This window comes from Ranitomeya imitator, chromosome 8 (assembly GCF_032444005.1).
Source record: "Ranitomeya imitator isolate aRanImi1 chromosome 8, aRanImi1.pri, whole genome shotgun sequence".
Taxonomy (NCBI): domain Eukaryota; kingdom Metazoa; phylum Chordata; class Amphibia; order Anura; family Dendrobatidae; genus Ranitomeya; species Ranitomeya imitator.
In genome coordinates this window covers 120,105,242-120,386,759 of record NC_091289.1, presented here as the reverse complement: position 1 = coordinate 120,386,759, position 281,518 = coordinate 120,105,242, and the positions used below count along the sequence as shown (strand labels likewise).

Sequence of the window (281,518 nt, the reverse complement as noted above, 5' to 3'; positions counted from 1 at the left end):
AGTTCCATGGAGGTGGAAAAAAGATTAAATATAGCTGAGTTCCATTAGATCTTGCGAGCATCTCAGATATTCATGCTGAGTATTGTACAGGTTTAGCAGCATAGATACATAATCCTATAAATTAGAATAGAAGTTAGTATGGAAGGATATGGAGTCGACGATGCAAGTTTACAACAGTTAAAAGCAAGAATTCTAAAAACTACATACTGAGAATACTAACTACATACAAAGAATAAATATGTTTAACTACATACTAAGAATATATTATACTTAAAATGCCTTAAAAACCTAAAAATAAAATTGAAGAGATACAGTTTACAAAAATGAATTAAAGCTGAAGCTTTCATTTAGGCCACGTGGTGTGATTGTGCCAAGTCTATATATCCATTTACTCTCTAGTTGTGCTAAAGACTTGGCCAAATCACCTCCACGTAGACCCAAATCGATCTGATCGATAACTTTAAATAAAAAGCCTCTGGGATTACAGCTATGATGAGTTTTGAAGTGACGTGGTACGGATTTCAATAAAGATAAGTCCTCTATGGTTTTGGCCTTTTCAATGTCCCGGATGTGTTCACGGACACGAATTTTTGCCTCACGGGTTGTCAGGCCAATATGAATCAGCCCGCATGGACAGGTGGCATGGTAAATAATTCCCTTTGAAGAGCATGTGAGATGTTTACGAATTTCAAAGGTCTTAGATCCATCAAAATTAGTGAATAGATGGGCCTTTTTTGTATTCAGGCATGCCTTACACATGCCACAAGGGAAAAAACCCTGCTGTGATGGTTTTTGAGTTAATTTAGATGCTGGCTCATAATGGCTGTGGACTAGTAAGTCACGTAAGTTTTTACTTCTTCTTGATATTAGTAAAGGACCGTCTGGGAGAATTTTCTGTAGGATAGGGTCCGTCATCAGGATATTCCAATGTTTCTTGAATAGGGTTTTGAGGTCATTCCAGCGGTTATTATATGTTGAAATATACCTAACCTGGTCGCTGTTTGTTTTAGATTTTTTGTTTTTGTTTTTATTGGAGGAAAAAAGCAGTTTATCTCTAGTGATTGTCTTTGCTCTCCTATATCCGTTTCTTATGTACCGTCTGCTATAACCCCGGTCGAGAAATCTATTGGTAAGGTCAACAGCCTGGTTTTCAAAATCCTGTTGTTCCGAGCAGATACGTTTTGCTCATAAGAATTGGCCCACTGGTATTCCTTTGATTGTAGTTGATGGATGCGAGGAGGCTGCATGTAATATGGAATTTGTGGATGTGGGTTTTCTGTGGAGATTAGTACGAATCATGCCATCATGAAGGACATCAATTTTGATGTCTAGGAACTCCAGTTCACGGCCAAAATGATAGGTCAGGTATATATTTAAATTGTTGTCATTTAATTTAGTCATAAAATTATGGAGTTCATTAATTGTGCCTTCCCAGACAAACCACACGTCATCGATATATCTCATCCATCCGTGTGCTGACTGTACTTCTGGATACAGATCCCCCTGAAAAATCTCCCTTTCCCATGCCCCTAAAAACAAGTTAGCATACGACGGGGCACAGGATGCACCCATGGCGGTGCCTTGTGTCTGCAAATAAATATGTTTATTAAAAGTGAAGATGTTGTGAGTCAGTACAAACTCCAAGAGGGAGATAATCAGGGGGATTAGAGCTTGATCCAGATTGCTAGTTCTCAAAAACCATTCCGCTGCCTTTAGGCCATCCTGATGTTTAATGGAGGTGTACAAGGCCTCCACGTCGGCCGTGACCATAACCATATGTTTTTCCAGGGATAGGTTGTTAAGCTTTTGTAAAGCTGATGTGGTATCCTGAATATATGATGGTAACGTGGACACTATTGGTTTCAAAAAATAGTCAATAAAGTCGGAAATCACCTCACAAAGACCTCCATTGCCCGAGATGATGGGTCTTCCTGGAGGATCCTCGGGATTTTTGTGCAATTTGGGTATGAGGTATAGAGTAGGTAATTTGGGACTTAGATTTTGAACGGTGTCCAGCATTTTGCGGGTAATGATTCCTTTTTCAAAGGCCTGCTCGACTATTGAGATTAATTCAGTATGATACCTTAAAAGAGGATTGAATGATAACCTCTGATAGCAATGGGGGGCATTTAGTAGTTTGTAAGCCTGCTTCTCATACATATCTACAGGCCACACTACCAAATTGCCCCCCTTGTCTGCTGGCTTAAAGACAACGTCCTCTAGAGACTGGAGGTGAACCAGAGCCAGTTTTTCCTCTTTATTAATATTGGAGGCCCAAGATGGTATTTTTGATAGTGACTCTATTTCATCCGTGAGGACCTTAGTAAAGATTTCAATGGCCGAGCATGTGTTAATTGGAGGGAATTTTTTAGATTTGTTGAATAACTCATGTGGAAAGTTGCTTACCTGAGTAGACGAATTTTCCTGTAGAAGTTCCTCCAAGTTCCACAATGCTTCCCTTTCTTCCACTGTGGAGAGGGTGTTATTGATATCATTTTTGTAATGCAATTTTTTAAGGATCAATTTCCTAGAAAAAAGATGTAGATCCTTTACAGCCGTAAAGGTATCTAATCGATTTGTAGGGGAGAAGGTTAGCCCTTTCTCCAGGAGTTTGACCTCGGTCGTGGACAGTTGGTATTGGGATAAATTAATTACCTTAAGCTGTTGTCCCTGGGTACGAAGGGCCTTTGATCTTGTAAACATATATCTGGCAATTTTCTTGATGTATCCGCCGTTGAATTTTCAGCATCACTAGCTGAAGTGTTGATATCAGAAGTGGATGCGGCAGAGCTGACTGATGGACTTCTATGCTGGTTTGATCTAGGTGTCCTCTTGTCAATGGATTTCCTTTTGTGAGCTGGATTAGTCTTCTTGAATTGCCACCGATATATTCTGTCTGTGTCGTAGTCGTTTAAGTCTCTTTGAAATTTTTTTGTTTTGCTTAGACACACTTCGTTTTCCCACTTGTCCACGTCTTTATTAATCTCCGTCATGATTTTGTCAAAGCCCTCAACCGGAATGTCCTTCATCAATCTTTGTTCACATTCCTCAATTTCTGAATCCAGTGATGTGAGGGACATTGTATTTTTATCAATAATAATCTGAAGAAATTCCAGAGAGCAGGTCGTGGCTGTTGAAATCCATCGTTTTGTTAATACGTCATCTTCAAGTTCGAAAAAAGGGTATAGCTGAACCCTTAAACCTCTTGGGATAATTTGTTTATCGATGTAATTTTCTAACGCAGATCTATTCCACCATATACGTGTCTTTTTATACAAGGCATTTCTATACTGTTTTATCAGATCTTTATTAATGGTAACTGTATCCTCAGTAATCTGGGTGGCCCCCTGCCTAAATACATCCGATGCTTTAGCTTGCCAGTTTTTTTCTCTGGCCTTGAAATCCATTTTATGGAATAGGCGGACACTCTGTCTACAAAATACAGAAAAAGTCAATATACTCATAGTCCACAATATTACTTATGGTCACTTCGATATACATAAACACATATCCCGGTGTGGTATCCCTCACCGGGAAAGAAGTGAAAGAAAAAAGAAATTATTTTTTTTAAATAAAAAGGTAAATTTTTATTGCATAATTAAATCATAATACAACAATAAAATACGTAAAAAGAACAATAGACAGGGGGGTGGTGAAAAACACCAGACTACTACGGGAAGAAATAGCACCGAAACTAATAGTTTCTGTAAACAAAGATATTGGAGCTATGTAGCTACATTGAGTCAGCACAGCACAGTGAAACTATGTATAATACACCAGTAATATTATCATTAGGTCATAATAGCTTCAGCCAAGTTCTAGCAGGTACCAAAGTATAAAAGATATATTGATTGCAACCAGAATTCTCCAAAGGAATGTACTAATTGTCCAAAAATCAAACAACTACACATAGTGTTAGGGGTCGAGTTCCCGCTTCTGCACTGGGGGAATCTCGAGCCACTTCCGCTGCGGTCTCCCATTCTTGTCCAGCCGCAGTGGAGCCTGCTCAGCAAGGACGTCGGTCCCAGCGTCTTGCTCATTCTCACTCTGTTCAGAGAGTTAGTGCTGCTTCTCCAGTCTCTGCCATTAAAGTCAGTACTGGTCAGCAGCGAGCGGACTTCTCTGGGACTAAGTCCTTGTCTGCATGTACTGAGCATGCCCAGCGTAAGGTCTCCCGTTGGAGATCGAGGGTCATGTGCTCAGGCTCTGCAGCACATTCCATTGGTCCTCTTGGCAGGTCCTAGAAGGGCAAAAGTGCTGTGGCCACTTCCTGTGCTGCTCCTATATAAACTGCGCATGACCGCACGGCCATGCGCTAGTATTGTCTAACAATTGTTGATGTGTGTATGTTGTGAGTGCAAGTCGTCCTTTGAAATCCCTTCCCTATTGAATGTCTGTTCGCGGAAGGTGTATGGCTGCTACCTAGCGCCCGACTTAGCCTACAGCACTAGACACACATCTCAGCGTCCTGTAGCTGTGCCTGCCAGTACGGCGCCGTGCGCCTGCCTTGCGCTTTCCATACCCGAGTCTGGGTGGTTAGTGGCGTCCGTTAGTGCGGCATCGCTCGCACTCTTGTGCACTTATACTTCTTAAAGTTCTCTACACACCCAGTTGCGGTGTTACGCCAGCAAGGGTCTAATCGGGCTCCAATCCCTTCTGGGGTTAAGTCCGCTGACCACTTGCTCGCGCACTAGTGCGGTACTGCGGTCCTGTGGATTAACAGGATCGCTTTCTTCACGCTGGGTGAGGTTTAACCCACGCGTGTATCCTTTAGTGTACCGCCATATTGTCCGTCTTGCTAGCTGCAGGGTCTTTTACCTGCACGGTGGACCTCGGACTGCGAACGCACCTAGTTTCGTACCATCTATACATGGTGCGTTCCGCCAGTCCTTAACATAATACTAGCGCCAAGGTCTGGCTAGTATGGCGGACATTCAGCAATCTTTGCGGTATATCCAGCAGTTGGAGGGTAGGTTGAAGGTTCTCGAGAACTCAACCTCAGCTGTGGATGTTACCGCAGTTGCTGTAAAGGCTGCTGGCGTGGCGGCAGCAACCTTGTCCACTGCCACCCCTGTTCCGACATTATCCCGCCTCCCGTTGCCAGAAAAATTTTCTGGAGATTGCAAAACTTGTAGGGGATTCGTGAGTCAGTGCTCTATCCACCTCGAGCTCCTGGCTGCACGTTTTCCTACAGAGCGGGCTAAGGTGGGATTTATTGTCTCGCTGTTGTCGGACAGGGCGTTGGAGTGGGCTACGCCGCTGTGGGAGCGTGATGATCATGTGGTGCAGAGTGCTCCGTTGTTTCTGGGCACGCTGAAAAAGGTCTTTCTAGGACCTCAACTCACCCATGATACAGCGCTCCAACTACTGGCATTAACTCAGGGTGAGTCCTTGGTCAGCCATTTTTCCGTCCGATTCCGTACGTTAGCTTCCGAGCTGGAGTGGTCGGATAAAGCCCTTATCCCCATATTCTGGAGGGGCCTGGCTGACCATGTTAAGGACGCTCTGGCCACTAGGGAGATTCCTGCCACACTGGAGGAGTTAATATCTATTTCTACTCGTATAGACCTCCGTTTTAACGAGCGGAGCTTGGAACGAGCCCAGTGTAGGCAGAGGTTTCGGCTGGCTCCTACCTTCGCCAAACCTTTGAAATCTCCAGTCCAGACATCTGAGTCACATGAGACCTTGGAGGTGACACGAGCGGGATCCAAGTCTCAGTCCGCTCGTGCACATAAGGTTCGTCATGTTCGCCAGCAGTCAGGACGTCTTGCCTCCAAGAGTCCTCAGCGGTCGGGGAAACGTCAGCGTCTAGTGGCAGTTGGAGGAGGTACACTAGACACGGCGACGTTTGCCTCAAAGTTGTCCTTCAAGGGGACAATTACCATAGGCCCATCCACTCTCACGGTCGAGCTATGCTTGGACTCTGGGGCAGAGGGTAACTTTATGTCCTCCGCCTTTGCCCAGCGTCACGCAATACCCTTGGTGATGCTCGCCCAGCCAGTGACCGTTCGAGTGGTAAATGGGTCAACACTACCTTCACAGATTACTCACCAAACCATTCCTTTCACCCTATCTGTGTCTCCATCACATCAGGAGATAATCTCCCTATTAGTCATTCCTGAGGGAATTGATGAGGTCCTGTTGGGGATGCCATGGCTTCGCTACCATTCTCCTCATATTGAGTGGTCCTCTGGGAGAATTTTGGGATGGAGTAAATCCTGTGAGGGTAGATGTCAGAGGGAGTGCGTTCAGGTTGCTTCTACACAGGTACCCGCAGATCTTTCCTCTCTCCCCAAGCACTATTGGTCCCATGCAGACGTGTTCTCCAAAAGAGCTGCGGAGACCCTTCCGCCTCACCGCCCCTATGACTGTCCTATTGACCTCTTGCCTGGTGCTGAGCCTCCCCGGGGTCGAGTCTACCCGTTATCTCTCCCGGAGACGGAGGCAATGTCCCAGTATATTCAGGAGAATCTGGCAAGAGGATTCATTAGGAAGTCAGTGTCACCGGCAGGGGCTGGGTTCTTCTTCGTACAGAAGAAGACTGGAGACTTACGTCCATGCATAGACTACAGGGGTCTTAACGCAATTACCGTTAAGAACAAGTACCCATTACCCCTGATATCTGAGCTCTTTGATAGGCTACGGGGAGCAAAGGTATTTACAAAGTTAGATCTGCGGGGTGCTTACAACCTGATTCGCATCCGTGAGGGGGATGAATGGAAGACGGCTTTTAACACCAGGGATGGGCACTATGAATATCTAGTGATGCCCTTTGGGCTCTGTAATGCCCCAGCCGTTTTCCAAGACTTTGTGAACGACATCTTTCGGGATATGCTCACCACCTCGGTCGTAGTCTATCTGGATGACATTCTCATCTACTCTCCAGATATAGACTCCCATCGGAGAGATGTTCGCAAAGTCTTCGACCTCTTACGGGCAAACTCCCTCTACGCTAAGTTGGAGAAGTGTGTGTTTGAGCAGGAGTCCTTGCCTTTCCTTGGATATATCATTTCTGCCCAGGGTTTGGCTATGGATCCTGCCAAGCTACAGGCTGTAATGGACTGGCAGGAACCCCATTCTCTTAAAGCGGTGCAGCGCTTTATGGGGTTCATTAATTATTATCGCCAGTTCATTCCACACTTCTCAACTTTGGTAGCTCCCTTGGTCGCCCTCACCAAGAAGGGAGCAAATCCCAAGTTGTGGTCAGAGGAGGTCTCCAAGGCCTTTCTCTCGATTAAGTCACACTTCGCTAGCGCTCCCATCCTACATCGCCCCGATGTAGATAAACCATTCATCTTGGAGGTGGATGCCTCATCCGTTGGTGCTGGAGCAGTCCTTTTCCAAAAGGATGCTCAAGGTCGGAAGCATCCTTGCTTCTTCTTCTCCAAGACCTTCACACCAGCGGAGAGGAATTATTCCATCGGGGACAGGGAGTTGCTAGCTATGAAGTTGGCTTTTTCAGAGTGGAGACACCTCTTGGAGGGAGCTCGCTTTCCCTTCCAAGTCTTCACTGACCACAAGAACTTGGTGTATATACAGACGGCCCAGCGGCTGAATTCTCGCCAGGCTAGATGGTCCCTGTTCTTCTCCCGGTTCCATTTTACTCTCCATTTTCTCTCCGGGGAGAAGAACGTTCGTGCCGACGCTCTCTCCCGCTCCGTAGTGTCATCTGAGGAGGAGGAGGAGGAGCCTCGGCTTATTGTCCCTTCTGAGAGCCTGAGAACTGTAGCTCCGGTTTCGCTAGAGTCTGTGCCCCCGGGCAAGACTTTCGTGCCAGCTAACTTGCGACCGGAGGTTCTCTCTTGGGCTCACTCCTCCAGAGTGGGGGGGCATTTTGGGACAAAGAGGACATCAGAGCTTTTGGCGAGAACATACTGGTGGCCGCATATGGCCCGAGATGTCAGGGACTACATTCAGGCGTGCGTTTCTTGCGCCCAGAATCGGTCTCCTCGGCAACGGCCTGCTGGGTTGCTTTACCCTCTACCGGTGGCAGACAGGCCCTGGGAGATGGTCGGAATGGACTTTGTGGTGGGTCTACCCAAGTCGCGTGGCTGCTCCATTATTTGGGTTGTCACTGACCATTTCTCTAAGATGGTGCATTTGGTGCCGCTTCCTCGGTTACCCTCAGCACGGGCCTTGGCGGTGTTGTTCGTTAAACACGTTTTCCGTTTGCATGGTATGCCTGATAAGATTGTCAGCGATCGGGGTCCCCAGTTCGCATCTCGGTTTTGGAGAGAGCTCTGCCGTTTACTCAGCATAGAGTTAAACCTCTCCTCTGCTTACCATCCCGAGACGAATGGGTTGGTGGAGAGAACCAACCAGACTCTGGTGACATATTTGCGACATTTCGTCTCTGCTAGGCAGGATGACTGGGCATCTTTGCTACCTTGGGCGGAATTTGCCCTGAACAACGCCGTAGCCGATTCCACTGGTCAAACTCCTTTTCTCCTTAATTACGGCCAGCATCCGCGTGTCCCTGTGCCCATGCCCGTGTCCTCCACCGATTCTAGGGTGGCAGACTGGGCGGTGGAGGCACGTGACATCTGGGACCGCACACAGGATGCTATCCGGGCCTCCAAGGAGAGAATGAGGGTTTCGGCTGATACACACCGGCGCCCCGCTCCGGTCTTTGCTCCCGGCGACTTAGTGTGGCTCTCCGCCCGTAACATCAGGCTGCGAGTTGAGTCCACTAAGTTTGCTCCTCGCTACATTGGCCCGTTTAAAGTTCTGGAACAGGTCAACCCTGTGGTTTACCGTTTGGCCATTCCTCCACGCCTTGGTATCACCGATACCTTTCACGTTTCCCTCTTAAAGCCCGTTCGCTTGTCTCGGTTTTCTGAGTCTTCTGCTGGGACATCGGGTTCATCCACGGATGAATTTGAGGTGAATGCTATTGTGGGAAGCAAGGTGGTACGTGGCAAAAAATTTTATTTGGTGGATTGGAAGGGTCATGGTCCAGAGGATAGAACCTGGGAGCCTGTGGAGCACATTCGGGCTCCGCAGCTCATTGCTGCCTTTGAACGTAGCGAGGCCCAAGGAGGGGGGGGCCCTAGGAGGGGGGGTAATGTTAGGGGTCGAGTTCCCGCTTCTGCACTGGGGGAATCTCGAGCCACTTCCGCTGCGGTCTCCCATTCTTGTCCAGCCGCAGTGGAGCCTGCTCAGCAAGGACGTCGGTCCCAGCGTCTTGCTCATTCTCACTCTGTTCAGAGAGTTAGTGCTGCTTCTCCAGTCTCTGCCATTAAAGTCAGTACTGGTCAGCAGCGAGCGGACTTCTCTGGGACTAAGTCCTTGTCTGCATGTACTGAGCATGCCCAGCGTAAGGTCTCCCGTTGGAGATCGAGGGTCATGTGCTCAGGCTCTGCAGCACATTCCATTGGTCCTCTTGGCAGGTCCTAGAAGGGCAAAAGTGCTGTGGCCACTTCCTGTGCTGCTCCTATATAAACTGCGCATGACCGCACGGCCATGCGCTAGTATTGTCTAACAATTGTTGATGTGTGTATGTTGTGAGTGCAAGTCGTCCTTTGAAATCCCTTCCCTATTGAATGTCTGTTCGCGGAAGGTGTATGGCTGCTACCTAGCGCCCGACTTAGCCTACAGCACTAGACACACATCTCAGCGTCCTGTAGCTGTGCCTGCCAGTACGGCGCCGTGCGCCTGCCTTGCGCTTTCCATACCCGAGTCTGGGTGGTTAGTGGCGTCCGTTAGTGCGGCATCGCTCGCACTCTTGTGCACTTATACTTCTTAAAGTTCTCTACACACCCAGTTGCGGTGTTACGCCAGCAAGGGTCTAATCGGGCTCCAATCCCTTCTGGGGTTAAGTCCGCTGACCACTTGCTCGCGCACTAGTGCGGTACTGCGGTCCTGTGGATTAACAGGATCGCTTTCTTCACGCTGGGTGAGGTTTAACCCACGCGTGTATCCTTTAGTGTACCGCCATATTGTCCGTCTTGCTAGCTGCAGGGTCTTTTACCTGCACGGTGGACCTCGGACTGCGAACGCACCTAGTTTCGTACCATCTATACATGGTGCGTTCCGCCAGTCCTTAACACATAGAGTGTGGGGACTAACAATGCAAGGCTTATATGCCAGAAAATGCAGAGATTGCTAATATATCTGGTATGTGTGCAAAGCACTAACCCAAAGCCTACAATGTAGTATACCCAATGTAAGAGAAATCCAAGAGGGAGGTAATGGTTACCTGTAATGTAGCTGCTATATCATGAGAAGGCCGGCTGTGTGGCGTACAGGATAGCCGGTGCTATGGTCCCGAGCCCGACGAGCGCCGTTTCGCACAAGCTTCTTCAACTGGGGCGTGTGGAGGAATGGTCAGGCATGTGGGGTTATATATCGCCGCTGAATGATTAAACCGGAAGCATGCAGGGGGAGTTCAAAAGTGCGCGCGCATGCAGGGCCGTCCCACCGTTGCCAAGGGAACCTCCCAAGGGCGCTCCGTGACACGCAGTGGAGCGCACTGCGGTCACGTGAGGCGGCGCCGTCGGGAGGTCAGAGGCGGAGCCTACGGACCCTGCACACCCGAGAACTCCAAGAGATGCCCGCGCAGAGAGAGAGGGGAGGAGATGGGGAGGGTGAGACCACGGGGCTGGGTTTGTTTTGGTGCGTGTGTCGAGCAAAACAGATAGATGAGGAGGGGAGGGGAAATTATATTGAAGGAAGTGACCGCTAGTTAAAGAAGGGGGAGGGGGCGGGCAAAGTGACCGAGTGCTTGGAAAACTATGCCTGAGACTGTACCGCATTAGAGGGGCAATTATAAAAGACTACCGTGGAAGAAGTAGAAGCCGAATGTTTGGACAACTTCTGTGAAAAAATGCTGATACCAATGTATATTAATACATGTTGTGAAAGGATTGGGCATGATGAAAAATGTTTGTGGACACCCCTGGGCATGTGCAAACTAAGCATAAATAAAGTGCCTAAGTGACTATGGGGAAAGCAGAATATTTTGACAATATTGATGAGGGAAATGTTGATTGCAAAAGTCTATTTATATTGTATAATGATTATATGTGACGCCCAGGAGACAGGGATACCCAGCACCGGCCAATGGGGTCTGTCTCTTGAGGGGGATGTCACGGGTGGCTTGACCCGGTGCTGTGGCCTTAGGCAATGCACAGTGTAAGGGGTATCGTGAGGGGACAGGCACTTACTTGATCAGCAGCAGGTTCTCCCAGCGGTGACGATCCCGATCCTGGATAGATGGCTATTGTCCAAATGAAAGACTGAGGTACTGAAACATTTAACCAGTTTACTTCAACATAAAGGGATTTACAACCAGTCCTGTCACCGGAGTCTGTATGGGAACTCTGAGTTACTTTGACCCTGCCGGGGTCTTCGCCTCTTATTGTGCGCAATTTCTGTGTGGCCCTGCTGCTGTATGTGAACTGGCTGCCGGCCCAATCTGTCCCCTCCGGGTCCTGGTTCGACGGGCAACCCGAGTCCTTTTATCGGCTTACCCCCTCCGGGAGTACCGCTGAACTCTGTGTCTGTTGCTGCGTCCGACCCTAGTGAAGCTGATATCACCTCACGTTTTTCCGGTTGCTGTATTATATGTAATGAATACAGCCACGGATCCGGTATCCGTCTTTGCGCCTGTTCTGGGTAGTGATTAATGCTACCCGGTTCTCACAATGTCCTTTTTCTCTATCCCTCTTCTCCTCAGGCCGGTGATTTAGGCCTGGTAACAGTCACAGGGCTGTTAGAGATTCAACTGTATGACCTCTCACTTTCAGCTCCTTAGCCCAACTGCCAGTTCTTCTCTCAGACCAGAATGGATCAAGGGGAGTCTCTGGAGCTCCCCCTTCTGGCCGGAGGTGGTAGTGCAGTCTTGCTATTTTAGTATTTGCATTTACTGTCAGTAACTATTTTTGTGGCAAATACCCCTAGGGGTGCCACATTCCCCCTTAGTTAAGAACAGTACTCCGGGACTGTGGGACAATAACATTTTGAAATAACAATTAATATGTACAGAGTCTTAAAAATGAAAAGTTACAAAAACCACTCAAGGAAACAAAAATAGAGTTCTGTAAAAAGTCACTTCAAATAGCGTCCATTAATACAGTTCTATCCTTGAAGGTATTAGGAAAGGCACTGTACTTAGTGTCCAGGAATTTAGTTCCATTTTTCCAACGGAGTTATCAATATAAAGTCTAAAGAAAGTTCAAAAAGAGCAAAAAGCAAAGTTCAAAAAGCAGTCTTTCCGGAGCTTTGATTTAGTGCCTCCGGGCTGATAAAAAGTTCAAGAATATGCAATAAGTTCATACAGACAAGTCTCTGTAGGCACTGGGCTTAAACGTTGCAGACTGATAACAATGACTATACTACATTTTCTGTTTAACTATATATGGCATAACATATATACAATTCACATTATGAGCTTTATAGTTGGTAATCTGCATACCTGGCCGGTAATTGGCCCTGGGTACTACGCTGTGATCTACGTAATAGCGGTATCTCTTCATGTGGTGTACTACTGTCTACTGCGGATGTAGTATCTGCCCGCTCTGCTAAAGATAATTCCACGACTATGGAGTTGGCAAGTCCACCGTGAATGGGATTACTCTGACCAGGAATCTGTTCTTCCTGGCCTGGAACCTCCTGTAGTACGGGGTCAGCCTCTTCCTGTCTTGGGACTTCTGGTATTGGGTTCGGTGTTGGGTAAAAGGCCACCATGGGAACCACTACTGCACCATGGTATGTTAGTAGGGTTTTGGGAAAGTCTCCTATACAGGTATGATACACTTCCTCTTCTTTTTCCTTTACTGGTTGAACCTGTATGGGTTGAATAACTTCTGGTTCTGGCTGGACAACGTCTGGCTCTTTCAATGCTTCTGGACATAATTTAAGATTGTCTCTTGACACTAGTACAGATGTTAAGCCTCCGTTTTTGCTAATGAGACACATTTTCGGATTATCCACTCTTGTTGGTAAAACTGTGTAGGGTACGGCTTCCCACTGATTGTCCAGTTTATTGGTTCGACGATTTCTCTTGAGCACTTGGTCACCCGGTCTTAATGGGGTCGCTAGAGCATTCTGGTTGAAAGTTCGCTCTTGTCTTTCTCTAGTTTGCTGAAGGCTTCTTTCCACACTCTCTTGCACTTGGCGATACTGCTTTTGCCGTATGATATCCCAATTGGAGTCTTGAACTTCTGCGTCTGGTTTCAGAATTCCCATTTCTAGATCGATTGGTAATTGGCCGGGTCTTGCACGCATAAGGTAAGCTGGGGTGCAGTTGGTGGAGCTCACCGGGACATGATTATACAGATCCACCAAGTCAGGCAATTTCTCTGCCCATTGATTCCTTTCTGTCTCAGGTAAAGTCTTTAGTAGGTCTATTACAATATGGTTCATCTTCTCGCATAAGCCGTTTGTTTGTGGATGATAGGCCGTCGTCCGGATCTTTTTGCAACCATACATATTACAGAATTCTCTGAAGATCTCTGATTCAAAGGCTGTACCTTGGTCGGTGAGAACCTGTTCCGGATATCCATGGGGTCTACAAAAGTAAGTTTGGAACGCTTTGGCTGCTGTTTTTGCTGTCAGATCTTTTACGGGTACTACTACCAAAAACCTGAATAATGGTCCACGATGGTCAAGGCATAGACATAGCCGGACCGGCTTGGTGTCAACTTCACGTGGTCCATGGCTACAAGTTCAAGTGGTTGTTTGGTGATTATGGGCTGCAGTGGTGCTCTTTGGTTCTTTTGATCGTTTCTTCTGAGGTTGCACGGGCCACAATTTCTGCACCACTGTTCGATTGATTTTCTCATCCCGACCCAATAAAATCTTTCTCTTAGAAGTACTTCTAACTTTTTCCAACCGAAGTGACCAGCACCATTATGGTAAGCTTCGAGGACCATCTTGACATCTTGTTTAGGCACGATAATCTGCCAAACCAATTCATGTGTTTTCGGATTGGTGTACCTTCTACAGAGCTTCCCTTGATACAGGAACATTTTGCCTCTCTCTTTCCAGAGTTGATGCGTCTCTTCTGGGGCATCCTCATCGGGATATGCACTTTGCTCAGTTAACAGTTCCTTCACCAACTTCACAGCCGGATTGCTGTCTTGGGTGTCAGCCCATCTATGGTGTGCTAACGGATTTAAATTCACCTCTTGTTGTTTCTGATAGGTACTTGACTGATGATGTTTTGCCTTGGGATGATGGAAGGCTGGTAGTTCAATTTCTTCAAGCTCCCCCATTTCTTCTTCTACATCTCTCAAGTGTGGCATCCGGGATAGGGCATCGGCATTTCCATTCTTGCGACCTGCTCGATACTTGATCTTGAAGTTGTAATTAGATAACCGGGCTATCCATCGCTGTTCTAACGCACCTAATTTGGCTGTGTCCAGGTGGGTCAACGGATTGTTGTCAGTATAGACAATAAATTCTGCAGCGGCCAGATAGTGTTTGAAACGTTCAGTCACAGCCCAAACTACTGCCAGTAGTTCCAATTTGAAGGAGCTGTAATTTTCTGAATTTCTTTCAGTAGGCCGGAGCTTTCTACTTGCAAAGGCGATGACTTTCTCCCGACCTTCTTGCTTTTGTGACAGCACCGCTCCTAGTCCCACATTACTGGCATCGGTGTAGAGGATGAAAGGTTGATGGTAATCTGGGTATGCCAGAACCTCTTCTCCTGTTAGTGCCTTCTTTAGTTGTTCAAAGGAGTCTTCCCTTTCGTCGTTCCACTGAAAAGGAGGGTTTCGGTTTGAAGGTTTCTTCGTCTGCCCTACCAAGGTGTCTTGCTGCCAACTTGGTGCTGCCAACTTGGTAAATCCTTTTATAAATCTGCGATAGTAACCCACCAATCCCAGGAATTGTCTCACTTCTTTTGCGCTGGTAGGTCTTGGCCAATCCCTTATGGCGCTTATTTTCTCGGGATCTGGTGCTACTCCCTCCGAACTCACGATGTGTCCCAGGTACTGTACCTTTGGCTTGAGAAGGTGACATTTGGATGGCTTGACTTTCATGCCATACCTGGATAAGGCTTCGAACACTTCTGCCAGGTCTATTAAGTGTTGTTCGTAAGTCTTTGAGTAGACGATCACATCATCTAGGTACAGGAGGACGGTCTCGAAGTTCTTGTGTCCGAGGCAGCATTCCATCAGCCGCTGGAAGGTACCGGATGCGTTGCAGAGTCCGAACGGCATGCGATTAAATTCACATAGACCCATTGGTGTGGTGAATGCCGTCTTTTCCTTATCTCTCTCAGCCACAGGGACTTGCCAATACCCGCTTGTTAAGTCTAAGGTGGAAAAATAATTAGCAGATTTCAAAGCAGTTAAGGACTCTTCTATCCTAGGCAAGGGGTAGGCGTCTTTATGGGTGATGTTATTAATCTTCCGGTAGTCTACGCACATTCTCATGGTTCCGTCCTTTTTTTTGACAATCACTAGAGGGGCCGCCCAGGGGCTACAGCTGTCTCTTATTACCCCGGCCTGTTTCATTTCCCTCAGCATATCTTTTGCACATTGATAGTGAGCGGGCGGTATGGGTCTATATCTTTCTTTTATTGGGGGATGGTCACCTGTGGGGATTGTGTGTTCTACCCCTTCTATCCGTCCGAAGTCCAATGGGTGTTTACTGAAGACTTGTTCATATTCCGTCACTAGCCTATACACCCCTTGTTTTTGATGGGTAGGTGTTGAATTTATGCCCACGTGTAGCTGTTGGCACCAATCCTCAATTTCTCCATCTGAGCCATTGCCTTCCACCTGACAGGTTGGTTCTAAGGGCTCAATGGTTGTGATGGCATTGTTGTCAACAGTATATAGCTTTGCCATTGTAGCATACCTTGGCAAAGTGACCTCTTCCTCTCCACAGTTCAAAAGTCGTACCGGCACTCGTCCCCGGTGTACCTCAACTATCCCTCGTGCTGTGAGTATAGTGGGCCTGCTGTCGGTGTACACTGGTTCTATTAAGGCTTGATAATCTCGTCCCTTAGTACCAATGGCTGCTCTACACCATACCAGCATTTCTGTTTTTGGTGGGATTACAATAGACGTTGGATCACTTACCCTCACACTGCCGATTTCTCCACCTGCAACTTCTACCTGTTGCCTTAACATCAATACTTTTATTTCCCTCCGGAGAACTCTCTGCTGGCAGGATTGGGCAGTTTCAGCAATTTGCTGTAAGACAGAAATGACTTCGGAAAAGCAGTTCTCTAACACATTAATTCCTATCAATACAGTTGGTTCACAGTTCCGCCGGTCAACATCAACAACAATTATACCCTGTTTCTTCAATTCTACTTTACCAATCTTTATGGTCATCTCCCTGAATCCTAGTTTCGGTACCAACTTACCATTACTGGCCCATATATCTAGTTCAACATCAGAGGGCCCTTTATCAATATCTGCATCAGCCCAGTACCTCTTATAAAGGATATACGGTATAGATGAAATCTGGGAACCTGTGTCCAGCAAAGCGTTGAGGGGCATTCCGTCCAGCATGATAGGGATAATGGGTCGTCCTCCGATGTACCTGTCGTGCCAGGGTGTTGGGCCTTGAAAGTTCATTCCTGCGAAGCGGCCCGCATTCCCAGGGGATTCCCGTTTAAATCACAATCTCGTGCAAAGTGGCCTGGCTGCTGGCAACGGCGGCAAATGGGCTGTCCATCTGGTTGGTAGCGGTCGCGGGGTCGTCCTCTCCATGTCGGGTATCTCCGGGGTCTCATCCATGGAACACCTTCTCTACGGTTTGACAACTCCATCTTGGGTCCTCTCATCTCCTGCATGGTTTTAGCCATTGAAGCAACAACATCAGTTAAAGAGTCAAGCTTTTGTTGAAGAGCCTCATTAGTACTGGGCCCCAGGGGCTTAGCAATGGCCCCGGACATAGCTGATGTCACTGGTACTCCATGTTGTTGAGGAGCCTCTGCCATGAGTTGCGCAGGATCCTGATCCCGAGGTGCCTCTGCCAGCTGGAGACGTATAACGCTCTCCTTTAATTGGGCAAATGTCAATTCAGGGTTCTTAAAAACAAGCATGCTCACATGCCCCCGGTGAGAAGGGGTGTAGAGTCCCTCAATAAATTGATCTCTTAGCAGTTTATCCGCTCCGGTGTTAAAAATGGGTTCAGCCAGTGTAAGTGATTTAAGGGCTTCCTGCAGGTTTAAGGCAAAGTCTCTCACGCCCTCATTAACTTTTTGTTTGCAATTAAAGAATCGTACTTTAGCTTTGCTGCTGGCAGTGGTTTCAAATGTAGCTTTTAATCCAGCAAATATGCGTTCAACAGTGCCTTTTAGATCAGCTGCCCATGCTGTGACTTCTCGCTTAGCATGGCCACTTAACTGCATCATCAGGAGACTAACACGCTGAACTTCACCCACAGGGAACATGTCAAAATGGGCCAGCATCTTTTCTCTGAAATCGTCAAGGGTATTAGGCTCACCTTCATACATTGGAAGCCATGGGCCACCCGGGGTATATGGCATCAGCACCGGCATGATGGGCGCCACTCCTTGCACCACTGCGCTACCGGACTCTCTATCGACACTCTGTCTTTCAGCTGCATTAGCGTCGCCGGGTGCTGCGGCGTCTCCGTGCTGCGACATACTGTGCCCCCTTAGTTAATCCGGACCCTTCCGGTCCTCCGCTTCCGTCGGGATAGTGTAGATTCGTTCCGCTGTGCAGCAGGATCGATTTTCCCCTTGCTCTGATGTCAGAGCGCTCAGCTTGGTGCCGCCCACAATGACACGCCCCCTGCTGCTCCCACCCACCGCGCTCTGTAATGGCGGATTCTGAAGTTTTTCAGTTAGACTGGGGCTCAGGTGATGGCGTAGCTCAATTAACAGTCTCGTGCCTAACGGTTATGAAGTGATTACCTCAGGGGATGGCGGCCATCTTTACTCCATTATAACCAATGGGGAAAAGTCACTTTCAATAGTTTTCAATGAGGAATGGATTTTTCTTTAATAAAGTCAATTTTCAAGATTTTTCATCCAAGTTTTCACAGTTTTGGGCTCCAATCACGGCACACAATACCCGGTATATGGGCTGGCTAGATCCTGTTCGTGACGCCAATTGTGACGCCCAGGAGACCGGGATACCCAGCACCGGCCAATGGGGTCTGTCTCTTGAGGGGGATGTCACGGGTGGCTTGACCCGGTGCTGTGGCCTTAGGCAATGCACAGTGTAAGGGGTATCGTGAGGGGACAGGCACTTACTTGATCAGCAGCAGGTTCTCCCAGCGGTGACGATCCCGATCCTGGATAGATGGCTATTGTCCAAATGAAAGACTGAGGTACTGAAACATTTAACCAGTTTACTTCAACATAAAGGGATTTACAACCAGTCCTGTCACCGGAGTCTGTATGGGAACTCTGAGTTACTTTGACCCTGCCGGGGTCTTCGCCTCTTATTGTGCGCAATTTCTGTGTGGCCCTGCTGCTGTATGTGAACTGGCTGCCGGCCCAATCTGTCCCCTCCGGGTCCTGGTTCGACGGGCAACCCGAGTCCTTTTATCGGCTTACCCCCTCCGGGAGTACCGCTGAACTCTGTGTCTGTTGCTGCGTCCGACCCTAGTGAAGCTGATATCACCTCACGTTTTTCCGGTTGCTGTATTATATGTAATGAATACAGCCACGGATCCGGTATCCGTCTTTGCGCCTGTTCTGGGTAGTGATTAATGCTACCCGGTTCTCACAATGTCCTTTTTCTCTATCCCTCTTCTCCTCAGGCCGGTGATTTAGGCCTGGTAACAGTCACAGGGCTGTTAGAGATTCAACTGTATGACCTCTCACTTTCAGCTCCTTAGCCCAACTGCCAGTTCTTCTCTCAGACCAGAATGGATCAAGGGGAGTCTCTGGAGCTCCCCCTTCTGGCCGGAGGTGGTAGTGCAGTCTTGCTATTTTAGTATTTGCATTTACTGTCAGTAACTATTTTTGTGGCAAATACCCCTAGGGGTGCCACATTATACATTGTAGAGGATGTTATAGACACACCTGAATATGTGCTAAAATAGGCATAAATGAGGTGCTAGTGTGACAATGGGGAGGGGCCAAATATGGTGACAACATTTAAAAGAGAAATGCTGTTGCAAGCATATATATATATATACATAAGCAAAGTGCTAGTGTGACAATGGGGGAAAATATTATGACAGCATTTATAAGAGAAATGCTGTTGCAAACATATATTTATACATAAACAAAGTGCTGGTGTGACTATGGGGGGAACCCCAGAATATTTTGGCGGCAGAGGTGAGGGACATGCTAATATAAGCATATATTTATACATGTTATGTAATAATTAAATGTCGTCGCACCCACCAGGGGCAGGCCAGGGGTTTTTTGACAGCAATCTGTTGGCGCCATTGCCATGCCGTCACACCCACGAAGGGTGTCATTACAGTACTTTTTGTTGCCAAAGTCCTCCATCTTCATGACCACCATTTTATCACTCACAATGTCAGTCACAATGATAGTCTTTGACAAGTCCAGTACTTCAGTCACATCCAGTATATTACTCACATTTTCAGAATCTTCAACCCACACCCCTCTGGTCATATCCATCACAAACAAATCAACCTCGTTATATCTTTCTCTTTTCTCAACTTCTGCAGTTCCTCCGTAAGGTGTCGGCATCCTGCCAACTACGCCAATTGTAAAGGCGGGCCAGGGCTGTAGTCGTGGCTGGGTATTTCAGGTGTCTGATACCCTGGCCTACCTCCTCAGGGAAAATGTGTTCCTTATATTGCATCTTGTGCTCAGTACTCACTATGCTGTCAGTGTCTCCTTTGCTTCGCTGGAAAGAAGCTGTTTCTGGATCCCAATAAATAGGGCAACTCTATATGGAGCAGATTTATTTACTTCATGACACAGCACATCCAAATAGTCTTCAGCATTTCCATCACAGTAGTTATGGCATATCACTTCAGCTCTCCCGTCTCTGTTTCCACAGGCTGGGGCATCTCAGTTGGCCCCTCAGTGTCCTCCCTGTATAGCGTTACTATGGAGAAGCATCCATCTGCCGATTTCACCCTGGGCATTAGAGAGTAATCTCATGAAGCTATCAGCCAATTTCTGGAGAGACCTGCCGGTACACTTTTATGGTGACATCTTTATCTTCCTCTGCTTCCTTCCCCCCTCTACTGTAGGATCTGCTGTATTATGCTCTTCTTGGTGTCCCCTGGATGGCTGGGCACACGCTTGAACGTTACAGGGTTTACTCGCAGCTCGGGCACATTGCCCACCCGATCACTGTATGCTTCCTGCCCTAGACTGACTTCAGACAAGGAAGTCCTATCCTCTTACTCCCCAGCAAACCCCTCCTATGGTTAACTATATACAGGGTGACTAGACTAAGGACTCTGTACGCCTATCTAGTGGCTTTGGCACTAACCTCACTGTCCCTATAATCTACATTGTACAGCAACAAACAGCAAATTATACATAGGTAATACAGCAACATGAAATATACACACTAAATCACAGTTCAAATATATATATATATATATATATATATATATATACTGTATATATACAGTAGCAGCATGAGGGCTTAAAGGGGTAAGGCTCTCAACCCCTTACACCTGCAGTAGATAGAATGTGTGTTGGAACACTCACGTGTCACAATGGGCCATGGCCTTTATCTGGCTGTGCGGTGGTGGCATTCTTTAGTCTACTGCTGAAGCCGCAGCAGCAGCAGGTAGGCCCATTTCTGATGCTATGATTTCTTTTGTAAAACATTGTCTCCCTCTTGTGGACAATCGACTTCTTAATTTTGAGTATGTGTATTTAAAAAAAAGAAAAAATGGGTCTGTGACGATCTTGAATATGCTGCCTATCTTCACTTGTCTGAGTATTCTAATGGTTTGTAGCAGCCAGGTGCACTGCCGGCAGTAGATAGAATGTGTGCTGGAACACTCACATTTCATAATGAGTCTTGGCCTTTATCTGGCTGTGTGGTGGTGGCCACCTTTAGTCTACTGCTGAAGACGCAGCAGCAGGTAGGTAGGTAGGCCCATGTCTGATGCTATAATTTCTTTTGTAAAACATTGTTTCCCTCTTGTGGACCACAGACTTCTTAATTTTGTGTATGTGTATTTAAAAAAAGAAAAAAATTGGTCTGTGTCGACCTAGAATTTACTGCCTATCTTCACCTGTATGAGTATTTTAAAGGTTTGTAGCAGCCAGGTGCACTACTTGTGAGTCGCCCAGCCAGGGCAGTGGGGTACTCGGTACTGGGTCCAGGCTCAAGGGGGATGTCGCAGTGGCTGCGACCCGGTCCGTGGCCCTGGGGCTCAACGTTAAAGGGGAACGGTCTTTAAAGGGGAAAATGTTTATGAGTCTGTCGTGATGCCACCTGTGGTGTTCAGTAAATAGTGGGACCGGCGCTGCGTTAAAGGGGTCCCCTAGGGGATGTTATTGCAGCACTGATGGTACACTTCCCACAGTTGAAGTGGGGTCCCCAGGGGTCTTAAGATGTGTGGCAAGGTGGTGAATGCCGATGAATAAATGGAGGAGACAAGCTATAAGTCTTTACCTGGTTTACTGTAGTTGGCAGGCCATAGTCAGTGTACCAGGCACGGATGATGGTGGTCCGGCCAGCTCAGAGGCAATGGAGGGTTCCCTTGTTCCAGTAGAGGTCTGTGAGCCTTTCCAACTAGTGCTATTAAAGGTGAGGACCCTGCTGCCTGAAGCTTCCTGCAGAGTCCTCTATTCCCCCTGTCCTAAGACAGGTACCTGCATGATGGGCAGCTTGAGCCTTTTTACAGGGACTCTATCATGCACCGGGCTTCTTAGGTGCTGCTGCGTCTCAAGTGTGGTGTGGGCAATGTCTGTTTGATCTTATGCTCTCCAGTTCTGCCAAGTGTCGTACAGTTCCACTAAGGCCTCGGGCTCCCGAGTACCCAGTACCCGGCTTCTGCGCTATGGCTGAGGGTGCCCAGTCACAGTTCCCCTCTGAGCCCTGTTCCTCTCTTTTACTCCACATCCAACCCTTCAAGTCTTCCTCCTTCCAGAGGCTGCAGCTCCCTCGTGGCTGCTCAGGCCTCTCATGTCTGCTCCAGATGTCCTTCCACTTCAGTGTCTCTCACTAACTGTCCTAACTCGTCCTCCAGGTCAGGATACATATAGCTTAGGGAAGCTCCCCTGAATCCAGGTCTTGAGCTCCCCCTCCTGGCCTGGATTCAGAATGTGTTGCATGTGTGTGCCTAAGAACAAAAACAAGAAAGGAGGGCACCATCAACAGCAGTAGCCACACAGAAATAATAAAGGGGATCTGCCCAGAAGTATGTCAAAAGTAGAATATCAAAAACACAAAAAGAGAAGAGACATACCAAAACCTGGGGAACACCCTAGAGTATAAATATATATAGAAAAAGTTTATTTATTAATTAAAGTCCAAACAACACATACCACATGAAAAATAGTACAATAAAAACATAAGCATTAAAAACACCAATAATGGAGACCACCCCAAAGAGAAAAGGGGGAAATAAAGACCCCTTGGACCCCAAACAATGGGTCTGGTATGCACAATACAGATATTACACTCAGTAATTCAATAGCTATACAACAAATAATTGTAGGACATGATGAAAAATGCTGGTCATGCTGGTGTGGGAAACAAAAGTACTATGCCCACAAAATAAATGAAGGCCAGTACACCAATTGGCTAGATGCTACCAGAGATGAAATATTGCCATATGTATAAATGTAGAAAGCCCACTAAAAATAAGTGGACCCTATATAACCAGTCAAACTTGTCCAGCAACCAGGAAAAAGAATATACATATAAATATACCACACTCATATAACAGGAATGCATATGGTGTATGAGACTGAAACCCACTGCTCAGATAAATGCAAATATACCTGGCACAATTAAATATATTGTGTCAAAACAGCAGAGGGAAAAGGTACATGTACCCACCGAAAAAAACATGGAAATAAAGTGCTGCTGAAAAATAATAACAATAAACCAATATCAAAAAATCATTAGAACTACAATCTACAGCACATATACATGGAGAAAGGGTGGATACATGACCTGTAAGAGCGTGGCAAAACATCTCTGGTAGCATCTAGCCAATTGGTGTAGTGGCCTTCATTTGTTTTATGGACATAGTACTTTTGTTTCCCACACCAGCATGACCAGCATTTTTCATCATGTCCTACAATTATTTGTTGTATAGCTATTGAATTACTGAGTGTAATATCTGTATTGTGCATACCAGACCCATTGTTTGGGGTCCAAGGGGTCTTTATTTCCCCCTTTTCTCTTTGCGGTGGTCTCCATTATTGGTGTTTTTAATGCTTATGTTTTTATTGTACTATTTTTCATGTGGTATGTGTTGTTTGGACTTTAATTAATAAATAAACTTTTTCTATATATATTTATACTCTAGGGTGTTCCCCAGGTTTTGGTATGTCTCTTCTCTTTTTGTGTTTTTGATATTCTACTTTTGACATACTTCTGGGCAGATCCCCTTTATTATTTCTGTGTGGCTACTACTGTTGATGGTGCCCTCCTTTCTTGTTTTTGTTCTCTGGCATTTTTGGGTGGCATCTTGTTCCCTCCCTGTTCTGGAGTTGTGGCACATCGTGATAGACATTTTAGTCTTTATTTATTACTTCTCTATTTGTATACCTGATTAGTATGGATCTTTCAAGTAGGGATACAGCTTGGAGTAATAGGGCCCTTGGCCTGTTTGATGGCACTGCAGACCCACCCTTGATGGGTTCAAGTAAGGAATCAGATTTTCATTCCCTTTCCTCTAAGATTATTGAGTTACATAAAAAATTGACAAAGATTTGGTGGAACATTAGCAGTCTTGAGGAGTATAAAAAGGCGGGATTCATCACCCGTGGTCTACGTGTACAGATATTCCCAGCATGGGAGGTTACTCCCGAATTTCAAAAAATATGGGAATCTGGACTTGCAAAATGTTCTACTATTATAATCGATATGCTTATTGAACATGACCAGATCTTGCTTAGTAAGACCAAAGAAGAAATTAAGGTCTGTGAGGGTAAACTTAATGACTTTGATAAAGATACTCTTGTTACAACGTTTCAATTGAAACTCAAAAGTATTATTGACCTGTTTGAAAAAGAAATTATTACACGAAAAAGGAGCAAGTTCCATAGGGACAAATCTGACTTTTTGAGTGGCAGAGCATTTAAATGGTCCCATCGTGGCAATCGTCGCCCTTTGATGGATGGTGCTAAAAATACGGATGTAACACCTTTCAGAGAAGAAATCCCATCCAGCGATTTTTTATCCTCGGACCCCAGCGATGCAGAAGGCGCCAGCGGAGGGGTCGTAGAAAAAACAGGATACAACAAAAGAAAAGGCAAGACTTATCGGAATTGGTCACCATCGTACAGGAGAGAAACCAGACTCAACAAGAAACATTAAACATGACACCTCAAAACAGCACTGTGGAAGGTAACCTTCAAATTATCAATTTATCATCATATGTGTTATCTGATGTTGAGCGAGATGTACTGTCTAAGGGCTTGTCCTTTTCTCCCATGAGTCCATTGAATAAATTTACTTTGATCAAGGATGTATACTTGTTTTATTGGCAACTTACGTTTAAATTACTTTACCACCAACCATCTCTTGTAGACTCTCTCCCGGATGATGAGAGGCAGGTCTTCTGTGACCTCTTGGAAATATTGGAGGATAATGAGGCACCTAACGGCAATGGAAGGTTCACTAGGAGATTGCCCTCTCAGGCCACTCCGTCCTTCTCCTTGTTTCCTGCAGTTCAGATCTTCTTTGACAGAGTCTGTCACGATATTGACAAATTGAGACTGGATCGTCATAGACACAACAACTTTGGTAAGAAGGAAAGTCTTGCTTTACTTAATCTAAAAAGGAACACTGCTTTTGTCATCCGGGAAGCAGACAAGGGGGGTAATGTTGTGCTGTGGCCCCATGATCAATATCAGAGGGAAATTGCCCGCCAATTAAGTAATGATCAGTATTATTCTCAACTACCCTCTGATCCCACCCCTTTTTTTAAAGGGCAAATTGATTCACTCATTGGAATGGCTGTCCAAGAGAACATCATTACGAAAAAAGAGGCTGATTTTTTGACCACCCCTTCCCCTATTGTCCCTACCTTCTATGCATTGCCCAAAGTTCACAAGTCTTTAATGGAACCACCTGGGAGACCAATTGTGTCCGGCATTGGCAGTATTTTTGAACGGCCGTGTATTTACGTGGATCATTTTCTACAGCCAATGGTTACCACTCTAAAATCTTTTACCAGGGATTCCACCCACCTGATGCAACTTGTGGAGGACCTTGTGATACCTGATGGGACCCTTCTCGTTACCATGGACGTTGAGTCCTTGTATACAAGTATTGTGCATCAGTCAGGTATGCAGGCGGCTAGTTATTTCTTTGAAAAAATGTCAGATCGACCTCAGGAACTTGATAGTTTCATTTTGAAACTTCTGTATTTCATCTTAGACAAAAACTACTTTGTTTTTGACAGAAGGTTCTACGGTGTGCACCCTCTTATGCCAACCTTTTTCTTGGGTGGTGGGAGGAGACTGTGGTCTATAAATACCAGGCATTCAATTCTAATATTTTGGTTTGGCAAAGGTATATAGACGACATTCTGATGCTATGGACAGGCTCTCTGGAAAAATGTAATGACTTCATTGCGGATCTCAACTGTAATGTCCATAATATTAAGCTTACATCTACTATTTCAGACCGGACAATCGAATTTTTGGACATCAGACTCTCCATGGAACGGTCAAGTATTGTCTGTACTTTATATCGGAAGCCAACGTCAACAAACAGTCTCCTCCACTATACAAGTTTCCACCTACAGCATCTTAAAAACGGCATACCAAAAGGCCAATTTCTTCGACTTAAGAGAAATTGTAGCAAAGAGACCGAATTCGTACAGCAATCCAGGGACCTCTCAGAACGGGTCAAAAGAAGGGGATACCCACAGAAAGCATCTCTAGGGCATATCAATATGATCGTCAACAGGATAGAAAAAATCTATTCCAAAAGAAGGTACGTGACTCCTCTCGTCCACTTTCGGTGATCACAACATACAACAATCAGTGGTCTGATATACGGGATGTGTTGAAACGCAACTGGGGCATACTTATGAGTGATATAAGAACCATCCCATTCATCTCTCCTTCGCCCTGTTTGGTGGCTAGGAGAGCTAAAAATTTGAAGGACAATCTGTGTCACAGCCACTATCAGAGGCCAGTGACTAGACTCAAAGGTGGCAAGAAGACTTTTGGGTCCTATCCATGCGGGAACTGCAATATATGCCAGTTCATGATTGCACAGGATGGCTTTTCAGTCTCTACTTTGTCTTTTCAGATCCAGCCAAAAGAATTTTTTACATGTAGATCACGCAATCTCGTCTATGCCATTTTCTGCGATTGCCCAAAAATCTATGTGGGACAGACGACGCAGGAAATAAGGAGAAGGATGCAACAACACCTTTCTAATATCTCTACGGCTCAGAGAGATCGAGACAAGAGCAAGACATTAACATCAGTGGCCGCACATTTTCTGGACAGACATCGAGGAAAAGCTTCCAGCTTTAATGTGATGGGTCTGGAATCCGTCAGAATGAACATTAGGGGAGGTGACATCCACAATCACCTGCTTCGGTGTGAGACAAAGTGGATATATGAACTCCAAAGCCTTTCTCCAAAGGGCCTGAATGAAGAATTATTGTTTACAGGATACTATAAACAATTATAGACTTTTTGGTGCTCTTTCATCTAGTATTATCTCAGAACAGTGTGTTGTTGTGTTTTTCGTATAATGCTCTACCTGAGTTACCCTCCACTGGTGGTATTTGTATGTATATCTGTGTCCATGTATATATTATTAGCCATACTCCTGTTTGGGTGGTTAAGTTTATTTACCTGTTTTGGGATTTCTTCTCATAAACATATATAACCAGTCAAACTTCCGCTCGGCGGGCTAGGTCTGCATATTTTTATGCGGTCTTATCCTCTGTTCGGACCAGTGTACATGGGTAAAATTGCTGCTTACTAATTAAGAATTCTTTTTGAACCATTTCTGCAATGTCTTGGTCTATTGGTGTGTATATATTCGGCTAATTATTTTTGGTGCCTGTACCATTCCCCTCTACTAGGGCCTGTTCGTTCGTTCAATCCCTGATGCCCGTATTTTTGGCCTCTTTCCATTTGTCCACGTATCGCGCATATGCTCCCTTCTTTGTAGATGTTTTTGTTGCTTACACACTTTTTGCACTTTTTGTGCGATTTGGGTGTTACTATAGGATCATCATTCATTCCATCTGGGCCCTGGGCTTCATCTCCCTATGTATTTACATATTTATTGTTATATTTGTTTATTTTCCTTAATATTGTGTATATATAATTTTTTGTATGAATATTGTTCTCTTAAAGGGGAGAACTGGTGTTTATGCATAGGTTTCTAGGCTTCTGGGGGCTATAATAATAATAATAAATTCTTCACCCACGTAGTAACATTTCTGTTTGGCATTATCCTTAGGTGGGCAGTTTTATTGTTATTTATGCGCGTATGTCGGCGCCGTTTGCGTGCCATAATGGGGAGTTATCTATTGGCTCACTGGGGCTGCTACTTTAAACTGACACCAATGGAGCATGTATAGTAGGGGATTTATACGTCCATTTACTAATGTATGGAACGAGTTATCCCCATGACAACCTGGCTCCCGTCCAAGGTCATCTGCGCAGGCGTGGTATCAGTTTGTTTTATTATTTGGTCGCACCCAGTTCAGGGTACATCTGCAACAGCCTGCCTTTGTGCGGGGTATGACACTTTGTTTTATCTTGACTGAGATAGTGTGGGGTCTGGTGTTACATTAAGCGCTGCAATCTCTCGTCTGTTTGCTCCCTTCTATCACATTATTGCAGGTGGGCGGGCCTTACCTTATTTGACTGTGATCATCTATGATGCACTCTGCGCATGCGCCCTGTGTTCTTTTAGCCGCCATCTTTGCACACCCAGTCTGAAGTCTATACACCTTCGTCTACTTCCGGTATGATGTTATTTCCGGGTCGCATACTGCGCGCTCTCTTACACAGCTGTTCGGGATCCTGTACTATCGGGTAAAGTACTTAAGCATGTATCTGAGTCCAGTGGCCCATACCATTCCTTACCCCTGATGAAGCCACGGCTGTGGCGACATGCGTCGGGTTCTTAACCCCCCCTGGACCTCTCCTTGGGTTTTGCACACCTCTTTGTTTGGACATGAATGATGGGACTTGCAGCGTGACTATGTTGGTTGGCAGCCGTTATTATTCATCTTAGGCTGTTTTGCCACGCTCTTACAGGTCATGTATCCACCCTTTCTCCATGTATATGTGCTGTAGATTGTAGTTATAATGATTTTTTGATATTGGTTTATTGTTATTATTTTTCAGCAGCACTTTATTTTCATGGTTTTTTCGGTGGGTACATGTACCTTTTCCCTCTGCTGTTTTGACACAATATATTTAATTGTGCCAGGTATATTTGCATTTATCTGAGCAGTGGGTTTCAGTCTCATACACCATATGCATTCCTGTTATATGAGTGTGGTATATTTATATGTATATTCTTTTTCCTGGTTGCTGGACAAGTTTGACTGGTTATATAGGGTCCACTTATTTTTAGTGGGCTTTCTACATTTATACATATGGTAATATTTCATCTCTGGTAGCATCTAGCCAATTGGTGTACTGGCCTTCATTTGTTTTGTGGGCATAGTACTTTTGTTTCCCACACCAGCATGACCAGCATTTCCCATCATGTCCTACAATTAATAGTTGTATAGCTATTGAATTACTGAGTGTAATATCTGTATTGTGCATACCAGACCCATTGTTTGGGGTCCAAGGGGTCTTTATTCCCCCTTTTCTCTTTGGGGTGGTCTCCATTATTGGTGTTTTTAATGCTTATGTTTTTATTGTACTATTTTTCATGTGGTATGTGTTGTTTGGACTTTAATTAATAAATAAACTTTTTCTATATATATTTATACTCTAGGGTGTTCCCCAGGTTTTGGTATGTCTCTTCTCTTTTTGTGTTTTTGATGTGTGTGCCTAAGGCTACTTTCACACTAGCGCCGTGTGACGTCCGTCGCAGTGCGTCGTTTTAGAGGAAAAAATGCATCCTGCAAAGTTGCCCGCAGGATGCGTTTTTTCTCCATCGACCTGCATTAGCGACGCATTGCGACGTATGGCCACACGTCGCATCCGTCGTGCGACGGATGCGTCGTGTTTTGGCAGACCATCGGCACAAAAAAGTGCCATGTAATTTTTTTTGTGCGTCGTGTCCGCCATCTTCGACCGCACATGCGTGGCCGAAACTCCGCCCCTCCTCCCTGGACATTACAATGGGGCAGCGGATGCGTTGAAAAACTGCATCCGCTGCCCCCGTTTTTCATTTATTTCACATCTGTCGGTACGTCGGGCCGACACAAGGCGTTGGCCCCGTACCGACGGAAGTGTGAAAGTAGCCTTACCTGGCAAAGAGAACTCCTTTGCCTCTGAGCATGCCATTACCCTCCCCGAAGGAAAAACAACATCACTGCAGCAACTGGTCACCTGCAGTACTGCACTTGCAGTAGATAGAATGTGTGCTGGAACACTCATGTGTCATAATGGGCCTTGGCCTTTATCTGACTGTGCGGTGGTGGCCATCTTTAGTCTACTGCAGAAGGCACAGCAGCAGCAGGTAGGTAGGCCCATTTCTGATGCTATGATTTCTTTTGTAAAACATTGTCTCCCTCTTGTGGACCACCGACTTCTTAATTTTGCGTGTTTATTTAAAAAAAAGGAAAAATGGGTCTGTGCTGATCTTGAATATGCTATCTTCACCTGAGTATTCTAATGGTTTGTAGCAGCCAGGTGTGCTGCCTGCAGTAGATAGAATGTGTGCTGGGACACTCACGTGTCATAATGGGCCTTGTCTTTTATCTGACTGTATGGTGGTGGCTGTTAAATATGCTTAATTTATACAATTATTTAATCAGGACTCTTTACCAGGTGCGTTACTCTTAAAGAAAAATGTCATGATATTTTCATAAAAATTGTAGTAGTTTATTGAATTGTCCACAGAAAAACCACATTACAGCAAAATATAAAATAGGTAAAATAGTTATGAACAGATTGTCCATTTTTCTTGAAATGGTAAAAAGCGTCTGTCTTTCTGTTATGGAATATAAGTCATCATTGCTACCAGTTGTTAATTTCTTCTGTGTTGTCTGAAGTCCATTGAGAATGATGGAAAAGCAGGCAGGAGGTGACCCCCTGTGACAGCCCCCTCCTCCTCCTAACAGCTGTAATTATAAATGTGTCCCATAGACCACGTGTCCTCTCTATATGGTGTTCCCTTGTACCCTGAGCTACATATAGAGAAATAGCTTTTTGTAATGTCAGCGAGAGGCAATGTGCTCAGTACAGAATTGAGAATAAGAATAATTAAATTAATAATTAATATTTAACAATTCCCCTTTTGAGGGTGACAGACATTAATTGGAACCCTCAAAGTAAATATAATAATAATAAGATCTTCTTTCCTGGCAAAATTTAATGTTAATAATAATAATATTGTTATGCGTACTCAATAACATAATGTAAATTCATGTTATGGTAAGCCGTGACCAATATTCATATAAAATATTTAATTATACTTCCCTATACATAATTGAAGCATCTCAGGTCTGATCATCATCTGGTCTTCATCTTGATGTCTTCTTCTTGGTTCTTTTAAAACAATCTTTATTATAATTCTTTTTAAATAGATGATAGCATGTAGATATTGAAGAGACCGTGTGTCATGTGTCAATCAAAGTCCATAAATTCAAATGTTGATAAGAAAACAAAGTCCATAGATGAAATGTAGCTTTGATATCTGTGCAGTGTCACCTTTAAAGACCTGGACTTACATTGACTCGCCTTGGAAATCATCTGGAATCCTCCAAATCATCCGCACTGGTCTTGGAACAGGTGTGACGTCTTTGGTCAGCACAGCAAGGGTTAAATTGACTCTTCCTTGCTAATCACAGCACCATAACCAGTCCTTAGTGCACAGGACACATGTCAAGATTGTAGTGTCCTGACAATTACCTTATTGTTCACCAGCTTTCATGGAAGTCTTATAGGTGATAGGAAACCACTGGAACATGATAAAACATAATAACACGGTTCATCTTAGCATCATAGGATCATCATCCTCTCCAATTTTGGTTGTCAGTTTAGATACTGCAATCTTGGTTGTCAGTGGATACTGCAGTCGTGGTTGTCAGTTTAGATACTGTACTCATAGTTGTCAGTGATGGATGCTGCAGTTGTGGTTGTCAGTGATGGATGCTGCAGTTGTGGTTGTCAGCGATGGATGCTGCAGTTGTGGTTGTCAGTGGTGACATGAATTGTATTTGACACAGTCTATTATTACTTAGAAATCATAGCATTGTTACCTTGTGAAACTTCTGGATAGCGGGTTATTCTTCTTGCAACTTTAAGAATTAATTGAATTTACAAATATGAAGTTTTTATTAACGTAACTTCAGTATCTTGATTGAAGTCTTCATTCCCTATTCTATACCAAATCTGGTAATTTTCCTAACCTGTAATGTCACAGCATATCATAGCAATAATATCCATATAAAATAAAAAATAAATCTTTATTTTTATATAGCGCTAACATATTCCGCAGCGCTTTACAGTTTTGCACACATTATCATCACTGTCCCCGATGGGGCTCACAATCTAGAATCCCTATCAGTATGTCTTTGGAATGTGGGAGGAAACCGGAGTGCCCGGAGGAAACCCACGCAAACACGGAGAGAACATACAAACTCTTTGCAGATGTTGTCCTGGGTGGGATTAGAACCCAGGACCCCAGCGCTGCAAGGCTGCAGTGCTAACCACTGCGCCACCGTGCTGCCCCCATATAATTATTATCAGAATATTAATATAGAATTTATAGTTGGAAAAATAAAATAATAATGAATAATAATACATTATTAACCATATTTTTCATGTGATAGAACATTTTTATGTCATAGGTGTAATTTCTTTTTGAACCCATAGATGTCAGTGTGTTTTTTTTGTAAAAAGTGTTTCCATCTTTAATACTAAAACTTTATTAATAAATTATATTTATTAGACCAATAATATGTAAGAATATATAGCCATGAACCAAAATAAGAATATATATGAATGAATGAGTGAAAGAATTGTTGTATTTAACTCAGAATTGAAACATTTTTCTTATAATTCGCGGGCAGGGTCCTCACTCCTCCTGTACCAGTTATGACTTGTATTGTTTAAGATTATTGTACTTGTTTTTATTATGTACACCCCTCCTCACATGTAAAGCGCAATGGAATAAATGGTGCTATAACAATAAATAATAATAATAATAATGAAACCATGCGATCACTATATTTAATGAAGCAATATTCTTGTACTAGACATTACTTTATTAAATATTGTTTTTTTCCTTCTTGAGATAAAAAATGCAAATTAAGAATAAGAATGGAGTTAGAATAAAAATGAAAAATTAAAAATAAAGATTAGAATAAAAATAAAAATAAGGACTTTACATGTTGATGATAAATGCAGAGGTAATGTCTCAGTAACACATTCATTCCCTTTAATATTTCCATTGTCTAGATGTTTTTGTATTTGTCATAACCTTGGATTACCAAAATATTGAAATTATGCAGCTTTGCATATAATACCATTCATTAGAGTAAAAAAAAAAGACTTTTATAATACTTAATGTTATTATACCCAATAGTACCTTATTAATATTTTTCTTTATTAAAATGTGTGAAGAAGAGGTATTGATGAAATGTGATGATGTAATCAGGATCAAAAACACATTTCCCCCTTAATACCAAAAAATATTATTTTAAGAAAAAATTAATTTGTAAAAACTAAAATTAAAAAATAATTAATTTTATAACTGTCATATCAGCTTTATGCCATATACTTGTTTGAAGATATGTACCCATCTATATAACCATTTAAAAAACACTGAATACCATAAAATTATCGTTTTGAAAAAAATGTTCTAAATGTAGATTTTCTTGATAAACCATATCGATGTGTGATTGCACTTATTCACTATTAACTAAATCAAGAAATAATGATTACTAAAGAAATATAGAAATATATGTTGAGTAAATATTATTTCATAGAATATCATGAGGCCTCTCTCACATACACATACACATTCCAATATTATTTTATATTCACTCTTACGTTAAGTTCACTCTTAGCAGCTGCTCATACACTCATCTGTTATCTGTCACTCAGACTGTGACATACATAGAAGGACCGAACGAGGCGACGGGGGACACCTGCAGGACGGGCCGAGGTCGACGTGCAGGCTGCTGCAGCTGCTCTGCAGACCGGACGAGCAGGTGGAGGCGGCGGGCAAGCAGGGTGAGTACCGTGAGGCGTGCCGTGTGAGCTGACTCTAGGCTTAGCCCACATTCAAACGGGGTCCAGGGGAAAGGAGGTTTGCTGCCTGGATTCAAACAAGGCCCGGGGGTGGGGGGGTTTGCTGCCTGGATTCAAACTGGGCCCGGGGGTTGGAGGGGGGTTTGCTGCCCAGATTCAAACACGGCCCGGGGGAGGGGGGGTTTGCTGCAAGACTCAAACAGGGCCCGGGGGTGGGGCGGTTTGCTGCCCGGATTCAAACAGGGCCCAGGGATGGGGGGAGGGGGAGGGGTTGCTGCACAGATTCAAACAGGGCCCGGGGTGGGGGGGTTTGCTGCACAGATTCAAACAGGGCCGGGGGGTGGGGGGGTTTGCTGCACAGATTCAAACAGGGCCTGGGGGTTTGCTGCACAGATTCAAACGGGGTGGGGGGGTTGCTGCATATTCCAACAAGGCACAGGTGGTCCGTCTGCATTGCATTGGGGGGCACATTCCAACAAGGCCCAGGTGGTACACATATAAAGTATTCTTGTGTCTGCAACGACCCGACCTATACAACTGTTCCACTAAAAAAAATGCTTAATCATCATACCGTGATAAAAATGGAATAACAAGCGATCCAAAAGACATATATAAATAAACATGGTACCCGCAAAAAGAAACCCTCACATGACTCTGTGGACCAAAATATGGAAAAAGTATAGCTCTTAAAATGTGGAGACGCAAAAACTATTTTTTGCAATAAAAAGTGATCTTTTAGCATGTGACACCTGCCAAACATAAAAACCCACTAAACATAGTGTTAGGGCTAGCGGAACGCACCGAGTAATAGGTAGATAGCTACAAGGTGCATTCGCAGCCCGGGATCCACCATGCAGAGATATCTGCTGCTAAGTAAAGGCGGAAGGACTCTGAGCTCACACGAGGGTTAGGCTTCACCCCGTGTGAACTGGTAGCGAACTTTGTTTCCTCACAGAGTCGCGCTGTACACAAAGCTAATGCCCTAACTAGGCTAATTGCCCCACTGACGCTAGCTGCCTGCCTGAGTGTACAGTCCCAATGCTAACAGCTTCACACCACATAGAACTGAGTGGTATAGTATCCACTAGCATAAGCCAAAACACATTTGATACTAGCGCATGGCCGTGCGGCCATGCGAGCCTTAAATAGCTGCAGCACGTACAGGACCCTTCAAAGAAGGACCAATGGAATTGCTGCAGTACCTGAGCATGTGACCCTAGATCTCCACTGAGAGATCTTGCCCTGGGCATGCTCAGTGTGCAAAGCAGAACTTAGTCCTAGCACCTGCAGGACCTTCCGTGAGAAGGACCAATGGAAGTCGCTGCAGTACCTGAGCATGTGACCCTAGATCTCCACTGAGAGATCTTGCCCTGGGCATGCTCAGTGTGTGCAAAGCAGGACTTAGACCCAGAAAAGCCTGCTCACCGCAGATCAGTGCAGGGTACAATAGCAGAGCCTGGAGAGGCAGTAGTAACCCTTTGCACAGTATCAGTCTCAGTGAGACGCTGGGAGCGACGTCTCCGCAGAGCAGGCTGCACTGCGGCCGATGCAGAATGGGAGACCGCAGTAGACACGGATCAAGATTCCCCCTGTGCAGCAGAGGAAACTCGACTGCTAACATTACCCCCCCCTCCTAGGGCCCCCCCCCTCCTTGAGCCTCGCTATGCTCAAAGGCTGCAATGAGCAGCGGAGCCCGAATGTGCTCCACAGGCTCCCAGGTTCTATCCTCTGGACCGTGGCCCTTCCAGTCCACCAGATAAAATTTCTTGCCACGTACCACCTTGCACCCCACGATAGCATTTACCTCAAACTCATCTGTGGATGAACCCGATGTCCCGACAGATGACTCAGAAAACCGGGACAAATGAACGGGCTTTAAGAGGGAAACATGAAAAGTATCTGTGATACCAAGGCGTGGAGGAATAGCCAAACGGTAGACCACAGGGTTGACCTGTTCCAGAACCTTGAACGGGCCAATGTAGCGAGGCGCAAACTTAGTGGATTCAACTCGCAGCCTGATGTTACGGGCGGAGAGCCACACTAAGTCGCCAGGAGCAAAGGTCGGAGCGGGGCGCCGGTGTGTATCAGCCGAAACCCTCATTCTCTCCTTGGAGGCCCGGATGGCATCCTGTGTGCGGTCCCAGATGTCACGTACCTCCACCGCCCAGTCTGCCACCCTAGAACGGGTGGATGACACGGGCATGGGCACAGGGACACGCGGATGTTGGCCGTAATTAAGGAGAAAAGGAGTCTGACCAGTGGAATCGGCTATGGCGTTGTTCAGGGCAAATTCCGCCCAAGGTAGCAAAGATGCCCAGTCATCCTGCCTGGCAGAGACAAAATGTCGCAAGTATGTCACCAGAGTCTGGTTGGTTCTCTCTACCAACCCATTCGTCTTGGGATGATATGCAGAGGAGAGATTCAGCTCTATGCTGAGTAAACGGCAGAGCTCTCTCCAAAACCAAGACGCAAACTGGGGACCCCGGTCGCTGACAATTTTATCAGGCATTCTATGTAAGCGGAAAATATGCTTTATGAACAACGCCGCCAAGGCCCGTGCAGAAGGTAACCGTGGAAGTGGCACCAAATGCACCATCTTGGAAAAATGATCGGTGACTACCCAGATAATGGTGCAGCTACGAGACTTGGGTAAGCCCACCACGAAGTCCATCCCGACCATCTCCCAGGGCCTGTCTGCCACCGGCATGGGGTAAAGTAACCCAGCAGGCCGTTGTCGCGAAGACCGATTCTGGGCGCAGGAGGCACACGTCTGAATATAGTCTCTGATGTCACGAGCCATATGCGGCCACCAGTACGTCCTCGCCAAAAGCTCAGATGTCCTCTTGGTCCCAAAATGTCCACCCACTCTGGACGAGTGGCCCAAGAGAGAACCTCCGGTCGCAAATTCGCTGGTCAGAAAGTCTTGCCCGGGGGCACAGACTCTAGCGAAACCAGAGCCACAGTTCTCAGGCTCTCAGGAGGGACAATAAGCCGAGGCTCCTCCTCAGATGACACTACGGAGCGGGACAGAGCGTCGGCATGAATGTTCTTCTCCCCAGAGAGAAAATGGAGAGTAAAATGGAACCGGGAGAAGAACAGGGACCATCTAGCCTGGCGAGAATTCAGCCGCTGGGCCGTCTGAATATATACCAAGTTCTTGTGGTCAGTGAACACTTGGAAGGGAAAGCGAGCTCCCTCCAAGAGGTGTCTCCACTCTGAAAAAGCCAACTTCATGGCTAGCAACTCCCTGTCCCCAATGGAATAATTCCTCTTCACTGGTGTGAAGGTCTTGGAGAAGAAGCAAGGATGCTTCCGACCTTGAGCATCCTTTTGGAAAAGGACTGCTCCAGCACCAACGGATGAGGCATCCACCTCCATGACAAATGGCTTATCTACATCGGGGCGATGTAGGATGGGAGCGCTAGCGAAGTGTGACTTAATGGAGAGAAAGGCCTTGGAGACCTCCTCCGACCACAACTTGGGATTTCCTCCCTTCTTGGTGAGGGCAACCATGGGAGCTACCAAAGTTGAGAAGTGTGGGATGAACTGACGATAGTAGGTAATCAACCCCATAAAGCGCTGCACCGCTTTAAGTGAATGGGGTTCCTGCCAGTCCATCACAGCCTGTAGCTTGGCAGGATCCATAGCCAAACCCTGGGCAGAGATGATATAACCAAGGAAAGGCAAGGACTCCTGCTCAAACACACACTTCTCTGTTATAAGGTAATTCAGTACCACAATGGACATAGAGGTCAGAGCACATACAGTGACCTGACAATAACCCAAAAACATTGAACGAGCTCTGAGACGTGGGAACTCTGCTGACCGCAATTCCTAATCCTCTCCAACCACACTAGAGGCAGCCGTGGATTGCGCCTAATGCTCCCTATGCAACTCGGCACAGCCTGAGAAACTAGCTAGCCTGAAGATAGAAAATAAGCCTACCTTGCCTCAGAGAAATACCCCAAAGGAAAAGGCAGCCCCCACATATAATGACTGTGAGTTAAGATGAAAAGACAAACGTAGAGATGAAATAGATTTAGCAAAGTGAGGCCCGACTTTCTGAACAGAGCGAGGATAGGAAAGGTAACTTTGCGGTCAACACAAAACCCTACAAAAACCACGCAAAGGGGGCAAAAAGACCCTCCGTACCGAACTAACGGCACGGAGGTACACCCTTTGTGTCCCAGAGTTTCCAGCAAGCAGGAAAAAACAAATAGACAAGCTGGACAGAAAAAACAGCAAACAAAATAGCAAAGCAGAACTTAGCTATGCAGAGCAGCAGGCCACAGGAACGATCGAGGAGGAAACAGGTCCAATACCAGAACATTGACTGGAGGCCAGGATCAAAGCACTAGGTGGAGTTAAATAGAGCAGCACCTAACGACTTCACCACATAACCTGAGGAAGGAAACTCAGAAGCCGCAGTACCACTCTCCTCCACCAACGGAAGCTCACAGAGAGAATCAGCCGAAGTACCACTTGTGACCACAGGAGGGAGCTCTGCCACAGAATTCACAACAGTACCCCCCCTTGAGGAGGGGTCACCGAACCCTCACCAGAGCCCCCAGGACGACCAGGATGAGCCATATGAAAGGCACGAACAAGATCGGGAGCATGGACATCAGAGGCAAAGACCCAGGAATTATCTTCCTGAGCATAACCCTTCCACTTAACCAGATACTGGAGTTTCCGTCTTGAAACACGAGAATCCAAAATCTTCTCCACAATATACTCCAACTCCCCCTCCACCAAAACCGGGGCAGGAGGATCAACAGATGGAACCATAGGTGCCACGTATCTCCGCAACAATGACCTATGGAATACGTTATATATGGAAAAAGAATCTGGAAGGGTCAGACGAAAAGACACAGGATTAAGAACCTCAGAAATCCTATACGGACCAATGAAACGAGGTTTAAACTTAGGAGAGGAAACCTTCATAGGAATATGACGAGAAGATAACCAAACCAAATCCCCAACACGAAGTCGGGGACCCACACAGCGTCTGCGATTAGCGAAACGTTGAGCCTTCTCCTGGGACAAGGTCAAATTGTCCACTACATGAGTCCAAATCTGCTGCAACCTGTCCACCACAGTATCCACACCAGGACAGTCCGAAGACTCAACCTGCCCTGAAGAGAAACGAGGATGGAACCCAGAGTTGCAGAAAAACGGCGAAACCAAGGTAGCTGAGCTGGCCCGATTATTAAGGGCGAACTCAGCCAAAGGCAAAAAGGACACCCAGACATCCTGATCAGCAGAAAAAAAGCATCTCAGATATGTTTCCAAGGTCTGATTGGTTCGTTCGGTCTGGCCATTAGTCTGAGGATGGAAAGCCGAGGAAAAAGACAAGTCAATGCCCATCCTACCACAAAAGGCTCGCCAAAACCTCGAAACAAACTGGGAACCTCTGTCAGAAACGATATTCTCTGGAATGCCATGTAAACGAACCACATGCTGGAAGAACAATGGCACCAAATCAGAGGAGGAAGGTAATTTAGACAAGGGTACCAAATGGACCATCTTAGAGAAGCGATCACAGACCACCCAAATGACTGACATCTTTTGAGAGACGGGAAGATCTGAAATAAAATCCATAGAGATATGTGTCCAAGGCCTCTTCGGGACCGGCAAGGGCAAAAGCAACCCACTGGCACGAGAACAGCAGGGCTTAGCCCGAACACAAATCCCACAGGACTGCACAAAAGAACGCACATCCCGCGACAGAGATGGCCACCAAAAGGATCTAGCCACTAACTCTCTGTTACCAAAGATTCCAGGATGACCAGCCAACACCGAACAATGAACCTCAGAGATAACTTTATTCGTCCACCTATCAGGGACAAACAGTTTCTCCGCTGGGCAACGATCAGGTTTATTAGCCTGAAATTTTTGCAGCACCCGCCGCAAATCAGGGGAGATGGCAGACACAATTACTCCCTCTTTGAGGATACCCGCCGGCTCAGATAAACCCGGAGAGTCGGGCACAAAACTCCTAGACAGAGCATCCGCCTTCACATTTTTAGAGCCCGGAAGGTACGAAATCACAAAGTCAAAACGGGCAAAAAACAGCGACCAACGAGCCTGTCTAGGATTCAACCGCTTGGCAGACTCAAGATAAGTCACGTTCTTATGATCAGTCAAGACCACCACGCGATGCTTAGCTCCTTCAAGCTAATGACGCCACTCCTCGAATGCCCACTTCATGGCCAGCAACTCTCGATTGCCCACATCATAATTTCGCTCAGCAGGCGAAAACTTCCTGGAAAAGAAGGCGCATGGTTTCATCACCGAGCAATCAGAACTTCTCTGCGACAAAACAGCCCCTGCTCCAATCTCAGAAGCATCAACCTCGACCTGGAATGGAAGCGAAACATCTGGTTGACACAACACAGGGGCAGAAGAAAAACGACGCTTCAACTCTTGAAAAGCTTCCACAGCAGCATAAGACCAATTGACCACATCAGCACCCTTCTTGGTCAAATCGGTCAATGGTTTAGCAATACTAGAAAAATTGCAGATGAAGCGACGATAAAAATTAGCAAAGCCCAGGAACTTTTGCAGACTTTTCAGAGATGTCGGCTGAGTCCAATCATGGATGGCTTGGACCTTAACAGGGTCCATCTCGATAGTAGAAGGGGAAAAGATGAACCCCAAAAATGAAACCTTCTGAACACCAAAGAGACACTTTGATCCCTTCACAAACAAAGAATTAGCACGCAGGACCTGAAACACCATTCTGACCTGCTTCACATGAGACTCCCAATCATCCGAGAAGATCAAAATGTCATCCAAGTACACAATCAGGAATTTATCCAGGTACTCTCGGAAGATGTCATGCATAAAGGACTGAAACACTGATGGAGCATTGGCAAGTCCGAATGGCATTACTAGATACTCAAAATGGCCCTCGGGCGTATTAAATGCAGTTTTCCATTCATCGCCTCGCTTAATATGCACAAGATTATACGCACCACGAAGATCTATCTTGGTGAACCAACTAGCCCCCTTAATCCGAGCAAACAAATCAGATAACAATGGCAAGGGGTACTGAAATTTAACCGTGATCTTATTTAGAAGGCGGTAATCTATACAAGGTCTCAGTGAACCATCCTTCTTGGCTACAAAAAAGAACCCTGCTCGTAATGGCGACGATGACGGGCGAATATGCCCCTTCTCCAAAGACTCCTTCACATAACTCCGCATAGCGGCGTGCTCAGGCACAGATAAATTAAACAGTCGACCTTTTGGGAATTTACTACCAGGAATCAAATCGATAGCACAATCACAATCCCTATGCGGAGGTAGGGTATCGGACTTGGGCTCATCAAATAAATCCCGGTAATCAGACAAGAACTCAGGAACCTCAGAAGGGGTGGATGACGAAATAGTCAGAAATGGGACATCACCATGTACCCCCTGACAACCCCAGCTGGACACAGACATGGATTTCCAATCTATTACTCGATTATGGACGTGTAGCCATGGCAACCCCAACACGACCACATCATGCAGATTATGCAACACCAGAAAGCGAATAACCTCCTGATGTGCAGGAGCCATGCACATGGTCAGCTGGGTCCAGTACTGAGGCTTATTCTTGGCCAAAGGCGTAGCATCAATTCCTCTCAATGGAATAGGACACTGCAAGGGCTCCAAGAAAAACCCACAACGCCTAGCATACTCCAAGTCCATCAAATTCAGAGCAGCGCCTGAGTCCACAAATGCCATGACAGAATATGATGACAAAGAGCAGATCAAGGTAACAGACAAAAGAAATTTTGACTGTACCGTACCAATGGTGGCAGACCTAGCGAACCGCTTAGTGCGCTTAGGACAATCAGAGATAGCATGAGTGGAATCACCACAGTAGAAACACAGCCCATTCAGACGTCTGTGTTCTTGCCGTTCAACTCTGGTCAAAGTCCTATCGCACTGCATAGGCTCAGGTTTAAGCTCAGGTAATACCGCCAAATGGTGCACAGATTTACGCTCACGCAAGCGTCGACCGATCTGAATGGCCAAAGACATAGACTCATTCAGACCAGCAGGCATAGGAAATCCCACCATGACATCCTTAAGGGCTTCAGAGAGACCCTTTCTGAAAATAGCTGCAAGCGCACCTTCATTCCAATGAGTGAGTACGGACCAGTTTCTAAATTTCTGACAATATACCTCTATCTCATCCTGACCCTGACACAGAGCCAGCAAATTTTTCTCTGCCTGATCCACTGAATTAGGTTCATCGTACAGCAATCCGAGCGCCAGGAAAAACGCATCAATATTACTTAATGCAGTATCTCCTGACGCAAGAGAAAATGCCCAGTCCTGAGGGTCGCCACGTAAAAAAGAAATAATGATCCTAACTTGTTGAACTGGGTCACCACAGGAGCGGGGTTTCAAAGCCAGAAACAGTTTACAATTATTTTTGAAACTCAGAAATTTAGTTCTATCTCCAAAAAACAAATCAGGAATAGGAATTCTCGGTTCTAACATAGAATTCTGAACCACAAAGTCTTGAATATTTTGTACTCTTGCCGTGAGCTGATCCACACATGAAGACAGACCTTTAATGTCCATCGCTACACCTGTGTCCTGAACCACCCAAATGTCTAGGGAAAAAAAAAGGCAAAACACCGTGCAGAGAAAAAAAAATGGTCTCAGAACTTCTTTTTTCTATTGAGAATCATTAGTACTTTTGCCTCCAGTACTGTTATGATAAGGTAATTCAGTACCACAATGGACATAGAGGTCAGAGCACATACAGTGACCTGACAATAACCCAAAAACATTGAACGAGCTCTGAGACGTGGGAACTCTGCTGACCGCAATCCCTAATCCTCTCCAACCACACTAGAGGCAGCCGTGGATTGCGCCTAACGCTCCCTATGCAACTCGGCACAGCCTGAGAAACTAGCTAGCCTGAAGATAGAAAATAAGCCTACCTTGCCTCAGAGAAATACCCCAAAGGAAAAGGCAGCCCCCACATATAATGACTGTGAGTTAAGATGAAAAGACAAACGTAGAGATAAAATAGATTTAGCAAAGTGAGGCCCGACTTTCTGAACAGAGTTAGGATAGGAAAGGTAACTTTGCGGTCAACACAAAACCCTACAAAAACCACGCAAAGGGGGCAAAAAGACCCTCTGTACCGAACTAACGGCACGGAGGTACACCCTCTGCGTCCCAGAGCTTCCAGCAAGCAGGAAAAAACAAATAGACAAGCTGGACAGAAAAAACAGCAAACAAAATAGCAAAGCAGAACTTAGCTATGCAGAGCAGCAGGCCACAGGAACGATCCAGGAGGAAACAGGTCCAATACTAGAACATTGACTGGAGGCCAGGATCAAAGCACTAGGTGGAGTTAAATAGAGCAGCACCTAACGACTTCACCACATCACCTGAGGAAGGAAACTCAGAAGCCGCAGTACCACTTTCCTCCACCAACGGAAGCTCACAGAGAGAATCAGCCGAAGTACCACTTGTGACCACAGGAGGGAGCTCTGCCACAGAATTCACAACACTTCTCCAACTTGGCGTAGCGGGAGTTTGCCTGTAAGAGGTCGAAGACTTTGCGAGCATCTCTCCGATGGGAGTCAATATCTGGAGAGTAGATGAGAATATCATCCAGATAGACTACGACTGAGGTGGTGAGCATATCCCGGAAAATGTCGTTCACAAAGTCTTGGAAAACGGCCGGAGCATTACAGAGCCCGAAGGGCATCACCAGATATTCATAGTGCCCATTCCTGGTGTTAAAAGCCGTCTTCCATTCGTCCCCCTCAGGGATGCGAATCAGGTTGTAAGCACCCCGCAGATCTAATTTTATAAATACTCTTGCTCCCCGTAGCCTATCAAAAAGCTCAGATATCAGGGGTAATGGGTGCTTGTTCTTAACGGTGATGGCGTTAAGACCCCTGTAGTGTATGCATGGACGTAAGGCTCCAGTCTTCTTCTGTACAAAGAAGAACCCAGCCCCTGCAGGTGACACTGACTTCCTAATGATTCCTCTTGCGAGAGTCTCTTGGATGTACTGAGACACTGCCTCCGTCTCCGGGAGAGATAACGGATAGACTCGACCCCAGGGAGGCGCAGCACCAGGCAAGAGGTCAATAGGACAGTCATAGGGGCGGTGAAGCGGAAGGGTCTCCGCAGCCCTTTTGAAGAACACGTCTGCATAGGGCCAATAGTGCTTGGGGAGAGAGGAAAGATCTGCGGGTACCTGTGTTGTAGCAACCTGAACGCACTCCCTCTGACATCTACCCTCGCAGGATTTACTCCATCCCAAAATTCTCCCAGAGGACCACTCTATATGAGGAGAATGATAGCGTAGCCATGGTATCCCCAACAGGACCTCATCAATTCCCTCAGGAATGACTAATAGGGAGATAATCTCCTGATGTGATGGAGACACAGAAAGTGTAATAGGAATGGTTTGGTGGGTAATCTGTGAGGGTAGTGTCGACCCATTTACCACTCTAACGGTTACTGGCTTGGCGAGCATCACCAGGGGTATTGCGTGACGCTGGGCGAAAGCGGATGACATAAAATTACCCCCTGCCCCAGAGCCCACGCATAGCTCTACCATAAGAGTGGATTGGCCGATAGTAATTGTCCCCTTGAAGGACAATTTTGAGGCAAACGTCGCCGTGTCTAGTGTACCTCCTCCAACTGCCACTAGACGCTGACATTTCCCCGACCGCTGAGGACACTTGGAGGCAAGATGTCCTGACTGCCGGCAAACATGACAGACCTTATGTGCACGAGCGGACTGGGACTTGGATCCCGCTCGTGCCACCTCTGTGGCCTCATGTGACTCGGATGCCTGGACTGGAGATTCCAAAGGTCTGGCGAAGGTGGGAGCCAGCCGAAACCTCTGCCTACACTGGGCTCGCTCCAACCTTCGCTCGTGAAAACGAAGGTCTATGTGAGTTGATACAGCTATGAGCTCCTCCAGTGTGGCGGGAATCTCCCTAGTAGCCAAAGCGTCCTTCACATGGTCAGCCAGCCCCCTCCAAAATACGGGAATGAGGGTTTTATCTGGCCATTCCAACTCAGACGCTAAAGTCCGTAAGTGAACAGCAAAATGACTGACCATAGTTGAACCTAAAAAGACCTGTTTCAGAGTGGCCACAAACCGAGGAACACTCTGCACCACATGATCGTTGCGCTCCCACAGCGGCGTAGCCCACTCCAATGCTCTGTCCGACAAGAGAGAGATTATGAATCCCACCTTTGCCCGCTCAGTGGGAAAACGTGCAGCCAGAAGCTCGAGGTGTATACCACACTGGCTCACAAAACCCCTACAGGACTTACTGTCCCCTGAGTATCTCTCAGTCAAAGGGAGGTGAGATAGGGTCGGAACAAAGGTGGCAGTGGGTAAGGCTGCTGCAGCCACGCTAGCAGCCTGAACAGCTATTGCGGTAACATCCACATAGTAAATCAAACCCCCCTTTATCACCCGCTTAATTAGGGAGAAATAATAAAATAAGAAAAATGTATTTATTTCCACCTTCCCATTAGTATAAGAGTTGGGGCTATAGTTGGTGTTGGGGCTATGGTTAGTGGTGTGTTGGGGTTAGGGTTGAAGTTAGAATTGGGGTTTTCCACTATTTAGGCACATCAGGGGCTCTCCAAACACGACATGGCGTGCGATCTCAATTCCAGCCAATTCTGTGTTGAAAAAGTCAAACGGCGCTCCTTCCCTTCCAAGCTCTGCCATGCACCCAAACAGGGGTTTACTCCAGCATATGGGGTGTCAGCGTAGTCAGGACAAATGGCACAACAGCTTTTGGGGTCAAATTTCTCCTGTTAGCCTTGGTTAAATAAAAAAATTGGGGCAAAAATCATTTTTTTGAAAAAATAAAGATTTTTTTTTCTTCATGGCTCTACATTATAAACTTCTGTCAAGCAATTGTGGGGTTCAAAGTGCTCACCACACATCTAGATAAGTTCCTTAGGGGGTCTACTTTCCTGTAGCTATTACTGACTGTGGGAACATTGCCTAATGAGTTTTGGAATTATTACTGCTATAAAAGTGGAGCAAAATAAATAAATGGGAGGTGATCACCCTTTTACTCTTGACTCCTTTTTAATTTATTTTCTTATTTTCTCGACCAATCAGCGACGGGCACAGTATCGACGTAGATGTCATAATGGTTGCCATGGTGACAATTATGTCATGAAGGTTGCCTCGACCAATCAGCGACGGGCACAGTCTGCCGCGAATTCTGGAATCATCATTGTCCATACACTACGGGGACATGCATATTCTAGAATACCCGATGCGTTAGAATCGGGCCACAATCTAGTATATATATATCTATATATATAACTAGATTGTGGCCCGATTCTAACGCATTCTAACGCATCTAGTTATATATCTATATATATAACTAGATTGTGGCCCGATTCTAACGCATCGGGTATTCTAGAATATGCATGTCCCCGTAGTTTATGGACAATGATGATTCCAGAATTCGCGGCAGACTGTGCCCGTCGCTGATTGGTCGAGGCAACCTTTATGACATCATCATCGCCATGGCAACCATTATGACATCTACGTCGATACTGTGCCCGTCGCTGAATGAGAAACGTGGGATTTCTACGTCCTTTATGACATCATCGTCACTGTGCCCGTCGCTGATTGGTCGAGGCCTGCCGGCCTCGACCAATCAGAGATGCGGGATTTCTACGTCGATACTGTGCCCGTCGCTGATTGGTCGAGGCCGCTAGGATTTCCAGGACAGACAGACAGACGGAAAAACCCTTAGACAATTATATATATAGATTGTCTAAGGGTTTTTCCGTCTGTCTGTCTGTCCAGGAAATCCCGCGTCTCTGATTGGTCGAGGCCGCCAGGCCTCGACCAATCAGCGACGGGCACAGCGACGATGATGTCATAAAGGACGTAGACATCCCACGTCTCTGATAATCAGAAACGGGCACAGCGACGATGATGTCATAAAGGACGTAGAAATCCCACGTTTCTGATTCAGCAACGGGCACAGTATCGACGTAGATGTCATAATGGTTGCCATGGCGACGATGATGTCATAAAGGTTGCCTCGAACAATCAGCGACGGGCACAGTCTGCCGCGAATTCTGGAATCATCATTGCCAATATACTACGGGGACATGCATATTCTAGAATACCCGATGCGTTAGAATCGGGCCACAATCTAGCCTCGACCAATCAGCAATGGGCACAGCGACGATGATGTCATAAAGGACGTAGAAGTCCCACGTTTGTGATTCAGCGACGGGCACAGTATCGACGTAGATGTCATAATGGTTGCCATGGCGACGATGATGTCATAAAGGTTGCCTCGACCAATCAGCGACGGGCACAATCTGCCGCGAATTCTGGAATCATCATTGTCCATATACTACGGGGACATGCATATTCTAGAATACCCGATGCGTTAGAATCGGGCCACAATCTAGTATATATATAATTGTCTAAGGGTTTTTCCGTCTGTCTGTCTGTCTGTCTGTCCTGGAAATCCCGCGTCTGATTGGTCGAGGCCGCTAGGCCTCGACCAATCAGCGACGGGCACAGCATGGCGACGATGATGTCATAAAGGTTGCCTCGACCAATCAGCGACGGGCACAGTCTGCCGCGAATTCGCCTCGACCAATCAGCGACGGGCACAGTATCGACGTAAATGTCATAATGGTTGCCATGGCGACGATGATGTCATAAAGGTTGCCTCGACCAATCAGCGACGGGCACAGTCTGCCGCAAATTCTGGAATCATCATTGTTCATATACTACGGGGACATACATATTCTAGAATACCCGATGCGTTAGAATCGGGCCACAATCTAGTCTATATATATAATTGTCTAAGGGTTTTTCCGTCTGTCTGTCTGTCTGTCTGTCTCTCCTGGAAATCCCGCGTCTCTGATTGGTCGAGGCCGCCAGGCCTCGACCAATCAGCAACGGGCACAGCGACGATGATGTCATAAAGGACGTAGAAATCCCACGTTTCTGATTCAGCGACGGGCACAGTTTCGACGTAGATGTCATAATGGTTGCCATGGTGACGATGATGTCATAAAGGTTGCCTCGACCAATCAGCGACGGGCACAGTCTGCCGCGAATTCTGGAATCATCATTGTCCATATACTACGGGGACATGCATATTCTAGAATACCCGATGCGTTAGAATCGGGCCACAATCTAGTATATAACTAATCAGTTAAGTTTTGAGGTGTATTTTATTTCTATAATTTAAAGTTAATTTTTGGTAGTGTATAACCAGTGATTATATATGCAATAATTATATACACCTTCCATTTATTTATTTATTTGGTTGGCAGGCTGAGGCGGCAGAGGTGGGAAGGCTGAGATGACCATTAAAATAAAAAAAAAACACACAAATATATATACATGTGTGTCACAACCCCACCTGTTTAGGTTAAAAGGTATATAGCTCCAATTCGTGATTGAGCCCATTTGGGACCAGGCTGTCCAGAAGAAAAATCCATTCAGATTCCTTTCTGGACATTTGCTTAATAAAATCACCCCCCCCCCCTCCAATTTTGGCATATTATTTGTATTCCACAAAAATAGACGCCTTTTAGTGATTGTTTGTGTGTGTCTTTGAAATGGCGAGAGAGAGGGTGTCCCTTAAAACCTTTTAGAATATTTTTAAAATGTTCCCTTAAGCGTATATTGAGGAGACGTTTAGTTCGACCCACATATATCTTTTTACACGGGGGTTATTTACATCATACAATGCCCGTATATGTGTGTTTTTTTATTTTTTACTTTTTCTAAATATACACCCACCCTGTTTAATATTGTGCACCTTAATTGGGATACTAATCAGGCATTTTAAATATATGCTCCATCGGGTTAATGACAGTAGTTGGAGCTATTTCCAATTTTATTTTATTTATTTTATTCTATTTTAATTCAATAAAATCTTTTTTAACTGTGATCACCTATAAGTTATACAATTGTATATATTCATATATACACATTCTTCTCATACCAATCATATAATCTAATATATAATTGCCTAGAATACTACTTCCTGCAATTTGTGCCAACTTCCGTGGCTTTGTCCGGAGCTAATGTCCGGAGCTAATGTCCGGAGCTAATGTCCGGAGCTAATGTCCGGAGCTAATGTACGGAGCTAATGTCCGGAGCTAATGTCCGGAGCTAATGTCCGGAGCTAATGTCCGGAGCTAATGTCCGGAGATAAATGACGTCAACAGTGTCCAGTGTCTGATTGGTTGCCGCCTGCTGCGAGCGACCAATCAGAAACGTGCCGTACTGTGACACACTCCGCCCGCCATTTTGGTGTGATTTTTGAATTTTTACCTCACAGCAAGTTTCTACTGCGTGGAGGCGGGCCCAGTGACGTTGCTCTTCAAGCTCCTGCCGAATTTCGTTAAAAAAATGATAATACCATTTACCAAAACTATATATATTTAGTTGTGAAGTGGTTCAGTGACATTTTCACACCAATTTTGAACTTTTGTTTGGTGTTTTCTCCATATACTGCCTATTATTTTTGTTCTTTCTTACTATTATTTATTAATTGTATTATTCTTACATTTGAATAAATAAAGTATATATGGATTCTAGACTCCCGATTCTTTAGAATCGGGCTGCCATCTAGTACAATATAAGAGCACTAGTAATTTAATTATAGGCAGCACATATCTTTTTTTAGTTCTTTCTGCTGTGTTGATGTGGTGCTCAGTATGCTAGGAGTTAATGAGGAGGGGAGGGGTGATGACAGGCTATATTAATGAACTCGATTGCAAGGGGCCGTAACCCTGATGAAGTGCGTTCCACTTCGAAACGCGTTGGTTATTTTTGACACTTCTGCTACTCCGTTGTCCTGTGACGTCACATCGCAGTCGTGCGACTGCGCAACAGTGGCCAGTTTTTTTATATCTCCGCGTGTATCCAGGGACACCGCCGGCCGGGGCGCCTCTGGCTCTACTCACTTCGCACTTTCCCCTCCACCCATTGCTCCGCCTACAAGCTACATCGGGGTACATCATGCATACCTGCCTCGGCTCTGCAGAGACCCACAAGTACGGGCTGCACAAACAACGCATGCTGGAGCACTTCCACACAGTATCAGATTCCACAGGCTACCAAGGTATGTGAAACACACATGTATACTAGTCTGGCAACGCATGATTGACTATGAGTACATACCGTAGGATGTCATAAGTGTGACCGAACCACTAGTGATCAACTCTGAGCTTAGCAGTGCTTCCTGCTTATTCATTTCCAGACAATTGAACCCTTAACTCCCATGGGATTTTCTTCCTAGCGCGGTATTTTAGTGTTTCTTATTTGTGGAAAACATGTTCTGGATGCCATACTTTCAGAAAGGAAAGAAGCAATTTATTTTTCTGTTATTTGTGATGCTACTCCAGATGTCTCACACACTGAAGAGAATGTAATAGTTTTAAGGAATGTATCCAGAGACCCCCAAACAGGAATTTGGCATGTGCAATAAAGGTTTTTGGAATTTTTTTATTTTTTTCAGAAGACTGGAGAACAAATTGCAGACATAATTATATCAAGACTGCATGAGCATGCCATTGACCTTAAAGACTGCAGAGGCCAGGGATATGATAATGGGGCAAACATGTCTGGTAGGATTAAAGGTGTGAGGGCTAAAATTCTAGAGAATTTTCCAAGAGCTCTCTTTTCTCCTTGTGCTGCCCATTCTTTAAACCTCGTGGGTGTTCATGCTGCTGCAAGCTGCCCTGAAATGAAGATTTTTTTTGGAAGTGTAAACCGGCTATACATTCTGTTTAGCAACAGCCCTGAGATGGAACATCTTGCTTGAAGTAGCTGGAAGGTCTTTGCATGGTATAAGTGACACCCGGTGGAGCTCAAGAATAGAGGCTGTACGTCCCATTGCTCAAAGGCTACCAAGTATTTTGAAGGCTCTTCATCAAGTTATTTCTTCTGGAAAGCTCACAAATGATGCACATTCAGAAGCTGAAGGTCTCTCTGACTATTTTTCATCTTTCAGGGCAGTGGTTTTGGCTACATTTTGGGTAAAAGTTCTTACCAGTTTTGGGGAGAGAAACAAAATACTACAGTTTAGATCTGTCTCTTTGGAAGTTGGAGCTGCCAACATTAAATCTCTCTCTGAAGAAATGAAATTACTTAGAGAAAAGTGGCCCACTATGCTTTCTGAAGCCAGTTTGGTTGCAGATTGCATGGGCATTCCAAAGGATCTATTGAATGCTCAACAATTGCGCCAAAGATGATCAAAGCATCATGAAGCTGCAAGTCCTGAAGAGCACTTCAAAGTAAAATGTCTTTCTTGTGGCAATGGACACTATTATTTCGGATCTTCACCAGCGTTTCAGATCGATGGAAGATATCTGCAAGTTGTTTGCTCCAATTCTTAAGATGACAATTAGTGAAGAAAATCTGGTGGCATGCACTGAAGAATTGATAGCTGCATACCCTGGAGATTTAACATCATCGTTACTCTCTGAGCTGCAACATCTTCAGAAAGTTTATGAAGCTACATTTACAGACAACATGGGTCCACTGGATTTGCTAAATGCCATCTACAAATTTGAGCTTCAAGGAATATTTGGAGAGGTTTGTATTGCTCTCAGAATTTTCATCACCCTACCACTTTCAGTAGCAGAAGGAAAGAGAGCATTTAGCAAACTCTCATTGGTCAAGAACTATCTGCGTTCTACCATGACAGAACAATGATTGAACAGCCTAGCCCTGCTATCAATTGAACATGAGCTTGCCAGACGCCTGAATTTTAAAGGTCTGATAACGGATTTTGCAAAACAGAAGGTAAGACGACTGCCTTTTCCACAAATGTAACCGTAGACAATTTTACATTAGTCTATTATAGCCACATATGTCCCCCTCTATTATGGATGAGTGGCCTTGCCTGACTGTGGGTTTACTGACCCCATGTCATAAACATTAGAGAAATGTATCATATCAGTTAATGTTTCAGTTATGGGATTTGCACCTATCTGTACTCCAGATTTGAATGGCCCTTTAATATTAGTCCTCAGTTATTGGCACAGTGTTTGTTTTGCTTATATTTATAATTATGTCCCTTTTTAAGATTGGGGCTCAGTTCTTAACTTAGTGTGCACTATTCTTACATTTTTGTAAATACGTATTTATTATTATGGTTCAGTTCCATAGATTGTGTGCAATACTCTCTTTTTGATTGTTTTTCTGACCTCACAAAATCACCTTATATTCGTTGTACTGATTGGTTATATGTGTTTGTTTTCTTTGTTTGTTTGTTTCTTGTTTTATTTGCACTTAAATTTTGCACTTAATTCATAATTGACCAAAGGATTTCACTAAATGACTCTTATGAATAATAGATTTCGATAGCAAAATGTTTAGTGGGGAATGTGTTACGAACCTTTTGTTAAGGGAATTGACCACTCTGGTTATTGTTAACCAATGTGTTTGAGATGACTAAAGGGCACTTAGAGCAAATATTCAGCATAGCCTATATTTCTGTCTCCCATTCTTCATATTTGGTGCCAAAATTAAAGAAAGGCCATATTAGTAAGTGCCTTACCTAAAACACTTTTGACAATAATAACCATAAAATGTCCAATCCTTTTATTAATAGTTTAACGTTATGGAATAATTTAAAGTATGTTATTGCTTATATCATAAAATAATTAACAGAACCAGCTTTTATAGTAGGCTGACACTTCCATCATAAGGGTACCGTCACACTATACGATTTACCTACGATCACGACCAGCGATATGACCTGGCCGTGATCGTAGGTAAATCGTAGTGTGGTCGCTGGGGAGCTGTCACACAGACAGCTCTCCTGCGACCAACGATCCCGAGGTCCCTGGGTAACCAGGGTAAACATCGGGTAACTAAGCGCAGGACCGCGCTTAGTAACCCGATGTTTACCCTGGTTACAAGCGTAAAACTAAAAAAAAACAAACAGCACATACTTACATTCTGGTGTCCGTCAGGTCCCTTGCCGTCTGCTTCCCTGTGCTTCCCGCACTCACTGACTGCCGGCCGTAAAGTGAAAGTGAAAGCACAGCCGCTGTGCTCTACTTTCACTTTACGGCCGGCAGTCACTGAGTGCGGGAAGCAGAGGGAAGCAGACGGCAAGGGACCTGACGGACACCAGAATGTAAGTATGTGCTGTTTGTTTTTTTTTAGTTTTACGCTTGTAACCAGGGTAAACATCGGGTTACTAAGCGCGGTCCTGCGCTTAGTTACCCGATGTTTACCCTGGTTACAAGCGAACGCATCGCTGGATCGCATCGCTAGATCGCTAGATCGGTGTCACACACACCGATCTAGCGATGACAGCGGGAGATCCAGCGATGAAAGAAAGTTCTAAACGATCTGCTACGACGTACGATTCTCAGCAGGATCCCTGATCGCTGCTGCGTGTCAGACACAGCGATATCGTAACGATATCGCTGGAACGTCACGAATCGTACCGTCGTAGCGATCAAAATGGTATAGTGTGACGGTACCCTAAGAGATTCCTTTTCAGCAGGTTCCTCATTATCATAAGCAGCAGGATTACAATGACAGATAACAGAATCCACCATTCACAATAGGCAGTGTCATGATTATCTCTTCCCCTTCCTGCACAATTACATATGCATGTCAGTAAACATAAGAACATGTATAGAAAACTCTCCCAAGATGATAGTCCCCTATAATGTCTTAAGATAGAATGAATATATATTCATATTCTATACACGTGCATATGTCCTATGTCCATATCTCAAAACAGGCGATAGAGCAGCTTCCATAAATGTACAGAATACAATAATCTGCAATCAGAAATACAGATATATGTATATATATATATATATAAATCTGATGTCATATAGTTTAAAAATGTATGTGACACATTCCCTTGAAGAAAGATAATTAAAATATAGCCAAAAAAAAGTTAACTGTTAAATAGGTTAGAGTAGAGTAGGGCCCTGCCAATAGAGTCTACCTTGTTGTGGTGGCAGGCTTAAAAAATCAATTTGGTCAAAACAAAAGCTGATGGCTGTGTGTGTGTGATATGGTGTTAATGTGTGATTGGTGAGGATGTGGTGCAGAAGTGGAGTGTTTCAAAGAAAGGGCGGAGAGACTGTGGAAAAGTTTCGAGGTGGAGGTGGAACTGGGGCGGAGCCCGGCTGGAGTCTCAAGGGGGCCCCAAAAATTATGTCAGTATGGGGTCCCGAAATTCCTAGTGGCAGCCCTGATTAAGAAAAAAACCAAACAGGGACCAATGACAAACACATTGATGAGGAAAAACAATCACATAGGTGAAGTGAATCAAATGGGCTATAGGAAAGGGAAAATTTGTTAACTACCAACTCACATAGCCTTAGGCTTTAAGAGGTTAAATGAGGAGGAAAAATTTGTATCCCTGTAAAGTTAGCTAGAAGGAGTGGGTTAGCAGTACACTTCCATTTGTTATGGTTCAGTGCCTCTTACTGGATAGTTTGAGATTCATAATCTCATTGTAACAGCAAAGTATTGCTTAGAGGACCATGTTCTATTTTTTTTCCCATGGAGTTGAAGGATACAAGACAATTTTTAGTTTACTTAACAATTCAGGAGAGCTTTAATATTTCCAGGCCTTTTTAATATTGATAAGGTATCTGCAATTACTACCTCTTGTGGTAGGGAATTTCACAGTATGTCTGCTCTAACTGTAAAGAACCATTTCCTATTTAGCTGCCACAATTGCCTTTCCTTCCACTTGTAACAAATTACCCTGCTCCTTTAGAAGGTATTTGGAGGGAATAAATCATGTACCAGTCCTTTGTGTTGAAGACACATATACTTATACATATTGTGAGGCAGTGACTGGGGTCATATGCGAGGGTCGATATATATTCCCCAGGATGCGGATGGAGTCCTATTAGACCCGCTGGAGTGCCTTGTGTTCACAGCAGGACGCCTATAAGTCACAAGGCAAAGTAAAAGTAAGTGTGGACCTGGTCAACTATTTGGCCAAGGCATTGTTCAGGAAAACCTCTTATGGGCTTTCATTTTTAAATGGACTACATGAAGGTAGTGGTTGGTCTGTTTCCTCTGGCTGGGTTTTACATGTGGCCTATGGCCACAGATTGATTGTTAAAGACCCTGCAGTAAAAGGTTTGGTTGTGTCAGTGTGGAGTTTGCATGGTGTACAGCAGACAGCGCTGAAAGAGCACTACCTGTGTGAGGGAACACAGAGCCCAGCGGAGGGAACTCCTGGCACCCTGCAGAGTAATACGGTGGTGTGGTGGCCCTCGGCAACCGGATGCATTTATGGACTGTTTTGGTTTCCCGGCTGCGATCCGGAGGATACCGTTCCTTTTGTTTTGTAAGTTTTTGGACATTAAACCTATGTTTACCTTGAACTTTCCTGGGTCACTGCCTGATCACTGCATAGCGTGGACACCGCTGTAATACAATACAAATAAGATTGCCTCTGAGACGTCTTTTTTCTAAAGTAAACAAGCCTGCATTTAAACTGACTTCCGAATATCCTTTTTAAATTGTGGAGCCAAAATTGGATCCCGTATCCTAGATGTGGCCTCACAAGTGATTTAGAGAGGAGTAATAATACTTTGGGGTTATGGGATTTTATATTGCTTTACTTTATATGCTCCCTAAAATCTTGTTTGCTTTTGCAGCTGCTGCCTGACGTGCTACAGCTTAGCTTACTTGTAACCAGAATACCCAAGTCTTTCTCCTATTCCGTAGTCCCTGGTATATTTCTGTGTAATGTATATGCAGCATATGATTACTCCAGTCATGGTACAATACTCTACATTTGTCAACATTAAACCTCATCTGCCAAGTGTTTGCCCAATAAGACATTTTATCCAAATCCTTTTTCAACATTGTAATGTCAAGGTCAGATTTTATTATCCTGCATAGTTTGGTGTCATCATCAAAGTCTGACACTTTACTATCTATCCCATCCACAAGATAATTAATAAGAGATTAAAAATAATTGGTCCTAGTACAGATCTTTGTGATTCCCAACTGCTGACTTTCTTCCATTTATAAAATATGCCAAATTATGTATGCCATCTATGCTCTGCTCTCAATAACTAACCAGCTCCTCGCACCACATATATGCATTTGGATTCTTAGCCTATCGATGCCCCAAAAACAAATAGAATTGAATTGGTAGAACTGGGCAAAAGATCTCTTAACCCTCCAACTACCCTCATAAAGTTCCCAAACCTGACATCTCACTAGATGCCAAAAATGTGCAGAGTTTTGCATGTTATCATTATCATCAGTTTTTAAAGATCCAGTCAAGCAAACTCAGACATATGGGGACCCCATCATTCAGTTAACATTAACAAAGCATATTTATGTACCGTATTTTTCGCTTTATAAGACGCACCTAGATTTTAGAGGAGGAAAATAAGAAAAAAATATTTTGAGTCAAATAGTGTGCAAAAAACTTATGGATGAGGCAATGTCATGGGGGATCTGCGGATGATGCACTGTTATTGGGGGATCTGCAGGGTACACACTTATGGGAGGATCTGCGGATGACACACTTATGTGGGATCTGTGGTGACGCACTGTTATGGGGGATCTGCGGATGATGCACTGTTATGGGGGATCGGTGGTGACGCACTGTTATGGGGGATCTGCGGATGACACACTTATGGGGGATCTGTGGTGACACACGGTTATGGGGGATCTGCGGATGACACTTATGGGGGATCTGCGGATGACGCACTGTTATTGGGGGATGTGCAGGGTACACACTTATGGGAGGATCTGCGGATGACACACTTATGGGGGATCTGTGGTGATGCACTGTTATGGGGAATCTGCACAATTATTGGGGGGATCTGTGGATAATGCAGTTATGGGGGATCTGTTACAACAAATATGGCTACAACCCCCATCATCCATCAGAATACACCCATTGGTACAGTATATTCTGAAGGATAATGGGGGTTGTGCTTCACTTCAATGTGTGCTCACCTCTCCCAAGGATCTCGTACTAGTGTAAATAAGTGCAACACTATACATTGTGCAGGGACAGATATCTGATTGGTGGAGGCAGCTCAGCAACAGTTCCCTCCAACAATCAATATCTATCCCTGCAGAGGAGGAGAATCATGCTTCTTTCCCTCCTCTGCTTTAGGGCTCCGTGTGCAGCGGAGCCCAGAATTCTCCCTGGTGCCAGCTAGTATTTGACGAGAACTACTGCAGCACATGCGCAGATTGAGAGCTCAGTGACTGAGAGCTCCATTTGCGCATGCGTTGGTTTGGCGGCCATGTTCTTGAAGTCCTGTGCGGTATTCACAGGTGCTTATTCCGGAAACTCCGGATACCAAAAGTGCAATGGCGCCACAATGCACTGTGCTGCCCGAACACCGGAGAAAACTTCGCTGCCACCCCCAGCTCCAGCAGACTGCCCCACCGGTGACCCTGCCTTATGCCAGCCCGCCAGCTCCGCAGCCGCCGCCAGCACCACAGCAAGAGATTCCTTCACTTTTTCCCTATTTTTTTCCACTATTCTGATTTAAGACACATCCCCCATTCCCCCTCCCCCCCCCTTCCCAATTTGGGGGAAATAAAAGTGCATCTTACAAAGCGGAAAATACGGTATTACTGGTTGACATTTACACTGTTAAAATTACCGATCTCTGGATGTAGCGTGTCATCTCTTAGTTACAAAAAGAGCTTAACATGATGAGGAATGGAGGCTCACAGTATATTAGATAAATGGAGAACAGTTATGGAAAATAATAATTTTCAATGAACTGACAACCTCCTATTAGCTTTCTAACACCATAGATCACAGAAATTCATCACAAGCGCCAACATTAAGAAACGTTAGAGATTCTGGGGCACTCTCACTGAGCACAATAAAATCTGATTCATCATCGACAATCATTGAACTGCCTTGTGACTGATGAGTACAAAGAACAGTGTCCACATTCACTTGATTTTCAGAACATCCTTCAGTATCACTGGATAATAACTCCAGGTTGTAGTTAGATTTGTCAGCTGATTCCTTAGCACCAAGTTTAGTCACCATTTGTTTTTTCTCACTAGAAAGAGCCTGAAAAAGAATTTCTAGAAGTAACTACATATTGAAATCACAACAGTTATAGATTGTATGAATTTATGAAAATGACGATCTAACAAATAATGCAATTAGTCTAATAAATAGTCAAAATAATTTGCCTTTCTGTCACCTACCTATGTCATGTAAACTTAGCCAATTGTAAAGGACCCCATGCACATTACAATAAAGTAGCCAAGCTATCCGATATCAGCAGGATCGGTCTCCAGATGATTTCAGGAGAGGGAACGAACCAGCACGCTGGATTTCCAATGACTAATCCTTTTGTTCTCCAGTAAATAAGTCTCTGCCAGAAGAGACTGGCAGCAGCTCTCTCCCTATGAGAACACATGAGCACTCTTCTGAGTCGGTGGAGCCTTCTACAGCTATCAAATATGTATGAAGGCCTTACAAGGATTCAGTCAGCAGGTCTTCACACCCCAAAATATTTATATGCACATGTACCTTTTTCCAAGACACGTCAAGCAATACCTTTACATGACCAGTCCTGTACTCTGTTCCAGCATTTGTATTGATATAGAAATGGGTATTGTAGATCTGAGGCCTCTGTCACTCAAGCTCTATTCACCGCCTAGACTTCCGCCTCCTGTTGGACTGATGACTCCTTTGCCTGAAGTCACACAATATAGAGGCTGTCAGTCACGCTGGAGGAAAAGGTGCAGGGAACTTGAGGGACAGAGGCTTCAGATCTACCTTTGGCATTTGTGTATCATATATGTGACATCACATTTAACTAAATGAGATATATATCATATTTATATCTTATCTCTGTTTATACCATCAACTTTTATTTGCAACGTTTATTAGTATTATTCCTTACTAGTATTATATCATATTACAATCCAGGAATACTCATCTTTATCCGTATCTGTACTGCCCTGTTTTTATCTACTTATATGCTATTTTCACTTGTGTGTGTATATATACTGTATATACTCGAGTATACGCCGACCCGAGTATAAGCCGACCCCCCTAATTTTGCCACAAAAAAATGGGAAAACTTATTGACTCGAGTATAAGCCTAGGGTGGAAATGCAGCATTTACCGGTGAATTTCAATAATAAAAATAGATCATTATTTCCCCATAGCTGTGCCATATAGTGCTCTGCACCGTTCATTATTTCCCCATAGCTGTGCCATGTAGTGCTCTGCACCATTCATTATTTCCCCATAGCTGTGCCATATAGTGCTCTGCACTGTTCATTGCCCCATATAGTGCTCTGCACCGTTCATTATTTCCCCATAGCTGTGCCATGTAGTGCTCTGCACCGTTCATTATTTCCCCATAGCTGTGCCATATAGTGCTCTGCACTGTTCATTATTGCCCCATATAGTGCTCTGCACCGTTCATTATTTCCCCATAGCTGTGCCATATAGTGCTCTGCACTGTTCATTATTGCCCCATATAGTGCTCTGCACCGTTCATTATTTCCCCATAGCTGTGCCATATAGTGCTCTGCACTGTTCATTATTGCCCCATATAGTGCTCTGCACCGTTCATTATTTCCCCATAGCTGTGCCATATAGTGCTCTGCGCCGTTCATTATTGCCCTATAGCTCTGCCCCATATAGTGCTCTGCACCGTTCATTATTTCCCCATAGCTGTGCCCCATATAGTGCTCTGCGCCGTTCATTATTGCCCTATAGCTGTGCCATATAGTGCTCTGCACCGTTCATATTTCCCCATAGAAAGCTCTGCCATTGTCGCTGCTGCTGCTGCAGTAAAAAAAAACAAAAAAACACATACTCACCTCTCTTGCTTGCAGCTCCCGGCGTCCCGTCCCGGCGTCTCTCCGCTCTGACTTATCAAGCAGAGGGCGCCGCGCACACTATATGCGTCATCGCGCCCTCTGACCTGCACAGTCAGAGCGCAGATAGACGCCGGGAAGATGGAGCGGCGCCCGGCGGCTGGAACATGGACAGGTGACTATGCGATACTTACCTGGTCCTGGCGTCTGGCTCCTTCCCCCACACAGCTGGTCTTCGGTGCCGCAGCTTCTTCCTCTATCAGCGGTCACCGTTACCGCTGATTAGAGAAATGAATAGGCGGCTCCACCCCACTCCCACTCCCGACTCCAAGACTTCTCCCGTGCTGCGCCAATCCTCTGGAATGCTCTACCCCAAGACATTAGGACCATCCATAATTTGCATAGTTTTAGGCGCTCACTCAAAACACATTTGTTCAGAGCGGCCTATCACGTTCACTAATCAAAGTTATGTTATGTTTGTGTGTGTGTAGCCCATTCACTATCCCCATCTATCCCCCAACTCCTGAAGATGGCTGGACCATGATTGTAAATACATCATTGTAAATACACACCTGTACTTTGTATCTCCCCCACCTCATTGTAGATTGTAAGCTCTCACGAGCAGGGGCGGCTTATTTCGCTTTAATTATTGTATTGTTAACGTTGTTACTTATGACTTTTGTGTTTGAAACTGTTAAACTGTAAAGCGCTGCGGAATATGTTGGCGCTATATAAAGATTATTATTATTATTCATTTCTCTAATGAGCGGTCACACGTGACCGCTGATAGAGGAAGAGCTGCAGCACCGAAGACCGTGGGACTACAGGGGGAGCGCCAGGATCGCTGGAAGCAGGTAAGTATGCCTCAGCGCCCTCACCCCCTCACCCACCGACCCTGCCACCCACCTTGACTCGAGTATAAGCCGAGAGGGGCACTTTCAGCCCAAAAATTTGGGCTGAAAATCTCGGCTTATACTCGAGTATATACGGTAATTTTAAATAACGAATATAAATAAAGACTAGTCTTCTTGAAAAGCGTCATGTCTTTAGGTGTGTTTATGATCTGTTTTTTGGCTTATTATTAGAAGATTGGGGGTATCGGTGAACATTTATATGTCAATTCAAATGCTGTAATGGAGGAATGGACTGGCCATGTAGAGGTATTGGTATATTTAAGAGAAATTGAAAAAAACAAACAAATGGAATATGCCTGAGAGATCAGACTTGTTTGTGGTAATCTGTAACTATGTAAACTGTGGTGTGCGCATGCTCTGGTCGGCAGGTACCAGGTTTCTGACATGTGCCACCGGTGTCTCCTCCCCACCCCCATCTTCATACGTTTGATGGGGGCATGGACTGATGATGTTAGACGCTAAATAGTGTCAAATAGTGCAATGGCTTGATAAGGTATTTGATAAGGTATGAAAGAGAGATAGAGACACAGAGAAAGAAATACTAGTTTTAAAACAGTCTCGTTTACTGATAAGTGCTATGCAACACTGGTTGGTCCAGATGGATAGAGTATTGGAAGACTGGTGGATGGCTGCAACATCAGCAAGGAGGTGAGAGAATCATGTATTGGGCTGGAATCATGGAGAGAGTGCTGGTTGGCCCCTTTATTGTCCCTGAAGGTATAAATATGAGAGAGAGAAAGCGAGAGAGAAAGAAAGAGAACGGAAAAGAGAGAAAGAAAGAGAGACTAAAAAACAGCCTTGTTTACTGATAAGTGCTGTGCAACCCTGGATGGTCCAGATGGATGGCATAGTGGAAGACTGGTGGCTGTGACATCAGCAAGGAAGTGGGAGAATCATGTATTGGACTGGAATCATGGAGAGAGTGCTGGTAGGCCCCTTTGGTGTTCCTGAAGGTATGAAAATGACCTTGGTAAAGTATATAGAATTTCTGACTGACCACTTTCTTACATGGTGCAGAAGAAATATTGTGTCATCCATATCAAAATCATCTTCATGGAAGAAAATGCACCATCTCATGCTGAGCCATTGGCTGCTATGGGCATAAAAGGAGAGAAATGCATGGCGTGGCCACCATCTTCCCTTGACCTCAACTCAATTGAGAACCTTTGGAGAATCCTCAAGCAAAAGATCTATGAGGGTGGGAGGCAGTTCACATCAAAACAGCTGCTCTGGGAGGCTATTCTGACACCCTGCAAAGAAATACAAGCAGAAACTCTCCAAAAACTCCCAAGTTAGCTGGATGCAAGGATTGTGAAGGTGATGTGAAAGAAGGGATCCTATGTGAACATGTAACTTGGCCTGTTAGGACGCTTTTGTTTGAAAAAGCTTTTGATTTCAGTAAATGTGACCTTTTAATGCTGCAAATTCAAAAAATGATCATTTTGCGTTCTGTACAATCTATAAAATATTTGGAAACTCTGTTGTGCATAATAATGTGATACATTGCACCTTGAGTTTTTTTTAGTTTTGAAAACAAATACTGTTATTGTTGGAAGACTTGCCCAATAAAATTTGATTTATTCTCTAACAACTGATGATTTGAACCTTATATTGACTCATTTTCATTGACTATTTAAAAAAAAATCAGAGAAAAATAGCATTTGCATGATAATTTGGAATGAGGTGTATAACTAGACGCAGGAGTCTAAATGATCCTAGGGCATAAGATAATATGGCTTAGTTATGCCTCATTTTTTAGGTAGGAAGAACTTGATATATATTATGAAACATTAATTCAATAAAAAGGTCATACATTAATTAACTACATTAAATAGACTTTTCAATTTTCGTGTTAAATTGGGCATATGATGTAATAAAACTTTAGTTTTTTTGTCTCTCCTTTGCAGAGACATTAGCAGTCAAATTATTTGGCACCTAATGAGTTAACTTATGTTAAGTGTAAGTGGGTGTTATCAGACAGGTTTCACTTGGGGCGTGTACAGCTTCTCCTTGTTTGACATTGACTATTTATAAGAAGGCAGCAACACACTGAAGAAAGAACACACCTCCACAATGGTTTAGAGCAGGATTTCAATGGGTGAAATATAATTATACAGCCCTGATTTCTTGGTATAACCCTTTACATGATTAGAAAGTGCTGGGAGTAGAGCGCGGATGACTTTCACCTTTCAGGAAAGGTCAATATATAAGCAAGGCAAGGCAGGCTATACTCAGACATTAACCTGCATGTTCTGGACTACTCCTGTGTGAGATGTAATGACAGCCTGCTCTTCTCTCACTGATGAGGGATTACAAGATGCTGTGAGCATAACAATCATTGGTGTTACTCAGGCAGTGTGGAGAAGAGGAGTACAGCAGAGCTGACAGTGCTATGAGAGGAGAGGAGCTAGGGTTTTTAATGTGACACATGTAAACTCAGCTGCACTTTCTGACCATAGAGGAGGTTCGGCCAGGAGATCAGGGTGGTCTAACATACATTTCATACCCTGAGAAATCTGTTCTAAGCTTCCTTCCTTTGAGTGTAGTTGCCTGCTTATGATTGGTCAGCATCATACTGGGAGAAGTACACGCCCCACCTCCCCCCATGAAAAAACTCTGATAACACCCATTTTTAAAGTAACAAAAGTTAACTCCTTAGTTGACAAATACTTTGATTCCTAATATTTGTGCAATGGAGAAGCAAAATAAAAAAACAGAAAAACAACATTTTATTCTGATCTGCAGCCATTATTGCATTGTGTGTCCAATTCAACATGATGAATTTGGTGAAAGACCCCCTTTAAAGGGAATCGGTCATCTACAAAAAAGCTCCTTACTTTCAGACATTCTGTTTTGTTACTTTGCAAGTAAATAGGTTTTGCAACATGTTAGGCAGTGTAACTGGAACAGCAGCTACAGGATGAATATAAAATTATTCTTCTCGCAGCTGCTCACTTCCAGGAACAGGCAGGGAGCCGATACAGTCACCATTTACTACACAAGCGCATTAATGTCCCTCCCTCTGTAGTGAGCAGAGTTTTACTGCCCCTTGTTCTGCCCTGATGACTGGAAATGAGTGGCTGCAGGGAGAATATAACTTAATTTCCTCTCTGCAGCCACTCCTAGAGTAAACTAGTCTAATATTACTAATGCTATTTACCTGCAGCCGGCCACTAACCACTATATGTGCAAGTAAATAGCGTTTCTGCAGGTGACAGGTTCCTTTAAATGTGCTAAAGTCTATCAGATATAGATCATCAGTAGTAGTCTTTTATGAAGTCAATTTGGAAAGTTTCATAATTTTGCAGTTATAGTTTTTTTTTTTTAGAATTCATACTACGTGCACTCTGTAAATGTACTTACATGTGAAACTGCTTTATTTTTCACTGAATTCTTGTCTTCCATTTTCTCCACATTAGACATAAGACAAAAGCATGTCTGCCCAAAACTTTCCATATTTCGATTTAGAGCACCATCAGACTCTTCCTCATCTTTCAAAGTACCTGGCTTTGTTTGGATTTCTCTTCTGGTGCATTCAACAGCACAATTTGGAAGTGTGGTCTAATGTGAAGTGAAATAGATTCATAATAATGTTTTTGACTTTCATGACAATGCATGAGATTCTATAAGAAAAGTAATAAAAAGTTCTACAAAAAATATGTCTATTAGGCTTGGTTCACATTTGTATGTCTACAAACGTATGATGTATGAGTGGGACGTGCAATGGGGAAAATAAGTATTTGATAGACTGACGACTTTTCAAGTTTTCCCACCTACAAATAATGGAGAGGTCTGTAATTTTAATTGTATGTACACTTCAACTATGACAGAGAGAATCTTAAAAAAACAAAAAACAAAACAAAACAAAACAAAAAACCCCCACAGAAAATCACATTGTATGATTTTTTAATAATTAAGTTGCATTCTATTGCATGAAATAACTATCTGATCACTTACTAACCAGCAAGAATTCTTGCTCTCACAAACTTGTTACTTTTTCTTTAAGAAGCCCTCCTACTCTGTGCTCATTACCTGTATTAAAGTGCACCTATTTGAACTTGTTACCTGTATAAAAGACACCTGTCCACACAATCAATCACGCTTCAACCTCTCCACCATGGCTAAGACCAAAGAGCTGTCTAAGGCTACCAGGGACAAAATTGTAGACCTACACAAAGCTTGGATGGGCTGCAGGACAATTGGCAGCTTGGTGAGAAGCAAACAACTGTTGGCACAATTATTAGAAAATGGAAGAAATACAAGATGAAGGTCAATCTTCCTTGGTCCTCCCTCAGAAAGAGAACTGAAGATGGGTCATGGCTGGGTCTTCCAGCACGACAATGACCCGAAAAACACAGCCAGGGCAACTAAGGAGTGGCTCCGTAAGAATCATTTCAAGGTCCCAGAGTGGCCTAGCCAGTCTCCAGACCTGAACCCAATAGAAAATCTTTGAAAGGAGCTGAAACTCAATGTTGCCCAGCGACAGCCCCGAAACCTCAAAGATCTGTATGGAAGAGTGGGCCAAAATCCCTGCTGCACTATGTGCAAACTTGGTCAAGAACTACAGGAAATGTCTGACCTCTGTAATTGCAAACAAAAATTTCTGTACCAAATATTAAGTTCTGTTTTTCTATTGTATCAAATACTTTTTTCATGCAATAAAATGCAAAATAATTATACAAAAATCATACAGTGTGATTTTCTGGATTTTTTTAAAGATTCTGTATCTCACAGTTGAAGTGTACCTACAATTACAGACATCTCCATTCTATGTAGGTGGGAAAACTTGCAAAATCAAATACTTATTTTCCCCATTGTATATGTAAAAAATGTATAATGTTTATGTAAAAAATGTATATGTAAAAAATGTATAAAAGTTTGTGCAATACGTCGAACTACATCTGTCTAAATTTTAACTTATACATCATCTACATTATAGATGCTTTTATACTAAGATTATATGTTATCTCAGACAGAAAATGTACACTGTTTAATTCTCAGCTAACTTTTAATACATCCTACAATAGAAAAAAGTGCTCACAGAACCAAAATGTAGAAAAATATAAATAGTATTATCTGTATTTAGGCAAAAGATATACATGAAAACAGATTAAAAATAGTCATTCAGTGGTCAGGACACATCTCTGCAGAAGGTTAAAGGGAATCTGTCACCCCCTGGGACGCTTATTACTATAGGCTGTGAGGCAGTGACTCGTGTCACAGGTAGGGGTCGCTGTGTGTTCTCCCCAGGTTGTGCATGGAGACGGATGAAGTCCATAGGTGTGCATGGCAGTCACTGATTTCCGGTCCGGGTTTTCCATGTGGATGAAAGCCACAGGTTTGTTTGTTAAAAACCCTGCAGTAAGGGGTATGGGTGTGGCAGGTGTCAGGCGCAACATCAGTGTCAGTTTGGTGTGTGCTGTTGTGCAGAGCAGAGGCCTGCAGAGCGCTGGCTGTGTGTATGAAGCAGCATAGGCCAGTGGAGCCAGCAACTATGGCAGCTGAATAGCCTGGCACTCGCAGCGTACACAGCGATGCAAGTCGTCCATGGTAACTGGTCTCGGATGTGGACAGTCCTGTGTCCGGAGATGCATGTCCTGTGCCCAAAAGAGGACTAGCATGTGTAACGATTGCAAACAGGTTGATATGGTGCACGGCTGCTATCTGAAGGCTATCCTGGGCTGTGTATGGCTGTGTGAGTAAAGAGTCTGTGATACAGCGGTGCAGGACAACCACGGGAACTAGTCAGAGGAGGACTGGCGTATGTAGTGTCTGCAACATGTGAAGTGGTGTTTGGAGACTGTAATATGGCGTGCGGTCGCCCCACGGATACTGGACAAGGAGAGGTCTTGCGTGTTTAGGGACTGCAATCTAAAAGCCGTATGATGTGTAGTGCCATGAAACGGGCACTGTGACGAGATGCAACTGTGTGTATTGAACTTTGTTGACGTGTACTATAAAATACTATGCACCTTTATGTGTGAAGTAACACAGTAAAGAGACTTTTGTATATGAACTTGGTGGGTCACTGCCTCTTCACTGCGTACGGCACTACTACACCATCACAGGGCATATAGATAGTAGAATGGTTAAAATAGTCTTACCTGTATGCCTCATAGCGGCATGCAGTTGTTGAGAAATTGTTTTAATCTTTTATGTTAATGATTTCTGGGTGTGAGGTGCCTGGAAGAAATCTCTGCCTCCTGATTTCATTATCATACCACCCCCCTCCCACTGCCCTTTGACCTGCAGTTGTGGCACCGTAAACCCACATTCATTAACATAGCAGATTAAAATGCAATTTTTCAACAACTACACTGCAGCTATGAGGCAAACAGGTAAGACTATATTAGCCATTCTAATACCTGTATGCTCATAATAATAGCTTAAAAGCGTCCCAGGGGGTAACAGATTCCGTTTAATATCATATACAGTATTTAATGGTGCAGACATTAGACATAGAACAGTATATTTCAAAACATTTTAATATGTCTCCCATAAAGAAAAATTATTAAAAAATGTAAGTCTTTCACGTGTCAGCTACGTTTTTCTAGACTTCCAAAAAACAAACACAACATAAACCGGACAGAACATAGTCAAAACAACATTTATTTCATTATGTCTTGCGATTTTGGTCTTTAGATACACTGCCAAGTATGTCTGAATACAGGTTTTTGCAATTCAGGCATATACAACCAGTGACGTGCACTGCATAAAAGTGAACCAAGCCTTAATTATAACCCATCCCCTTCAAAAACACTTTTTTAATAAAATGCTTTATTATGTAATAATAAGCAAAAAGTATATATAATTTGCATCTGTATTAATAGGTTTAGAATTAAGTGATACGGTTATGTGCATCGGCAGTCACTACTAGGATGAGCTCATTACATACATTTGTATCCAATTAAAGTGGCTAAAAAAACGAATAGCTAAGCCTTCCCTAGTTTGCAGTGTGAGGTTAGAGATTTCTCTTAGGCCCCCTTCACATGTCCATTTTTTGGGTTTGTATGTGGTCCTTTTTTTTTTTTTTTAAGGACTGCAAATACGGACACACGTACACTTATTGCATTCAATGGTAGTGCGTATTTGTCAGGTTTTTTACACGGACCATGTGTCCGTGTGATAAACAGAAAAGTCCTTTTTCTTGCGCTGCACGGAAAAAATGCATGTAGCAAAAGTGCACACAGATGACTCATGGGTGACAAGTGACACGTAGTAGTGCCTGGGAAAAAGCAGTACAGTTTGCGCTGTTGCCATGCGCTGGCTGCTGAAGACAGCTCTGATCATTGTCGCCTAGTCTCCCTGAGCTCAGCACGACCAGGCAACAATGATGGGAGGTGTATTCAGCACCTGCTGTGTGCACCATGTGCAAAATTAAGAATTAAATAAAAAATTTGTTGTGAGGTCCAGCGTAATTTTGATAACCAGCAGATGGAAAGCTGATGTTACTAATTTGGGAAAGGGGACAATAACTCAAAAGGTTCCCAGCTTATTAATAAGAGCTCACAGCTGTTTACTTAGCCTTTACTGGTTAGTTTTACGGGGGACCCAAGATAAAAAAATGATGTACGGTAGGTTCCCCCTAAAAATTCCAATCAGCAAAGACTTAATAGACATCTCTGTGTTGATAGTAAAAGCCTGGGAAGGGGACAGGGATATTGACCCCCACCCAGGCTACCAACATCAATAAAATATCCCAAATTTTTCACTTAGCCTTGCTCTTCCCACTTACCCTGGTGCAGTGGCAATAGGGGTTATAGGGTTGGGGTTAATGTCAGCTTTGTATTGTCAGCTGACATCAAGCCCAGGGGTTAGTAATGGAGAGGCGTATATAAGACGCCTCCTTTACTAACCCCATAGTCATATTGTAAAAAAAGACACAGCAAGAAAAAAGTCCTTTAATTGAAAGAAACAGACCCCACCCTCTTTTTTCCATTTATTAGTGTAAAAATTAAATAATACAAAAACATATTCCTCATCTGTCCAATGATAATTCATTTGTCCCACGCTCTAATCCATCTCTGTTACATTTGGATTACATGGCTGAGCAGTGGCATGATGTGACTACTCAGTCATGAATCCTGGGGTCGCTGAGCTGAGCTTGTGATGCAGCTTGTGACAAGCGTTAACGTCATAGAGGTTATAGCTGGCCACTGTCAGCTGTTCCCATGCTCAGTTCTGTGTGAACTGGCTGATGAACTGGGGTAACCTTCCTTTCATCACTGCTAGCAGAGTAATTTCTCACAGTACTAGCGGTGATCTCATTGAGCTCACCGAAGTTCATCGGTCCGCTCATAATGAGCTACCCATGGGAACCGTAGCTTCAGTGACCAGCGATTACATTAGAACAGGTCACTGAAGTTGCGCTCTGATACTCTGGTCAGCATCTCTTGGATGCTAGGCTGAAGGGGCGCATCATACCACTGCTCAGCCTGGTATCCAGATAAAGTAGAGATGGGTTATGCTGCAGAACAAATGGATTATCACTGAACTGATGAGGATTATGGTCTTTTTATATTTTTAATAAGGATTTTAATTTTATTCTTGCCGTGCGTTTATTTCAAAACTTACTATGATGTTAGTAAATGGAGGCATCTTATAGACACCTCTCTGTTACTAACCCCTGGGCTTGATGTCAGCTGACATTACAAAGCTGACATCAACCCCAACCCTATTACCCCACTTGCCACTGCCACAGGGCAAGTGGTAAGAGTGAGGCTTAGAGCCAGAATTGGCACATCTTATGGATGTGCCATTTCTGGGACAGCTAAGAGCTGATGTTTTTAATCTGGGGGAGGGCCAATATCCATGTCGCTTTCCAAGCTATTAATATCAGCCTACAGCTGTCAGTTTAGCCTTTGCTTGTTTTTGATTAAAAGGGGGCCCCCACATCAAGGTTTTGGGGGGCCTCCCCTATAATAACCAGTAATGGCTAAACAAACACCTGTGAGCTGATATCAATAGCCTGTGAACTTTTATGGCTATTGGCTCTGTTAGTAGAATATTAACATCAACCCCCAGAGGTCAGCTTTCCCTCTGCTGGGTTAAAAAATGGGGAGCCCATGCCATTTTTGAAAAAACTTATTTTTTTAAACATGACGTACACAGCGGGTGTTGTATACAACTCCCATCATTTTTGCCTGGTTGCGGTGATCTCAGGGAGACCAGGCGACAATGATAAGATATAGACACATTTTCAAATGTTGGGTGCCATAAGAAAAAAATGAAGTGAGAGAGAAGATGCTAGTAAAATCAATAAATTTATTCAGAACTTATTCTAAAAGTGTGTAACACATGATGTAAAGCTGATAAGAGCTGCCTTCAGCACCCGGAGCCATGGGAACAGCTAACTGTACTGCTTCTCCCAGGTGCCGGTATGTGTCACATGGGCACATAGATGACACATGTATGCACACGGATGTGACACACAAACAGCAAATGAATACACGGATGTCACACAGATGCCACATTCCTACATATGTGTGGCACACGGACACAGACCAAGGTTCTCACCATTACTGTTTTTTCCAGTACATGAGTCACCAGGTTGTGTGAAGAGGGCCTTAAAGTGATCATACATAGCAAGTTTTGTAGATAGCTGGGGACAACTTGCAGATCACTGGGAATCTGACTGCTGTGACACCCAGTGGCCCGGAAAAATTCCCTGTTTTGAAAGGGACTGACATAGAAAGTACAGTTTTCGACTATTCCCAGCAGTGGTATTCATAATGAGTGGAGTGATAGGTAGAGCATAGGGTTGAGCGAAACGGGTCGAACATTTTCAAAAGTCGCCGACTTTTGGCGAAGTCGAGTTTCATGAAACCCGATCCGACCCCTGTGCGTGGTCGGCCATGCGGTACGCGACTTTCGCGCCAAAGTCGCGTTTCAATGACGCGAAAAGCGCCATTTCTCAGCCAATGAAGGTAAACGCAGAGTGTAGGCAGCGTGATGACATAGGTCCTGGTCCCCACCATCTTAGAGAAGGGCATTGCAGTGATTGGCTTGCTGTCTGCGGCGTCACAGGGGCTATAAAGGGGAGTTCCCGCCGACCGCCATGTTACTGCTGCTGATCTGAGCTTAGGGAGAGGTTGCTGCCGCTTCGTCAGAAGCAGGGATAGCGTTAGGCAGGGTCCATTAACCACAAAACCGCTTGTGCTGTAGCGATTTCCACTGCCCAACACCACCTTCAGTGTGCAGGGACAGTGGAAGCTCCTTTTTTTTTTTTTTTTCCTCAGCGCTGTAGCTCATTGGGCTGCCCTAGAAGGCTCCCTGATAGCTGCATTGCTGTGTGTACGCCGCTGTGCAAACCAACTGCTTTTTTCAAAGCACAAATCCTCTTGTTCCTTCCTTTCTGCACAGCTATCTTGTTTGTTTGTCCACACTTTTTATTTAATTTGTGCATCAGTCCACTCCTTATTGCTGCCTGCCATACCTGGCTGAGATTACTGCAGGGAGATAGTAATTGAAGGACAGTTCCTTTTTTTTTTTTTTTTTTTTGGTGGGAGATTAAGATTGACATTTCTGCTAGAGTGCCATCTCTGTCTGTGTCATCTCTCACTCAGTGGGCCATAGAAAGCCTATTTATTTTTTTGCTTGATTTGGGTTCCAAAATCTACCAGAAAAAATCACAACATCAATCAGTGGGAGAAAAATATTGGCCTCAGGGCTTGTGTGCCACTCCTTACTCCTGTGTGTGCCATCTCTCACTCAGTGGGCCATAGAAAGCCTATTAATTTTTTTGCTTGATTTGGGTTCTAAATTCTACCTGAAAAAATCAATAAATCAATCAGTGGGAGATTAATATTGGCCTTTGGGCTTGTGTGCCAGTCCTAAGCGTGCCATCTCTCTCTCTCTCAGATAGTGGGCCATAGAAAGCCTATTTTTTTATTATTTTATTGGGTTTATAAATTTTCCCTGGAAAAAAAAAAAAGTGGGAGATTAATATTGGCCTCTGGGCTTGTGTGCCAGTCCTGAGCGTGCCATCTCTCTCACAAATAGTGGGCCATAGAAAGCCTATTTATTTTTTTGGTTGATTTGGGTTCATAATTCTACCTTAAAAAATCAATCAATCAATCAGTGGGAGATTAGTATTGGCCTTTGGGCTTGTGTGCCAGTCCTAAGCGTGCCATCTCTCTCTCTCTCAGATAGTGGGCCATAGAAAGCCTATTTATTATTATTTTTTTTATTGGGTTTATAAATTTTCCCTGGAAAAAAAAAAAAGTGGGAGATTAATATTGGCCTCTGGGCTTGTGTGCCAGTCCTGAGCGTGCCATCTCTCTCACAAATAGTGGGCCATAGAAAGCCTATTTATTTTTTTGGTTGATTTGGGTTCATAATTCTACCTTAAAAAATCAATCAATCAATCAGTGGGAGATTAGTATTGGCCTTTGGGCTTGTGTGCCAGTCCTAAGCGTGCCATCTCTCTCTCTCAGATAGTGGGCCATAGAAAGCCTATTTATTATTATTTTTTGTATTGGGTTTATAAATTTTCCCTGGAAAAAAAAAAAAAGTGGGAGATTAATATTGGCCTCTGGGCTTGTGTGCCAGTCCTGAGCGTGCCATCAATCTCACAAATAGTGGGCCATAGAAAGCCTATTTATTTTTTGGGTTGATTTGGGTTCATAATTCTACCTGAAAAAATCAATCAATCAATCAGTGGGAGAAAAATATTGGCCTCAGGGCTTGTGTGCCACTCCTTACTCCTGTGTGTGCCATCTCTCACTCAGTGGGCCATAGAAAGCCTATTAATTTTTTTGCTTGATTTGGGTTCTAAATTCTACCTGAAAAAATCATTAAATCAATCAGTGGGAGATTAATATTGGGCTTTGGGCTTGTGTGCCAGTCCTAAGCGTGCCATCTCTCTCTCTCAGATAGTGGGCCATAGAAAGCCTATTTATTATTATTTTTTTTATTGGGTTTATAAATTTTCCCTGGAAAAAAAAAAAATGGGAGATTAATATTGGCCTCTGGGCTTGTGTGCCACTCCTGACTCCTGTGTGCGTCATCTGTCACTCAGTGGGCCCTAGAAAGCCTATTTTTTGTTTTATTTGTTTTCTAAATTCTCCCTGAAACAATCATTTTATTTTCTTTGGTTTCTAAATTATTCCTGAAAAAAATCATTTTTTTTGTATTTTTTTTCTCTCTCAAGTCTCCCTGAAAAAAAAAAAAAAAAAAAATCTGTGGGAGATTCATATTGCCCCTTCTGCTTGTGTGCCAGTCTTGACTCCTGGGTGTGCCATCTCTCTCTCTCTCCCAAATTGTGGGCCATAGAAAGCCTATTAATTTTTTTGCTTGATTTGGGTTCCAAAATCTACCTGAAAAAAATCACTAAATCAATCAGTGGGAGATTAATATTAGCCTCTGGGCTTGTGTGCCACTCCTGACTCCTGTGTGCGTCATCTGTCACTCAGTGGGCCCTAGAAAGCCTATTTTTTGTTTTATTTGTTTTCTAAATTCTCCCTGAAACAATCATTTTATTTTCTTTGGTTTCTAAATTATTCCTGAAAAAAATCATTTTTTTGGTATTTTTTTTTCTCTCAAGTCTCCCTGAAAAAAAAAAAAAAAAAAAAAAAATCTGTGGGAGATTCATATTGCCCCTTCTGCTTGTGTGCCAGTCTTGACTCCTGGGTGTGCCATCTCTCTCTCTCTCCCCAATTGTGGGCCATAGAAAGCCTATTAATTTTTTTGCTTGATTTGGGTTCCAAAATCTACCGAAAAAAATCACTAAATCAATCAGTGGGAGATTAATATTGGCCTCTGGGCTTGTGTGCCACTCCTGACTCCTGTGTGCGTCATCTGTCACTCAGTGGGCCCTAGAAAGCCTATTTTTTGTTTTATTTGTTTTCTAAATTCTCCCTGAAACAATCATTTTATTTTCTTTGGTTTCTAAATTATTCCTGAAAAAAATCATTTTTTTGGTATTTTTTTTTCTCTCAAGTCTCCCTGAAAAAAAAAAAAAAAAAAAAAAAATCTGTGGGAGATTCATATTGCCCCTTCTGCTTGTGTGCCAGTCTTGACTCCTGGGTGTGCCATCTCTCTCTCTCTCCCCAATTGTGGGCCATAGAAAGCCTATTAATTTTTTTGCTTGATTTGGGTTCCAAAATCTACCGAAAAAAATCACTAAATCAATCAGTGGGAGATTAATATTGGCCTCTGGGCTTGTGTGCCACTCCTGACTCCTGTGTGCGTCATCTGTCACTCAGTGGGCCCTAGAAAGCCTATTTTTTGTTTTATTTGTTTTCTAAATTCTCCCTGAAACAATCATTTTATTTTCTTTGGTTTCTAAATTATTCCTGAAAAAAAATCATTTTTTTGGTATTTTTTTTTCTCTCAAGTCTCCCTGAAAAAAAAAAAAAAAAAAAAAAAATCTGTGGGAGATTCATATTGCCCCTTCTGCTTGTGTGCCAGTCTTGACTCCTGGGTGTGCCATCTCTCTCTCTCTCCCCAATTGTGGGCCATAGAAAGCCTATTAATTTTTTTGCTTGATTTGGGTTCCAAAATCTACCTGAAAAAAAACACTAAATCAATCAGTGGGAGATTAATATTGGCCTCTGGGCTTGTGTGCCACTCCTGACTCCTGTGTGCGTCATCTGTCACTCAGTGGGCCCTAGAAAGCCTATTTTTTGTTTTATTTGTTTTCTAAATTCTCCCTGAAACAATCATTTTATTTTCTTTGGTTTCTAAATTATTCCTGAAAAAAATCATTTTTTTGGTATTTTTTTTTTCTCTCAAGTCTCCCTGAAAAAAAAAAAAAATCTGTGGGAGATTCATATTGCCCCTTCTGCTTGTGTGCCAGTCTTGACTCCTGGGTGTGCCATCTCTCTCTCTCTCCCCAATTGTGGGCCATAGAAAGCCTATTATTTTTTTTAGCTTGATTTGGGTTCCAAAATCTACCTGAAAAAATCACTACATCAATCAGTGGGAGATAAATATTGGCCTCTGGGCTTGTGTGCCACTCCTGACTCCTGTGTGCGTCCTCTCTCACTCAGTGGGCCCTACAAAGCCTTTTTTTTTTTTTTCCTAAATTCTCCCTGAAACAATCATTTCATTTTATTTGTTTTATAAATTCTTCTGTAAAAAATAATTTTTTTTTAATTTTTTTTTTTTTCTGAAGTCTCCCTTTTAAAAAAAACAAACACAAATCAGTGGGAGATAAATATTTACATTTGCGCTTCAGTGACAGTCCTGCGTGTGTGCCATCTCATTTGTTGCCAACAACAACAGAGTGTGTAACATTGTGGCTGATTTTCGTTGTGGTCTCACCCACCTGTAAAGGGGTAGCTAAATCATACTGAAGTTATAGCTCACCGTGTAAGTTGTGTGACAGCAACAAATACCGTTCGTTTGTTAACGTTTTTAAAACAATGAGGAAGTCTGGTGGAAGAGGTCGTGGCCGGGGGCGTTCATTGTCAGCTGGTAATGAGGGTAGTGGTAGTGGTGGAGCATCAGCTGGTCGTGGGAAAAAAAATATTGCACCTAAGTCTGGAGCTGTGGAGCCAGGTTCGTCGTCTGGCTACACAAGGCCTCGAACGCTCCCTTTTCTGGGAGTAGGAAAACCGCTTTTAAAGCCGGAGCAGCAAGAGCAAGTTTTGGCTTATCTTGCTGACTCAGCCTCTAGCTCTTTTGCCTCCTCTCGTGAAACTGGTAAATGTCAAAGCAGCGCGTCGTTAGTGGATGTTCACGGTCAGGGACAAGTCGCTTCCTTGTCCTCTTCAGCAAAAACAACAACAGAGAAGAATGCAGCAGGCGACACAACGGGTTACTCCATGGAGCTCTTTACACATACCATCCCTGGCTTAGAAAGTGAAGCAGTTAACAGTCCATGCCCATTACAAGTTGAATCTGACATGGAGTGCACTGATGCACAGCCACAGCCAGACTACTATCCTGGTCCTTTGACTCAGACCACAACATTGCCATCGCAGGGTGCTGATCAAGAATCAGACCCTGATGAGACTATGTTGCCCCATCACGAACGCTATACCACCGACCGCCACGGTGACACAGACGAAGTTGCACACGAGCTACAAGAAGAGGTAATAGATGACCCAGTTCTTGACCCCGATTGGCAGCCATTGGGGGAACAGGGTGCAGGCGGCAGCAGTTCTGAAGCGGAGGAGGAGGGGCCGCAGCAGGCATCAACATCGCAACAGGTTCCATCTGCCGGGCCCGTATCTTGCCCAAAACGCGTGGCAAAGCTAAAACCTGTTGGAGGACAGCGTGGCCATCCGGTTAAAGCTCAGTCTGCAATGCCTGAAAAGGTATCCGATGCTAGAAAGAGTGCAGTCTGGCATTTTTTTTAAACAACATCCAATTGATCAGCGCAAAGTCATCTGTCAAAAATGTTCAACTACCTTAAGCAGAGGACAGAATCTGAAAAGTCTCAATACAAGTTGCATGCATAGACATTTAACCACCATGCATTTGCAAGCCTGGACTAACTACCAAACGTCCCTTAAGGTTGTAGCACCCTCGGCCAATGAAGCTAGTCAGCAACGCAACATCCCTTCCGGCAGTGTAGGGCCACCATTTTCCGCACCACCTGCAGTATCTGTGCAGGTTTCTTTGCCAGGCCAAAGCCTTCAGGGTCAGGGAATCACCAGTTTCGTAGTAGGAAACACTGCATCTAGGGCACCTGTGGCAACAATACCATCTCCCACCGTCTCTCAGTCTGCCATGTCCACCGGCACCCCCGCTAGTTCCACGATCTGCAGCTCTCCAGTCCAGCTCACCCTACATGAGACTATGGTTAGAAAAAGGAAGTACTTAGCCTCGCATCCGCGTACACAGGGTTTGAACGCACACATAGCTAGACTAATCTCGTTAGAGATGATGCCCTACCGGTTAGTTGAAAGCGAAGCTTTCAAAGCCCTGATGGACTACGCTGTACCACGCTACGAGCTACCCAGTCGACACTTTTTTTCCAGAAAAGCCATCCCAGCCCTCCACCAGCATGTTAAAGAGCGCATCGTCCATGCACTCAGGCAATCTGTGAGCACAAAGGTGCACCTGACAACAGATGCATGGACCAGTAGGCATGGCCAGGGACGTTACGTGTCCATCACGGCACACTGGGTAAATGTGGTGGATGCAGGGTCCACAGGGGACAGCAAGTTTGGGACAGTTCTGCCTAGCCCACGGTCTAGGAAACAATTGGCTGTAGCCGTTCGCACCCCCTCCTCCTCCTCTTCGTCCTCCTGCAGAAGCGAGAGCTCGTCCACAGACCGCAGTCGCACAACCACTCCATCCGCAGCTGCCACTGTTGCACACCAGGTCTCCCATTATGGGGCAGCTACTGGCAAACGTCAGCAGGCTGTATTGGCTATGAAGTGTTTGGGCGACAACAGACACACCGCGGACGTTCTGTCCGAGTTCTTGCAGAAAGAAACGCAGTCGTGGCTGGGCACTGTAGATCTTGAGGCAGGCAAGGTAGTGAGTGATAACGGAAGGAATTTCATGGCTGCCATCTCCCTTTCCCAACTGAAACACATTCCTTGCCTGGCTCACACCTTAAACCTGGTGGTGCAGTGCTTCCTGAAAAGTTATCCGGGGTTATCCGACCTGCTCCTCAAAGTGCGTGGACTTTGCTCACATATCCGCCGTTCGCCCGTACACTCCAGCCGTATGCAGACCTATCAGCGTTCTTTGAACCTTCCCCAGAATCGCCTAATCATAGACGTTGCAACAAGGTGGAACTCAACACTGCACATGCTTCAGAGACTGTGTGAACAGAGGCGGGCTGTTATGTTTTTGTGGGAGGATACACATACACGGGCAGGCAGTAGGATGGCAGACATGGAGTTGTCAGGTGTGCAGTGGTCGAAGATTCAAGACATGTGTCAAGTCCTTCAGTGTTTTGAGGAATGCACACGGCTGGTTAGTGCAGACAACGCCATAATAAGCATGAGCATCCCCCTAATGCGTCTGCTGATGCAAAGTTTGACGCACATAAAGGATCAGGCGTCTGCAGCTGAGGAAGAGGAAAGCCATGATGACAGTCAGCCATTGTCTGGCCAGGGCAGTGTACAGGACGAGGTAGCGGGCGAAGAGGAGGAGGAGGACGAGGAGGATGATGGGGATGATTATATTTTTAATGAGGAAGCTTTTCCGGGGCCACTGGAAATTGGTGGCGCGGCAAGGCCGGGTTCTGGTTTTTGGAGGGACACAAGTGACGTGGATTTGCCTGAAACTGCCCCTCAACCAAGCACAACCGCAGATTTGAGAACTGGAACTTTGGCCCACATGGCGGATTATGCCTTACGTATCCTCAAAAAGGACACACGCATAACTAAAATGATGAATGATGACGATTACTGGTTGGCCTGCCTCCTTGATCCTCGCTATAAAGGCAAATTGCAAAATATAATGCCACATGAGAACTTGGAACTAATATTAGCAACCAAACAATCAACTCTTGTTGACCGTTTGCTTCTGGCATTCCCTGCACACAGCGCCCGTGATCGTTCTCACACGAGCTGCAGGGGCCAGCAGACCAGAGGAGTTAGAGGGGCAGAAATCAGAAGTGGCGTTGGCCAGAGGGGTTTTCTGACCAGGTTGTGGAGTGATTTTGCTATGACCGCAGACAGGACAGGTACTGCAGCATCAATTCAAAGTGACAGGAGACAACATTTGTCCAGTATGGTTACAAACTATTTTTCATCCCTTATCGATGTTCTCCCTCAACCGTCATTCCCATTTGATTACTGGGCATCAAAATTAGACACCTGGCCAGAATTGGCAGAATATGCATTGCAGGAGCTTGCTTGCCCGGCAGCTAGTGTCCTATCAGAAAGAGTATTCAGTGCTGCAGGTTCAATACTAACAGAAAAAAGGACTCGTCTGGCTACCCAAAATGTAGATGATCTAACCTTCATTAAAATGAACCACAACTGGATTTCCAAATCTTTTGCCCCACCTTGCCCGGCTGACACCTAGCTTTCCTATGAAAAGGTCTTGCCTGTGGACTATTCTGAATGCCTTTTCCAATCTCGTAATTTTCAGCACCTGATTGTCCAGCATACGACATGTTTACACCTCACTAAATGGCCAAACTCCCCACACGGGGCCGTGGTATCGACACTCGGCGACAGCACCCGTGAGAGTGCAGTTTGTCTGAAGAGGTGGGTGAGCCCGCTTTTGGTCGACGGCACTGCCACTGGGTCCCTCCTAGTACAATAAAGTGTCTCTGGCGGTGGTGGTGCGCACCCAACGTCAGACACACCGTTGTAATATGAGGGGCCCTGGGCCTGTACCGCCGGCCACAAGACAGTTTCCCCCCACCCCAGCTCAAACAGTGCTCTACCACTTGCAAAATTATCTCACAGCTCCACCAATGTTTAGTCTATGCGCTGACATCCTTCAATGCCTGCCACTGACAATACCATTGTATTGACATTTTTGTTATGTTAGGCCTTCGATGCCTGTCTGTGGTCACTCCTTCCACTAGGCCTCCACTGACCACACCACTGCTGCCTGTGTACCCCTGGAACCAATTTAAAATTGCCTACAGCCATGTGTTATTATTTTAGGCCTTCGATGCCTGTCTGCGGTGACTCCATCCACTAGGCCTCCACTGACCACACCACTGCTGCCCGTGTACCCCTGGAACCAATTTAAAATTGCCTACAGCCATGTGTTATTATTTTAGGCCTTCGATGCCTGTCTGCGGTGACTCCTTCCACTAGGCCTCCACTGACCACACCACTGCTGCCCGTGTACCCCTGGAACCAATTTAAAATTGCCTACAGCCATGTGTTATTATTTTAGGCCTTCGATGCCTGTCTGCGGTGACTCCTTCCACTAGGCCTCCACTGACCACACCACTGCTGCCCGTGTACCCCTGGAACCAATTTAAAATTGCCTACAGCCATGTGTTATTATTTTAGGCCTTCGATGCCTGTCTGCGGTCACTCCTTCCACTAGGCCTCCACTGACCACACCACTGCTGCCCGTGTACCCCTGGAACCAATTTAAAATTGCCTACAGCCATGTGTTATTATTTTAGGCCTTCGATGCCTGTCAGCGGTGACTCCTTCCACTAGGCCTCCACTGACCACACCACTGCTGCCCGTGTACCCCTGGAACCAATTTAAAATTGCCTACAGCCATGTGTTATTATTTTAGGCCTTCGATGCCTGTCTGCGGTGACTCCTTCCACTAGGCCTCCACTGACCACACCACTGCTGCCCGTGTACCCCTGGAACCAATTTAAAATTGCCTACAGCCATGTGTTATTATTTTAGGCCTTCGATGCCTGTCTGCGGTGACTCCTTCCACTAGGCCTCCACTGACCACACCACTGCTGCCCGTGTACCCCTGGAACCAATTTAAAATTGCCTACAGCCATGTGTTATTATTTTAGGCCTTCGATGCCTGTCTGCGGTCACTCCTTCCACTAGGCCTCCACTGACCACACCACTGCTGCCCGTGTACCCCTGTAACCAATTTAAAATTGCCTACAGCCAGCCCAATTTTTTTATTTTAGGCCTTCGATGCCTGTCTGCGGTCCATTCTTTCAACTACTACTACACTGACCAGGGCACTGCTGCCCGTGTACCCCTGGAACCAACATCAGAAAATATAAAAATAAGTATTTTGCTTACAAAAAAGAAAATACTGGAGAGATATCAAATGCAGACATTTTAACATTAAAAACAAACACACAACTAAAATCTGGTACAGTACTAAAAATGGCCACCAGCTACAATTACTTTCTCCTACAAGTAGTTAACTGAAAGGTTTTTTCAATTGAAAACACACATATGGCATCCACCGAGTGTTGTCCTGTCGCGTCTTCTTTATATTATTGCCGAGAAGATGCAAAACAATGAAAATAATAAAATCATTAATTACCAAAATAATAGAGAAAGTCAACACCACATTGCAAATAAACATTCATTCCAAATAAAGAAGCAGGGCGCGTCCGAGGGTGAGTATATACCTAATAAGAATATAATCACCCTCGGACGCACAATGCTTATTTCCAACAGCCTTCCTTCCTAAGAATCAGCCCTTCCGTGGTGTAGAGAGACGTTGTGTTACACTCCAAGGTGTTCCCCAGGTTGCCTTTCCTGAGCTTCGATCTTCCGGCTCTCGTTTAGTAGTTCTTGGAAACTACACTGCATTAGGCCTTCAAATTGGGTATGGGGTGTAGAGAGAGGGTGTGTTCCACTCCAAGGTGTTCCCCAGGTTGCCTTTCCTGAGCTTCGATCTTCCGGCTCTCGTTTAGTAGTTGTTGGAAACTACGCTGCATTAGGCCTTCAAATTGGGTATGGGGTGTAGAGAGATGGTGTGTTCCACTCCAAGGTGTTCCCCAGGTTGCCTTTCCTGAGCTTCGATCTTCCGGCTCTCGTTTAGTAGTTGTTGGAAACTACGCTGCATTAGGCCTTCAAATTGGGTATGGGGTGTAGAGAGATGGTGTGTTCCACTCCAAGGTGTTCCCCAGGTTGCCTTTCCTGAGCTTCGATCTTCCGGCTCTCGTTTAGTAGTTCTTGGAAACTACACTGCATTAGGCCTTCAAATTGGGTATGGGGTGTAGAGAGAGGGTGTGTTACACTCCAAGGTGTTCCCCAGGTTGCCTTTCCTGAGCTTCGATCTTCCGCCTCTCGTTTAGTAGTTCTTGGAAACTACACTGCATTAGGCCTTCAAATTGGGTATGGGGTGTAGAGAGAGGGTGTGTTACACTCCAAGGTGTTCCCCAGGTTGCCTTTCCTGAGCTTCGATATTCCGGCTCTCGTTTAGTAGTTGTTGGAAACTACACTGCATTAGGCCTACAAATTTGGTATGGGGGAAACATTGGCGCATCTGCGGTCCCTCCTTCCTCTAGGCCTCCACTGACCTGTCTACTGCTGCCCGTGTTCCCCTGGAACCAATTTAAAATTGCCTACAGGCAGCCCAATTTATTATGTTAGGGCTTCGAAGCCTGTCTGCGGTCCCTCCTTCCACTAGGCCTCCACTGACCTGTCTACTGCTGCCCGTGTACCCCTTGAACCAACATCATAAAATAAAAAAAAAAGGATTTTGCTTATAAAAAAGAAAATACTGGTGAGATATCAAATGCAGACATTTTAACATTAAAAACAAACACACAACTAAAATCTGGTACAGTACTAAAAATGGCCACCAGCTACAATTACTTTCTCCTGCAAGTAGTTAACTGAAAGGTTTTTTCAATTGAAAACACACATATGGCATCCACCGAGTGTTGTCCTGTCGCGTCTTCTTTATATTATTGCCGAGAAGATGCAAAACAATGAAAATAATAAAATCATTAATTACCAAAATAATAGAGAAAGTCAACACCACATTGCAAATAAACATTCATTCCAAATAAAGAAGCAGGGCGCGTCTGAGGGTGAGTATATACCTAATAAGAATATAATCACCCTCGGACGCGCAATGCTTATTTCCAACAGCCTTCCTTCCTAAGAATCAGCCCTTCCGTGGTGTAGAGAGACGTTGTGTTACACTCCAAGGTGTTCCCCAGGTTGCCTTTCCTGAGCTTCGATCTTCCGGCTCTCGTTTAGTAGTTCTTGGAAACTACACTGCATTAGGCCTTCAAATTGGGTATGGGGTGTAGAGAGAGGGTGTGTTCCACTCCAAGGTGTTCCCCAGGTTGCCTTTCCTGAGCTTCGATCTTCCGGCTCTCGTTTAGTAGTTGTTGGAAACTACGCTGCATTAGGCCTTCAAATTGGGTATGGGGTGTAGAGAGAGGGTGTGTTACACTCCAAGGTGTTCCCCAGGTTTCCTTGCCATTGCTTCGGTCTTCCGACTCTCGTTTAGTAGTTGTAGAAAAGTACACTGCATTAGGCCTACAAAATGGGTATGGGGTGGAGAGAGATGGTGTGTTACACTCCAAGGTGTTCCCCAGGTTGCCTTTCCTGAGCTTCTATCTTCAGGCTCTCATTAAATTGTGGTTAAATGGAACAACTGCATTTGGCGTACTAGTTGGTTTGGGGCCTACTATCGGTGTCTGCCACTCCTTGCTGTTCTCCTGGTTTCCTGTCCTGAAATTCCATTTTCAGGCTCTCGTTAAGTAGTTGTTAATGTTAGACTGCATTTGGCCTACTAGTTGGGTTGGGGCCTACTATCGGTGTCTGCCACTCCTTGCTGTTCTCCACTGAACAAAGCTGTGCCGCCTGTTTACTACGGTTGCCAATTTTGAACTGCATTTCGACTACTTACTGATTTGGCCCTACTCTCTGTGTCAGCCTCTCATTCCAGTTGTCCTCCACTGCAATGCCCCCTGGTTATTCCTGTGTTACCAATTTTGAACTGCATTTAGCCCACTTTATTCTTTGGGCCTATATCTGTGTTTCCACTTCATCGTGCCCATTGCCCAGCCAGTGATAGATGAGTCTGCTGGTACATTGACCCATAACGCAACATTCCCCGTGCATGCTACACAACAACATTGTGACCCTGCTGAAAGTCAGGTTGCTCTTCCCGCATACCATACCACCTTACACGGGGACAAAGAGGAAGGTGCAGATGAAAGTGCAGGTTCCTTCATCAGGTGGGGGGAGGAATACTAGTTGGCGACGTCACTGGCACAGGGCCTCTCATAGTACGCAAAAGTGTTGCTGCCGGTGGGAGGCGCCCCCGCCGTGCAAACACACCGCTGTACTTTGAGGGGCCCTGTGCCAGTGCCAATGCCAACAAGTGGGCCCCCCCTGCTTGCTCAGGATCACAGCACTTGCAAAGTTGAAATACTTACCTCTCCCTGCTCCACTGCCGTGACGTGGTCCAGATTTCCTGGGCCCACTAATTACTTGAACCAGCCCTACCCCACACAACTTTAGCCAAATGACCCTCAATTTCAAATGCCTTCCAATTATTATAAGGTAAATTACGCTTGACAAGCTTCATTAAGAAGAATGGATGGTTTTTACATTAAAATGGGCACTCTAGGTGTTTTCCTGGCCCCCACTCACTGCCGACTATGCTGCCCCATTGACTTGCATTGGGTTTCGTGTTTCGGTCGATCCCGACTTTACGTCATAATCGGCCGATTTCACTCGACCCGACTTTTGAGATAGTCGGGTTTCGCGAAACCCGGCTCGACTCTAAAAAGGTCAAGGTCGCTCAACTCTACTAGAGCATACACACTTCTGCTCCTTTAAAGATGGGACTCCACAGAGAAGCATTTTCAGACCAACCCTCTCAGTGATCAGCAAGAGGGACCTTAATAATTTTTTTAATTAAAAATGTACTTACATGTGAAAGTGTTTGGTCAGATTCCACACATGCATTATCTTTTATTTTTTCATTTGATGATGAAGAACTTTGGCTTATTTGTCCAGACAAGCATGCTTGCACAACACTCTGATGTTTATATAGACGCGATTTTTGAGAAGGAAACTCAGAATATAAATCATCATCCTCATCCTGCAGAATGTCGGCTGGTGTCTGGTTTTCACTACTGATACTTTCTAAACAGTCATTCCGTCCGGTGGCTTCAAGCGTTTGGAATAAACTAAATTCCTCTGCATTTGATGTGTCATCATGTTCTTCATTCTGATACGTTAGAGACTATAAATAAAGAAGTCAAAATTTAACCAAAAATCTAAAACTCAAAATTGACATAGCATTGAATACTGAGATGTGAGTTTTTAAAATGTCTTCAATATAGGCTCAAGCTGTTCAACACCTCCTTCACAGTGAGTTCTATGGCTGCATTTCATTTTTTTTTTAGTAATTTTGTGCTTTTTTCACATGTATTTATTCATGTAATTTTTTGGGCTGCAGGAAACATATGAAAACTGCACCAGCTAGAGAATGCTATGTTTGATAAAAAATAAATAACCAAACAAGAACTTAAAAAGGCGAGAAAAGGGTGGAAATTCTGCCACTAGAATTAATCTCCAGAGTCCCTTGTGTTTTCCCTCCTTCACTACTTTGGTGAAGAGCAGTATTAATAAAATAACAATGCATGTCGCAGCTGAATTTAGATTCTATGGAGTTACAAAGGTTGAAAAAAGACTTAGGCCATGTTCACACGTTGCGTCGGGTCCCCGTGGGTTTTCCCGCAGCGGATTTGATAAATCTGCAGGGCAAACCCGCTGCGGTTATCCCTGCAGATTTATCACGTTTTGTCCTGCGGGTTCCGCTGCGGGATTTTACTCATACTATTGATGCTGCATATGCAGCAATATGCAGCATCAATAGTAATGTTAAAAATAAAAAAATAATGATATACTCACCCTCTAACGTCTCGATCTCCTCGGCGCTGCAGGCGGCGGTCCGGTTCCAAAGATGCTGTGCGAGAAGGACATTCGTGACGTCACGGTCATGTGACCGCGACATCACCGCAGGCCCTGCTCGCACAGCAACCTGAGACCGGACGGCCGCGTTCAGCGCTGAGAGGTGAGTATAACTTTATTTTTTATTTTAATTCTTTTTTTAACCACAAATATGGTTCCCGGGGCACATGGAAACACGAGAAGTAATGGAATAAAACTGAAAGGGAGAAGATGCAGATTAGATATTGGGAAAAACTTTTTGACAGTGAGGGTGATCGATGAGTGGAACAGGCTGCCACGAGAGGTGGCGAGTTCTCCTTCAATGGAAGTCTTCAAACAGAGGCTGGACAGACATCTGTCTGAGATGGTTCAGTAAATCCGGCATTGAGCCGGGGGTTGGACACGATGACCCTGAAGGTCCCTTCGAACATTCTATGATGCTATGAATGCTTTTCTAACATTGTGGGTTATAAATAATGTAGCAAAACAGAATGTGGAGAAAGGTTAAGCTTGATGAACTTAAGGCTATGTGCACACGTTGCGGTTTTTACCGCGGCGATTTTGATGCTGCGGGTCCGCAGCAGTTTCCATTGCATTTACAGTAACCTGTAAACCTTATGGAAACCGCAAACCGCTGTGCACATGCTGCGGGAAAAACCGCGCAGAAACGCAGCGGTTTATAACCCGCAGCATGTCACTTCTTTGTGCAGAATCGCAGCGATTCTGCACCCATAGAAATGCATTGATCCGCTTACTTCCCGCATGGGGCTGTGCCCACCATGCGGGAAGTAAGCGGATAATGTGCGGGTTATACCCGGGGTGGAGACAGTAATTTCTGAAAGCAGTGATCCAGGCTTAACCAGTTCATGACTGGGCTGTTCTTCCCTCTTTCCGACCAGGCTAGATTATAGGGTTTTACTATACATAAGCTTTTAAGGGCTCTAAAAAAATTCAAATAGTTTTTGCCCCTTTTTTCAACATACATGAGTCTTAAGATTCATGTAATTTCTATATTTTTTTTTTATTACCTGACATCAGGAGAAAATGTATAGAAAAATAGGAAATACATGTCTATTATTCACTTTTTTAAATGTATTTTCTTTTATGACCAGAAAGGACTGCAAAAACATTTCAAAGTGTTTCCTTTTCCATAGAAATTATTTTTATATATTGAAAATATTTTTTTTTTCAATGAGGGAAGGATCAGAAACAGTGATTCAGACTGGCAGTGTCGCTTTCTTCTAGTTTTGTTTTATTTCTTCCTGTTTAGTTTTCATTTTAGTTTTGCTTTTTTTAATTTATTTTACACACTGTGCCCTGCATAATGTCTTTAAAAGACATTTGGGGGGATTTTAACATACAGTGCCTTGTGAAAGTATTCGGCTCCTTGGATTAGGAAGCAGTAGCCGTTACGGAGTTTCCTCCTCCAGACCCACTAAACATGTGATTGCTTTGTATAGGGAGGGAACGGGACCTGTTGGGTCCTTGGAGACCCAGACAATTTGCTATTCAGAAAGGGTCTCAAATTCCACTGGAACTGGTGCTAATATACCAGCCCCATTTACAGGGGAAATCTGCAATAAAAATAATGTATTGATACAGTGCCTTGCGAAAGTATTCGGCTCCCTGGAACTTTTCAACCTTTTCCCATATATCATGCTTCAAACATAAAGATACCAAATGTAAATTTTTGGTGAAGAATTAGCAACAAGTGGAACACAATTGTGAAGTTGAACAAAATTTATTGGTTATTTTAAATTTTTGTGGAAATTCAAAAACTGAAAAGTGGGGCGTGCAATATTATTCGGTCCTTTTAACTTAATACTTTGTTGCGCCACCTTTTGTTGCTTTTACAGCTGCAAGTCGCTTGGGGTATGTCTCTATCAGTTTTGTACATCAAGAGACTGTAATTCTTGCCCATTCTTCCTTGGGAAACAGCTTGAGCTCAGTGAAGTTTGATGGAGATCGTTTGTGAACAGCAGTTTTCAGCTCTTTCCACAGATTCTCGATTGGATTGAGGTCTGGACTTTGACTTGGCCATTCTAACACTTGGATATGTTTATTTGTGAACCATTCCATTGTAGATTTTGCTTTATGTTTGGGATCATTGTCTTGTTGGAAGACAAATCTCCGTCCCAGTCTCAGGTCTTTTGCAGACTCCAACAGGTTTTCTTCAAGAATGGTCCTGTATTTGGCTCCATCCATCTTCCCATCAATTTTAACCATCTTCCCTGTCACTGCTGAAAAAAAGCAGGCCCAAACCATTATGCTGCCACCACCATGTTTGACAGTGGGGATGGTGAATTCAGGGTGATGAGCTGTGTTGTCTTTACCCCAAACATATCGTTTGGCATTGTTGCCAAAAAGTTAGATTTTGGTTTTATCTGACCAGAGCACCAGTTTCATCTGACCAGAGCACCTTCTTAAACATGTTTGGTGTGTCTCTCAGGTGGCTTGTTGCAAACTTTAAACAACACGTTTTATGGATATCTTTGAGAAATGGCTTTCTTCTTGCCACTTTTCCATAAAGGCCAGATTTGTGCAGTGGACGACTGATTGTTGTCCTATGGACAGACTGTCCCACCTCAGCTGTAGATCTCAGCAGTTCATCCAGAGTGATCATGGGCCTCTTGGCTGCATCTCTGATCAGTCTTTTCCTTGTTTGAGATGAAAGTTTAGAGGGACGGCCGGGTCTTGGTAGATTTGCAGTGGTATGATACTCCTTCCATTTCAATATGATCGCTTGCACAGTGCTCCTTGGGATGTTTAAAGTTTTGGAAATCATTTTGCATCAAAATCCAGCTTTAAACATCTCCACAACAGTATCACGGACCTGCCTGTTGTGTTCCCTGGTCTTCATGATGCTCTCTGTGCTTCAAACAGAGCCCTGAGACTATCAGAGAGCAGGTGCATTTATACAGAGCCTTGATTACACACAGGTGGATTATATTTATATTTAGAACATCAATCCAGAGTAAATGTTTTGAGTTCCATATTTCAATCAGATTTTTCCCTTCTATGCTCTACTATAATTCCAATGACGCATCAGCACAGTATCACAAGGGCATGTAGAACCACTATTATCTCTAATGAAAGGACAGTATAATTATTCGCTCCTCCGTATTTAGCCAAATATGATGAAAGATTATTGGAATACAGTCAGAGAAGTTGGCTCATCATCTCCATTATAATTTTTGTGAAAGAAGCTGTGCAATCATCATCAGTAACTGTGATGAAAGATTATGTCCTCCCATGGGCAACTTGGGTGGTTCAGTCCACAGAGTCATCATATATGACATTTTGGTGACCCTTTTCAGAGAACATAAAGACATATAATTCCAAATTGTCACTATAAGATCGAGTAACCCAACTAAAGGGAAGTTAATGAATTTTCAGATATAATAAACAATTAAATAATTATCTATTTATCTTAGGGGGACCAGAGGGTCTTTGCTTGATACCCAAAACTTAGAGATGAGTAAATTAACAAAAATGGCACTTTTTGTTACAATAAAGCGTTGCTTAACCCCTTAACGACCGCCGATAACCCTTTAAACGGTGGCAGTTAAGGGTACTTAAAAAGTGAATAGCACCCCCCAGAGTCGAATTTTCTCTGGGGTCTCGGTTGCCGGGGGTAGCCGAGACCCCAGAGAACATGATTTGGTTTTTTTTTACCAACCCCCGAGTTGCGATCGCCGGTAATTAAACGTTTACCGGTGATCGCAAAAAAAAAACAAAAAAAAAACGCGATTTCCTTTTTAATTTCCGTTTACCGGCGGTTGCAAAAAAAAAAGCGATGTGTAATTCTCTGTCCTCTGATGTGATCGCACATCAGAGGACAGAGAAATAGGGGGATTCGGGGACCCTATTATACTTACCGGTGTCCCTGGATCCTCCTGCGTCCTCTCCTGCCCGCCGTCGTCTTCATGGGGAAAAAAAATGGAGGGCGCATGTGCAGTGCGCCCGCCATCTGTCGCCATCTGCCGGCCAGCAGGAGAGAGCAGTTGCGGCTAAAATTAGGGTTAGGGCTAAATTTAGGGTTAGGGTTGGGGCTAAATTTAGGGTTAGGGTAAGGGTTGGGGCTAAATTTAGGGTTAGGGTTGGGGCTAAATTTAGGGCTAGGGTTGGGGCTAAATTTAGGGTTAGGGTTGGGGCTAAATTTAGGGTTAGGGTTGGGGCTAAATTTAGGGTTAGGGTTGGGGCTAAATTTAGGGTTACATAGTTACATAGTTATTAAGGTTGAAGGAAGACTATAAGTCCATCTAGTTCAATCCATAGCCTAACCTAACATGCCCTAACATGTTGATCCAGAGGGAGGCAAAAAAAACCAAAATGGTGTCACGTGTGGGGGGTTTCCACTGTTTAGGCACATCAGGGGCTCTCTAAACGTGACATGGCATCCAATCTCAATTCCAGCCAATTCTGCATTGAAAAAGTCAAACGGCGCTCCTTCACTTCTAAGTTCTGCGGTGCGCCCAAACAGTGGTTTACCCCCACATATTGGGTATCGGCGTATTCAGGAGAAATTGCACAACAAAATTTATGGTTTAATTTCTGTTTTTACACTTGTGAAAATAAACAAAATGGTTCTGAAGTAAAATGTTTGCAAAAAAAAAAGTTAAATGTTCATTTTTTCCTTCCACATTGTTTCAGTTCCTGTGAAGCACGTAAAGGGTTAATAAACTTCTTGAATGTGGTTTTGAGAACCTTGAAGTGTACAGTTTTTAGAATGGTGTCACACTTTGTTATTTTCTCTCATACAGACCCCTCAAAATGACTTCAAATGTGATGTGGTCCCTAAAAAAAATGGTGTTGTAAAAATGAGAAATTGCTGGTCAACTTTTAACCCTAACAAAAAAAAATGTTGTTTCCAAAATTGTGCTGATGTAAAGTAGACATGTGGGAAATGTTATTTATTAACTATTTTTCGTGACATATCTCTCTGATTTATGGGCATAAAAATACAAAGTTTGAAAATTGCAAAATTTTAAATTTTTTTTGCCATATTTCCGTTTTTTTCATAAATAATCGCAAGTAATATCGAAGAAATGTTACCACTAACATGAAGTGTCACGAAAAAACAATCTCAGAATCAGCGGGATCCATTAAAGTGTTCCAGAGTTATAACCTCATAAAGTGACAGTGGTCAGAATTGCAAAAATTGGCCTGGTCATTAAGTACCGAATTGGCTCTGTCACTAAGGGGTTAAAGCTGCAACCATTGCCGCAATGTTTGCTAAGATTAATGGATGTCTTCACATTTTAAAAGTACTTACATCGGCTCGATTAACCTTGGCTGAAATAAAGTTCTTTTGCTCATGACGTTCATCAAGGTCTTCCTCTTGCGTTTGTGAAAACTTGTGTGACGTTAGTAAATGTTGACTGGGGCATTTATCCTTCTTAGTCTGCTCAGTACCTGGGTCACTCCGCCTTTCACTTCTAAGATATGGGACATTTTGTCCTGTTTCAGGTGTCGGGGTAGACATTTGATCCTCTATGTAATCATTGTCATCTTCTGGTTCTTCTGCTTCATTTATTACTACATTCATTACTTCATTCTATCAAATATAACGATGTTAATAAAAAGGAAAACACTCTTAAAGGGGTTGTCCAGAGCTATTTTATAGTTTTCTTATGGACCTAAGAACTTACACACTGGTAGTTGCTAACTATCTGCCTGTTGTCAGCACACCACAATACTGGGTGGAACTAGTGTATGGGAATTTTTTTGATAAACCATATACCAACAGAAATTAAACTACCCGAAAAATCAATAATAAAAAAAATCATATTTATTAAGTAAAGTATAAAATCAATTTAAAAAACAAATTTAAAGGAGATTGTTTTACCAGAGACAGAAGTGGTAATCAATCATACATACATTACGTAATTACTAGTGATGAGCGAGTATGCTCATTACTCGAGTTTCTCCACTGAGATACTCGGAGACCACCCGAGCATGCTCGGAGAAACTCGAGTAACGAGCATACTCGCTCATCACTAGTAATTACATGATTTCACAGCTCACGATATTAGTTTACATATAATTAAAGCAAAGAGGTGCAAAAATCTATGTCAAAACCATGTACCAAAAAAGAATGAAACAAGATCAGGCAAATGTCAGGTGCTGCAGCTCCATCTAGTGGTTATTTGTGATAATGTCATCACATACAAAAATCTCTACTTTGCTTCCAACATCCAGACAACTGACAGTTGGTGCGCCGTATTTACTGAGTAATAAATACATGGGGAGGTATACGTTAACTATAAATAATCTGTTTAATATCAGATTAAAACATCAATGAATATTGTGCACCTGTCAGTCAATGGCCTGTATAATGGAGAGACACAGAGCAAAAATTATATAAATAAATAAGGTCATTGCCTATTAATGGGATATTGTGCAACCTGGATGGACATATATTAATAAGTGCAGCGCATTCATGGAATAGTGAAGCAATAAATAATATAAAGTGCAGCCAGTGCTGTAAGGAGTATTCCATGAATTTATGGCAGCTGATACCGTTTAAATAAAGTGCTGTATGGACTGTTGCCTGAAGGGTAAGCATCTGATACAATTCAAACGAAATAAAATGGAAGCAGCGGACAAAGAATACTAAATCAAATGGACAAAAAATTATTATAATAAAAAATAAACAATAACGTGTGTTACTGTCCAAGTGAGAAAATATATAAATATATCCAATCTTTAGAAAGGCCCACTACTTAAAGAATGAATGGCATACCATTCGGTAATAAAAAACAAAAAAAGGCCCTATGTATGGAAGTAAACACGTAAATGAATAAGAAATGATAACCAAATTGTAAAGCCAAAAATAATAATAAAAAACAAGTGTGATATAGTAAAGTGCCTTTATTATAAAAATATATACTGGGCAAAAGATGGCAACAGCACAGTACTAGCATTGTCTGCAAATTTGATCAGTTTACCTTCAGTTCCCTTATCTAGATCATTTATAAAAATGTTGAACAACACTCGAGCCAGGACAGAGCCTTGTGGTACCCCACTTGAAACACTTTTCCAACAGGATGTGCAACCATTTGCTACCACTTTTTGAGTACGACCACTAAGCCATTTATGTCAATCCCATACTTCGTCATTTTTTCAATAAGGATACTATGAGATACTTTATCAAATGCTTTGCTGAAGTCAAGATATATTATATCTATCACATTACCCTAATCCACCCAGTCAGTGATTCCATAACAGAAGGAAATTAAATTAGTCTGGCATGACTACAAACCCATGGTGGTTCTGGTTAAATAATGTATTCTTTTCCAAGTACTTACATACATGTTGCTTAATAATTTGTTCAAAGATCTTTCCTGGTATAGAAGTAAGGCTCACTGGCCTATAATTTCATGGCTTCATCTTCTTAGAAATATTGGCTGGACACAGAGATCTCCCTGAAAATCTGCCTCCATAGCTTATTTTAACTGAAAGGGGTATTAACAATGTGAGACATGTAATGACTGACACTCTGCTCTCCTGTTCTACATGTCTCATGCTGGTAACTTCCCTATTCATATAAAATAAACTTAGGAGGCAGATTCTGTGTCTGGCCCATAGATCTTAACAGCTCATTTGCATATTAAGAAAAATGTGGATTTTTCTGCAACAAGACATCTGATAGTAGATATCAAGATACCATTCCATTCAGCTTCCTATGACCTGTATGCCCATAAACAGTAGATGGCTTAGCGGGTTTAACCTACTGTCAGATTCCCTTTAAAAAAAATTTGTTGTGTTGTGTCTGTGGAATAATATCACAATCTGAATATTAGAAGATTACATATGTGTGAAATGTTGAACTCTGAAGTTAGCCCTTATCAGACTCATCTATAGAATCACATATGCAGATTTTATGGCACTTCTTGACACAGTTTTTGTGGCCAAATATGGGTGTGGATACAAAAAAGAGAAGTATCAGTCATTTATACTTTCTCTTTGATTTAGATTCCTATTTGGTTACGGCTTCCAATACCTGCCACAAAAAAGTAAGTGTGGCTCCCGATAAACAGTCTGAATTACAATAGTTAATAAAATATGTAAAGCGAGGCTTACTTGAACTGGTCGACTCCAATAAAATAATTTCATTAACAATGTCAAGATGCACAGGATTACACCTCCCTAAAAATAAGAAAGAAACAAACAAAAAGCATTTTTTATTATTGTTCTCACTGTTTCTTTTCTTTGAGGATGTTGTTGAAAGGGTCCATATATTTTTTCAAAATGTACTGTCGTCCATTGCACTATAATATACATATTCTAAAGCAGCGTTAACTGTCATATGGTAAATTACTGCAGATCTGTACCAAGGAATGCATCAGCATTAAATAGTCCAAGTTGGTGAAGTCCAGTGAGAAAGATATAGGCAAAAATGTATGGGATCAAATAACTAAAAATCAGCATGTGCATATGTATTCACCTCTTTTGCTATGAAGTCTCTAAACATTTCTGGTGCAAGCAATTTCTGGTACAAAATGTACACAGTTGTAGTCATGTTCTTTACATGAGCCGATTCAAACCCTAAAAAATCAGTGACATTCCAGGTTTTGAGGTAGCAAAACATGAAAAATGCCAAGGGGTTAATTACTTTTGTAAGCCACTGTATACGGATCCAAAGCACTGTCTTCTATATTGACGTCGGTTTTCTATCAGTCTTCCTACTTATTTTGTCTATCAGAGTACGAATCCCAATCTATCTGGTACAATCAACCATGTATCCAATTAGATTTTGTACAGCAAGCTCAACACAAATTGCCCCTGCTATAACAATCCCATCAGAAATGTACCCCTAGGCACCCATAAAAGACAGGTAGGGCACATGTGTGTATATAAGTTTAGTGCTTCTTCTTGCCAGCGATTCAGCCCTCGCTCACCTCCACCCTCTGTCAGTGGGGCAACAGATATTGGCAGATGCGGTAGATTATTTTGGCACTTGTAATTCCCATCTACCAGTTTAAAATAATTTACGTGACCATGGGAAAACTTATAGGACAAACCTCCCATAATAAGAGCTATCATTCTTTGGCTGCCACAATCCTTCATGTAACCTTAAGTACCGTAATTGGTGAAATTTGGTTACCAGTCATGGTCCTTCTTAATCTGAGAACATTTGCAAAATACTAAATATTAAATGTGATGTCGTACCACAACCAGAGTCCACAGCCAATCTTCTTTATCCTTGGGAATGGCAACATTTTCAAGAATAATTTTCAGTTTATCAGAATCCCAGTTTTCATTGTTAAGAAATTTGCTGATCTCCATTTTAATATCAATATCCATGATAGCTTTCTTTAGGAGGAAATTAAATATGGATAAAAATAGGAATTGCTGAATCAACAAATATATATCACATAAAAACAAAATGAATACTAAGAATTTAAACCAAATGACACATGCAAATGAATTCCACTACTTATTTTGGAATACTTTTCTTTTGAAAGATAGCTGAGTGATTTGGTCCTTGACTGGTTGGCATTGTAGAACAAAATTGTTTGTTGTTGTTTTTTTATTATGTTGTTCCTATACAGACCTATAGATTTATAAACTCTGTATAATATGTTCCGTTGATATATGTAGATATGCGTTCCTCAATGTATTACTCTCATCTTGGTAATTTAACATATAACGATCGTCTGTCCACTTTAGAATTACCTAAAGATCATTTCTCCTCATCTTTAGAATCATCTAAAGCTAATCTCCTCCATCACCAAATTAGCTCTTCTTAGTACTACGTCCAAGATCCTCTCAAACTCCAGAACTTTCCCCCTCAACTTATTAAGATATTACTTCACTCCAGTCTGCTCCAGATATAAGTATAATCTACCCTTGCCCCTTGGTTTAATCTCCCTTTTGGCATTATCGATTACTTTATTTAGCATTATATCTCTCCCCATCATCATATCTTCTCACCCAACTTCATCTTCTCCACAAGTCGCCACAGACAGACGAGGGCCCTTGTGCAAGAACAATATATGGGACTTTTGCAGTCTTATTGTTACATTAGTGTGGCAACTCACTCTGGATAATAGGTAAAGCTAAAAACTGCAACTCACCCTGCCGATTCCTATGTATGTTTCTGGTCATTGTCCAGCTGCGAGACCCATGAATTAGGATGCAAATCCAGCTTCCTGATACTGGGCACTACACTGCAACCCCAAATCTTTTGGTAGTGGTCAGCTTTTATTATGCCTTGTACACAGTGCCAGAGGCAGCAAAAAAAAAACATTTTTGAACCCCCACTATATTTGACTGTAGGTATTGTGTTCTTTTCCTACTTCATTTTTCAGTAAACAGTAGAATGATGTACTTTACCAAAAAGCTCTATCTTGGTCTCATCTGTCCACAAGACTCTTTCAAAGAAGAATTTTTATTTACTCACATTCATTATGGAAAACTGCAGTCTAGATTTTTTATGTCGCAATATCAGTAGTGGGGTCCTCTTGGATCTCCTGCCATAGTGTTTAGTTTCATTCAAATGTCAACAGATCGTTCTCGCTGACACTGATGTACTCTGAGCCTGCTGGATAGCTCAAAATTCTTTGGAACTTGAATGGGGATTCTTATCCACCATCCAAATTACCCTGTATTGCAACTTGCTTCAATTTTTCTCTGCTGTCTAGGGAGATTAGATACAGTGCCATGGGTAGTAAACTTCTTGATTATGTTGTTCTCCATGCTTATTGTGGCATACACAGACACACAATATATAGATTGAGTCAACTTCTCCCCTTTTTACTTAGTTTCAAGTGTGATTTTCATATTGCCCACGCCTGTTACTTGCCACAGGGGAGTTTGAATGAGCTTCACATGCTTGAAACAAAATTGTTTACCCACAATTTTGAATGGTGCCAACAATTTTGTCTGGCACATTTTTGGGGTTTTGTGTGATATTATGGTCATTTTGTTTTTTTCTCAATTTCATCATTCACTGTGGCCTACAAATGCTTTGAGTGACAAGCGGCGTGTACTTGGTTGTCAGCATTTTGATTGACAGGCCTGCTGCTCAATCTAATCTAGTCCTCATCTTGTTGCCAGACCTAGAATTTGTTGTAACTATTTGTGTGTGTTATCCCTTTTGCTCTTGACACACTCTAACCTCAGATAACTGACCCCAGCCTTGACCACTGACTATCCATTTGTTTTATCTCCTTATCTTGACATACTCTCCTGGCATTTGACCCTGAACTGCTACTTGACCACTCCTTTGTCTTACTCTTCAGTACTACAAGCCCTCCTGGTATCCGACATTGGGCCTCCTCACTATCCCGTCTCACTGCTTATCCATGAGTAGTGACTCAGAGTCACAATTATGTTGTACACTGTGGACAAAGGAACATCAAGATTTCTAGAGATGGACTTGTAACCTTGAGATTGTTGATATTTTTCAACAATTTTGGTTCTCAAGTCAAGACAAAGTGCATATAAAAATTCTTTAATGTGGTCAATCAATATTGAACAGTGGTAAATATTATGCCTGCCCAGTAGCTACATGTCTGATATGGTATATACCCTGCACTACTGAAGCATCTTTATATGCACTTTACACTTTATATAAATCTTTTTCTTTAGATGCACTTTATTTTTCGATACTATGGTAAAATAATTTGATCTACAAACCTCAAGAGTGTTTGGCATCCCTCACCTATATATAAATTTCTCAAAAAATCTAAGGGGGAATTGTTTCAGAATAATAATAAATTTGTACTTTCTGGCACACGTCACTGAATGACGATATAATACTCAAGTGTGAGTGCTATAATATTATTGGGGCAAAATCCAGCCTATATACGAGTACATAGGCATTTTAGCCAAATATATATGCTTGACTACTTTACTGTATTAAGACAGTTGAAAAAGAAAGACTGCTTTTTTCATCCTTAGCTACTAAAATATCTGTACAACTAGTCTGTCAGAACTGTCTCATAATAAATTGGTTTGCACATTATTTTGTTTTTCTCGGTCCAATTTTTTCCATCCATCTACAGTATGTTTATTGTTATACAGGGTGGGCCATGTATATGGATACACCTAAATAAAATGGGAATGGCTGGTGATATCAACTTCCTGTTTGTGGCACATTAGTGTATGGGAGGGGGAAAACTTTTCAAGATGGGTGGTGACAATGATGCCATTTTGGATCCAGCTTTATTTTTTCCAATGGTAAGAGGGTCATGTGACACATCAAACTTATTGAGAATTTCACAAGAAAAACAATGGTGTGCTTGGTTTTAACGTAACTTTACTCTTTCATGAGTTATTTACAAGTTTCTCTCTGTTTACAGCCATTGACATGTAGCAGAGGTTAACATGTGAGGAGCGGATAGAAATTGTGTTGATGTCTGGTGAACGCAGTACCCGGGTCATTACAGCAGATTTCAATGCAAGACACCCTACGCAAGAAAACTGTCACCATTCCCATGTTATTTAGGTGTATCCATGTAATGGCCCTCCCAAAAAAATTTGCCTCATCACTGAACATAATGTTCTCTGTAAACTGAGGGTCCTGTTCCAATTTTTGTTTTGCCAATTCTGCAAATTCAGTCCACCTCGACGGGCATGCCATGGTGATTTTGTTACCGCAATATATTAAGGTACTAGTACTATTATTTTTTCATATTCTGGGGTGCCGTTTACTATGGATCACATGCATCTATCATTGATGTGTGTACTTGTTATTTGTGACATGTCTGTCATTTACAATTTCTGGATGCTGTAAACATCTATTTTGTTCCTCTACTCTATCTGCCCTTTTCCCTTATTTGATACTAATAAAGATTTATAACTGGTTATTCCTAATGGGCTTCATAACTGTTGTTCTTTTTTTCTTGGCTGTTTTTTTCTGTTGTTGTTTGCACTTGGCCCGCATTACAGTCCATAAAATTATAAGTGGAACCACTTAAAATTACTTTATTTATGATTCTTGTTAGAGGGTTTCCTCCTATTCTTTTCCACTATAATATAATAATAATATTAACCTTTATTTTTATATAGCGCTAACATATTCCGCAGTGCTTTACAGATTACACACATTATCATCGGTGTTTGGGCTCACAATCTAAATTCCCTATCAGTATGTCTTTGGAATGTGGGAGGAAACCGGAGTACCCGGAGGAAACCCACGCAAACTCTTTGCAGATGTTGTCCTTTGTGGGGTTTGAACCCAGGACCCCAGCGCTGCAAGGCTGCTGTGCTAACCACTGCGCCACCGAATATGCTTGTTGATTTTATTTTTTGTTATTTCAGCCATAAATCATGCAGCTGAGGTGACGAAAACTAAATCTCTGAGCCTCCCAAAATACTCGGAGGCCACCCGAGCATGCTTGGGGAGACCCGAGCAACGAGTATACTCGCTCATCACTAATTACATACGATGACAATGCAGATGAAAAATCGTCATTTTGTTCTGCACATAGAACAGACAATTACCGTATATACTCGAGTATAAGCCGAGATTTTCAGCCCACTTTTTTGGGCTGAAAGTCCCCCTCTCGGCTTATACTCGAGTCATACCCAGGGGGTCGGCAGGTGAGGGGGAGCGGGGGTTGTCTAATTATACTCACCTGCTCCTGGCGTGGACCCTGCAGGTCCCTGGCTTCCCAGCGCCAGCAGCTTCCTCCTGTACTGAGAGGTCACATGGTACCGCTCATTACAGTAATGAATATGTGGCTCCACCTCCCATAGAGGTGGAGCCGCATACTCATTACTGTAATGAGCGGTAACGGTGATCGCTCACTACAGGAAGAAGCTGCAGCGCCGGGGAAGCAGGTGAGTATAATGGGGAGGGGAGCGCACCGCTGCGCGATAGTCATCTGCTTCTCGTTCCGGCGCCGCTCCATCTTCAGCAGTGACGCTCAGGTCAGAGAGCGCGGTGACGTGGTCAGTGCGCGCCCTCAGCCTGAACGTCAGTGCTGAAGACGGAGCGGTGCCGGAACAAGGAGCAGGTGAATATTGAAAGTGCCGGGGGCCCGAGCGACGGAGAGGTGACTATGTGATTTTTTTTTTATCACAGCAAATGGGGCAAGTGTCTGTATGGAGCATCTATGGGTCCATAACGTTTGTGCAGCACTATATGGGGCACTATATGGGGGCATAACGTTTGTGCAGCACTGTATGGGGCCATAACGTTTGTGCAGCACTATATGGGGCCATAACGTTTGTGCAGCACTATATGGGGCAAGTGTCTATATGGGGCCATAACGTTTGTGCAGCATTGTATGGGGCCATAACGTTTGTGCAGCACTGTATGGGCCCATAAGGTTTGTGCAGCACTGTATGGGCCCATAAAGTTTGTGCAGCACTATATGGGTCCATAACGTTTGTGCAGCACTATATGGGGCAAGTGTCTGTATGGGGCCATAACGTTTGTGCAGCACTACATGGGGCAAGTGTCTGTATAGGGCCATAACGTTTGTGCAGCACTATATGGGGTAAGTGTCTATATGGGGCCATAAAGTTTGTGCAGTACTATATGGGGCAAGTGTCTGTATGGGGCCATAATCAACGTTTGTGCAGCACTATATGGGGCAGACATCTTTATGGAGCATCTTATGGGGCCATAATCAGCATTTGTGCAGCATTATATTGGGCAAATATGTCTATGGAGCATCTTATGGGGCCATTATTAACCTTTATGCAGGATTATATGGGGCATATTTTGTATGGAGCATCTTATGGGGCCCATCATGAACTGTATGGAGCATTATATGGGGCTCCTGATTTAATAAGGATATTCAAAAACACTTAACCTACTGATGTCTCAATTAATTTTACTTTTATTGGTATCTATTTTTACTTTTGACATTTACCGTTAGCTGCTGCATTTTCCACCCTAGGCTTATACTGAAGTCATTAAGTTTTCCCAGTTTTTTGTGGCAAAATTAGGGGGGTCGGCTTATACTCGGGTTAGCTTATACTCGAGTATATACGGTATGTATACACTTGTGTGAACCCAGCCTAATCAGGATTACAAGGAGAGGAGACTGTAATCACTGTACACTGTGAACAGTGCTGTGCTGGACTGGATCGAGCCAGACTGTTAAACCACCACTCCAGCATCTTTTTTGTTTGTATGGAGTGGTATCACTAATGTCTGCTACTAGGATGTGGTAAAATATTCCCCAGCTGCCGTCTTCAACTCAACCCGGAGAAGCTCCTGTCCTGATCTTCTGACCAGAAGTCAGAGGGAACGGTGATAAGCTCTTAATCCCTACACGGCATCCGCGGTACAGATAAAGCACCACGGGAGGTGCGCTTCTGCAGACAGTCGTACATGAACAGAGTATTAGAGTAGATCAGCGGTCAGAGCAGTCCCATACTGGGACAAGGCAAAAAAGTGAAAAAAAAAAAATGTGTAAAATTGTAAAAATATATATTTTTTAAATCACAAAATAAAGATAAAAAAAATGAAAAATAGTATACAAATAAATACATATATTTCTGTAAAAACAAAAATGAAGTACACATATTTGGCATCGTTGTATCCGAAACGACCCGATATACAGTACAGACCAAAAGTTTGGACACACCTTCTCATTTAAAGATTTTTCTGTATTTTCATGACTATGAAAATTGTACATTCACACTGAAGGCATCAAATCTATGAATTAACACATGTGGAAATATATACTTAACAAAAAAGTGTGAAACAACTGAAATTATGTCTTATATACTAGGTTCTTCAAAGTAGCCATCTTTTGCTTTGATGACGGCTTTGCACATTCTTGGCATTCTCTTGATGAGTTTCAAGAGGTAGTTACCGGGAATGGTCTTCCAACAATCTTGAAGAAGTTCCCTTTTGGAGTTGGCCCTTTTGCCTTCACTCTGCAGTCCAGCTCACCCCAAACCATCTTGATTGGGTTCAGGTCTGGTAACTGTGGAGGCCAGATCATCTGGTGTAACACCACATCACTCTCCTTCTTGGTCAAATAGCCCTTAAACAGCCTGGAGGTGTGTTTGGGGTCATTGTCCTGTTGAAAAATAAACGATGGTCCAACTAAACGCAAACCGGATGGAATAGCATGCCGCTGCAAGATACTTTGGTAGCCATGCTGGTTCAGTATGCCTTAAATTTTGAATAAATCCCCAACAGTGTCACCAGCAAAGCACCCGCACACCACCACACCTCCTCCTCCATGTTTCATGGTGGGAACCAGGCATGTAGAGTCCATCCGTTTACCATTTCTGCGTCGCACAAAGACACGGTGGTTGGAACCAAAGATCCCAAATTTGGACTCATCAGACCAAAGCACAAATTTCCACTGGTCTAATGTCCATTCCTTGTGTTCTTTAGCCCAAACAAGTCTCTTCTGCTTGTTGCCTGTCCTTAGCAGTGGTTTCCTAGCAGCTATTTTACCAAGAATGCCTGATGCACAAAGTCTCCTCTTAACAGTTGTTGTAGAGATGTGTCTGCTGCTAGAACTCTGTGGCATTGACCTGGTCTTTAATCTGAGCTGCTGTTAACCTGCGATTTCTGAGGCTGGTGACTCGGATAAACTTATCCTCAGAAGCAGAGGTGACTCTTGGTCTTCCTTTCCTGGGGCTGTCCTCATGTGATCCAGTTTCTTTGTAGCGCTTGATGGTTTTTGCCACTACACTTGGGGACACTTTCAAAGTTTTCCCAATTTTTCGGACTGACTGACCTTCATTTCTTAAAGTAATGATGGCCACTCGTTTTTCTTTAGTTAGCTGCTTTTTTCTTGCCATAATACAAATTCCAGCAGTCTTTTCAGTAGGACTATCAGCTGTGTATCCACCAGACTTCTGCACAACACAACTGATGGTCCCAACCACATTTATAAGGCAAGAAATTCCACTTATTAAACCTGACAAGGCGCACCTGTGAAGTGAAAACCATTCCCGGTGACTACCTCTTGAAGCTCATCAAGAGAATGCCAAGAATGTGCAAAGCAGTCATCAAAGCAAAAGATGGCTACTTTGAAGAACCTAGAATATAAGACATAATTTCATTTGTTTCACACTTTTTTGTTAAGTATATAATTCCACATGTGTTAATCTATAGTTTTGATGCCTTCAGTATGAAGACATAGTCATGAAAATACAAAAAAATCTTTAAATGAGGTGTGTCCAAACTTTTAGTCTGAACTGTACAAAACTATCACAATAGTTAACCCCTTCATTGAACAGAGTAAAAAAAAAAAAAACATGGGAAAAAAACTATGCTTCATCAGAGCGCTGAAAAAAGTGGAATAAAGAGTGATCAAAAGGTCGAATGCAAATAAATATGATATACCGTAGCTAAAACGTCATCTTGTCCTACAAAAAACAAGCCTCCATACAGCACAAACACTGAAAATAAAAGCTTTTTATTATATAAAATTGTTATTATTGTGTAAAAGAGTCAAAAACATAAACAAATTCTATAAATGTGGCATTGCGGCAACAGTACTGACCCAAAAAATAAAGCTGCCTTATCACTTTTACCACACTGTGAATGATATAAGAAAAACAAAAATAAAAAAACAATTCCTGAATTGCTTTTTTTGGTCATTCTGCCTCCCAAAAAACTGGAATACAAAGAGATGAAAAATAAATGATGTGCCTGAAAATGGTACCAATAAAATGTCATCTTGTCACGCAAAAAAAAATCCCTCACATGACTCTGTCAGCAGAAATATAGAACAATTATAGCTCTCAAAATATTGAAATGCAAAAACTTTGTTTTGCAAAAAAAAAGGGTTTCTAGTGTGTGATAACAGCCAAACATAATCTGGTGCTTCTGTAATCGCACTAACCAGAAGAATAAAGTCGTCTAATCACTTATACCGCACGAGTACGGTGTAAAAAAATAAATAAAACCAATTCTTCATCTGCTGTTGATTTTTTCATTCTGCCTCTCAAAGATCGTAGTAAGGCTCAGCACACATTTATCCTGCCCACCACGCTGAGTGTTAACACTTGTAATTCTCTGAAATACCCACAGTGGAAGATTCCCTATAATGAGACTGATGCAGGCATTGTGGACACTGTCTGGCCGATGATATGACGGTGTCTGTCCTTTTAAACATGCATAAAAACGTGGTCAGCCACAGTTTGGTGCACTTTTGAAAAGGACACCGTGGAACAGAGGCCAGACGGAGTTCAGGGTACCTCTGCTGCCTCATTATAGTGAATGGATCCCTCAGGGGTTTCATCTGACTCATGTCATTCAGAGATTTAGATGGAAACCTCGATGTAAGTGCACAGCGTAGAGTGCAGGATAAATGTGATAATTTGCGTAATAAATTGTATTGTTCATTTTCTCCTATTATCTCTTTTGAAAATTGAAAAACTTGGGGTCAAAGTAGCATTTTTGTGGAAAAAATTGTGATATTCCATTGACTCAGCGTAATGTTATACAATTTTGTTAATCGCCTGATTTGTTAAAAATGCTCACTACACCCCTAGATGAATTCCTCAATAGCTGTAGTTTAAAAAAATGGGAAAACTACTGGGGAGTTTCCTCAGTTTTGGTAGGTCACTGGCTCTTTAAATGTAACATGGCATCCGCAATCTATTCCGGCCAAATTTGTGCGCCTTCCTTTCCAAGCCCTGCCGTGCGCCTAATCATTAGTTTTCCATCACATATTGGGTATTGCACAACAAACTGTACAGCCCATTTTACACTGTTACCCTTATAAAAATGAAAAATTTGGGGCTAAATCAACATTTGTGTGAAAATTGTATTTTTTTTATTTTCACAGCATTACCAAATTCTGCAGGTTGTAGGTGCTTACCACACATCTAAATAGAATCCTTAAGGGAGTTAGTTTTAAAAATGGGTCGCTTGCATGGGGTTTCCATTGTTTAGGCATCTCAGGGGCTCTGCAAATGCGACATGGTGTCCACTATCCATTCCAGCTCCGAAAGCCCAATGACACTCCTTCCCTTTGAAACCCTGCCGTGCGCCCAAATATTAGTTGTTCATCACATACCGGATACTGGTGCACTCAGAAGAAATTGCATAACAAATTATATGGTCCATTTTCTCCTTGTGAAGATTAAAAATTTGGCGCTGGAGGAACATTTTTGTGGTAAAAATAAAAATGTTTATTATTTTTCCTTCCCCGTTGCTTTAATTCCTGTGAAGCACTTGCATGATTAGCAAACTTCTTAAATGTTGTTCTGAGTACTTTGATGAGTGCAGATTTTAAAATTGTGTAACTTTTGGGTACTTTCTGTCACATAGGCTCCTCAAAGTAACTTCAAACATGATGTGGTCACTAAAAAATGGTTTAATAAATTTTGATGGAAGTATGAGAAATTATAGATAAAATTTTAACACTAGAAGTGTTAAAAAACAAAAAAAATTATGTTTAAAAAATGATGGTGATGGAAAGTAGACATGTGGCAAATGTTATTTATTAACTACCGTATATACTTGAGTATAAGTCCCCCTCTCGGCTTATACTCGAGTCATACCCGTGGGTCGGCAGGTGAGGGGGGCGTGGGCTGTCTAGTTATACTTACCTGCTCCGGCGCAGTCCCTGCTTCTCCCGGCGCTGCATCTTCTTCCTGTATTGAGCGGTCACATGATACCGCTCATTACAGTCATGAATATGCGGCTCCACCTCCCATAGAAGTGGAGCCGCATATTCATGACTGAAAATGATCAGTAACTATGACCGCTCAATACAGGAAGAAGATGCAGCGCCGGGAGAAGCAGGGACTGCAGGGACCGCGCCGGAGCAGGTAAGTATACAGAGAGCACTGCGCGATATTTACCTGCTCCTCGCTCCGGTGCGGCTCTGTCTCCAGTCTGGCAGTGACGCTCAGGTTAGAGGGCGTAGTCAGTGCGCGCCCTCTGCTGAGCGTCAGTGCTGGAGACGGAGCCGCACGAGGAGCAGGTAAACAATGAAAGCGCCGGCTTCCTGAGCGAAGAGAGGTGAGTATGTGATTTTTTTTTTTTTTATTGCAGCAGCATTACATATTGGACAGCTTTATATGGAGCATCTATGGGGCAATAATCAATGGTGCAGAGCATTGTATATGGCACAGCTTTCTATGGAGCATCTATGGGGCCACAATGAACATTGCAGAGCATTATATGTGGGGCACAGCTTTATGTGGAGCATCTATGGGGCATGTTGTGAGTTCTGTTTTTGGGCTCCCTCTGGTGGTTACTGATGGTACTGGGTGACTTGTGTTCTCTGCGGTCTCTGGTGTCCACCTGTTCCATCAGGTTATGGGAGTTTCCTATTTAACCTGGCCTTTTTGTCATTTCCTCGCCGGCTATCAATGTAATCAGCGTCTCTTTTTACCTCTGCTCCCTGCGTCTGTTATCTTCAGGACAAGCTAAGTTTTAATTTTCCTGTTCCACGTTTTGCTTTATTTTTGTCTTAGTCCAGCTTGCTGATATGTGATTCCTTGCTGCTGGTTGCTCTAGTGGGCTGAAATTACTCCTCATGTTCCATGAGTTGGCACATGAGTTCAAGTAATTTCAGGATGGTTTTTTTGAAGGGTTTTTCGCTGACCGCGCAGTTCACTTTTGTATCCTCTGCTATCTAGCTTTAGCGGGCCTCATTTTTGCTGATTCTATTTTCATAACTACGTATGTGCTTTCCTCTCATTTCACCGTTATTACATGTGGGGGGCTGCTATTTCTGTGGGGTGTTTCTCTGGAGGCAAGTGAGGTCTGTGTTTCTTCTAATAGGGGAAGTTAATCCTTCGGCTGGCGCGAGACGTCTAGGAATCATCGTAGGCACGTTCCCCGGCTACTGCTAGTTGTGTGTTTAGGTTCAGGATCGCGGTCAGCTCAGGTTCCATCACCCTAGAGCTTGTTTTGTTTTTGTGCTTGTCCTTTTGTGATCCCCTGCCATTGGGATCATGACAGTATAGCCGGCCAAAAAAAAAATTTTGGTCATCGTTTTGGCTGAAGTAGGAGGAAAAGTAGTCTGAGGAAGTTTTTTTTTTTTTTGTTTGTTTTCCCCTCCTCAGTGTTTGCTGCCTAGCCTTAATTGCAGCTTGGCTGTTTTTTTTCCTCCTCTTAATCTTTGAATGGCTCTGACCTCAGCTGTTTATCATGGACGTCCAGAGTTTGGCTTCCAGCCTGAATAATCTTGCTGCTAAGGTTCAAAATATACAAGATTTTGTTGTACATATGGCTATGTCTGAACCTAGAATTCCTATCCCAGAGTTTTTTTCTGGAGATAGATCTAGTTTTCTGAATTTTAGGAACAATTGCAAGTTGTTTCTTTCTTTGAAATCTCGCTCCTCTGGAGACCCTGCTCAGCAGGTCAAGATTGTTATATCTTTCCTGCAGGGTTACCCTCAGAATTGGGCATTTGCATTGGCACCAGGGGATCCTGCGTTGCTCAATGTGGATGCGTTTTTTCTGGCATTGGGTTTGCTCTATGAGGAACCTAACCTAGAGATTCAGGCTGAAAAAGCTTTATTGGCTCTCTCTCAGGGGCAAGATGAAGCAGAAATATATTGTCAGAAATTTCGGAAATGGTCGGTGCTTACTCAGTGGAATGAGTGCGCTCTGGCTGCAAAATTTAGAGATGGCCTTTCTGAGGCCATTAAAGATGTGATGGTGGGGTTCCCGGCGCCTACAGGTCTGAATGAGTCCATGACTATGGCTATTAAGATTGATCGGCGTTTACGGGAGCGCAAACCTGTGCACCATTTGGCGGTGTCTTCTGAACAGGCACCTGAGATAATGCAATGTGATAGAATTCAGTCCAGAAGTGAACGGCAAAATTATAGGCGGAAAAATGGATTGTGTTTTTATTGTGGTGATTCAGCTCATGTTATATCAGCATGCTCTAAACGCACAAAAAAGGTTGATAAGTCTGTTGCCATTGGTACTTTACAGTCTAAGTTCATTCTGTCTGTGACTCTGATTTGTTCATTATCATCCATTTCCGTCGATGCCTATGTGGATTCAGGCGCTGCCCTGAGTCTTATGGATTGGTCATTTGCCAATCGCTGTGGGTTTAGTCTGGAACCTCTGGAAGTTCCTATTCCTTTGAAAGGAATTGACTCTACACCTTTGGCTATGAATAAACCTCAGTACTGGACACAAGTGACCATGCGTATGACTCCCGTTCATCAGGAGGTGATTCGCTTCCTGGTACTGTATAATTTACATGATGTCTTAGTGCTTGGTCTGCCATGGTTACAAACTCATAACCCAGTCCTAGACTGGAAAACAATGTCTGTGTTAAGCTGGGGATGTCAGGGGGTTCATGATGATGCATCTCCGATTTCTATCGCTTCATCTACTCCTTCTGAGGTTCCGGTATTTTTGTCTGATTATCGGGAGGTTTTTGAGGAGCCTAAGCTCAGTTCGCTTCCTCCTCACAGGGATTGCGATTGTGCTATAGATTTGATTCCTGGCAGTAAATTCCCTAAAGGTCGTTTGTTCAATCTGTCAGTGCCAGAGCATACTGCTATGCGGAATTATGTTAAGGAGTCCTTGGAAAAGGGACATATCCGTCCATCTTCGTCCCCTTTGGGAGCAGGTTTTTTTTTCGTGGCCAAAAAAGATGGTTCCTTGAGGCCTTGCATAGATTATCGTCTTTTGAATAAGATTACAGTCAAATATCAGTATCCTTTGCCATTGTTGACTGATTTGTTCGCTCGCATTAAGGGGGCTAAATGGTTCACTAAGATTGATCTTCGGGGTGCGTATAATCTTGTGCGGATAAGGCAGGGTGATGAGTGGAAAACCGCATTTAATACGCCTGAGGGCCATTTCGAGTATTTGGTGATGCCTTTTGGACTTTCTAATGCTCCTTCTGTCTTCCAGTCTTTTATGCACGATATTTTCCGTGAATATCTGGATAAATTTATTATCGTGTATTTGGATGATGTTTTGGTTTTTTCTGATGACTGGGAGTCTCATGTTCAGCAGGTCAGGAAGGTGTTTCAGGTCCTGCGGGCCAATTCTTTGTTTGTAAAGGGTTCTAAATGTCTCTTTGGAGTCCAGAAGATTTCCTTTTTGGGGTATATTTTTTCCCCTTCTACTATTGAGATGGATCCCGTCAAGGTTCAGGCTATTTGTGACTGGACGCAGCCTACATCTCTTAAGAGTCTACAGAAGTTCTTGGGCTTTGCTAATTTTTATCGTCGCTTCATAACTAATTTTTCTAGTGTTGTTAAGCCTTTGACGGATTTGACTAAGAAGGGTGCTGATGTTACTGATTGGTCTCCTGCGGCTGTGGAGGCCTTTCAGGAACTTAAGCGCCGGTTTTCTTCTGCTCCTGTGTTGCGTCAGCCAGATACGTCGCTTCCTTTTCAGGTTGAGGTTGATGCTTCCGAGATCGGAGTGGGGCGGTTTTGTCACAGAGAAGCTCCGATGGCTCAGTGATGAAGCCATGTGCGTTCTTTTCTAGAAAATTTTCGCCCTCTGAACGGAATTATGATGTTGGTAATCGGGAGCTTTTGGCCATGAAGTGGGCATTTGAGGAGTGGCGTCATTGGCTTGAGGGTGCTAGACATCGTGTGCTGGTCTTGACTGATCACAAAAATGTGATGTACCTTGAGTCTGCCAAGCGTCTGAATCCTAGACAGGCTCGTTGGTCACTATTTTTCTCCCGTTTCAATTTTGTGGTTTCATACCTGCCAGGTTCAAAGAATGTGAAGGCGGATGCTCTTTCTAGGAGTTTTGTGCCTGACTCCCCTGGAAATTCTGAGGCCACTGGTATCCTTAGGGATGGGGTGATTTTATCGGCTGTCTCCCCAGACTTGCGACGTGCTTTGCAGGAGTTTCAGGCGGATAAACCTGATCGTTGTCCGCCGGAAAGACTGTTTGTTCCGGATAATTGGACCAGTAGAGTCATCTCCGAGGTCCATTCTTCTGTGTTGGCAGGTCATCCTGGAATATTTGGTACTAGAGACTTGGTGGCCAGGTCTTTTTGGTGGCCTTCCTTGTCGAGGGATGTGCGTTCTTTCGTGCAGTCTTGTGGAGTTTGCGCTCGGGCTAAGCCTTGCTGTTCTCGGGCCAGTGGATTGTTGTCACCTTTGCCTATCCCGAAGAGGCCTTGGACGCACATTTCCATGGACTTTATTTCGGATCTCCCTGTCTCTCAAAAAATGTCCGTCATATGGGTTGTGTGTGACCGCTTTTCTAAGATGGTTCATCTGGTACCCTTGCCTAAGTTACCTTCCTCCTCTGAGTTGGTCCCTCTGTTTTTTCAAAACGTGGTCCGTTTGCATGGCATTCCGGAGAACATCGTTTCTGACAGGGGATCCCAGTTTGTGTCTAGATTTTGGCGGACGTTCTGTGCTAAGATGGGCATTGATTTGTCCTTTTCGTCTGCATTCCATCCCCAGACGAATGGCCAGACGGAACGAACTAATCAGACTTTAGAAACTTATTTAAGGTGTTTTGTTTCTGCTGATCAAGATGACTGGGTTTCCTTTTTGCCGCTTGCCGAGTTTGCCCTTAATAATCGGGCTAGTTCTGCTACCTTGGTTTCTCCTTTCTTTTGTAATTCGGGGTTTCATCCTCGTTTTTCCTCTGGTCAGGTGGAGCCTTCTGATTGTCCTGGAGTGGACATGGTGGTGGATAGGTTGCATCGGATTTGGAGTCATGTGGTGGACAATTTGAAGTTGTCCCAGGAGAGGGCTCAGCAGTTTGCTAATCGCCGTCGCCGCGTGGGTCCTCGACTTCTTGTTGGGGACTTGGTGTGGTTGTCTTCTCGTTTTGTTCCTATGAAGGTCTCTTCTCCTAAGTTCAAGCCTCGGTTCATCGGTCCCTATAGGATCTTGGAAATTCTTAACCCTGTGTCGTTTCGTTTGGATCTCCCGGCATCGTTTGCTATTCATAATGTGTTCCATCGGTCGTTGTTGCGGAAGTATGAGGTACCTGTTGTTCCTTCGCTTGAGCCTCCTGCTCCGGTGCTGGTGGAGGGTGAATTGGAGTATGTTGTGGAGAAGATCTTGGATTCTCGTGTTTCCAGACGGAAACTCCAGTATTTGGTCAAGTGGAAGGGTTATGGTCAGGAGGATAATTCTTGGGTGATTGCCTCTGATGTTCATGCTGCCGATTTGGTCCGTGCTTTTCATAGGGCTCATCCTGGTCGCCCTGGTGGTTCTCGTTAGGGTTCGGTGATCCCTCCTCAAGGGGGGGTACTGTTGTGAGTTCTGTTTTTGGGCTCCCTCTGGTGGTTACTGATGGTACTGGGTGATTTGTGTTCTCTGCGGTCTCTGGTGTCCACCTGTTCCATCAGGTTATGGGAGTTTCCTATTTAACCTGGCCTTTTTGTCATTTCCTCGCCGGCTATCAATGTAATCAGCGTCTCTTTTTACCTCTGCTCCCTGCGTCTGTTATCTTCAGGACAAGCTAAGTTTTGATTTTCCTGTTCCACGTTTTGCTTTATTTTTGTCTTAGTCCAGCTTGCTGATATGTGATTCCTTGCTGCTGGTTGCTCTAGTGGGCTGAAATTACTCCTCATGTTCCATGAGTTGGCACATGAGTTCAAGTAATTTCAGGATGGTTTTTTTGAAGGGTTTTTCGCTGACCGCGCAGTTCACTTTTGTATCCTCTGCTATCTAGCTTTAGCGGGCCTCATTTTTGCTGATTCTATTTTCATAACTACGTATGTGCTTTCCTCTCATTTCACCGTTAATACATGTGGGGGGCTGCTATTTCTGTGGGGTGTTTCTCTGGAGGCAAGTGAGGTCTGTGTTTCTTCTAATAGGGGAAGTTTATCCTTCGGCTGGCGCGAGACGTCTAGGAATCATCGTAGGCACGTTCCCCGGCTACTGCTAGTTGTGTGTTTAGGTTCAGGATCGCAGTCAGCTCAGGTTCCATCACCCTAGAGCTTGTTTTGTTTTTGTGCTTGTCCTTTTGTGATCCCCTGCCATTGGGATCATGACAGTGGCAATAATGAACAGTGCAGAGCATTATATATGGCACAGCCTTATGTGGAGCATCTATGGGGCAATAATGAACAGTGCAGAGCATTCTATATATGGCACAGCTTTACGTGGAGCATCTATGGGGCCATAATGAACAGTGCAGAGTAATATATATATGGCACAGCTTTATAAGGAGCATCTATGGGGCCATAATGAACGGTGCAGAGCATTATATATGGCACAGCCTTATGTGGAGCATCTATGGGGCCATAATGAACGGTGCAGAGCATTCCATATGGCACAGCTTTATATGGAGCATCTATGGGGCAATAATGAACGGTGCAGAGCATTCCATATGGCACAGCTTTATGTGGAGCATCTATGGGGCAATAATGAACGGTGCAGAGCATTCCATATGGCACAGGTTTATATGGAGCATCTATGGGGCAATAATGAACGGTGCAGAGCATTCTATATGGCACAGCTTTATATGGAGCATCTATGGGGCAATAATGAACGGTGCAGAGCATTATATATGGGGCACAGCTTTATGTGGAGCATCTATGGGGCCATAATGAACGGTGCAGAGCATTCCATATGGCACAGCTTTTTGTGGAGCATCTATGGGGCAATAATGAACGGTGCAGAGCATTCTATATGGCACAGCTTTATATGGAGCATCTATGGGGCCATAAGGAACTGTGCAGAGCATTCTATATGGCACAGTTTTATATGGAGCATCTATGGGGCCATAATGAATGGTGCAGAGCATTCTATATGGCAAAGTTTTATATGGAGCATCTATGGGGCAATAACGAATGGTGCAGAGCATTCTATATGGCACAGCTTTCTATGAAACATCTATGGGGCCATAATGAACGATGCAGAGCATTATATGGGGCACAGTTGTATATGGAGCATCTATGGGGCAATAATGAACAGTATGGAGCATCTATTTTTATTTTTGAAATTTACCGGTAGCTGCTGCATTTCCACCCTAGGCTTATACTCGAGTCAATAAGTTTTCCCAGTTTTTTGTGGCAAAATTAGGGGGGTCGGCTTATACTTGGGTCGGCTTATACTCGAGTATATACGGTAGTTTGTGTGATATAACTACCTGGTTTAAGGGTATACAAATTCAAAGTTTGAAAAATTGTGAAGTTTACCAAATTTTTGCCAAAATTCAGATATTTTCACAAATTACTACAAAAAATATCGGTCTAAATTTACAACTAAAATAAAGTACAATGTGTTATAATAATAATAATAATAATAATAATAAAGCAATATCAGAATCCCTGGGATATGTAGAAGCATTCCATAGCTATTACCACATAAAGTGACACAGGACAGAATTGAAAACATTGGCCTGGTCAGGAAAGTGAAAACAGGCTTTGGGATGAAGGGGTTAATGTAAGTCTATAGCACTGGCCTCGTTCTCGCTTTCATAGATGTAGCTTGAGAAGTGACTTGCGGATCACACATCAAACACTAACAGATCTGGCAGGTCACAACTATCATAAGGCGACTGGAGCAGCCCCGATAACAGCAGAAAATGGCAGCTGCTGAGTATTCTACTACAGGCAGGGAACAGACATTACCGACGGTGAAATAAAAAAAATCACTGGAGTGGTGCTTTAAGAGAATTAAGATAATTTAACATTGCACAATCCGTTGATCGGTCAGGTCAGGACAGACATTACATTAATGTTTTTTTTGCTCCATGATATCACAGTGCTCTGCTGTCTAAGAGAGGTTGTCCAGGTTAGGCATAAAAGTCTTGTGAATCCTCACTCCTGTCAGAAGTCTCCGATTCCGGTACCGGGAGCGAGTAGGTGATATGCATAATCCCGGCCACATTCTGACAAGCTCAATTCACTTGTGAGGATGAGCAAGTCTGCAGTCACATAGAGTAACTGCAGACTTACGTAACATACCTGGAAACCTCCTTTAAGGAAAACTTGACCACATTTGTATCACTTTACAACTACTCCTCTCTGTTATGAAAAATATGATACAATACAATAGTGCATTTTACGTTTTTATGAAAAGTGTTTTTTTTTTAATTATTTAACTATGTGTTATTCTTTACCTATTTAAACAGATACATTTTTATACATACCAGGCCAAGTTCATCTGCACTATTCAGTAGCCGCTGGAGAAATCCTTTAAACAGTTCAACACTTTCTGTTTCCTTTAATGATTGAAAAAAAGAAGAGACAATATTACTATTTATATACACATAAAATATAAGAGAAGGCTGTTTTTTTATTTTTAGTGATGTCATTCCTTGGCTGAATCACTGCCTGTCCATTAATGTCATTCCTTGGCTGAATCACTGCCTGTCCATAAATTCCTGGCTATTACTTGTTATCATTGGAGTGCGTCTCTAATGGAAACCACGAGGACAATATACCCAATAATATAATATACTGTGTTTACCTAAAGCTGAATTTTCATCAAGTATCTTCATCAGTGAGCTTATGTTTTTTCTGCACCTAGCTACAGATGAAGTATATCAATGTGAACATGAAAAAGTCATGAACACACTGCTATAGACACTGGACCTGTACAAATCAGTTGGGTCTGGCTCACGCATAAATATGAACTGTCCAGGAGCCACTAACACCATTCGGTTTATAGAGGTTGTTTTAAGTTCTTTAAAGGATAAAATTGCAAAGTTGGATAAATAATTTAAGTGTTATTAAACATCCTCTTTGCATTCACAAATAGAGCAAATGTTAATTTTATTGTTGACTTATTGGCTAGGTTACCATCCACCGCTTCGGTCTGGCAGTGGTGGCTTCACATGCTTAGGTCCCAATTGATCAAAGCAATTAGGCTACGTTCACATTAGCGTTGCGCCGCCCTGCGTCGGCGACGCAACGCGCGACGCATGTTAAAACGCGCGCAAACGCGCGCAAAGACGCGCGCGTTTTGCGACGCGTGCGTCGTTTTTGACGAAAATCGGACGCACAGAAAATGCAACTTGTTGCATTTTCTTGCGTCCGACGCTAGCGTCGGAAACGACGCACGTGGCGAAAAACGCCACCCAAAAAACGCACGCGTCCCCTATGTTAAACATAGGGGCGCGTCGCCGCTGCGTCGCCGCTGCGTCGCCGACGCAACAGCGGCGCAACGCTAATGTGAACGTAGCCTTAGTCAAAAATTCTGGTCTAAATCACTTTGAAAAGCTCCTGTGGTCTGTCAGGAACAACCGAGGTCGGGCAGAAGGAAGACGAGGCGGGGGGGCCAATGTCGCCGGGGACACTAGGACCCAAGTAACAACCAGATCACAAATAACATTGAACTGTTCTGAGGAAGGTTCACTTTTGACCGAAAACGTTTAACAACAATTGGTTCTATGTCTGGACGCAAAATAAACTGAATTTTCTTCGTTTTCACAAACATTTGAGTGCCGAGTTATTCTGAACATTTGGCTACTAAGGGTGGGATACCCTACTCGAGCACCAACAATTACACTCCTACAGAGGGCCGTGTTTATTTATTCTATGTTTATAGTTTGGGCGGGATCAAAAGAGCAGTAACATGACTTGGTGAATTATTTGAACAAAATCAATTTGATGAATATGCGGTTTACATCTACTTTAGTGGACTTCGAATTCGATTTTTTTAAAATCCATGTTAATAATTGTATTCTGGCTACTGAAACTTTAAGAAAGCTGACCTCTACGAATTCCTTTTCACATTTTAAAAGTGCTCATCCATTTCACACTATAAGATCAGTCCCATATAGTCAACTTCTTTGTTTAAGAAAAATAATAATCATTATGATCGGTTTCAAAGGGAAAAAAAACTCCAAGCAAATGTGGGGCTAAGCACCTACGGATTTTTCGAATGCATCCATGTCCAGTGAAAATGTTAATTAAAATTCATTTATTTTCTCAAAATAAAAAAATAAAATATATTTATAAAATATTTTTAAAATACAGTACAACGCGTTTCGGCTGCTATTATTACAGTGCAGCCTTCATCAGGTAGTAAAAAAAACAAAAGGAGATGCCCCAGTTATTGCTTTCAAGAGAATCTATTAATTTACAGGCTTCTTCCTCTGTCCCAGCCCAGAAAATGATCAAATCATCTATATATCTACGGTATAATAATATTTTTTCTTTGTATTCAGATGCATACAACAGCGATGAGGACTCGAAACGCCCCATGAAGAGATTAGCGAAACTTGGTGCTACCCGAGTCCCCATCGCTGTACCGAGGCACTGCAAATAGAGTTTACCCTGAAACTCAAATTGCTCTTTTATATATATATATAAGAAAAATTAGTCTCTTTAGAGGCTACCATGTAGTTATTCGTCAGAGAAGGAGAACCTGATCTCTGGTCCTGCCCTGCTAATCTCTTCTAGGAACCCTCATAAATAAGAAAACTTGGAGGTTGTAACATCACTTTATAGTGCTTATTGTATGTATGTTCTTTTTGGTTTTTTTGCTACCTGATGAAGGCTGCACTGTCACACCTAGTCCTCTATCTTAGGCGAAATCACAATGCCCAAATATTTAAACTCATGAACCACCCATAAAGGAATCACAGGGTATAGTGTCAGAGGAGTCGCCATGTCCAGGGGCAGCAACACACACTTGTCCCAGTTAATAGATAATCCCGATAGAGCCCCAAAGTTAGTAATGCTATCATAGCCACCCTCAAAGACTCCTGAAGGAGGTAACCTTCACAAACTGCTGCTAAGAAGAGAAGCTAAAGCACAAGGTTATCTGGGTTATAATGACAAAATTGATACGTCCGTGTTTTCATAATCTCAATTTGTAGGTTTATGCCTTAATGTTAGTTTTATGCTTGCAAAGTTTTTTGTGATGTATGAAGACAGGTGTGTCCTCTATAAAGCGGAGGTCTTTCCACATCTTGCCGTACCTGGTTCCGTTGAAGTTTTAGTTAGTTAGATGTTTTAAATTTGATTGACTTCATGGAAAAAAACTTTGCTCAAAACATCATATCAAAACATTTTTTGGATAGGATTAAGAATTGCAAACCCAAACTTCCCACTTTTTATTTAATACCGAAACTTCACAAGAACCCTATGGATCCACCTGGAGGTCTCATAGTTGCAGGTAACGGTAGTCTTTGCAAAATAATTTCTGATGTGATTGATTATTTTTTAAGGCCCTTAGTCGTCTCTCTTCCATTGTACATCAGGGACACCACGTCGGCACTACAACGTCTTGACCAGATATGTCTGGAGGACAATTGTTGTGAATTCTGTGGCAGAGCTCCCTCCTGTGGTCACAAGTGGTACTTCGGCTGATTCTGTCTATGAGCTTCCGTTGGTGGAGGTGAGTGGTACTGCGGCTTCTGAGTTTCCTTCCTCAGGTGATGTGGTGAAGTCGTTAGGTGCTGCTCTATTTAACTCCACCTAGTGCTTTGCTCCTGGCCTCCAGTCAATGTTCTAGTATTGGTCTTGCTTCCTCCTGGATCGTTCCTGTGGCCTGTCTGCTCTGCATAAGCTAAGTTTTTCTTGTGTTATTTTTGTTTGCTATTTTTTCTGTCCAGCTTGCTTAATTGGTTTTTCTGGCTTGATGGAAGCTCTGGGACGCAGAGGGAGCACCTCCGTACCGTTAGTCGGTGCGGAGGGTCTTTTTGCCCCCTCTGCGTGGTTGTTTGTAGGGTTTTGTGTTGACCGCAAAGTTATCTTTCCTATCTTTGGTCTGTTCAGTAAGTTGGGCCTCACTTTGCTAAATCTATTTCATCTCTGCGTTTGTATTTTCATCTCTACTCACAGTCATTATATGTGGGGGGCTGCCTTTTCCTTTGGGGGTATTTCTCTGAGGCAAGGTAGGCTTATTTTTCTATCTTAGGCCTAGCTAGTTTCTCAGGCTGTGCCGAGTTGCATAGGGAGCGTTAGGCGCAATCCACGGCTGCCTCTAGTGTGGTTGGATAGGATTAGGGATTGCGGTCAGCAGAGTTCCCACATCTCAGAGCTCGTCCTATGTCTTTTGGTTATTGTCAGGTCACTTTGTGTGCTCTGAACTTCAAGGTCCATTGTGGTTCTGAATTACCTAATCATAACAGTACTGGAGGCCCAAAGTACTAATGCTTCTCAATAGAGGGAAAAAAGAAGTTCTGAGACCATTTTTTTTTCTTTGCACTGTGTTTTGCCTTTTTTTTCCCCTAGACATTTGGGTGGTTCAGGACACAGGTGTAGTGATGGACATTAAAGGTCTGTCTTCATGTGTGGATCATCTCACTGCAAGAGTACAAAATATTCAAGACTTTGTGGTTCAGAATTCTATGTTAGAACCAAGAATTCCTATTCCTGATTTGTTTTCTGGAGATAGAGCTAAATTTCTGAGATTCAAAAATAATTGTAAACGGTTTCTGGCTTTAAAACCTCGCTCCTCTGGTGACCCAGTTCAACAAGTTAGGATCATTATTTCTTTATTACGTGGCGACCCTCAAGACTGGGCATTTTCCCTTGCGCCAGGAGATCCTGCATTATGTAATATTGATGCGTTTTTCCTGGCGCTCGGATTGCTGTATGATGAACCTAATTTGGTGGATCAGGCAGAAAAAAATTTGCTGGCTCTGTGTCAGGGTCAGGATGAGATAGAGATTTATTGTCAGAAGTTTAGAAAGTGGTCCGTGCTCACTCAATGGAATGAAGGTGCGCTGGCAGCTATTTTCAGAAAGGGTCTCTCTGAAGCCCTTAAGGATGTCATGGTGGGATTTCCCATGCCTGCTGGTCTGAATGAGTCTATGTCTTTGGCCATTCAGATCGGTCGACGCTTGCGTGAGCGTAAATCTGTGCACCATTTGGCAGTATTATCCGAGCATAAACCTGAGCCTATGCAGTGCGATAGGACTTTGACCAGAGTTGAACGGCAAGAACACAGACGTCAGAATGGGCTGTGTTTCTACTGTGGTGATTCCACTCATGCTATCTCCGATTGTCCTAAGCGCACTAAGCGGTTCGCTAGGTCTGCCACCATTGGTACGGTACAGTCAAAATTTCTTTTGTCCGTTACTTTGATCTGCTCTTTGTCATCTTATTCTGTCATGGCATTTGTGGATTCAGGCGCTGCCCTGAATTTGATGGACTTGGAGTATGCTAGGCGTTGTGGGTTTTTCTTGGAGCCCTTGCAGTATCCTATTCCATTGAGAGGAATTGATGCTACGCCTTTGGCCAAGAATAAGCCTCAGTACTGGACCCAGCTGACCATGTGCATGGCTCCTGCACATCAGGAGGATATTCGCTTTCTGGTGTTGCATAATCTGCATGATGTGGTCGTGTTGGGGTTGCCATGGCTACAAGTCCATAACCCAGTATTAGATTGGAAATCTATGTCTGTGTCCAGCTGGGGTTGTCAGGGGGTACATGGTGATGTTCCATTTCTGTCTATTTCGTCATCCACCCCTTCTGAGGTCCCAGAGTTCTTGTCTGATTACCGGGATGTATTTGATGAGCCCAAGTCCAATGCCCTACCTCCGCATAGGGATTGTGATTGTGCTATCGATTTGATTCCTGGTAGTAAGTTTCCTAAAGGTCGACTGTTTAATTTTTCTGTACCTGAGCACGCCGCTATGCGGAGTTACGTGAAGGAGTCCTTGGAGAAAGGTCATATTCGCCCGTCATCGTCGCCATTGGGAGCGGGGTTCTTTTTTGTGGCCAAGAAGGATGGTTCGCTGAGACCTTGTATAGATTACCGCCTTCTAAATAAAATCACGGTCAAATTTCAGTACCCCTTGCCGCTGCTATCTGATTTGTTTGCTCGGATCAAGGGGGCTAGTTGGTTCACCAAGATAGATCTTCGTGGTGCGTATAATCTTGTGCGTATTAAGCGGGGTGATGAATGGAAAACTGCATTTAATACGCCCGAGGGCCATTTTGAGTACCTAGTTATGCCTTTCGGACTTGCCAATGCTCCATCGGTGTTTCAGTCCTTTATGCATGACATCTTCCGAGAGTACCTGGATAAATTCCTGATTGTATACTTGGATGATATTTTGGTCTTCTCGGATGATTGGGAGTCTCATGTGAAGCAGGTCAGAATGGTGTTCCAGGTCCTGCGTGCTAATTCTTTGTTTGTGAAGGGATCAAAGTGTCTCTTTGGTGTTCAGAAGGTTTCATTTTTGGGGTTCATTTTTTCCCCTTCTACTATCGAGATGGACCCTGTTAAGGTCCAGGCCATCTATGATTGGACTCACCCGACATCTCTGAAGAGTCTGCAAAAGTTCCTGGGCTTTGCTAATTTTTATCGTCGCTTCATCTGTAATTTTTCTAGTATTGCTAAACCATTGACCGATTTGACCAAGAAGGGTGTTGATGTGGTCAATTGGTCTTCTGCTGCTGTGGAAGCTTTTCAAGAGTTAAAGAGTCGTTTTTCTTCTGCCCCTGTGTTGTGTCAACCAGATGTTTCGCTTCCGTTCCAGGTCGAGGTTGATGCTTCTGAAATTGGAGCGGGGGCTGTTTTGTCGCAGAGAAGTTCTGATTGCTCGGTGATGAAACCATGCGCCTTCTTTTCCAGGAAGTTTTCGCCTGCTGAGCGAAATTATGATGTTGGCAATTGAGAGTTGCTGGCCATGAAGTGGGCATTCGAGGAGTGGCGTCATTGGATTGAAGGAGCTAAGCATCGCGTGGTGGTCTTGACTGATCACAAGAACTTGACTTATCTCGAGTCTGCCAAACGGTTGAATCCTAGACAGGCTCGTTGGTCGCTGTTTTTCTCCCGTTTTGACTTTGTGGTTTCGTACCTTCCGGGCTCTAAAAATGTGAAGGTGGATGCCCTGTCTAGGAGTTTTGTGCCCGACTCTCCGGGTTTGTCTGAGCCGGCGGGTATTCTCAAAGAGGGAGTAATTTTGTCTGCCATCTCCCCTGATTTGCGGCGGGTTCTGCAAAAATTTCAGGCTAATAAACCTGATCGTTGCCCAGCGGAGAGACTGTTTGTCCCTGATAGGTGGACGAATAAAGTTATCTCTGAGGTTCATTGTTCGGTGTTGGCTGGTCATCCTGGAATCTTTGGTACCAGAGATTTAGTGGCTAGATCCTTTTGGTGGCCGTCTCTGTCGCAGGATGTGCGTTCTTTTGTGCAGTCCTGTGGGATTTGTGCTCGGGCTAAGCCCTGCTGTTCTCGTGCCAGTGGGTTGCTTTTGCCCTTGCCGGTCCCGAAGAGGCCTTGGACACATATCTCTATGGATTTTATTTTGGATCTCCCCATCTCTCAAAAAATGTCGGTCATTTGGGTGGTTTGTGATCGCTTCTCTAAGATGATCCATTTGGTACCCTTGTCTAAATTACCTTCCTCCTCTGATTTGGTGCCATTGTTCTTCCAGCATGTGGTTCGTTTACATGGCATTCCAGAGAACATAGTTTCTGACAGAGGTTCCCAGTTTGTTTCGAGGTTTTGGCGAGCTTTTTGTGCTAGGATGGGCATTGATTTGTCTTTTTACTCGGCTTTCCATCCTCAGACTAATGGCCAGACCGAACGAACCAATCAGACCTTGGAAACATATCTGAGATGCTTTGTTTCTGCTGATCAGGATGATTGGGTGTCCTTCTTGCCTTTGGCTGAGTTCGCCCTTAATAATCGGGCCAGCTCGGCTACCTTGGTTTCGCCGTTTTTCTGCAACTCTGGGTTCGATCCTCGTTTCTCTTCAGGGCAGGTTGAGTCTTCGGACTGTCCTGGTGTGGATACGGTGGTGGACAGGTTACAGCAGATTTGGACTCATGTAGTGGACAATTTGACCTTGTCCCAGGAGAAGGCTCAACGTTTCGCTAATCGCAGACGCTGTGTGGGTCCCCGACTTCGTGTTGGGGATTTGGTTTGGTTGTCATCTCGTCATATTCCTATGAAGGTTTCCTCTCCTAAGTTTAAGCCTCGTTTCATTGGTCCGTATAGGATTTCTGAGGTTCTTAATCCTGTGTCTTTTCGTTTGACCCTTCCAGATTCTTTTTCCATCCATAACGTATTCCATAGGTCATTGTTGCGGAGATACGTGGCACCTATGGTTCCATCTGTTGATCCTCCTGCCCCGGTTTTGGTGGAGGGGGAGTTGGAGTATATTGTGGAGAAGATTTTGGATTCTCATGTTTCGAGACGGAAACTCCAGTATCTGGTTAAGTGGAAGGGTTATGGTCAGGAAGATAATTCCTGGGTCTTTGCCTCTGATGTCCATGCTGCCGATCTTGTTCGTGCCTTTCATATGGCTCATCCTGGTCGGCCTGGGGGCTCTGGTGAGGGTTCGGTGACCCCTCCTCAAGGGGGGAGGGGTACTGTTGTGAATTCTGTGGCAGAGCTCCCTCCTGTGGTCACAAGTGGTACTTCGGCTGATTCTGTCTATGAGCTTCCGTTGGTGGAGGTGAGTGGTACTGCGGCTTCTGAGTTTCCTTCCTCAGGTGATGTGGTGAAGTCGTTAGGTGCTGCTCTATTTAACTCCACCTAGTGCTTTGCTCCTGGCCTCCAGTCAATGTTCTAGTATTGGTCTTGCTTCCTCCTGGATCGTTCCTGTGGCCTGTCTGCTCTGCATAAGCTAAGTTTTGCTTGTGTTATTTTTGTTTGCTATTTTTTCTGTCCAGCTTGCTTAATTGGTTTTTCTGGCTTGCTGGAAGCTCTGGGACGCAGAGGGAGCACCTCCGTACCGTTAGTCGGTGCGGAGGGTCTTTTTGCCCCCTCTGCGTGGTTGTTTGTAGGGTTTTGTGTTGACCGCAAAGTTATCTTTCCTATCTTTGGTCTGTTCAGTAAGTTGGGCCTCACTTTGCTAAATCTATTTAATCTCTGCGTTTGTATTTGAGACTGTTGAGGACACGAATACCTTAAAATCGCTACCGAGGCATTTTAAAAAACGTCATGGTTGCTTGAGCAGGAATCTGCAGTTAGAAAGTAGATGGATTTATCGCCTAGGGGCCAGGGGCCGACAAGGTCTAAATGAAAATTTGAGATTTTCAGCATTTCTTTAAACTTCTTCAGTAGAAGGGCGTCCTTGTAATTGTGAGGAGACTCACTTTTATCTATATGTGTTATGTTTTTAACTGTGTTAATTTATATGTGTTATTAAAATTTTTTCTTTATTTTGTTCATTAGATAGTTGCTCATGGGGCTATTTGGACGGGGCTAATTTCCACTTATGGTTTTCTTTACATTTTCCTGCAACCCAAATTTATGGACACAAGTTGGGTTTCCCATTGCATTCTTGAAGGTTGAACTTTCCTCCAATGATGATGGTGTCTTTCTGTTCCTCACCCCCATGTCTCAAGCAAAGAACATGATATACGCAGACAAAATGCGGTTCGAGGATTGTTAAGTTTGACATTTTATATAGTTGATACCTTGGGAGGGTGTAATATATATATATATATATATATATATATATATATATATATATATTGTAGGGATTTCACTCACTCAGCTGCGACGGCTGACACTCAGGAGACATGTTCCTTTAAAGTTCACTGGGTTTATTGCTTCATAAACCATGTGGCAAACAACAGAAAACAAATAGCCTTTGGTTCAGGTAAAGAAAAACAAGTGTCCAGTTCATCCGGCTCAGTCCTGAAGCCGTAACACACTCAGGAGGGTTTCACCTCCACACATACCTACCTGTGTTAAGCATTAGGCTTTCTTTTATATGTCTAACCACACCCAGAACCCATCACATGACCAGACATGTGGTTGTGACATCACCACAGGTCCTGAAACACATATAGGTAGCCATGGTTACATCACAGCAACAAGCCATCTATAAGACACATATCTCCCATCGATTAGACATCCTTTAGCCACGCTACATACCTCCCCCCTCTGCCTAAAGCCGTGGGGCTTGGCACTTTCTCCCACTAGACAAGGGATTCTTGACAGGGCATCAGCATTACCGTGCAGCTTTCCGGCCCTATGTTCCACATGGAAACAGAAGTCCTGCAGGGCTAAGAACCAACGGGTGACCCTAGCATTTCTACCCTTCGTTTCCCTCATCCACCTAAGTGGGGCATGGTCGGATATCAGTCTAAATTTACGTCCCAGCAAATAGTACTGTAATGTGTCGACTGCCCATTTTATGGCCAAGCACTCCTTTTCAACGACTGAGTAGTTCTTTTCAGACGAGGACAGCTTCCTACTCAGATAGAGAACAGGATGCTCCTCTCCATGTAGTTCTTGGGAAAGGACTGCTCCCACCCCAACATCTGAGGCATCTGTCTGAAGAATAAACTCTTTCTTGAAGTTTGGGGCCATCAGAACGGGTTGCTTACATAAAGCCTCTTTCATTTCTTGGAAGGCTGAATCTGTTTCTTCGGACCACTTAACCATTACTGATTTTGTCCCTTTTAGCAGGTCAGTCAGAGGCGCCGCCATTGTGGCGAAGTTTGGGATGAACCTCCTGTAATATCCCACGATTCCCAGGAAGGCTTTAACTTGCTTCTTGGAAACTGGTTTTGGCCATGTTTGAATTGCCTCCACTTTACTGATTTGGGGTTTTATTTCTCCATGACCCACTATGTATCCAAGGTACTTAGCTTCTTCTTTACCCAATGCACACTTCTTCGGGTTTATTGTAAATCCGGCCTCTCTTATAGCATCAAACACCGCTTGGACTTTCTCCAGATGACTCTCCCAGTCCGGGCTAAAGATGACGATATCATCTAGGTACGCAGCAGCGTATGCCTTGTGGGGTGCAAGGACTCTATCCATAGCCCTTTGGAAGGTGGCCGGAGCTCCCTGTAGGCCAAATGGCATCCGGACATACTGGAAGCATCCATCTGGTGTAGAAAACGCCGTCTTCTCCTTGGCTTCCTGTGCCATGGGGATCTGCCAATACCCCTTCGTCAAATCCAAGGTGGTTATGTACCTGGCGGGCCCAAGCCTTTCGATGAGCTCATCAACTCGGGGAATGGGATATGCGTCGAACTTGGAGACCTCATTCAACTTCCTATAGTCGTTGCAAAATCTCCACTCCCCATCAGGTTTTGGGACCAGGACAATTGGGCTCGACCAACCGCTCTTGGATTCCTCAATGACTCCAAGCTTCAACATACGCTCCACTTCCTTGGAGACTATTTCTCGACGGGCCTCAGGAATTCTATAGGGCTTCACGTTCACGCGCACATGGGGCTCTGTCAGGACCTCATGCTCTATGACCTTCGTGTACCCAGGCAACTCGGAAAACAGGTCCCTGTTTTTCTGGAGTAACTCCCGGCATTGCTGTTTCTGGGACTCCGATAGCGTCTCCGCTATAGTAACCGCTCCAACCTCATCTTCTGGGTTGCTTAACAACGATGGAGTTACTGTCGGCTCTCTATCTTGCCACGGCTTGATAAGGTTGACATGGTATACTTGGAATGGTTTCCGTCTTCCTGGTTGGTGAATTTTATAGTTTACTTCACCAAGTTTCTCGACAACCTCATATGGCCCTTGCCATTTGGCCAAGAACTTGCTTTCCACTGTCGGAACTAACACAAGAACTCGGTCTCCCGGATTGAATTGCCTCACTCTTGCAGACCGGTTGTAGACCCTGGCCTGAGCTTCTTGTGCTTGGAGAAGGTGTTCTTTCACGATAGGCATCACCTTTGCAATCCTCTGCTGCATCAGGGCCACATGCTCAATGACGCTTCTGTGGGGCGTGACTTCGGCTTCCCAGGTTTCCTTGGCTATATCCAGGAGTCCTCGTGGATGTCGGCCATACAGAAGCTCAAACGGTGAGAAACCTGTGGAGGCCTGTGGAACTTCACGAATGGAAAACATCAAATAGGGTAAGAGACAATCCCAGTCTCTACCGTCTTTCTCTATAGCTTTTCTCAGCATGCTCTTCAGTGTCTTGTTAAATCTTTCAACAAGGCCATCTGACTGGGGATGGTACACCGAGGTCCTCAACTGGGAGATTTTCAGGGCTTTGCATAGTTCCCTCATCACCTTGCTCATGAAAGGTGTCCCCTGGTCAGTCAGGATCTCCTTCGGCAGACCTGTCCGGGAAAAGACATGGACCAACTCGCGAGCTATACTCTTTGAAGAAGAATTTCTCAAGGGAATTGCCTCAGGATAGCGTGTGGCGTAGTCCAGGATGACTAATATATACTGATGGCCCCGGGCTGATTTAACTAAGGGACCGACCAAGTCCATGGCAATTCTCTCGAATGGCACCTCAATAATGGGCAGTGGCACAAGGGGGTTCCGGAAATGAGGAGTGGGAGCAGTTAGCTGACATGTAGGGCAGGACCTGCAATAGTTCACTATTTCCCGGTGGCACCCAGGCCAATAGAACCTCTGCACAACCCGTTCCTGCGTTTTTTCCACCCCTAGGTGTCCACCCAAGATGTGTGAATGGGCCATGTCCAACACCTTCCGTCTATATGGACCCGGCACTACCAACTGCTCTACCAACTCCTCCCTTATTTTCGTGACCCGGTACAACAACTCCCTGCTCATTAGAAAATGGGGAAATCTTGTGTCTGCCCCCGGCTCCTGTACCACCCCGTCAATAACTGTGACATTATTAAAGGCTTCCCTCAGAGTGGGGTCCCTATGTTGGGCAGTCCCAAAATTTTCACCGGATACCTCTAACTCCAGAATGTCAGATGCAGGGGACACTTCCTCCTCATCTCCAGCCAGGACACAAAAAGGAAATCTGTCTGACTCTGGGTGTGGCACCACCCTTCCCGGGTTCACTGGTTCCCTACTCTTGCTAGGGAGCTCAGAACCTTTCCCCCACAAATCCCAAAACAAACAGAAATCCCGGCCAATAATTATAGGGTGCAACAAGTCCTGAACGACGCCGACTATGTGGGACTCCGTGCCACATGTCGTTTCAATGTTCACACTGGCCACAGGGTAGTCCTTTGCATCACCATGTATGCACCGCACTCCGACCTTCTTTCCCGGGAGCAGGTGGAGAGGAAAAGTGGCCCTCACCAGGGTCACTAGGCTCCCCGAGTCTAACAGTGTCGTTACTGCTTGACCGTTCACCTTCACGGGACATGCTTGAGGTCCCTCGTTGGGCGGAGAGTTCACACTGCAAGCTGGATACGCATAGTATGAACAACGGCGTCCCATGCTGCAGTCCATCTGCTCAGTGGTTTGGGAACAACGGGCAGCTATATGTCCTGGCTTGTGGCACCTCCAACAAATAATATCACCCGTGGGGACCTTGGGCACCACCTCCCCCGCCCTTTGTGACCTTGGACGCACCACCCCTTTTTGGGACTCAGCTGCCTTCTGGGATCCCCAGTACGGCATGGGCTGCCTCCCGAAGGAGCCTTCCAACCCTTGGTACCTCTTAACCAGTCCGATCAGCTCGTCGGCATTCTGGGGATCACCCTGGGCAACCCAAGACTGTATAGGCCTCGGGAGGGAATGGACAAACCGATCCATTATCACCCGTTCTACCATCTGTGCAGGCGCAGAGGACTCTGGCTGCAGCCATTTCTGGACCAGGTGCAACAGATCAAACATTTGGGAACGAGGTGGTTTGTCCCGGTGATAGCCCCAGGAGTGAACTCGCTGTGCCCTGACAGTCAGTGTCACCCCCCAAACGTGCGAGAATCTCGGCTTTCAATTTGTGATACTCTTTGGCATCCTGCAAGGTCAAATCATAGTACGCCTTCTGGGGTTCTCCCGTCAGGTATGGCGCAAGTACCTCTGCCCACTGCTCTGGCGGAAGTTTTTCCATCTCAGCGACCCTCTCAAACACCATCAGGAAGGCCTCAACATCATCCCCGGGAGTCATTTTCTGCAATGCGCGTCTTACCGTTTTCCGGACGTGGGTGTCATCAGCCAAACCCTGGATGGCGGTTGCCAGAAGCTGCATCTGCTGCTGATGCTCCTGCTGGCTCTGCTGCATCTGCTGCCGTTGCTCCTGCTGGCTCTGCTGCATCTGCTGCTGGCTCTGTTGTAACTGCTGCCGTTGCTCCTGCTGGCTTTGTTGCATCTGCTGCCGTTGCTCCTGCTGGCTCTGTTGTATCTGCTGCATCAACAGCCTGTTGGTCTCTTGCTGCCTTTTCTCCTGCTGTGACTGCATCTGGACCAATTGTTTCAGCAGGTCCTCCATTTTCTCCGGCAATGCTTGCTGGCTTGCAACAGCCTTGACCCAGGACATTCAAAATAAACTCACGTCTCCGCTGGGAACGCTGCTCGCACGTCTACCACCAATTGTAGGGATTTCACTCACTCAGCTGCGACGGCTGACACTCAGGAGACGTGTTCCTTTAAAGTTCACTGGGTTTATTGCTTCATAAACCATGTGGCAAACAACAGAAAACAAATAGCCTTTGGTTCAGGTAAAGAAAAACAAGTGTCCAGTTCATCCGGCTCAGTCCTGAAGCCGTAACACACTCAGGAGGGTTTCACCTCCACACATACCTACCTGTGTTAAGCATTAGGCTTTCTTTTATATGTCTAACCACACCCAGAACCCATCACATGACCAGACATGTGGTTGTGACATCACCACAGGTCCTGAAACACATATAGGTAGCCATGGTTACATCACAGCAACAAGCCATCTATAAGACACATATCTCCCATCGATTAGACATCCTTTAGCCACGCTACATACCTCCCCCCTCTGCCTAAAGCCGTGGGGCTTGGCACTTTCTCCCACTAGACAAGGGATTCTTGACAGGGCATCAGCATTACCGTGCAGCTTTCCGGCCCTATGTTCCACATGGAAACAGAAGTCCTGCAGGGCTAAGAACCAACGGGTGACCCTAGCATTTCTACCCTTCGTTTCCCTCATCCACCTAAGTGGGGCATGGTCGGATATCAGTCTAAATTTACGTCCCAGCAAATAGTACTGTAATGTGTCGACTGCCCATTTTATGGCCAAGCACTCCTTTTCAACGACTGAGTAGTTCTTTTCAGACGAGGACAGCTTCCTACTCAGATAGAGAACAGGATGCTCCTCTCCATGTAGTTCTTGGGAAAGGACTGCTCCCACCCCAACATCTGAGGCATCTGTCTGAAGAATAAACTCTTTCTTGAAGTTTGGGGCCATCAGAACGGGTTGCTTACATAAAGCCTCTTTCATTTCTTGGAAGGCTGAATCTGTTTCTTCGGACCACTTAACCATTACTGATTTTGTCCCTTTTAGCAGGTCAGTCAGAGGCGCCGCCATTGTGGCGAAGTTTGGGATGAACCTCCTGTAATATCCCACGATTCCCAGGAAGGCTTTAACTTGCTTCTTGGAAACTGGTTTTGGCCATGTTTGAATTGCCTCCACTTTACTGATTTGGGGTTTTATTTCTCCATGACCCACTATGTATCCAAGGTACTTAGCTTCTTCTTTACCCAATGCACACTTCTTCGGGTTTATTGTAAATCCGGCCTCTCTTATAGCATCAAACACCGCTTGGACTTTCTCCAGATGACTCTCCCAGTCCGGGCTAAAGATGACGATATCATCTAGGTACGCAGCAGCGTATGCCTTGTGGGGTGCAAGGACTCTATCCATAGCCCTTTGGAAGGTGGCCGGAGCTCCCTGTAGGCCAAATGGCATCCGGACATACTGGAAGCATCCATCTGGTGTAGAAAACGCCGTCTTCTCCTTGGCTTCCTGTGCCATGGGGATCTGCCAATACCCCTTCGTCAAATCCAAGGTGGTTATGTACCTGGCGGGCCCAAGCCTTTCGATGAGCTCATCAACTCGGGGAATGGGATATGCGTCGAACTTGGAGACCTCATTCAACTTCCTATAGTCGTTGCAAAATCTCCACTCCCCATCAGGTTTTGGGACCAGGACAATTGGGCTCGACCAACCGCTCTTGGATTCCTCAATGACTCCAAGCTTCAACATACGCTCCACTTCCTTGGAGACTATTTCTCGACGGGCCTCAGGAATTCTATAGGGCTTCACGTTCACGCGCACATGGGGCTCTGTCAGGACCTCATGCTCTATGACCTTCGTGTACCCAGGCAACTCGGAAAACAGGTCCCTGTTTTTCTGGAGTAACTCCCGGCATTGCTGTTTCTGGGACTCCGATAGCGTCTCCGCTATAGTAACCGCTCCAACCTCATCTTCTGGGTTGCTTAACAACGATGGAGTTACTGTCGGCTCTCTATCTTGCCACGGCTTGATAAGGTTGACATGGTATACTTGGAATGGTTTCCGTCTTCCTGGTTGGTGAATTTTATAGTTTACTTCACCAAGTTTCTCGACAACCTCATATGGCCCTTGCCATTTGGCCAAGAACTTGCTTTCCACTGTCGGAACTAACACAAGAACTCGGTCTCCCGGATTGAATTGCCTCACTCTTGCAGACCGGTTGTAGACCCTGGCCTGAGCTTCTTGTGCTTGGAGAAGGTGTTCTTTCACGATAGGCATCACCTTTGCAATCCTCTGCTGCATCAGGGCCACATGCTCAATGACGCTTCTGTGGGGCGTGACTTCGGCTTCCCAGGTTTCCTTGGCTATATCCAGGAGTCCTCGTGGATGTCGGCCATACAGAAGCTCAAACGGTGAGAAACCTGTGGAGGCCTGTGGAACTTCACGAATGGAAAACATCAAATAGGGTAAGAGACAATCCCAGTCTCTACCGTCTTTCTCTATAGCTTTTCTCAGCATGCTCTTCAGTGTCTTGTTAAATCTTTCAACAAGGCCATCTGACTGGGGATGGTACACCGAGGTCCTCAACTGGGAGATTTTCAGGGCTTTGCATAGTTCCCTCATCACCTTGCTCATGAAAGGTGTCCCCTGGTCAGTCAGGATCTCCTTCGGCAGACCTGTCCGGGAAAAGACATGGACCAACTCGCGAGCTATACTCTTTGAAGAAGAATTTCTCAAGGGAATTGCCTCAGGATAGCGTGTGGCGTAGTCCAGGATGACTAATATATACTGATGGCCCCGGGCTGATTTAACTAAGGGACCGACCAAGTCCATGGCAATTCTCTCGAATGGCACCTCAATAATGGGCAGTGGCACAAGGGGGTTCCGGAAATGAGGAGTGGGAGCAGTTAGCTGACATGTAGGGCAGGACCTGCAATAGTTCACTATTTCCCGGTGGCACCCAGGCCAATAGAACCTCTGCACAACCCGTTCCTGCGTTTTTTCCACCCCTAGGTGTCCACCCAAGATGTGTGAATGGGCCATGTCCAACACCTTCCGTCTATATGGACCCGGCACTACCAACTGCTCTACCAACTCCTCCCTTATTTTCGTGACCCGGTACAACAACTCCCTGCTCATTAGAAAATGGGGAAATCTTGTGTCTGCCCCCGGCTCCTGTACCACCCCGTCAATAACTGTGACATTATTAAAGGCTTCCCTCAGAGTGGGGTCCCTATGTTGGGCAGTCCCAAAATTTTCACCGGATACCTCTAACTCCAGAATGTCAGATGCAGGGGACACTTCCTCCTCATCTCCAGCCAGGACACAAAAAGGAAATCTGTCTGACTCTGGGTGTGGCACCACCCTTCCCGGGTTCACTGGTTCCCTACTCTTGCTAGGGAGCTCAGAACCTTTCCCCCACAAATCCCAAAACAAACAGAAATCCCGGCCAATAATTATAGGGTGCAACAAGTCCTGAACGACGCCGACTATGTGGGACTCCGTGCCACATGTCGTTTCAATGTTCACACTGGCCACAGGGTAGTCCTTTGCATCACCATGTATGCACCGCACTCCGACCTTCTTTCCCGGGAGCAGGTGGAGAGGAAAAGTGGCCCTCACCAGGGTCACTAGGCTCCCCGAGTCTAACAGTGTCGTTACTGCTTGACCGTTCACCTTCACGGGACATGCTTGAGGTCCCTCGTTGGGCGGAGAGTTCACACTGCAAGCTGGATACGCATAGTATGAACAACGGCGTCCCATGCTGCAGTCCATCTGCTCAGTGGTTTGGGAACAACGGGCAGCTATATGTCCTGGCTTGTGGCACCTCCAACAAATAATATCACCCGTGGGGACCTTGGGCACCACCTCCCCCGCCCTTTGTGACCTTGGACGCACCACCCCTTTTTGGGACTCAGCTGCCTTCTGGGATCCCCAGTACGGCATGGGCTGCCTCCCGAAGGAGCCTTCCAACCCTTGGTACCTCTTAACCAGTCCGATCAGCTCGTCGGCATTCTGGGGATCACCCTGGGCAACCCAAGACTGTATAGGCCTCGGGAGGGAATGGACAAACCGATCCATTATCACCCGTTCTACCATCTGTGCAGGCGCAGAGGACTCTGGCTGCAGCCATTTCTGGACCAGGTGCAACAGATCAAACATTTGGGAACGAGGTGGTTTGTCCCGGTGATAGCCCCAGGAGTGAACTCGCTGTGCCCTGACAGTCAGTGTCACCCCCCAAACGTGCGAGAATCTCGGCTTTCAATTTGTGATACTCTTTGGCATCCTGCAAGGTCAAATCATAGTACGCCTTCTGGGGTTCTCCCGTCAGGTATGGCGCAAGTACCTCTGCCCACTGCTCTGGCGGAAGTTTTTCCATCTCAGCGACCCTCTCAAACACCATCAGGAAGGCCTCAACATCATCCCCGGGAGTCATTTTCTGCAATGCGCGTCTTACCGTTTTCCGGACGTGGGTGTCATCAGCCAAACCCTGGATGGCGGTTGCCAGAAGCTGCATCTGCTGCTGATGCTCCTGCTGGCTCTGCTGCATCTGCTGCCGTTGCTCCTGCTGGCTCTGCTGCATCTGCTGCTGGCTCTGTTGTAACTGCTGCCGTTGCTCCTGCTGGCTTTGTTGCATCTGCTGCCGTTGCTCCTGCTGGCTCTGTTGTATCTGCTGCATCAACAGCCTGTTGGTCTCTTGCTGCCTTTTCTCCTGCTGTGACTGCATCTGGACCAATTGTTTCAGCAGGTCCTCCATTTTCTCCGGCAATGCTTGCTGGCTTGCAACAGCCTTGACCCAGGACATTCAAAATAAACTCACGTCTCCGCTGGGAACGCTGCTCGCACGTCTACCACCAATTGTAGGGATTTCACTCACTCAGCTGCGACGGCTGACACTCAGGAGACGTGTTCCTTTAAAGTTCACTGGGTTTATTGCTTCATAAACCATGTGGCAAACAACAGAAAACAAATAGCCTTTGGTTCAGGTAAAGAAAAACAAGTGTCCAGTTCATCCGGCTCAGTCCTGAAGCCGTAACACACTCAGGAGGGTTTCACCTCCACACATATCTACCCGTGTTAAGCATTAGGCTCTAACCACACCCAGAACCCGTCACATGACCAGACATGTGGTTGTGACATCACCACAGGTCCTGAAACACATATAGGTAGCCATGGTTACATCACAGCAACAAGCCATCTATAAGACACATATCTCCCATCGATTAGACATCCTTTAGCCACGCTACAATATATATATATATATATATAATTGTCTAAGGTCCACGTTCATCTGTTTGTCTGTCTGTCACAGAAATCCCACGTAGCTGATTGGTCGCGGCCGGCTGGGCGCGACCAATCAGCGACAGGCACGGTCCGGCCACGAATTGGCCCCTCCCTACTCACCTCCAGTCAGTGTCCCCTCCAGTCAGCGCCCACATAGCGTTTTAGCAGTTCTTTAAATGGAATGCGTTACACTGCGGCATATCGCGGTGTAACGCAGTCCTTTAACGCTGCCATTAACCCTGTAAGTGTGACCAACTTTTTACTATTGATGCTGCCTATGCATTATCACGGGTTATTGCTGCAAGGCATTACTGGGAACGGGGCGTCGCGAGAAGCATCGCTAAAGGCCTGGGCTGGATCCGGGGGCCGCCGGAAGGAGAGTATATAACTATTTTTTATTTTAATTCTTTTTTTTTTAACAGGGATATGGTGCCCACATTGCTATATACTATGTGGGCTTTGTTATATACTGCGTGGGCTTTGTTATATACTGCGTGGGCAGTGTTATATACTGCGTAGGCTGTGTTATATACTTTATGGGCTGTGTTATATACTACGTCGCTGTGCTATATACTATGTGGGCTGTGCAATATACTATGTGGCTGTGCTATATACGTGGCTGTGCTATATACTACGTGGGCTGTATTATATACTAATGGTGGAATGGCGTGCACTCTTACTCAATAGGGACAGGTGCAGGCTGAACTTGGATGTTATCCAATTGACCAGTAAATTCATAGAAAAACAGCCGCACACAAATACTTTGATTTTTAGATGCAAAAAAAGGAGAGTAGTTTATTGTATTCACCACAGAAGTATATAGGTGTGCTGAGGTAACGTTTCGGCCCCGTACTGGGCCTTTGTCAAACCTCACTTATTGTAGAGAAAATTGTGATGAACAAAGGACCCCGCAGAGACGGGACAAGTAAATATGTTGAGCAGGCTCCAAAAAGAAACAGCGTGGGCTGTGCTATATACTACGTGGGCTGTGTTATATACTGCATGGGCTGTGCTACATGCTACGTGGCTGTGCTATATACTTCGTGGCTGTGCAATATACTACATGGGCTGTGCTATATACTACGTGGCTGTGCTATATACTACGTGGCTGTGCTATACATTACGTGGGCTGTGTTATATGCTATGTGGGCTGTGAGACTCTTTCGCCCAGGGCCCTCAAAAACCGGGAGCCGGCCCTGGCTTCACTGATTGTTCGCGGCCGGGCGCGACCAATCAGCGACAGACGCAGTCCGGCCGCGAATTGGCATGGGATTTGACCCACGCTTCGCTAATTGTTTGCGCCCGGCCGGCCGAATCCTATGTATTCATTGCATTATTCTGAAATCTTCATAAATAAACTACATACATATTCTAGAATACCCAATGCGTTAGAATCAGGCCACAATCTAGTATACAATAATGGGAATGATGCCATTTATAATACACAATTGTTAGGAGTCGAGTTTCCTCTGCTGCACAGGGGGAATCTCGATCCGTCTCCGCTGCGGTCTCCCATTCTCCTCCAGCCGCAGTGGAGCCTGCTCAGCAGGGACGTCGATCCCAGCGTCTCGCTCAGTCTGACTCTGTGAGAAGAGTTACTGCTGCTTCTCCAGCTTCTGCCTGTAAAGCCTATACTGATCAGCAGCGAGTGGACTTCTCTGGGACTAAGTCCTTGTCTGCGCACACTGAGCATGCCCAGGGCAAGATCTCCCGTTGGAGATCGAGGGTCATGTGCTCAGACTCTGCAGCGCATTCTATTGGTCCTCTTGGCAGGTCTTGGAAGGGCAAAGTTTCTGTGGCCGCTTCCTGTCCTGCAACTATATAAACTGCGCATGACCGCACGGCCATGCGCTAGTGTACAATTTAATACGTGTGTTTGTTGTGAGTGCAAGTCGTTCTTTAAATACCCCTACCCTATTGTATGATTGTTCGCGTATGGAGTATGGCTGCTATCTAGCGCCCGACTTATCACTCAACGTGTCACACACGTGTCAGCGTCTACTGCTGTGACCGCCAGTGCGGTGCCACGCGCCAGTGTGCGCTTCCTGACCCACGTCTGGGTGCTTAGTGGTGCCTGCCAGCACGGCACAGTTCGCACTTCGGTGCCTTAATTATATATTCCTTTCACACCCAGTTGCGGTGTTGTGCCAGCAAGGGTCTAATCGGACTACAATCCCTGTTGGGGTTTAGTTCGCTGACCACTTGCTCGCGCTCTATGTGCGGTACCACGGTCCTGTGACGCAACAGGATCGCTTTCTTCACGCTGGGTGAGGTTTAACCCACGCGTGTATTCTTTTGAATACCGCCATATTGTCTGTCATTTCCTAGCAGCAGGTTTCACCTGCACGGTGGACCCCGGACTGCGAACGCATCTATATCATCTCTCTTGGTGCGTTCCGCCAGTCCTAACACACAATATTTGGAACATTGGAATTTGGGATAGTGCAATATGTATATGAATATTATTGATGATATGGCTATTTTTGAGATATGAATGGGGTGTTTTTTAGATCTTTTTTATATATACTGTAATATTATTATATGACATAAATCTAATATTATATTTGGGTTAATAGAGCCCCTATATGTTTTCAGTTAGAACCTTAATCTGGGATTTTGCAGGAGATTTAAGGTTACAGTATAGTCTAATCATTGGTGAAATTTTTTAGGTTGAGTAATAATGACTTTCACTCGCATAAGCACTTTGCACTTTATATTAATAAAATTATTTGAAATACTGTATGGGCACTTTTAGCACCTTATTTTATTTTCGGATATCAATGAGCACATAGTTCATCACATCACCTGATACCGCTAGTTGATATAATTCACTATATAGTTATTATTAGCATTCAAAAGTATTGGCTTATTAATATTCACTCAACATAGTATTCTTGTATTCACGTTGCCCGGTTGTCAATATGATATATTGACAAGGGCTTGGCACTTATTAAGATACGTCACATACTCACCTAAATGTAAGAAGGCACCGTCCCCTTATGCTTTCCGTGCAGTGCACATGTGCGGTACGTCCTAGCTCCCAGCATTTCTGGGAACACTCGCATCTGGTTACGCTTGCGTTCCACCTAGCGTTCCAGTGAGCGCTTGCTCAGAAATGTATATTACAATAGGAGCAGGACTGAAGCCGCATGCGCCGACAAGCTAGGAAAGCATTGTTATTAATTCTGCCCCTTTAGTGACGCACAGCATTTTCATTTGCTGTGCGTCATAAAAGAAGCCATACCTTCCTTACTAGAACACGCCCCTGGAAGAAGCTCAGGGTGAAACGCGCGTCGGGGCGCATGAGGGAGGATTGATCGGCTCCCACTCTGTACCACTGGGTCTGTTTGTGGATTCATCTCCTAAGGTAAAAATGATAATTTGGACATAGCGGTCATGTGTGCTGGCTATTGATGGCCGGGTCTTCCTTTTGTGGATGGGGAAATCTAGTATGGATTACCATCGCCTCTACATATCTGCAGCTGAGGATAGTAATAGTCTTGGATTCCTTTGATGCACAATATCAGATTACCTATTAGGGTTATGGATATATTATGACATAATCAGTTGAAGTGTGATCCGATCATTCTCTTTGATACCCTGTTTTTGTGATATTGCTTGGTCTTGCTGTTTTTATATACTAAAAGATAAATAAAGATTTATATATACTTTTTCATTATATGGTTCTCTTCTTGTGGCTAAGTTGATCTAAGTCTGCTTCGGATTATACACTGTTTTTGAAGTGCCATAGCAATCTAATAAGGACAGTTTCTTGGTGGTAAAGTGTGTTTTAATCTTGCTTGAATGAAGAAAATTTAACAAGTCAGAGAGTGCCTCCATTCATCTCTGAATAAAGAAAATGTTATGGGACATAGAGTGCCTCCATTCATCTCTGAATAAAGAAAATGTTATGGGACATAGAGTGCCTCCATTCATCTCTGAATAAAGAAAATGTTATGGGACATAGAGTGCCTCCATTCATCTCTGAATAAAGAAAATGTTATGGGACATAGAGTGCCTCCATTCATCTCTGAATAAAGAAAATGTTATGGGACATAGAGTGTCTCCATTCATTTTGTATGTGATTATCTGAATACTGCTTCTTCTGGTGCAGCACTTGTGGATCCTGATACTGACAAGCTGAAATCAACCCTATTCCATTTTAAAGGTATGAAAGTTTGAATGGTGCCAGATTACCTCTATTTGCCTGCCTTTATCAAAGAGAGTTTGTTCAAAATGTCTCATTTATTGAATGATTCAGTTCAGTCTTGAGCTCTGATCCCAGGAATTGCAGCTACAGGTAAGGCTGTGTTCATGTACAGTCTGTTCCAATCGATGTTCTTATTTCCGCATTTCTGTTTTGCTATAGGACAATAATGGTGCCATGAATGCAGAACACCAGCTTGACCAGTCCGGCCTCACTGACTATTGGGGTGGACCCAAGTACGGACTGGGGCTGAAATTCAGCTCTGGCATTTGAAATCACACAGGCCCATGTTGTCCCCGTCCCCATGAACCAGATGGGAGATATTACTAATATTACCCTGGACGGAGGAAAGCAAAGTTTACTACAAGACCAATATTGCTAATGATATCGGTGGCCTGCTGGAGTAAGTGACAGAGCAACTTTGTGCTTCATCACAACTCTTAACAGTATGGGTATCTTGAGAACAATGATTCTGTTAACAATGTAGCAGACAAGGCAGCCCATGACTAAACAGGCCCTTCTGGCATTTGCCAGAATTGCCAGATGGCCAGTCCGGCCCTAGGTGGACCAATGGCATTCAGTATTTTTGGCCATATCTACAATGAGACTCTGAACTAAACCTTCCACCTAAATGTGCACAGAGCCTAACATAGTAATGCTTACCTATATATTACTTATCTATTGTGCTAAAAAAAAAATGATCTTCCTTCATCGTATCTGTAGTTAGCAAGAAAAAAAGAGCCTGGAAATTAAATCAGGGCACTTATTGCATGAAGGTTTTTTTGCAGAAAAGTTTGTGTTTAGTTTTTGGCATTCCATTTATGATTAGTTAATGAATAATAATAATAATAAAGATTAAAATAATATTGATAAAAAAGAAAAATCATACCAAATCATTTTTAGGAATGGTAAAGGCAACATTTTCAAGAATAATTTGTATTTTATTGGAGTCCCAGTTTTCATTATTTAGAAACTTGTTAATCTCCAGTCTGATATCAATATCCATGACGGCGTTCTGTAGGAGGAAAGAAAGATTGGTTACAAGTGGAATCACTGAAGGAACAAAAGTAAAACAAAGAAATCTGTAAAAGAAACAAAACAAGAAGAATGAATTTCATATGTACCGTAATTGAGCTGTGCTGCCAATTATGTCCAATGGCAAACAATGAATACTAATCAGCCAAATACAGGATTCACTTCAAAAATAATCCACTTACTATTTTAGAGTGCATTACATAGGTAACTGGCTGGTTTAATTCCAGACAGTTTGCACTTTGTAGAAAAATATATAAAATAACAAATGTACAGCAGTTGCATAAAAAAAAGATTGCAAACATAATTTTTCATAGTGTATCTATTTTAGTATGGCAATAAGTGAAATATATTTAGACAATTGATATTGTTTTAGTTTTTTTCTGAAAATGTCCAATCAAGAAATTACATATTAATAGATACAATTATTTATTAAAAATATATATTTTTCTTTCTACAACTCTCCAAATTAAACATTTTGAAATATAGTTGTTTCTACACTGACCATTAAAGCAAACTTAATATTTTTGTTTTCTGTAGCTAATTTGTCAATTTGCAGAAGGTTTGCAACTTAAAAAAATATGACTAGAATATTTCTATGTCACTGATATACTTTAGATAGCAAAGCTCCACCAAGACTACACTTTCATTGTTGGTCCCAGGTCCTGGCAGCTTCTCTTTCAGTCCTGTGCTCAAGACAGGAGAATGACTAGTGTCAGTGCATTAGTAGGACTATGTGTGATGGGGGCTGGCTGACTGCTCATTTCAATAGTGAAGATAACCCCCTTTTCTCTATATACATTGCCTGTGACAGAAAAAAGAGTTGGCTTAGCTATACAAATGAGCAGTCAGTGAACCCCCATCACACAAAGCACAAGTCATATGCCGACACGGCTGTCTGCGGTTGTGAGGCCGGTTGGATGTACTGCCACATTATCTAAAAAGCCTTTGGAGACGGCTTATGGTGGAGAAATGGACATTCAATTCACGGGCACTAGCTCTGATGGACATTCCTGAAGTCTGAGTGCCAGTTGCGCGCTCTCTCAAAACTTGCAACATCTGTGGCCTTGTGATGGGTGTTAAAACTCCACATTTTAGAGTGGTCTGTTATTGTGGCCACCCTAAAGGTACCGTCACACTAAGCGACGCTGCACAACCGACAACGATCCGGATAGCTGCAGCGTCGCTGTTTGGTCGCTGGAGAGCTGTCACACAGACAGCTCTCCAGCGACCAACGATGCCGGTAACCAGGGTAAACATCGGGTTACTAAGCGCAGGGCCGCGCTTAGTAACCCGATGTTTACCCTGGTTACCATCGTTAAAGTAAAAAAAACAACCACTACATACTTACCTACCGCTGTCTGTCCCCGGCGCTCTGCTTCTCTGCTCTGGCTGTGAGCGCCGGGCAGACGGAAAGCACAGCGGTGACGTCACCGCTCTGCTTTCCGGCCGCTGTGCTCACAGCCAGAGCAGAGAAGCTGAGCGCCGGGGACAGACAGCGGTAGGTAAGTATGTAGTGGTTGTTTTTTTTACTTTAACGATGGTAACCAGGGTAAACATCGGGTTACTAAGCGCGGTCCTGCGCTTAGTAACCCGATGTTTACCCTGGTTACCAGCGAAGACATCGCTGAATCGGCGTCACACACGCCGATTCAGCGATGTCAGCGGGAGATCCAGCGACGAAACAAAGTTCTGGACTTTCTTCCCCGACCAGCGATATCACAGCAGGGGCCTGATCGCTGCTGCCTGTCACACTGGACGATATCGCTAGCCAGGACGCTGCAACGTCACGGATCGCTAGCGATATCGTCTAGTGTGACGGTACCTTAAGCCACCTGTGCAATAATCATGTGTCTAATCAGCATCTTGATATGTCAGACCCGTGAGATGGATGGATGATCTTTGCAAAGGATAAGAGCTCACTAACACAGATTTAGACAAATTGGTGAACAATATTTGGGAGAAAATAGCCTTTGTGTACAAAGAAAATGTCTTCGATCTTTGAGTTCAGCTCATGAAAAATGGGAGAAAAAACAAATGTGTTGCGTTTATATTTTTTCAGTATTTACCGTTATATATGATATAAATGTTGATTGATAGTTTGTGTGAATCCTTTAGAATTTTTTATAACTCTACATAAAATTGGTCTAAAACTAAATCAGATTTTTCCACAAGTACCAAATGTGGAGAAGGCAAGTCAATTTCAAGAGAAATGTGGGTCATACAGCAAGACAACGACTCAAACCCTGCAAGTCATTCTACAAAAGAATGGTTAAAGGGAACCTGTCACCCCGAAAATCGCGGGTGAGGTAATCCCACCGGCATCAGGGGCTTATCTGCAGCATTCTGTAATGCTGTAGATAAGCCCCCGATGTTACCTGAAAAAGGAGAAAAAGACGTTATATTATACTCACCCAGGGGCGGTTCCGCTGCTGGTCAGGTCGGATGGGTGTCTCTGGTCCGCTGCGGCGCCTCCTATCTTCTTTCCATGACGTCCTCTTCTGATCTTCAGCCACGGCTCCGGCGCAGGCGTACTTTGCTCTGCCCTCTTGAGGGCAGACAAAGTACTGCAGTGCGCAGGCGCCGGGCCTCTCTGACCTTTCCGGCGCCTGCGCACTGCAGTACTTTGTCTGCCCTCAAGAGGGCAGAGCAAAGTACGCCTGCGCCGGAGCCGTGGCTGAAGATCAGAAGAGGACGTCATGGAAAGAAGATAGGAGGCGCCGCAGCGGACCGGAGACGCCCATCCGACCTGACCAGCAGCGGGACCGCCCCTGGGTGAGTATAATATAACGTCTTTTTCTCCTTTTTCAGGTAACATCGGGGGCTTATCTACAGCATTACAGAATGCTGCAGATAAGCCCCTGATGCCGGTGGGATTACCTGACCCGCGATTTTCGGGGTGACAGGTTCCCTTTAAAGAATAAAGTTAAAGTTTTGGAATGGACAAGTGAAAGTCCTGACCTTAATCCTATATAAATTTTGTGGAAATACCTGAAGCAGTTCATGGGAGACAACCCACCAAAATAACAGAGTTGAAGCTGTTTTATGGGGAGGAATGGGCTAAAATTCCTCCAAGCCGATGTGAAGCACTAGTCAACAATTATTGAAAATGCTTACCTGCAATTATGGCTGCACAAGTGTTTGTTATTATATATTGAAAGTAAAGGTTCACATACTTTTGAAAATTTACAGATATATGATATTGGATCATTTTCCATAATAATAAAGACAAAGCAAATCTTTTTGACTCATTTATTTGGTATCGTTCTCTTCATCTACTTTTAGTTTTGTGAAAATCTGATGTAGTTTTGGAATACATTTCTGCAGAAATATGGAACATTTTAGAAGAGTTCACAAACTTTTAAGCACCATTTTATATATTCTGCTTATAAAAATTCAAGGAATGCTTGAGCATCACAGTACAGAATGTCATTCACCAGTCACTGGGTGCGATCACAACTCTTCATATCAAAGTTCAGTAAAAAATGACCCCAGTGGAGGGTAAATTAAGCTCCTATTAAATTGTTCTAGGACAACTAGAATTATAACTATTAGTTCCCTTCACCTGAATAAAACATAACATATTAATCCCTTCATGACCGGAGGTATTTTTCTTTTTGCATTTTATTTTTTTGCTCCCCTTCTTCCCAAAGCCATAACATTTTTATTTTGCTGTCAATATGGCCATGTGAGGACTTGTTATTTGCGGGACGAGTTGTACTTTTGAACAACACCATTGGTTTGAACATATCCTGCTCTGGAAAACGGGAAAAAAATTCCAAATGCGGTGAAATTGCAAAAAAAATGCAAGGTCTTTCAATCTGATCCCCTTAGACTTTTATCTTTGGGGTAATTTGAAGGCAATTGTCTATGCTGTGAAGATATGAGATGTGCAGCATCTGAAACAACGGATACTGGAAGCCTGTGCCAGCATTTCTTCTGTGGTGTTGCTATCAGTGTGAAGAGTGGGAGAAGACGGTTGCATTGACAATCCAACACAATGGGCAGCACTTTGATCACATTTTATAAGTGGTCATAAACTTGTAAATAACTCATGAAAAGAATAAGGTTACGTTAAAACCAAGCACACCATTGTCTTTCTTGTGAAATTCTCAATTAGTTAGATGTGTCACATGACCCTCTTCCTATTGGAAAAAAATAAAGTTGGAACCAAAATGAGACATGTTGCTTTAAGTTTCCGGTCTTGACGCTTTGATGTCTTCCTTGGTCTACCAGTATGTTTGCCTTTAACAACCTTCCCATGTTTGTATTTGGTTCAGATTTTAGACACAGCTGACTGTGAACAACCAACATCTATTGCAACATTGCGTGATGATTTATCCTCTTTTAAGAGTTTGATAATCCTCTTCTTTGTTTCAATTGACATCTCTTGTGTTGGAGCCATGATTCATGTCAGTCCACTTGGTGCAACAGCTCTCCAAGGTGTGATCACTCCTTTTTAGATGCAGACTAACGAGCAGATCTAATTTGATGCAGGTGTTAGTTTGGGGAATTGAAATTTAGAGGGTGATTCCCTAATTTTTTCCCTCTGCTTGTCCTAAAAAAAGTAACCATTACTAACTACAACATTTTTTGTTCTTCATTTCTTTTAGTGTTTATTAAAGCCAGAAAGTTGTCACTTGAAATGACTGTAATTTTGTGCCATGTCTGTGATCTGCTTATTTTCTACAAAATTAAACAACTGAATGAACAACCTCCAAGGTCGGTGGTTCCATAATTTTTTGCCAGGGGTTGTAGACTAAGAGGCCTAAGCATATATAATAGCATGCTTTTTTGATTACTCAGGCAACTCATGGCTGCATGTGCTAGCCTTAAAAAAAAGACTTGAGTGATGACATATTACTCCGATAAACCATGCACTAGTACAGAGTGAGAGACGACCACAGAAGAATGGAGCAAGGCCTGGCTTTGGAGCAAGGACAGAACCATTGCAGACCTCATGCTAGTACAATTGGCCTGGTGCAGGACAATACCTGGCCTCATGTGACCCAGGTGTGTAGGCAGTTCCTAGATGACAAAGTTAGTGATGCCATTGAATGGTCTTCTTGTTTCCCTATCCTGAAAATATTTGAGTACCTCTGGGACATTATTATTTACCAGTGCATCTATTGCCGCCAATTAGCACAAACAGACTAGCCAGTAAGAAATTCACAGAAATTGGATCTGTATATGATTTCAATTGTTTTAGTTAGCCTTTTGCACAACTTATTTACTCTATGGGCTCGTTCAGACGAAAGCATTAAACGTCCATGTGCAGTCCATATACAAAACTGTTAGCACAAGGACCAATGCATGCAAATATGGTTGTTCACATGAATGATTTTACACATGGACAGATGATCCACGTGTAAAAAGTCATGCACTACTTTGATCCGTACTGTAGATCAGACTCACTCATTATAAATCAAAGGGTGCATATGGGTGACCATCTGTATGTGGTACGGTTTTTTACAGATACAGGACAATTACAAGGGTAGGAAACTATTTAACTTTTATTATTTACCAATTTTTTAATAGAGAAATGGATGCTGCATGGATGGACAAATGAGCACACAGATTATGTACAATGACAATACAGATGAAAAACCATCATTTTTTTCTATACATAGAACAGACAATTATGTATACGCATGTGTGAATCCGGATTACAAGGAGAGGAGCATCTGAGACTGTAATCACTGTACACTGTGAACAGCGCTGTGCCTGGAGGTTGCACATCCACACAAGGTAAACCCACAGATGTAGCCAAGTTTAAACATCGCGCCATCTTGATAACTTGGCACAGAACCTGTTGTAAAATACTCTACAGCCGCCATCTTCAGCTCAACCTGGTGAAGCTCCAGTCCTGATCTTCTGTCCGCAGCTTCTGACTGACCAGACGTCAGACGGAATGGTCATAAGCGCTTAATCCCTTCACGACATCCACCGTACATGTACGGCGCTGGGGGAGCTGCATTCCTGCAAACCACTGTACATGTATGATTGTGCGAGCTTACTTCCAGTGCCCGCACGAACATCAGCAGGTGTCAGTGTGCTATATGATAGCTGACACACTGCGGCAATGCCCACAGTCTGATCACAGACATTTAGCTCCTCTGATGCCGCTGTCAATAGTGACATCGACAACGATCAGCATAGCAGAGGGAGGGAGCTCCCTTTCTGGTCCATCGGCACAACGCAATTACGATCACATTATGAAGATGTTCTCCAGGGTGACAGCGGGGTCACTCAGGTACAGTGGCTCTGTAAGTTGCTGCTCAGAGCATGAGCTGACAAGTCTCCTCCCCGCCTGTGATGCACTGATCTAATGCCATGCAATTCAAAAGCATTGCAGAGTATTAGATCAGCAACCAGAGTAGGGAAAATTGTTGTCCTATACTAGGACAAGGTAAAAAAAAAAAAAGAATAGTTAAAAATTGTGAAAATATTTCAATCAAAAAATTGAATGCAAATAAAAATGGTGTAAAAAAAAAAAGTCATCTCGTCCTGCAAAAAAAAATAAGCTGCCATGTAGCTCTGTCACCGGAAAAATAAAAAAGTTATAGCTCTCAGAATATAGTGATGCAACAACAATTCTTTTTTTAATAAAATTGTTTTAATAGTGTAAGAGCGGCAATACATAAAAAAAAGATATACAGTAAATGTGGTATCGCTGTAATCATATTGAACCGAAGAATAGCTGTCATCACTTTTACCACAAGATGAGCGGCAATAAATTCCTGTTTTTTGTTCATTCTGCCTTCCAAAATTGGAAAGAAAGCGATAAAAATATGTTATGTGCCCCAAAATGGTACCAATAAAAACGTCAACTCGTCCCGCAAAAAACAGGACCTAACATGACTCTGTCAGCAGAAATATGCAAAAGTTATAGCTCTCAAAATATGGAGATGCAAATATTTTTTTTTTACAAAAAAAGCATCTTTTACTGTGAGACAGCAGCCAAACATACTGTTAAAACCCGATAAATCTGATATCGCTGTAATCATACCGACCTGAAGAATAAAGTTGTCTAATCACTTATACTGCACAAAGAATGACGTAAAAAATAAGCAGAACAAATTTTTCACCTCCTGATGATTTGTTCATTCTGACTCCCAACGTTTACAGTAAGGCTTGGCACGCATTTATCCTGCACTCTTCACTGAGAGCTTACATCAGTGTTACCGTGTACATATCTGAAATACATGATTCAGACGGGACCACTGGCAGAAGATTCCCTATAATGAGGCAGATGGAGTCACCGTGGAGGCTGTCTGGCCTATAATCCAGCGGTGTCTATCCTTTTAAGAGTGTATAAAAGTGTCGTTGGCCACAATTCTGTGCACTTCTGAAAAGAAGGCCAGAATGAGTACAGAGTAACTCTGTTGCCTCATTATAGTGAATGGATCCTTTGGAGGCTTCATCTGAATCACGTCATTCTGAGATTTAGATGTGCAAATTGTCTCATCAGATATGAAGAGGACTTGAACTCTAGTGCCACCTATTGGAAGTAGCAATCCTACAAGTCAATATCGACCCTTTAACAGGCCTTGCAATATGACTTAGGATTTTTGTACCATGATATCCTAGTGCTGTGCTACCTAAAAGGTAGGCATAAAAGTCTGCAGTTACAATATGTGACGTCAGACTTGTGAATCCTCACATCGCGAGTGCGGTCAGGAGTCTCTGGTTCCAATACGGGGAGCGAGTAAGTGATATGCATAATCCCGGCCACATTCTGACAAGATTTTCGTGGCCTCACTCAATTGACTTGTGAGGACTGTGAGGATGAGCAACGAGGTCAACCATCAGCACTCAGACAGGGGATGCACGCTCCAAAATCCAAGGATCCAATCGGACAAAAACGCATATAAAGAAGAAAGAGCAGCATCCATACCAGGTGATGTAAATCCAAAAAAGTTCTTTATTCCGCCATGATAAAAATACAACGTTTCGGCCTGGTTGGCCTGATACTTGACAAAGGCCAACCAGGCCGAAACGTTGTATTTTTATCATGGCGGAATAAAGAACTTTTTTGGATTTACGTCACCTGGTATGGATGCTGCTCTTTCTTCTTTATATGTGAGGATGAGCAAGTCTGCAATCACATAGAGTAACTGCAGCAGTCTTAAGTAACAAACCTGGAAACCCCTTTAAGGAAAACTTGGCCACATTTGTATCACTTTACAACTACTCCAATATGTTATGAAAAATAAGATACAATACAATAGTGCATTTTACGTCTTCATAAAAAGCAACAAATTGTATTATTATTTAATTATATATTATTCTTTGCCTATTAAAGCAGATACATTTTAATACATACCAGGCCACGTTCATCTGCACTATTCAGTAGCCGCTGGAGAAATCCTTTAAACAGTTCAACACTTTCTTTTTCCTTTAATGATTGAAAAAAACAGAAGAGACAATATTACTATTCATTTACACATAAAATTTAAGAGAAGGCTGTTTTTTTTTTTTTGCTTCACTCTGTGTACAGTCTGTTCCAATCTATGCTCTTATTTCCACTTTTCTGTTTTGTTATAGGAAAATAATGGTGCCATGAAATCAGGACACCAGCTTGACTAGCCAGACCTCACTGACTAATGGACCATGGTGTTCGGTATTTTTGGCCATATCTACAATGAGGTTCTGTACCGAGCCTTCCACGAAATGTGCCCAGAGCCTAACACAGTAATGTTAACCTACACATTACGTATCTATTGTTATGCTCCAAAAAAAGAAAAGAAAAAACAAGGACCTTCCCTCATTGTATTGAATTAAAATGGGGCATATATTATATGGAGAGTAGTGATGAGTGAACGTGCTCAGGTAAGGTGTTATCGGAGCATGCTCGGGTGCTTCGGTGTGCTCAAAAAATATGTTTGAGTCCCTGAGGCTTAACCGAGCACATTCGCTCATCACTAATGGAGAGTTTTTGCAGAAATGTTTGTGTTTAATTTCTGGTATTCCATTTATAATTAGTTAATGAATAATAATAATAATAATATTGATTAAAAGCGAAATCATACCAAATCATCTTTAGGATCGGTAAAGACAACATTTTCAAGAATAATTTGCATTTTATTGGAGTCCCAGTTTTCATTATTTAGAAACTTGTTAATCTCCAGTCTGATATCAATATCCATGACGGCGTTCTGTAGGAGGAAAGAAAACGTGACTAAAAATGGAATCACTGAAGGAACAAAAGTAAAATGAAGAAATCGGTAAAATAAATAAAACCAGAAGAATGTATTTCACATGTAATTGGGCTGTGCTGACAATTAATGAACACTAAATATTTCAGCCAAATATCTTCTTTAAAAGTAATCCACTTATTATTTTAGAATGTATTTCATAGGTAACTGACTGGTTTAATTTTAGACAGTTTGCACTTTATAAAAAAATACATGCAATAACAAATGTACAGCAGTTACATATAAAAAAGATTGCAAACATTATTTTACTTACTTAATGTATCTATTTTGAGTTTGGCAATAAGTGAAATATAGTTCGAAAATTGATATAGTTTTAGTTTTTTTTCTGAAAATGAACAATCAAGAAATTAATTACCGTACTTATTCAAAATATTTTTATTCTTTTTATGACTTTCCAAATTAAACATTTTGAAATATTCTTGTTTTTAAACTGACCATTAAAACAAGCACAATCTTTCTGTTTTCTGCATCTAATTTGTTAATGTGCATAAGGTTAGTAATTAAAAAAATATAATTAGGATATTGCGAAGTCACTAATCTACTTTAGACAGCAACGCTCCACCAAGACTTCACTTTCACAATTGGTCCCAGGTCCTGGCAAGCTTCTCTTTCAATCAAGTGGGCGAGACAGGAGAGTGACTCCTGTGACAGTGTTCCAATAAAAAAAAAAAAAGACTGCTGCCATATGTGAATGCAGTCTAACAATCGTTTTAAAATATGTGTTTTAGCTGCTTCAAGACGGTGACATGACCTTGGCTTGGCCTAATGCTTCAGCCACGGTCACACGTTGAGTATTTTACCTCAGTGATCGTAAGCTAAAACCAGGAGTGGGTGATACATACAGAAGTGGTGCATATGTTTCTATTATACTTTTCCTCTGATTGTTCTTCTCCTGGCTTTGGCTTACAAATACTGAGGTAAAATACTGAACGTGTGAACGTGGCCTAAGCGGTGTGTAGGAGGGAGACTTGTCTCTTCTTTAGAAGACTTGTTAACTGACAAGTTCTTCCCAAATAATCTTATAGTCAATAAGAAATAAGTGGTAGATACAATAAGCAAGATAATCAGCACAATTTTCTCAACCAGTCATTGCTGTTTCAGCAAATTTAAAGGGGTTGTCTCCTTTCAGGAAATATTGGTCCCCAGGAGCAGTTTGGTATATAAAAAAACATACAAACAAACAAAGCTATAATCATTTCCCTGCGTCCAACAGTGAGTCATTGCCGCTGCTCCCATTGTCCATCACTGACTATGGCACTGATGTCACATTGATAGCCTGATCGACAATCAGTGAGCTCAGCAGCTCTGCTAGTGTAGACTGAATATCACGCTCACTGAGCTCACTGATTAACTGAGCAACGTGACAAAAGCGCCATAGTCAATGCCGGACACGGGGAGCAGCAACAACGACTCGCCGATGCACCTAGGGATTGGGAGCATATTGCATTTATGTTTTTTTATATCAGTTTGTGCCCGTGACCAATATTTCCTGAAAGGTGACAACTATTGATGAGCGAGTATACTCATTGCTCGGGTTTTCCCGAGCACCCTCGGGTGATCTCCGAGTATTTGTGAGTGTTCGGAGATTTAGTATTCATCGCCGCAACTGCATGATTTACAGCTACTACCCAGCCTGATTACAGGCTGATTTCAACGCATCCGCTGCCCATTGTAAAGTCCCGGGGAGGAGGGGGCGGAGTTCCGGCCGCGCATGCGCGGTAGGAAATGGCGGATGCGACGTACGAAGAAACGTTCCCTTGAACTTTTTTCATGACGGCGGTCCGCCAAATCACGACGCATCCAGTGCACGACGGACACGACGTATGGCCATACGTCGCAATCTGTCGGCAATACAAGTCTATGGGGAAAAAACGCATCCTGCGGGCACATTTGCAGGATGCATTTTTTTCCCAAAACGACGCATTGCGACGGAGGCCAAATGACGCAAGTGTGAAAGTAGCCTAAATTCCTCCTAAAGCACCACCAACATAGACTTTATATAAATATACTATCTCGGATAAAAAATTGAGGAATAGCAGGCTCAATACAAAAACATGACACTTTTATGTGATTACAATATATGACAAAATATCAACAAGATATCACACCAGAAATAATATAAAAAGACGACAAAACTGGGTTTCTATATCTTAATAAATGTCCATAGTTCATGTACAGTACAGGACACAAGTTATGAGGTGGAACATCAAGCAGTGAGTTTGAATTTATATAGGGCTAAGTGCAGCAATCTGCTCCAACACAAGGTGTCACTACCACCAAAAAAGATTAGGGGGTAGGCAGGGAATTCATCAAAACTGGTGTTTGCAACCACACCACATGACTATGGAAAAATGTTCCAGAAACTGACACAGCAGAAAAGGTCAGTTGCAAATATTAAATGGTAACATATATTAGGCCACATTCACACTATCAGTATTTGGTCAGTATTTTACCTCAGTATTTCTAAGCCAAAACCAGGAGAGGAAAAAAACAGAGGAAAAGTATAATAGAAACACGCCACCAGTTCTGTATTTATCACCCACTCCTGGTTTTGGCTGAGGTAAAATACTGACCAAATAGTGAACGTGTGACCGTGACCTTAATGGAAACGTACATCATTATCAGATGCTAGTTTCTCGCCCAGATGTACATTTTCCTCATGCTGATCTCTTGGGTGCTATCAGTGAACCTGCAAGATCACCGTTTTTAATTAAAAATAAAGAGTACATAAATGGCACACAATTTATATCACTATGTCCACAATGTATGAACACTAATTATGCAGTTTGCAGTTTAACCCATACAACAAACTCCATAAAAAAATCAAAAGAAACAATTTAAAATTGATATATTTTTGTTCACCCCATCTCACAAAGAATGGTATAAAAAGTGATGAAAAAGTACCATCTATTCCAAAATGATACCAATAATAATACATACATCTACTATATAATTGTCTAAGGGTCACTTCCGTCTGTCTGTCCTTCTGTCACGGTTATTCATTCGCTGATTGGTCTCGCCAGCTGCCTGTCATGGCTGCCGCGACCAATCAGCGACGGGCACAGTCCGGAAGAAAATGGCTGCTCCTTACTCCCCGCAGTCAGTGTCCCCGGCGATCTGCTCCATACGCTCCGCTCCCCACAGTCAGTTTCCCTGGCGCTCCGCTCCATATTCCCCGCAGTCACTGTCCCCGGCGCTCCGCTCCATGCTTCCCGCTGTCACTGTCCCGGGCGCCCGCTCCATACTCCCCTCCGGTCACCGCTAACACAGGGTTAATGCCGGCGGGTAACGCACTCCATTACCGCCGCTATCAACCCTGTGTGTCCCCAACCAGCCTATGCAGCATCAATAGTAATAAAAGTAATGTTAAAAATAGTAAAAAAACAAAAAACCTGCTATACTCACCCTCCGTTGTCTGCTCGCGCCTGCCGCCATCTTCCTTTCCCAGCGATGCATTGCAAAATTACCCAGAACACCTAGCGGTCTCGTGAGACCGCTAAGTCATCTGGGTAATTTCGCAATGCATCCTGGGCACGGAAGATGGCGGCAGCCACGCGCCCATCGACACAGCGTAGTTGGATCCCAGGAGGCGGAGAGACGGGACGCTGAGGAGCTGCGACAAGAATGGTGAGTATGTTAAACTACAAGGGGCCCTCGGATCGTTAGGTGAGTATGTTTATTTTTTAACCTGTAACATACGTGGCTGGGTAATATACTACGTGGCTCTGTGCTGTATACTACGTCACTGGGCAATATACTACGTGACTAGGCAATATACTACGTCACTGGGCAATGTACTACGTCACTGGGCAATATACTACGTGGGCTGTGCTGTATACTATGTCACTGAGCAATATACTACGTGGCTCTGTGCTGTATATTACATAACTGGGCAATATACTACGTGGCTGGGCAATATACTACATGGCTCTGTGCTGTATACTACGTAACTGGGCAATATACTACGTCACTGGGCAATATACTACATCACTGGGCAATATACTACGTCACTGGGCAATATACTACGTGGCTCTGTGCTGTATACTACGTAACTGGGCAATATACTACGTGGGCTGTGCTGTATACTACGTCACTGAGCAATATACTACGTGGCTGGGCAATGTACTACGTCACTGGGCAAAATACTACGTGGCTCTGTACTGTATACTACGTGGCTGGGCAATATACCACGTGGGCTGTGCTGTATACTACGTCACTGAGCAATATACTACGTGGCTCTGTGCTGCATACTACGTAACTGAGCAATATACTACGTGACTAGGCAATATACTACGTGGTTGGGCAATATACTACGTCACTGGGCAATATACTATGTCACTGGGCAATATACTACGTCGCTGGGCAATATACTACGTCACTGAGCAATATACTACGTCACTGGGCAATATACTACGTTGCTGGGCAATATACTATGTCGCTGGGCAATATACTACGTGACTGTGCAATATACTACGTGGCTGGGCTATATACTACGTCACTGGGCAATATACTACGTCGCTGGGCAATATACTACGTGGACATGCATATTCTAGGATACCTGATGCGTTAGAATCGGGCCACCATCTAGTCTATCTATATATATATAATTGTCTAAGGGTTTTTCTGTCTGTCTGTCCTGGAAATCCCGCCAGGCCTCGACCAATCAGCGACGGGCACAGCATGGCGACGATGATGTGATAAAGGTTGCCTCGACCAATCAGCGACGGGCACAGTCTGCCGTGAATTCGCCTCGACCAATCAGCGACGGGCACAGTATCGACGTAGATGTCATAATGGTTGCCATGGCGACGATGATGGCATAAAGGTTGATTGATGCGTTAGAATCAGGCCACCATCTAGTCTACTATATAATTGTCTAACGGTCACTTCCGTCTGTCTGTCTGTCCCGGATATTCATTGGTCGCGGCCAGCCAGTGGGCGTACACAAGGGCAGGGGAAACCAGGAAGTATGTAGAGCTGGCCAGAAGCGCTGCAAAGGGGGCAGAGTCGCCATGAGGAGGGCGGAGGCGGCTGGGACCATGGACGCTGTTGGGCCTACCTCGCCAAAAAGCCGGGGACTAAATTACCGGCCGCGGGTCGCGGCCAGCCAGTACAGGCCCGGCCAGAAGCGCTGCAAAGGGGCGGAGTCGCCATAACATTTATTAGCATCCTGGATAGGATCTGTGCACAGTATATACCGTATGGGAATAAACATACTAGAAATAGGAGGAAACCAATATGGCTATATAGAGCTGTAAGGGGCGCAATAAGTGACAAAAAGAAAGCATTTAGAGAATTAAAGGAAGTAGGTAGTGAGGAGGCATTAAATAAATACAAAAAATTAAATAAATTCTGCAAAAAGCAAATCAAGGCAGCAAAGATTGAGACAGAGAGACTCATTGCCAGAGAGAGTAAAAATAATCCTAAAATGTTCTTTAACTACGTAAATAGTAAGAAACTAAAAAATGATAGTGTTGGCCCCCTTAAAAATAGTCTGGGTGAAATGGTGGATGAGGATGAGGAAAAAGCCAATATGCTAAATGACTTTTTTCATCAGTATTTACACAAGAAAATCCCATGGCAGACAAAATGACTAGTGATAAAAATTCCCAATTAAATGTCACCTGCTTAACCCAGCAGGAAGTGCGGCGGCGTCTAAAAATCACTAAAATTGACAAATCTCCGGGCCCGGATGGGATACACCCTCGAGTACTGCAGGAATTAAGTACAGTCACTGATAGACCATTATTTTTAATCTTTAAAGACTCCATAATAACAGGGTCTGTACCACAGGACTGGCGTATAGCAAATGTGGTGCCAATATTCAAAAAGGGGGCAAAAACTGAACTCGGAAATTATAGGCCAGTAAGTCTAACCTCTATTGTGGGTAAAATCCTGGAGGGCATTCTAAGGGATGCTATACTGGAGTATCAGAAGAGGAATAACCTCATGACCCAGTATCAGCACGGGTTTACTAGGGATCGTTCATGTCAGACTAATTTGATCAGTTTCTATGAAGAGGTAAGTTCCGGAATGGACCAAGGGAACCCAGTGGATGTAGTGTATATGGACTTTTCAAAAGCTTTTGATACGGTGCCACACAAAAGGTTGATACATAAAATGAGAATAATGGGGATAGGGGAAAATATGTGTAAGTGGGTTGAGAGCTGGCTCAGGGATAGGAAACAAAGGGTGGTTGTTAATGGAGCACACTCGGACTGGGTAGCGGTTAGCAGTGGGGTACCACAGGGGTCAGTATTGGGCCCTCTTCTTTTTAACATATTTATTAATGACCTTGTAGGGGGCATTCAGAGTAGAATTTCAATATTTGCAGATGACACTAAACTCTGCAGGGTAATCAATACAGAGGAGGACAATTTTATATTACAGGGTGATTTATGTAAACTAGAAGCTTGGGCTGATAAATGGCAAATGAGCTTTAATGGGGATAAATGTAAGGTCATGCACTTGGGTAGAAGGAATAAGATGTATAATTATGTGCTTAATTCTAATACTCTGGGCAAAACAGTCAATGAAAAAGACCTGGGTGTGTGGGTGGATGACAAACTCATATTCAGTGGCCAGTGTCAGGCAGCTGCTACAAAGGCAAATAAAATAATGGGATGCATTAAAAGAAGCACAGATGCTCATGAGGAGAACATAATTTTACCTCTATACAAGTCACTAGTTCGACCACACTTAGAATACTGTGCAGAGTTCTGGTCTCCGGTGTATAAAAAAGACATAGCTGAACTGGAGCGGGTGCAGAGAAGAGCGACCAAGGTTATTAGAGGACTGGGGGATCTGCAATACCAAGATAGGTTATTACACTTGGGGCTATTAAGTTTGGAAAAACGAAGACTAAGGGGTGATCTTATGTTAATGTATAAATATATGAGGGGACAGTACAAAGACCTTTCTAATGATCTTTTTAATCATAGACCTGAAACAGGGACAAGGGGAGATCCTCTACGTTTGGAGGAAAAAAGGTTTAAGCATAATAACAGACGCGGATTCTTTACTGTAAGAGCAGTGAGACTATGGAACTCTCTGCCGTATGATGTTGTAATGAGTGATTCATTACTTAAATTTAAGAGGGGACTGGATGCCTTTCTGGAAAAGTATAATGTTACAGGGTATATATACTAGGTTCCTTGTTAGGGCGTTGATCCAGGGAACTAGTCTGATTGCCGTATGTGGAGTCGGGAAGGAATTTTTTTTCCCAATGTGGAGCTTACTATTTGCCACATGGGTTTTTTTTTGCCTTCCTCTGGATCAACATGTTAGGGCATGTTAGGTTAGGCTATGGGTTGAACTAGATGGACTTATAGTCTTCCTTCAACCTTAATAACTATGTAACTATGTAACTATAAGGATGGCGGAGGCAGCTGGGACCATGGATGCTGTTGGGCCTACCTCACCAAAAAGCCGGGGACTAAATTACCGGCCGCGGGTCGCGGCCAGCCAGTACAAGCCCGGCCAGAAGCACTGCAAAGGAGGCGGAGTCACCATGAGGAAGGCGGAGCCGGCCGGGACCATGGGCGCTGTTGGGCCTACCGCCGCCAAAAGCCAGGGACTAAATTTGCGGCCGCAGTCAGTGATGACGGTGGCGGTTATTGATGACAGCTGCGACAGCAGCAAACAGCGCAGCACATGCGGCGGTGACAGCTGCGGACGGAAGGCGAGTATATACTACGTGGGCTCTGCTATATACTCTGCGGCTGTGCTATATACTACGTGACTGTGTTATATACTATGTGACTGGGCAATATACTACGTGACTGGGCAATATACTACGTGACTGGGCAATATACTACGTGGCTGTTCAATATACTACGTGGCTGTGCAATATACTACGTGACTGTGTTATATACTACGTGGCTGGGCAATATACTACGTGACTGGGCAATATACTACGTGGCTGGGCAATATACTACGTGGCTGTGCAATATACTACGTGACTGTGTTATATAATTCGTGGCTGGGCAATATACTAAATGGCTGTGCAATATACTATGTGGACAAGCATATTCTAGAATTCTAGAATACCCGATGCATTAGAATCAGGCCACCATCTAGATATATATCAAAAAGAGTTGAAGCCTCACACCATACTGTAGTTACAAAGAGCACCTTATAACTACACTATGGTGTGCTGCTTCAACACTTTTTGATTCTACACAAAATGACTGGTATGTGCCTTTGAGGCTCTGCACCCTATTTTTTTTTTTTTAACTGTGCTGATCTTTGTCTTATATATATATACAGCTCTGGCAAAAAATTAAGAGACCACCACATCAAATCTCTGTCATGGGCAGCCCAATCTCCAGACCTGAACCCCATTGAAAACCTCTGGAATCTAATCAAGAGGATGATGGATAGTCACAAGCCATCACACAAAGAAGAACTGCTTACATTTTTGCACCAGGAGCAGTGTGAAAGACTGGTGGAAAGCATGCCAAGACGCATGAAAGCTGTGATTAAACATCATGGTTATTCCACAAAATATTGATTTCTGAACTCTTCCTGAGTTAAAACATTAGTATTGTTGTTTCTAAATGATTATGAACTTGTTTTCTTTTCCAAATCTATATATAAAATTGTCTAAGGGTCACTTCCGTCTTTCTGTCTGTCCTTCTGTGACGGGTATTCAATCGCTGATTGGTCTCGCCAGCTGCCTGTCATGGCTGCCGCGACCAATCAGCGACAGGCACAGTCCAAAAGAAAATGGCCGCTCCTTACTCCCCGCAGTATTTTTATAAGCATTTTGTAACTTTTATAATGCATTTTCATTAGATTACAATATTTTTCACAGATCAGGGAAGTATGGGAGGGAAGAGGAAGGGAGGGATGGGGAAAGGATACAGGAAGAGGAAAGATAAAATAGGTATGTATGTAACCATTTTAGAGACAGGTGTCAATTACTTAATGTGCATACCTAAAAGAAAAAGCAGACAAACATACATTTACACGCAAATTTAGCCAAAATGACAGTAGGTTACTATCCGAATCTAAAGTATCTGAAGAAGTATCAGAGGCTTGAAGTACGCTATATATGAACGTTATGCTAAAATATGTAGGTCTGCCTTGCCTGGGGTCACCCTTAAGTGATCCCAGACTATACCACTGGGAGAATCTTAAAAATCCAGCATTAATGGGGTAAAAGATCGGCTCAAATCAAGAGAATGCTATAGAAGTGGAAATATTCTAGCTACCCTAACCTGTGGTTATAAAATATTAAGTACGCTTTTTAGTACATTTCTTCGGTTAGGTCAACGGACCGGCTTTGTGTGGAAGAGACTTCAGGAGAGGCCTTTGATATTTTTAATCCAGTGTATTCGAGAAAGTCGTTTCCTTCCTCTTGAGAAGAAATATAAAAGAAGTCTGTTGCATATTTGACTTGGAGAGTCGAGGATCTAGTCCAGATGTAGGGAATCCCAGCTCGCCGGAGATCAAATGTGAATTGGGAAGGAGCTTTCCTTTTTTTTAACGTGTGTTTTGATAAGTCTTTAAAGAAGACCAAACCGCTGTATGGGGATGCAAGGAATTTTGAGTCATTTGATAATCCGAAGAGTGCGTTTTTTATCCAGTTTGGGTAGAATGAAACGATAACATCCGTGGCTATATCTTGTGGTAGAGAGGGCGGTCTACGTACCCTGAAAGCTTTTTCGATCAGACAGTTCTCACCTATATTAGGGAAAAAATGAGTAACCATTGAAAAGATGTATCCTTTTAGTTGATGAGTCTGAACTGACTCAGGGATCCCCCTGATTTTTACGTTGTTCTTTCTCCTGAAATCTTCATAATCAAGTAAGCTGGTTCTGAGATAATCCATATCCTTTTAAATCTTGTCTAGTGAGTCAGAAATTGACGGTAGAATTTGAAAACCATCAAGATCGAGGTCCCCCTTAAAGGCGATTGCTGTGTCAGGATCAGAAGTAGAATCAACTGAGATTCCGGAAGAAGTTGAGTGAGTAGCAGTAACCATTTTCAACAATGAGTCTCTAAAGAGTTTTTTTTATAAAGGCTTCTGAAGCTATAGTGTTATTAATTTCCTTTTGTTCTGAGAGTTGTGTCTCAAGACATTTCAGAAACTCATTTTCGCCTTCTCCAAAGGCCTGCTTTCCCAAGTGTTCAGCTGTGGTTAAAAGAGATGTGAGTATGTTAACCATGAAACCCTCTGTAGGGTGATTATCAGATGCAGGGATACTGTCAATCACTAGTAGATCAGAGGATGGCCACCCCTGACCCAGTCCACCAGTTGATCTAGAATTTACGTGTTTGACCGCCTTCTTTGTGGAAGAATGAGCAGATGTGGATGAATCAGAGAAATCATTTTCCCCAGTTTCTGATGAATCAATATCGTCAAAGGATTCCTCTGAATATACGTTTTCCAGACTGTATGATGAGGCAAGAGAACTGCCCGAATAATCTGTTAAGACTTCATTATGATCAACATGGGTGTCTCGGTTCTTATTTGTATGCATCAAATTGCGTTCCCTCAAGCAAGCTCTGAGTTCCTTCACAGGGAATTCAGTGAATTTTATTTTGAGATGATCAGGTAAGTGATCAACATAGCTTAAGGACTCATTCGGAATTATCTCTTTAAGATCCCCATGATGTATTCCGCAGCAGTGTGAGGAGGTGGGACTATGCCATGGAAATTACAGTGTGAAGCCTGTTCGGCAGGTTTTGAAGATACAGGGAGGGGGGGGGGGACTTCATTTGCCAGCTTTTGCTCATATATTGCATGTCTCAGCTGGGAAGAATAAACAGTAGATTCCAGGATTTGGCCAGGAATAGGTGTACTGCAGTCAGAGAGTTCCTGGTGTACTGGCCCTATAAAAACAGACTTCTCCCTAGCTTCCCCTGTGTATGATTGATTAAAGTATTGCTGATCATTATCAGTATGTTCAGCACAAAAAAATGCAGTGTGAGGGAGTTTGCATGAATGAGGAGAGCTGCTTACCAGGGTCGCAGTCTGTCTGGCTGCATCGCAGGATAGCGGTGGTTTTTGTCCTCCTTCAGTATTTGCAGCGGTCACATGAGATCTGTCTTTATCTTGGTGAGTATGAAGCTTCCCGGGCTGATATTGCCTCCATGTTGAGTTCTCCTGCACTGCTGCCACAGCCTCCCCCTGTACCTGGGATCCCTCCTCCTCCTGCGGTCTCGGTACAAATGCCGGCACTTCATACCTCAATCCTACATATTGCTTCGGTCCGGCCGAGGATGTCGCGCCGAGCACCGGCTTCATGTTTACCGCTGGTCTCTCCACTGCTCCTCCCCGTCCTGTCCCAGCGCCCGGGAGTGCCGCTACCTTTCAGTTCCATGCTGCGTCACCGCTGAACTCTCCAGGGACTTCAGTAAGCCGGGGTTAATTGCTTAGTCCTCCTCTGTGCTCTGGTCCGGTTGGAGATGATGCATCGGGCTTCAGCTTCTGCTTTACCGCCAGATCCTCCATGGTTCCTCCTTGTCCTCTCCCGGTGCCAGAAATCGCAGCCACTTTTCTGGTTCTTGCAGCGACACTTCCGACCGCCCCAGGAGCTTTAGTACGCCGTGGCTCATTGTTGGGGAAGGTCACAAGTACCGGCTGGCTTCGACGAGATTTGGTGCTGTGCCAGCACTCGAGGTGCAGGCCTGGTCCGACTTCCTGCTTGCGTTGTTAGGCCTCCCGTCAAGTCTCCTGATGTTCCCCTGTCCCAAAGAGGGATTTTTCCATTGTGGTTCAGGTTTCTTACTCTTATAAGTGGATCCAGGCATGTTCTTGTCTCTTTTGAGGTCAATATTTCCACTTTTAGTCTGCTATTGTATGCTTTTTTGAAGGGATTTGCAGGAGCTCCTAGCAAGTAGTACCGCTCCCTTCCCTCTGCAAGCCACGCCCCCATGAACTTGTTTTCTTTGCATTATTTGAGGTCTGCAAGCAATGCAGTATTTTGTTATTTTGACCATTTCTCATTTTCAGAAAATAAATACAAAATTTATTGCTTGGAAATTCGGAGACATGTTGTCAGTAGTTTATAGAATAAAAGAACAATTTACATTTTACTCAAAAATATACCTATAAGGCCAAAAATCAGACAAACTGAAAATTTTGCAGTGGTCTCTTAATTTTTGCCAGAGCTGTATATCCTGTAAAAAAGACGCCCCACACAGCTTTATCTGCTTAGAAAAAATGTTATCACTCTTAGAGTGAAGACGCATGAACAGATAGATGATAAAGAAAAAAAAAGTTATAATTTTGTCAAAGTAATAAAATGTAAAAAACTGTAGAAATGTTTTATCCCATTTATTGTGCTGACTCGCTGAATAAATTTACTGTATACCGTGCAGTGAATACCATAAACTGATCACAAAACTTGCAGATTTGCAGTTACTATTGTATTGCCCCCACTAGAAAAAAAGAATTATAAAATCCAATCAATAAATTATACATTCCCTGAAATTCGCAGAATTCAAAAATAGAACGCCTGCGACAAAACAAGACCCAAATGACCACATTGGCAGATAAATAAAAATATCACAACTTTTGAAACATGATAATGAAAAAGTGAAAAAAAATTCTCCGTTGAAGAAGTTATAAAATAAGTGGGTCCTTAAAAGGTTAAAGGTCGTCCCACCTGTGCATACCAGCACTATTAAGAGAAAAGTCAGAAGACCATATAACTCGGACTTTGGGGATTGGAACACAACACTTGGACTGGTCGATAGCTCTCCCAACATGCACGTGACAACTGCACAGAAATACATGCTGTAATGCTCAGGTCGGGAGAGCAGCCAGTCAGTCTGATCATTACGTTTAAATTCTCGCCTGAGTTATATGGCCATTATTTATAATGGATGGGAGACATTGATGGGACATTATTACAAGACAGAGGCACAGATGGGACATTATGAGTGATTTTCAAAAAGAGAAAAAGTAGAACGGCACTAGGTAGAAATGGCAGTTTGTATACCTTAAATGGATAGTCCGTTTAGCCGCCAATTAGTGGTAATTCACACTCTTAAAAACGTGGTGCTCAACAACATGCGTCAAGGAGTATTTGCCATATACAGAAAAAGAAAATGAAGATGTGGCACTCACCAAATAGTGTTGCAATCAAAGTCCTTTATTTTCCCATGTCATGGGGTGAGGACATTATAACGGGACGGCAGGTACAAACGAGGGTGCACGGTGACGACGTTGGACGACGGCCGTTTCACGCCGACTGCGCTTCAACGGGTCCAGGTGACACGTTGAAGCGCAGTCGGCGCGAAATGGCCTTCGTCCAACGTCATCACCGTGCACCCTCGTTTGTACCTGCCGTCCCATTATAATGTCCTCACCCCATGACATGGGAAAATAAAGGACTTTGATTATTATGAGTGAGATGTATAGATGGGACATTATTACGAGTGGGGTATTTTTACATGTGAGAAGTACAGGAGCAGCATTTTTGTGAGTGGGAGGCACAGATGTGGCATTATTACAAGTGAGAGGTATAGATGGGAAATTATTACGAGTGAGGTATTAATACATGTGAGAGGCACAAGAGCAGCATTTTTGTGAGTTGGACTCACAGATGGCGCATTATTACAAGTGAGAGGTATAGATGGGACATTATTACGAGTGAGGTATTAATACATGTGAGAGGCACAAGAGCAGCATTTTTGTGAGTTGGAGGCACAGATGGCGCATTATTACAAGTGAGAGGTACAGATGGGACATTATTACGAGTGAAAGGCACAGATGGGGCATTATTTATTATGAGTGGGAGACACCAATGGGGTATTATTATGAATGAGGGGAACAGATGGGGTATTATCACGAGGTGGAGGCACAGATGGGCTATTATTTATTATGAGTAAGAGGCATACATGGGGCATTATTTCTCATGGGAGGCACAGAAGGGGCATTATTACAAGTGAGAGGAAACAATATGGCATTATTTCTCGAAGGAGGCACAGAAGGGGCATTATTATTAGTGGGAGGCACAAATTGGGTATTATTTATTGTGAATTGAAGACACAGATGGGGCATTATTACAGGTGGGAAGCTCAAATTAGGCAGTAATTATGAAGGTGAGGCATAGTGGAAACATTTTACAGGTTGTAGACAGAAAAGAAGGAAGCATGAAAAGGGACATCACTATAGTCGTGTAGCAGTTGCAGTTGTACCCAGTGTCTGAAGCCTTGAGAGTCAAAAAAAGGTGCCTTTGGCCTATATCTGAAGGCCAATACTACTAAATCCTTCCCTAAATGTATACTGTTAACCTCTTTGTTGGGTTGGAGTGGGTTTAGAACTTGAGCCATCTCCATACTGAGCAACAGACAGCTATGTTATAGACCCAGCATCTGCCACTAAAAGCACTAACTGTAACTATATTTGGTATGTTTACGTCCATAAAATAAGCTACAAGCTACATTTGCTTTCAAATTAGCCCTCCCCTCTGCTAAACAGATCTATTTCACAAACCGTGTATCTTTATTATCCTACAACCCAAAACAACTGTTCCAGCATATTCAACTCTCTCCTCCACCCAGCACTGCCACCTCCAACTCCCCTCATCTCTGCCGAGGACTTTGCCACCTACTTCAAAAATAAGATTGACCAACCAAAGCAAACCTTTACTGTTCCACCACCCCAACCTCTCCCTATACCAGACTTCTTCCCTTCCCTAATAATCTCCCTCTCCAACATCACTGAAGGAGAGCTTACTCATCTCCTTTCCAAATCACACTTCACCACCTGTGCACTCGACCCCCTCCCTTTTCACCTGCTCCCCAACCTCACTAGCACGCTCATTCCAGGCCTAACCCATCTCTTTAACCTATAGCTATCTTCTGGTACCTTCCCCTCTGCCTTCAAACTTCAAACATGCCACCATCACACCCATCCTCAAAAAACCTAATTTTGACCCAACTGCTATGCCCAGCTATCGCCCCATATCACTGCTCCCATGTGCTTCCAAACTCCTTGAGCAGCATGTCCATGCTCAACTTTCCTCCCTCCTACCTCTCACCTAACTCTCTCCTTGACAACCTCCAGTCTGGCTTCAATCTGGCTCCAATCACCACTCCACTGAAACTGCCCTGACCAAAATCACTAATGACTTACAGCCAAAGCTAACAGACAGTTCTCCATCCTCTTCCTTCTCGACCTGTTCTCTGCCTTCCCTACTGCTACAGATTCTTTCTTCCCTTGGCATCAAAGACCTTGCCGTGTCCTGGATTGCCTCATACCTTTCCGACCGCACATTTAGCATTTCCCACTCCCACACTACCTTCTCATCCCACCCTCTCTCTGTTGGAGTTCTCTCAAGGCTCTGTCCTGGGGCACCTACTTTTTTCCATTTATACCCTTGGCATTGGACAACTCAAAGTCCCATGGCTTCCAGTACCACTTGTATGCAGACGACACTCAGATCTACCTCTCTGGCCCAGATGTCACCTCTCTGCTGTCCAGATTCCCGGAGTGTCTATCAGCCATATCCTCCTCCTTCACCTCTCGCTTACTAAAACTCAATGTAGACAAAACCAAACTCATCATCTTTCCTCCATCTCACGTACTTCCCTACCTGACCTATCTATTATGGTAAACGGCATTAATCTCTCTCCCTCACCTGAAATCTGCTGCCTCGGAGTAACTCTCGATTCTGCCCTGTCCTTCAAACCGCACATCCAAACTTTTGCCACCTCCTGTTACCTCCAACTCAAAAATATTTCCAGAATCCGTCCCTTCCTCAGTCCTCAATCTACTAAAACTCTTGTGCATGTCCTCATCATTTCCCGCCTCGATTACTGCAACACCCTCCTCTGTGGCCTCCCCGCTACCTCTCTTGCACCACTCCAGTCTGTCCTCAAGTCTGCTGCCCGCCACCTCTCTTGCACCACTTCAGTCTGTCCTCAACTCTGCTGCCCGACTAATCCACCTCTCTCCTCGCTACTCCCGTTTCTCGCCTCTGCAAATCCTCCACTGGCTCCCAATTCCCCAACAAATCCAGTTCAAACTACTAACACAGACCTACAAAGCCATCCACAACCTGTCCCTCCCTATATCTCAGAACTAATCTCCTAATATATTCCCTCATGCAATCTTCGATCCTCCCAAGACCTCCTACTCTCCACCACACTTATTCGTTCCTCACACAACCACCTCCAAGATTTCTCCCGAATATCCCCATCCTCTGGAATTCCACGCCTCAAGACGTCCGATTATCCACCACCCTCGGATCCTTCAGACGGAACCTGAAATCCCATCTCTTCAGGAAAGGTTACAGCCTGCAATAACCATTCTGCCGCCTCACCATCGCCCGAGCTGCCTCCTCACCACCACCGGAGCTGCTGCAACTCCGACCTTTTGTCTCTTCCCCATTATCCCGTGGAATGTAAGTCCGCAAAGACAGGGTCCTCTCCCCTCTGTACCAGTTCCGTCATCGTAAATTTGTTTACTGTAAACAATATCTATAACTTTGTACGTAACCCCTTTCTCATGTACAGCACCATGGAATTAATGGTGCTATATAAATAATAATAATAATAGTAATAATAATAAAATTCTTATTTATTAAAATATAAATGTTTAACCCATACATTAAAAAAAACAAGAAATTCTATTACTGCTTGAAGGCAATAAGAGGCAATTTTTACTGGTTGAGGCACAGATGAAGCATTAATAATGCTTGCAGGCACAGATGAGCCATTATTATTGGTTGAATGCCGAAATGAGCCATTATTTATTATTATGATTTATTTATTTATTTAGCACCATTGATTCCATGGTGCTGTACATGAGAAGTTACTGGTATAGGCACAGAGGAGCCATTATTACTTATTGGAGGCATATCAAAATCCATTATTACTGTTGTGTCAACAGAGGAGCAATTGTTAATGGTTTAGGAAGAGAGGAGCCATTATTACTGGTACAGGCACAGAGGAGCCATTGTTACTGGCGTAGGCACAGAGGAGCAATTATTATATGTTGTAGGCATAGAGGAGCCATTATTACTGATTTAGGCACAGAGGAGCCATAATTATGGGTGTAGGCACAGAGGAGCCATTGATACTGGTGTAGACACAGAGGAGCCATTATTACTGGTGTAGGCACAGAGGAGCCATTGTTACTGGCGTAGGCACAGAGGAGCAATTATATGTTGTAGGCACAGAGGAGCAATTATTATATGTTGTAGGCACAGAGGAGCCATTATTACTGGTATAGGCACAGAGGAGCAATTACTACTTGTTGGAGGCACATAGAATACATTATTACTGGCATATCAATAGAGGAGCCATTATTACTGGTGTAGGCACAGAAGAACCATTATTACTCGTTGCAGGCACAGAAGAAACATTATTGCTTGTTGTAGGAACAGAGGAGCCATTATTCTGGCTGTACGCTGAAAGGAGCCATTATGACTGGCTATAGGCAGAAAGGAGCCATTATTACAACTTTTGGCACACAGAGGAGCCATTAAAATTTGTTGAAGGCACAAAGAAGCTATTATTACTGGTGTATCAACAGAGGAGCCATTATTACTGTATAGGCACAGAGAAGCAATTTTTACAAGTTGTAGGCACAAATGAGCCATTATTGCTGGTTGTTGGAAGAGATGAGCCATTATTACAGGCTGTATGCATAGAGGAGCCATTATTACAGGCTGTAGGCATAGATGATTTTACTGGGTGTAGGCACAGGGGAACCATTATTACTGATGTAGGCACAGAGGAGCCGTTGTGACTGGCTGTAGGCAGAAAAGAGCCATTATTACTGATGTAGGCACAGAGGAGCCGTTGTGACTGGCTGTAGGCAGAAAAAGGCCATTATTACGGATGTAGACACAGAGGAGCCGTTGTGACTGGCTGTAGGCAGAAAAAGGCCATTATTACTGATGTAGGCACAGAGGAGCCGTTGTGACTGGCTGTAGGCAGAAAAAGGCCATTATTACTGATGTAGGCACAGAGGAGCCGTTGTGACTGGCTGTAGGCAGAAAAGAGCCATTATTACTGATGTAGGCACAGAGGAGCCGTTGTGATTGGCTGTAGGCAGGAAAGAGCCATTATTACTGATGTAGGCACAGAGGAGCCGTTGTGACTGGCTGTAGGCAGAAAAGAGTCATTATTACTGATGTAGGCACAGAGGAGCCGTTGTGACTGGCTGTAGGCAGAAAAGAGCCATTATTACTGATGTAGGCACAGAGGAGCCGTTGTGACTGGCTGTAGGCAGGAAAGAGCCATTATTACTGATGTAGGCACAGAGGAGCCGTTGTGACTGGCTGTAGGCAGGAAAGAGCCATTATTTCTGATGTAGGCACAGAGGAGCCGTTGTGATTGGCTGTAGGCAGGAAAGAGCCATTATTACTGATGTAGGCACAGAGGAGCCGTTGTGATTGGCTGTAGGCAGGAAAGAGCCATTATTACTGATGTAGGCACAGAGGAGCCGTTGTGACTGGCTGTAGGCAGAAAAAGGCCATTATTACTGATGTAGGCACAGAGGAGCCGTTGTGACTGGCTGTAGGCAGAAAAGAGCCATTATTACTGATGTAGGCACAGAGGAGCCGTTGTGATTGGCTGTAGGCAGGAAAGAGCCATTATTACTGATGTAGGCACAGAGGAGCCGTTGTGACTGGCTGTAGGCAGAAAAAGGCCATTATTACTGATGTAGGCACAGAGGAGCCGTTGTGACTGGCTGTAGGCAGAAAAGAGCCATTATTACTGATGTAGGCACAGAGGAGCCGTTGTGATTGGCTGTAGGCAGGAAAGAGCCATTATTACTGATGTAGGCACAGAGGAGCCGTTGTGACTGGCTGTAGGCAGAAAAGAGTCATTATTACTGATGTAGGCACAGAGGAGCCGTTGTGACTGGCTGTAGGCAGAAAAGAGCCATTATTACTGATGTAGGCACAGAGGAGCCATTGTGACTGGCTGTAGGCAGGAAAGAGCCATTATTACTGATGTAGGCACAGAGGAGCCGTTGTGACTGGCTGTAGGCAGGAAAGAGCCATTATTACTGATGTAGGCACAGAGGAGCCATTGTGATTGGCTGTAGGCAGGAAAGAGCCATTATTACTGATGTAGGCACAGAGGAGCCGTTGTGACTGGCTGTAGGCAGAAAAAGGCCATTATTACTGATGTAGGCACAGAGGAGCCGTTGTGACTGGCTGTAGGCAGAAAAGAGCCATTATTACTGATGTAGGCACAGAGGAGCCGTTGTGATTGGCTGTAGGCAGGAAAGAGCCATTATTACTGATGTAGGCATAGAGGAGCCGTTGTGACTGGCTGTAGGCAGAAAAAGGCCGTTATTACTGATGTAGGCACAGAGGAGCCGTTGTGACTGGCTGTAGGCAGAAAAGAGCCATTATTACTGATGTAGGCACAGAGGAGCCGTTGTGATTGGCTGTAGGCAGGAAAGAGCCATTATTACTGATGTAGGCACAGAGGAGCCGTTGTGACTGGCTGTAGGCAGAAAAGAGTCATTATTACTGATGTAGGCACAGAGGAGCCGTTGTGACTGGCTGTAGGCAGAAAAGAGCCATTATTACTGATGTAGGCACAGAGGAGCCGTTGTGACTGGCTATAGGCAGGAAAGAGCCATTATTACTGATGTAGGCACAGAGGAGCCGTTGTGACTGGCTGTAGGCAGGAAAGAGCCATTATTACTGATGTAGGCACAGAGGAGCCGTTGTGATTGGCTGTAGGCAGGAAAGAGCCATTATTACTGATGTAGGCACAGAGGAGCCGTTGTGACTGGCTGTAGGCAGAAAAAGGCCATTATTACTGATGTAGGCACAGAGGAGCCGTTGTGACTGGCTGTAGGCAGAAAAGAGCCATTATTACTGATGTAGGCACAGAGGAGCCGTTGTGATTGGCTGTAGGGAGGAAAGAGCCATTATTACTGATGTAGGCACAGAGGAGCCGTTGTGACTGGCTGTAGGCAGAAAAGAGTCATTATTACTGATGTAGGCACAGAGGAGCCGTTGTGACTGGCTGTAGGCAGAAAAGAGCCATTATTACTGATGTAGGCACAGAGGAGCCGTTGTGACTGGCTGTAGGCAGGAAAGAGCCATTATTACTGATGTAGGCACAGAGGAGCCGTTGTGACTGGCTCTAGGCAGAAAAGAGCCATTATTACTGATGTAGGCACAGAGGAGCCGTTGTGATTGGCTGTAGGCATGAAAGAGCCATTATTACTGATGTAGGCACAGAGGAGCCGTTGTGATTGGCTGTAGGCAGGAAAGAGCCATTATTACTGATGTAGGCACAGAGGAGCCGTTGTGACTGGCTGTAGGCAGGAAAGAGCCATTATTACTGATGTAGGCACAGAGGAGCCGTTGTGATTGGCTGTAGGCATGAAAGAGCCATTATTACTGATGTAGGCACAGAGGAGTCGTTGTGACTGGCTGTAGGCATGAAAGAGCCATTATTACTGATGTAGGCAGAGAGGAGCCGTTGTGATTGGCTGTAGGCATGAAAGAGCCATTATTACTGATGTAGGCACAGAGGAGCCGTTGTGATTGGCTGTAGGCAGGAAAGAGCCATTATTATTGATGTAGGCACAGAGGAGCCGTTGTGACTGGCTGTAGGCAGGAAAGAGTCATTATTACTGATGTAGGCACAGAGGAGCCGTTGTGATTGGCTGTAGGCAGGAAAGAGCCATTATTACTGATGTAGGCACAGAGGAGCCGTTGTGACTGGCTGTAGGCAGGAAAGAGCCATTATTACTGATGTAGACACAGAGGAGCCGTTGTGACTGGCTGTAGGCAGAAAAGAGCCATTATTACTGATGTAGGCACAGAGGAGCCGTTGTGATTGGCTGTAGGCAGGAAAGAGCCATTATTACTGATGTAGGCACAGAGGAGCCGTTGTGACTGGCTGTAGGCAGAAAAGAGTCATTATTACTGATGTAGGCACAGAGGAGCCGTTGTGACTGGCTGTAGGCAGAAAAGAGCCATTATTACTGATGTAGGCACAGAGGAGCCATTGTGACTGGCTGTAGGCAGGAAAGAGCCATTATTACTGATGTAGGCACAGAGGAGCCGTTGTGACTGGCTGTAGGCAGGAAAGAGCCATTATTACTGATGTAGGCACAGAGGAGCCATTGTGATTGGCTGTAGGCAGGAAAGAGCCATTATTACTGATGTAGGCACAGAGGAGCCGTTGTGACTGGCTGTAGGCAGAAAAAGGCCATTATTACTGATGTAGGCACAGAGGAGCCGTTGTGACTGGCTGTAGGCAGAAAAGAGCCATTATTACTGATGTAGGCACAGAGGAGCCGTTGTGATTGGCTGTAGGCAGGAAAGAGCCATTATTACTGATGTAGGCACAGAGGAGCCGTTGTGACTGGCTGTAGGCAGGAAAGAGCCATTATTACTGATGTAGGCACAGAGGAGCCGTTGTGATTGGCTGTAGGCAGGAAAGAGCCATTATTACTGATGTAGGCACAGAGGAGCCGTTGTGACTGGCTGTAGGCAGAAAAAGGCCATTATTACTGATGTAGGCACAGAGGAGCCGTTGTGACTGGCTGTAGGCAGAAAAGAGCCATTATTACTGATGTAGGCACAGAGGAGCCGTTGTGATTGGCTGTAGGGAGGAAAGAGCCATTATTACTGATGTAGGCACAGAGGAGCCGTTGTGACTGGCTGTAGGCAGAAAAGAGTCATTATTACTGATGTAGGCACAGAGGAGCCGTTGTGACTGGCTGTAGGCAGAAAAGAGCCATTATTACTGATGTAGGCACAGAGGAGCCGTTGTGACTGGCTGTAGGCAGGAAAGAGCCATTATTACTGATGTAGGCACAGAGGAGCCGTTGTGACTGGCTGTAGGCAGAAAAGAGCCATTATTACTGATGTAGGCACAGAGGAGCCGTTGTGATTGGCTGTAGGCATGAAAGAGCCATTATTACTGATGTAGGCACAGAGGAGCCGTTGTGATTGGCTGTAGGCAGGAAAGAGCCATTATTACTGATGTAGGCACAGAGGAGCCGTTGTGACTGGCTGTAGGCAGGAAAGAGCCATTATTACTGATGTAGGCACAGAGGAGCCGTTGTGACTGGCTGTAGGCAGGAAAGAGCCATTATTACTGATGTAGGCACAGAGGAGCCGTTGTGACTGGCTGTAGGCAGGAAAGAGCCATTATTACTGATGTAGGCACAGAGGAGCCGTTGTGACTGGCTGTAGGCAGAAAAGAGCCATTATTACTGATGTAGGCACAGAGGAGTCGTTGTGACTGGCTGTAGGCAGGAAAGAGCCATTATTACTGATGTAGGCACAGAAGAGCCGTTGTGACTGGCTGTAGGCAGGAAAGAGCCATTATTACTGATGTAGGCACAGAGGAGCCGTTGTGACTGGCTTAGGCAGAAAAGAGCCATTATTACGGATGTAGGCACAGAGGAGCCGTTGTGACTGGCTGTAGGCAGGAAAGAGCCATTATTACTGATGTAGGCACAGAGGAGCCGTTGTGATTGGCTGTAGGCAGGAAAGAGCCATTATTACTGATGTAGGCACAGAGGAGCCGTTGTGACTGGCTGTAGGCAGAAAAAGGCCATTATTACTGATGTAGGCACAGAGGAGCCGTTGTGACTGGCTGTAGGCAGAAAAGAGCCATTATTACTGATGTAGGCACAGAGGAGCCGTTGTGATTGGCTGTAGGCAGGAAAGAGCCATTATTACTGATGTAGGCACAGAGGAGCCGTTGTGACTGGCTGTAGGCAGAAAAGAGTCATTATTACTGATGTAGGCACAGAGGAGCCGTTGTGACTGGCTGTAGGCAGAAAAGAGCCATTATTACTGATGTAGGCACAGAGGAGCCATTGTGACTGGCTGTAGGCAGGAAAGAGCCATTATTACTGATGTAGGCACAGAGGAGCCGTTGTGACTGGCTGTAGGCAGGAAAGAGCCATTATTACTGATGTAGGCACAGAGGAGCCGTTGTGATTGGCTGTAGGCAGGAAAGAGCCATTATTACTGATGTAGGCACAGAGGAGCCGTTGTGACTGGCTGTAGGCAGAAAAAGGCCATTATTACTGATGTAGGCACAGAGGAGCCGTTGTGACTGGCTGTAGGCAGAAAAGAGCCATTATTACTGATGTAGGCACAGAGGAGCCGTTGTGATTGGCTGTAGGCAGGAAAGAGCCATTATTACTGATGTAGGCATAGAGGAGCCGTTGTGACTGGCTGTAGGCAGAAAAAGGCCGTTATTACTGATGTAGGCACAGAGGAGCCGTTGTGACTGGCTGTAGGCAGAAAAGAGCCATTATTACTGATGTAGGCACAGAGGAGCCGTTGTGATTGGCTGTAGGCAGGAAAGAGCCATTATTACTGATGTAGGCACAGAGGAGCCGTTGTGACTGGCTGTAGGCAGAAAAGAGTCATTATTACTGATGTAGGCACAGAGGAGCCGTTGTGACTGGCTGTAGGCAGAAAAGAGCCATTATTACTGATGTAGGCACAGAGGAGCCGTTGTGACTGGCTATAGGCAGGAAAGAGCCATTATTACTGATGTAGGCACAGAGGAGCCGTTGTGACTGGCTGTAGGCAGGAAAGAGCCATTATTACTGATGTAGGCACAGAGGAGCCGTTGTGATTGGCTGTAGGCAGGAAAGAGCCATTATTACTGATGTAGGCACAGAGGAGCCGTTGTGACTGGCTGTAGGCAGAAAAAGGCCATTATTACTGATGTAGGCACAGAGGAGCCGTTGTGACTGGCTGTAGGCAGAAAAGAGCCATTATTACTGATGTAGGCACAGAGGAGCCGTTGTGATTGGCTGTAGGGAGGAAAGAGCCATTATTACTGATGTAGGCACAGAGGAGCCGTTGTGACTGGCTGTAGGCAGAAAAGAGTCATTATTACTGATGTAGGCACAGAGGAGCCGTTGTGACTGGCTGTAGGCAGTAAAGAGCCATTATTACTGATGTAGGCACAGAGGAGCCGTTGTGATTGGCTGTAGGCAGAAAAGAGCCATTATTACTGATGTAGGCACAGAGGAGCCGTTGTGACTGGCTGTAGGCAGGAAAGAGCCATTATTACTGATGTAGGCACAGAGGAGCCGTTGTGACTGGCTGTAGGCAGAAAAGAGCCATTATTACTGATGTAGGCACAGAGGAGCCGTTGTGATTGGCTGTAGGCATGAAAGAGCCATTATTACTGATGTAGGCACAGAGGAGCCGTTGTGATTGGCTGTAGGCAGGAAAGAGCCATTATTACTGATGTAGGCACAGAGGAGCCGTTGTGACTGGCTGTAGGCAGGAAAGAGCCATTATTACTGATGTAGGCACAGAGGAGCCGTTGTGATTGGCTGTAGGCATGAAAGAGCCATTATTACTGATGTAGGCACAGAGGAGTCGTTGTGACTGGCTGTAGGCATGAAAGAGCCATTATTACTGATGTAGGCACAGAGGAGCCGTTGTGACTGGCTGTAGGCAGGAAAGAGCCATTATTACTGATGTAGGCACAGAGGAGCCGTTGTGACTGGCTGTAGGCAGAAAAGAGCCATTATTACTGATGTAGGCACAGAGGAGTCGTTGTGACTGGCTGTAGGCAGGAAAGAGCCATTATTACTGATGTAGGCACAGAGGAGCCGTTGTGACTGGCTGTAGGCAGAAAAGAGCCATTATTACTGATGTAGGCACAGAGGAGCCGTTGTGATTGGCTGTAGGCATGAAAGAGCCATTATTACTGATGTAGGCACAGAGGAGTCGTTGTGACTGGCTGTAGGCATGAAAGAGCCATTATTACTGATGTAGGCACAGAGGAGCCGTTGTGATTGGCTGTAGGCATGAAAGAGCCATTATTACTGATGTAGGCACAGAGGAGCCGTTGTGATTGGCTGTAGGCAGGAAAGAGCCATTATTATTGATGTAGGCACAGAGGAGCCGTTGTGACTGGCTGTAGGCAGGAAAGAGCCATTATTACTGATGTAGGCACAGAGGAGCCGTTGTGATTGGCTGTAGGCAGGAAAGAGCCATTATTACTGATGTAGGCACAGAGGAGCCGTTGTGACTGGCTGTAGGCAGAAAAGAGCCATTATTACTGATGTAGGCACAGAGGAGTCGTTGTGACTGGCTGTAGGCAGGAAAGAGCCATTATTACTGATGTAGGCACAGAAGAGCCGTTGTGACTGGCTGTAGGCAGGAAAGAGCCATTATTACTGATGTAGGCACAGAGGAGCCGTTGTGACTGGCTGTAGGCAGAAAAGAGTCATTATTACTGATGTAGGCACAGAGGAGCCGTTGTGACTGGCTGTAGGCAGAAAAGAGCCATTATTACTGATGTAGGCACAGAGGAGCCATTGTGACTGGCTGTAGGCAGGAAAGAGCCATTATTACTGATGTAGGCACAGAGGAGCCGTTGTGACTGGCTGTAGGCAGGAAAGAGCCATTATTACTGATGTAGGCACAGAGGAGCCGTTGTGATTGGCTGTAGGCAGGAAAGAGCCATTATTACTGATGTAGGCACAGAGGAGCCGTTGTGACTGGCTGTAGGCAGAAAAAGGCCATTATTACTGATGTAGGCACAGAGGAGCCGTTGTGACTGGCTGTAGGCAGAAAAGAGCCATTATTACTGATGTAGGCACAGAGGAGCCGTTGTGATTGGCTGTAGGCAGGAAAGAGCCATTATTACTGATGTAGGCATAGAGGAGCCGTTGTGACTGGCTGTAGGCAGAAAAAGGCCGTTATTACTGATGTAGGCACAGAGGAGCCGTTGTGACTGGCTGTAGGCAGAAAAGAGCCATTATTACTGATGTAGGCACAGAGGAGCCGTTGTGATTGGCTGTAGGCAGGAAAGAGCCATTATTACTGATGTAGGCACAGAGGAGCCGTTGTGACTGGCTGTAGGCAGAAAAGAGTCATTATTACTGATGTAGGCACAGAGGAGCCGTTGTGACTGGCTGTAGGCAGAAAAGAGCCATTATTACTGATGTAGGCACAGAGGAGCCGTTGTGACTGGCTATAGGCAGGAAAGAGCCATTATTACTGATGTAGGCACAGAGGAGCCGTTGTGACTGGCTGTAGGCAGGAAAGAGCCATTATTACTGATGTAGGCACAGAGGAGCCGTTGTGATTGGCTGTAGGCAGGAAAGAGCCATTATTACTGATGTAGGCACAGAGGAGCCGTTGTGACTGGCTGTAGGCAGAAAAAGGCCATTATTACTGATGTAGGCACAGAGGAGCCGTTGTGACTGGCTGTAGGCAGAAAAGAGCCATTATTACTGATGTAGGCACAGAGGAGCCGTTGTGATTGGCTGTAGGGAGGAAAGAGCCATTATTACTGATGTAGGCACAGAGGAGCCGTTGTGACTGGCTGTAGGCAGAAAAGAGTCATTATTACTGATGTAGGCACAGAGGAGCCGTTGTGACTGGCTGTAGGCAGAAAAGAGCCATTATTACTGATGTAGGCACAGAGGAGCCGTTGTGACTGGCTGTAGGCAGGAAAGAGCCATTATTACTGATGTAGGCACAGAGGAGCCGTTGTGACTGGCTGTAGGCAGAAAAGAGCCATTATTACTGATGTAGGCACAGAGGAGCCGTTGTGATTGGCTGTAGGCATGAAAGAGCCATTATTACTGATGTAGGCACAGAGGAGCCGTTGTGATTGGCTGTAGGCAGGAAAGAGCCATTATTACTGATGTAGGCACAGAGGAGCCGTTGTGACTGGCTGTAGGCAGGAAAGAGCCATTATTACTGATGTAGGCACAGAGGAGCTGTTGTGATTGGCTGTAGGCATGAAAGAGCCATTATTACTGATGTAGGCACAGAGGAGTCGTTGTGACTGGCTGTAGGCATGAAAGAGCCATTATTACTGATGTAGGCACAGAGGAGCCGTTGTGATTGGCTGTAGGCATGAAAGAGCCATTATTACTGATGTAGGCACAGAGGAGCCGTTGTGATTGGCTGTAGGCAGGAAAGAGCCATTATTATTGATGTAGGCACAGAGGAGCCGTTGTGACTGGCTGTAGGCAGGAAAGAGCCATTATTACTGATGTAGGCACAGAGGAGCCGTTGTGATTGGCTGTAGGCAGGAAAGAGCCATTATTACTGATGTAGGCACAGAGGAGCCGTTGTGACTGGCTGTAGGCAGGAAAGAGCCATTATTACTGATGTAGGCACAGAGGAGCCGTTGTGACTGGCTGTAGGCAGGAAAGAGCCATTATTACTGATGTAGGCACAGAGGAGCCGTTGTGACTGGCTGTAGGCAGAAAAGAGCCATTATTACTGATGTAGGCACAGAGGAGTCGTTGTGACTGGCTGTAGGCAGGAAAGAGCCATTATTACTGATGTAGGCACAGAAGAGCCGTTGTGACTGGCTGTAGGCAGGAAAGAGCCATTATTACTGATGTAGGCACAGAGGAGCCGTTGTGACTGGCTTAGGCAGAAAAGAGCCATTATTACGGATGTAGGCACAGAGGAGCCGTTGTGACTGGCTGTAGGCAGGAAAGAGCCATTATTACTGATGTAGGCACAGAGGAGCCGTTGTGACTGGCTGTAGGCAGTAAAGAGCCATTATTACTGATGTAGGCACAGAGGAGCCGTTGTGTTTGGCTGTAGGCAGGAAAGAGCCATTATTACTGATGTAGGCACAGAGGAGCCGTTGTGACTGGCTGTAGGCAGAAAAAGGCCATTATTATGAATGTAGGCACAGAGGAGCCATTATTGCTGGTGTAGGCAGACAGGAGCCATTATTACTGGTTGAAGGCACACAGGAGGCATTATTAAATATTTGGCTTCTGGAAGAAATCAGTTTCCAACCATTTTGGCACATTTCTGTGTTAGTTTTCCCAGCAGGTATTAACAGCTGCTTTTATCCACTTGTGAAGCTAGACATGGCCTTCACTCTGTGGTGACATACTGTGCTTTCTCCCTCCTCGGCCTCAGTTAGAGTACGCAAAGAACAGCTGGCATTAGCTAATGCATATTGGGAACTCAGGGAAAAGAAGTATGTGCATGTACAGCGCTCACACTAAGGGCATGCCCAGTGGTGTAACTATGAAAGATGCAGGGGTTGCAATCGAATCCAGGCCCTGGAGCTTAGGGAGCCCAAAAGGTCCCTTTGGCCTATATGAAGAGACTATTACTATTAAAAAACCTGTTAGTTGGGGGCCCTGTAGGAGATTTTGCGCTGTGCATGAGCTTCAAGTTATGCCAGTGGACATGCACCCCCACGATGCTATGGATGGCAAAAATGAGCACAGCAAAATTGTACCACTACAAAAGGGTGTACAAACTAGGTTAGATAATAAAAAACATAAATTGGATCAATGAATTGGAAACAGCACATGGCTGTACAGGTGCTTCTCACAAAAGTAGAATATCATTAAAAAGTTAATTTATTTCAGTTCTTCAATACAAAAAGTGAAACTCATATAGAGTCAATACAAACAGAGTGATCTATTTCAAGTGTTTATTTCTGTTATTGTTGATGATTATGGCTTACAGTCAATGAAAACCCAAAAGTCATTATGTCAGTAAATTAGAATGATCAACAAAAGACACCTGCAAAAGCTTCCTAAGCATTTAAAAAGGTCCCTTAGTCTGTTTCAGTAGGCTTCACAATCATGGGGAAGACTGCTGACTTCACAGGTGTCCAGAATGCAGTCATTGACACACTCCACAAGGAGGGTAAGCCACAAAAGTTCATTGATAAAGAAGCTGACTGTTCACAGAGTGCTGTATCCAAGAATATTAATGGAAAGTTGAGTGGAGGGAAAAGGTGTGGTAGAAAAAGGTGAACAAGCAACCGGGATAACCGTAGCCTTTCAATGATTGTTAAGAAAATGCCATTCAGAAATTTGGGGGAGATTTACAAGGAATGGACTGCTGCTGGAGTCATTGCTTGAAGAGCCACCACACACAGGTGTATCCAGGACATGGACTACAAGTTTTGCATTCCTTGTGTCAAGCCACTCGTGATCAATAGACAATGCCAGAAGCGTCTTACCTGGGCCACGGAGAAAAAGAATTGGACTGTTGATCACTGGTCCAATGTGTTGTTTTCACATGAAAGTAAATTGTGCATTTCATTTGGAAATCAAGGTCCCAGAGTCTGGAGGAAGAGTGGAGAGGCACAGAATTCAAGCTGTTAAAAGTCTAGAGTGAGTTTTCCACAATCAGTGATGGTTTGGGGAGCCATGTCATCTGCTAATGTAGGCCCACTGTGTTTTATCAAGACCAAAGTCAGTGCAGCCGTGTACCAGGAAAATTTAGAGCACTTCATGCTTCCCTCTGCTGACAAGCTTTTTGGAAATGGAAATTTAATTCTCCAGCAGGACTTGTTACCCTGATGAATGAAAGCGTTCTTTCCGAAACACGTAGGATATGGGTCCTTCTTGCTACCCGTACCGTCAACATCTATTGAACACCCCGCAGTCCCACGTGATCCAACACGTCATGCCAGGTCCTGCTCTGATCATCGCGCACCGCGAGGAGGCAGTGACTACTGTCAGCGATTGGGATACATCACGTACCATGGACCGCTGGACAACTCCATCGCCTGCACAACCAAGGAGGTACTAGCGACTTTATCGTCGTATGAGCTCCAAGTAAGGTAAAAGCGGCGCGCACCCAGCAGATTTCCGACCCGGTTAATCTGTCTGAAGCGCGCCGCATCACCTCTTCAGCAGAAGCTCTGCCACCGGCCGGGACAGCTTCTATTCGTTCTTTTTCAGCAAATACATGCATGTCTTTCAACTGACTATATAGGATTTCTACACAGGACCTCGAGGGGCCTGCACCCAAAAGGATTGTGAATCTTCAGACTAAGACTTTGAACAGACTGAGGACCATTTAACTAAGACTTTCATTAATCCATCTCATTGCTTTATTGTTCTATTGGTGTGGTGTACAAAAGTGCCTTGTATTGCATATATCGACTTTTTTTAAGGTGGCTATTATCCGCAGCTGGCTGTGCAATATTATAGACCTATACATGTCTTCCTTTATAGCTGAGCCAGGTGCAACTACAAGATTGGGGGTAAGTGCAATTAGTCCAGGGGCAAAGTGCAATCTGTGTTTTCTTATCTTTAGCTTATGTTTTACCCATTACCTCCAGTAAACGTATGCTCCTCCTTTAGGTCTCTCTTTGCGCAAGTTTATTTCTAGAATAATATTTATTATACCGACAAAACTGTGGTTATTGTCTACATTTGCAGCACTAGGAGACGATTCACACTAGCGCCACTGTAACATAATGTATATCCTAGCACTTGGTACATGTCCACACTGCTAAAAGTACCAACACCTGGTTTAAAAACAACGGTATCACTGTGCTGGATTGGCCAGCAAGGTCACCTGTCCTTAACCCCATAGAGAATTTATGGGGTGTTGTCAAGCGGAAGATGAGACACCAGACCCAACAATGCAGACAAGCTGAAGGCTGCTATCAAAGCAACCTGGGCTTCCATAGCACCTCAGCAGTGCCACAGGCTGATCGCCTCCATGCCATGCCGCATTGATGCAGTAAATGATGCAATAGGACCAAGTATTGAGTGCATTTACTGAACATGCATTTCAGTAGGCCAACATTTCGGATTTTAAAATCATTTTTCAAGAACTGAAATAAATTAACTTTTTTAGGATATTCTTATTTTGTGAGAAGCACCTACTTATAATAATAATTCCATAGGAGAGGTGCACTTTAAATAACATTACACATTTTTAAAAGCTATCAGTATTTGATCTGTATTTAGATTTTTACTTTTTGCTGTTCTATAATAACCTAACCACATGGCGTTTATAATACATACCAGGCCACGTTCATCTGCTCTTTTCAGTAGTCCCTGGAGTAATCCTTGAAAGAGTTCAAGACTTTTCTTTTCCTTCAACAATTAAAAAGAAGAGACAATGGGATACTTTTACTAAACTTCCTTATATAAAGTACTTATTATGCATTGAAGGGAACTTATCAGCACGTTTTTACATATGGAACTTTTATTAAAATTATATCATTTGCAAAGATGCTATGGGCCAGACATAAGAAATCTAACATAGAAGACATATGCAAATCAGGCTGGAAGTGCAGTGGGGGTGTCATTGTACTTGGACTGCTTCTTCCAGGTGCACCTACTGGACAAAATGTAAATATTTGAATTGAGTAAAAAAAAAAATTATACAGGGGCAAAAAAATGTGTCACTATTTTTCCACAACCAGCATCAATCACCTCTGTCCATTATTTCTGGTAGTGGAATTAGCTGTATTCACTTAAATTGCGATATTGTGTGATTCCAAGCTCAGTCCAAGGACCAGAGTGCTATTGTTTCTGGAAAAGATTCAGATTACTTTTTCTATTCCTGAACAATTGATTTTAAGGGAAACTGACAGCTGATACATGCTGCCTGAACCATGGGCAACCTGTGCGGCATTCCAGAGAAAAACATACTTTAAACCCCGCCTGATCCCCTTGAGTGACAGGTGCCCGGCCGGTATGCTTTTCCCTGAAACGCCACCGCGCTGCAGAGTCAAACATACCTGGCTGAGATTATACAGCCAGCGTCTGATACATGTAGCCCGTGGTTTGTTGGACACCATGTATCAGTTATAATAAGTCAAATGACAGCGCCTCAAACAATGGTGAAAAGCAAGTCTTACATTTTATTCTGCCTCCTGTGGCGATGTTTCGGTCCAAAGACAGAAAAAGGTCTTCAGACAAACGTCGCCACAGGAGGCAGAATAAAATGTAAGACTTGCTTTTCACCATTGTTTGAAGCGCTGTCATTTGACTTCTTATGATGGAATGTACTCTGGGATGGACTCCCTGGTTATGACGTGCGCCTCTTTGTCTTAATAGACTTGGAATTTTTTTCGGGGTGCAGTTTACCCCTTCATATTTTGATAACCATGTAATCAGTTGTCAGATTAACTTTAAAACTGAAATAGTTGATATCAGTATTACTCTTTTATACTATGATGTTATCTTCATTGTTAGTTTGGACAATATAAGTATTTATAATTTATACCTTAGCCACATTGCTGGTTGTGAAGTCAGCCTTTGTTTTTTAAGGGGGGAAGGGTGTCCACTAATTTTATATCCACGACCTTATCCTTAGGATATGTCATCAATATCAGATCGGAAGGGTCCAACACGACACTCCCACTGATCAGATTCTATCAGCTCCAATGGTGGCCAGATGTAATTGAATAGGGGCAGCAGTTCTCAGCAATGACCACTAAGGCTACGTTCACACTAGCGTTGTGCGCCGCTGCGTCGGCGACGCGACGCACAACGCACCGAAAAACGTGTGCAAACGCATGCAAAAACGCTGCGTTTTTCGACGCGTGCGTCGTTTTTTGACGAAAATCGGACGCAAGAAAAATGCAACTTGTTGCGTTTTCTTGGTCCGACGCTAGCGTCAAAAAAGACGCACGTGTCGGAAAACGCAACAAGCAAAAACGCATGCGTCCCCCATGTTAAACATAGGGGCGCATGACGCGTGCGTCGCCGCTGCGTCGCCCGACGCTAGCGCGACGCACACTAGCCGAACGCTAGTGTGAACGTAGCCTAAACAGTGTACAGAGCTCTGCTGTTCTGCTCCAAACACTGTTTACATCCAGGCACTGATAACAGCTGACCGGTGGGGAGCCAGGTGTCCGACCACCTACCGATCAGTCATTGCTGATCTTCCATGTGGAGAGGTCATCAATATAAAAGTGCTAGACAAGTTCTTGGAGACTTTATGTACCCCTCCTGCAGGCAGCAACACTATTCATGTGTATAAAACCGCAGCAACAGAGTAATGTTTGCTCCTGCTGTGGAGGGGATGTGTGAAGTCTCATTCAGACATCTGTTTTTCTCATGTATGAAAAAAAATGACTGATTATTTTGATCAGACTTTAATCAGAATGAGGTCCGATTGTCAACAGTTTTTCTCGTATGTGGAGAAAAAAAGAGTTTCTCCACCTTCTCCCATATCTGTGAAAATCAGACCACACGTGAATGCAGCTAAATGTTGTCTCATTTTTTAACGGACCCATTGACTTAAGGTACCGTTACACTAAACGACTTACCAAGGATCACGACCAGCGATACGACCTGGCCGTGATCGTTTGTAAGTCGTTGTGTGGTCGCTGGGGAGCTGTCACACAGACAGCTCTCTCCAGCGACCAACGATCAGGGGAACAACTTTGGCATCGTTGAAACTGTCTTCAACGATGCCGAAGTCCCCGGGTAACCAGGGTAAATATCGGGTTACTAAGCGCAGGGCCGCGCTTAGTAACCCGATATTTACCCTGGTTACCATTGTAAAAGTTAAAAAAAAAAAAAAACAGTACATACTCACATTCCGATGTCTGTCACGTCCCCCGGCGTCAGCTTCCCGCACTGACTGTGTCATGACGTCACCGCTGTGCTCTGCTTTACGGCCGGCCAGCGCTGACACAGTCAGTGCGGGATCTGACGCCGGGGGACGTGACAGACATCGGAATGTGAGTATGTACTGTTTTTTTTTTTTTACTTTTACAATGGTAACCAGGGTGAATGTCGGGTTACTAAGCGCGGCCCTGCGCTTAGTAAGCCGATATTTACCCTGGTTACCAGTGAACACATTGCTGGATCGGCGTCACACACGCCGATTCAGCGATGACAGCGGGTGATCAGCGACCAAAAAAAGGCCCTGATCATTCCCACCAACCAATGATCTCCCAGCAAGGGCCTGATCGTTGGTCGCTGTCACGCATAACGATTTCGTTAACGATATCGTTGCTACGTCACAAAAAGCAACGATATCGTTAACGAAATCGTTACGTGTGAAGGTACCTTTAGATTGCCGATTTTAATCTGATGCATGGATCTAAATCGGACATCTCTCCTCAATTTACCGCGAAAAATCACGGACCTGTGAATGACCCCAAAGAATATCATACATATGAGTGATATCCGTGTAAACCATGGATAGCACTTGTACGCAAAAATCGGACACATGACTGAGGCTAAATACTGTGCTGGTGAAGGTTATTGAAAAGAGCAATGGACTTCATCAAAGTCCAAGAAAACAAGAAAAAAGCAGCAACACTCCACTTCTTGGTGAAAAAAACAACCTTAGTCCTTTATTGCATAATAAAGATCATGGACAAGGTATTACGGGTAAAACAATTGCAGGTTATGCAGGCAAATGAAGCAGGACGACGGCCGTTTCACGCAATATGCGCTTCTACGGGTCCAGATCTGCTTTTTTCTTGTTTTATTGGACCCTGTATGCACCTTCTTCATAGCAAGCACCTCCAGCAAGGTGAAGGTTTCTGGAATGTGTTCGTGATTCAGAGCTCATTCATCCTTTATCAGTGAGTACTAAGAGCGGTTTTTCTCAGTGCCATTCATATCTTTTTTTACTGACTTCATCAAAGTGTCTATTGTTTGTATGTTTCACTCCAGTACTGTGTGACAGGTTTTGGCATGTAGTCAGTTCTATTACCTTTAATGTGAATATCATTGATTTTGTGCTTTGGTCATAATGCTCCATATCCATGGGGTCAATGAACTCTTCATCGTGGCTGGTGTTCGTAATTTGCCCATAGGCACATATCATAACAGCAAGCATAACTTTCCGTATCTGTAAATTAAAAACATTGAATAATTATGTTGCACATAATCTAAAATATTATTACAGCTTGTTATTTATTGTTAAACAGTGTACTATTCTATAAAAGTGACAAATGAGCATCCAGACATAACCAAATTAATGCCAATTAGTGTAAGTGTAGGCTCACGTTTCATTCAGAAAATGGGATGATGTTTTTCTCACTTGTCATCAGTATACAATTTGTTTTTACTATTATCTTTTATTAATCATTTATAAGACCATTTACAGTCTACTATGTTACAGAATTATAATGTATCCGTAAAAATCGGATGTTATAATGGTATCTGATTTTTTTTCCCCTCACCTATAGACTTGAATGGTGAATATCATCCGATTTATGGAAGAAACTTGTGCATATTGCAATTTTTTGGGGGGTGTCAGTGAGAAAAAAAAATCACTAATTTGCACTGCCCCAAGAATAACTTTGGTCTGAATATTGCCATTTTTACATGGACAGCACTGGGACCAAAAACACGGTCTTGTCAATGAGCACTAAAAGTGACTGATATAAAGCTACAAGAACCTAACAGTATACATTTTTTGGTTGGACAAAAACTGAATATCAAGATCCTTGTTCCTTCAGATGACAGAGGACACAATGCACGTGCAAAGTATCTACATAAATATCATCTACACATGCCATAACTATCTCCACCAACGCTAGCTGTGTCTTTTAAACATAATACAAAATTGTTATGGAGGATAAAGTCCCTGGATATTTCTTGCTGCTACTAAAATTGTAAATTTATATTGCGGTAATTGCAAACTCTTAATTTAAAGGCGAAAAATACTTTATGACTGAGATCATGGAGTCGTTAACCATTAATTAATAATTTATGACTGACTTCATGGAGTCATTAACCTTACGCTGGTTTCATCATTTACTACAAAGAATTGAGCTTAGATTGTACAACTATGCAAGTGTGAAAGGACACCTTTGTAGGAAATGGTAATTACCATATGTCTATGGGTGCTCATGCCACAATCTTTCAGTGTAAACAGGCTGCCAATCGCCAATGAAAGAGTAAAACACTCACTGATTGGGTGAAATGATCTTTTGCGCAGCGTAATAGGAGATTGTTCTTAGCACTGCCTTGTCCTCTATGAGTAGGACTCTTTGCTGAGAACCATCGCCGCCTATGTGCACTGAGTGATCATTACAGATTGTTCAGTGCACATCGGTCTTGCTCCTGCCTTATGCATCCTCCGACTGTCAACCACCAGTGAGCTAACCGGAGGCCCTTGCCTTGTCATGTTATGATCAGTTATGCTATTTTATGACATGCATGGTGTCATTTAAAATCCTTTTATTGCAATCACTGTACCTTTCATATCTTTCTTTGGTTCACTTTACTTTAAGTGAGATGTCGCTACACTACAGATGAGAAAGATGACAATTGCATCGCAACGCTCGAACTGGCCGGCGGCGGCTCTCCTGACCCGAGCATGACAGCATGTGTTTCTATGCAGCTGTCGCAATGTCCATGCACTACGATGCGACTGTTGTCCGTGTTAGACGGCCGTCTGACTGCGCCCTAATGCTGAAATCAATGTGCTGTGCAGGTCAGAAGTCACATGTATGCATGGTGAGCATTGCGCTGCATAGGCTCAACATTAGGTAGGGCCAGATGAATAAGTCTCATGGTCTTACAGAGATAGAGGTGTCTAATGAGTGCATTATTGGGCATACAGACAAGCAGTTCACTGAATAATGGATTATTCCCATAAACAGCTTTTATTGTATCAGAAATATAACAAAAAACTGTAAATAACATAATTCGATGACAAAGTGCAATACAGTTATACATATCCCTAGAAATGTCCTGCTTCAGCAAAGATTGGACTAACATATAGAAATATGCATTGTAAAAATTACAGAACTTTAGTCTCTTTTTCCCCAATACTGTAGTTGGTATGACCTTAAATTATTCTTACAATGGCTCTACCGAGTCACTCCTACCAGGTCTATATGCGTTTCATCGCCCGTATAGTAGATAACTCATCAGGAGATACAAATCCTAAATAGTTAGTTCACACAATCCCAGAGATTTCATATACGGTAAGCCAAATTATGACCCTGTGCATCCTAATCGCTTGTCCATTTGGCTTCATTATAACGCCTTAGACAATACCTTAAATGGATTATCTGGGACACTGGTATTTTTTGCAATAGGGCTAAGAAGTTATCGGCAGGTAGTTGCTAACTACCGGCTTGTTCTCCCCTGTAATTTTTCTGCTTCAGGTGAACTCTAGTCAACAGAAAAGCTCCTTATCTTCCGCACTGCTCTGTGGATGGGTCGTCCCTGCCGATGTCATGCTGATCGACAGACGGCTCCCTGCAGCGAGGAGGCTGTCAGTCAGCATGACGTCAGCAGTGACACTCCCCTGACAAAGATCGTAAAAAAGGAAAAGCTGCTCTGTTGACCTGAGGTCAAATGAATCCAGAGCCAGGACAGATGTCGCAGGACAGAACAGGTAGGTAGCAACTGTGTGCCAGTGAGTTATAGCCCCATTGCAAACATCTACCCCACCCCAAAGGTCGGATAACCCTTTCAAATTACTGGCAATAACGAGACTCCTTTATATACACACTAGTCTACCTCACACTATATTATCTGACTGTGGACCATCTCACCGATACATTATTAGTTCTTGCCCACAATTATTGTTCTGTGATCTCAAATTTATGATGAGAATACCATATCGTCTTAAGACCCTGCGTACTCAGATACACTTATTGTTATTTCTCATAGCGCTACCACTGCATCTGATACTGGATAGGATATTCAAGATGCTGACAATTCCGCGCTCCTCCAAAATCAGGCAAGGGAATCACAGAGTTCAGAATAGTTGCATACTTTATTCAGGGCTATAAAACTGCGAATTTTGTGGACGTCCTGTCCACTTCCTCAGGTACATAGCCAATACTAACCACATGGTATTACTCACATATATAGGGTGGGTTGGACATAGAAAAAAATGGGCGTCAAACACACTTGGCGCCCTGAACGCTGCAGTTATATTAAAATACAAACATAAATTTGTTGCATATCTAGACAACAGTGATTAAAATGCAATTTGTTAGCATAAAAATGATATATGATATTAACATGTAAGATTTTTATGCAGATAGATTGAAAAGAAAGGAAATAAAAAGTCTGCTAAGACTGAAAAAACTTTTTCGTAATATTCTCGTCTTAATTGCAGACTAGGATTCGAACCTACCATCCTTGGAAACATTGTGGAAGTGAAAGGACCCCAGGGAACAGACCTGTGAGCTATTCTGTTAATTGACCCTTGAAGCTTAAAAAAAATTTGAATACCTAAAGAACCATCGATAGTAGTATAAAAATCAATTAAAATGTATACTGAATAAAATTCATTTACAAAAAAAGAACCGTATGCAAAAAATAAAACCGAATACATTTTTTATAAATGAATTTTATTTAATATGCATTATTATTATTATTTATTTTTATAGCACCATTAATTCCATGGTGCTGTACATGAGAAGGGGTTACATCAAAATACAAATATCACTTACAGTAAACAAAACTAACAATGACAGACTGGTACAGAGGGAAGAGGACCCTGCCCTTGCGGGCTTACATTCTACAGGATTATGGGGAAGGAGACAGTAGGTTGAAGGTTGCAGTAGCTCCAATGGTGTTGAGGTGGCCGTGTGGTCATTCCAGGTCGTAAGCTTCTTTGAAGAGGTGGGTTTTCAGGTTTCTTTTGAAGGATCCAAATGTGGTGGATAACCGGACGTGTTGGGGCACAGAATTCCAGAGGATGAGGGATATTCGGGAGAAGTCCTGGAGGCGATTGGGTGAGGAGCGAATAAGTGTGGAGGAGAGAAGGAGGTCTTGGGAGGACCGGAGATTACGTGATAGATAGTGAGAGATTAGTTTGGAAATATACGGAGGAGAAATGTTATGCATTTCAATTGATTTTTATACTACTAATACCGATGGTTAGGTTTTCAAATTTTTTTTAAAGCTTCAAGGGTCACTTAACAGAATAGCTCAGAGGTCTGTGCTCCGAGGTCCTTTCACTTCCATGATGTTTCCAAGGATGGTAGGTTCTAATCCTGGTTAGAATTAAAATAAAAAATAGTTACGGTATATACTCACCCTCCGCTGTCCCGAAGCGCGCGATGCGGCCGCCAGCTTCCGTTCCCAGAGATGCATTGCGAAATTACCCAGATGACTTAGCGGCCTCGCGAGACCGTTAAGTCATCTGGGTAATTTCGCAGTGCATCTCTGGGAACGGAAGCTGGCGGCAGCATCGCGCGCATCGGTGGACGTCAGAAGGTGAGAATAGCACAATTTTTTTTTATTATTTTTAACATTATATCTTTTTACTATTGATGCTGCATAGGCAGCATCAATAGTAAAAAGTTGGTCCGGCATGGGGCGACACACTGGCTCTGACTGGAGGAGAGTAGGGAGGGGCCAATTCGCGGCCGGACGCGGGATTTCCATTACAGACAGAGACAGACCGCCGGAAGTACCCCTTAGACGATTAAATAGATAGATGGAGGACTATAGGGCACATTATATGGACTATGGTGTGTGCATTTTACAATATGGAGGACTGTGGTGCACATTATAATATATGGAGGACTATGGGGTGTATTATACCAAACAAGCAAAATGCTGCCTATTCATCGAGTGATTGGATTGTTTATGCCGGAACAGAAATCATTGTTCTCAGCAGAACATCGCCGGTGTAAACTGTAGATGTGCTGCTGATAACATGATACTGTATGGTGATCTGTTAGTGATCTGTTAGTGATCGTTCTGTCTCCATCATTCTTTCTCAAACGGTGGAAAGAGGCCGGGAAACAAGCGTTGAATGATTTCAATATTGTTCATCTCACTCCTTTAACGGCCAGAACTCAGGGAATGTAAATAAAACCAAGATGCTTCTGTGTGATGTGCAGTATGTTAGCATTTGAGGCCCCATTTTAAACTTTGCCTAGGGCCCTACTTTGCCTAAAACTGGCCCTGCCTGCAGGTTGGCTAATAATGAGGGCAAACTGGCCAGTTTATCCAGCTCTGGGGGGCCCCTGGCCAGATTGCCATCATGGGACTGCAGCTCCGCTGCCTGCAAGAGAAAAAGGCAGCGGAGTGGAGCTGCAGGGAATGGATCCATCCTGCTTCCTGCCCGCGCTTCCTGTAACACAGCAGCAGCTGAATGAAATCATTCAGCGCCGTGGCTGTGCGAGACAGGAAGCTGCTGGCGATGGTGCGGCTTCAGGATACCGTGCGAGCAGAGGTGAGGTGTGTGTGTGTGCAGAGAGGTGAATGGTGCTGTGTGTGTGTGAGTGTAGCTGGAGGAGAGGGCAATGATGGGGCCGAAGGCAATGATTGGGTTGATGGAGAGGGCAATGATAAGGGTGGTGGGGCAGGAGGAAATGATGGTGGCAGTGGAAAGGACAATGATGGGGGTGGTGGGGAGGAGGCAATGATGGAGGTGGTGGAATGGGCAATGATATGGGGTGGTGGGGGAGAAAGCAATAATGGAGGTGGTGAAGAGGGCAATCATGGGGGTGGGGGAGAGGGCAATAATGGGATGCGGGAGAAGACATTATTATTGATTATTATGTCTAACACAGTCCCTTAGTATAAAGTGTACTCACTTATGTATAGATAGCACAGTCCCTTAGCTTTGTCGCCTTAAAAGGAGGGAGGCCCAGACACATTTCTTGCACAGGGGCCCCAAGCTGTCTGTGTCCACCCCTGCTATGGAGGTCTGATGCTGGACATAGGAGGGAGGCTGCGTGGGGCACGTGCTGTGTATAGGTAGGCTGTGTGGGGCTCATACAATATATAAGGAGGCTGTGTAGGGCTCATGCAGTATATAGTGAGGCTGGGTGGGGCTCATTCAGTATATAAGAAGGCTTTGTGGTGTGTAAGCAGTATATACGGAGGCTGTGTGGGGGCTCATGCAGTATATAAGGAGGCTGTGTAGAGCATATGCTGTATATGGGGAGGCTCTGCAGTGCTCATGCAGTATATAGGAAGGCTGGGTGGGGCTCATGCAGTATAAGGGAGGCTGTGTGGTGCTCATGCAGTATATAGGGAGGCTGTGTGGGGCTCATGCAGTATATAGGGAGGCTGTGTGGGGCTTATGCTGTATGTGGTGAGGCTGTGTGGCAGTGATGTATGTAGAGAGGCTGTATGGGGGTCATGCTATATATAGGGAGGCTGTGTAGGGCTTATACTGTATATGGGGAGGCTGTCTGGGGCTTATGCTGTTTGTTGGGAGGCTGTGTAGTGCTCTTGGTGTATATAGGGAGGCTGTGTGGGACTTATAATGCACATAGGGAGGCTGTGTGGGGCTCATGCTGTATATAGGGAGGCTGTGTAGGGGCTCTTATAGTTTACTAGATGGTGGCCCAATTCTAATGCATCGGGTATTGTAGAATATGTATGTAGTTTATTTATGAAGATTTCAGAATAATGCAATGAATACACAGGATTCAGCCGACCGAGCATGGCCAATTAGCAAAGCGTGGTCCAAATCCCGCGCAAATTCGCGGCCGGACTGTGTCTGTCGCTGATTGTTCGCAGCCGGCCGGGCGCGACCAATTAGTGAAGCCAGGGCCAGCTCCAGGTTTTTGAAGGCTCCGGGCGAAAGAGTCTGACAGCCCATGTAGTATATAACACAGCCCACGAAGTACATAGCATAGCCACGTAGTATATAGCACAGCCACGTAGTATATAACACCGCCCACATAGTACATAACACAGCCCACGTAGTATATAACAGAGCCCACGCAGTATATAACACAGCCCACGTAGTATATAGCACAGCCTACGCAGTATATAACACAGGCCATGTAGTATATAACAGAGCCACGTAGTATATATTGCACAGCCACGTGCTATATTGCATAGCCCAGGTAGTATATAGCACAGCCACGTAGTATATTGCACAGCCACGTAGTATATAGCACAGCCCACGTAGTATATAGCACTGCCCACGCAGTATATAACACAGCCCACGTAGTATATAGCACAGCCCACGTAGCATATAGCACAGCCCACGTAGTATATAGCACAGCCCACGTAGTATATAGCACAGCCCACGCAGTATATAGCACAGCCCAATCAGTATAGAGCAGCCTCTGTAGTATATAGCACAGCCCACGTAGTATATAGCACAGCCCACGTAGTATATAGCACAGCCCACGTAGTATATAGCAATGTGGGCACCATATCCCTGAGAAAAAAAGAATTAAAATAAAAATTAGTTACATACTCCGTATATACCAGTATACCAGTAATGCCTTGCGGCAATAACCCGTGACGATGTAGCGGTCTCGCGAGACCGCTACCGCATCAGGGGTCATTGCCGCAATGCATTCTTGGGACCAGAGCGGGAAAGGCTGCCGCGGATGCCGGAAGGTGAGAATACACTGTTTTTTGCTTTTTTTAAATTAATTTTAACATTATGGTATATCTTTTTACAATTGATGCTGCATAGGCGGTGTTTAACCCCTTTACCCCCAAGGGTGGTTTGCACGTTAATGACCGGGCCAATTTCTACAATTCTGACCACTGTCCATTTATGAGGTTATAACTCTGGAACGCTTCAACCGATCCCGGTGATTCTGACATTTTTTTCTCATGACATAGTGTACTTCATGACAGTTGTAAAATTTCTTTGATATTACCTGCGTTTATTTGTGAAAAAAATGGAAATTTGGCGAAAATTTTGAAAATTTTGCCATTTTCCAACTTTGAGTTTTTATGCAATTAAATCACAGAGATATGTCACAAAAAAACTTAATAAGTAACATTTCCCACGTGTCTACTTTTGTTAGGGAGTTATAAGGGTTAAAAGTTGAGCAGCAATTTCTCATTTTTACAACACCATTTTTTTAGGGACCACGTCTCATTTGAAGTCATTTTGAGGGGTCTATATGAGAGAAAATACCCAAGTGTGACACCATTCTAAAAACTGCACCCCTCAAGGTGCTCAAGACCACATTCAAGAAGTTTATTAACCCTTCAGGTGTTTCACAGGAATTTTTGGAATGTTTAAATAAAAATGAACATTTAACTTTTTTCACAAAAAATTTACTTCAGCTCCAATTTGTTTTATTTTACCAAGGGTAACAGAGAAAATGGACCCCAAAAGGTGTTGCACAATTTGTCCTCAGTACGCTGATACCCCATATGTGGGGGTAAACCACTGTTTGGGCGCATGGCAGAGCTCGGAAGGGAAGGAGCGCCATTTGACTTTTCAATGCAAAATTGACTGGAATTGAGATGGGACGCCATGTTGCATTTGGAGAGCCACTGATGTGCCTAAACATTGAAACCCCCCACAAGAGACACCATTTTGGAAAGTAGACCCCCTAAAGAACTTATCTAGATGTGTGGTGAGCACTTTAACCCACCAAGTGCTTCACAGAAGTTTATAATGCAGAGCCGTAAAAATAAAAAAATCATAGTTTTTCACAAAAATGATCTCTTCGCCCCCAATTTTTTATTTTCCCAAGGGTAAGAGAAGAATTTGGACCCCAAAAGTTGTTGTACAATTTGTCCTGAGTATGCTGATACCCCATATGTGGGGGGAACCACCATTTGAGCGCATGGCAGAGCTCGGAAGGGAAGGAGGGTTATTTGGAATGCAGACTTAGGCCGGCTTCACACTCAGCGTATGAAAATACGGTCCGTATATTACGGCCGTAATACGCTGAAAAGTCAGTAGACACATATATGTATATATATTAAAATTTCATCCAGCGCGATATAGCAGAAAGCCGGTAATTCAATTACCGGCTTTTGCTTTCTCCTTCCTAAACCCGACATGATATGAGACCTGGTTTACATACAGTAAACCATCTCATATCACCTTTTTTTTTTGCATATTCCACACTACTAATGTCAGTAGTGTGTCTATGCAAAATTTGGCCGTTCTAAATAGTAAATTAAGGGGTTAAATGGCGGAAAAAATTGGAGTGGGCTCCCGCACAATTTTCTCCGCCAGAGTAGTAAAGCCAGTGACTGAGGGCAGATATTAATAGCCTGGAGAGGGTCCATGGTTATTGCCCCCCCCCTGGCTAAAAACATCTGCCCCCAGCCACCCCAGAAAAGGTACATCTGGAAGATGCGCCTATTCTGGCACTTGGCCACTCTCTTCCCATTCCCGTGTAGCGGTGGGATATGGGGTAATGAAGGGTTAATGCCACCTTGCTATTGTAAGGTGACATTAAGCCAGATTAATAATGAAGAGGCGTCAATTATGACACCTATCCATTATTAATCCAATACTAGTAAAGGGTTAAAAAAATACACAAACACAATATTAAACATTATTTTAATGAAATAAAAACAAAGGTTGTTGTAATATTTTATTGAACGCCCAATCCAATCACTGAAGACCCTCGTTCTGTAACAAAAAAAACATAATAAACCAACAATATACATACCTTCCGCAGATCTGTAAAGTCCAACGATGTAAATCCATCTGAAGGGGTTAAAATATTTTGCAGCCACGAGCTTTGCTAATGCAACATTGCTCATGTCTGCAAAACCCCAGAGAATGTAGGTAAAGTAGGTAATTGACCTATATTTACCTGCATTTGCGGTGAGGCGCCCTCTGCTGGCTGTTCCTAGATCGTGGGAACTTTCCTAGAAAGCTCCCTGGCTCGAGTTCATATGAGGACAACCAGCAAAGTTCCCACGATCTAGACGGTCAAATTTTGCATAGACACACTACTAACATTAGTAGTGTGGAATATGCAAAAAAAATGGTGATATGAGATGGTTTACTGTATGTAAACCAGGTCTCATATCATGTCGGGTTTAGGAAGGAGAAAGCAAAAGCCGGTAATTGAATTACCGGCTTTCTGCTATATCGCGCTGGATGAAATTTTAATATATATACATATATGTGTCTACTGACTTTTCAGCGTATTACGGCCGTAATATACGGACACATTTATTCTACCTATTCTACTGTAAGCTGTCAGTGTGATTTTACTGTACACCGCAATGAATTGCCAGCTTTTCTCTCCAACAGCGCTGCGTATTTCTCGCAAGTCACACTGCTGGTCCATGTGTAATCCGTATTTTTGGGGCTTCCATAGACTTTCATTGACGTTTAATTTGCGCAATACGGTGACAAACGCAGCATGCTGTGATTTTCTACGGCCGTAGAAAGCCGTATAATACTGATCAGTTTAATACGGCAGATAGGAGCAGGGGCATAGAGAATAATTGTGCCGTATGTTTTGCGAGTTTTACGGACGTAGTTTCTGCGCTCTTACGTCCGTAAAACTCGCAAGTGTGAAGCCGGCCTTAGATGGATTAGTCTGCAGGCATTGCATTTGCAGAGCCCCTAATTTACCTAAACAGTAGAACCCCCCACAAGTGACCCCATATTGGAAACTAGACCCCCCCAAGGAACTTATCTAGATGTGTTGAGAGAACTTTGAACCCCCAAGTGTTTCACTACAGTTTATAACGCAGAGCCGTGAAAATAAAACATTTTGTTTTCCACAAAAATTATTTTTTAGCCTCCAGTTTTGTATTTTCCCAAGGGTAACAGGGGAAATTGGACCCCAAAAGTTGTTGTCCAGTGTGTCCTGAGTACGCTGATACCCCATATGTTGGGGTAAACCCCTGTTTGGGCGCACGGGAGAGCTCGGAAGGGAAGGAGCACTGTTTTACTTTTTCAACGCAGAATTGGCTGGAATGGAGATCGGACGCCATGCCACGTTTGGAGAGCCCCTGATGTGCCTAAACAGTGGGAACCCCCAATTATAACTGAAACCCTAATCCAAACACTCCCCTAACCCTAATCCCAACGGTAACCCTAACCACACCCCTAACCTTAACACCCCTAACCCTAATCCCAACCCTATTCCCAACCGTAAATGTAATCCAAACCCTAACCCTAACTTTAGCCCCAACCCTAACTGTAGCCTTAACCCTAGCCCCAACCCTAGCCCTAACCCTAGCCCTAACCCTAACGGGAAAATGGAAATAAATACAATTTTTTAATTTTTCCCTAACTAAGGGGGTGATGAAGGGGGTTTCATTTACTTTTATAGCGGGTTTTTTAGTGGATTTTTATGATTGGCAGCCGTCACACACTGAAAGACGCTTTTTATTGCAAAAAATATTTTTTGCGTTACCATATTTTGAGAGCTATAATTTTAACATATTTTGGTCCACAGAGTCATGTGAGGTCTTGTTTTTTGCGGGACGAGTTGACATTTTTATTGGTAACATTTTCGGGCACGTGACATTTTTTTATCGCTTTTTATTCCGATTTTTGTGAGGCAGAATGACCAAAAACCAGCTATTCATGAATTTCTTTTGGGGGAGGAGTTTATACCGGTCCGCGTTTGGTAAAATGGATAAAGCAGTTTTATTCTTTGGGTCAGTACGATTACAGCGATACCTCATTTATATTTTTTTTATGTTTTGGCGCTTTTATACAATAAAAACTATTTTATATAAAAAATAATTATTTTTGCATCGCTTTATTCTGAGGACTATAACTTTTTTATTTTTTCGCTTATGATGCTGTCTTGTCGCTCATTTTTTTCGGGACAAGATGATGTTTTCAGCGGTACCATGGTTATTTATATCCGTCTTTTTGATCGCGTGTTATTCCACTTTTTGTTTGGCGGTATGATAATAAAGCGTTGTTTTTTGCCTTGCCTTTTTTTTTTACGGTGTTCACTGAACGGGTTAACTAGTGGGACAGTTTTATAGGTCGGGTCGTTACGGACGCGGCGATACTAAATATGTGTACTTTTATTGTTTTTTTTGTTATTTAGATAAATAAATGTATTTATAGGAACAATATATATATATATTTTTTTTTTTTAGGAGTTTTTAAAAACATTTTTTTTACACATATCAATATTTTTTTTTTTTACACTATAACATTGCCCCAGGGTGGGGCATCATGTTATAGTGTAAGATCACTGATCTGACACTTTGCTGTGCACTGTGTCAGATCAGCGATCTGACGTGCACTCCTGGAGGCTTCCCGACGCCTGCTTTGAGCAGGAGCTGTGAAGCCACCTCCCTGCAGGACCCGGATGCCGCGGCCATCTTGGATCCGGGCCTGCTGCAGGGAGGAAGGAGGTAGGAGACCCTTGGAGCAACGCGATCTCATCGCATTGCTCTGGGGGTCTCAGGGAAGCCCACAGGGAGCACCCTCCCTGCGCGATGCTTCCCTATACCGCCGGAACACTGCGATCATGTTTGATCGCAGTGTGCCGGGGGTTAATGTGCCGGGGGCGGTCCGTGACCGCTCCTGGCACATAGTGCCGGATGTCAGCTGTGATGGTCAGCTGACACCCGGCCGCGATTGGCCGTGCTTCCCCCGTGAGCGTGGCCGATTGCATATGACGTACTATCCCGTCGGTGGTCGTACAGGCCCACCCCACCTCGACGGGATAGTACGTCTAATGTCAGAAAGGGGTTAAATCCCACCCCAATATCGCTGATTGGTCACGCCCGGCCTGTCGTGACCAATCAGCGACGCAGGATTTCCGTTACAGACAGACGGAAGATTCAGACAGACGGAAGTGGACCTTAGACAATTATATAGATAGATAGATAAGGGGCTGTAGGGGGGCTCATATATACGAAATATAGAAGGGGCTATATTTGGGTTCAAACGATATATATGGGGATGTCAGCAGACTTAATTCTGCTCAATATTAAGTGATACAATTAATATTAATATAATTATCAACAGTATTATAATTATAATTCATATGTTGCTATTAATATTAAGCAGAATTAATTTCAGCCTATTGGCATGGCCCTCCACAACAGTCACGGTCTCTTATGTGGCCCCTCAGGAAAATGAATTGCCCAACCCGGAAAAAGAGCGATTCTGATGGAGAATACGACCTGGCAACCATCAGCACCGTCCCCCAGCGACACGATTGCAAGGTGGCAATGGATTTCCATGGCAGTTAGGGACCTATTGTCGTCCCTTGTCACGGTCATCTCAGTACACCAAAGGCTGAACTTCATATGGGATTGTTATTTGTATGTGTTATTGCAGTGCATAGTATAAGCAATCAAACAATCGCAGGTTTCACTCTCGTAGGAAGACTAAAAAATAAACTGAAAAGTCTAAAAAAGATTCTTAAATAAATATATATATCTATATACAGTGGGGCAAAAAAGTATTTAGTCAGTCAGCAATAGTGCAAGTTCCACCACTTAAAAAGATGAGAGGCGTCTGTAATTTACATCATAGGTAGACCTCAACTATGGGAGACAAACTGAGAAAAAAAAATCCAGAAAATCACATTGTCTGTTTTTTTAACAATTTATTTGCATATTATGGTGGAAAATAAGTATTTGGTCAGAAACAAAATTTCATCTCAATACTTTGTAATATATCCTTTGTTGGCAATGACAGAGGTCAAACGTTTTCTGTAAGTCTTCACAAGGTTGCCACACACTGTTGTTGGTATGTTGGCCCATTCCTCCATGCAGATCTCCTCTAGAGCAGTGATGTTTTTGGCTTTTCGCTTGGCAACACGGACTTTCAACTCCCTCCAAAGGTTTTCTATAGGGTTGAGATCTGGAGACTGGCTAGGCCACTCCAGGACCTTGAAATGCTTCTTACGAAGCCACTCCTTCGTTGCCCTGGCGGTGTGCTTTGGATCATTGTCATGTTGAAAGACCCAGCCACATTTCATCTTCAATGCCCTTGCTGATGGAAGGAGGTATGCACTCAAAATCTCACGATACATGGCCCCATTCATTCTTTCATGTACCCTGATCAGTCGTCCTGGCCCCTTTGCAGAGAAACAGCCCCAAAGCATGATGTTTCCACCACCATGCTTTACAGTAGGTATGGTGTTTGATGGATGCAATTCAGTATTCTTTTTCCTCCAAACACGACAAGTTGTGTTTCTACCAAACAGTTCCAGTTTGGTTTCATCAGACCATAGGACATTCTCCCAAAACTCCTCTGGATCATCCAAATGCTCTCTAGCAAACTTCAGACGGGCCCGGACATGTACTGGCTTAAGCAGTGCGACACGTCTGGCACTGCAGGATCTGAGTCCATGGTGGCGTAGTGTGTTACTTATGGTAGGCCTTGTTACATTGGTCCCAGCTCTCTGCAGTTCATTCACTAGGTCCCCCCGCGTGGTTCTGGGATTTTTGCTCACCGTTCTTGTGATCATTCTGACCCCACGGGGTGGGATTTTGCGTGGAGCCCCAGATCGAGGGAGATTATCAGTGGTCTTGTATGTCTTCCATTTTCTAATTATTGCTCCCACTGTTGATTTCTTCACTCCAAGCTGGTTGGCTATTGCAGATTCAGTCTTCCCGGCCTGGTGCAGGGCTACAATTTTGTTTCTGGTGTCCTTTGACAGCTCTTTGGTCTTCACCATAGTGGAGTTTGGAGTCAGACTGTTTGAGGGTGTGCACAGGTGTCTTTTTATACTGATAACAAGTTTAAACAGGTGCCATTACTACAGGTAATGAGTGGAGGAAAGAGGAGACTCTTAAAGAAGAAGTTACAGGTCTGTGAGAGACAGAAATCTTGATTGTTTGTTTCTGACCAAATACTTATCTTCCACCATAATATGCAAATAAATTGTTAAAAAAACAGACAATGTGATTTTCTGGATTTTTTTTTCTCAGTTTGTCTCCCATAGTTGAGGTCTACCTATGATGTAAATTACAGACGCCTCTCATCTTTTTAAGTGGTGGAACTTGCACTATTGCTGACTGACTAAATACTTTTTTGCCCCACTGTATATAGATAAACAAAGAAAAAAACCAACCAGCACTCCCAATGTGAACACATGCGAGCTGCAAGCTGTATCATATAGATATAAAGAAACACAGCAGCACATGTATATGAATCTAGGCCATGTGAAAACACAGACAAATATTCGATATGAATCATACTACTCAAAAATATTTTTTCATAAAAATTTAAAAAAAAATTTTTTTTTCATAAAACTTACAGTTATCGATAAAATGAAGATTCTTAGCGCATAAATTGGCCAATTCATGTGTGCCCATCAACGACGGCAAGGTGATCTCCCTCTGATGGGTCCTACTCTACTGTACATGCCACTCTTGGGCCACCAGCCTACAACTTAGGACAAACATGTCACTCTGGGCTAAACCTACAATTTATGGGCAAGCAGAGACTATTACCGCCACCTGCAAGGTCAATGGGAGGAGTGCAAGATCAGTCTGGATGCAGCCACATCCATACACTAAACAAAGAAAAAAAAACAACCAGCACTCCCAATGTGAACACATGCAAGCTGCAAGCTGTATCATATAGATATAAAGAAACACAGCAGCACATGTATATGAATCTAGGCCATGTGAAAACACAGACAAATATTCGATATGAATCATACTACTCAAAAATATTTTTTCATAAAAAATTTTTCAAAAATTTTTTTTTCATAAAACTTACACGGCGTGGTTGATGGGCACACATGAATTGGCCAATTTATGCACTAAGAATCTTCATTTTATCTATAACTAAGTTTTATGAAAAAATGTTTTTGAGTAGTATGATTCATATCGAATATTTGTCTGTGTTTTCACATGGCCTAGGTTCACATTGGGAGTGCTGGTTGGTTTTTTTTCTTTGTTTAGTGTATGGATGTGGCTGCATCCAGACTGATCTTGCACTCCTCCCATTGACCTTGCAGGTGGCGGTAATCATCTCTACTTGCCCATAAATTGTAGGTTTAGCCCAGAGTGACATGTTTGTCCTAAGTTGTAGGCTGGTGGCCCAAGAGTGGCATGTACAGTAGAGTAGGACCCATCTGAGGGAGATCACCTTGCCGTGGTTGATGGGCACACATGAATTGGCCAATTTATGCGTTAAGAATCTTCATTTTATCTATAACTGTAAGTTTTATGAAAAAACAATTATATATCTATATCTATATATATATATACTAGATGGCAGCCCGATTCTAAAGAATCGGGAGTCTAGAATCCATATATACTTTATTTATTCAAATGTAAGAATCATACAATTAATAAATAATAGTAAGAAAGAACAAAAATAATAGGCAGTATATGGAGAAAACACCAAACAAAAGTTCAAAATTGGTGTGAAAATGTCACTGAACCACTTCACAACTAAATATATATAGTTTTGGTAAATGGTATTATCATTTTTTTGACGAAATTCGGCAGGAGCTTGAAGAGCAACGTCACTGGGCCCGCCTCCACGCAGTAGAAACTTGCTGTGAGGTAAAAATTCAAAAATCACACCAAAATGGCGGGCGGAGTGTGTCACAGTACGGCACGTTTCTGATTGGTCGCTCGCAGCAGGCGGCAAACAATCAGACACTGGACACTGTTGACGTCACTTATCTCCGGACATTAGCTCCGGACATTAGCTCCGGACATTATCTCCGCACATTAGCTCCGGACATTAGCTCCGGACATTAGCTCCGGACAAAGCCACGGAAGTTGGCACAAATTGCAGGAAGTAGTATTCTAGGCAATTAATCTCCGGACATTAGCTCCGGACATTAGCTCCGGACATTAGCTCCGGACATTAGCTCCGGACAAAGCCACGGAAGTTGGCACAAATTGCAGGAAGTAGTATTCTAGGCAATTATATATTAGATACGGTATATATATATATATACCGTATATATATATATATATATATATACACGGTATATATATATATATATATATATATATATATCTAATATATACGGTATATATATATATATACCGTATATATATATATATACGGTATATATATATATATATATATATATATCTAATATATAATTGCCTAGAATACTACTTCCTGCAATTTGTGCCAACTTCCGTGGCTTTGTCCGGAGCTAATGTCCGGAGCTAATGTCCGTAGCTAATGTGCGGAGATAATGTCCGGAGCTAATGTCCGGAGCTAATGTCCGGAGATAAGTGACGTCAACAGTGTCCAGTGTCTGATTGTTTGCCGCCTGCTGCGAGCGACCAATCAGAAACGTGCCGTACTGTGACACACTCCGCCCGCCATTTTGGTGTGATTTTTGAATTTTTACCTCACAGCAAGTTTCTACTGCGTGGAGGCGGGCCCAGTGACGTTGCTCTTCAAGCTCCTGCCGAATTTCGTCAAAAAAATGATAATACCATTTACCAAAACTATATATATTTAGTTGTGAAGTGATTCAGTGACATTTTCACACCAATTTTGAACTTTTGTTTGGTGTTTTCTCCATATACTGCCTATTATTTTTGTTCTTTCTTACTATTATTTATTAATTGTATTATTCTTACATTTGAATAAATAAAGTATATATGGATTCTAGACTCCCGATTCTTTAGAATCGGGCTGCCATCTAGTCTAATATATAATTGCCTAGAATACTACTTCCTGCAATTTGTGCCAACTTCCGTGGCTTTGTCCGGAGCTAATGTCCGGAGCTAATGTCCGGAGCTAATGTCCGGAGCTAATGTGCGGAGATAATGTCCGGAGCTAATGTCCGGAGCTAATGTCCAGAGATAAGTGACGTCAACAGTGTCCAGTGTCTGATTGGTTGCCGCCTGCTGCGAGCGACCAATCAGAAACGTGCCGTACTGTGACACACTCCGCCCGCCATTTTGGTGTGATTTTTGAATTTTTACCTCACAGCAAGTTTCTACTGCGTGGAGGCGGGCCCAGTGACGTTGCTCTTCAAGCTCCTGCCGAATTTCGTCAAAAAAATGATAATACCATTTACCAAAACTATATATATTTAGTTGTGAAGTGGTTCAGTGACATTTTCACACCAATTTTGAACTTTTGTTTGGTGTTTTCTCCATATACTGCCTATTATTTTTGTTCTTTCTTACTATTATTTATTAATTGTATTATTCTTACATTTGAATAAATAAAGTATATATGGATTCTAGACTCCCGATTCTTTAGAATCGGGCTGCCATCTAGTATATATATATATATATATGTATATATATATATATACATATATATATATATATTAAATAAATCTTTGAATCAGCCCTCTTTTCCACAATCAAAAAATAAAGAAAATAAAATAAATAAGGATATCTTGTATCACTGAGTCCATAAAGGTCCAATCTATCAAAATAAGAAGTTATTTAACCCATAAACTAGATACCATAAGGAATAATATGGAAATGCCAGAACTGCAGTCTTTTTGGTTACCATTAGTGATGAGCGAGTATACTCGTTGCTCTGGTTTTCCCGAGCACGCTCAGGTAGTCTCCGAGTATTTGTGACTGCTCGGAGATTTAGTTTTCTTTGCCGCAGCTACATGATTTGCGGCTACTAGACAGCTTGATTACATGTGGGGATTCCCTAGCAACCAGGCAACCCCCACATGTACTCAGGCTGGCTAGTAGCTGTAAATCATGCAGCTGCATCAATAAAAACGAAATCTCCGAGCAGTCACAAATACTTGGAGACCCCCCGAGCAATGAGTATACTCGCTTATCACTAGTTACCATATCTCCTCCAAAAAGTGTAAAGTGGTTTATCCCAAAATGGCATTGATAAAAACCATGTCCACAGGTGCATGGAAAGAATAATATACTAATTATAGGTCTAATAAAATGGCAACACAAAATGATTTTTCTTTTTTACATAAGTTCAGACGTTTTTAGACTACTGAAATTATACATAAGTATATATACTTTTAGAATTGCAATAATGGAACTGGACTTGAAAAAACATGCTGTCAAGTAATTTTTACCCCATAATCAAAGCCATAGAAAATTACACCAAGATCACCCCTCCTCCCCCCCCCCCAAAAAAAAAAAAAGAAAAAAAATGAGGAAATGATGTTTTTTTTTCCTCATTTTACATCACTTGGATTTTTTCCCTGTTAGGAAAACAAAAAAAAAGTGTGGCTCTTGGAAGAGGAGCGTGAAAACAACTAAAGTGCAAAAAGGAAAATTGGCTGGAAAATGGAAAATCATTAGGGTTAATAGAGGACCTGTTAGCTTTTTGGACATGTTGACTGTAGTAATTATATTTCCTATCATATAACTGCTCTGTAGCATCTGGCTTAAAGGGACACTGTCACCTGAATTTGGAGGGAACAATCTTCAGCCATAGAGGTGGGGTTTTCGGGTGTTTGATTCACCCTTTCCTTACCCGCTGGCTGCATGCTGGCTGCAATATTGGATTGAAGTTCATTCTCTGTCCTCCGCAATCTTGCCTTGCGCAGGCATGTACTATGGAGGACAGAGAATGAACTTCAATCCAATATTGCAGCCAGCATGCAGCCAGCGGGTAAGGAAAGGGTGAATCAAACACCCAAAAACCCCGCCTCCATGGCTGAAGATTGTTCCCTCCAAATTCAGGTGACAGTGTCCCTTTAAAACTTTGCTTTGTGCGGTTCCTCTCTTACTCCAAATAGAATTTATGAATACATTGAAAACTGGCTGTTGCCATTTGGGGGGTCCTTCTTCCTCTGTCCAATCATCGCTGGCATTATCAGAGTGATAGTACAGTAACACACCCCTTTGACATGGAGGGATAACAGAGGAACCACACAACTATTGTTGTAAGAAGAGGTGCTCCACTTTTATTGTTTCTTGGGGATTGCAATATTTACCAAGACAAACATCGCAGTGCAGCTGACAGCTCCTCTTTAACCCCTTCCCAACATATGATGTACAATTACTTCATACAGTTAAGTCCATATATATTTGGACAGAGACAACATTTTTCTAATTTTGGTTATAGACATTACCACAATGAATTTTAAACAAAACAATTCAGATGCAGTTGAAGTTCAGACTTTCAGCTTTCATTTGAGGGTATCCACATTAAAATTGGATGAAGAGATTAGGAGTCTCAGCTTCTTAACATGTGCCACCCTGTTTTTAAAGGGACCAAAAGTAATTGGACAATTGACTCCAAGGCCATTTCATGGACAGATGCGGGCAATTCCTTCATTATATCATTCTCAATTAAGCAGATAAAAGTCCTGGAGTTGATTTGAGGTGTGGTGCTTGCATTTGGAAGGTTTTGCTGTGAAGTAAACATGCGGTCAAAGGAGCTCTCCATGCAGGTGAAATAAGCCATCCTTAAGCTGCGAAAACAGAAAAAACCCATCCGAGAAATACCTACAATATTAGGAGTGGCAAAATCTACAGTTTGGTTCATCCTGAGATAGAAAGAAAGCACTGGTGAACTCATCAATGCAAAAAGAACTGGGCGCCCACGGAAGACAACAGTGGTGGATGATCGCAGAATAATCTCCATGGTGAAGAGAAACCCCTTCACAACAGCCAACCAAGTGAACAACACTCTCCAGGAGGTCGGCGTATCAATATCCAAATCTACCATAAAGAGAAGACTGCATGAAAGTAAATACAGAGGGTTCACTGCACGGTGCAAACCTCTCATAAGCATCAAGAATAAAAAGGCTAGACTGGACTATGCTAAAAAAACATCTAAAAAAGCCAGCACAGTTCTGGAAGAACATTCTTTGGACAGATGAAACCAAGATCAACCTCTACCAGAATGATGGAAAGAGAAAAGTATGGCGAAGGCGTGGTACAGCTCATGATCCAAAGCATACCACATCATCTGTAAAACCGGCGGAGGCAGTGTGATGGCTTGGGCATGTATGGCTGCCAGTGGCACTGGGTCACTAGTGTTTATTGATGATGTGACACAGGACAGAAGAAGCCGAATGAATTCTGAGGTATTCAGAGCCATACTGTGTGCTCAGATCCAGCCAAATGCAGCCAAACTGATTGGTCGTCGTTTCATACTACAGATGGACAATGACCCAAAACATAAAGCCAAAGCAACCCAGGAGTTTATTAAAGCAAAGAAGTGGAATTTTCTTGAATGGCCAAGTCAGTCACCTGATCTCAACCCAATTGAGCAGCATTTCACTTGTTAAAGACTAAACTTCAGACAGAAAGGCCCACAAACAAACAGCAACTGAAAACCACCGCAGTGAAGGCCTGGCCGAGCATCAAAAAGGAGGAAACACAGCGTCTGGTGATGTCCATGAGTTCAAGACTTCAGGCAGTCATTGCCAACAAAGGGTTTTCAACCAAGTACTAAAAATGAACATTTTATTTAAAATGATTTAATCTGTCCAATTACTTTTGGTCCCTTTAAAAACAGGGTGGCACATGTTAAGGAGCTGAAACTCCTAAACCCTTCATCCAATTTTAATGTGGATACCCTCAAATGAAAGCTGAAAGTCTGAACTTCAACTGCATCTGAATTGTTTTGTTTAAAATTCATTGTGGTAATGTCTATAACCAAAATTAGAAAATTTTTGTCTCTGTCCAAATATATATGGACTTAACTGTATATCGAGTCCTTGAATTTGATGCGGGCTCGCACGCAAAGCCCACATCTTTCCCAGCAGATAATGGCTGAATTATTCAGTCATCATCTGCCTCTAACAGCCATAGGTCTGGTGCGTTTTTGAAATCTGGCGAGTACACTGAGTTTTATGTGTGAACTTTTCCCATAAATTTGCATTAGATGCGGAAAATCCTCAGGTAAAAAAACACACATGCGTTAGCCTGTTAATTGCCGCTGTCCATCTCTGACAGTGCGATTTAGTGTATTTAGGCAAGGGGAGCATTATTCCACGTGCTCATCGGCGCACTGCTGACGTAATCACGGTGCGCTGATGGGTTGCCATGACAGCCGAGGGTCTGCTGAAGAACTCTGTGCTTGTCATGTCGGTTCACCTATTAAGGCCAGCAACTGTGATTTCAGCTTTACATAGTAGTGCTGGTGCACTGCTGTGTATAGTACAAGTGATCAGATGATCGTACTTACCAACCTTGGACGTATGGGTACGTCGAGGCGGTTATGTACACACAGGAGCTGCGTGCGTATGACCACTGCCAGGTGATCAGCTGATACCCGGTACTCACTGTACCCAAAAATAAATATTTTTCGGGGAAAAAAAAAAAGCAAAAAAAAAAAAACATGTTTGTGTTGCAGTGTCCAGAACGACCACCCTATAAATATGTCACTAGTTAACCCTTTCAGTGAACACCACCCAAAAATAAATATTTTTCGGGGAAAAAAAAAAGCAAAAAAAAAAAAAACATGTTTGTGTTGCAGTGTCCAGAACGACCACCCTATAAATATGTCACTAGTTAACCCTTTCAGTGAACACCATTAAAAAATGAGGCAAAAAAGAAGCTTTATCATGAACAAAAATTGGAAGGAATTGCGTTAAAAAAAGACGAATGTAAGAAAATATGAGATTGCTGAAAACGTCATCTTGTGCAGAATAATAAAAAAGTTATAGCTCTCAGGATAAAGTGATGCAATTTTTTTTTTTCTATAATACTTTTTAGGCCGGAGTCACACTACAGCGAGATACGGCCGAGTCTCGCATGTTAAAACCAAGCTCTGGCACCGGCACTCCGGAGCGGAGCGTGCGGCTCCATGTATTGCTATGCGGCCACACGCTCCGCTCTGGAGTGCCGGTGCCAGAGGTTGGTTTTAACGTGCGAGACTCGGCCGTATCTCGCTGTGTGTGATCCCGGCCTTATTGCGTAAAAGCATCAAAACATAAAAACTATATACCGTATATACTCGAGAATAAGCCGACCCGAGTATAAGCCGACCCACCTAATTTTGCCACAAAAAACTGGGAAAACTTATTGACTTGAGTGTAAGCCTAGGGTGGAAAATGCAGCAGCTACCAGTGAATTTCAAAAATAAAAATAGATGCTCCATACCGTTCATTATGGCCCCATAGCTGTGCCATATAGTGCTCTGCACCGTTCATTATTGCCCCATAGCTGTGCCATATAGTGCTCTGCACCGTTCATTATTGCCCCATAGCTGTGCCATATAGTGCTCTGCACCGTTCATTATTGCCCCATAGCTGTGCCATATAGTGCTCTGCACCGTTCATTATTGCCCCATAGATGTACCATAGAAAGCTGTGCCATATAATGCTCTGCACCGTTCATTATTGCCCCATAGCTGTGCCATATAGTGCTCTGCACCGTTCATTATTGCCCCATAGCTGTGCCATATAGTGCTCTGCACCGTTCATCATTGCCCCATAGATGTACCATAGAAAGCTGTGCCATATAGTGCTCTGCACCGTTCATTATTGCCCCATAGCTGTGCCATATAGTGCTCTGCACCATTCATTATTACCCCATAGCTGTGCCATATAGTGCTCTGCACCGTTCATTATTGCCCCATAGCTGTGCCATATAGTGCTCTGCACCGTTCATTATTGCCCCATAGCTGTGCCATATAGTGCTCTGCACCGTTCATTATTGCCCCATAGATGCTCCTTATAAAGCTGTGCCATTGCCGCTGCTGCTGCTGCTGCTGCAATAAAAAAAATGTCATACTCACCTCTCTTGCTTGCAGCTCCTCAGTGTCCTGTCCCGGCGTCTCTCCGCACTGACTGATCAGGCAGAGGGCGGCGCGCACACTATATGCGTCATCGCGCCCTCTGACCTGGGGAAGATGGAGCGGTGCCCGGCATGTGGAACGTGGACAGGTAAATATGAGATACTTACCTGCTCCCTGCGTCCCGCTCCTTCCCCCGGACAGCTGGTCTTCGGTGCCGCAGCCTCTTCCTCTGTCAGCGGTCACTGGCACCGCTCATTAGAGAAATGAATATGCGGCTCCACCCCTATGGGAGTGGAGTCCATATTCATTTCTCTAATGAGCGGTCCCACGTGACCGCTGAACAGGGGAAGAGCTGCGGCACCCGGAGACAGAGTGACAGGCAGGGGGAGCGTGAGAATGCCTCAGCGCCCTCTCCCCCTCACCCGCCGACCCTGCCGCCCACCGTGACTTGAGTATAAGCCGAGAGGGGCACTTTCAGCCCAAAAATTTGGGCTGAAAATCTCGGCTTATACTCGAGTATATACGGTAAATGTGGTTCCTCTGTTATGGTAGTGACCAGAAAATTAAAGCTGCCTTGTCAATTTTACCACAGACGAAACGGCATAAAAAATGCCAAAATACAAATTCTTGAATTATTGGTTTTTGTTCATTTTGCCTCCCAAAAATAGGAATAGAAAGTGTTAACAAAATGTATTTTGCCCAAAATGATACCAATAAAAACTTCAATTTGTCCTGCAAAAAATAAACCCTCACATGACTCTGTCGGCAGAAATATGTAAAAATGAAATGGCGAAGGAAAATGGCGATGCAAAAACAGTATCTTTTAGTGTGTGACAGCAGCCAAACAAAAACCCGCAGTAAGGCTCGGCTCACATTTATCCTGCATTCTACACTGAGCGCTTACATCGGGGTTTCCGTGTAAATCTCTGAAATACACAATTGAGATGGAACACCCGACAAAAAATTTCCTATAATGAGGCAGATGGAGGCACTATAGACAATGTCTGTCCTGTGATCTGGCTGTGTCTGCCTTTATAGGTGTTCATAAAAGTGCCATCGGCCACAGTTTTGTGCACTTCTGAAAGGAAGGACATCACTGAACAGAGGCCAGAAGGAGTCTAGAGTAACTCTGCTGCCTCATTATAGTGAATGGATCCTTTAAGGCTATGTGCACACGTAGAATGGTCCACTGGGCAAAAATGCTGCGTTTTTGTTGCAGATTTATCGCAGATTTACTGTGGGTTTTTTTTTGCGGATTTCACTGCGGTTTTCTATTGGAGCAGGTGTAAAACCGCTGCGGAATCCGCAGAAAGAAGTGACATGCTGTGGAATTTAAACCGCTGCGTTTCCGCACGTTTTTTTCCGCAGCATGGGCACCGCGTTTTCTGTTTCCCATAGGTTTACATTGCAATGTAAACTCATGGGAAACTGCTGCGGACCCGCAGCTGCAGAAACGCTGCGGATCAACAGCAAAATCCGGATCGTGTGCACATACCCTTAGGGGTTTCATCTGAATCACAGCGATTTGTATGGAAACCCCAATGTAAGTGCTCAGTGTAGAGCACCAGATAAATGTGATCCCAAATGTTATGTAAAATGTTCCTAGCAAAAGCTTCAAATCAAAAAAAGCAAATCCTTACTCAGGTCTGTCATCTGTCAATGTAACTGGTAGAACAAAGACTCTGGAAAAGTAAATGACTTTTCGCCCCCAAAAGAAATTCAGCAAATTCTGCGCAACAAGAAAAAAAATCAAAACGCAAAAGTTGCTTTTTTTGGCCGCTGCAACATTGCAATAAAATGCAATCAGAAAAGATCAAATAATTGTATATGCCCCCAAATGGTATCAATAAAATCATCAGCTCTTGGCGTGAAAATAAGGCTACGTTCACACATCAGGTTTTTTGATTCCGGCTGATTCCGGCTCTTTTGTGAAAAACCGGAACCAGCATGGCCCAGTGTTCCTTCCGTTTTTTTCCGGATCCAGCGAAAATTTTGATTCCGGCGTCTGGAAAAAACGTCTACTGTAGCGTATTTTCTCTGTGGTGAAAAAGCCGGAAGGGCCGGATCCTGCTCTCCCGGCTTTTTGCTACAATGCATGTCTATGGACACCGGAATGCGCCGGATCCGGAAAAAGGCGGATACGGCGGCCTGATCCAGTTTTTTAATCTGAGCATGCTCAGAACCTATAGGGCTGCCCCCAGGACACATATATAAAACAATGCCATTGAGGCCCTCACTCATTTCCAGCCATACTGCAAGAGAGCCAACACCCTGCCACACCCTGCCTTCCAGCAAGAGCCTAGCCTGCCTGCCTTCCAGCAAGAGCCTAGCCTGCCTGCCTTCCAGCAAGAGCCTAGCCTGCCTGCCTTCCAGCAAGAGTCTAGCCTGCCTGCCTTCCAGCAAGAGCCTAGCCTGCCTGCCTTCCAGCAAGAGCCTAGCCTGCCTGCCTTCCAGCAAGAGCCTAGGCTGCCTGCCTTCCAGCAAGAGTCTTGCTCTCTCTCTGTCTAGCTCTCTCTCTCTGTCTAGCTCTCTCTCTCTCTATATATATATATATTAACCCCTTCATGACCTTGGGATTTTCCATTTTTCCGTGTTCGTTTTTTGCTCCCCTTCTTCCCAGAGCCATAACTTTTTTATTTTTTCGTCAATATGGCCATGTGAGGGCTTATTTTTTGAAAAACAAGTTGTACTTTTGAACGACATCATTGGTTTTAGCACGTCGTGTACTAGAAAACGGGAAAAAAATTCCAAGTGCGGTGAAATTGCAAAAAAAAAGTGCAATCCAACACTTGTTTTTTTATTGGCTTTTTTACTAGGTTCACTGAATGCTAAAACTGACCTGCCATTATGATTCTACAGGTCAGTACGAGTTCACAGACACCAAACATGGCTGGGTTCTCTTTTATCTAAGTGGTGAAAACAAATTCCAAACTTTGCTAAAAAAACAAACAAAAAAAATTGTGCCATTTTCCGATACCCATAGCGTCTCCATTTTTCATGATCTGGGGTCGGTTGAGGGCTTATTTTTTGCGTGCTGAGCTGACGTTTTTAATGATAGCATTTTTGGTGAAGATATGTTCTTTTGATCGCCCGTTATTGCATTTTAATACAATGTCATGGCAACCAAAAAAGTAATTCAGGCGTTTTGAATTTTTTTTCTCACTACGCCGTCTAGCGATCAGGTTAATCCTTTTTTTATTGATATATCGGGCTATTCTGAACGCGGCGATACCAAATATGTGTAGGTTTGATTTTTTTTTTAATTGATTTATTTTGAATGGGGGGTGCTTTAATCCCTTTACCCCCAAGGGTGGTTTGCACGTTAATGACCGGGCCAATTTTTACAATTCTGACCACTGTCCCTTTATGAGGTTATAACTCTGGAACGCTTCAATGGATCCTGGTGATTCTGACATTGTTTTCTCGTGACACATTGTACTTCATGACAATGGTAAAAATTATTTGATAGTACCTGCGTTTATTTGTGAAAAAAACGGAAATTTGGCGAAAATTATGAAAATTTCGCAATTTTCCAACTTTGAATTTTTATGCAATTAAATCACAGAGATATGTCACACAAAATACTTAATAAGTAACATTTCCCACATGTCTACTTTACATCAGCACAATTTTGGAACCAAAATTTTTTTTTGTTAGGGAGTTATAAGGGTTAAAAGTTGACCAGCAATTTCTCATTTCTACAACACCATTTTATTTTTAGGGACCACATCTCATTTGAAGTCATTTTGAGGGGTCTATATGATAGAAAATACCCAAGTGTGACACCATTCTAAAAACTACACCCCTCAAGGTGCTCAAAACCATATTCAAGAAGTTTATTAACCCTTCTGGTGCTTCACAGGAATTTTTTGAATGTTTAAATAAAAATGAACATTTAACTTTTTTTCACAAAAAATTTAATTCAGCTCCAATTTGTTTTATTTTACCAAGGGTAACAGGAGAAATTGGACCCCAAACATTGTTGTACAATTTGTCCTGAGTATGCCAATACCCCACATCTGGGGGTAAACCACTGTTTGGGCGAGCACTTTGACCCAACAAGTGCTTCACAGAAGTTTATAATGTAGAACCGTAAAAATAAAAAATCATATTTTTTCACAAAAATTATCTTTTCGCCCCCAATTTTTAATTTTCCCAAGGGTAAGAGAAGAAATTGGACCCCAAAAGTTGTTGTACAATTTGTCCTGAGTACGCTGATAGCCCATATGTGGGGGTAAACCACTGTTTGGGCGGATGGGAGAGCTCGGAAGGGAAGGAGCGCCGTTTGACTTTTCAATGCAAAATTGACAGGAATTGAGATGGGACGTCATGTTGCGTTTGAAGAGCCACTGATGTGCCTAAACATTGAAACCCCCCACAAGTGACACCATTTTGGAAAGTAGACCCCCTAAGGAACTTATCTAGAGGTGTGGTGAGCACTTTGACCCACCAAGTGCTTCGCAGAAGTTTATAATGTAGAACCGTAAAAATAAAAAATCATATTTTTTCACAAAAATTATCTTTTTGCCCCCAATTTTTTATTTTCCCAAGGGTAAGAGAGGAAATTGGACCCCAAAAGTTGTTGTACAATTTGTCCTGAGTACGCTGATACCCCATATGTGGGGGTAAACCACTGTTTGGGTGGATGGGAGAGCTCGGAAGGGAAGGAGCGCCGTTTGACTTTTCAAAGCAAAATTGACAGGAATTGAGATGGGACGCCATGTTGCGTTTGAAGAGCCACTGATGTGCCTAAACATTGAAACCCCCCACAAATGACACCATTTTGGAAAGTAGACCCCCTAAGGAACTTATCTAGAGGTGTGGTGAGCACTTTGACCCACCAAGTGCTTCACAGAAGTTTATAATGCAGAGCCGTAAAAATAAAACAAAATTTTTTTCCCACAAAAATTATTTTTTTAGCCCCCAGTTTTGTATTTTCCTGAGGGTAACAGGAGAAATTGGACCCCAAAATTTGTTGCCCAATTTGTCCTGAGTGCGATGATACACCATATGTGGGGGGAACCACTGTTTGGACACATGGGAGGGCTCAGAAGGGAAGGAGTGCCATTTGAATGCAGACTTAGATGGAATGGTCTGCAGGTGTCACATTGCGTTTGCAGAGCCCCTAATGTACCTAAACAGTAGAAACCCCCCACAAGTGACACCATTTTGGAAAGTAGACCCCCTTAGGAACTTATCTAGATGTGTGCTGAGCGCTTTGACCCACCAAGGGCTTCACAGAAGTTTATAATGGAGAGCCGTAAAAATAAAACAAAAATTTTTTCCCACAAAAATTATTTTTTAGCCCCCAGTTTTGTATTTTCCCGAGGTTAACAGGAGAAATTCGACCCCACAATTTGTTGTCCAATTTGTCCTGAGTGCGCTGATACCCCATATGTGGGGGGGAACCACTGTTTGGGCGCATGGGAGGGCTCGGAAGGGAAGGAGCTCCATTTGGAATGAGGACTTAGATGGAATGGTCTGCAGGTGTCACATTGCATTTGCAGAGCCCCTAATGTACCTAAACAGTAGAAACCTCCCACAAGTGACACCATTTTGGAAACTAGACCCCCTAAGGAACTCATCTAGATGTGTTGTGATAGCTTTGAACCCCCAAGTGTTTCACTACAGTTTGTAACGCAGAGCCGTGAAAATTAAAAAAAAAAATCTTTCCCCCCAAAATTATTTTTTAGCCCCCAGTTTTGTATTTTCCCGAGGGTAAGAGGAGAAATTCGACCCCAAAAGTTGTTGTCCAATTTGTCCTGAGTACGCTGATACCCCGTATGTTGGGGGAAACCAACGTTTGAGCACATGGCAGAGCTCGGAAGGGAAGGAGCGCCATTTGGAATGCAGACTTAGATGGAATGGTCTGCAGACGTCACATTGCGTTTGCAGAACCCCTAATGTACCTAAACAGTAGAAACCCCCCACAAGTGACCCCATATTGGAAACTAGACCCCCAGGGAACTAATCTAGATGTGTTGTGAGAACTTTGAACCCCCAAGTGTTTCACTACAGTTTATAACGCAGAGCCGTGAAAATAAAAAATCTTTTTTTTTCCCACAAAAAATATGTTTTAGCCCCGAGTTTTGTATTTTCCCAAGGGTAGCAGGAGAAATTGGACCCCAAACGTTGTTGTCCTATTTGTCCTGAGTACGCTGATACCCCATATGTTGGGGTAAACCCCTGTTTGGGCACACGGGAGAGCTCGGAAGGGAAGAAGCACTGTTTTACTTTTTCAACGCAGAATTGGCTGGAATTGAGATCGGACGCCATGTCGCGTTTGGAGAGCCCCTGATGTGCCTAAACAGTGGAAACCCCCCAATTATAACTGAAACCCTAATCCAAACACATCCCTAACCCTAATCCCAACAGTAACCCTAACCACACCTCTAACCCTGACACACCCCTAACCCTAATCCCAACCCTATTCCCAACCGTAAATGTAATCTAAACCCTAACTGTAACTTTAGCCCCAACCCAAACTGTAGCCCTAGCCCTAACCCTAGCCCTAACCCTAATCCTAACCCTAGCCCTAACCCTAGCCCTAGCCCTAACCCTAGCCCTAACCCTAGCCCTAACGCTAACCCTAGCCCTAACCCTAGCCCTAACCCTAACCCTAGCCCTAACCCTAACCCTAGCCCTAGCCCTAACCCTAGCCCTAACCCTAGCCCTAACCCTAACCCTAGCCCTAACTCTAACCCTAGCCCTAATGGGAAAATGGAAATAAATACATTTTTTTTTATTTTTCCCTAACTAAGGGGGTGATGAAGGGGGGTTTGATTTACTTTTATAGCGGGTTTTTTAGCGGATTTTTATGATTGGCAGCCGTCACACACTGAAAGACGCTTTTTATTGCAAAAAATATTTTTTGCGTTACCACATTTTGAGAGCTATAATTTTTCTATATTTTGGTCCACAGAGTCATGTGAGGTCTTGTTTTTTGCGGGACGAGTTGATGTTTTTATTGGTAACATTTTCGGGCACGTGACATTTTTTGATCGCTTTTTATTCCGATTTTTGTGAGGCAGAATGACCAAAAACCAGCTATTCATGAATTTCTTTTGGGGGAGGCGTTTATACCGTTCCGCGTTTGGTAAAATTGATGAAGCAGTTTTATTCTTCGGGTCAGTACGATTACAGCGACACCTCATTTATATCATTTTTTTATGTTTTGGCGCTTTTATACGATAAAAACTATTTTATAGAAAAAATAATTATTTTTGCATCGCTTTATTCTCAGGACTATAACTTTTTTATTTTTTTGCTGATGATGCTGTATGGCGGCTCGTTTTTTGCGGGACAAGATGACGTTTTCAGCGGTACCATGGGTAGTTATATCTGTCTTTTTGATCGCGTGTTATTCCACTTTTTGTTCGGCGGTATGATAATAAAGCGTTGTTTTTTGCCTCGTTTTTTTTTTTTTTTCTTACGGTGTTTACTGAAGGGGTTAACTAGTGGGCCAGTTTTATAGGTCGGGCCGTTACGGATGCGGCGATACTAAATATGTGTACTTTTATTGTTTTTTTTTTTTTATTTAGATAAAGAAATGTATTTATGGGAATAATATTTTTATTTTTTTTTTCATTATTTTGGAATATTTTTTTTTATTTTTTTTTACACATTTGAAATTTTTTTTTTTTACTTTTTTACTTTGTCCCAGGTGGGGACATCACAGATCAGTGATCTGACAGTTTGCACAGCACTCTGTCAGATCACTGATCTGACATGCAGCGCTGCAGGCTTCACAGTGCCTGCTCTGAGCAGGCTCTGTGAAGCCACCTCCCTCCCTGCAGGACCCGGATCCGCGGCCATCTTGGATCCGGGGCTGGAGGGAGCAGGGAGGGAGGTGAGACCCTCGCAGCAACGCGATCACATCGCGTTGCTGCGGGGGGCTCAGGGAAGCCCGCAGGGAGCCCCCTCCCTGCGGGAAGCTTCCCTGTACCGCCGGCACATCGCGATCATCTTTGATCGCGGTGTGCCGGGGGTTAATGTGCCGGGGGCGGTCCGTGACCGCTCCTGGCACATAGTGCCGGATGTCAGCTGCGATAAACAGCTGACACCCGGCCGCGATCGGCGGCGCTCCCCCCGTGAGCGCTGCCGATCGCATATGACGTGCTATTGCGTCCTTGGGAAGTAAAGCCCACCCCACATGGACGCAATAGTACGTCTAATGGCAGAAAGGGGTTAAACTTTTATTTTTTTATTTTTCACATTTTATTCTACTTTTTTTTTTTTTACTTGTGCCATGCTTCCATAGCCTCCATAGGAGGCTAGACGCTGGCACAACGCGATCGGCTCTGCTACATAGCAGCGATCATCAGATCGCTGCTATGCAGCAGAAATGCAGGTGTGCTATGAGCGCCGACCACAGGGTGGCGCTCACAGCAGGCCGGCATCTGTAACCATAGGAGGTCTCAAGGACCTCTATGGTTACAATGCAGAAGCATCACTGACCCTCATCATGTGACGGGGTCGGCGATGAGCTCATTTCTGGCCGCCTGGCCGGAAGCTCCGGTTAAATGCCGCTGTCAGTGTTTGACAGTGGCATTTAACTAGTTAATAGCGGTGGGTGAATCGCGATTTCACCCACCGCTATTGCGGGCACATGTCAGCTGTTCAAAACAGCTGACATGTCCCGGCTTTGATGCGAGCTCACCGCCGGAGCCCTGCATCTAAGCGCGGTATCTGACCTCGGACATACTATCCCGTCCGAGGTCAGAAAGAGGTTAATATATTTCCCCATCTTTCATTTTTGTAGGAAGCTGCTGCAGCAGAAGAGGTGCTTCCGGAAGAAGACCGAAGGGGTGGAGAAAGACCTGGAGCGGGATCACAATTGATATGTTTCTTTCATGCATCGCGGAACCACAAACCACACACTACACCCAACACATAAAAACAAAAGATTACAGAAAGAACAATGCACAAAACACATAGAAACAGATCATTGGACTCATCGCACAACATGAGCAGAATGATCATTATAGATATCAAAATGTACACAACACATAAAAAGGCAAACTACAAGCACATCATTTTTATGTTTTTCTTTTAGAGTTCGGATTCTAGTGCTCCATCAAGAGGTCCTCCGAGTGGCTCCCAGGGTCGTCGGCATGAGAGTCGTGGTGGCCGTCATCGTGTAAGCAGCTTTTTTTTTCTCTTTTTTTTTTTGGTATTTTCTTTATGTTTTGAATCTAATTTTATTTTTTTGTCCTTTTTTATAACAGGCTTCACAGCGTGCTCCTTATTCGGACGGTGAGGAGGTCGGCCTCAATATTGACCTCCTCATCGATTTGATCCGAGACAGGGAGCCGCTGTGGAACATGGGTGACCGCCGCCATGCTGATGTCATAGTGACCCGTCGACTCTGGGAACAAGTATGCCAACAGCTAGTTGAGAACTGGGAGGACCTCGATGTTCGGGCCCAGAATCAAGAACGTAAGTGGTGACACGAAGGTAAATATTACCCACCACATGTCATAAGCAATGTTTTACATGTTTAACCCTCTTTTGTTGTTTCAGAAAGGGCCATGCAATATCAGTATATTAATTACTTTTTTTTTTCTTTGTTCCACAGCCCTGTCGGGAGCACTCGGGAGCCTGCAGCACAGTTGAATCCTTCTTGGGCGATCCCTCAGGAGTCCGCCACTGAGGGACACTTCGACAGTCCCGGCCCCTCTGCACCTTCCCAGCCTTCCAACCCATCTGATCCCTTGGTACCATCCACCAGCGCTGGAGCATCCTGGCCGGTTCCATTGCATGAATCTGCTGGTGAGGATATAGCTTTTCCTGTACCCCACTCCTCTGCTGCTGCCGCCTTTAGTACACCTGTGGCTTCGGAGCGCCAGCGGCAGAGGGGTCAGGTACAGAGCTATGCGCCCGAGTTCTTGCACTTGAACGCATCCTTCCAGAACTGTCTCAAAGTTTTGTCCGAGCAAATGGCTGCAGGTTTCAATTTAATAAATAAAAGCATACTCGAGTTGCATACACTTCTGCTAACGATGCGTTCAGAAGCAAGTCAGTCACCGAACCACACTTTATTCCTGTTGGTACTCGAGCAAATGGAGCTATCTACTGATCAGCGTATGCAAGTAATGGAAGCCTGCCAGTCTACTCTAGCGCTCATTGCCTCCAAAGCCACAGCACTTGCCACCCCTCCTACCCCTGCCCCCCCCTTCAGCCACTGTCCCTCACTACAGCCACTACCATCCTCCTGACCTGTACCAGCAACGTGCCTGAGCCCCATCCCACGAACCTCACCATTACCCACATCATGACCGTGCCCCGTCCCACCATCCAGACCACTACCAGTGTCCCGCCCGTGCCCCTTCCCACCATCCAGACCAGTATGAACATCCCTCCCCATACCAGTTCCCAACATCTTCCGCGCCTCCTCTCCCTGCCCACTACCTCCAGCCTCCTTCACCCATCATGTCCCAACCCCCTTCTCCACCCATCAACGCTTCTGCCTCCCAATCCTCCCAAGCCATCAGCTACACCCCTCCATCATACCAAATTCCTAACCCAACTCCCAGTTTCCTGTCCACCCGTTCACTTGCTTTCTCCACCCCTTCACCACTACCTATTGATCCTTCCCCACCACCACCAAATTCCTCTCTCCACACTCCCACTGTCGAAGTGTCCCTATCTGACAGCCCCTCCAGCACTATCTCCACCCCAACGTATTCAAACCTCTAAGTTTTGGCGCAGCCAAATAAAGTTTCTTTTTGTGTTGCCAAACAGAATTTTATTATTGTTTTGTTCAAAAAAGGTTTAATAAAACTGTGTTTTTAAAGCAAATTTGTATCTTCTTTATAAGGTATAGTTAACACTTCGGTTAAAGGTTTATTGGTAGAGGTAAAATACTTTTGGTAGAACCCAAAGAGGTACTCAACTTGGGTAAAAGAAGGTAAAATACGGTTACAAGGTCAAAGACAAATTGTTCAAACTCTCTCATCCTGCCAGTCTATTTTTCCTTCCGGTGACATAAAGTATTCTGCCGAACTGTCACCGAACTTCTAGACGTAATGTTGTTATAATCAGCCAAGGTGGTTTCTTCAGAGTGGTCCTCAATGGAAATCTGTTCCTTGGATATCAAATAATTGTGCAGGACAACACAAGCTTTCACCACCTCGTCAACAGTGTCTGTGTTCAAGTTTATAGATGTCAGTAGAACTCTCCATTTGGCGGTCAAAATCCCAAAAGTGCACTCCACCATTCTCCGTGCACGTGTGAGGCGGTAGTTAAAAATTCTTCTAGTTTGGGTTAATCCATGACTGGAGTAGGGTCTCACAGATGCTGTGACAGCTGGAAGGCTTCATCCCCAACACAAACAAGAGGCATTGGTGGCCCAGAGGTTTGAGGCAGTGGTCTTGGAAGGGGGGGGGGGGAAGGTGGGTAATAGAAAGCTGTTTCCATACAAATGACGCCCCATTGCAGACAGTTTGAAAACTTAGGAATCATTAGAGCGGCCATATGCCCCAATATCCACTGCTACAAATTTGTAATCCGCATCGGCGATGGCCATCAGCACAAAGGAAAAGTACTTTTTATAGTTAAAATATTCAGATCCAGATGCAGCCGGTTTCACGATACGGATATGTTTCCCGTCCACCGCGCCCAACTGGGAAACTGAAACACTTGCTGGAATTTCCCAGCTACTTCCAACCAATTCTCCATTGTGGGATGTGGTATAAATTCATTGTGCAAAGAGACCCACAGTGCGCGGCAAGTGTGCTTTACAATTCCAGAGATGGTGGAAATTCCCAGTCTGAACTGGAAATGTAGTGACGAAAGGGATTCTCCAGTAGCAAGGAATCTGTGAACAAAATCAAGACAGAAATTACTACAAAATCAAATTACAAATCAATTAAAGTGTACTACAGGAGTGCATACAATAAAAATGGCTTACCGAAGAGTGACCATCAGACGCTCGGCCGGTGAAATAGAGAATCGGCAATTCGTATCACTCCTTCGGATGAGATGTTCAGTTTGGTCCACCAATAGATCAAAGTTCTCCGCTTTCATCCGCACATATGAGAAAAATTTCTCTGGGTTTCCTCGTAGCTCCATGTGCAATGTAGAAAACACCCCACGTGTCATTCTCTGTGCGGTGATGGGGTGGATCCACAAACGGCGTCGGCGCAGAAGTCTGATGCGTTGTCTCTCTCGCTCCTTCTCCGGAACAATTGCTTTCAAGTGATTCGCCTCCACAATGAAATCCACATTGTTCTGCAGAATCTTCGCAATAACGACATCCATCTTTCTCTCCAAACACTTGCTCCTCTCCAACCTGTGACTGATGGGCTGTAGGAAGACTGTATATGTAGTTTTAAGAGGGCCAATCACATTTTGGAGCCTCCCAGGGGCGTTCTTAGAAACCGGATCCGTCAAAAACCGGATGGAAAACCGGACAAAACGGATGCCAACCGGATGGGACAGATCCGGTTTCTCGCCGGATCCGGACATCGGATCCGGTTGAAATCCAGATCCGTCCCATCCAGTTTTAACAAATTATGCGATCCAGCGCTACGCCGGAATCGGCATGCTGCGAAAAAAACGATGTGTGAAACTAGCCTAAGCCCTCACACAGTCCCATTTCCCTAAAATAGAAAACATTACAGATCTCGGAAAATGGCGACATTCTTACAAATTTCCACATGTTTTTCCACTACTTAAAAAAAAAAAAACAACTATACATGTTTGGTATCTGCGTAACTGTGCTGACCTGGACTGGAGAATAATATTTCTTGGTCAGTTTTAATATATAGTGACCATGATAAATAAAAAAATATTTTTTTTTGCAATTTCAAATGCATTTGGATTTTTTTTCCCACTTTCCAGTGAAAAAATGGAAATTGGCTGTAATGTGAAGGGGTTAAAAGGTTGGAAACTTTCATAATTTTAGAACATTTCTGTGCTGAGCACTTGTAAACTGATATTGTTAGAGGAACTTTTTGTTACCAAACTAAGTTGATTTAGGGTATGTGCACACGTAGAAAGCTCCTCTGCGGATTTTTCCGCTGCGGATTTGATAAATCCGCAGTGCAAAACCGCTGCGGTTTTTCCTGCGGATTTATCGCGTTTTCTATTGTGGATTCCGCTGCGGATTTACATCTGAAGTTTTCTAAGGAAGCAGATGTAAAAACGCTGCGGATTCCGCACAAAGAATTGACATGCTGCGGAAAATAAAACACTGCATTTCCGCGCGTTTTTTTCCACAGCATGTGCACTGCGGATTTAGTTTCCCATAGGTTTACATTGTACTGTAAACTAATGGGAAACTGCTGCGGATCCACAGCTGCGGAAACGGTGCGGATCCGCAGCAAAATCCGCATCGTGTGCACATAGCCTCAATCATGTAGTGCCAGGGAAATCATGCAATGTCAGGGTATAATTTGCCTGCAGGACTACAACATGGAAGAGGACATGTCACTATTTCAAAAGTCTCAGACTGTGGGCACAAGTTGCGTTTTTTTCCATGTTTTTTTTTTGGGGGACGGACTAAACTGCATATTGGGATGATGGGATGATGGGATGATGGGCTGCAATACAAGACTCCACCACTAGATGGCAGCACATTTTACAAATGCAGCCCAGGAAATGACTTTTTGTAATATAGCAAGAAGGGAATTCAATGGAAATACTTAAATGAATCAGAACATCCACAGGGCTGGATTAAAGTTTAATAATAGAACCAGGGAAAAAAGATTGTAACTATATGGGATTATGTGTAGAATATCGGGTTACACATGCCTGGTGATATATCTCATCAACATCTCATAGGACTATGGGTATATCTATTGATCTGTATGGGGATTATGGGTGAAATATCACAAATACACATGCCCAGGAACATACTTCATCTACTTCTGATAGGAATATGGGTATAATTATTGATCTGTATGGGGATTATGGGTGAAATATCACATATTCACATGCCCAGGAACATACTTCATCTACTTCTGATAGGAATATGGGTATAATTATTGATCTGTATGGGGATTATGGGTGAAATATCACATATTCACATGCCCAGGAACATACTTCATCTACTTCTGATAGGAATATGGGTATAATTATTGATCTGTATGGGGATTATGGGTGAAATATCACAAATACACATGCCCAGGAACATACTTCATCTACTTCTGATAGGAATATGAGTATAATTATTGATCTGTATGGGGATTATGGGTGGAATATCACAAATACACATGCTCAGGAACATACTTCATCTACTTCTGATAGGAATATGGGTATAATTATTGTTCTGTATGGGGATTATGGGTGAAATATCACATATTCACATGCCCAGGAACATACTTCATCTACTTCTGATAGGAATATGGGTATAATTATTGATCTGTATGGGGATTATGGGTGAAATATCACAAATACACATGCCCAGGAACATACTTCATCTACTTCTGATAGGAATATGGGAATATCTATTGATCTGTATGGGGATTATGGGTGAAATATCAAAAATACACATGCCCAGGAACATACTTCATCTACTTCTGATAGGAATATGTGTATATCTATTGATCTGTATGGGGATTATGGGTGAAATATCACAAATACACATGACCAGGAACATACTTCATCTACTTCTGATAGGAATATGGGTATAATTATTGATCTGTATGGGGATTATGGGTGAAATATCACAAATACACATGACCAGGAACATATTTCATCTACTTCTGATAGGAATATGTGTATATCTATTGATCTGTATGGGGATTATGGGTGAAATATCACAAATACACATGCCCAGGAACATACTTCATCTACTTCTGATAGGAATATGAGTATAATTATTGATCTGTATGGGGATTATGGGTGAAATATCACAAATACACATGACCAGGAACATATTTCATCTACTTCTGATAGGAATATGGGTATATCTATTGATCTGTATGGGGATTATGGGTGAAATATCACAAATACACATGCCCAGGAACATACTTCATCTACTTCTGATAGGAATATGTGTATATCTATTGTTCTGTATGGGGATTATGGGTGAAATATTACAAATATACATGCCCAGGAACATACTTCATCTACTTCTGATAGGAATATGGGTATAACTATTGTTCTGTATGGGGATTATGGGTGAAATATCACAAATACACATGCTCAGGAACATACTTCATCTACTTCTGATAGGAATATGGGTATAATTATTGATCTGTATGGGGATTATGGGTGAAATATCACAAATACACATGACCAGGAACATATTTCATCTACTTCTGATAGGAATATGGGTATAATTATTGATCTGTATGGGGATTATGGGTGAAATATCACAAATACACATGACCAGGAACATACTTCATCTACTTCTGATAGGAATATGGGTATAATTATTGATCTGTATGGGGATTATGGGTGAAATATCACATATTCACATGCCCAGGAACATACTTCATCTACTTCTGATAGGAATATGGGTATAATTATTGATCTGTATGGGGATTATGGGTGAAATATCACAAATACACATGACCAGGAACATACTTCATCTACTTCTGATAGGAATATGGGTATATCTATTGATCTGTATGGGGATTATGGGTGAAATATCACATATTCACATGCCCAGGAACATACTTCATCTACTTCTGATAGGAATATGGGTATAATTATTGATCTGTATGGGGATTATGGGTGAAATATCACATATTCACATGCCCAGGAACATACTTCATCTACTTCTGATAGGAATATGGGTATAATTATTGATCTGTATGGGGATTATGGGTGAAATATCACAAATACACATGACCAGGAACATACTTCATCTACTTCTGATAGGAATATGGGTATAATTATTGATCTGTATGGGGATTATGGGTGAAATATCACAAATACACATGCTCAGGAACATACTTCATCTACTTCTGATAGGAATATGGGTATAATTATTGTTCTGTATGGGGATTATGGGTGAAATATCACAAATACACATGCCCAGGAACATACTTCATCTACTTCTGATAGGAATATGGGTATAATTATTGTTCTGTATGGGGATTATGGGTGAAATATCACAAATACACATGCCCAGGAACATACTTCATCTACTTCTGATAGGAATATGGGTATATCTATTGATCTGTATGGGGATTATGGGTGAAATATCACAAATACACATGCCCAGGAACATACTTCATCTACTTCTGATAGGAATATGGGTATATCTATTGTTCTGTATGGGGATTATGGGTGAAATATCACAAATACACATGCTCAGGAACATATCTCATCTACTTCTGATAGGAATATGGGTATAATTATTGATCTGTATGGGGATTATGGGTGAAATATCACAAATACACATGCCCAGGAACATACTTCATCTACTGATAGGAATATGAATATAACTATTGATCTGTATGGGGATTATGGGTGAAATATCACAAATACACATGCCCAGGAACATACTTCATCTACTTCTGATAGGAATATGGGTATAATTATTGATCTGTATGGGGATTATGGGTGAAATATCACAAATACACATGCCCAGGAACATACTTCATCTACTTCTGATAGGAATATGAGTATAACTTTTGATCTGTATGGGGATTATGGGTGAAATATCACAAATACACATGCCCAGGAACATACTTCATCTACTTCTGATAGGAATATGTGTATATCTATTGATCTGTATGGGGATTATGGGTGGAATATCACAAATACACATGCTCAGGAACATATTTCATCTACTTCTGATAGGAATATGTGTATATCTATTGATCTGTATGGGGATTATGGGTGGAATATCACAAATACACATGCCCAGGAACATACTTCATCTACATCTGATAGGAATATGGGTATAATTATTGTTCTGTATGGGGATTATGGGTGAAATATCACAAATACACATGCTCAGGAACATATTTCATCTACTTCTGATAGGAATATGGGTATAATTATTGATCTGTATGGGGATTATGGGTGAAATATCACAAATACACATGCCCAGGAACATACTTCATCTAGTTCTGATAGGAATATGGGTATATCTATTGTTCTGTATGGGGATTATGGGTGAAATATCACAAATACACATGCTCAGGAACATACTTCATCTACTTCTGATAGGAATATGGGTATAATTATTGATCTGTATGGGGATTATGGGTGAAATATCACAAATACACATGCCCAGGAACATACTTCATCTACTGATAGGAATATGAATATAACTATTGATCTGTATGGGGATTATGGGTGAAATATCACAAATACACATGCCCAGGAACATACTTCATCTACTTCTGATAGGAATATGGGTATAATTATTGATCTGTATGGGGATTATGGGTGAAATATCACAAATACACATGCCCAGGAACATACTTCATCTACTTCTGATAGGAATATGAGTATAACTTTTGATCTGTATGGGGATTATGGGTGAAATATCACAAATACACATGCCCAGGAACATACTTCATCTACTTCTGATAGGAATATGTGTATATCTATTGATCTGTATGGGGATTATGGGTGGAATATCACAAATACACATGCCCAGGAACATATTTCATCTACTTCTGATAGGAATATGTGTATATCTATTGATCTGTATGGGGATTATGGGTGGAATATCACAAATACACATGCCCAGGAACATACTTCATCTACATCTGATAGGAATATGGGTATAATTATTGTTCTGTATGGGGATTATGGGTGAAATATCACAAATACACATGCCCAGGAACATACTTCATCTACTTCTGATAGGAATATGGGTATAATTATTGTTCTGTATGGGAATTATGGGTGAAATATCACAAATACACATGCCCAGGAACATACTTCATCTACTTCTGATAGGAATATGGGTATAATTATTGTTCTGTATGGGGATTATGGGTGAAATATCACAAATACACATGCCAAGGAACATACTTCATCTACTTCTGATAGGAATATGGGTATAATTATTGTTCTGTATGGGAATTATGGGTGAAATATCACAAATACACATGCCCAGGAACATACTTCATCTACTTCTGATAGGAATATGGGTATAATTATTGTTCTGTATGGGAATTATGGGTGAAATATCACAAATACACATGCCCAGGAACATACTTCATCTACTTCTGATAGGAATATGGGTATAATTATTGTTCTGTATGGGGATTATGGGTGAAATATCACAAATACACATGCCCAGGAACATATTTCATCTACTTCTGATAGGAATATGGGTATATCTATTGATCTGTATGGGGATTATGGGTGAAATATCACAAATACACATGCCCAGGAACATACTTCATCTACTTCTGATAGGAATATGGGTATATCTATTGATCTGTATGGGGATTATGGGTGGAATATCACAAATACACATGCCCAGGAACATACTTCATCTACTTCTGATAGGAATATAGGTATAATTATTGTTCTGTATGGGGATTATGGGTGAAATATCACAAATACACATGCCCAGGAACATATTTCATCTACTTCTGATAGGAATATGGGTATAACTATTGTTCTGTATGGGGATTATGGGTGAAATATCACAAATACACATGCTCAGGAACATATTTCATCTACTTCTGATAGGAATATGGGTATAATTATTGATCTGTATGGGGATTATGGGTGAAATATCACAAATACACATGCCCAGGAACATACTTCATCTACTTCTGATACGAATATGGGTATATCTATTGATCTGTATGGGGATTATGGGTGAAATATCACAAATACACATGCTCAGGAACATACTTCATCTACTTCTGATAGGAATATGGGTATATCTATTGATCTGTATGGGGATTATGGGTGAAATATCACAAATACACATGCCCAGGAACATATTTCATCTTCTTCTGATAGGAATATGGGTATAATTATTGTTCTGTATGGGGATTATGGGTGAAATATCACAAATACACATGACCAGGAACATACTTCATCTACTTCTGATAGGAATATGGGTATAATTATTGATCTGTATGGGGATTATGGGTGAAATATCACAAATACACATGCCCAGGAACATACTTCATCTACTTCTGATAGGAATATGGGTATAATTATTGTTCTGTATGGGGATTATGGGTGAAATATCACAAATACACATGCTCAGGAACATACTTCATCTACTTCTGATAGGAATATGGGTATAATTATTGTTCTGTATGGGGATTATGGGTGAAATATCACAAATACACATGACCAGGAACATACTTCATCTACTTCTGATAGGAATATGGGTATAATTATTGATCTGTATGGGGATTATGGGTGAAATATCACAAATACACATGCCCAGGAACATACTTCATCTACTTCTGATAGGAATATGGGTATAATTATTGATCTGTATGGGGATTATGGGTGAAATATCACAAATACACATGCTCAGGAACATACTTCATCTACTTCTGATAGGAATATGGGTATAATTATTGTTCTGTATGGGGATTATGGGTGAAATATCACAAATACACATGCCCAGGAACATACTTCATCTACTTCTGATAGGAATATGGGTATAATTATTGTTCTGTATGGGGATTATGGGTGAAATATCACAAATACACATGCCCAGGAACATACTTCATCTACTTCTGATAGGAATATGGGTATATCTATTGATCTGTATGGGGATTATGGGTGAAATATCACAAATACACATGCCCAGGAACATACTTCATCTACTTCTGATAGGAATATGGGTATATCTATTGTTCTGTATGGGGATTATGGGTGAAATATCACAAATACACATGCTCAGGAACATATCTCATCTACTTCTGATAGGAATATGGGTATAATTATTGATCTGTATGGGGATTATGGGTGAAATATCACAAATACACATGCCCAGGAACATACTTCATCTACTGATAGGAATATGAATATAACTATTGATCTGTATGGGGATTATGGGTGAAATATCACAAATACACATGCCCAGGAACATACTTCATCTACTTCTGATAGGAATATGGGTATAATTATTGATCTGTATGGGGATTATGGGTGAAATATCACAAATACACATGCCCAGGAACATACTTCATCTACTTCTGATAGGAATATGAGTATAACTTTTGATCTGTATGGGGATTATGGGTGAAATATCACAAATACACATGCCCAGGAACATACTTCATCTACTTCTGATAGGAATATGTGTATATCTATTGATCTGTATGGGGATTATGGGTGGAATATCACAAATACACATGCTCAGGAACATATTTCATCTACTTCTGATAGGAATATGTGTATATCTATTGATCTGTATGGGGATTATGGGTGGAATATCACAAATACACATGCCCAGGAACATACTTCATCTACATCTGATAGGAATATGGGTATAATTATTGTTCTGTATGGGGATTATGGGTGAAATATCACAAATACACATGCTCAGGAACATATTTCATCTACTTCTGATAGGAATATGGGTATAATTATTGATCTGTATGGGGATTATGGGTGAAATATCACAAATACACATGCCCAGGAACATACTTCATCTAGTTCTGATAGGAATATGGGTATAATTATTGATCTGTATGGGGATTATGGGTGAAATATCACAAATACACATGACCAGGAACATACTTCATCTACTTCTGATAGGAATATGGGTATAATTATTGATCTGTATGGGGATTATGGGTGAAATATCACAAATACACATGCTCAGGAACATACTTCATCTACTTCTGATAGGAATATGGGTATAATTATTGTTCTGTATGGGGATTATGGGTGAAATATCACAAATACACATGCCCAGGAACATACTTCATCTACTTCTGATAGGAATATGGGTATAATTATTGTTCTGTATGGGGATTATGGGTGAAATATCACAAATACACATGCCCAGGAACATACTTCATCTACTTCTGATAGGAATATGGGTATATCTATTGATCTGTATGGGGATTATGGGTGAAATATCACAAATACACATGCCCAGGAACATACTTCATCTACTTCTGATAGGAATATGGGTATATCTATTGTTCTGTATGGGGATTATGGGTGAAATATCACAAATACACATGCTCAGGAACATATCTCATCTACTTCTGATAGGAATATGGGTATAATTATTGATCTGTATGGGGATTATGGGTGAAATATCACAAATACACATGCCCAGGAACATACTTCATCTACTGATAGGAATATGAATATAACTATTGATCTGTATGGGGATTATGGGTGAAATATCACAAATACACATGCCCAGGAACATACTTCATCTACTTCTGATAGGAATATGGGTATAATTATTGATCTGTATGGGGATTATGGGTGAAATATCACAAATACACATGCCCAGGAACATACTTCATCTACTTCTGATAGGAATATGAGTATAACTTTTGATCTGTATGGGGATTATGGGTGAAATATCACAAATACACATGCCCAGGAACATACTTCATCTACTTCTGATAGGAATATGTGTATATCTATTGATCTGTATGGGGATTATGGGTGGAATATCACAAATACACATGCTCAGGAACATATTTCATCTACTTCTGATAGGAATATGTGTATATCTATTGATCTGTATGGGGATTATGGGTGGAATATCACAAATACACATGCCCAGGAACATACTTCATCTACATCTGATAGGAATATGGGTATAATTATTGTTCTGTATGGGGATTATGGGTGAAATATCACAAATACACATGCTCAGGAACATATTTCATCTACTTCTGATAGGAATATGGGTATAATTATTGATCTGTATGGGGATTATGGGTGAAATATCACAAATACACATGCCCAGGAACATACTTCATCTAGTTCTGATAGGAATATGGGTATATCTATTGTTCTGTATGGGGATTATGGGTGAAATATCACAAATACACATGCTCAGGAACATACTTCATCTACTTCTGATAGGAATATGGGTATAATTATTGATCTGTATGGGGATTATGGGTGAAATATCACAAATACACATGCCCAGGAACATACTTCATCTACTGATAGGAATATGAATATAACTATTGATCTGTATGGGGATTATGGGTGAAATATCACAAATACACATGCCCAGGAACATACTTCATCTACTTCTGATAGGAATATGGGTATAATTATTGATCTGTATGGGGATTATGGGTGAAATATCACAAATACACATGCCCAGGAACATACTTCATCTACTTCTGATAGGAATATGAGTATAACTTTTGATCTGTATGGGGATTATGGGTGAAATATCACAAATACACATGCCCAGGAACATACTTCATCTACTTCTGATAGGAATATGTGTATATCTATTGATCTGTATGGGGATTATGGGTGGAATATCACAAATACACATGCCCAGGAACATATTTCATCTACTTCTGATAGGAATATGTGTATATCTATTGATCTGTATGGGGATTATGGGTGGAATATCACAAATACACATGCCCAGGAACATACTTCATCTACATCTGATAGGAATATGGGTATAATTATTGTTCTGTATGGGGATTATGGGTGAAATATCACAAATACACATGCCCAGGAACATACTTCATCTACTTCTGATAGGAATATGGGTATAATTATTGTTCTGTATGGGAATTATGGGTGAAATATCACAAATACACATGCCCAGGAACATACTTCATCTACTTCTGATAGGAATATGGGTATAATTATTGTTCTGTATGGGGATTATGGGTGAAATATCACAAATACACATGCCAAGGAACATACTTCATCTACTTCTGATAGGAATATGGGTATAATTATTGTTCTGTATGGGAATTATGGGTGAAATATCACAAATACACATGCCCAGGAACATACTTCATCTACTTCTGATAGGAATATGGGTATAATTATTGTTCTGTATGGGAATTATGGGTGAAATATCACAAATACACATGCCCAGGAACATACTTCATCTACTTCTGATAGGAATATGGGTATAATTATTGTTCTGTATGGGGATTATGGGTGAAATATCACAAATACACATGCCCAGGAACATATTTCATCTACTTCTGATAGGAATATGGGTATATCTATTGATCTGTATGGGGATTATGGGTGAAATATCACAAATACACATGCCCAGGAACATACTTCATCTACTTCTGATAGGAATATGGGTATATCTATTGATCTGTATGGGGATTATGGGTGGAATATCACAAATACACATGCCCAGGAACATACTTCATCTACTTCTGATAGGAATATAGGTATAATTATTGTTCTGTATGGGGATTATGGGTGAAATATCACAAATACACATGCCCAGGAACATATTTCATCTACTTCTGATAGGAATATGGGTATAACTATTGTTCTGTATGGGGATTATGGGTGAAATATCACAAATACACATGCTCAGGAACATATTTCATCTACTTCTGATAGGAATATGGGTATAATTATTGATCTGTATGGGGATTATGGGTGAAATATCACAAATACACATGCCCAGGAACATACTTCATCTACTTCTGATACGAATATGGGTATATCTATTGATCTGTATGGGGATTATGGGTGAAATATCACAAATACACATGCTCAGGAACATACTTCATCTACTTCTGATAGGAATATGGGTATATCTATTGATCTGTATGGGGATTATGGGTGAAATATCACAAATACACATGCCCAGGAACATATTTCATCTTCTTCTGATAGGAATATGGGTATAATTATTGTTCTGTATGGGGATTATGGGTGAAATATCACAAATACACATGACCAGGAACATACTTCATCTACTTCTGATAGGAATATGGGTATAATTATTGATCTGTATGGGGATTATGGGTGAAATATCACAAATACACATGCCCAGGAACATACTTCATCTACTTCTGATAGGAATATGGGTATAATTATTGTTCTGTATGGGGATTATGGGTGAAATATCACAAATACACATGCTCAGGAACATACTTCATCTACTTCTGATAGGAATATGGGTATAATTATTGTTCTGTATGGGGATTATGGGTGAAATATCACAAATACACATGACCAGGAACATACTTCATCTACTTCTGATAGGAATATGGGTATAATTATTGATCTGTATGGGGATTATGGGTGAAATATCACAAATACACATGCCCAGGAACATACTTCATCTACTTCTGATAGGAATATGGGTATAATTATTGATCTGTATGGGGATTATGGGTGAAATATCACAAATACACATGCTCAGGAACATACTTCATCTACTTCTGATAGGAATATGGGTATAATTATTGTTCTGTATGGGGATTATGGGTGAAATATCACAAATACACATGCCCAGGAACATACTTCATCTACTTCTGATAGGAATATGGGTATAATTATTGTTCTGTATGGGGATTATGGGTGAAATATCACAAATACACATGCCCAGGAACATACTTCATCTACTTCTGATAGGAATATGGGTATATCTATTGATCTGTATGGGGATTATGGGTGAAATATCACAAATACACATGCCCAGGAACATACTTCATCTACTTCTGATAGGAATATGGGTATATCTATTGTTCTGTATGGGGATTATGGGTGAAATATCACAAATACACATGCTCAGGAACATATCTCATCTACTTCTGATAGGAATATGGGTATAATTATTGATCTGTATGGGGATTATGGGTGAAATATCACAAATACACATGCCCAGGAACATACTTCATCTACTGATAGGAATATGAATATAACTATTGATCTGTATGGGGATTATGGGTGAAATATCACAAATACACATGCCCAGGAACATACTTCATCTACTTCTGATAGGAATATGGGTATAATTATTGATCTGTATGGGGATTATGGGTGAAATATCACAAATACACATGCCCAGGAACATACTTCATCTACTTCTGATAGGAATATGAGTATAACTTTTGATCTGTATGGGGATTATGGGTGAAATATCACAAATACACATGCCCAGGAACATACTTCATCTACTTCTGATAGGAATATGTGTATATCTATTGATCTGTATGGGGATTATGGGTGGAATATCACAAATACACATGCTCAGGAACATATTTCATCTACTTCTGATAGGAATATGTGTATATCTATTGATCTGTATGGGGATTATGGGTGGAATATCACAAATACACATGCCCAGGAACATACTTCATCTACATCTGATAGGAATATGGGTATAATTATTGTTCTGTATGGGGATTATGGGTGAAATATCACAAATACACATGCTCAGGAACATATTTCATCTACTTCTGATAGGAATATGGGTATAATTATTGATCTGTATGGGGATTATGGGTGAAATATCACAAATACACATGCCCAGGAACATACTTCATCTAGTTCTGATAGGAATATGGGTATATCTATTGTTCTGTATGGGGATTATGGGTGAAATATCACAAATACACATGCTCAGGAACATACTTCATCTACTTCTGATAGGAATATGGGTATAATTATTGATCTGTATGGGGATTATGGGTGAAATATCACAAATACACATGCCCAGGAACATACTTCATCTACTGATAGGAATATGAATATAACTATTGATCTGTATGGGGATTATGGGTGAAATATCACAAATACACATGCCCAGGAACATACTTCATCTACTTCTGATAGGAATATGGGTATAATTATTGATCTGTATGGGGATTATGGGTGAAATATCACAAATACACATGCCCAGGAACATACTTCATCTACTTCTGATAGGAATATGAGTATAACTTTTGATCTGTATGGGGATTATGGGTGAAATATCACAAATACACATGCCCAGGAACATACTTCATCTACTTCTGATAGGAATATGTGTATATCTATTGATCTGTATGGGGATTATGGGTGGAATATCACAAATACACATGCCCAGGAACATATTTCATCTACTTCTGATAGGAATATGTGTATATCTATTGATCTGTATGGGGATTATGGGTGGAATATCACAAATACACATGCCCAGGAACATACTTCATCTACATCTGATAGGAATATGGGTATAATTATTGTTCTGTATGGGGATTATGGGTGAAATATCACAAATACACATGCCCAGGAACATACTTCATCTACTTCTGATAGGAATATGGGTATAATTATTGTTCTGTATGGGAATTATGGGTGAAATATCACAAATACACATGCCCAGGAACATACTTCATCTACTTCTGATAGGAATATGGGTATAATTATTGTTCTGTATGGGGATTATGGGTGAAATATCACAAATACACATGCCAAGGAACATACTTCATCTACTTCTGATAGGAATATGGGTATAATTATTGTTCTGTATGGGAATTATGGGTGAAATATCACAAATACACATGCCCAGGAACATACTTCATCTACTTCTGATAGGAATATGGGTATAATTATTGTTCTGTATGGGAATTATGGGTGAAATATCACAAATACACATGCCCAGGAACATACTTCATCTACTTCTGATAGGAATATGGGTATAATTATTGTTCTGTATGGGGATTATGGGTGAAATATCACAAATACACATGCCCAGGAACATATTTCATCTACTTCTGATAGGAATATGGGTATATCTATTGATCTGTATGGGGATTATGGGTGAAATATCACAAATACACATGCCCAGGAACATACTTCATCTACTTCTGATAGGAATATGGGTATATCTATTGATCTGTATGGGGATTATGGGTGGAATATCACAAATACACATGCCCAGGAACATACTTCATCTACTTCTGATAGGAATATAGGTATAATTATTGTTCTGTATGGGGATTATGGGTGAAATATCACAAATACACATGCCCAGGAACATATTTCATCTACTTCTGATAGGAATATGGGTATAACTATTGTTCTGTATGGGGATTATGGGTGAAATATCACAAATACACATGCTCAGGAACATATTTCATCTACTTCTGATAGGAATATGGGTATAATTATTGATCTGTATGGGGATTATGGGTGAAATATCACAAATACACATGCCCAGGAACATACTTCATCTACTTCTGATACGAATATGGGTATATCTATTGATCTGTATGGGGATTATGGGTGAAATATCACAAATACACATGCTCAGGAACATACTTCATCTACTTCTGATAGGAATATGGGTATATCTATTGATCTGTATGGGGATTATGGGTGAAATATCACAAATACACATGCCCAGGAACATATTTCATCTTCTTCTGATAGGAATATGGGTATAATTATTGTTCTGTATGGGGATTATGGGTGAAATATCACAAATACACATGACCAGGAACATACTTCATCTACTTCTGATAGGAATATGGGTATAATTATTGATCTGTATGGGGATTATGGGTGAAATATCACAAATACACATGCCCAGGAACATACTTCATCTACTTCTGATAGGAATATGGGTATAATTATTGTTCTGTATGGGGATTATGGGTGAAATATCACAAATACACATGCTCAGGAACATACTTCATCTACTTCTGATAGGAATATGGGTATAATTATTGTTCTGTATGGGGATTATGGGTGAAATATCACAAATACACATGACCAGGAACATACTTCATCTACTTCTGATAGGAATATGGGTATAATTATTGATCTGTATGGGGATTATGGGTGAAATATCACAAATACACATGCCCAGGAACATACTTCATCTACTTCTGATAGGAATATGGGTATAATTATTGTTCTGTATGGGGATTATGGGTGAAATATCACAAATACACATGCTCAGGAACATACTTCATCTACTTCTGATAGGAATATGGGTATAATTATTGTTCTGTATGGGGATTATGGGTGAAATATCACAAATACACATGCTCAGGAACATACTTCATCTACTTCTGATAGGAATATGGGTATAATTATTGATCTGTATGGGGATTATGGGTGAAATATCACAAATACACATGCTCAGGAACATATTTCATCTACTTCTGATAGGAATATGGGTATAATTATTGTTCTGTATGGGGATTATGGGTGAAATATCACAAATACACATGCCCAGGAACATATTTCATCTACTTCTGATAGGAATATAGGTATATCTATTGATCTGTATGGGGATTATGGGTGAAATATCACAAATACACATGCCCAGGAACATACTTCATCTACTTCTGATAGGAATATGGGTATATCTATTGATCTGTATGGGGATTATGGGTGGAATATCACAAATACACATGCCCAGGAACATACTTCATCTACTTCTGATAGGAATATGGGTATATCTATTGTTCTGTATGGGGATTATGGGTGAAATATCACAAATACACATGCCCAGGAACATATTTCATCTACTTCTGATAGGAATATGGGTATATCTATTGATCTGTATGGGGATTATGGGTGAAATATCACAAATACACATGCCCAGGAACATACTTCATCTACTTCTGATAGGAATATGGGTATAATTATTGTTCTGTATGGGGATTATGGGTGAAATATCACAAATACACATGCCCAGGAACATATTTCATCTACTTCTGATAGGAATATGGGTATATCTATTGATCTGTATGGGGATTATGGGTGAAATATCACAAATACACATGCCCAGGAACATACTTCATCTACTTCTGATAGGAATATGGGTATAATTATTGTTCTGTATGGGGATTATGGGTTAAATATCACAAATACACAAGCCCAGGAACATATTTCATCTACTTCTGATAGGAATATGGGTATAATTATTGTTCTGTATGGGGATTATGGGTGAAATATCACAAATACACATGCCCAGGAACATACTTCATCTACTTCTGATAGGAATATGGGTATATCTATTGTTCTGTATGGGGATTATGGGTGAAATATCACAAATACACATGCTCAGGAACATATCTCATCTACTTCTGATAGGAATATGGGTATAATTATTGATCTGTATGGGGATTATGGGTGAAATATCACAAATACACATGCCCAGGAACATACTTCATCTACTGATAGGAATATGAATATAACTATTGATCTGTATGGGGATTATGGGTGAAATATCACAAATACACATGCCCAGGAACATACTTCATCTACTTCTGATAGGAATATGGGTATAATTATTGATCTGTATGGGGATTATGGGTGAAATATCACAAATACACATGCCCAGGAACATACTTCATCTACTTCTGATAGGAATATGAGTATAACTTTTGATCTGTATGGGGATTATGGGTGAAATATCACAAATACACATGCCCAGGAACATACTTCATCTACTTCTGATAGGAATATGTGTATATCTATTGATCTGTATGGGGATTATGGGTGGAATATCACAAATACACATGCTCAGGAACATATTTCATCTACTTCTGATAGGAATATGTGTATATCTATTGATCTGTATGGGGATTATGGGTGGAATATCACAAATACACATGCCCAGGAACATACTTCATCTACATCTGATAGGAATATGGGTATAATTATTGTTCTGTATGGGGATTATGGGTGAAATATCACAAATACACATGCTCAGGAACATATTTCATCTACTTCTGATAGGAATATGGGTATAATTATTGATCTGTATGGGGATTATGGGTGAAATATCACAAATACACATGCCCAGGAACATACTTCATCTACTTCTGATAGGAATATGGGTATATCCATTGTTCTGTATGGGGATTATGGGTGAAATATCACAAATACACATGCTCAGGAACATACTTCATCTACTTCTGATAGGAATATGGGTATAATTATTGATCTGTATGGGGATTATGGGTGAAATATCACAAATACACATGCCCAGGAACATACTTCATCTACTGATAGGAATATGAATATAACTATTGATCTGTATGGGGATTATGGGTGAAATATCACAAATACACATGCCCAGGAACATACTTCATCTACTTCTGATAGGAATATGGGTATAATTATTGATCTGTATGGGGATTATGGGTGAAATATCACAAATACACATGCCCAGGAACATACTTCATCTACTTCTGATAGGAATATGAGTATAACTTTTGATCTGTATGGGGATTATGGGTGAAATATCACAAATACACATGCCCAGGAACATACTTCATCTACTTCTGATAGGAATATGTGTATATCTATTGATCTGTATGGGGATTATGGGTGGAATATCACAAATACACATGCCCAGGAACATATTTCATCTACTTCTGATAGGAATATGTGTATATCTATTGATCTGTATGGGGATTATGGGTGGAATATCACAAATACACATGCCCAGGAACATACTTCATCTACATCTGATAGGAATATGGGTATAATTATTGTTCTGTATGGGGATTATGGGTGAAATATCACAAATACACATGCCCAGGAACATACTTCATCTACTTCTGATAGGAATATGGGTATAATTATTGTTCTGTATGGGAATTATGGGTGAAATATCACAAATACACATGCCCAGGAACATACTTCATCTACTTCTGATAGGAATATGGGTATAATTATTGTTCTGTATGGGGATTATGGGTGAAATATCACAAATACACATGCCAAGGAACATACTTCATCTACTTCTGATAGGAATATGGGTATAATTATTGTTCTGTATGGGAATTATGGGTGAAATATCACAAATACACATGCCCAGGAACATACTTCATCTACTTCTGATAGGAATATGGGTATAATTATTGTTCTGTATGGGGATTATGGGTGAAATATCACAAATACACATGCCCAGGAACATACTTCATCTACTTCTGATAGGAATATGGGTATATCTATTGATCTGTATGGGGATTATGGGTGAAATATCACAAATACACATGCCCAGGAACATACTTCATCTACTTCTGATAGGAATATGGGTATATCTATTGATCTGTATGGGGATTATGGGTGGAATATCACAAATACACATGCCCAGGAACATACTTCCTCTACTTCTGATAGGAATATGGGTATAATTATTGTTCTGTATGGGGATTATGGGTGAAATATCACAAATACACATGCCCAGGAACATATTTCATCTACTTCTGATAGGAATATGGGTATAATTATTGATCTGTATGGGGATTATGGGTGAAATATCACAAATACACATGCCCAGGAACATACTTCATCTACTTCTGATAGGAATATGGGTATATCTATTGATCTGTATGGGGATTATGGGTGAAATATCACAAATACACATGCTCAGGAACATACTTCATCTACTTCTGATAGGAATATGGGTATATCTATTGATATGTATGGGGATTATGGGTGAAATATCACAAATACACATGCCCAGGAACATATTTCATCTTCTTCTGATAGGAATATGGGTATAATTATTGTTCTGTATGGGGATTATGGGTGAAATATCACAAATACACATGCCCAGGAACATACTTCATCTACTTCTGATAGGAATATGGGTATATCTATTGATCTGTATGGGGATTATGGGTGAAATATCACAAATACACATGCTCATGAACATATTTCATCTACTTCTGATAGGAATATGGGTATAATTATTGTTCTGTATGGGGATTATGGGTGAAATATCACAAATACACATGCTCAGGAACATACTTCATCTACTTCTGATAGGAATATGGGTATAATTATTGTTCTGTATGGGGATTATGGGTGAAATATCACAAATACACATGACCAGGAACATACTTCATCTACTTCTGATAGGAATATGGGTATAATTATTGATCTGTATGGGGATTATGGGTGAAATATCACAAATACACATGCCCAGGAACATACTTCATCTACTTCTGATAGGAATATGGGTATAATTATTGTTCTGTATGGGGATTATGGGTGAAATATCACAAATACACATGCTCAGGAACATACTTCATCTACTTCTGATAGGAATATGGGTATAATTATTGTTCTGTATGGGGATTATGGGTGAAATATCACAAATACACATGCTCAGGAACATACTTCATCTACTTCTGATAGGAATATGGGTATAATTATTGATCTGTATGGGGATTATGGGTGAAATATCACAAATATACATGCTCAGGAACATATTTCATCTACTTCTGATAGGAATATGGGTATAATTATTGTTCTGTATGGGGATTATGGGTGAAATATCACAAATACACATGCCCAGGAACATATTTCATCTACTTCTGATAGGAATATGGGTATATCTATTGATCTGTATGGGGATTATGGGTGAAATATCACAAATACACATGCCCAGGAACATACTTCATCTACTTCTGATAGGAATATGGGTATATCTATTGATCTGTATGGGGATTATAGGTGGAATATCACAAATACACATGCCCAGGAACATACTTCATCTACTTCTGATAGGAATATGGGTATAATTATTGTTCTGTATGGGGATTATGGGTGAAATATCACAAATACACATGCCCAGGAACATATTTCATCTACTTCTGATAGGAATATGGGTATATCTATTGATCTGTATGGGGATTATGGGTGAAATATCACAAATACACATGCCCAGGAACATACTTCATCTACTTCTGATAGGAATATGAGTATAATTATTGATCTGTATGGGGATTATGGGTGAAATATCACAAATACACATGACCAGGAACATATTTCATCTACTTCTGATAGGAATATGGGTATATCTATTGATCTGTATGGGGATTATGGGTGAAATATCACAAATACACATGCCCAGGAACATACTTCATCTACTTCTGATAGGAATATGTGTATATCTATTGTTCTGTATGGGGATTATGGGTGAAATATTACAAATATACATGCCCAGGAACATACTTCATCTACTTCTGATAGGAATATGGGTATAACTATTGTTCTGTATGGGGATTATGGGTGAAATATCACAAATACACATGCTCAGGAACATACTTCATCTACTTCTGATAGGAATATGGGTATAATTATTGATCTGTATGGGGATTATGGGTGAAATATCACAAATACACATGACCAGGAACATATTTCATCTACTTCTGATAGGAATATGGGTATAATTATTGATCTGTATGGGGATTATGGGTGAAATATCACAAATACACATGACCAGGAACATACTTCATCTACTTCTGATAGGAATATGGGTATAATTATTGATCTGTATGGGGATTATGGGTGAAATATCACAAATACACATGCCCAGGAACATACTTCATCTACTTCTGATAGGAATATGGGTATAATTATTGATCTGTATGGGGATTATGGGTGAAATATCACATATTCACATGCCCAGGAACATACTTCATCTACTTCTGATAGGAATATGGGTATAATTATTGATCTGTATGGGGATTATGGGTGAAATATCACAAATACACATGACCAGGAACATACTTCATCTACTTCTGATAGGAATATGGGTATATCTATTGATCTGTATGGGGATTATGGGTGAAATATCACATATTCACATGCCCAGGAACATACTTCATCTACTTCTGATAGGAATATGGGTATAATTATTGATCTGTATGGGGATTATGGGTGAAATATCACATATTCACATGCCCAGGAACATACTTCATCTACTTCTGATAGGAATATGGGTATAATTATTGATCTGTATGGGGATTATGGGTGAAATATCACAAATACACATGACCAGGAACATACTTCATCTACTTCTGATAGGAATATGGGTATAATTATTGATCTGTATGGGGATTATGGGTGAAATATCACAAATACACATGCTCAGGAACATACTTCATCTACTTCTGATAGGAATATGGGTATAATTATTGTTCTGTATGGGGATTATGGGTGAAATATCACAAATACACATGCCCAGGAACATACTTCATCTACTTCTGATAGGAATATGGGTATAATTATTGTTCTGTATGGGGATTATGGGTGAAATATCACAAATACACATGCCCAGGAACATACTTCATCTACTTCTGATAGGAATATGGGTATATCTATTGATCTGTATGGGGATTATGGGTGAAATATCACAAATACACATGCCCAGGAACATACTTCATCTACTTCTGATAGGAATATGGGTATATCTATTGTTCTGTATGGGGATTATGGGTGAAATATCACAAATACACATGCTCAGGAACATATCTCATCTACTTCTGATAGGAATATGGGTATAATTATTGATCTGTATGGGGATTATGGGTGAAATATCACAAATACACATGCCCAGGAACATACTTCATCTACTGATAGGAATATGAATATAACTATTGATCTGTATGGGGATTATGGGTGAAATATCACAAATACACATGCCCAGGAACATACTTCATCTACTTCTGATAGGAATATGGGTATAATTATTGATCTGTATGGGGATTATGGGTGAAATATCACAAATACACATGCCCAGGAACATACTTCATCTACTTCTGATAGGAATATGAGTATAACTTTTGATCTGTATGGGGATTATGGGTGAAATATCACAAATACACATGCCCAGGAACATACTTCATCTACTTCTGATAGGAATATGTGTATATCTATTGATCTGTATGGGGATTATGGGTGGAATATCACAAATACACATGCTCAGGAACATATTTCATCTACTTCTGATAGGAATATGTGTATATCTATTGATCTGTATGGGGATTATGGGTGGAATATCACAAATACACATGCCCAGGAACATACTTCATCTACATCTGATAGGAATATGGGTATAATTATTGTTCTGTATGGGGATTATGGGTGAAATATCACAAATACACATGCTCAGGAACATATTTCATCTACTTCTGATAGGAATATGGGTATAATTATTGATCTGTATGGGGATTATGGGTGAAATATCACAAATACACATGCCCAGGAACATACTTCATCTAGTTCTGATAGGAATATGGGTATATCTATTGTTCTGTATGGGGATTATGGGTGAAATATCACAAATACACATGCTCAGGAACATACTTCATCTACTTCTGATAGGAATATGGGTATAATTATTGATCTGTATGGGGATTATGGGTGAAATATCACAAATACACATGCCCAGGAACATACTTCATCTACTGATAGGAATATGAATATAACTATTGATCTGTATGGGGATTATGGGTGAAATATCACAAATACACATGCCCAGGAACATACTTCATCTACTTCTGATAGGAATATGAGTATAATTATTGATCTGTATGGGGATTATGGGTGAAATATCACAAATACACATGCCCAGGAACATACTTCATCTACTTCTGATAGGAATATGAGTATAACTTTTGATCTGTATGGGGATTATGGGTGAAATATCACAAATACACATGCCCAGGAACATACTTCATCTACTTCTGATAGGAATATGTGTATATCTATTGATCTGTATGGGGATTATGGGTGGAATATCACAAATACACATGCCCAGGAACATATTTCATCTACTTCTGATAGGAATATGTGTATATCTATTGATCTGTATGGGGATTATGGGTGGAATATCACAAATACACATGCCCAGGAACATACTTCATCTACATCTGATAGGAATATGGGTATAATTATTGTTCTGTATGGGGATTATGGGTGAAATATCACAAATACACATGCCCAGGAACATACTTCATCTACTTCTGATAGGAATATGGGTATAATTATTGTTCTGTATGGGAATTATGGGTGAAATATCACAAATACACATGCCCAGGAACATACTTCATCTACTTCTGATAGGAATATGGGTATAATTATTGTTCTGTATGGGGATTATGGGTGAAATATCACAAATACACATGCCAAGGAACATACTTCATCTACTTCTGATAGGAATATGGGTATAATTATTGTTCTGTATGGGAATTATGGGTGAAATATCACAAATACACATGCCCAGGAACATACTTCATCTACTTCTGATAGGAATATGGGTATAATTATTGTTCTGTATGGGAATTATGGGTGAAATATCACAAATACACATGCCCAGGAACATACTTCATCTACTTCTGATAGGAATATGGGTATAATTATTGTTCTGTATGGGGATTATGGGTGAAATATCACAAATACACATGCCCAGGAACATATTTCATCTACTTCTGATAGGAATATGGGTATATCTATTGATCTGTATGGGGATTATGGGTGAAATATCACAAATACACATGCCCAGGAACATACTTCATCTACTTCTGATAGGAATATGGGTATATCTATTGATCTGTATGGGGATTATGGGTGGAATATCACAAATACACATGCCCAGGAACATACTTCATCTACTTCTGATAGGAATATAGGTATAATTATTGTTCTGTATGGGGATTATGGGTGAAATATCACAAATACACATGCCCAGGAACATATTTCATCTACTTCTGATAGGAATATGGGTATAACTATTGTTCTGTATGGGGATTATGGGTGAAATATCACAAATACACATGCTCAGGAACATATTTCATCTACTTCTGATAGGAATATGGGTATAATTATTGATCTGTATGGGGATTATGGGTGAAATATCACAAATACACATGCCCAGGAACATACTTCATCTACTTCTGATACGAATATGGGTATATCTATTGATCTGTATGGGGATTATGGGTGAAATATCACAAATACACATGCTCAGGAACATACTTCATCTACTTCTGATAGGAATATGGGTATATCTATTGATCTGTATGGGGATTATGGGTGAAATATCACAAATACACATGCCCAGGAACATATTTCATCTTCTTCTGATAGGAATATGGGTATAATTATTGTTCTGTATGGGGATTATGGGTGAAATATCACAAATACACATGACCAGGAACATACTTCATCTACTTCTGATAGGAATATGGGTATAATTATTAATCTGTATGGGGATTATGGGTGAAATATCACAAATACACATGCCCAGGAACATACTTCATCTACTTCTGATAGGAATATGGGTATAATTATTGTTCTGTATGGGGATTATGGGTGAAATATCACAAATACACATGCTCAGGAACATACTTCATCTACTTCTGATAGGAATATGGGTATAATTATTGTTCTGTATGGGGATTATGGGTGAAATATCACAAATACACATGACCAGGAACATACTTCATCTACTTCTGATAGGAATATGGGTATAATTATTGATCTGTATGGGGATTATGGGTGAAATATCACAAATACACATGCCCAGGAACATACTTCATCTACTTCTGATAGGAATATGGGTATAATTATTGTTCTGTATGGGGATTATGGGTGAAATATCACAAATACACATGCTCAGGAACATACTTCATCTACTTCTGATAGGAATATGGGTATAATTATTGTTCTGTATGGGGATTATGGGTGAAATATCACAAATACACATGCTCAGGAACATACTTCATCTACTTCTGATAGGAATATGGGTATAATTATTGATCTGTATGGGGATTATGGGTGAAATATCACAAATACACATGCTCAGGAACATATTTCATCTACTTCTGATAGGAATATGGGTATAATTATTGTTCTGTATGGGGATTATGGGTGAAATATCACAAATACACATGCCCAGGAACATATTTCATCTACTTCTGATAGGAATATAGGTATATCTATTGATCTGTATGGGGATTATGGGTGAAATATCACAAATACACATGCCCAGGAACATACTTCATCTACTTCTGATAGGAATATGGGTATATCTATTGATCTGTATGGGGATTATGGGTGGAATATCACAAATACACATGCCCAGGAACATACTTCATCTACTTCTGATAGGAATATGGGTATATCTATTGTTCTGTATGGGGATTATGGGTGAAATATCACAAATACACATGCCCAGGAACATATTTCATCTACTTCTGATAGGAATATGGGTATATCTATTGATCTGTATGGGGATTATGGGTGAAATATCACAAATACACATGCCCAGGAACATACTTCATCTACTTCTGATAGGAATATGGGTATAATTATTGTTCTGTATGGGGATTATGGGTGAAATATCACAAATACACATGCCCAGGAACATATTTCATCTACTTCTGATAGGAATATGGGTATATCTATTGATCTGTATGGGGATTATGGGTGAAATATCACAAATACACATGCCCAGGAACATACTTCATCTACTTCTGATAGGAATATGGGTATAATTATTGTTCTGTATGGGGATTATGGGTTAAATATCACAAATACACAAGCCCAGGAACATATTTCATCTACTTCTGATAGGAATATGGGTATAATTATTGTTCTGTATGGGGATTATGGGTGAAATATCACAAATACACATGCCCAGGAACATACTTCATCTACTTCTGATAGGAATATGGGTATATCTATTGTTCTGTATGGGGATTATGGGTGAAATATCACAAATACACATGCTCAGGAACATATCTCATCTACTTCTGATAGGAATATGGGTATAATTATTGATCTGTATGGGGATTATGGGTGAAATATCACAAATACACATGCCCAGGAACATACTTCATCTACTGATAGGAATATGAATATAACTATTGATCTGTATGGGGATTATGGGTGAAATATCACAAATACACATGCCCAGGAACATACTTCATCTACTTCTGATAGGAATATGGGTATAATTATTGATCTGTATGGGGATTATGGGTGAAATATCACAAATACACATGCCCAGGAACATACTTCATCTACTTCTGATAGGAATATGAGTATAACTTTTGATCTGTATGGGGATTATGGGTGAAATATCACAAATACACATGCCCAGGAACATACTTCATCTACTTCTGATAGGAATATGTGTATATCTATTGATCTGTATGGGGATTATGGGTGGAATATCACAAATACACATGCTCAGGAACATATTTCATCTACTTCTGATAGGAATATGTGTATATCTATTGATCTGTATGGGGATTATGGGTGGAATATCACAAATACACATGCCCAGGAACATACTTCATCTACATCTGATAGGAATATGGGTATAATTATTGTTCTGTATGGGGATTATGGGTGAAATATCACAAATACACATGCTCAGGAACATATTTCATCTACTTCTGATAGGAATATGGGTATAATTATTGATCTGTATGGGGATTATGGGTGAAATATCACAAATACACATGCCCAGGAACATACTTCATCTACTTCTGATAGGAATATGGGTATATCCATTGTTCTGTATGGGGATTATGGGTGAAATATCACAAATACACATGCTCAGGAACATACTTCATCTACTTCTGATAGGAATATGGGTATAATTATTGATCTGTATGGGGATTATGGGTGAAATATCACAAATACACATGCCCAGGAACATACTTCATCTACTGATAGGAATATGAATATAACTATTGATCTGTATGGGGATTATGGGTGAAATATCACAAATACACATGCCCAGGAACATACTTCATCTACTTCTGATAGGAATATGGGTATAATTATTGATCTGTATGGGGATTATGGGTGAAATATCACAAATACACATGCCCAGGAACATACTTCATCTACTTCTGATAGGAATATGAGTATAACTTTTGATCTGTATGGGGATTATGGGTGAAATATCACAAATACACATGCCCAGGAACATACTTCATCTACTTCTGATAGGAATATGTGTATATCTATTGATCTGTATGGGGATTATGGGTGGAATATCACAAATACACATGCCCAGGAACATATTTCATCTACTTCTGATAGGAATATGTGTATATCTATTGATCTGTATGGGGATTATGGGTGGAATATCACAAATACACATGCCCAGGAACATACTTCATCTACATCTGATAGGAATATGGGTATAATTATTGTTCTGTATGGGGATTATGGGTGAAATATCACAAATACACATGCCCAGGAACATACTTCATCTACTTCTGATAGGAATATGGGTATAATTATTGTTCTGTATGGGAATTATGGGTGAAATATCACAAATACACATGCCCAGGAACATACTTCATCTACTTCTGATAGGAATATGGGTATAATTATTGTTCTGTATGGGGATTATGGGTGAAATATCACAAATACACATGCCAAGGAACATACTTCATCTACTTCTGATAGGAATATGGGTATAATTATTGTTCTGTATGGGAATTATGGGTGAAATATCACAAATACACATGCCCAGGAACATACTTCATCTACTTCTGATAGGAATATGGGTATAATTATTGTTCTGTATGGGGATTATGGGTGAAATATCACAAATACACATGCCCAGGAACATACTTCATCTACTTCTGATAGGAATATGGGTATATCTATTGATCTGTATGGGGATTATGGGTGAAATATCACAAATACACATGCCCAGGAACATACTTCATCTACTTCTGATAGGAATATGGGTATATCTATTGATCTGTATGGGGATTATGGGTGGAATATCACAAATACACATGCCCAGGAACATACTTCCTCTACTTCTGATAGGAATATGGGTATAATTATTGTTCTGTATGGGGATTATGGGTGAAATATCACAAATACACATGCCCAGGAACATATTTCATCTACTTCTGATAGGAATATGGGTATAATTATTGATCTGTATGGGGATTATGGGTGAAATATCACAAATACACATGCCCAGGAACATACTTCATCTACTTCTGATAGGAATATGGGTATATCTATTGATCTGTATGGGGATTATGGGTGAAATATCACAAATACACATGCTCAGGAACATACTTCATCTACTTCTGATAGGAATATGGGTATATCTATTGATATGTATGGGGATTATGGGTGAAATATCACAAATACACATGCCCAGGAACATATTTCATCTTCTTCTGATAGGAATATGGGTATAATTATTGTTCTGTATGGGGATTATGGGTGAAATATCACAAATACACATGCCCAGGAACATACTTCATCTACTTCTGATAGGAATATGGGTATATCTATTGATCTGTATGGGGATTATGGGTGAAATATCACAAATACACATGCTCATGAACATATTTCATCTACTTCTGATAGGAATATGGGTATAATTATTGTTCTGTATGGGGATTATGGGTGAAATATCACAAATACACATGCTCAGGAACATACTTCATCTACTTCTGATAGGAATATGGGTATAATTATTGTTCTGTATGGGGATTATGGGTGAAATATCACAAATACACATGACCAGGAACATACTTCATCTACTTCTGATAGGAATATGGGTATAATTATTGATCTGTATGGGGATTATGGGTGAAATATCACAAATACACATGCCCAGGAACATACTTCATCTACTTCTGATAGGAATATGGGTATAATTATTGTTCTGTATGGGGATTATGGGTGAAATATCACAAATACACATGCTCAGGAACATACTTCATCTACTTCTGATAGGAATATGGGTATAATTATTGTTCTGTATGGGGATTATGGGTGAAATATCACAAATACACATGCTCAGGAACATACTTCATCTACTTCTGATAGGAATATGGGTATAATTATTGATCTGTATGGGGATTATGGGTGAAATATCACAAATACACATGCTCAGGAACATATTTCATCTACTTCTGATAGGAATATGGGTATAATTATTGTTCTGTATGGGGATTATGGGTGAAATATCACAAATACACATGCCCAGGAACATATTTCATCTACTTCTGATAGGAATATGGGTATATCTATTGATCTGTATGGGGATTATGGGTGAAATATCACAAATACACATGCCCAGGAACATACTTCATCTACTTCTGATAGGAATATGGGTATATCTATTGATCTGTATGGGGATTATAGGTGGAATATCACAAATACACATGCCCAGGAACATACTTCATCTACTTCTGATAGGAATATGGGTATAATTATTGTTCTGTATGGGGATTATGGGTGAAATATCACAAATACACATGCCCAGGAACATATTTCATCTACTTCTGATAGGAATATGGGTATATCTATTGATCTGTATGGGGATTATGGGTGAAATATCACAAATACACATGCCCAGGAACATACTTCATCTACTTCTGATAGGAATATGGGTATAATTATTGTTCTGTATGGGGATTATGGGTGAAATATCACAAATACACATGCCCAGGAACATATTTCATCTACTTCTGATAGGAATATGGGTATATCTATTGATCTGTATGGGGATTATGGGTGAAATATCACAAATACACATGCCCAGGAACATACTTCATCTACTTCTGATAGGAATATGGGTATATCTATTGATCTGTATGGGGATTATGGGTGGAATATCACAAATACACATGCCCAGGAACATACTTCATCTACTTCTGATAGGAATATGGGTATAATTATTGTTCTGTATGGGGATTATGGGTGAAATATCACAAGTACACATGCCCAGGAACATATTTCATCTACTTCTGATAGGAATATGGGTATAACTATTGTTCTGTATGGGGATTATGGGTGAAATATCACAAATACACATGCTCAGGAACATATTTCATCTACTTCTGATAGGAATATGGGTATAATTATTGATCTGTATGGGGATTATGGGTGAAATATCACAAATACACATGCCCAGGAACATATTTCATCTACTTCTGATAGGAATATGGGTATATCTATTGATCTGTATGGGGATTATGGGTGAAATATCACAAATACACATGCCCAGGAACATACTTCATCTACTTCTGATAGGAATATGGGTATATCTATTGATCTGTATGGGGATTATGGGTGGAATATCACAAATACACATGCCCAGGAACATACTTCATCTACTTCTGATAGGAATATGGGTATATCTATTGATCTGTATGGGGATTATGGGTGGAATATCACAAATACACATGCCCAGGAACATATTTCATCTTCTTCTGATAGGAATATGGGTATAATTATTGTTCTGTATGGGGATTATGGGTGAAATATCACAAATACACATGCCCAGGAACATACTTCATCTACTTCTGATAGGAATATGGGTATATCTATTGATCTGTATGGGGATTATGGGTGAAATATCACAAATACACATGCTCATGAACATATTTCATCTACTTCTGATAGGAATATGGGTATAATTATTGTTCTGTATGGGGATTATGGGTGAAATATCACAAATACACATGCTCAGGAACATACTTCATCTACTTCTGATAGGAATATGGGTATAATTATTGTTCTGTATGGGGATTATGGGTGAAATATCACAAATACACATGACCAGGAACATACTTCATCTACTTCTGATAGGAATATGGGTATAATTATTGATCTGTATGGGGATTATGGGTGAAATATCACAAATACACATGCCCAGGAACATACTTCATCTACTTCTGATAGGAATATGGGTATAATTATTGTTCTGTATGGGGATTATGGGTGAAATATCACAAATACACATGCTCAGGAACATACTTCATCTACTTCTGATAGGAATATGGGTATAATTATTGTTCTGTATGGGGATTATGGGTGAAATATCACAAATACACATGCTCAGGAACATACTTCATCTACTTCTGATAGGAATATGGGTATAATTATTGATCTGTATGGGGATTATGGGTGAAATATCACAAATACACATGCTCAGGAACATATTTCATCTACTTCTGATAGGAATATGGGTATAATTATTGTTCTGTATGGGGATTATGGGTGAAATATCACAAATACACATGCCCAGGAACATATTTCATCTACTTCTGATAGGAATATGGGTATATCTATTGATCTGTATGGGGATTATGGGTGAAATATCACAAATACACATGCCCAGGAACATACTTCATCTACTTCTGATAGGAATATGGGTATATCTATTGATCTGTATGGGGATTATGGGTGGAATATCACAAATACACATGCCCAGGAACATACTTCATCTACTTCTGATAGGAATATGGGTATAATTATTGTTCTGTATGGGGATTATGGGTGAAATATCACAAATACACATGCCCAGGAACATATTTCATCTACTTCTGATAGGAATATGGGTATAACTATTGTTCTGTATGGGGATTATGGGTGAAATATCACAAATACACATGCTCAGGAACATATTTCATCTACTTCTGATAGGAATATGGGTATAATTATTGATCTGTATGGGGATTATGGGTGAAATATCACAAATACACATGCCCAGGAACATACTTCATCTACTTCTGATAGGAATATGGGTATATCTATTGATCTGTATGGGGATTATGGGTGAAATATCACAAATACACATGCTCAGGAACATACTTCATCTACTTCTGATAGGAATATGGGTATATCTATTGATCTGTATGGGGATTATGGGTGAAATATCACAAATACACATGCCCAGGAACATATTTCATCTTCTTCTGATAGGAATATGGGTATAATTATTGTTCTGTATGGGGATTATGGGTGAAATATCACAAATACACATGCCCAGGAACATATTTCATCTACTTCTGATAGGAATATGGGTATAATTATTGTTCTGTATGGGGATTATGGGTGAAATATCACAAATACACATGCTCAGGAACATACTTCATCTACTTCTGATAGGAATATGGGTATAATTATTGTTCTGTATGGGGATTATGGGTGAAATATCACAAATACACATGACCAGGAACATACTTCATCTACTTCTGATAGGAATATGGGTATAATTATTGATCTGTATGGGGATTATGGGTGAAATATCACAAATACACATGCCCAGGAACATACTTCATCTACTTCTGATAGGAATATGGGTATAATTATTGTTCTGTATGGGGATTATGGGTGAAATATCACAAATACACATGCTCAGGAACATACTTCATCTACTTCTGATAGGAATATGGGTATAATTATTGTTCTGTATGGGGATTATGGGTGAAATATCACAAATACACATGCTCAGGAACATACTTCATCTACTTCTGATAGGAATATGGGTATAATTATTGATCTGTATGGGGATTATGGGTGAAATATCACAAATACACATGCTCAGGAACATATTTCATCTACTTCTGATAGGAATATGGGTATAATTATTGTTCTGTATGGGGATTATGGGTGAAATATCACAAATACACATGCTCAGGAACATACTTAATCTACTTCTGATAGGAATATGGGTATAATTATTGTTCTGTATGGGGATTATGGGTGAAATATCACAAATACACATGCTCAGGAACATACTTCATCTACTTCTGATAGGAATATGGGTATAATTATTGTTCTGTATGGGGATTATGGGTGAAATATCACAAATACACATGCTCAGGAACATACTTCATCTACTTCTGATAGGAATATGGGTATAATTATTGTTCTGTATGGGGATTATGGGTGAAATATCACAAATACACATGCTCAGGAACATACTTCATCTACTTCTGATAGGAATATGGGTATAATTATTGATCTGTATGGGGATTATGGGTGAAATATCACAAATACACATGACCAGGAACATATTTCATCTACTTCTGATAGGAATATGGGTATAATTATTGTTCTGTATGGGGATTATGGGTGAAATATCACAAATACACATGCCCAGGAACATACTTCATCTACTTCTGATAGGAATATGGGTATAATTATTGTTCTGTATGGGAATTATGGGTGAAATATCACAAATACACATGCCCAGGAACATACTTCATCTACTTCTGATAGGAATATGGGTATAATTATTGTTCTGTATGGGGATTATGGGTGAAATATCACAAATACACATGCCCAGGAACATACTTCATCTACTTCTGATAGGAATATGGGTATAATTATTGTTCTGTATGGGGATTATGGGTGAAATATCACAAATACACATGCCCAGGAACATATTTCATCTACTTCTGATAGGAATATGGGTATAACTATTGTTCTGTATGGGGATTATGGGTGAAATATCACAAATACACATGCTCAGGAACATATTTCATCTACTTCTGATAGGAATATGGGTATAATTATTGATCTGTATGGGGATTATGGGTGAAATATCACAAATACACATGCCCAGGAACATACTTCATCTACTTCTGATAGGAATATGGGTATATCTATTGATCTGTATGGGGATTATGGGTGAAATATCACAAATACACATGCTCAGGAACATACTTCATCTACTTCTGATAGGAATATGGGTATATCTATTGATCTGTATGGGGATTATGGGTGAAATATCACAAATACACATGCTCATGAACATATTTCATCTACTTCTGATAGGAATATGGGTATAATTATTGTTCTGTATGGGGATTATGGGTGAAATATCACAAATACACATGCCCAGGAACATACTTCATCTACTTCTGATAGGAATATGGGTATAATTATTGATCTGTATGGGAATTATGGGTGAAATATCACAAATACACATGCCCAGGAACATACTTCATCTACTTCTGATAGGAATATGGGTATAATTATTGTTCTGTATGGGAATTATGGGTGAAATATCACAAATACACATGCCCAGGAACATACTTCATCTACTTCTGATAGGAATATGGGTATAATTATTGTTCTGTATGGGGATTATGGGTGAAATATCACAAATACACATGCCCAGGAACATACTTCATCTACTTCTGATAGGAATATGGGTATAATTATTGTTCTGTATGGGGATTATGGGTGAAATATCACAAATACACATGCTCAGGAACATATTTCATCTACTTCTGATAGGAATATGGGTATAATTATTGATCTGTATGGGGATTATGGGTGAAATATCACAAATACACATGCCCAGGAACATACTTCATCTACTTCTGATAGGAATATGGGTATAACTATTGTTCTGTATGGGGATTATGGGTGAAATATCACAAATACACATGCTCAGGAACATACTTCATCTACTTCTGATAGGAATATGGGTATATCTATTGATCTGTATGGGGATTATGGGTGAAATATCACAAATACACATGCTCATGAACATATTTCATCTACTTCTGATAGGAATATGGGTATAATTATTGTTCTGTATGGGGATTATGGGTGAAATATCACAAATACACATGCCCAGGAACATACTTCATCTACTTCTGATAGGAATATGGGTATATCTATTGATCTGTATGGGGATTATGGGTGAAATATCACAAATACACATGCTCAGGAACATACTTCATCTACTTCTGATAGGAATATGGGTATAATTATTGATCTGTATGGGGATTATGGGTGAAATATCACAAATACACATGCCCAGGAACATACTTCATCTACTTCTGATAGGAATATGTGTATATCTATTGATCTGTATGGGGATTATGGGTGAAATATCACAAATACACATGCCCAGGAGCATATGTTATCATTATTTTAAGAACATATATATTTATCCCAAATAGTCATGCCCAGTACCACATTTGATGAATTTCCCATAATAATATGAATAAAATTATTCACCTCCATGGTAATTCAATGTGAAATATTATATTTACAGAGGCCAAATAATTTTGCAGCTTTGTTTGAAAAAATATCTTTAAAAACTTGTGGGCACCTAAGCTCCATAATAAATGAATACCTATATGTACATTTATATTACAGCGTCAAATAGGCTAAGTAATTTCCTTTTACAGCTTAGTAATTCTGCATTCAATAGCGCTGTAGTAAGTCAGTATAGGCTGTTTATTGTCTCTATATGACGGCTTTTCATTAATATAGCGATAACAGTTTGAACTATTAATTTGAAAATATCTGCATTGATTTCCTGGACATATGCAGTGTTTATACGCTCAAAGATGCTGAAACAGGCCTGGAAAGACGGGTTTAACAAAGTTTTTTCTTTTTTTTTTTTCTTCAAGATTGTGAAAACTGTCTGAAGCATTGAAGTGAAAATAGCTTTTGTGACTTTATTGATATATTTTGTGGTTGGACGTCAAGGTTGCTGAAATAAGTAAATAAAGGCTGATTTAAGAGACTTTTAACTGCTTATCTTCAGTACTGAAAAAAAAGGCTTAAAGCTAACCTGTCATCACATTCAATGCCACCAAGCCGCAGCTATGGTGGCATAGCTGACAGGTCCAGCAGTGTGGACAGCCCTCTATCCGCCTCCCTGGTGCCTCCGCACTAAAATATTACACTTTATTCCTCTCGACGGGCACCACTGGAAGTATGAAGTGTCTGTATCGGTCCGATGGAGTGTGAACAAATCTGCACTATATACAATGCACTGCGTCATCAGTTGCTGGGCAGGAATTTTTTTACTGCCCAGTGACTGATGACGCGGCACAGCGCAGGGCTCAAGCACTGATTGGTTCACACTTCAAAACACCAACAGGACCACTTCTTGATTCCCGTTACGTGCGCCAAGGGGGCAATAAAGTTTAGTATTTCAATGAGGAGGCACCCAGGGAGGTGGACAAAGGTCTCTCCACACAACTGGACCTGTCAACTATGCCACCATAGCTGCGGCTTTGTGGCATTGAATGTGATGACAGGTCCTCTTTAAAGCATCGAGTTGAAAATAGCCTGTGTTTTCCTTGTGAAATTTAATACTTAGCTGCTCAATTGTGCATAGCGTGTGCTGTCAACCAACAAACACCTTACCCCACTAATTTCACATAAAATGTAATGTGATATGATCATCAGATGTGGATGCTTATATTATTGATTATTATCAATATTCATTTATATGGGGATTATGATTTGGATAACATGGCTACAAATCCCAAATCCCATATTTATCCTCTACCTGATAAAAATATCCAGTAGAGTCTCTTTTATCCAAGCTAAACGGGAGCAGAGGGTGCTTGGATTTGTGAAAAACTTGGATAACTCAAACAACTGAATAAAATGCCCCCCTTTGTATCCTGCTGTCCCGCTTTGGGTCTTCCTGTCCCTCTTGTATCCTTCTGTCACTCTGAGTATCCTCCTTTTGTGTCATCCTACCTCTCTTTTATGTTCTACTGTCCGCTTTTGTCCCTTTTTTGTGTGTAAAAGGGGAGCCCTGGGCAGCCGCCTGGATGCTTGGATAAATCAGTAAATAGGCTGGCAAAGTGCTGTACGGTATACGCTACCCTCATCTTTTTCCCACAGACACCAAAAAAAAAAAAAAAAAAAAACACACGCCAAAAAAAAATGAATATAATGTGCTTTTTGTTAAAGGGACTGCCAGTGCCAAATCACATGTGTTGTGCTCTGCAGGACTGCATTGACGTGCTGCCGCACAGCACAGCAACCCCAGCCGCGCTCCGATCCGATGAGCCGTTCGGGCGCTACGGCCCCTGAAACGGAGCGCGTGCTGGGCTGTCACAGCGCTGGGACTAGTCCTGTGATGTAGCTACCCCATTCAAGTCAATGGGAGGAGACCCCGTGACCGGGACTAATCTCAGCTCTGACAGCCAGCATGTGCTCCATTCCAGGGGCCGTAGCACCCGAACAGCTCATCGGATCAGAGCGTGGCTGTGATCACTGTGCTGTGCTCAGCAGGCCTGTATTGGCCTGCTGACGCAGAGCATAGTGAGACCAGCGGCGCTCCGATCCAATTTACAGTAAGGGTGCAACGGCCCCTGGAACGGAGCGCACGCTGCCTGTCAGAGCCGGGTTTAGTCCGGTCACATGGTTTCCTCCATTGAGTTCAATGGAGGAGCTGCATCATGGGACTAGTCCCAGCGCTCTGACAGCCCAGCACGCGCTCCGTTTCAGGGGCCGTAGCGCCCGAACGGCTCATCGGATCGGAGCGCGGCTGGGATCACTGTGCTCTGTGTCAGCAGGTCAGAAGCAAAGATGATTTTGAGGTGGCAGATTAAATGGCTTTTACAACTGTAGCATGTCTTTCAATATACATGGAGAGATCCAGCTCAGGATGGTCACCTGACTGTTACCAAAGCAACAGCTTAGGGGAAAAATTAAAAAGTTACATATATTAGATGCTCCTACTAGCCTCTCAGTGACCCTCCCAGGATGAAGGAGAATCTGCCTACATTCTTAACCCTCCGTCAGGCGTAATATAGATTCTCGTCAGTTCAGGCGCAATGTGCCTGACAAGCACAGGTCAGAAAACCATCTATAGTAGCTACATATTTCAATTTCAGGACTATAGAAGTAGTCAGTGACCTTCATAGGAATGTATTAAAAGAGATTACACCAAATCAGATGCAAAAAAAAACATTTATTAAACATAAACTTATTAAAACTAAAAGTACCACTTTTCGGTAGTACTGCCAAATAGGCTCCAGTTATCTTTACTTAACTATTGCTTAAATATAAAATTATGGAAAAAAACTTAAAGGATATTGCACTTAGATGTTACTTAATTATTTTCTACTCATCTTCAGTGGTTTCAATTGCAGCAGAAGCAGCACAGGTACACTTAGAAAAGCAAGGCTGGCAGACGAAAGTTGCATGGGAAAGGCAGATTGATTCTTTACATATTTTGCAGTCATATTTAGAAAGCCTTCTGAAACCAGATACAAATGAGCAGGTATAACAATGAGACATTGGAGTTCATATCCATAAATATTAATCAATTTTTATTGCTTGCTAACAATTACAATACCTATATAATGATATTAAAATTTCACATTAAACTGTACATATACAACATTAAATATAACAAGAGGGATGATGGTAGCAAAAAGATGGAAAAACACTACGTGGATATACCTAATGCCACCATTATTTTCATAAAGTGCATAGTGTAATTGGTAACTGGGTTCAGGATCGAAGCCTTAAATGCTTCCATAATAAATCATGTTAGATATTCTATCAGGTACACTGAGCCATGCGCAAGGACTCCAGGGACCTATAGTCAAAGTATATTGCTACACAAAGTATGCCTACACCTTACCCAGATAATGGCAATTAGGGTGCTCCACGCGGTGGCCCCAACGCGCGTTTCGCGTCAGCTTCGTCAGGGGGCGGTGCTGATACATGTCCGGTGCTGCTCTAATTGCCGGTATTATGATGCGGCGCATGTCGCTCTATGTCCGGCCGGGAATTACATCCCGGGCGGCCTCCAAACTGGCGCCGCAAGCGTCATTGACAGGCGCCACCCACAATGTCCCACAATCCGCGTGCGGTTCAGTGATGCCATTTCCGGCGGAACTGACCGCGGCGCCATTTTGGAGGCCGCCCGGGATGTAATTCCCGGCCGGACGTAGGCCGACATGCGCCGCATCATGTGGGCTTAATACCAGCAATTAGAGCAGCCTTTAAAAACACACTAAGGACATGTAGCAGCACCGCCCCCTGACGAAGCTGACGCGAAACGCGCGTTGGGGCCACCGCGTGGAGCACCCTAATTGTCATTATCTGAGTAAGGTGTAGGCATACTTTGTGTAGCAATATACTTTGACTATAGGTCCCTGGAGTCCTTGCGCATGGCTCAGTGTACCTGATAGAATATCTAACATGATTTATTATGGAAGCATTTAAGGCTTCGATCCTGAACCCAGTTACCAATTACACTATGCACTTTATGAAAATAATGGTGGCATTAGGTATATCCACGTAGTGTTTTTCCATCTTTTTGCTACCATCATCCCTCTTGTTATATTTAATGTTGTATATGTACAGTTTAATGTGAAATTTTAATATCATTATATAGGTATTGTAATTGTTAGCAAGCAATAAAAATTGATTAATATTTATGGACATGAACTCCAATGTCTCATTGTTATTCCTGTTCGGTGGAGTGTCCGACTTATAATTGTATTTCTCACTGGAAGGCTCCCCCACTAGGGTTTTGAGCATGGTAGAGAAATTTGTTAAAAAATCTTTCAATTTGGACTTTTTTGGTTACAAATGAGCAGGTAGTACAACTGCGTATTTTAGAAGGTGGTAGAGTCGGTGTTTGTTCTGGAACGTCCTTGGGACGATATCTCTTCAACCGGTGTTGCAGGGCAAGGGGCATTCCAACCGTCTTTGTACTTCTTAGGCTTAGCTCTCCACTCACCAGTTCATTAGCCAATTGTTTTAGGTACATTCTTCTGCGCATTTGTTTAAGTTCATTACCGAGGTAAATTACTTGTGAGTTGATGCCACCCACATTCAGCATTGTAAAGAAGATTACCATCGGCCAGCGTTTGGTATTTTGACTTACATTGAAATTGCCACACATTTGGTCAGCATTGTCAACGCCGCTTTTGGTCAAATTATGAAAAGTTATGATTTCTGGTTTCCTTAGCTCCCCAGACTCTGGATCAATGGTGTAATCATTATGTAACTGCAAAGAGTTTGTATGTTCTCTCCGTGTTTGCGTGGGTTTCCTCCGGGTTCTCCGGTTTCCTCCCACATTCCAAAGACATACTGATAGGGAATTTAGATTGTGAGCCCCAACGGGGACAGTGATGATAATGTGTGCAAAACTGTAAAGCGCTGCGGAATATGTTGGCGCTATACTAAAATAAAGATTATTATTATTATTATTATGTAATGAAGAGACCAAAATCACATTTTTCCTCTCGCGTGGGATGTAATAAACTAAAATCTTTCCATTACTGAACCCAAACATAGTGCTATACTGTTGTTTGCCTTTTGTATATAGAAAATCAGGCGGCAACTGCCTTTTGTTTTTTCTAACAGTTCCCACATATGACAGCTTTTTCGTTTCTAAAAAATCAAATCAGATCAAAGTCAGTAAACCAGTTGTCAGCAGTGATATTTCGATCAGATCCAAACATTGGCTCAGCAATTCTCTTTACCACATCACTAGGCTTGTTGCTCACATTGAAAGGACCTGGTGGCTGTGTTCCACAATAAACTTCCATGTTCATAGTGTACATCATCCTTGAATCAACCATGGCAAAAATTTTAATTCCATATTTGTTTGGCTGCGATGGTATATATTGCCGAAAACCACATCTTCCACGGAAACCTGGAAGCATCTCATCAATAGTGAGGTATTGCCCCGGGCAATAGCTTTTTTGACAATTCATAATAAATTGTTGAAATATGTCCCGAATTGGTGCAAGCCGGTCATAACCTTTTCGTTCTGTCCGGGTACTTCGATCATCGAAACGGAGGCAACGGATCAGGACTTTGAATCGTTTCAGATTCATCACAAGGCTGAATTTTTCGATGCCATCACCGTCTGTCCCCCACAGCTCCTCCAAACTTTGCCTATTTGCTCTGAAAGCACCAGCTAGGTATAACAAGCCAATAAATGCCTTGAGTTCAATCACATCAGTGTTTATGATGTCCCTCTCTCTGGACAATTGCTCTTTGATTGTGTCAATATACTGGTTAGTGAACCGAACAATAGTTTCCAACATGCTATCTGTAATTCGATTACTCCAACATTCCACTGCAGTTTTACCTTTTCTAGTACTTCCAATAACTCCAGGAAGGTGTGTAATAATATTGTGGGATTCTCTGCGCTGTTTGTTCTTGGGTGCCTTTTTGTTCCACTTTGTATTTTTATCTTTGCCCAAATAATAAGCTAGATCTGTGTCTGTTTCCTCTGTATCAGTGTCATCACCATCCTGCTCTGTTCCAGAATCAGTGTTACATTCTGCTACCTCATCTGCAGATGAAATGTCACTAGATTCCTCTAAATCCTCAGTTACTGCTGGTTCTTCCTCATCATCTTCTAACAAAAAAATCTTCATTTCTTCTAAATGAAGGGGTTTAGATGAATCATACTGTTTTCTGGCCATTGCAGCAGAAAATCTGAAGCAAGCGAGAAAGAGTATGTGTTAGGGCGCAATGTGCCTTAGAAGCCACCCTCCTTTTGTCTAAGGGTACCGTCACACTATAACATTTAGATCGCTACGACGGTACGATTCATGACGTTCCAGCGATATCGTTACGATATCGCTGTGTCTGACACGCAGCAGCGATCAGGGATCCTGCTGAGAATCGTACGTCGTAGCCGATCGTATGGAACTTTCTTTCATCGCTGGATCTCCCGCTGTCATCGCTAGATCGGTGTGTGTGACACCGATCTAGCGATCTAGCGATGCGATCCAGCGATGCGTTCACTTGTAACCAGGGTAAACATCGGGTAACTAAGCGCAGGACCGCGCTTAGTTACCCGATGTTTACCCTGGTTACAAGGGTTAAACTAAAAAAAAAACAAACAGCACATACTTACATCTGGTGTCCGTCACGTCCCTTGCCGTCTCTGCTTCCCGCACTCAGTGACTGCCGGCCGTAAAGTGAAAGCAGAGCACAGCGGCTGTGCTTTCACTTTCACTTTACAGCCGGCAGTCACAGTGCGGGAAGCAGACGGCAAGGGACGTGACGGACACCAGATGTAAGTATGTGCTGTTTGTTCTTTTTTTGTAACCAGGGTAAACATCGGGTAACTGAGCGCGGCCCTGCGCTTAGTTACCCGAGGTTTACCCTGGTTACCCGGGGACCTCGGCATCGTTGGTCGCTGGAGAGCTGTCTGTGTGACAGCTCTCCAGCGACCACACTACGATTTACCTACGATCACGGCCAGGTCATATCGCTGGTCGTGATCGTAGGTAAATCGTATAGTGTGACGGTACCTTTAGAAAACAGTATTATGTACACTAACTTAGCATTAATCCTTCATAAAACAAGCTAAATACACAATCGTGATGAATAAAAAAAGAAAATACAAACCTTTCAATTTGTGTTGAAATCAGGCACAATGTGCCTGAGAAGCCAAAGTGTTGATATCTGCTCACTAGAAGGTCTGCTGAGTCACTGTGATATCAGGTTTCACAGAGGCTGTAGAGTCAGGAGATAACTAGGAGGGGTGGGGTTTTCTGATAAGTGGGCAAGGAGAGAGAAGTGAAACTAATTGCTGTGTGCCTGTCAGATCTATTGTGCCTGATGGAGGGTTAAACTGAGTTTTCTTTCTCTGATCATTGTACCAATCTAATGGCGAACAAACCATATTTAAGAGACAAGAAGGATGACCTTACAAATCAACAGGTTATTGACCTGATTGAAAAGGTAGCTAGAGGAGAAATTGCAGAAGAACTAATGATGCATGGTCCACCAGTGACTCCCAAAGGAGGAGAAATTTACATCTTTGTGCCTCCAACTAGTCTTCAAGAAAATGATTATTCAAAAGATCAATACAGATGGATTTCAAGAGGAAACAACAAGCAGCGCAAGTGGTATGTGGAAACACAACTCCAAAAAAGGTGGGCTCTAAATCATTTTTCCATTGTGAAAGGGAATTTGCAAAAATCTGTGCAAAACAAAGCTGACTGTAAAAATAAATCAGTTTGTCTTTTTTTTTTGTCATGTGTTGCTTCAGTTTATCTGGAAAGAGCAACTGTGACCAATTATTTTTTTATGTTACTACAGTGGTTGACCTTGTATTTTGCACCTACAGTTCCACATATTGAGGCTTCTGTACTACATAGCATGTCAGTGACGAGTGTGACCATGAGCCAGAATTTCAGCCTCGACACAGGCTGCCTGTGTTGGGCCAATGCTAATCAGGAGGGCTGCGCTGCATTGCATTACTCATGTCTTGCTATGACACCCGCACTGAGCTGATGCATTCACATGAACTCAGCGCAGGCCCAACCACGAAACCTGTGTGAGGCAGCCTGATTCTAATTTCATGGGTGGCACTGCATCGCATTATGCCGATGCAGCATCGGCCACAAAATGAGCATCAGGCTGCTTCACACAGGTCTTGCAATAGCGCCCGCACTGAGCTGAAGCATAAACTCAGTGCGGGCGCCAGCCATAGCGACACCTGAGTAATGCAATGCGGTGCAGCCCTCCTGATTAGCATTGGCTCAACACAGGCGGCTATTGTCAATGCTGAAATTGCCGTTTCACACCCACAGCTACTAGAAGGCAGCTTCTGGTCCACATCGTAAGTCAGTATTGTTAGGTTCGGTTCGCACCTGCTTTACTTCACTCTTAAGACGAGAGGGTAACAACTCCATTCTTTACGGTCAAGTAGCGGAGCGTTACTAATCTCCATCGACTTGGATTGACAACAAAAGTGGCACGCATGTACACAGTTATAATAATGGTCACCGGACAACGGACGCATCAGGACTGAAGTTTAGGTCGTTATTCGGCAGCGGCCAAGTGACGATTATGGTATCCAAACGTTAAAATTTCCATAGATTTGCATACATACCGTAACTAGTGTTGAGCGAACATGCTCGACACTGCTCGTTACTCGCCCGAGCATCACACTACTCGGGATGTTCGGCGAGCACCGAGCATTTCCGGGTTACTCGGGCAGTAGCTCAGGTCTCCGCCCTGCATGTTTGGCGCTCTTTACAGAGCCAATGAACATGCAGAGATTGCCAGCCAGTCACTGGAATGCCGCATCCATGTTGTTTGTGGGCATTACAGTGATTGGCTGGCCGCACAGCGTCACCTCGAGTACTTAAAACCGGGCGCCGCCATCTTGGAAACAGTCGCTCCGGATTAGACACTGTAGGGACATCGCTGCTGAGCTAGGGAGAGATTTATACTGCAAAATAGTTAGTGTAGGGTCTCTAAAGGCTGCCATATCAAACAAGCAGTCCTTCTCAGGACTAATATCCATCCCAGATATCAGGCAGGCTGTATAGGAGACGCAGTGGTTAGACCAGCAAACGCTGCATTACAGTCCTGTGTGCTCCTCTTGCTGAAATTTCTGGACTTAGCTCCAGGTCTCGGGGGACAGGAAAAATCCTTTCTTTTTCAACTAAATCCTTTTTTGTTTTCCTCCTTCACACTGTACAAATACCCGTCTTATTAACCTTTTGGTTTTAAAACTAGTCTGTCATGAAATGTGAGAAGGTAAGGTTGATCTATCGACAAGGCCTGAATGTCGCTGACTCTTCTAGCCGATGTTAAGGCTACTAAGAAGGCTGTCTTTAGTGATAAGTTTTTCTGGGATATTGTGTCTATAGGCTCAAATGGAGGTTCCGTTAGAGAGTCTAAAACTAGGTTTAGGTCCCAAGGAGCTATTCTAGGTATGTGGACCGGAGTAGCTCGCTCACAAGCCGTGATAAATTGGGATACCCATTTATTACCCGCAATATTATGGCCATAAAGGGCTCCCAGAGCGGACACCTGAACTTTTAGTGTGTTAACTGACAGACCTAATTTTTTCCCTTTCTGTAGAAATTCTAGGATAGATTTTATTGGAACTTCAGAGGGGTTTGAACCTGTATGGAACTGAAGAAACTTTTTCCATATCTTGGTATAAATTTTAGTTGTAGATGGTTTCCTGCTAAGCAGGAGTGTATCAATGAGGCCTTTTGAGAACCCCCTGGAATTTATTATCTGCCTTTCAAATTCCAGGCCGTCAAGTGGAGGCTGTCCATCTGAGTGTGGAAGAAAGGTCCCTGAGAGAGAAGGTCTGGGATTGAGGGAAGGACCCATGGATCTGTCACTGACATTGACTGCAGACACGAGAACCATGGTATTTTGGGCCAGAATGGTGCGATCAATATTATCCTGGCTTGTTCTTCCCTGATCTTCCGTATTACTTGTGGAAGCAGAATTATCGGAGGGAAGGCATATGCCAGCTTGAATTGCCAGGGTGTTTGAAGAGCATCTAGAATGTCTGGGTGGTCTGCACGGAACCGAGATGCAAATTTCTGGACTTGTCTGTTCTGTTCCGTAGCAAACAGGTCTATCTGGGGCCTGCCCCATAATAATGTCACTTTGTGGAATATGTGAGGATTTAGACACCACTCTCCTTGATGTAGAGTGTGTCGACTTAGAAAGTCTGCTTGTTGATTGTTCTCTCCTTTGATGTGGACCGCAGAGAGGGACAATAGATTATTTTCGGCCAGGGTTAAGGTATTCTTTGCGGAAGACATTAGAGCGTCTGATCGTGTGCCGCCTTGTTTGTTTAAATACGCCACTGTCGTAGTGTTGTCTGAACAGACTCTGACGTGGTTTCCTCGTAGCTGTGGGAGAAATTGATGCAGTGCATAGTTTACTGCATTCAATTCTTTCAAATTTGATGAATCTAAAATCTCCTTCTTATTCCATATTCCCTGGCAGAATTTATCCCCCAAGTTGTGCACCCCACCCGTGGGGACTAGCATCAGTGGTTACCGTATGGGATGGTGTTATCACACAAGGGACACCTTCCGTTAAGTTTTTGTTATCCAACCACCATGACAAAGAAGATAACACTTTCTCTGATAATGTTATTTTTGATTCAAGGTGCCCTAAAAATTGCCTCTGTTCCCGAAGTATCTGATGTTGCAATGTTCGGGTATGAAGTTGTGCACACTGAACAGCTGGAGTACAGGAGGAAAGGGAACCTAATAAGGACATTCCTGCACTCAAGGACATCTGGTGTTTTTGAATGGCCGCCGCTACTTTCTCCTCCATTAGTGATACCTTTACTTGTGGGAGTAGACACCTTTGTTTTGTGGAGTCTAAAATGAAACCTAGGAATGTCTGGAGAGAAAGTGGGATGAGTCTGGACTTTTCATAGTTGATGATCCAGTCCAGGTTTTTTAGGGATGAGACAGTGTCAGCTAACCGCTCAGCACACTGAACAGACGAATTTCCAACTACTAAAAAATCATCCAAATAGGGTATGATTAAGGTGTCTTTTTGGCGGAGGTAGGCCATCACTTCTAACATAACTTTGGTGAAAATCCTTGGAGCTGTGGAGAGACCAAAGGTCATGGCTGTGTATTGGAAATGATGAATCTCCCCCTCAAGAGTTACCGCCACTCTTAAGTATTTTTGATATCTGCTGTGAATAGGGAGATGGTAGTAGGCATCTTTTAAATCAATGCCGCCCATTTTACAATTTGGATAGAGGAGTTTAATGGCAGATCTAATAGATTCCATTTTAAACGTATAATTTTTAATAAACGTATTGAGTTTTTTAAGATTTATAATTGTTCTAAAGGAACCATCGGGTTTAGGGATTAAAAATAACAGAGAGTAGAACCCTCTACCCTCTTGTCCCTTTGGCACCCTAACTAAGACATTTTTTACTATGAGATTTTGGATTTCCAGTTCAAGGGCCCTTGGTTGAACTGGTGAGGAAAGGTTTGTTAAAACAAAAGAATTATGGGGAATTTGGAGAAATTCTATTTTCATTCCTTCTTTAATAATATTCAGAACCCAGGACTTTGACGTAATCTTTCGCCATTGGGGAAAGAAAAATTTTAACCTGCCCCCTACTGGGGTAACTGGTACATTAATATTTGTTGTCTCTACGGAAGGGGGGCCCTTTAAATATAGTGCCACTCTGTTTTCCCTCTTTTGTGGCCCACCGTGATGGTCTTTCATTTTGCGTTCTTTTCCCGAACGGTCTTCTCCTAAAGGTCTTCCTATAGAAAGGAATCGGGGGGTCAGGGAAGGCTTTTTTCCTCTCTTTTGCTTTTTTGAGGATATCATCTAAAGCTTTTCCAAACAGAAACTCACCCTCACACGGGATACCACAAATCTTAGCTTTCGAATGTGTATCCCCCTTCCAACTCTTCATCCACAACGCACGTCTGGCATTATTCACTAGGCCTGCTGACCTTGCTGCGAGGCGTAGAGAGTCGGCTGACGCATCGGCCATGAATGCTGCTGCTCCTCTAATTAATGGCAGTGCATCCCGCAATTTTTGTCTGGAGATCCCATGCTCAATCTGTTGATCTAACTGGTCGATCCAAACAAGCATGGATCTAGCTGTGCACGTGCTGGCAATCGTTGGCTTAAATATGCCCGTGGAAGCTTCCCATGACCTTTTCAGTGACGACTCTGCTTTTCGATCTAGAGGATCAGAAAGTAGGCCTGCATCCTCGACTGGTAAGGCTGACTGTTTAGAAGTGGAGGACACAGCTGCGTCCACTTTAGGAATTTTGGTCCATATATTTAATTCCTCGTCACTAAAGGGGTATTTCCTTTTGGAGGCTGATCGGAGAAAACCCCTCTGGTCCTGTTTTTCCCATTCCCTCCTTATTAGTGCCTTAACGGCATGAATTACTGGGAAGGCTCTTCTCTTCCTCTCTGCCAACCCTGCAAACATGATGTCTTGTGCAGTTTGGTCGTCTTTTGTATCCTCACAACCTATCGTATTCCTGATGGATTTTACCAGGTTGTCAACCCCATCAAGGGGAAAACAAGCTCGACCTCCGATGTCAGATTGTGTGGAGGAAGAGGATGATGAATGTGAGTAGTCTGAGTGGATGAAGCCTTCCTCATCGGACTCAGAGCTGGATCCAGCCTTGTCTTTACTGGATTTTTTAGGGGGTGCACTGGCTTGTGTAATGGCCTGCAACTCTTCCCTAATTATGGCCCGTATATCCGTAACTGACATAGATGGACTCTGCATTGTTTCGGTGATACACTGGTTGCAGAGTTTTTTGGGGTGGGCATCTGGGAGAGGCTCGTCACATAATGCACACTGTTTGTGCTTAGATTTTTGTCTCTTTTTGGCCTGGGTGAAAAAGATTTGAGGGAAAGTGTGTCAGCTTTATAGGCAGAGGGGTTTTAACACTCACCCAGTGAAGCTGTACGGTACCGAATCAGGTTGCTGAAGCGCCTTCCTGGATCTGGAATCTGAGGCTTCGCTTCTGCGGCTGGCATCCGAGGACCTCCTGCTGGGTGGCTCCCCTGCTGGGTCCACCGTCTTGCTTGGGGACAACATGTTGCATCGCCTGTGCGTTTGCAACAATCCCCTTCTTATAAGCCAAGATCCGGATTTTTTTTTTTTCTTCTATTCAGCCCCACACAGCGGTGTACTGCGCATGCGCGAACCGCGCTTCCCCTCACCGCTGTGTGAGTGACCCGGAAGTATACCATTACCTCCGGGTTAGCCAGGGGAATCTTCCACCGCTCCGCGCATGTGCGGCCGCCATTATTCCGGCTGCAGCTGGGAGCGGTGTGCCGGCTGCCGCTGCTGCAGAGCCACGAACCGCGGAGCTCGTATAAGCCAGTCCGCGTCCAGCGCCTCCTTCGGCCGCACTCCCGCAGCGTCGCACCGGGATTCGGCCAGCCCCTATGGATCCAGCCATCCCACATGCCGGCCAGACGAGGGGGGAGCCGTCTAACGGAGTCTCCCCCGACGCTGCTTCAGGACCGCATCCCCTGCCGTTCCCGCAGAGACCGCACAGGCGGATGCTTGTGGCCCAGGTATGGTTGTAGGTTTTCTTTTGGGGAATCCAGCGATCCTGTCCCCTGGGAACAGGAAACCTAAACTGAGGAGAGGGGGACCGCCCCCTTTTATGTCTCTGTAGGTTTCCTGTTCCTTGGGGCGGATCCCTATCTCTCCAGTGGGTGCTGTCATGGCGAAGGGTAAAAAACACAGTTTGAGTGTGTCGCTCACTGTTCAGCTGCAAATCTATATATGTAAAAAACTCTGGTATACACCAGTAAACAATAACTGTGGTTTTGCTCTTCCACGGTAAAAAAAAATCTCTATTATTCAGGTTTTGGTATTTTTTACGTAAAGAAAAACAGTAATAGTTTCTCCCTGATTGTTCTGATTGTGTAAAAGAGTCGGGTGTAGGCCAGAGAAATAGAACTGTGGTTTTCCTCTTCCACAGTTCTAATCTCCTTTTTCTTACCCTTTTTCCATCTGGTGTAACCCCTGCTTCTTCCACTGTTGTGCGTGCAATAGAACCCCCTGTTGTGTGTGCAAGGCAATCCCCTGTCCATACTGCATGTAAAGATGCCCCCTCCTCTCAGTCTTCACTTGTTATGGCAATTTCTCAAGAAACAGCATCAATGTCCACATCCTACCGCAGCGTTCAATTGTCCATATCCCAGACCTTTGAACGAAAGCGGAAATTCGCAGCTAACGCTCCACAGGCCACAGTCCTAAATTTGCACATTTCACTACTGCTTGCATTGGAAATGCAGCCTTTTAGGCTGGTGGAGACGGAATCCTTCCGCAATCTTATGGCGGTGGCCGTCCCTCGGTACTCGGTCCCCAGCCGACACTATTTTGCCCGGTGTGCCATCCCCGCACTACACAAGCACGTGTCCCAAAGCATCTGCCGTGCCCTCAACAACACAGTTGCTGGGAGAGTCCACCTGACAACGGACACGTGGCCAAGTGCTTGTGGCCAGGGACAGTACTTCTCTCTGACGGCACACTGGGTAAACATAGTGGAAGCCGGGACCCAGTCAGACCTTGGGACAGAACACGTCCTCCCCACACCGAGGATTGCGGGCCCTATGTCAGTCATAGTTGCCCCCACAGTGTATAGCTCCTGCGCATCATCCTCCTCCTCCTCATGTTCAGCCTCCATCTCAGATAGCACCACATCAGTTACAAGCTGGAAGCACTGCAGTACTGCCTCCGCCAAGTGGCAACAGGCTGTGCTGAAACTCATAAGCTTAGGTGATAATCCTCACACTGCTTGTGAGTTGTGGACAGCTGTGAAAGAGCAGGTAGATCTGTGGCTGAGACCGCTGAACCTACATCCCGGCATGGTCGTGTGTGACAATGGCTGTAACCTGGTGGCGGCTCTGAGGCTAGGTGAGATCACACACGTACCATGCCTGGCTCAGGTGCTTAACCTCGTGGTTCAGCGGTTTCTTAAATCGTACCCCGAGTTGCCAGATCTGCTCGTGAAAGTACGCCTGAGCAGCCCCAGCCAATAGCAGCGCTCGTAGCTGCAGGGAAGCACAGAGACTGTGATTCTCGGCAGGCGAGGACCCCGACGGTACCGTAGGTACCGTCGCCCCCCTCCGGTCCCCGTGCGATCGCGTGCGGGGACCGGAGAAGCACTCCGCCGTACATGTACGGTGGCTGTCCATTGGTCTGGTCAAAATACACCGTACATGTACGGCGGATGTCGGGAAGGGGTTAAAGAGCAACTGAATGCAAAATTTTTATTGCAGCAATGTGCTGCAACTGTTCCCCGACCCCTGGAAACCGTGTATTCTACTAACCTTAGTATAGGAGAATACACTGTTTTCTCCCCTCTTATCTGCAGCTTTGGGTCCCAGTGCGATGCTCTGGAGCCGACCCGACATGGTTTCATGCATGGGAGCATCGCTGAGAAGGCTATTGGCTGATTGCTGTGTCAATCAAGCATGACTTATCAACCAGACAATAGCGAGCACCCTCTCAGCGCTGCTGCATCGGAGGAGCCGACACCTTTAGGCCGGCTGCAGAGTGCATATGTGATATGCGCTGCAGGTAAATGAAAAAGTAAATGAATACAAGACAGTACAATTTTGACCTGAAGTAAATTTATGTTTCTTACCATTTATACTGTGAATGTCAAAAGTTTATATTGTGTACTACAACTAATTTTGTAAATACTCCTTTTATAGGTATTTTGCTTTAAAGGATCCAAATGGCAAAGGTAAACAGTACCTACTGACATTCAGAAAGCAGGTACAGCAATAAGAGCAATTGTAGTTTACTGTCAAACGATACAGTATTTTTATGTTTTCATATTTAACACCTTCCTGACATCAGCTGTATATATACACACATCTTTTTTCTGGTGTCTGTATGTGCTGTGTACATGCATGGTGCTTGTCTACTGTGAAAGCTGACACACCTGCAAACGGCTACGACCACAGATAACGGATTGTGGCTGTTTAACATACTGTGAACACTGAAAGTGCCATTTACATGGTCTTGCAGAAACACATATACCCGCAATTAAATTCATGGCCGTCCATGAAACTCACATGGCAGCCGTAGGTCTTGTTAAAGAGGAAGTATAGGTTAAACTTACCTGCCGGATTCCGACCCACGGCGGCACGATTATCACATCTCGATTAGCTTCTCCTGGTCCCCGACGGCTCCTTCACTCTCTTCTTGACCTGGTTAAGTCCCGACACAGCGCTCCATGCACCACCAGAAAAGTCGGAGCGCTGAGCGGGACCATTTGTCCTTTTTGCTACTGTCAAACACAAATTCAAATCCAATAGACTTAAAGGGGTAGGACCAACTTAAAGATCCCCCCTCATTATACAGAACACAGCAGCATATTACTTTTTGTAATATGCTTCCTATGTCCTGGTGGCCGCTGGGGGGGCTCACGCAGGACGCCCCTAGAGCGATGCTATTTGCATCACCCAGGTATATGTCCTGTTGTTCTATAACTGGGCTGGCCAGACATGAGCACTAGCGCACACCCTGGCCAGCATTCTTGGCTATAGCTCGCTGCAGCGCATGTGTGTCTATAGCCATGGCTATATCCACACATGCGCCATGTGTGCCATGACCACGAGCACTTATGGGAGATTTAGTCTCCCATGAGCTCAGGTACACAGTCGCGTTCCCCCTAGCGGTGGTCATCCATCCACCACGTTCAGGGTGAACGCGCGCCGGGACTTCTGTGGTTCACGCTGCGGTGGCGGGAGCTGGCACCACACTGCAACATGCATCATTAGGCTGCTGGGGCGACTGGGCAGCCCTCCCCAAAAGTCCCAATAGTTGGGCCAAACCCTTTAAACGGACTGTTATCATTTGATCAACACAACATGCATAGCATTTTGAATGTGCAAAATAACTTAGGACAATGTTTTACTAGGTCTCTTTAGTTCTCATCTCAAAAAGATGTTTGTTTAACATTCGATTTCATTTTTTCCCAGGTATGGCAATACATGACTGGGCCACACAAACATATAAAAGTTATACAATATCTTGGAGATCATTCTGTAAATCTTCCAACCCCTCATGGAAATTCAAAATCTAACCGTATGTTCATACCATCCACTCCATCGCTATTACTAAAATGTAGACAACATTACTCCAGTGTTCCAAAAAACACATACTCAAAATTGCATAGTGAGGCATCTGCAGGAGGAGATGATGGAAGAGCAGCTGTAAATCGCCCAAGAAATCTAAAACAAGTACAGAATGCTCGCTATTCAGAAATTATAAGACGCAAAATTGGTAAAGATGAAATTTTTAGTACAATACAGCTGGCAGAACAAACAGATTTTGTAAGACATGTCACAATATATCCAGATCTTGTGGTATTTGCGTGGTCAAAAGAGTTATTGGATTTTGGAAAAGAGTTAATAAAAAGTGCCTTACAAGACATTGAAATAGAACAAATGTTTGCCTATGACACCACCTTTAACCTTGGTGATTTCTACATGTCAACTTTTGTTATGAGAAATACAATGTTGGAGAATAATCCAATATTTCCAGTAGCTTTTATGGTTCATGAAAGGAAGTTTCAAAAATACCATGAACTCTTCATTGGAGAACTTGTTAATCAGTTAAATCTAAAAGACATCAAAACTATTCCATTTGTGACTGATCGTGAAAAAGGAATTCTTAATGCTGTGAAGAAAGTGGCACAATCGATTTCACTTGTGTTATGTGAAAATCACATTTTGAGAGATATTGAATATTGGGTGAAGTCTGCTAGAGGAAAAAACGATGACATAAAGGTATTGAAGGATCATGTAGAACAGCTTAAAGATTCTGAAAGTGAAGAAGAATGGAGGAACAAATATGAAGAGTTTAAAATACTGTGGTCGCACTCGTTCGCTGAATATTTTGAGCATAATTTGCATGAACACATATTCAAATTTGCAAGCAGGTTCTATACTAAGAAGTTTGCTGCATTTCAAGATAAAGGGTCAACAAATAATGTAAGTGAAAGCATGAACAAAATATTGAAAAACGCAACAGATTGGAAAGAATTGTCTTTGGACTGCCTTCTATTGTGCTTACTCCATTTACAATTGTTTTATGTTTATGAGTTCCAAAGGGCTTACTATAGTCTAGGAATGTATCACTTGAAAGCAACATTCAAGAAATTGCAGAAAGTCCCCAATGAGCACACACAATTCCCATTATATATACCAGTTGAGAAAATTGTTGAGAAGGTGAAATCAGAAAATTCCACAATTGTTCCCAGCCTTAAAAAAGAATCCACTAACAGAATGACACAGACAGCTATTGCAAACTTATGCATTGAGAACAATTTAGTTTCTTTAAATGGGCAACTACAGGTGTTTGTTGTTAAGAGTCCATTTAAAAATGATGTCCATTCAGTGTGCTTGTCACGAAAATCTCAATGTTCCTGTAATAGCTCTGGACTGTGTTTCCATTTAATAGCAGTCCAAAAGGCATGTGGAATTTTTATCCCAGATAATTTCACTTATAATCTTTCCACTTTGAGGAAACGACAACGTCGGAAAGATGGAAAATCAGGACGTAAAAAGGCAAGAAAGAGAGATTATGACTATGAAACTGAGGCTGCACCAGATTCCGAGAAGGCAACTCAGCCAAACTCTTCACAGCCAAATCTTAAACAAAAAAACCTAGAGGAGAATGTAGCAAATGCATCTCATGCAATCTTGATACCTACAGTTATGCAGTTAATAGAGAATACTCAAGACCAGTCTGCCAGTTCACACAAACAAATTGATAACCAACCAGTGTCACCGTTTTCCTGTGAAAGTTTCACGTTTAAAGAATTAACTGATGAGAATATTGTAGTACAATCTCCAAAGTATGAAAGCACACCAAGAAAGTCTGATAGCTTTATAGACAGAAAGCCTTGGGATCAACCAGTAGACCTAATTGACAGTCTGACACTATGTCTAAAACCAAAGGCCTGGCTTGAAGGAGAAGTAATAGACAGTGCCATAATACAGTTGGTTAAGGAATCTGGAATTTCCAGTGGTTGTTTGACTGTTCCTCCACATTATTTCAATGCTATTAGTAATGGAGGACACGCATCTTTTTTAAGATTTGCTGATTCATTAGCAATGTTAAACTATGACATTTTGCTATTTCCAATAAACAGTGACCTCACTTTATACGGACGAGGTTTCCACTGGTTTCTGGCTTTAGCAGGCCTAAAATCTAAAACAGTGACAATAATGGACTCTATGATCTCCAAATACAACATACACTGTGCTGTTCTCAAAACAATTCTCTATGGCATCCACTCTCTATGCTCCTCAGTGGAGTTTTTTGAAGATGAATGGACTTTTATTGTGAGCGCCGACTGCCCAAAACAGAATAATTCATATGACTGTGGAGTGCATGTCATACTAAATTCATATGTGATATGTAATGGTATTAAATATGTTCATTGGTTTGACAGCAATAATGTTAGAAGGTGGATACAGACCAAGATTAGGGAAGTTAATTACTCACATTTCAGCTACAAACAAACACCACAACAAAAAATTGTGGCTGAGAAAATGAAGACCTACAGCCCATCAATGATCAAAATAATTGAAAAGGAAACAGAGCAGGAAATAAGTACTCTTGCATCCCGCTACAGCAATTCAGAAGGGTGGACATTTTGCAGCTCTTGCGATTGCACAGGTGACATTTATCATGAAGAAAAACAGATCCTGTGTGTAATGTGTCGAAATTGGTATCACCAGAAGTGTGCGGGACCGATGGGCCGACCACCAAAATATTTCCTATGTTTACAATGTAAAAGAAACTAGTGCAAAATGTTATTGCCATTTTGTTTACAGTGAAAGACTTGATATTTTTAAAAAAAACCTTTATATTTTAATGTGGACTTACTTTTTAAAGAGTTACTGTCCTTTTTACTAACTTTTCTTTTTCAGGTCCGCTCTGTCCTCCAGATCCTCCTCAGTCCAGCGGTGCCAGGTCTCCTCGCGCTCTTTCACCCGCTTCTGACCCGCTGAAGATCCCGGATCCTGTATCAGCGCTTAGCAAGCTGTGTCACATTACACGGAAGTGCCAGCGTTAATACAGCGATCCTGATTGCCTAGCTGCAAACTCCTGCGAGCAGCCAGCCAATCAGGCACACGGTCTCAGTGCTGCGCTCCGATTTTTCTGAATTGTTGGAACGCAGTGCTGAGACCGGACTCCAGACCTGCGGCGGGTCAGAAGCGGTGAAGGAGCATGAGGAGACCCGGCATCGTGGGTCCAAAAAGCATCTGGAGGACGGCACGGAGCTGAAAATGACAAGTAAAAAGTACACTGACTCTTTAAACAGATCAAAAACAAGGAAGATTGATATTTTTCGCTTGGAATCCAGAATTTTACAAGTAATTTGTATTTTATGGGCGCTTTAGACTTTCATTATTTTCAAAAAGTGCCCATAAAATACAGTAAAGAGAATATAAATGCTCTGAATTGGCATAATGTGTGTTCTGTACATCAGGAACGAATGTGCTGAACATAGGACTTTTTGATGGTGGCACAGCTAAACTGTGCAATCAGGGAGGCAGTGAGGGCAGAGGGAGAGGGGAGGGTAGGTCTGCCCACCGCCAATCCCTATTGCAGTGGAGAGGGAGGATGATGTCTGTGACCTATGTCAGGCAGACATCATCCTCCTCTGATGTCCACCCCTCCACATGAGTGTTCCGGCAGAGGTAAGAATTCTCTTGAAGTAGAAGGAAATATGCCACGCACTAGACCTGGGTTTCCGAAGCACAGCAGAGGATGATAGTGGCAGCACAGAAACAGCCACACAAACAAAAAAAAAATCTGCACGGTATAGCGGGGAACAATATGAAAGTTTCCATTCCCATTCAAGTGAAGCTTGATGGAAAACAGGCACATAAGATTCAATTATGCCTTGCCTACTGACGAAGAAGCAATACCGAGTCCTATATCAGACATGTGAACATAAGCAGGATCATTTATTGTTCCATGGAAGCTATTTTGTTGGATTTGTTATGATGGCCTTTGTATTAACCTAGAAACCAGTATACACTAAAATACATGTTCCATTTCAAAATATTTTTGTTAAGATAAAACCTATTATTTTATTAAAAGTTATTTTAAAAAAATTCTATATATCTCCATTAAAAGTTATTGATGTCAACAAACCTAAGTAACCAATAAAATCCTGCAAAAGATCCAACATCCTATAAAGAACAATGTATTGAGAATAATATCTATAATATAACGCTGGGAGCGTCACTCTGTCCAAAGCCTTAATAGACTGCGCAGGCGCGACGCTCCTAGCGTTACATTATAGAAAATGCTGCCGAGAGCAGGGTCGGGAGCACGGGGGCGCCGTCTATTATAGATTCCGTCGAGAGCAGGGGGTCGGGAGCACGGGGGCGCCGTATGTCTGTCGGCACAGTAAGTTTTTACTTACGGCATTTCCGGCGCCATTGTCTTGCTCCTCCTGGTGCCGGAATCGGCGCCTGTGCAGTCCGCGCTTTACGGCGCCATTTTCTTGAAGACACACAGCAGTGTGTCTACAAAAAAAAATGCGTCGGAAAACGCCGACTGCGCAGGCGCCGATTCCGGCACCAGGAGGAGCAAGACAATGGCGCCAGAAATTCCGTAAGTAACAAATTGCTGTGGCATGAAGTGCCACAGCCTCATGGCACAGTAAGTTTTTACTTACGGCATTTCCGGCGCCATTGTCTTGCTCCTCCTGCTGCCGGAATCGGCACATGCGCAGTCCGCGATTTCTGGCGCCATTTTCTTGAAGACACACTCCAGCTCCACTGCTTTTTTATATGGCAGCAGCATACGGGGGCATATAATACAATGGTGGCGCAGGATGTGAGCAGCACATGACAGGATGGGGATGCAGGATGGAGCAGCACATGACAGAATGGGGACGCAGGATGGAGCAGCACATGACAGGATGGGGACACAGGATGGAGCAGCACATACCAGGATGGAGACCATATACCAATATAAATGCTCGCCACCCGGGCGTAGAACGGGTTCAATAGCTAGTAGGTATATAAGCAAGAAGTATGGTGCAAGACTGCTCATCTCTATGACATGGCCGGCCTAATAAGGAGGTGGGAACACTGGGTCAAAGACCTAGGATGCCAGGACTCACATCTCCCAGGGGTGGGAGAAGTCAATGGACATGTAATCCTGTCAGATGCAAATAGGTTACAGGATCTGTATATCCATAGCATTCTGACCATAACCCCATATAGAATAATAAATATACCCATATTCTTACCGGAAGTTAATGAAATGTTTTATCATATTTTACCAACAATCAACATATAAAACAATAATTGTACACATACGTGTTCTTACCAGGAATTGATCGAATATGACACTGGGCATGTGTATTCATGATATATCACCTATAATACCCACAAAGAACCATTATACCCATATTACTATCAGAAGTAGATGAAGTATGTTCATGAGCATGTGTATTTGTGATATTTCACCCATAATCCCCATACAGAACAATAATTATACCCATATTCCTATCAGAAGAAGATGAAATATGTTCCTGAGCATGTGTATTTGTGATATTTCACCCATAATCCCCATACAGATCAATAGATATACACATATTCCTATCAGAAGTAGATGAAGTATGTTCCTGGGCATGAGTATTTGTGATATTTCACCCATAATCCCCATACAGAACAATAATTATACCCATATTCCTATCAGAAGTAGATGAAGTATGTTCCTGGGCATGTGTATTTGTGATATTTCACTCATAATCCCCATACAGAACAATAATTATACCCATATTCCTATCAGAAGTAGATGAAGTATGTTCCTGAGCATGTGTATTTGTGATATTTCACCCATAATCCCCATACAGATCAATAGATATACCCATATTCCTATCAGAAGAAGATGAAATATGTTCCTGGGCATGTGAATTTGTGATATTTCACCCATAATCCCCATACAGAACAATAATTATACCCATATTCCTATCAGAAGTAGATGAAGTATGTTCCTGGGCATGTGTATTTGTGATATTTCACCCATAATCCCCATACAGATCAATAGATATACACATATTCCTATCAGAAGTAGATGAAGTATGTTCCTGGGCATGTGTATTTGTGATATTTCACCCATAATCCCCATACAGAACAATAATTATACCCATATTCCTATCAGAAGTAGATGAAGTATGTTCCTGAGCATGTATATTTGTAATATTTCACCCATAATCCCCATACAGAACAATAATTATACTCATATTCCTATCAGAAGTAGATGAAGTATGTTCCTGGGCATGTGAATTTGTGATATTTCACCCATAATCCCCATACAGAACAATAAATATACCCATATTCCTATCAGAAGTAGATGAACTATGTTCCTGGGCATGTGTATTTGTGATATTTCACCCATAATCCCCATACAGAACAATAATTATACCCATATTCCTATCAGAAGTAGATGAAATATGTTCCTGGGCATGTGTATTTGTGATATTTCACCCATAATCCCCATACAGAACAATAATTATACTCATATTCCTATCAGAAGTAGATGAAGTATGTTCCTGGGCATGTGAATTTGTGATATTTCACCCATAATCCCCATACAGAACAATAAATATACCCATATTCCTATCAGAAGTAGATGAAATATGTTCCTGGGCATGTGTATTTGTGATATTTCACCCATAATCCCCATACAGAACAATAATTATACCCATATTCCTATCAAAAGTAGATGAAGTATGTTCCTGGGCATGTGTATTTGTGATATTTCACCCATAATCCCCATACAGATCAATAGATATACACATATTCCTATCAGAAGTAGATGAAGTATGTTCCTGGGCATGTGAATTTGTGATATTTCACCCATAATCCCCATACAGAACAATAAATATACCCATATTCCTATCAGAAGTAGATGAAGTATGTTCCTGGGCATGTGTATTTGTGATATTTCACCCATAATCCCCATACAGAACAATAATTATACCCATATTCCTATCAGAAGTAGATGAAGTATGTTCCTGAGCATGTATATTTGTAATATTTCACCCATAATCCCCATACAGAACAATAGATATACCCATATTCCTATCAGAAGTAGATGAAGTATGTTCCTTGGCATGTGAATTTGTGATATTTCACCCATAATCCCCATACAGAACAATAGATATACCCATATTCCTATCAGAAGTAGATGAAGTATGTTCCTGGGCATGTGTATTTGTGATATTCCACCCATAATCCCCATACAGATCAATAGATATACCCATATTCCTATCAGAAGTAGATGAAGTATGTTCCTGGGCATGTGTATTTGTGATATTTCACCCATAATCCCCATACAGAACAATAGATATACCCATATTCCTATCAGAAGTAGATGAAATATGTTCCTGGGCATGTGAATTTGTGATATTTCACCCATAATCCCCATGCAGAACAATAATTATACCCATATTCCTATCAGAAGTAGATGAAGTATGTTCATGAGCATGTGTATTTGTGATATTTCACCCATAATCCCCATACAGAACAATAAATATACCCATATTCCTATCAGAAGTAGATGAAATATGTTCCTGGGCATGTGTATTTGTGATATTCCACCCATAATCCCCATACAGATCAATAATTATACCCATATTCCTATCAGAAGTAGATGAAATATGTTCCTGGGCATGTGTATTTGTGATATTCCACCCATAATCCCCATACAGATCAATAATTATACTCATATTCCTATCAGAAGTAGATGAAATATGTTCCTGGGCATGTGTATTTGTGATATTCCACCCATAATCCCCATACAGATCAATAATTATACCCATATTCCTATCAGAAGTAGATGAAATATGTTCCTGGGCATGTGTATTTGTGATATTCCACCCATAATCCCCATACAGATCAATAATTATACTCATATTCCTATCAGAAGTAGATGAAATATGTTCCTGGGCATGTGTATTTGTGATATTCCACCCATAATCCCCATACAGATCAATAATTATACCCATATTCCTATCAGAAGTAGATGAAATATGTTCCTGGGCATGTGTATTTGTGATATTCCACCCATAATCCCCATACAGATCAATAATTATACCCATATTCCTATCAGAAGTAGATGAAATATGTTCCTGGGCATGTGTATTTGTGATATTCCACCCATAATCCCCATACAGATCAATAATTATACCCATATTCCTATCAGAAGTAGATGAAGTATGTTCCTGGGCATGTGTATTTGTGATATTCCACCCATAATCCCCATACAGAACAATAAATATACCCATATTCCTATCAGAAGTAGATGAAATATGTTCCTGGGCATGTGTATTTGTGATATTCCACCCATAATCCCCATACAGATCAATAATTATACCCATATTCCTATCAGAAGTAGATGAAATATGTTCCTGGGCATGTGTATTTGTGATATTCCACCCATAATCCCCATACAGATCAATAATTATACTCATATTCCTATCAGAAGTAGATGAAATATGTTCCTGGGCATGTGTATTTGTGATATTCCACCCATAATCCCCATACAGATCAATAATTATACTCATATTCCTATCAGAAGTAGATGAAATATGTTCCTGGGCATGTGTATTTGTGATATTTCACCCATAATCCCCATACAGATCAATAGATATACACATATTCTTATCAGAAGTAGATGAAGTATGTTCCTGGGCATGTGTATTTGTGATATTTCACCCATAATCCCCATACAGAACAATAATTATACCCATATTCCTATCAGAAGTAGATGAAGTATGTTCCTGAGCATGTATATTTGTAATATTTCACCCATAATCCCCATACAGAACAATAATTATACTCATATTCCTATCAGAAGTAGATGAAGTATGTTCCTGGGCATGTGAATTTGTGATATTTCACCCATAATCCCCATACAGAACAATAAATATACCCATATTCCTATCAGAAGTAGATGAACTATGTTCCTGGGCATGTGTATTTGTGATATTTCACCCATAATCCCCATACAGAACAATAATTATACTCATATTCCTATCAGAAGTAGATGAAGTATGTTCCTGGGCATGTGAATTTGTGATATTTCACCCATAATCCCCATACAGAACAATAAATATACCCATATTCCTATCAGAAGTAGATGAAATATGTTCCTGGGCATGTGTATTTGTGATATTTCACCCATAATCCCCATACAGAACAATAATTATACCCATATTCCTATCAGAAGTAGATGAAGTATGTTCCTGGGCATGTGTATTTGTGATATTTCACCCATAATCCCCATACAGATCAATAGATATACACATATTCCTATCAGAAGTAGATGAAGTATGTTCCTGGGCATGTGAATTTGTGATATTTCACCCATAATCCCCATACAGAACAATAAATATACCCATATTCCTATCAGAAGTAGATGAAGTATGTTCCTGGGCATGTGTATTTGTGATATTTCACCCATAATCCCCATACAGATCAATAGATATACCCATATTCCTATCAGAAGTAGATGAAGTATGTTCCTGAGCATGTGTATTTGTGATATTTCACCCATAATCCCCATACAGATCAATAGATATACCCATATTCCTATCAGAAGTAGATGAAGTATGTTCCTGAGCATGTGTATTTGTGATATTTCACCCATAATCCCCATACAGAACAATAGATATACCCATATTCCTATCAGAAGTAGATGAAGTATGTTCCTGGGCATGTGTATTTGTGATATTTCACCCATAATCCCCATACAGATCAATAGATATACCCATATTCCTATCAGAAGTAGATGAAGTATGTTCCTGAGCATGTGTATTTGTGATATTTCACCCATAATCCCCATACAGATCAATAGATATACCCATATTCCTATCAGAAGTAGATGAAGTATGTTCCTGGGCATGTGTATTTGTGATATTTCACCCATAATCCCCATACAGAACAATAATTATACCCATATTCCTATCAGAAGTAGATGAAGTATGTTCCTGAGCATGTGTATTTGTGATATTTCACCCATAATCCCCATACAGAACAATAATTATACCCATATTCCTATCAGAAGTAGATGAAGTATGTTCCTGGTCATGTGTATTTGTGATATTTCACCCATAATCCCCATACAGAACAATAATTATACCCATATTCCTATCAGAAGTAGATGAAGTATGTTCCTGGGCATGTGTATTTGTGATATTTCACCCATAATCCCCATACAGATCAATAGATATACCCATAGTCCTATGAGATGTTGATGAGATATATCACCAGGCGTGTGTAACCCGATATTCTACACATAATCCCATATAGTTACAATCTTTTTTTCCCTGGTTCTATTATTAAACTTTAATCCAGCCCTGTGGATGTTCTGATTCATTTAAGTATTTCCATTGAATTCCCTTCTTGCAAGAAGTTCATTTCCTGGGCTGCATTTGTAAAATGTGCTGCCATCTAGTGGTGGAGTCTAGTATTGCAGCCAATCATCCCATCATCCCATCATCCCAATATGCAGTTTAGTCCGTCCCTTTTTTTTGCGGTGAAAACGCTTAAAAAACGCTTCCCATTATTTTTAATGGAATTCCGCATTGTCGTGCCCATGCCGTGGAAGAAAACGCAGCATGTTCATTAATTTTGTGGAATTTCGGCGGATTTGCTGCTATATTATTGTATTGGGACACTCCGGAAAAAAAAACGAGAGTGGATTTCCTGCGAAAGGAGTCCGGTTTTTATCCGGAAAATTCTGCAAACATTCTGCAACATGGGCACATAGCCTCAGTGTTTAGTATTATTTATCCCTGGCGCTCCCTTGGGTAGTTTTTTTTGTTTTTAAATGCGCCATATGGTTTTACAGATATGGGCCTGTTTAGTTGGTGCTAATATTTATGTTTTTTACTATGAGGGCCTGACTCACCGGGTAATAATAATAGAGAGCAGCCTGAAGATAGGTCCCAGAGGGTAATATTAGGCTTTTTACATAGTCACCAAACAAATAATTAGGTTTTCTGTGTAATGCGGGACATGTAGAGAAAAATATGCTCTCTGTAATAGTTCTTCTATTATCTCAAAATTCCATAGCAGAGTCTGTGCTTCCCTGATAACCGGATAACATCATCATTTACCCTTTGGTGCTTCAATGTAAATATATAAACATAGAATAAAAACACAACGCATCGGCCAAGCGCAGTAGATAAATGGATAGTAACATGTAGAAAACATAATGTACCCAGCTAACTTTTTTTTAAATAAAAAAACAAACGTAAAAGCCATCTCAGTGGGGATGGTCCCTAAACCACCTGGTTATGTCCAGCAGGCTGCAAACAGACGGGGCAGAGACCAGACCTGTGCAGGGCTGTGTTCCTCCTGCTCTACAAACAATGTGCAGGAAAGAAGACACGTAAATCTGGTGTCATGTCATGAATCAATGCTCTCCGGCCACTCTGTGAATGCCAAGAAAAAAACATTTCAAGTTAGGAACATTTTTACCTCCATGCTGAAGTCAGAGCTTTGCTGGAGCCGAGTGCAAAGCGAAAGTGAAAGTGAAAGTTCCCCCGTCTCCGCCCGACCTTTGTTCTGCTCTGCTTGGATATGAGAACATAATAGGGCTAAATCACTAGTCCTTGTCTGGTTACTTTATTGGGTTATTTTACATTTGCTGATTCATTGTTGAAACGTGGGGGGAATTCTAACTTTAGAGTGAGTTTGCATAGTGCAGATTCTTGGCAGAGATTCATTTAATAGATTTACAGGGGCTCTATCCTCAGCCAGGAGCATGGAATTGTAATAAATCTCATTCAGAAGCTTGATTTCTGCCCCATGCATTTATATATCAGAAATCTGCCATGTGAGTACATAACCTTGAGTTGAAGGGAGCAGAGCTGTATCTAGGAATTTGGCACTCGGGGCAAGAATTATGTTTGGTGCCCCCTCTCCCACACAAGCACTTATGCAATTTAAATATTCTTTATTTTTATATAGCGCTAACATATTCCACAGCACTTTACACACATTATTATCTCTGTCCCCGATGGGGCTCACAATCTATTTTCCCTATCAGTATGTAACATACTGACTGTATGTATTTGGGAGGAAACCCACGCAAACACGGAGAGAACATACAAACTCCTTGCAGATGTTGTCCTTGGTGGGATTTGAACCCAGGACCCCAGCATTGTAAGGCTGTAGTGCTAGCCACTGAGCCACCGTACTGCCCTTGCTGCAATTTGCACACTTAGGCCGGTTTCACACGTCAGTGGCTCCAGTACGTGAGGTGACAGTTTCCTCAGGTACCGGAGACACTGACTCACGTAGACACATTGAAATCAATATGTCTCTGCACATGTCAGCGTGTTTTCACGGACCGTGTGTCCGTTTGAAAAACACGGAGGCATGTCAGTGTTCGTGGGAGCGCACGGATTACACGGACCCATTAAAGTCAATATCTGTAATTTGTATGTAACTCCTCATGTACAGCACCATGGAATCAACTAGCACTAAATAAGCACTAAATAATAATAATAATTTACCAAAATCAGTGCGGAAAAATCCGCACACCTTTCCGCAACGTGTGCACATCCCCTAACAGCTGAAGTTCACCCTGTGAGAATTCAGAAGTCTGCAGTCACATAGAATGGCTGCAGACTCATCACAAACTTGGATAACCCCTTTAATTCTTCTAACATAAGTAAAAATATGAGAATTAGTATCGCAAAAAAAAATTAAATCCAAGTACCTGATAGATGACGTTGTCTCTGGAGTTGTTCTCGTTCTTTTCTTCTTCATCTTGCCCAGGCGACATGATGACCTTTCTCATCCACAGCCAGTTTCTGCCAACTTCCATCTTCTCCAGTCTTCTGCAGCAAATTCCCACACAATACCCTTAAAATAACAGTGTCATTATAATGCTTCGGAATAAAAATATTATTATTATTATTTATTATTATAGCGCCATTTATTCCATGGTGCTTTACATGTGAAAAGGGGTATACACAATAAAAAGGAGGAAAGAAATCTTAAACCATACAAGTGACCGACTGATACAGGAGGAGAGAGGACCCTGCCCACGATGGCTCACAATCTACAAGGGATGGGTGAAGATGCAGTAGGTGAGGGTAGAGCTGGTCGTGCAGCGGTTTGGTGGAAC

The 281,518-nt window shown here is 42.7% G+C and overlaps 2 protein-coding genes across 7 annotated transcripts; both read right to left on the bottom strand.

Moving 5' to 3' along the window:
• Positions 1–56,961: 56,961 nt before the first annotated feature.
• Positions 56,962–279,983, bottom strand: LOC138647928 (uncharacterized). Of its 6 annotated transcripts, XM_069737300.1 has the most exons (13): positions 279,862–279,983; positions 180,385–180,522; positions 176,724–176,795; positions 145,829–145,954; positions 145,123–145,194; positions 136,654–136,779; positions 112,391–112,462; positions 93,610–93,753; positions 92,521–92,586; positions 89,711–89,992; positions 83,411–83,725; positions 63,557–63,754; positions 56,962–57,507 (listed from the first exon to the last, which is right to left on the bottom strand). In XM_069737300.1, the coding sequence occupies exons 1-13, from the start codon at positions 279,865–279,867 to the stop codon at positions 57,241–57,243; spliced, it is 1,884 nt and encodes a 627-aa protein (XP_069593401.1). In that variant the 5' UTR covers positions 279,868–279,983; the 3' UTR covers positions 56,962–57,240. The 6 variants fall into 6 exon arrangements, with proteins under 6 accessions (XP_069593401.1, XP_069593402.1, XP_069593405.1 ...); XM_069737301.1 differs by lacking the exon at positions 63,557–63,754 and having other exon boundaries at positions 57,011–57,507; XM_069737304.1 differs by lacking the exon at positions 83,411–83,725 and having other exon boundaries at positions 57,011–57,507.
• On the bottom strand, positions 213,324–216,413 carry LOC138647930 (uncharacterized). The gene is made up of 2 exons (XM_069737307.1): positions 215,819–216,413; positions 213,324–215,725 (listed from the first exon to the last, which is right to left on the bottom strand). Exons 1-2 carry the CDS (start codon positions 216,373–216,375, stop codon positions 215,494–215,496), a joined length of 789 nt encoding a protein of 262 aa, XP_069593408.1. The 5' UTR covers positions 216,376–216,413; the 3' UTR covers positions 213,324–215,493.
• Positions 279,984–281,518: the final 1,535 nt, after the last annotated feature.

Excerpts from the sequence above, each read along its gene's own strand:
- LOC138647928 (XM_069737300.1), bottom strand. Across the intron at positions 93,754-112,390 it reads GTGCAGATGAACTTGGCCTG|AAAGCTATCATGGATATTGA; the intron begins GTATGTATAAAA and ends TTCCTCCTAAAG. Across the intron at positions 89,993-92,520 it reads ATTGGAGTCGACCAGTTCAA|AATGAAGTAATGAATGTAGT; the intron begins GTAAGCCTCGCT and ends TATATTTGATAG.
- LOC138647930 (XM_069737307.1), bottom strand. The coding sequence starts at position 216,375 with ATGTCCGGATCCGGCGAGAAACCGGATCTGTCCCATCCGGTTGGCATC. Across the intron at positions 215,726-215,818 it reads CGTCTGATGGTCACTCTTCG|ATTCCTTGCTACTGGAGAAT; the intron begins GTAAGCCATTTT and ends TTTTGTTCACAG.